At 43.4% G+C, this 246,374-nt stretch overlaps 1 protein-coding gene across 6 annotated transcripts; it reads right to left on the reverse strand.

Moving 5' to 3' along the window:
* Positions 1–6,449: 6,449 nt before the first annotated feature.
* Positions 6,450–179,038, reverse strand: LDLRAD3 (low density lipoprotein receptor class A domain containing 3). Of its 6 annotated transcripts, none has more exons than XM_034769676.1 (7): positions 140,664–140,764; positions 138,138–138,215; positions 121,230–121,376; positions 95,393–95,518; positions 86,292–86,426; positions 9,932–10,277; positions 6,450–6,976 (listed from the first exon to the last, which is right to left on the reverse strand). In XM_034769676.1, the coding sequence occupies exons 2-7, from the start codon at positions 138,208–138,210 to the stop codon at positions 6,715–6,717; spliced, it is 1,089 nt and encodes a 362-aa protein (XP_034625567.1). In that variant the 5' UTR covers positions 138,211–138,215; positions 140,664–140,764; the 3' UTR covers positions 6,450–6,714. The 6 variants fall into 6 exon arrangements, with proteins under 6 accessions (XP_034625567.1, XP_034625569.1, XP_034625568.1 ...); XM_034769678.1 differs by lacking the exon at positions 140,664–140,764 and adding an exon at positions 137,271–137,379 and having other exon boundaries at positions 138,138–138,688; XM_034769677.1 differs by lacking the exons at positions 138,138–138,215; positions 140,664–140,764 and adding an exon at positions 178,905–179,038.
* Positions 179,039–246,374: the final 67,336 nt, after the last annotated feature.

Below are 246,374 nucleotides of genomic sequence, written 5' to 3' on the forward strand. Positions count from 1 at the left end.
GTTTTTTTGGGCATGTAGAGAAACATTTCTTTCACACGGTGCTGCATAACTGTTTTCAACTTCAGCTTTACATGCTGAACTGATCAAGAAGCTTCAGATTTCAATTTCATCAATGCCACAGTTGCTACCACCCCTTCTAAAAAGATCACTGAATTATGCACTGTAGTAACACTTCTGGAAGGTGTCAGATTACAGATAACTCCTGTGAAATACTAAGGCATTTTCTAAATAAGGGGTGGTTAGCAAACTCATTCTTAGCACTATGAAAATGTGTAACGGCAAAACTTCTTACTTCATTTCCTAGGATGAATTGCTGAGGTTTCAGGATGCCTCAAAATTCATTAGTTCCCATACTGTAGAGTGTAACTCTACATTTCCACAAATAAAGAACCACCAAGATGGAGAAGAGATGTATTCCAGCCCTGTATTCTTCAAGAATTTGATAAATAACCAAAAGTGCAACAATGCACAAACTGCTACCACACAGGTTAGTCTAATGTGTCTTGTTACCAAAAAAATTCCAACATTGAACTGGAAAGGCACAATCTCCTTTTACAACCCAATTTCAATGCCCAATCCCCACTTTTAAAACACTTTTTTCCTATACAGAGATAAATACACCCTTACCTGGAAGGGAAGCAAACACACACCCCTAGAATGCATTCTTTTTTTAAAAAAAAGTCCACATGGATCAACTTCAAATCAAATTTACATGAATATACACACCCTGAAAGAATATCTTACTTATATATGACAGTGACTGATACAGTGGGATGAAGGAGCAGATGACATGATGTCTACTTGGTACGTGCGCCCTGGCAATGGGAGACAGTGCTTTCAAGGCATGGCTGTTTGCACATGTTTCTGATGTCTGGGAGTACCTATTCGGACATGGTGAAATTCAGCCCGTGCAGAAGGCCTGCACAAGGGATATGTACCATGTAAATCCCACTTAAGCCCTATGGCTGAATTTCACCCAGTACCTTAGGGGACTTTTAAAAAATATTAAAATTATGTGGTGGAAAAATTATGAACCTTTGAATAATAATTTTTTAGAAATGTGGAGTAACATTTCAAATGCCAGTGATATGAATGGGGATAGGAAACACACAGATTAATTCCGATGCTCTATTATGTAGCACTTTAGTAAAAGGTTGTTCAAAGGAAAGGCAGCAAAGTCTCATGGTTACAGAACAGGTCTGGGAGACAGGAACTGAATTTAATCTCCAGTTTTGCCAATTCAGTTTTGTGCCTCCATTTACTTATTTGTAAAATAAGGACTGGATACTAGCTACATGCCAAAGATAATATTTAGCTCTCTAGTGGGCTATAAGGACAGCACACTTAGCTGCCCACTCAGCCTAGTGCAGGAGGGCATAACTACATTGCATGAGCTTCTACTAAAGGTGAATCTGGCCCTATGTTTGTGTGCTGTACAAGTAGTTAATATTTAAGCAGCATTCCTCAGCTTTACAGTTTGGGATGGTGTGACTCGTAGAGCCCCTCAAAGCCAATTGACAAAGAGTTCACTGTTCTGTAATAGCAACTCCTATCAGGCCTGACAAACAAACACAATGCTGTCATCGTATTTATCTGTAAGGAAGGTCATGGGAGATATCAAATGAAAGCTTATATCCTATTGGTCATTGTGTGATGTATGTATGGATGATATTTAAAAAGTTGCATGCACTGAAAATATGTTTAAACTCTGTAACCAGGCATGATTGATAAACAAGTCTTTCCTAGACAAAGGAATGTTGTTTTACCTTGTCTGCCTAGGTCGTCTATACACATTAAGCAGGATAAGCCAAATACAATGGGCGTTACACCTTTGCATCTCAGGTAAACAGGAGGCAACAGTTAACAGGAGGGTGAGAAAACAGCATGACATCAGCACCCTGGGGTTCAAACCAGGGTCTGAACCCCAAGGGGGTCGTCCTGACTCTGGAAATGAAGACATTGAACTTTGGGGAACATAAGGAGAAGCAAAAGGACATTGTGTTACCCATTCCACTCAGGAACACCCTTTGCGGAGGAGAGGTGATTCATGAAAAATCTGGATCCCGATTTGACTGAAAAATCAGCAAGCTCTGCAGAAGGTCTTTGAAGGTGAGAAACCACTTTAGACAAAGGAGTCTAGACTGCTAACATTAGGTTTAGTTTCTTAGAAGCGTGTTATACTTTTCTTTTACTGGTAACCAATTCTGTTTCCACTATCTTTACTTAGTATCAATTAAATCACTGGTCTTTATTAATAAACGTATCCTTTGTCATATTATAAATCCGCCTCAATGCCATACATAACATAAAATGCGACTCCTCAGCTAAATCAAACAGGCTGGTTTGTACATTGTCTCTTTGGACATAATGAATCTGGCAATTTCTGAGAGTGCCCAATGATGGGGACTGGATACTAGAGGGGAACACTCTTCAATGGGGCTTGGGGTGCACCTAATGTTAACCCGCGAGGTGAAGTAAAGGCTAGCAGAGCTTCTGAGGAGATTGTTTGGGGTGGCTAACAGATTGGAGTGACACCCAGTTTAGCACCAGTAAGTCTCTCTTGCACATAGATAGGGGGTAACAAAGTAACCAACAGTCCTGAGTGCCCCAAGAAAGATGGGCTACGCAGGGACCATATGGAAATGCTGCTGATAATTAACTTGAGGGGCAAGCAGAGGTATCAGTGATGCTTTCTACTGCACCATCTCACTTTTAAATCCACCATTTGTAGAATTCACCAACATTTTTGGCTCCAAGATACTACAGTGATAGGCACAGAACTGATGCCTATGATACATAGGTAAATGTAACACTGACAAATGCTCATTCATATGCATGCTGGGACCATAAACTAAATGAGTTTGCCCAAGATCAGTTTGGAATTGTGCTCTGAAAACCTTAAGTTGTTTCACCCCTATTATTCCTATTTTGTGTCTATGTGCACTGGCATAAATCTGGAGTAAGGCAATGGTGTATCAGGCTCTGTATGAAGAAACGGATACAACTATATTTCAGGGCTAATTTCTATCTGGATATGAGAAAGGGCACTGTCATCTCTACAGTATATAAAAATAAACCATAGGAATATCGCGGCATTTAAAGTAGCAGCAACAGGGACAGCTTAGCTTTCTTCCTTCCACACCGACTCCCTGTACCTACAACACTGCTTTTCACAGCGGCATTTAAACACTATTTCACTTACGGTCCAAACATTTCAGATGGAAATATTCCAAGAATGGGAACATAAAATGGAAGAGAAATACTGGGCTGAATTAATGCCTTGTGTAATTCCACTGTGCTTTTGTTTTTATGCAGAAACTTAAATTTCAACCAGGGAAACTATGAATAATAGCAAACGTTGTAGAACATAAATGGTTTTCCACATGTCATCAATATTTTTTAGTATGAAATTTAAGTATTGTTTCCAAAGATACCAGAAAGATATCTGCGCCAGTGAAATACATTACATATATATGCACACACACCCATTTTATGTTATGTAAAAAGCCATATGTGTATGCATGGATATATATTTTACAGGCAGTGCTGGCAGTATACCTCTTATTATGGTTGCCTGATACTTTTCATTATAGGACCCTGTCTCCAGTTTGCTTATAGCTTTTCCAAACTTTAGACATTTGGGCTGAAGTTTTCCATGCCAGATATCTGCCAGTGACTGATTTTTGTATTTAATGTTTCAGCCAAAATGGTCCAGCACTTTCAGAATACCAAATTAGGGAAAATATATTGTTTTGCCACATTAAAACAATTCTTACGACCATTTGGTTGAGAAGTTTTAGTGCCCTCATACGTTGGAGCAGGCATTTGAAACTTGTCAGAAAGTGGCCTTCATGTAAGGATGTGCCGTTTGCTTTTCCTGTGGAAAAAACCATCCAAATGTGAAAACCTCAATTCACTCAGAGACTTATCATAGCTTCAAAGTTAAAATTTCCAAAGGTTTTGTTCACATTGAGCATGCTCCAGCCCAGGGATTGAAGGGTGTGGGAGAAGCAGGACCTGGCTACTGCAGGTGGGGAGCAGAGAGGGGAAGGGGGGGCTGGGCATTGGAACTGCGAGCAGGGAGCCAGTTTCTTCTACACTATCAGTGAACGCCCTCCTGGAGCTCAGACAGTGTGGAGGAGGGAGCCACCTGACTCAAATACAGAGAGGACAAAAGCCAAACTGGATCAGGGAGGGAGACAGATGGGCTGGGCAAGGAGACAGGGAGCCGAGGCGAAGGGGCGGGGGGGGGAACAGATCTGATGAGGACCTGAGGTGTGGGGGGAGAAATGGGATTGGCAGGGCAACAAGACGGACAAGGAGCCAGGGAGAGGGGAAAGTCTCGAACAAAGAGCCGTGTACTAGGTGAGGAAAGGCTAAGATGGAGGAGGATCCTTGGCAGGGTCAAGAGAAACTGGATGAGCAGCCAGGAACGGAGAGGGGTGAGGGGGGGCGGGGAAACTGGGACTGACAGCCAGGAGAGGGAGACTAGGACTGTTCGGGCATGAGAAACCTGAGGAGTGGAGATTGGCATTGGCTAGGTGACGAGAATGCAACTGAGATTAGGAGCTTGGGTGGAGAAAAGACAAAACGGTCAGGTTGGAGACAATGGAACAAAAGGCACTGCATGAGAGGAATTGGCAGAGGGGTTTGTAATCACTAGAGGACATTCCCCTCAAGAGTTTGGAATGAAACTCTCAGTTCCTGGGTCTCACCATCCCTCTGCTGTCAGCAAATATCTGTGAAACCCACTGGCAAAGTGTATCACATCCCCTGTTAGGATGACAACTTATTACTGCTATCAGTTACTCCATTAGCTCAAGTGGCAGAAGTCTGTGCAGTGGATCTAAAGGTTCCAGCCCTGCTGATGACCTATGCTGGATGTTAATATGATGCTACATATTGGAATTTGTTTCTTCAGTTTGCTTTTTAAAAAAACCTATGAAATTGCACACAAAAAATTACATTAAAAACATTAAGCTTGCTAATCAAGTACTCAAAAGTTAGGGCATGCCAGAATTAAGGTTGTGTGCACAACTTTAGTTTGGAGTCTTTGGGCATATGCATTAGGGTACAGTCTTAAAACTACATGATCACACACTATTTTTTCTACAGGACCCCTGCCTCATTCAGTGCACAGGATGCACTTGCTCTGGGGATAAATCAGGGTTGTGTAGTAAAAGCGGTTGTCTGTAGGACTCCTACCTCATTTACTGCAGAAGCTGGAAGGTGTGTAGTGGATGAAGCAGGTGACTGCAGAAGAGAAAGGATGGTCTTATGGTTACAGCAGCTGAAAGTTGCCCTGGAAAACTGAAATTCTATCTCCCTTTGCCTCCGAGTTCCTATGTGACACTGGGCACTTAAACCAAACTTTTCAGAGGTGACCACTTACTGTGTGTTCCTCAGTATCTGGGTGCCCGACTTGAGACTCTGGGGTCTGACCTGCAGGAGTGCTGAACACTCACAGCTGCAACTGAAGACAATGGGAGGTATGTTTGAACATATAAAGTGCTATAGAATGGTAAGTGCTCTAAAAATCAGGTCCAAGGTGTCTCAAATTGGGCATCCAAAATTAGTGGACACTTTTGACCTTAATCTCTCTGTGCCTCATTTCCATCTGTAAAATGGAGATACCAGCACTTCATCTCAGAGTTGTTGTGAAAATAACTTCATTAATGTTTGTGAAGCTTCTTAGATGCTATAATGAGGAAGTGCCACAGAAAAACCACGAGAAAATTAATAATTCTGCCTTCACAGCAGGGTTTGAATAGTGTGCAATAAATAAAGCATAGAACCACAAATTGAACAATGAGGCTAAAACAAAATATTGAATAGCTGCTCAATAATGGAGCACAATCCACCCTGAGCACACCAAGAGGCAGGAATCCTGTGGAAAAAATTAGTGTGTGATCATGTAATTAAAGATTGTATCTTAATGCCCACAAAAAGGGGGTCAAATTAAAGTTGCCCAGGCAACCTGAATTCTGTCATTTCCTATATTTTGAGTGCTTGACTTGGTAACCTTAATGTTTTTTTTAAACAGTATTTTTGTGTGGAATACCTATAGATATTACACATGCACATATATACATACATATACAGTAAAGTACACCCTGAAATACATTAAATCACAAAGTCTTAAGTATTCAACAGATCTGAACTTGAATCCCAGGCTACGTCTACACTACCTCCCTGAATCGGCGGGTAGAAATCGATCTCTCGGGGATCGAATTATCGCGTGTTGTCGGTACGCGACAATCGTTCCCCAAATCGACGCTTGTACTCCACCAGCGGAGGTAGGCGTAAGCGCCGTTGACGGGGGAGCCATGGAGGTTGATTTGCCGCCGTCCTCACAGCGGGGTAAGTCGGCTCCGATACGTCGAATTCAGCTATGCTATTTGTGTAGCTGAATTTGCGTATCTTAAATCGACCCTCTCCCCCCCCCCCCCCCCCCCCCGTAGTGAGGACGTAGCTCCAGACTTAACCCTTCCTCTATCAACTCCAGGCAGTTCAGACGTGAACCTGGATCTTCAGCTCATGGCTCTGGTCTTTGCCTATGATGAGCCCAAACACCAAAACAGAGCACCTGTAAAACTTGGGGAAGATGCGATTTGGATTCAGATCAAATCCCATTCTGAACATCACAGCTCAGGCCCATCTCTGACGGTAACAAGCCACAGCAGACTAACCCATATACCCTTTTCAATTCCCCGGTCACATTTCTCTTTCAGCAACAGGACTGATCAGAGAGTCATTTTGCTCAGGTGTTCTCTCACGAAGCATTCTGTGATGGTCCATACTGTTACTGACACCTCTTGTCCGACTGCTGCCTGTGCTCAAGGGGCTTCCTGCCACTGGAGTGTCTGTGCTCACCAAGCTTCCTGTCCGAGATCGGTAAGGAGGGAGATCTGTCTGACTGGGGGATTCAGAATCTGAGCAGTAAGGGGGTGGAGGAAGATCAAACCAAGGGGGTCTGCTGCAAATACAAGAGAGTAACAAGGTTACTGAAGACAATGGTACTGGGGAAGTATAACGAGCTCCAGAATTGTGTTCTAACAGGTTACGAGTTGGGCAGTCAGGGGCAGAGGTTCCGGGGGCAGTCAGGGGACAGGGAGAAGGGGTGGTTGGATGGGGCAGGGGTCCTGGTGGGGCTGTCAGGAATGAGAGGAGGGGTTGGATGGGGCCGTGGGGGCAAGCCAGGGGTGGGGGGTTCCGGGGGCAGTCAGGGGACAGGGAGTGGAGGAGGGGGAGTGGATGGGGCAGGGGTCCCGGGAGGGCAGTCAGAGAGCAGGGAACCTGGGCCACGACCCCCTCCCCTAACCAGTCCTCCATACAATTTCTGAAATCCGATGCGGCCCTCAGGCTAAAAAGTTTACCCGCCCCTGCTCTAGAGCTTTCAGCTGGACATCATTTACAGGCACCGAATTCATTTATAAATTTACAAACAGAGGTGAAAAATCTGGGGCTGTGTATATGAGTCTCTACAAATAAAGTCAATGGTGTTACTATGGAAAAAATAGGCAAAAAGTACTATTCAGAAAGGGCTACGGGCTTGTTGGAAAGAAACAGCACACTCAAATTCACATGTTTTTGGGGGGTTCACAGATATATATTGTGACATTGCACGCCATATGCTTTATAAAAATATGCTTATGAATGTGAATATGATGTAACTGGAATATGCTTTATTCAAAAGATCTCTTGTAGGGAGTCATTACAAAGCTTATAATTTACTGAGTGTGTTCATCCTATTTGTTTGCATGTATTATTTCTACATCTGAAGTTAGGAGAATAAGATATCAACTTGTATAACTGATGTAAACATATTAAGTGGAAGCCATTAAGGGTGCTTCAGAATCAATGAACTGTAAATGGCTCTGTTTACTTCCAACCCTTCCTATGTAGGTGTGGGCCAGCCCACGAAGAATGGAGGCTGAGGTCTTACAGTGACATGTGACCATGTCACATGATGCTGGAATCCATCTTAAATCTGGGACTTTTCCATTTAGGAGGAGGGGTGGGGACCCAGAGACACAAAAGATTCCCACCTTGTGCCAAGGCTATAAAAAGGGGTGGAACAGGACAGACAGTCATGAGAAAGCTCCTGTTTACCACCTAAGATGTTTGCTGGAACTAACAAGGTCTGTACCAGGGGAAAGGATTGGGCCCAGACTAAGAAGGAGTCTAGTCTGTGAAAGAAGCTTACTGGAATATCTCTGAGGGAGAGCTATTATCTGTAATCAGTTTCTTAATGTATTAGGCTTTGACTTGCATGTTTTTGCTTTATTTTGCTTGGTGACTTACTTTGTTCTGTCTGTTATTACTTGAAACCACTTAAATCCTACTTTTTATACTTAATACAATCACTTTTGTTTATTAATGAACCCAGAGTAAGTGATTAATACCTGGGAGAGCAAACAGCTGTGCATATCTCTCTATTAGTGTTATAGAGGGCGGACAATTTATGAGTTTACCCTTTATAGGCTTTATACAGAGTAAAACAGATTTATTTGGGGTTTGGATTCCACTGGGGGCTGGGTGTCTGGGGTCACGTAACCTGCAGAGCTGTTTTCCCTTAAAGCTTGCAGCTTTGGGGGTGTGGCCCGGACCCTGGGTCTGTGTTGCAGCAGGCTAGTGTGTCTGGCTCAACAAGACAGGTTTCTTGAAAGTCCCAAGCTGGCAGGGAAAACGGGCTGAGAGGTAAGTTCAGCACATCAAGTGACAGTCCCAATGGGATCTCTGTGACCGAACCCGTGTCACACACACACTATATATATATATATATATATTGTTTTTTGAATTTATAAATAAGTGCAGAAGTCTTATTTGTCTAATACCTTTGGAAGCAGAGTAGTGCCAGGTATCTGGGTTATTACACTTAATACCTCTAGCACTGAAGACCTTGTGAGATACAATTTTTTAGATTTCATTTTGGCTAAGATGACAATTGATCTTTGGACAAATCCTGCAGCCCTTAATCAAGGGAGACTCATTGGGAGTGCTACAGGAGCTGGCCCTGTGTATTTAAACTCTGAGCATCTGATATTTACTATGGAGCAATCTCAGGGTTTTCATATTTCGCTCCCAGATTGGCATGAAGTAACACTGCTGAAGTGATAGTTTTCTTCCATATTTCAGTCATCTCTGATGAACTCCAAAGAGCTAGGGGGTATTGATTACTTGTGTCAAGAGCAGGAGTGACCTCAAAAGAGAAGTGTACTCAGGTGATGCCCCTTGAATCCTTAAATCTCTTTCATGCCACTGGGTGCAGAGAGACTTCTGGACTATTAATTCTGCAGGTTAAGGTGAAGCTGGGAGGGGGAACCTTTTTCCTGTGTACACAAAAGAGGCTGGCTGAATTTGTTCCCATGTAAGTGAACTATCAATAGTTACAGGTAGGCTTGGCAGAATTTGATTTTAAAATAATTTTGATGGATAATATCAATGTTTATTTAAGTATTTTTTAAAATTTCTATTTAAATGTTCACAGTTGCAGGAAATTATGGGGGGGGGGAGGTCAGACAATTATTTGATGAGATTCAAAGAGTTGAAGTTTTTAACCATTAAAACACAAATGGTCAGCATCACAGGTGAAAATATACAAAGTAAATATACTTAAATCAAACTCTAATAAGTTCTCTAGAATCATATTTTCACTTTGCCTATCTGTATATTTCGATAATTTTTGTCAGTGGGTGGGTGTGGGGAGAAAACAATATTTACCAATATGATTTAATCCTTTCAAACCTAATTATAGGTCATTATAGTATAGTACAATTATAGTATTAGAATACAGGGAATATTTGTACCGACAAATAAAACAATGAGCATAAATGCTACGATGAGAACACATAGGAAGCATGGTGAACCACAGAGTCTAGGAATTGCAACTGTTAGCATAACTTTGGGGAGACTTAATTCCCATACATACCTTTGGTCTAACACAGCCTCTGAATAGGATGGTGGAGAATCCAGATCCAGTGGCCTGTGGCAGGTCTGGTTGGACATGTACTGAACTCCATTGTTGACATTGTAGGTGACGCTGCAATGGTGTGGATGATCAAGGACCACCAGCCGGGACAGGAGGACAGGGTGCTGCAGCCGATGCACAGGCAGGCTCATGAGGTTGTTGCGTTTTCGTTGGTGGTGCAAAACCAAGGCGAGGAAAGCCACCACCAGCACAAAGATAACTGAGCTGCCAATTATAGCATAGGTGATGCTGGGATAATATAGCAGTTGGTTCTCTGAGGTCACATAATCTTGGCCACTGCCAGTTTCTGCAAGACACACAAAAGAAGGGGGAAAGCTTGAGATTTTTCTCAGCGAAGAATTTGGTGCTTGTCATCAGCTGCATTTTCTGCTAATGTACCATTTGATATGCTGCCTGACTGGCTTCCAAATGAATTTTCTTCCTTAGAACTGTGGAAAACTAGCTTACTGAAAACATACATGCACAAAACAGATATTGGCTGACAGAATCACTCAGACCTCCTCGGATGCACAGATGTGTTCATGCACTAGAAGGAGATAGCAAACCAATTGGAAAGAGGAAATACACTATACATCGGAGACTGCCTTGGAATCATTCACTTTGTTACAGTGCACATGCCTTTGTTATCAACTCCATACCTGCACCTAACCAATACAGCAGATTTTTCAGGGTTAAGGTGAGGACTGTGTGCGGACATGTAGGTACAGTACTTTGAAAGTGTATTCAGCAAAGAGTGTGAACTGAATCAGACAGATTAGAGATGGAAAAGGTCTATTATTAATGTTAAAAAAACAACATCCTTTCATAGCACTGTATGAAGCACATGCATCCAAAGAAGTGGGCTGTAGCCCACGAAAGCTTATGCTCAAATAAATTTGTTAGTCTCTAAGGTGCCACAAGTACTCCTGTTCTTCTTCCATAGCACTGTAAGTTTACGTGGTGCTTTACAAATAGTAACCAGATTCTCTGTCTCTGATCAAGTTGGCAAGAGCAAACGGGACAAATGGCCACTTCTGCCAAAGAAGTCGGCACAGCCATGACAGGGTTTAAAAAAGGGACTGTCCCAGCCAAAACAGGACGTATGGTCCCCTAAACACTATTGTTATTTGTATTATAGTAGTGTCTAGAGGCACCAGTCTTGCTTGGGGCCCCACTGTTCTGGGCACTATAGAAATGCATCCTAAGAGACCATCCCTGTTCTGAAGAGCTTACAATCCAAATAAACACAGTTGGGAAAGAAACAGAGGCTCAAAGAAGTGAAGTGACTTGTCCAAGGTCAGCAGCAGAGGCAGGAATGGAAACAACTGTCCTAGCCACAGGAACATGCTGCCTTTCAGTAATATTTTTTGAAGAGTTAAGACTGTCGTCTTTTAGAGGACACCTCTCTTTATACAGCAATAATTAAATGCCACTGAAGTACAAGACAAAAACATCCCTCTACCTCAGAAAAGCCATCCATCCAACCCCCGCATTCCTGGCTATAGAGCATCAGGATAGCAAATGCTGACAGACAATTCTTGTTCCATTTATCTGCCTACACTAGCAAAACTGCTGGCCACCTAGCATTCCATAGTTGCCAGTTATGATTTCGCTAGCAGTGAAACAAACAAACCAAAGACATATATACAATTTCACAAAGATTTGAAGTGCTTTATGACATCTCAGGAAAGCTCTCCTTGGATCTCAGCCTCAGGATATTTGGCCTATTTCTCTTGGTGTTTCAAATTTCATATTGGTAATTCACTTTGATGATAAATGCACAACACACACTTGACAGCAACATTTAAAATAATTTCCCATTACTCAGGGAATGGAATTTAAAATGTCCCATTCTTTACTTTCAAATATCTCAGGGTTAAATAATGGATTCTTTTTTTTTCTTCCAAACAAAGAGAATGCCTGAGATGAGGGAACATAATTTCCTGCCATTATCTGAATCTGAAGAACTATTCTTCTTAAAGCAAATAAATCTGGTTCATTGACAAGATCATTATTACCACAAACCAAAAAATTCCGCTGTGGGCCAATAACAATCCAAGTCCTACCATGGTATCATTCCAAGTTTCCATGATATCCATTGTCAGACTTCAATGAACATCTTTACTAAGGCTGCTAATGTTGTGGCCCTTCTACACTCTATGCTCTACACTCTATGCCCCTCCACACAAATGTGCTGGACTGGAAGCTTTAAAAACCTCAAAATTACCAACCAATGTTTGTTCTTGGTTCACTTCAGTAAAATGAACTTGAGATCGTATGTGTGAAGAATCTCAAAGCAAGTCAAGCAAAGCAGAAAGAAGGAGCAAAGGAATTTACCTGCATTAGTACATGTGTTTACAGCTCATCACATACTGATGCTTTTTCTGTAATCCGCTCCACAATTCACTGAATGGCTGAGCTCATGTCACATTACATAAGGATGGGCCAGAGTGGGGAGAACAGTGAATCAGTTAACACGCTTCAACTCTAACTTGGTCTTCCTTCCTCTGTCAGTCAACATTGTCATTCTTTTTTAGTTTTCAGGTGAATAAAGATAATTACATCTATCTGGTTTTTGTGCTTATTTCTAGATCATGGATAATCCAGATGATTTTTATGTCCCAAATATTTATATTTTATTTGCAACAGATTTAAGGAAACTATAATCCCAGATTGAAGGCCAAATACTATTATCTTGTGGTGTCTATGTGTGAGGCAGCTACATACTTTATGAGGTCCCAGTGTTTTTGTTACTGTTTAGCACTCAAATTTCATTCAGCTCAATTGGCCATTTGTGGAAGTTGGGTGAGAAGAGAACATCAGTGCAGAACTGAGACTAATTAGTTACCAGGGGATTGCTTTGAAGCAGGGTAGTCCAATATATTTAATAAAAGGAGAAAAATGGGTGCAGTGCATTATATGTCAACTTCTCTGCAAGCAGAGGCATCCTAAATGGATACATAAACTTTAAAGTAACATGAACAATCAGCTGCACATATACAAAATGGGAAATGACTGCCTAGGAAGGAGTACCGCTGAAAGGGATCTGGGGGGTCATAGTGGATCACAAGCTAAATATGAGTGAACAGTGTAACTCTGTTGCAAAAAAGCAAACGTCATTCTGGGATGTATTAACAGGAATGTTGTAAGCAAGACACAGTAAGTAATTCTTCTGCTCTACTCTGTGCTGATTAGGCCTCAACTGGAGTATTGTGTCCAGTTCTGGACACCATATTTCAGGAAAGATGTGGACAAATTGGAGGAAGTCCAGAGAACAGTAACAAAAATAAAGATCTAGAAAACATGGCCTATGAGGAAAGATTGAAAAAACTGGGTTTGTTTAGTCTGGAGAAGAGAAGACCGGGGGAGGGGGGGAGGGGAGAGAAGGGGGGCAAGGACAACAGAGAGGAGACATGCTAATAGTTTTTAATAGGGCTGCCAAGCGATTAAAAATATTAATTGCGATTAATCACGCTGTTAAACAACAATAGAATACCATTTATTATAAATATTTATGGATGTTTTCTACATTTTCAAATATATTAATTTCAATTACAACACAGAATACCAAGTGTACGGTGCTCACTTAGTATTTGTAATCAAAAATAAATATACACACTATAGAAAACAAAACAAAAATGTGTTTTTCAATTCACCTCATACAAGTACTGTATTGCACTCTTTATCATGAAAGTTGAACTTACAAATGTGGAATTATGATGTACAAAATAAACTGCATTCAAAAATAAAACAATGCAAAACTTTAGAGTCTACAAGTCCACTCAGTCCTACTTCTTGGTCAGCCAATCACTCAGACAAACAAGGTTGGTTACAATTTGAAGGAAATGATGCTGTCTGCTTCTTGTTTACAGTATCATTTGAAAGTGAGAACAGGCGTTCGCATGGCACTCTTGTAGCTGGCATTGCAAGATATTTATGTGCCAGATGCGCTGAAGATTCATATGTCCCTTCATGCTTCAACCACCATTCCAGAGGACAGGCTTCCATGCTAATGAGGGGTTCTGCTTGATAACGATCCAAAGCAGTGCGACTGACGCATGTTCATTTCATCATCTGAGTCAGATGCCACCAGCAGAAGGCTGATTTTCTTTTTTGGTGGTTTGGGTTCTGTAGTTTCCGCATCAGAGTGTTGCTCTTTTAAGACTTCTGAAAGCATGCTCCACACCTCGTCCCTCTGATTTTGGACAGCACTTCAGATTCTTAAACCTTGGGTCGAGTGCTGTACCTATTTTTAGAACTCTCACATCGGTACCTTCTTTGCGTTTTGTCAAATCTGCTGTGAAAGTGTTCTTAATTTAGCATACCTGGCATGTAAATACCTTGAAACACCGGCTACAAAAGTGCCATGCGAACGCCTGTTCTCACTTTCAGGTGACATTATAAATAAGAAGCAGGCAGCAGTATCGCCTGTCAATGTAAACAAACTTGTTTGTCTTAGCGATTGGCAGAAGAAGGACTGAGTGGATTTGTAGGCTCTAAAGTTTTACGCTATTTTGTTTTTGAGTGCAGTTATGTAACCAAGAAAAATCTGCATTTGTAAGTTACACTTTCGCGATAAAGAGATTGCATTTCAGTACTTGTATGAGGTGAATTGAAAGATACTATTTCTTTTATCTTTTTACAGTGCAAATATTTGTAATAAAAATAATATTTAGTGCACACCGCGCACTTTGTATTCTGTGTTGTAATTGAAATCAATATTGAAAAACATCAAACAATATTTAATACATTTCCATTGGTATTCTATTGTTATAAGTGAGATTAATCATGATTAATTTTCCTGTGTTCCCATCCAGTTCACTGTACTTCCGTGAAAGCTGCTACAACCACAGTAATCTAAGAGCTATACATACCAGATCTGGTTTATTTAGCCTGTCTTGAGCACTGGCCAATGCCTGATGCTTCAGAGAAAGGCATCCCTCCCAGTTTCCCCTCCAAAAAATCTTGCAGAAAACTTCAGAAACTTTCTCCTTTTGCAGGAACAGGTACGCACTACTTACTGCCTACTCCACTTGTGGGGATAAGGGTTCAGTCTGAAAAGCAACAGCTACTTGTCAAGAGGCCCTTCTCTCCTATCCTGTGGTGGACAATAGGGGGTCCCAAGATTGTACAGAGTCAATAGTTTAACTTTTTTCTGTTAGCTTGAGAAGACCTAACACAATGGAAACTTACTGGTTTTCTTTCTCCATTTCAGTGCTATTTAAACAGAATAATCTTAAATCTAATCTTCCTGATGTATGGCTGTAGCATGCCAAGTTGATAAATCCAGTATGCAAAAGATGAGGGAGTCCTATCACGTGATCCTGCCATGTCAGTACTGTTTGGTTTGCACTCTTTGAAAAGGCAAAGCTTCCAGTTCAAACAAAGATTAGAAACAATAAGCATTCCTTAAAGGTCAATTTTCAGAACAATTCGCCAGAGAGGAAGACTATACCTCTTTAAAAAAAAAAAAAAAAAAAAAAAGACCTTTCCATAGCTGTGCTATGGAAAATATTATAGCATGTTTTCTTCCTACTAAGATGGATCGTATAATATGTCCAAGACATTTCTGATGAGGTTTACTACTACTTTTGTCAAAAAACATTTGCAGAAGAAAAAATGCTATCGCTATATATATATTTCAAAAGTATTTCTGGAGAGACTTATGACAGATCTCTCTGTGACGGGTTGGATCACAGAAACCCCGTTGGGGCTGCCAACTGATGTGCCAAGACTACTTCTGCTCCTGCCTTCCCTGCCAGTTTGGGACTCCAGAACCCTGCCTGGTTGTGCCAGACACGCTTGCCGGCCACAAACACAGACCCCGGTCTGAACCACATCCCACAAACTGCAAGCTTAACTGAAAGCAGCTTAAGAAGTGTTCCTGTCTTTAACACTCAGATGCCCAACTCCCAATGGGGTCCAAACCCCAAATAAATCCGTTTTACCCTATAAACTCATAAATTGTTTGCCCTCTATAACACTGAGAGAGAGATATGCATAGCTGTTTGCCCCCCCCCCCAGGTATTAATACATACTCTGTTAATTAATGAGTAAAAAGTGATTTCATTAAAAACAAAAAGTAGAATTTAAGTGGTTCCAAGTAGTAATAGACAGAACAAAGTGAGTTACCAAGCAAAATAAAATAAAACATGCAAGCCTATGCCTAATACAGTAAGAAAACTGAATACAGATAATACCTCACCCTCAGAGGTGTTCCAGTAAGCTTCCTTTTACAGACTAGTCTCCTTCTAGTCTGGGTCCAGCAATCACTCACACCCCCTGTGGTTACTGTCCTTTGTTCCAGTTTCTTTCAGGTATCCTTTGGGGTGGAGAGGCTCTCTCCTGAGCCAGCAGAAGACAAAATGGAGGCGTCTCCCAGGGGTTTAAATAGACTTTCTCTTGTGGATGGACACCCCTCCCTCCCCCTGCGTAGAATCCCAGCTACAAGATGGAATGTTGGAGTCACATGGGCAAATCGCATGTCCATGCATGACTCAGAACTTATATTGTTCACATGCTACCTTGAACGTCCTCAAATAGACTTATGTGGATTGGAGCCTTCCAAGATCCATTGTCCGTTAAATGTTTCTTGATTGGGCACTTAACTTGCCCATTCTTTTCTCAAGAAGCTGACCAAATGCTTTACAAGGCTACTTAAAATCAAGCAAGTGCACAGCCAATATTCGTAACTTTGAATACAAAAATGATACATGCATACAAACAGGAGGAACAGATTCAGTAGATCATAACCTTTACAGAGATGTGTTACATGGCATATGTAGCATTACACATATTCCAGTTATGTCATATATACATTCATAAGTATATTTCCATAAAGCCTTATGGGGTGCAACGTCACACTCTCCATCTAGAATTCTTTACCCAGGAAATCTTTCAATAAGAGGAAGCCCTGCATGCTCTCCTCTCAGAAAGGATGCACCTAACTCACTTGTTTGTTTTTTAATTTAATCACCGTGTTGTCTTATCAAAGCCTTTAATTTGAGGAGAAAGCTTTCCCGTGAGAGACTGTAGGTGCAATGCTGCTTCCCATACATGTCCCTTTCTGTTATCACACAACTTCCATATCCAGAACAGTGGCATGGGCCAGCAGCTTCTCCTTTGTGAATTTTTAGGAGCACACATACAGAGCACAATGTGATAGGCAGAGGGGCGGAAATAAGGACCCTGGCAGCATCGTGGCTGGATGCACGATAGTGGTTTAGAAAAATATATGACTCTTTAGTTCTGCTCTAATAACTTTCAGTAAATGTTTACACACTGCAGAAGTCGCTGAACTAAGTTTCTTGGTAATGCAGTCATCTTTTCCAGTGGAAAAGGACAGACGTACTACCCAGATAGGTTTACAAAGCAATGTCTGCTCTACTGTTTCTTGTATTTGACAGAAAAAGAGAGCGGGCAGACTGATTTAAATCAGATTTATATTTTTTTGTTAACAAGATCTATGTATTCTGATAGCATGATGTACAAACAGTTAATCAATGCCACTAATGCCTATTAAACCTTATTACCCGGGAATTGCTAAATGTGCAAACTAGAAGCTTCTGAGTGTAAGAAACTTCGTAAACAATTTAGGAAAAGGCTGATCAGGAAAACGTTACGAGTTGCGCTCAGAGGACTATTTTATTGACTGGGAACAAATTCGATCTCTCAAAGTTTTAAAAAAGATCTGAGAGTAACGGCATTAAGCCTGTAAGACGCTGGGACGAAGGGCTATTATTCTATCTTTCACAAGCCTCTGCTCGAGCTTGGCTTTTTTCACACTTCATCAGGGAGAAAGCTTTTGAAACGTGAAATCTGAGCCGACATCTGTAGCCTTAATGAACACAAGTCACGGTCCATCTCCAACAAAGACACTACTGTAGCAACACATTTAAATTCCAAACCATTCAAAAGTGGGGCTGCAGCCTCGGAAGGTTACAGGAGACAAAATTCAAAGAGACGGAATTCAAAACACAGACATGCAGACTGTTAGCACATTATTTATTATTTGTACGGCAGTAGCGCTTCCACGCTTCATTTAAGGATTAAGGGCCCAACTTCCCAAATTTCTCATCTTTGTATGGTTTCATGTTCCATTAAAACAAATCACACATGGATTGGACTGTCAAATGGCTTGTTACTCTGGTGTGGCCTATTTCAATTTCTGTATTCACGTTTTTGTTTTTAAAGTACAAACAGGTGTGGTCAGTGTGGTATCATAATGTCACTATATTGTTTTTCTTTAAGAAGGTCTAATTCAGGTCAGAAGGTGCCCTAAGAGTTTAACTGCAGGTCTGTGCAGTATGCTTTCCCCTCACTTATATTTCCAGCAAAGCGGATGTCAGAACAGGGATTCGTGCCCTCATGTGCTTAAAAAGAGGAGGGGATCAGGAAAGCTCTTTACCCAGTCCAGTATTCTGTGCTAGCATTTTACCTATGTAAAATTTAAAACCCTCTTGCCTTGACTGTGCAATACAAGAAGAGAGCTTGTGACAGTTTCTGCAGCTGCTGGGTAGTACTGAATGAGCAGATGTTGACTCATCAGATTGAAGTTCAAGAGTCTCACCTCTCACATGCCCTCCCTTTTATCTTAGACAAGGTTGGATAATTGTTCAACGCACTCCTTGCATCCCAATTTAAATGTTTAAAGAAAAAAGGGCAGAGCAGCAAACTCAGCAAACAAGTAGAGAATTAAAAAATACTTAGCTGCAACCATGGCAACCAAAGTTCTAAAATTAACTTGAGGGTGATGTAAAAGCTTGCAAAGCCAGAATCTGCTATCAAGCATGGAAACAAGGGCCCAGGTTTTGCAACTGGATGAAGGCCAAAGAGGAAATTAAAGTGTTACTGAAAAACGAGGACCGTCCTGCCGTGAATATGAGCAGCACTTCACGGACATCTGATATTTCAGTGGCTGGTGATCTGATTAATACTGGCAGAATGGAAACGCTGCACAAAACGAAGAGGAAGAACGTTCTCCTAATAATGCTCTCCTCTGGTAACCTGGAGGAGTTTAGTTTCTTCTATTCCTGTCTTTCTTTTCTCTTCGAAAAATGCTGTGCATGTTTGAATCATCAAGGAAGCTGCCGTGGACATGGATTCCTTTAAATTCCTTATACTAAAAAGTCTTATCTGCACTAGAGAAATTTACAAAATGACTCCTACCAGTGAAAGTCTAGCATAGCCAAAGCTCTAGGGGAGTTTCCAACATTTTTACCAACAAGTTACTTACATCAGCTTTGTAACAGGTGGTCTCAAAATGCTCTGCTTTCTAACCTGATGGTGACACAGACTTGGTAAATGGGGCAAAGTCTCTGGCACAAAAGCTGTACTCTTTTTGTAGGACTTGAAAATGCTCTTGGTCATAGCAAGTTGCATCCTAGGGTCTAACATCACACCTAAACTGTGCATCTGTGTTATAAATATAAGTTCTACGACACTGCTGGCAGCTGACCCCAACCTACAGACATTACCTATGTGTTGTCTGGATCAAGCCACAGCCAGCGTTCTCCAACTGCAGTGGAGATGACAAAAACAGCATTGTAACACGGAGTTGTTTATCTGGAGGGCTGATCTGTACCCCGTTTTGAAGAATATGTATTAGAGTATTTTGTACTCATGAAAACTAAGATGCAAAGGAGATAAGCAATTAACCAAAAGGGTCTGAACCAGCCACAGGATATAGTTGGATCTCAACTGTATAAGAAATGCCCCAATATGGGTCAGAATGCAGCAAAATGGTGCCAGAGAAGAGAGATTTCCATGAAGGAGGAGCGATTAGATAATTCTAAAGAACAAGGGGAAAAAACCATGGGGATTTGAGGGAAGGAATATGTTAATGGAAAGAAAAAAAAGTTGTGCACCCAGCCCACAAAACCCAGGAGGTCTTTAGTGGAGTCTCCCACATCAGTGGAAGCTCTGTTCCATTGAGCAAATAAAGACAGAACATTCACATGGATTTTTCACTAAATTCCTTTGGGGAGCAGAAGCAAACTGATGTGACACCCCCAGACAATTGGCATCAGCACTGCCTAGCCTGTTCGATGGCCCATTAAGGGTCAGCTATACAATTGACCCATTGAGAGAAGGTAGAGGCTACACCGAATGAGTCCGCAAGGCATGTAGGGGCATGCCTATGGACAGAGAACTCTTAGGCTTTTCCATGCCATGTGCTGTGAAGCTTGTGTTTGGGACACAAGAAGTACAAGCCACATGGCAAAAGGGATATAAAGGGCAGGTACATTTTGTATTCATTCCTGCTTACCTCTGGAATAACTTTTCTACAAATGAAGCTCTGAACAAAGGACTGAATGACCCATCCAAGCTGTGGATGTGTTCCAAGGGACTTTCAAGCCAGGAAACTCACCAATACTGCTAAGAACTTGATATATGGACTTTGAAGTCTCTGTATAGATCAGAGTGCTTTATCATTTAACTGTTCTCTTCTTGTTTTTTCTTTTTTTCTTTGTAATAAACCTTTAGTGTTAGACACTAAAGGATTGGCTGGCGGTGTGGTATTTTGGATAAGATCCAACCTGATATTGACCTGGCAATGTGACTGGCCCTTAGGGGTCAGAAGAACATTTTGTATAGAGAGCATAGTTTTAAATAACTTCTTACTATACTGGACCTATGTGCTGATTGGGAGTCAGACAACTGGAATGCAGTAAAAGGGGGCTCTGTGATTTCTTCTTTAGCTTTTTGATAACCATTGTGGGAGATCAGGAGCATAGTTTGTGACTGTTTGGGGAGTCTAACTTCAGTGTTAACCACCAGTTTCGGGAGTATCTGCTCTCCCTTTTGCAGCCTGCCCTGACCTTGGCATTTTCAGTAAGGGCTGCCCCAGACACACTGGGTCACACTCCCCACAATATAATTTTGAGTGCTTTGCCTGGTATAATTTAAAGGGTCTTAAGTAGCATAAGACAAATTGTGAGAGAAAATAAAGAAACAACTTGCCCAAATCAGCAAAAGAGTGGATTTAATGCAAAAAGAAAGAAAGTCACCAGATCTGTGATGCTGCTGGCTTACAATCTAAACCTCTGTGGAAGGTTGGCATTTTAGCTAATTTTCCATGTAATCACTGTAAATCTTGGGGGTGGCAGGCAAGTTTCTAAACAAAACAGAATTTAAAAAAAATCATTCCAATAAAAAAGGTAAAGTACTCAAGCTTGAGGGAAGATGAGAAATTGTGCACTCTTCATCCATCCACCTGTTTTCATCAAATAAGCGCAAGTCTCAAAAGCACAGGCGCTTGATTTATTCTGGATGGTCTAAATCTATAAAATCTATGAGCCTATATAAACGTACACAGTTTAGATGGAACCAGCTATTGTGCAGGAATAACAGAGTTTACTTTAAATCACACGTTTACTTGTTTTACTTTGGGCTGGGCGTGGGGGAGGAGTAGACATCCATGGCATTAGCTAGAAATTGCAAATTAAGTACTTCCCAGATGTTGTGTTAGCAGTATGGACAGTTGGTACATAAGAGGGATAATAAGGCTTGAAGAGTTACAATGGAAGGGTTTACTGAGCCTGCAGAGTCAGCTGTACTTGGTTAGAAATACTGCTAGCTTATGTGTGATTTAGATATACTGTGGAGTGTATTTTTAATCAGCTTCTAAATGTAGTCTAATCATTCAAGGACTGTATGTTAAGAAACAGTCCCTGTGAAAAATTGCTAGCACAAAGTCTATCTTCTGTGACTGGTATATTACTTTTATGAACCCTATTTCTGTCTAGAAATGTGAAGAGAAATAGATCCTGTCAGATAAGCAGCCTGCATGGTTTCCCTCACTAAAGATACTGGTCTGATGATTTAGAAACCCTTAGTACACCAGAATCATGGGTAAAAATCAAAATAGGAACTGGAGAGAGACAAGGCCTAATATGTCATCTAGTCCACCCCCCCAAATGGTCCAGTCAGTCATATTTAATCTCACTGGTTAAGATACAGAGGGACATAGTTACGGTCTCTGCATTGCTGATTTCTGCAGGCAGAAAGCTTTCCTGGGTCAGGGATTTAGTGGTGCAAATCAATGACAAATACCATTCCAACAAGGGCCCTGGGTCCTCTGGTGTACAGCCCACGAAGAGTGCAGGGCTGGGCAGGGAGGGCGGCAAACCAGGGCAACCAGATGGAGTTGGGCTGATTCCTGAGTCAAGCCCAGACGGAGTTTAAATGCAGTTCTGTGTGGAAAAGTAACTGTATAAATGGAATCATGAGGTTCCATATTCATTAAGTTGCTCTGATTTCATTTCAGATGTGCTCAGTTTACAAGTAAATTTACGGGGGGGGGGGGGTTCCCTGGCTGATAGCCCTGCAAGCTCAGCATGGGACAATCATCACCAGTAACAAAGGTTCTGGCAATCCAACTGGTGCCCTCAGCGATGCTTATGTAGTGATGCCTGCGCAAAGTGCACCCCCTGCACTCACCACAGGGGCAAAACAAGCTCAGTATGTTTTAAACCAGACTTTACATTACTGTCATCACTGAGAAATAAACATCCTTCCCCTTTGACTATGTGTGGTCATTCCATATTCATGCCTACTGCGATGAAGACTAATTTATGTATTTTAATATACCACTAGGCAAGGTATGTTATCCCCACATGAGTTAATCTTAATAACCAGCTGGCATCGTATGAGAGAGTTTATTCTATTTGGGTGTTAAATTATGCATGAGTAAATATCACAATCAGGTGTGGTTTTTTTTAAATTTATATTGTAAAAGAAAAAGGAATACATAAAAAGCAGTAACAATGCTAAATCTGTCCTTAGGGCAGCTTTAAGATAGCCCTGTGTTTGATCATGAGAAAAGGGTGCTCTGCACAGCCTTTAAAACATTAACATGCCCTTGTGTTAATATAACAGAGCAATATAAAAGAAGAAAGCAGTTTCCACAACGAAGTCTCTCAGATATTGGTGCATACAAATGGCTATCTCACAGCCCTGAAACCAGGAAGACGACATTTTTTAACGCTGAATGGCAGAAGCATCCCACTTGATAACTAGAAAACATGACTGATGTGGAAAATGTTTTAAAGTTTGTGATTCTCTGGAAAAGACACTGTGGTTTTCACTTGCAATTTTTCCTCCTTGCTGTGTTTCCTATGATTCATCTGGATTATTTTTACGCCTGAAGGAGTCCAAAAGTTTTAGCTATATGACTATTATCTCCACAATGACCAGCAATGGTCCCCTATTCAGGGTGAAGCTTCAGAAGGCTGAGCTTTTGCATACCTGGAAGGTTTACCTTTGCATACACCCCGCTGCCCTATAGATTTCCTGGAAAACACACAACTTTAAAAGTTCACATTGTTATTGTGGGATTGGATGTAAAGTCTTTAGGGAGGAGACCGAACTTGAGAGTGTTATGAGCTTCAAAGAAATAGCTGAAACACAAACATTTGCATTTTAATACAATGAACTCCTAAGATACTTAAACTTAATTCAAGAAGGTTTAACTTCTTTCAATAAAGCATGTCTGGGATATGCCAGAAATTGCCATATCTGTCACACAGAGGTCCCTAGCACTTGTGATTTTTTAAAAAGAATCCTTGGAAATTTTTACAAGTGTTAGGTGTGTTTAACTTCACACCCTGTTCAAATTCCTCATCAGGTTGCTATGCATTCTGCCTCCTTAAAACTTCTCCTGGAGTTCATCCAAACACATTATTTTTTACTAGGTGCTGCAACACAAATTAATACCTGATCAGGTATTTTCTGACGAAACAGCATTATTGAAAAATGCCAATTTGGCGAACCCAAAGCATCTCATGAAAACATCTTGGGTTTGATGAACTTTAGTTTAATCACAGATGGCGTCCTGATGGAACCAGGCCTTGCTTCCAAGTAGGCTGCTGGGCATTCCATGATTGCCAGGGTCTGTGGCTCTGGGGCAGACCCGCTATACAAACTTCCTTCAGCCTGGGGACCTCAGGGCTTCTAGGGTCCACTGCAGTTTCACCATGCTCCTGAGGAGGCAGTTGGATGCCAGTTGGCCTAGGAGTCTGGAAGCCCAGCCCATATGGCAGGGCTGACAGGGACCCTATGCTGTCCTGACACCACAGATCCTGGGAGCCCAAGCAGCTGCTGCCTGAAATATTCTTGTTAGTTTCACCGCCGCTACAGTAACCAGTAGTTCAAGGTTATCATCCTCTGCCCCAGAGACAGAAAGTGGAAGAGTATAATACTTTGAACTGACAGAGCACCTTCCTTCAAAGGATATCCAAGAGCTTTGCAAAGATGAATAGCCACAAACCTCCTGTGAAGCTGGTGAACATTATTTTCATTTTACAAATGGAAAAAGCAAGGGAGACAGACAATTAAGTGTGTTGCCTAAGGTCACATACAAAATTTGTGGCAGAGTCAGAAAAAAGAATCCAGGTGTCCTGAGAGCCGGCGCTGGTACTTTAGCCAGGAAGCCCTTCTTTCCCCATATGTGATGTCTTCACTAGTACAAATAGGTGCATCTTTTGCAATGAGATTGTTAACACAAAATAGCTGTCTTGTAAAATCCTAGTGAAGACAATAGTATTGCCAACCCCAGATAGCTGAAAATAATAAATTGGGCTCTGAAAAGCCATGAGATTTTAAACCAGTCATGAGTTTTTAAAAAAAAATTTGGATTCATTTTATTTGCCTTACGGTTTGAGTTTTTAGGATTCGCTGGGGCCTCATTTTTATGCTTTCCTCTGCGATCATGAAGGCTATAAATCTTGACTAGTTACATCAAGGTTAAAGCTACGTCTTGAGTAGGATTTTTACAATGAAATATTTATTTCTTTGCAAAGACATTTATTTTTTATTAGTGAAGAGACCATAGACTAATCAACTGGTTGCAATTTCATTGCCAAGATCTGAAATATGCTGGGTAAATAAAATCATTTTGTGCACCTGAAGGAATGGCATCGATAATACATGATACCCACCAATCTTGGTCTGGAGACTCTGGTATGGCGACACATGGATGGGTCACAGTAATCTGTATGACACACTGCTTTTACCTGCCCTCCCATGATGTACATGCCCAACACTGCATGGAGCAGCAGACCTGTCACCTATTAACTGAATCTCAGAGGATAAGCTCTGATATTACTATATAAATGCAAATACTTCATGGATTACCTGTTAGTTGTGAAATGGAGTGCCATTAACTTATCAATAGTACATGTGTATAATTAATAGTGATAGAATATTAGAGAAAGTTGTCACTGCTATCATTTTCCTAAACACCAGAAAAAATGTCAATCTACAGGTCTTTGCACTACTAGAAAAATGGGGCCGAATGCAGGCCAGGTTCAGACAACTTTTGGGTTCCTTTTTTCATGGATTAAAACTAGATAAAGTTTACTATTATTTGCATTATTGTAGCACCTTGGAGCCCCAGTCTTGGACCAAGACCTCACTGACGGTATAACTTTACTTTTGGTGAAAGGTGTGAGGCAAAGTCCCAGCTGAAGTGCACTGGAGATTGAACTCCTACATATCCACATGCCAATACTGGCTGCCTTAGTCTCGTTCTGGATGGGAATGGTTCTTGGGGGAAAAGGACAGTTCTGTCTTCATGACCCATTCAGTCCTTAGTCTTCCTGCTGAAACTACCAACAAGGTTGACAACATAGACTACTGTCCATTGGTGGCCTCAATCCAGTTCCCAAATTCATTTATTACGGCCCACCAAAAAAGCTCTAACTTTCAGTTATCACCAACCTGGGCTGGATTTGAACCCCTTCAAGATGTGAAAACGTCTATTAATGAATAGCAGTCCAGAGCTATTATTCCAGGGGTATCATACATGTGACCGATGGGCTACGTACAGCCACCACAATGCATTTGCGTGGCCCATTGCACACTGGGGGGGGAGGGGTATGAAGTTCAAAATGTATATTCTAGCCCACAGACTGTACTTAGGCACAGAAAAACCCTCTCCTCCAAATAATTTTGACCCACCCGCACTAGTCTCACACTAGTCCCCACCACCAGTGACAAAAGACCTCTACATCTAACAATGACCTCCGTATTCAGGTCTTGTTTGGATTTGACGACACTTGTTGCATGATCTTGCTCTAATGCCAATTTCAGTCAAAAGTTCATATCCCATTGGCAAATCCATAAATTCTAAACCTTTACAAGCAAATCATGGGTGCATAAAGAAATAGAGAGATCATCTCCTTCAGTACTGTGCAAAGAAAATTTAGATTTCTTTTGTAGATGGCATTTGCTAGCATTTCAGACAGTAAATCAAGATATTACAATATCTGGGAGTCTATCCAGAATCTTCATTCCCCTTTGACATACATATTATAAAAAGATTTGGTCTCACTTCAGCAAGTTTTCACATAAATAAATTAAGCAAAAAATTGCTTTAATTACAGAATGGAGGAAACTGTTGCACTTGGCACAAGATTTGTTATCAGGCATGAATAATGGCAGGTGGAAGTGGACATGCCCGATTTGCTCTTACTAAAGATGGAGAGCTTGTTATTTATTGTAGAGAAATCATGGAAACGTTTATTTCCCTTTTGACCACTGCTGATTACCTGAACTAGTCATATCAAATTGTATATTATTCTAGATCGGAAAAGTACTTGTGCACAATGCAGAAAAAGAACAGAGTACTTCAAAAACAATATTCAGAGGCAGGAATCATGATTGTTAATCACTATGTCAAAATAATTACGGTATATGAGGACAAATGAAGAGATTTTGGTAGCCTACTTATGCTTTTTATTCTGCAGTGAGAGACTGCAGACAAATAATAATAATTAGTACAGCTAATCGTAGTTTAAAAAGCACTGCATTAGCTGATATGTCAGAGGAAAATGATCTTATATTGATAAATTCTTGAACCATGTGTAGCAGCAATAAAGAAGGTTAATAGGATGGTGGCTTATAAAATGTGCACAGTGTTACACAAGTCTAAACATATTGTGCTATTGTTTTATAAAGCCCTGGTGAGACCACAGTTGAAGTAGTGTCCAGTTTTTGTCAGCTTATTTGAAGTAAGACAGAATTAGGTTGGAGAGCATACAGCACAGAGAAACAAAGTCAATGAATGGGAAAAAGGGTCTTAAATATCAAGAGAGCGACAAAAGTGGGATTTATTTAGCCTTGAGAAAAGATGATGAATAGGTGACATGACTGGAGTATTTTAAATAGCTACGGGTTATTATAAAATTAAGCTTGATGATTTATTTTAAGGTTGTTGGACAGAGCAGAACTAAAGGGCATAGGTTTAAGTTTAGGAGGGAATAGATGTAAAAAGAATTTATGGATGTATTTGACAAAGAAAAGGGGGAATAGGTGAAATCAAGTTGTATTACTGTATTTAAACAAAAATTGGATGACTACAGAATTTAAGACGTTAAAGGGATATTGATTTCTATGCTTGACAGTAGCTGGCTGCCCTTTATGGGGTTCACAAGGGAATGTTTTTGGCTATCCATGCATGTATGTAAGACAGATCGGTAACAAATGGCATCTTAGGAAAAGATTAAAATACATTTTAAAAAAAGTTTTATGCTATTTCAAACATGTTTAAATAGAAACACACATGACATATTTACTTCCAGTCCTACATAATATGTGCATAACTGTGTTAGAAGATAAGGACTATAAAATAGCTAAGAGTTTAGAGGAACTAACAAATGACTTAATAACCCTGCAAGGTAGGTAAATATTATCCTTATCTGAAACAGATAGGTAAAGTGACTTGCCCAAGACCAAAGCAGTGTCAGAGGAGATTAGAACTCAAGAGCTCCTGGCTCCCAGTCCTGTGCTCAGACTAGCAGACCATGCCCTTTTCTCTACACACACTGATAGGGGATACTGTAACATCCATCATGTACAAAACAAAAAACATTTTCTGATGCAATTTGTTAATTATCCTCTAGTGTCTAAGCACTAAAAACCCCAGAACATTTCATGGTATTTTTCATATGCTATGTAAAATCCCTGTATCCAAGTGGCAGCAGGAGCCTGGAAACGTGGCTTACAGCATAAAAGCATTTGCCTTTCACCCAAATTTCTACCCATCAGTTTAAAAATTGATTGGACATGCACATCAGGAAAGGAGAATCAGAATCACATGGGTTTCTGGACTAAGTAGAACATAGGAAACATTTGGAATTGGAGTGCTTTTGTGACTCTGTTCTCTCTCCCTTTCCAATTTAGCTCATTTTAATCGTTTAGACAAACTCCTGCATGTTTTGTACTGATAAGGTTTCCATCAAAGAGTTATGGAGACTCAGGGCCTGATTCTGACCTCACACCACTGACTACAATGGAGTTATTCTTGACTTACATCGGTAAAATCAGGACTGTTCCCAAATCTTGTTCTCAACTACACAACACCACTTTGAACCTATTCTTCTCTTCAAAACATTTTAAATACCCCAGCAGTAAAAGGTGCAGTTTGCTTTGCTCAAGTCTTGCATGAAGGTTTCAAGAGCTGGCAAACTAAATCGTAATAGTGACCCAGGGCTCAGAAAATGATAGATAACCCTGGAGATCTCTGCTAAGAAAAATGGATCATCAAATGCCACTTTCATACTTTGGTGTACAACTTCTTTTCTGGGAATTCTATAATAGTTTTGATGGGATTAAAACAAAGAGCCGCCTCCCTAGCTAAGATAGCTAAAAGTTTAATTAGATACACTTGCTTGCTGTGCCGTACTTCCCAAAGAGTCTCATGCATATTCATCACAGTAATTATAGCAGCAAAAAAAATCCCCCCACAACTAATTATGCCACACTCCTCGTCTTCCACAAGCCTGGAATTTTTACATAATTACTACTGAAATTAATTGCAGGTTAGTTCATTTTGCATTTTGTCTTTCAAGCTTAATTGAAAATTATTTTTTTTCAAACCAAGTCGTTGCAAGCATAGTGCTTTACCTCAGACTGTGCTGTACACCAAAATACTCTCTTAATAGCTTATGGGACATACAGCATTGTAAATGTCACCATTTAAAATAGATTTTTACAGTAAATATAGTATTTATGAGAACAAGTACAGTATTTCTTAGTACCATGTTTGTTTCAAGATATCTGCCTGCCGCTGTCCACCATCTACCCAATACATTCAGAAACATGATGTCACCCTCCTAAGCTCAAACACCTCTAGTGGTGCCACACTTAATTCTGGATCTAGTTGAAAGCTGCTCTTTAAAGAAAAAGATGTCCCAGCTTTTTCCACAGACCTGTGCCTATGCCTTCTGAAGTGACTAATGCTTTTGGTCCCTCAGCTTTTTTTTAAAAAAAAGGTCCTGATTTTTCAGAACGGGCTGAGCACTCGTATTTTGAAAACCAGGTTCCTTGTACAGAGTTTCAAGTTGGGCACCCCAAATTTGGGTCACCCTAAATCACTCTTCTTTTGAAAATGTTAGCCCTGGTTTCCCTATGGCCCTTGCTTGCTCCTTTCATCCTTTCTCTTCCTGCAGTCCTCTGACTGACTACATGCCTTCCAACTTCTACAACAAAATGAGGAAGCGGTCCTACAGACAACAGCCTGCTTCACCATACAACCCTGACTCATCCCTAAAGCACCACCCGTCTTGTATACCAAATGAGACGGGGGTCCTGGAGTGAAAAAGTGTGTGATCATGTAATTAAAGACCGTAACATAATCGCCAAAATAATTCCTAGAGCATAATTTCTAGATCCAGCATGAGGAGCAGAGACAGCACAGGAGAGTGCGAATAAAATCATGAATGGTGTGGAGAAAATGAATAAGGAAGTGTAATTTACCCCTTTACAAAAACACTAGAACCAGGAGTCACCTGATGAAATTAATAGGCAGAAGGTTAAAAACAAACAAACAAAAGGAATTACTTCTTCACACAACATACACTCAATCTGTGGAATTCGTGGCCAGGGGATGTTGTGAAGGCCAAAACTATAACTGAGTTCAAAAAAGAACTAGATAAATTCATGGAGGATTAGCCCATCAATGACTATTAGCCAACATAGTCAGGGATGCAACCCCTAAGCCTCTGTCAGAAGCTGGGTCTGGATGACAGGAGATGGATCACACAATTGCCCTATTCTGTTTCTCCCTCTGAAGCATCTGGCACCGATCACTGTCAGAAGACAGGATACTGGGCTAGATGGGCCATTGGGCTGACCCAGTATGGCCGTTCTTGAGAGACACAGTCTGCCTGCTCTCAGTTCCTGGTCTTGCACCACAGCAACCAGGAGGAGCAACTACATAGAAATTCCTGTTCAGTCTTTGTGATTCCCAGTTAGAGCATGTCCAGTCCAACAGAATCTTCTAAACATTTAGCTACCAAACACTAGCAAGTCTCTACTGTATGTACCAACTGAAATGTTTCAAAGGTTTATAACTTGGCCAAAGGAGGGTGTTTTTTCAAGGCAACAGCAAAAGGCATAACCCTAATACCAGAGCAACCCTCCTGACCAATTTCAAGTCCCTGCCCCAAAGCACAGAAAGCATAGAGCAATGCATCTAAATGGTTGAAAGAATTTTCTTTTTAAACCTGGGCAAAACAACATATTTTCCCCTAACCTCATTCTGAGAAATGATAGACCTGCTTTTGATGAAACTTTCAAATAAAGAGTCAGTCTCAGGCAAACACCTGGCACAGCCAATTTCAGTCCCAAAGGTCAAAGTCTGGCAAAGTTTTAAGCAACTTTGGCTTTCGTAAAGTTGTAAGCAAATGGGATGTGTTGGGGAAAGTTAACTGTAGGTGGTACTACCAGCTCTGCCTACGTTACGGTGTGTGATTTTGTACTGAGTTTTGAGATGTGGTTTGTATGATTGATGCCATACAACACAAGTTTATACTATATTGTAAAACATCTAGATCTCCTGCTGTGTGGAAGCTGACACAAGAATGCAGAAACCCTGGGGAGACAATAGGGAAATCAGAAGCAACTATAATTTTATTATTTTTAGCTTGATTTGAACTTTTCATTTGCAATTCTGAATTCTTTGGATGAGCAAAGCTGTCAGGCAACAGGCCAAGAAAATAAAAAAAATAAAAATCATGAATATCAGATTAGAATCAGAATATCAGATCTAAACATCATTTCTAAGGGAATTTTGTTTTTGCTGGTGGTAGAATCATGTGTTAAACAGGAAGACAAAATCTAAAGTACTGTAGCACACATTGGTAGGTGTATTTATGGCAACCCGCCCCCTTTACATTTCTCAAGATCCATGAATATATAATTGTATGAAAGTCTCATTAAATCGTTCTCCCTGTGTAAAAACTCATGAGATGGTTTTGAGTAAATTCCATCACAATATTTCCTTATTAATCTTTCACACTATGGATGGGTCAGTGCTGGCTGTATCTCTGCGGTTGGCATGGGGGAGAGGGAGGAAAGGAACTTTGAAGACAATTTTCAAGTGATTTCATTTTTTGTAGCAGTCTGGAGAGAGGTCCTTTTTTAGGAAAAAAGTCAAAGGCTCACATGAAAGCTACAATGCCAGGCCTGCATCCAAGACAAATGCCTGGGTGCCTTTCACATGTTTTGTCTAGAAATGAAATCTATCTCCAAGAAGATACAAGCCCAGGGACATGGTCTCCATAAGACTACCTGGTTCCCAGAATCTGAACAGTAGGGCCAGGTGAGAGGGTGGGTGCATTTCAACATGACTTCCGTTTCAATACTGCTGTCACCAGCAGCACCTCCTCTCACCGTGTAACAGTTATCAATGCTGTCTCAACAAGATTAGGGGCAAGAACTGCAGTGCAAAGCCTAAGATCTGTACAGAGGTCATAAATGAGAGAGAGGGCGGACAACCAGAAAAATAAGAAAGGCTAAGTAACACAGTCAGAATAGGTTTGTGAGATCAGAGAGAGGGGAGGAGGTTAAAGTGGTGAAGTAAAGCTTTCCCCCACCAATCCCTGAAAGAGAGAGAAATTCATTCTCTACATCAGTGTCTTCTGAAACACATAATAGTTATTCATAGCTGATCTCTGTGACCTTGGCTAGCAGTTTCCAGCATACAATTTATGCTCCCACAAAGAGGCCCAGTGCATACCCAGCATATACAACCCAAGCAGTCAGAGGCTCTCTCACGAGTCCATGCCACATGGACACGTGAACTGGCTCAATATAAAGGGTATTTTATCTATACCTAGCTATGCCCTTAACAGCAACATAAGCTTTTAGTCCCAAGTAAATAATTTCTCACAAAAAGCAAGTCAATCCATCTGTCAGAAAGCCTCATCTTAGAGCTTCTGAGCACCATTTTCTGGATTTTATCAGTCTAAAACGTTTCCTTCCGCCAAAGATGCATCATAGCAGCCTTGCAAGAGTTTAGTCAGTCAGGACATTTTTGACAGGAAAGGTAGTGGTGGTTGTAGGGCTGACAAGTAAAATATTCATTTTTCCATCATCCCCATGGAGAGATAATGTAGCTGAATTGGTAGATTTTTCATGACAATTTTGCAAGGCTGCACTATATGGAACTGGTGGGACACAGAGAACAAAAGCGGCAATAAACAGGACCATTACCTTCTCTGAAGTCTTACTTTAAAAATGAAGCTCTTCTGAACAGCCTAGCCTCTGTTTATTGATATCATGAGAAAACCACCACCATTCAGTGGGGATGAGCTCAGGTTATTAAAATCAGTTTTCCTTGCCTTACCAGTATGCTCCAGAGAACCAAGGAAGGTGCAGCAAGGACAAATATCCAAGGTAACACAGTCTTCTGTCACAAAATTACCACTAAGATTCAAGCTACCAGTCATTTGATGAGAAGGGGAAGCTATCACTGCTACCTTTTCTTTTGATTAAACAGGTGAAGGATGGAGGACCCAAAAGACAAAGGGTTTAAGGATAATGTAAGCTATGCCTTCAGATAAGAGAGAGCTCTGAAAAGCTTTGTGGCAATATAGCCATCATGTTAGGGAATCGTAACACGGTTGTCCCCAGACATTTAACACAAAATTTTACCTACCTTGTATATTGGACCTAACCTATGAAATTTTGTGACTGAATGATGCTAGAGCCTTGGACACAGCAATGTTACATTAGGGTTAGGGCATATGATAAAAATTTAGTGCAGATGGGATTCGCCTGTAAAACAGAATTGTGTTTTCACCATGTTAGGAAACACATCATAGCCAGATTGCCTAAAATGATTATTATAATGAAGATGGACCCTTAATGGCCAAAGGGAATTGCTCATTTTAATGCTCCTGAGAACAAAGCAAATAGTACATTTCCAGGGATGGATCAGGGAGTAATTAAAAAGATAATAAAAAGAACACTCATTGAGGCCAAGATCCGAGGGTGTCAAAAAGGCACTGAGTACAACTGTAAGTAAGAAGGTATGATTAGCGATCTCTTACCAGTAACACAAATGAATGGGTGGTATTTGTTCTACATCGGTAGTTTAGGGGCTATTGAGCCTATGAGCTGTGTGTATTATTAACTAGGAGGTACTGAATAGATTAGGCTAGGTGTAGTGTCTGAAAGCAACAATTTCAGTCTCCTGGATAATTTGTAATCCATCAAGTAAAATCCCTACTTGTTTTTTGAACTGTCTAATTTAAAAAGGGAAAGAAATGTTGAAAATTCAAAAGCATGCTTTTTATTATAACAACATGCATTGAAATAGTGCCTCTATAAACCCAAAGTGCTTTACAGACTAATCTAAGACCATGTAAATTAAATGCCATCTATCAGTGTTCTTTTAATGGCCGACAATACTAGCACATGTGCATATTACATATATGGAATACATGGTTTGGTGTGAAGTGCTCTGAACTCCTTTGATTACATACAAAGTAGTCTGTTTTCTATGGCAAGAATCAAAACACTTGGAACACCCTTTAGGAAGCCATATGTATCAGTTTCAGAGTATAATTCTACTGCATATTTTCTAATAATTTGTGTGTATACGCCCAGAAACATTTTGGGGGAAAAAAAATCAGAAAAAATGAATTTAAAGGAACTAGAAACCTTCTTGCATCTGAAGAAGTGAGGTTCTTACCCACGAAAGCTTATGCTCCCAATATTTCTGTTAGTCTTAAAGGTGTCACAGGACCCTCTGTTACTTTTTACAGATTCAGACTAACATGGCTACCCCTCTGATACTAGAACCCTTCAGACTCCAGCAAGGTTGATTGTGCCACTCACTTTCACTATTCCAACACCATTCTTCTGCCTTAATTAAATATCAAATTTGTTAAGTAGATCTGCAGATTTAATTAGTGCTGCAATTTAAATGAACTTGCTTCCCCTTGGAACTAAGGAAGGTTACTGAGTTGACCTCAATCTCACCTAAAATCCCATTTGGAAAGATGCTGAATGCAGGAGCTTATCCTCTATTGATGCAGTTGAACAACACATTCTCTGTGGCATGATGCTATATCCTCCTGCATGTTTGAATATTATTTGAAAATAAATAAGGAACAGGACAATTACAGGATAACTTTTATCTGAGAAAAGGAAATGCTACATTAAAGAATATCCATTTACCTATTAACATAGGGAACAGGGAGAATATGTAACCCTGTTTGGCTCTGAAATAGTTATTTCAATCTATCTTAGTAAAAATATGGCATGATTTTCAGAAATGTTGAGCACCCTCAAATCCATTTGGCACCTTCCATTTTTGACCTGCTCTTCTGACAAGAACCATCTCTTTCAGCTGTTGATTCCAGATCCTCAGCACAGGAGCCAAGAGACAGAAGCACATTTGATGAGATAGTCAGGGCTGTGGCACGGAGGAGCAAGTATGAAACCAATTAGAAGAGAGAGGGGACCTGGGAGAGAGTTTATTTTGGTGTTCTGAATGAGTGCAAGGGAGCAGCAGGAGTCTAATTTTGGAACGTTTCCTCTCAGACACACAGCATGGGCATTTTCTTAGGAATTAGCAACTCCCATGGTAGTCTCTCCGCAAAAGTGCATCTTCACATAAGGGACGTGGGGGACACCAAAAAGTCTGGGAGGCAATGTCAAGGTGTTCTCTCCCCCAAACTAAGAATAAAAAGAGTTCTGGGCTTGGCTGTCAGCAACGTCAGACCCACATCACTGATACCTGGGGCCATCACAAATTCATAGTCCATTTTGGTCAATTTCACGGGCAGAGAGTTTTAAAATTGGTCAATTTCACAATTTCAGATGTTTACAACTGAAATTTCACAGAGTTGACACCGTGGGGGGTCCTGACCCAAAAGGGGATGGGGGGGCAGTGTCGCAAAGCTGTTGTAGGGGGGTTGCGGGATTGACATCCTCACATGTGTGATGCCTTCAGAGCCCAGCTTCCTGCAGCAGGAGGAGGCTGTGAAGCCAGCAGCTCTGGAGTTTCCTGCAGCAGGAGGAGGTTCCCAGAGGTACAGGTGTATCTGATCGCCCTGTGCTGCTGGGAGCACCCCAGCCAGGAGATCCTAGCTGCTAGCCCCAGGACGTGGCAGATTAATGCACAAGCCCTGGTCAGTTTTGGGAAAAATGGGCACCATGTGCTGTGGCAGGAGCCGTGGTGGGCAGAAGCCCTGAGCCCTGGCATGAGCCATGGGTGGCAGAAGCCCTGAGGTGTGGAAGCCTTGAGCACGGGCAGAAGTCGTAGCACTTTCTCTTCTGCCCTGCCTCTGGAGGTAGTTCTGGTCTCCCCACCAAGAGCGGCTGTGCAGGGGAATGACAAATCCTGTCCCTCCCCAGCCTGGCCTGGTCTAGCAGCTAGGAGCCCCGGATGGGGCACTCCCAGCTGCATAGGGAGATTAGATTTCATGGGGAAGGGCTTATTTCACTGTCTGAGACAAGTTTTTCATGCTGTGAAATTGGTAGGGCCCTACTGATATCCAGTCCCTGTACCAGGCAGGCTGTTTCCTTTATGCTTATACGTTAATTCTGTTATCTCACTAAGATTTCAGGCCACAAATCCCTAAGGGTTACGGCACTTCTCAAATGGTTATTGTGATGCTGGCTCTGGACAGAACCCCAGGAAGACAAGGGTCATTCAGAAATGCACTTGCCAAGTGCATAACTATTCAACTACAGCTGTCAACTCTAATTAGGCAGAAACAATAGTGGCCATATGGACAGATTGATTTTTGAAATGTAAATAAATATTGTATCAAGAGCAAACCACAACTAAAAGTCTCCAGTACAGAAAACTTCTCCCCACATTCAACACAAGATATTCCTGTGAATCTTTAGAACTACACCGGAGTCTTATGCTCTGTTTAGATACAAACCTACAGAGCATAATACATAATAGCTTTTTACAGTCTACAGTATCTAGTTTCTCCTGAAGGGAGTTTGCCAATAAATTGGGTTTCACAGACTGAGAAGATCACCATGTCTTTGAAAGTGACTTTCAAAACTGGAGCAAAGGAAGGGCTTGCTAAGTCGCAATAGACTGCACCTAGGAGGATAACTGAAATCAGTTTGAGAATACAACGACAGGTAGAGAAATTGATGATGATTTAACATACTACCCACCCTGTCTTCAATCACCACATCTTTCTCAGACTCCAAACAGAAAGTTCGGCACACAGCACTTCCATAACGCTTATGATTCGACCTTGTTCTTCACTAAGTGTTTTACAGCATCTTTTTTTTGGCTTCACTTGCAGTGGATCCCTAGACCAGTGGTTTTCAACCTGGGGTCCATGGACCATGTCCAAAGGGTCCGTGAAAGGTTGTCATTACCAAAGAACAGTGGTTCGTGGACCTCTGGGGGTCCATAGATTATGTCTAAGATTTCCAAAGGGATCAACACCTCCATTCAAAATATTTAAGAGGTCCACAAATGAAAAAAGATTGAAAACCACTGCCCTAGACACAGCATGGGTCTTCATTGGATCCATGGCCCTGAACTAGTCAAATCCCCACCCCAATTCCTACCACAGAGTCCTTACCTTTACTCTCAGGTCACCATTTTAGAATTCAAATCCCCAGTTCTTTCCTTCCCTCCCCCTCAAAATAGCTGTCCTCACATCTTTCCCCTCCGTGGGTGACCATCTCAGGTTCATATCTATACCTATCTGGCCAGCAGGCAGGGATAGCTGAGCAGTAAGACAGTTACTCTCACCACAGTCTGGGTTCACCCCACTGTGTCTCAATATTACCAGCTGGGAGAGTGGGAATAGCTGGAAGTCCCTTGCTCAAGGATGCACATTGGTTGAACGTGGGTCTGCTGAACAGCAGCACAAGCCAAGGTTCCTTTTTTAGAATATTTACTGGACACCTCCATGCCATTAACCTTTCAAAACTAACAAGGTCTGCATTTCTGTCATACAATCACTTTCAGTGTTAGCTGCTATCCACATGTTTTAATGGCACGCATTAAGTGTGTGAACACTCCTTTAACTTCTCATTAAGGTAGCTTCTTGGCTGAAATCCTGAGTCTAACTCTGTCTTCACTCACTGTTTGTTCTGTTTGTTTCTCTGCTAACTGGAATTAATATAAAGTATTTAATTTCATGAATTATGCATCCTGATAAAACGAGCATTTACATTGCACTGCATTTTAAAGTGTGGGCTGAGTCAAGATAAACACAATTACATAGCCCAGGGCCAATACTTCCAGAATTACTTTTAAACAAAGGGGAAAGGATTTTCAGTGCAACATCCAACAGACAAAAACTTCATGAAATTTAGTTAAGTATACTACTCTGCCAATACATGCAGAGAAATGCTGCAGTCAAAAATCTGTAAGCATTCACTATACGCTTAGTACTTGGGCTAGTAGGAGTAAGGTAGATGTTTGAAACCCTGTACACAAACTCTCCTTTTCAGCTGGGACATGTTTCTGTTTCATTTCTCCATCGTAGAGTGTTCAAGTTTAGTTAACAGTGAAAATGGTTAGTTATATCAATATTAACAAAGACCCGTTGGAAGCTGGTAAGGATAGTTGGTGCCGTGCCTAGGTCCTAGCCTACAACTGAATGCGGGTTCCTGAAGAGCTCTCTCCAAGTCCCTAAAAATTCCTCTCTCAATGACTTACTGCAAACCAACTAGCACTGGAAACCTCCCCTTCCTCCCTGCTTCTTATGGCATCAATCTGTTTTCTCCTATTGAATTCCAAGCTTCTCCTGCTATACAAATAAAGCCCTTGAGCTTTCAAATGTCTGCTTTAAAAGACCTGCTTCTACCTGTCCATCAAGGGAATTCCTGTCCTAAAGGACATTCCCTTCCAGCTTCATAGGTGGGATTCTGAAGCTCAAGGACTTCTTTTTTCCCCTGAAAGCCAAGGTTTGTCCTAAAGGAAGCCTCTTGATTGTAGGTAATATGGAACTGAATGCACCACAGCAGGAAAAATCATTGCAGCCCTATTGCACTCAGATAATATCAGTTCAGATGCCTGCAGGGTAAAAGAACCCACTTCAAATCCATGCTTTTATAACTTGGTTCCTTTTTAATTATAGCTTTAATTCTTTGGTCTGTTCTTGACAGTCAACTTTGCTGGTAAAACCTAAGCCCATTATTTACCTCCCCCTCCCTCCGCCCCATTTAAAAAAAACACCACACACATTTGTGGTGATTCACTCAGTCATGTGCCCATATTTACTGCTCTGCCTCTGAGCTATATTATGCATATTACATTTGGAAAGCATTTAGGCTAAAGCAGTCTTAAGTTTATGATCCTATTGGTTTTAAAAAGCAAATGTTAATGAAATATGTGCTACTTACAGAGAAGTGCAAGCCCAGTGGGAGCCATTTTAATTAATACAGTGTGTTCAAAGAAAAACAAATGTAATTCTCCCTCATCTGTCAACCAGCTGTACTGCAACCTGAATGCAGGGAGTGAAGAGAACACCGATAAAGCAAGTCTGTGAGAAAAGCCAGACAGAATTGGGACTTGTGAAAGGAAAGCTGAGAACCTAAGCCAATTCCATCAATATTGGGTTGATTTTTTTAAAGTAACATTCACTTTTTATATTCTATAAATTTTTTACCATTCTCTCTGGCTTCAGGCTTAACTTTCATAACTGAGGTTAGCAGTTGATTCTTTAAACACTCTTCCCCGAGGAGTACTCTGATTTTGTCCTACAGCATTCTGGTTACACGGGCTTGTGAGTTCAGACTTGAAAGTAGAATGGCAGCAGGCATGGGGAACCAGAGTTCACGTTGGCAGGGCTGGCACTAGGAAGTTTTTTCCCCACAGACAAGCTCGCTAATATCCACCTTGCCAGTCAGCACTCTCCCATACAAAAGTCACTAAAAGCTTGATTCTAATCTCACTTACACTACTTTAACTCCACTGACATCAAACTCCTAATTTAAACCAGTATAAATGACATCAAAATCAGGCCCTGAACATTTTGCTGACCCGAATATTGCTTCGCCTAGGTCAGCCACTCACCTTGAAGTATTTGCCCCTTTAAAGGCTACAATGCTCTTGCATGCAATAGGGATTTAAACCCTTCACACATGTGTTCTCATTTTCAGAATGAGCCACATTAAGATTGGTCAAACAAGATCCCCTCCCCGCCTCATCTGAATTGATCGTTATTTGGAATCAGTTTAACAGACTAATACTGGAGTCTAGCTCCAGGCGTTTGGTGGAGCTTATACTGACGAGCAGACATGTTTCATTTTCTGACCAATGCCAATGAATTTTTAATACACTGTGCTGCTGAAATAAAATATTTTCCATCAGAATCTGATCCTGACCTTGCAAGCCTACACTCCATAAAATTATTTTCAATTCACCAGAGATACAGAACAACTCGGGCCCAATGGACATGGCTGCCAAGGGCTGATGAGCTTTGTCAAAGCCTATCTTGCCAATTGAAGAGAAGCTGACTCCTCTCTTCCAGATCCGATCAGGATATCCAAGAGCTGTTAGTTGAAAAGTATTTAAGCTGAGGCATAAACTCATCTTGCTGCAGATTTGCTCTAGATACCAGGGCAGTCTACAAGACATTATTCAAAAGTGTTTTCTTTTATTAAAAAACTTCCCATATATACGAATATTCTACACAGCCCTGCTTTGCCTACATCAAGACTCCATTCAGCTATGTCCCATTTTAGACCCGTTCTGTACACTTCACCCAACCTTCTTTCTTCACTGCTCTCTTTGTGACAAAACGTGCCTGGCATTTGTGCAAGCATGTGGGGGAAAGGAACGGAGAAAGTGGAGTTCCAAGGAGCCTTCCTCGCCTCTTAGGCATTCCTTCCATATAAAGGCCATGAACAATTGTATGCCTTAAGCTTTTCTCCTAGGGATGGGTAAGCAGTGGGACCAAAAGGAATGAGGACAAGTAAATGGTAGGGCTACAGATACAGCTACTCCTCACTGAGCTATTACAGCAGCTCGGCCAGGAAGAACAGAGCATGTTGCATTTGTCTAAGGGTGATGCAGAAGGCACACTCCCTTGCTTGCCAGAGAGCATGAGGATGACTCTATGGGGTGTCCAATGCAGGGAATTTCTTTAATCGCATTGTGATGGGTTGGACCGCCCTTCTGGGGTGCCACCTGATGTACTGGGATTTCACTGAGCCTCTCTTGCTCAATCAGCCAGGGTTCCCTCTTCCCGGTTTGCTGAATTAGGCTCTCCCGACTCTTGCAGCACACACACACACACACACACAGCCACAAACTGAAGTCAGGTCTGTGTGAGAGGACCCCCCCAGCACCCCTTTTGGGAGCTAGACCCATAATACTGTCTTGCACTGTATAGAAAAATCCGCCCTCTTCCTCAATGTGAAGAGAGAGGTGTACGGCTTCTTCCCCCCCCCCATTAGAAATTACGTAATCTCGATTTTATTATAAACAAGAAATAAGCTTAACAACTACAAAAGGTGAATTTTAAGTGGCTAAAGGGATAGCAAACAGAACAAAGCAGATTACCTTAGTAAATAAACAAAAACAGCAGACTGAGTTTAACACACTAGATAGGTAGGATACAAATTAACAAATTCTCACCCTGAGTGATAAACAGTCTGGCAGATTCTTAAGGCACAAGTTGCCTTGACTTTCCCAGGTTTTCTTACACAGACTAAAGATCTTAGCCTAGGACCATCACTTCTCACAGTTCAGTCTTTGTTCCTGAAGTGTTTTCAGGTGTGTTGTAGGCAGAGTGAGGACCCTCATATTGTCATTGTCCCTCTTTTATATCTTTCCCTCACTTGCTGGAAAGCTTTTTTGCTGTGACCTGGGTCAAACAGTTCCCATTGTATAGAGCTATCCTGAGAGGTTTCTATTCCACACAGTTCCTGGGGTGATCCTTGTGCTTGTGTGCATTTCTTCAATAAGCCACTAACATTGTTTGGCCTCATCCAATGTAGTGTATTTGAAATACAGAGACATGGTGAATATTCCCACCTTCAGATACAAAAACGATACATGCATACAAATTGGATAAACGCCTTCAGTAAATCATAACATTTCCAATGATACCTTACACGAGTCATCTTGCATAAAGTACATCTCAGTTCTGTCATATCCATATCATAAGCATATTTCCATAAAGAATATGGAGTGAAACGTCACAGGCACAACTTGGCCTTTTGTGTTCATTTCCCAGCCAGACTTGGTACCATAGTTTTTCCCTCTGACAATGGGTCCCCCTTGTACATTAGAATCTATTTCTCTCTTACAATGTTCGTAACCCTCTGAAGAAAGTCAGAAAGACTCCTGGAAAGCAAGTCATCACAAATTAGCTTTCTAGACCAGTGGTTTTCAACCTTTTTTTCATTTGCAGACCCCTAAAAAAATTCAAATGGAGATGCGGATCCCTTTGGAAATCTTATACAGAGTCTGCGGACGCGGACCACAGGTTGAAAACCACTATTCTAGACACTAGACTAAAATGCTTTAATTTACTCACACTTGCATGATCAGTTGCCTTGAGTTCATTATAAACATGCTCCAACAAGGTTGGAAGTCTGTATTCCCAAGACTGTAGTGGTGGAGCTAGGTGAGACAGTTCACTAGCCTTTATCTTGCAACAACCGACTGCAAATGAACATGGTTTTTATTATTGAAATTATTTAAACAGAAGTGCAATCCTAAGAGCTTAGAATGTGTATCTAGACAGAACACTGAAAAATGTGGCAAATGACATGGCAATAAAGCAGTTAAGCAAAAAATGCTGTCATGGTCCCACTTTAAATCTTTGGGTGATTACTACACTGTTTCAATTTTTGCTGAACTCATTATTGTAGGGCTCAGTATCGAAGCTCATCTGGTAAATCATCAGTCATTTGGAAGTGTACCTGCCATGCGGAAGTGCAATAAAGGGACAGCTGGTTTATTGTTCCTTGACGAATATAAATTTTAATATTTGTTCTAACCTCTCTTTTTTTTCCATTTGGCCTTTTCTACTTAGAAAATTATGCATTTTAAGGTATTATGCTTCCCCCGCTGCCCCCTGAAACTTCCTGACCCCTTATTATTGGATTTTCAGCTTGACCAATGCTTGCTTTGCTGATTAAAAGCAGTAGAGATGGTGTTGCCATCACATTTATTTGAGCAGGATTTATCAATAACTTTTAGAATGATCAGTAATGAAGTTTGTGAACTAAGGAAAATGGTTCTCATGTTACCCAAGTAACTGAACAGAAGTAGTTCAATGGCCAGCACTGAATGCAGAACTTTGTCACTTTATGTTACTAAATGGTATTGCTTAGATGATTCATGTTTTATATAAAATTGTTTCGTTTTATGCCAAAGCTTGGAAACTGCAGTCAGATTTTCAGAGGAAATTGGTGATTCCCAGTTGCTGCTTAGAACTCTGCTTTTAAAATTAAATAGTTATTTGAGGTGTCAGACACAGTATCATTTTTGAATACCCAGGTATATCAAACTGTAAGGAGGACCTGTCAAACCAACTAATCATTGTGAACAGTTTTAGTTCAGGTTTAAACCAAACAAAAGAAATATTTCTTCACACAACGCACAGTCAACCTGTGGAACTCTTTGCCAGAGGATGTTGTGAAGGCCAAAACTATAACAGGGTTCAAAAAAGAACTAGATAAATTCATGGAGGATAGGTCCTGTGATGGGTTGGATCACAGAAACCCCCTTGGGAGCTGCCACCTGACGTGCAAAGACTACCTCTGCTCCTGTTTTCCCTGCCAGCTCAGGACTCCAGCACCCTGTCTTGCTGAGCCAGACACTCCCGTCTGCTCCAACACAGACCCAGGGTCTGAATCACTTGTCCCAAAGCTGCAAGTTTACCTGAAAACAGCTCACAGAAGTGTGCTTATCTTTAGCACTCAGATGCCCAACTCCCAATGGGGTCTAAACCCAAATAAATCCGTTTTACCCTGCATAAAGCTTATGCAGGGCAAACTCATAAATTGTTCGCCCTCTATAACACTGATAGAGAGATATGCACAGTTGTTTGCTCCCCCAGGTATTAATACATACTCTGAGTAAATTACTAAGTAGAAAGTGTCAAGTATCAGGGGATAGCCATGTTAGTCTGTATCTACAAAAACAACAAGGAGTCTGGTGGCACCTTAAAGAATAACAGATTTATTTGGGCATAAGCTTTCATGGGTATTGAATTGATTGAACTGGCCCTGTCAACACTGGTTCTCCACTTGCGAAGTAACTCCCTGCTCTCCATGTATCAGTATATAATGCCTGCATCTGTAACTTTCACTCTATGCATCTGAAGAAGTGAGGTTTTTACCCACGAAAGCTTATGCCCAAATAAATCTGTTAGTCTTTAAGGTGCCACCAGACTCCTGGTTGTTTAAGTAGAAAGTGATTTTATTAAATACAGACAGTAGGATTTAAGTGGTTCCAAGTAGTAACAGACAGAACAAAGTAAGTCACCAAGAAAAATAAAATAAAATGCACAAATCTATGTCTAATCAAACTGAATACAGATAATCTCACCCTCAGAGATGCTTCAGTAAGTTTTTCTCAGACTGGACACCTTCCAGGCCTGGGCACAATTCTTTCCCCTGGTACAGCTCTTGTTCCAGCTTAGGTGATAGCTAGGGAATTCTTCATGATGGCTCCTCTCCCCCTTGCTCTCTTCCACCCCTTTATATATCTTTTGCATAAGGCGGGAACCCTTTGTCCCTCTGGGTTTCCACCCCCCTCACTGGAAAAGCACCAGGTTAAAGATGGATTCCAGTTCAGGTGACATGATCACATGTCACTGCAAGACTTCATTGCCCACTTGCCAGCACACACATATACAGGAAGACTCACAGGTAAACACAGCCATCTGCAGATAATGGTCCTTGTTAATGGGAGTCATCAGGATTCCAAACCATCATTAATGGCCCACACTTTGCATAATTACAATAGGCCCTCAGAGTTATATTTTATATTTCTAGTTTTAGATACAAGAGTGGTACATTTATACAAATCGGATGATCATACTCAGTAGATTATAAGCTTTGTAATGATACTTTACAAGAGACCTTTTGCATGAAGCATATCCCAGTTACGTTATATTCACTTACTCCCATATTTTTCTAAAACTATTCCAGTTACATTATATTCACTTATTATCATGTTTTTATAAAACCATATAGACTGCACAACGTCACAGGTCCATCAATGGCTATTAGTCAGGATGGGCAGGAATGAAATCCCTAGCCTCTTGTATGCCAGAGCTGGGAATGGGTGACAGGGAATGGATCACTTCATGATTACCTGTTCTGTTCATTCCCTCTGGGGCACCTGGCATTGGCCACTGTCGGAAGACAGGATACTGGGCTAGATGGACCTTCCTAGCATGTAGAAGCCTCTATCTAAGATCACCACAAAGTGTACAACAGATTAAATCTATAAGAAGAGCCCATGTCCCCTCCACCTATCTCTACAAGTCTTTCAGATGAGATGGAATATCAACACCCTGAATACTGATTCAAGATTCTACATTTTGTAAAATTAAGCCAATTGACTCAAATGTATGAACAAATTCAACAAAAGGTAATTATTATCGGAGGAGTGAAGAATGACAGAAGTTACTTCTTAGGCCAACTGAAGTATTCTGCAAGCCACCAACCAATGATTGTTGGTTACATAATCCACTTTGTTCTTTTTTTTTAAAATGACAATTCCAATGCTGTTTTACCCATTGAAAATCTTTGTGCCTCTGCTCTGCACTCTCCACTGCTACTTAAAATCTGTTAGGTGCCCTATAAATGCAAGTCCTTTTTTAAAAGGCAGTGATATGCAAACCAGGAATAGCTTGGATAAAAATGGCATTAGATTCAGAAAAACTGATTGTTTGCTTCCTCATAGCCTTTAACTAACCCAATTATCTTAAGCAGGAGACTTTCTACTCTTGTTGGGCCACTGTATTTGATTAATTAAGATGCTCCATTAAAGAAAAATACCTGAATTTCCAATATGAATCAGGGTAATAAGAAAACTACGTCAGAGAGGGTGGTTTGGGGATTAAGTATGAAACATCTAGATTCACTGGAACCATAAGCTTAAATCAGGACACCGTCAACTCAGCACTTCAACCTCAAAGGCTGAGAAATTCAGCATTATGCGGTTTACTTCGGAGGAGATAATTAAAACCCAAGGTGCAGTCTCCTCTTCCTGGACATTACAGATTCAATTGCATAATTTATATTAATAGGGTTTGTCCCAATGTCCTTAGTCCAAGTTCTTCCTCCCACATGGGTGGTAGTGTCCCATTCCTCTCTGGTTGCTGGTCTCCTATGCCAACTGTGGCTAGAAAGCTGGTGTTGTGTATACATAGCTTGTAAAGCATTTGGGCATTCCTGGGAATGAAAGGTGTCAAACAAATGTAAGATGTTATTCATGATATTGTACCTAACTGTGCTTACAAAGTGGGGTGCTTCCTCTTTAGGCAGTCAGGAGACAGATAGTCCTATTCTAGTCTCTGATTATTAAATTTATTTTCCATGTGTGTATAAAACCAAAAGTAACGCAGAAGATGGGAGATGCAGTTGACTAAACTTCCCTTCATCCATATTCACGCACAGCACAGAAGCAAACCAGCAAGTGGATTATTTTCTGGCACTAATATGCAGCAACACACTCACCCCTACTCATGTCAATTGACAAGGTGTAAATATGAAAAAGGACCGGGAAGTGTATCTTTTCATATTTTGCTGGAAATGAATGAAAACAATGTACAGACATATTATATTTAAAGATCAAAACATGGAAGTTTATTTTGCAAGAATCCTGTAATCTCAACAGATTTTACGTTCATTCCAAATTTGTTAGCTTTTAGGATTTTCAGTTAATATAGTTGTGTTTCTATATACACTGTGTTTCAGTGTGTTCTATAAAAACAGTATTCTGAAGGGTCTAAAATTACATTATAAGCAAATTCTCATGGCTGAGATTTAGCAATTACATTTATATTTAAATTAATGCCCTTCCCTCCAATGTGTGTCAATCCAAAACAACATTTCTCATGCATATTACATTAACACTCTTGCACTCTTCTCTGAGTCTACTAGTCTCACGTTAGTCTACTTTGTCTCACATTTTATGCTGCATGGGTAGGTACTCTTTTTTTATTTGTGCCCTGTTCAGCACCAAGTACATTGCTGGTGCTTAAATAAATAATAAAGCAGCTTTCATTCTTAAGGATCCCAAAGTGCTTCCCAAGTAATATGCAGGCAGCACTCACTGTCATGCATCCAGCTCTGGGGTGAAGAGTCATGACCACAAAGACAACTGGCACATGGCACAAAATGTGAGTTTTAGCTAAGGACACTGGAGCAATTATCTGTTCTTATGAACAGCACCATCAATAGTGTCTGTGTGGAGTGGACCACATTGTTCTTATCTGAAAGACCTCTGTTTCAGAGGATCTTGCATACATGCGTACTTGATAAGCTTTCAACTGAAAGACACCCTTCTACCCCCAAAAGACTCCGTGGTACTGAAATAATCCACCGTAGAAGAATGAAGAGCTGTATTAACCCCAAATCATTCCATCTAGACATTTTTATGGTCCTCATGAGTGTAAATAGCTGAGCACCTCACAATTATTACAGGATTTTATGCTCAACACCCTTGTGAGGTAGGGGAGTATTATCCTGGTTTTATACATAGGGAACAGAGGCACACAATAAATTAAGTTCGAGTCTACACTATTGAGTTAGGTTGATGTAAGGCAGTTTATGTCGATCTAATTATGTCAGTGTCTACACTACAGCCTTGCTCCTGCCGATGCAAGTGCCCCACTACATTGACATAACTCCACTTCCACAAGAACTCCCCACAGCTTAACTTAAGTTAGTAGTGTAGACATGCCCAAAGTGACTTGTCCAAAGTCATACAGGAAAGCTGAGCTGACCACTGAACCCAGGATGCCTCAGTCCACATCCAGAGCCCTATCTTTTGGACCATACTTTCTACATGGGGTTCCAGTGAGTCTGATACTGTACCCTGAAGCCGCTTCTTAAGGCAAACTAAGCCCCCTGCTCTGGAGATAAACACTCATTCTGGGCTCTGCAGGAGTATATCTTTTTAAACATAAACTGCATTTTCTGAGCACTTTAATTCATAAGTCTGAAAGGGGGACGGACAACTAATGGTGCTGGATAAATTCAAATTGACTGGCTTTTCAGGCATTAAAAAAAGATAACAGCCCACACTGTGAGCTAAGTGACATTTAAAAGTACCAAATTTTGAGGGTCAAACCTGACAACAAAAATAGGGCATATACACATCCTCTTCTCTCTGAAAAACCCAATTACTATTCACAGTTAGCAGCTGAAAGAAAGAAAGATATGGCAGGGAAGTGAAGGCAAGCTTCCTGATTATAACAGAAGAGAACCAAAACCACTATCTCATGTTTTAATATTAAAGACAAAAAGGCATTTACCAATATATTTTAAATGCCTTGAAGGGTTAGATAAATATAATCCCAGCATAAAACTCCCTCTGACGTCTTACCAGAAGAAGGCAGGACACTTATGAGTATACTGTTCTAGCACCAGAGTATATGTTTTCAGATTGAACATTTTGTTTTAACAGAGTGTATGTGACAGAAATCTTTGGCAAGGTTCTCAGACCTGGTTCCATCTCCTCAGTGCCACCTGAGAGGCACATGGAGGATGTAATCTGTCTGTAGCTGGCCAGTTGAGACTTCCCCCAGTGAAGGAGTAAAGCCAGCTGAGTCAGTTCGGATGTCAACTTCCCCTTGCCTGGGGCGATGGTATGTCAGGGACAAAACAGAACCCCACTCCCCTTCAGCAATTCTCAGATGGTATATGGTCTCTCAGGGATTGCAGGCCTTGTCTACACTAGAAAGGGTTTGCTGGTATAACTATACAGACAAAACCTCCTAGTGGAGATGCAGCTTATACCAGCAAAAGAGTCCTTTGACCAGTATAGATTATACCAGTACCCAAATAAGCTATACCGACAAAAGGACTTTCCCCCCTTCAGTATAAGTGCATCTACACTAGATGCTTTTGCCAGTAAAAAATATTGTTAAAAAAAATCACCATGTTCCTAAGTGACAATACCATACCAGCATAAGTTTTGGATGTAGACCTGGCCATAGTCCTCTGTCAAATTACAACAGCTTCTAGGCTGCTCTAACTTATATCACAGATGAGCCAGGGCAGCCTGAGAATTTGGGAACTAAAAACAGCTCCAACCACCTTTCCGCTCCACCACCGCACACCCCCCAGTTCAGGAGGGACTTTGGCCCTTAGCTGGAAAAGATTTTTCATATGGATTTAGTATATTATATCAGAATAATTCAAATATAAATAGTTAAAAACTAAGTGTCTTATTCATCATTATGTTGTTCCAGGTGTACATTGTGTAATTTCTATTAAAATCACTGATGTGGCACCAGCATAAAACTGGAATAAATGTGCAGATGATAAAAAACTACTCAGGATAGTTAAGTCCAAAGCTGACTGTGAAGAGTTACAAAGGGATCTCACAAAACTGGGTGACTGGGCAACAAAATGTCAGATGAAATTCAATGTTGATAACTGCAAAGTAATACACATTGGAAAAAATAATCCCAACTATACATATAAAATGATGGGGGTCTAAATTAGTTGTTACCACTCAAGAAAGATCTTGGAGTCATTGTGGATAGTTCACATCCACTAAACGTGCAGCGGCAGTCAAAAAAGCTAAAAGAATGTTGGGAATCATTAAGAAAGGGATAGATAAGACAGAAAATATCATAATGCCACTATATAAATTTATGGTACGCTCACATCTTGAATACTCCGTGCAAATCTGGTCGCCCATCTCAAAAAAAGATAGATTGGAATTAGAAAAGGGTGACAAAAATTATTAGGGGTATGGACCAGTTTCAATACGAGGAGAGATTAATAAAACTGGGACTTTTCATCTTGGAAAAGAGACAATTAAGGGGGGACATGACTAGTGTGGAGAAAGTAAATAAGGAAGTGTTATTTACTCCTCATAACACAAGAAAAAGGGGTCACCAAATGAAATTAATAGGTGGCAAGTTTAAAACTAACAAAAGGAAGTATTTCTTCACACAATGCAGTCAACCTGTGGAACTGCTTGCCAGAGGATGTTGTGAAGGCCAAGACACTAACAGGGTTCAAAAAAGAACTAGATAAGTTAATGGAGGATAGGTCCATCAATGGCTTTTAGACTGGATGGGCTGGGATGGTGTCCCTAGTCTCTGTTTGCCAGAAGCTGGGAATGGGAAACAGGGGATTGATCACTTGATTACCTGTTCTGTTCATTCCCTCTGAAGCACCTGATATTGGCCACTGTCAGAAGACAGGATACTGGGCTAGATGGACCATTGGTCTGACCCAATTTGGCTGTTCTTTGCTCTGAATCAGGTCAACAATATTAACTCCCCTCCTCCTAGCCAAGAGACTCATTTCAACTGACTAGATAAATCGGGGTGGCAAATAGGATAAAAACTAAAATCAGATCTTACTGGACAAAAATGTAGTGCTATCTCAGTCTCCCTCACTTTATAAGAACAACATACCAGCATGGAAGAGACAAAAGTAAAGGAACATGTAAAGAGTGCAGGAAAATCCATTTCTCTTCTGCACTGAACAACCACTGATTCACTGTTTTGCATTCTGGACACTGTAGTTTTGATTTCTTTTGGGAGGGTCTCAACAACTCGACTACACCTTCCATACTTCCTCTTATACAAGATCTTTTCCCTAGCAAATTAACTATATGAGAGAGCGCACCACATTTTGAGTTACAGTAACTCCTCAATTAATATCCTTGTTATGTTCTTGAAAAAAGCAACTTTAAGTGAATCCAATTTCCCCATAAGAATGAAGTAAATGGGGGGGGGGGGGGGGTAGGTTCCAGGGAAACTTTTTCGCCAACCAAAAGACATTATATACATATACAGTATAATTTTTAAATAACTTTAAAAAATTTAACACTGTACTCACCAATGATGATTGTGAAGCTTGGTTGAGAAAGGGGCATAGTGGGGTCAGGGCGCGAGGGCTTGCCCCACTTCACCCTCCAGGCGTTCCAGCCGGGGACCGGTGTCAGGGCGCAGGGGCTTGTCCTGCTCCGCCCAGCGCTCTTGCCAGGGAGTGGGGTCGGGGCACAGGGGCTTGCCCACTCCCCAGCTGGAATGCCAGGCGGGTGGAGCAGGGCAAGACCCCACCCCTCGACCCCGCTCCCTGGCAGGAGCACCAGGCAGGTGGAGCGGGAGGAGCTAAACAACGTTATAAGGGGACTTTAAACGAGTATGTTCTCTAATAGGTCAGCAACCTAATAACAAAACAACATTAACCAGGATGAAGTTAAGTGAGGAATCATAGAATCATAGAATATCAGAGTTGGAAGGGACCTCAAGAGGTCATCTAGTCCAACCCCCTGCTCAAAGCAGGACCAATTCCCAGCTAAATCATCCCAGCCAGGGCTTTGTCAAGCCGGGCCTTAAAAACCTCCAAGGAAGGAGACTCCACCACCTCCCTAGGTAACGCATTCCAGTGTTTCACCACCCTCCTAGTGAAATAGTTTTTCCTGATATCCAACCTGGACCTCCCCCACTGCAACTTGAGACCATTGCTCCTTGTTCTGTCATCTGCCACCACTGAGAACAGCCGAGCTCCATCCTCTTTGGAACCCCCCTTCAGGTAGTTGAAGGCTGCTATCAAATCCCCCCTCATTCTTCTCTTCTGGAGACTAAACAATCCCAGTTCCCTCAGCCTCTCCTCATAAGTCATGTGCTCCAGACCCCTAATCATTTTTGTTGCCCTCCGCTGGACTCTTTCCAATTTTTCCACATCCTTCTTGTAGTGTGGGGCCCAAAACTGGACACAGTATTCCAGATGAGGCCTCACCAATGTCGAATAAAGGGGAACGATCACGTTCCTCGATCTGCTGGCAATGCCCCTACTTATACAGCCCAAAATGCCGTTAGCCTTCTTGGCAACAAGAGCACACTGTTGACTCATATCCAGCTTCTCGTCCACTGTGACCCCTAGGTCCTTTTCAGCAGAACTGCTACCTAGCCATTCGGTCCCTAGTCTGTAGCAGTGCATGGGATTCTTCCGTCCTAAGTGCAGGACTCTGCACTTGTCCTTGTTGAACCTCATCAGGTTTTTTTCGGCCCAATCCTCTAATTTGTCTAGGTCCCTCTGTATCCGATCCCTACCCTCTAGTGTATCTACCACGCCTCCTAGTTTAGTGTCATCTGCAAACTTGCTGAGAGTGCAGTCCATACCATCCTCCAGATCATTAATAAAGATATTAAACAAAACCGGCCCCAGGACCGACCCTTGGGGCACTCCGCTTGAAACCGGCTGCCAACTAGACATGGAGCCATTGATCACTACCCGTTGAGCCCGACGATCTAGCCAGCTTTCTATCCACCTTACAGTCCATTCATCCAGCCCATACTTCTTTAACTTGGCGGCAAGAATACTGTGGGAGACCGTATCAAAAGCTTTGCTAAAGTCAAGGAATAACACATCCACTGCTTTCCCCTCATCCACAGAGCCAGTTATCTCATCATAGAAGGCAATTAGGTTAGTCAGGCACGACTTCCCCTTCGTGAATCCATGCTGACTGTTCCTGATCACTTTCCTCTCCTCTAAATGTTTCATAATTGATTCCTTGAGGACCTGCTCCATGATTTTTCCAGGGACTGAGGTGAGGCTGACTGGCCTGTAGTTCCCTGGATCCTCCTTCTTCCCTTTTTTAAAGATGGGCACTACATTAGCCTTTTTCCAGTCATCTGGGACCTCCCCCGATCGCCATGAGTTTTCAAAAATAATGGCTAATGGCTCTGCAATCTCACCCGCCAACTCCTTTAGCACCCTCGGATGCAGCGCATCCGGCCCCATGGACTTGTGCACGTCCAGTTTTTCTAAATAGTCCTGAACCACTTCTTTCTCCACAGAGGGTTGGTCACCTTCTCCCCATGCTGTACTGCCCAGTGCAGCAATCTGGGAGCTGACCTTGTGCGTGAAGACAGAGGCAAAAAAATCATTGAGTACATTAGCTTTTTCCACATCCTCGGTCACTAGGTTGCCTCCCTCATTCAGTAAGGGGCCCACACTTTCCTTGATTTTCTTCTTGTTGCTAACATACCTGAAGAAACCCTTCTTGTTACTCTTAACATCTCTTGCTAACTGCAACTCCAAGTGTGATTTGGCCTTCCTGATTTCACTCCTGCACGCCTGAGCAATATTTTTATACTCCTCCCTGGTCATTTGTCCAATCTTCCACTTCTTGTAAGCTTCTTTTTTGTGTTTAAGATCAGCAAGGATTTCACTGTTTAGCCAAGCTGGTCGCCTGCCATATTTACTATTCTTTCTATAAGTTACTTTCTATAGGAGTTACTATACGTCACAAAATATGCAGTAGGTTCCCATCAACAGAAACATCACATCACACTGAAAGGTCTTGTCTCATCTGTATGCACAGAGGAATTGTGCATATTAACCCCTCCCCCCACCCAACACATCGAAAGGAGAAACAAACCCCTACTATGTAACCCAGGAATAGGCAACCTTTGGCATGTGGCCCGCCAGGGAAAGCCCCTGGTGGGCCGGACCGGTTTGTTTACCTGCCGCGGCCGCAGGTTCGGCCGATGGCAGCTCCCCAACCAAGGCCAGTGGGAGCTGCGATCAAATACTAAGTCTCTTAAAAGCTCTTGATCAGATGATTAAAGTGTACTTTCATCTCTTATCATTCTTTGCCGCAGTTTGGGAGCTTAGTGTATAAACAGATATGTACAAAATTATGTTTAGCTTTGCATCCAGCTGCATTTCTCTAAAATTGGGTCCACATTGAGGTGTTGTATGAATTTTATGAGACACCAAGACAACAATCTTGTAAAAATAAGTGATAGCCACTTTCAGACAACTCTATGACATAAAATTAACCTACTTTAAGAAAGAAGCCTTACTCCCACAATAGTGAAATGAATCAAGTAGGGCTGTCAAGCAATTAAAAAATTAATCGCGATTAATTGCAGTTTTAATTGGGCAGTTAAACAATAAAAATACCATTTATTTAAATATTTGTGGATTCTTTCTACATTTTCAAATGTATTGATTTCAATTACAACACAGAATACAAAATGTAGTGTTCACTTGATATTTATTTTTGCTTATAAATATTTGCACTGTAAAAAACAAAAGAAATAATATATTTCAATTCACCTAATAAAAGTACTATAGTGCAATCTCTTTATCATGAAACTTTAACTTACAAATGTAGAATTATGTACAAAAAACCCTTGCATTCAAACATTTAACAATGTAAAACTTTAGAGCATACAAGTCCACTCAGTCCTACTTCTTATTCAGCCAATCGCTCACACAAACAAGTTTATTTACATTTGCAGGAGATAATGCGGTCTGCTTTTTGTTTACAATGTCACCTAAAAGTATGAACAGGCGTTCACATGGCATGGTTGTAGCCGGCATCGCAAGATAGTTATGTGCCAGATGCACTAAAGATTCATATGTCCCTTCATGCTTCAACCACCATTCCAGGGGACAATGCGTCCATGCTGATGATCCAAAGCAGTGTGGACTGCTGCATGTTCATTTTCATCATCTGAGTCAGATGCCACCAACAGAAGGTTGATTTTCTTTTTTGGTGATTGGGGTTCTGTGGTTTCCGCATCGGAGCGTTGCCCTTTTAAGACTTCTGAAAACATGCTCCACACCCTGTCCCTCTCAAATTTTGGAAGGTACTTCAGGTTCTTAATCCTTGGGTCAAATGCAGTAGCTATTTTTAGAAATCTCTCATTGGTACCTTCTTTATGTTTTTTCAAATGTGCAGTGAAAGTGTTCTTAAAACGAACATGTGCTGGGTCATCATCTCAGACTGCTATTACATGAAATTTATGGAAGAATGCGGGTAAAACAGAGCAGAAGACATACAATTCTCCCCCCAAGGAGTTCAGTCACAAATTTAAATTAACACATTTTTTTAACGAACGTCATCAGCATGGAAGCATGTCCTCTGGAACGGTGGACGAAGCATACGAATGTTTGGCATATCTGGCATGTAAATACCTTGCAATGCTGGCTACAAAAATGCCATGCAAATGCCTGTTCTCACTTTCAAGTGATATAAGAAGCGGGCAACATTATCTCCTGTAAATGTAAAAAAACTGGTTTGTGTGAGCGACTGGCTGAATAAGAAGCAGGACTGAGTGGACTTGTAGGCTCTAAAGCTTTACATTGTTTTATTTTTGATTGCAGTTATGTAACAACAACAAAAATCTACATTTGTAAACTGCACTTTCATGATGAAGACATCACACTAAGTACTTGTATGAGGTGAGTTGAAAAATACTATTTCTTTTGTTTATCATTTTTACAGTGAAACTATTTGTAATAAATAATATAAAGTGCACACTGCATGCTTTGTATTTGTGTTGTAATTGAAATCAATATATTTGAAAATGTAGAAAAACATCCAGTACATCCAAAAATATTTAATACATTACACCAGTGTCAAATGTAGAGGTAAAATAACCTCTCTACTCCTATTCGAGATTCCCCTGTTTATGCATCCAAAGATGGTATTAGCATCACACTGGGAGCTCATTTTCAGCTGACTATTCATCATGATTCCCAAATCTTTTTCGAGTCACTGCTTCCCAGGATACAACCCTCATCCTCTAAGTATAACCTACCTACTTTACATTTGGCCCTACCGAAATACATTTCATTTGCTTGTGCCCATCGTATCAAGCAAGGTAGGTTGCTACATATTAATGACCTAGATCACTTCATTATTTACCACTCCCCCACTCTGTGCCTCATAAATAAACTTGATCAGGAATGATTTTAAGGTTCCCTCTGCCCCCTCCCCACCCCCCGGCCTTTGATAATGTTAAATAGCATAGGGCCATGAACTGATCCCTGTGGGACCCCACTAGAAACACATCTGCTCAGAGATGGTTCCCCATAGGATAGCAACACCACCTTTTTTCCCACCACCATAAATTGTGATCTCTATCTATCAAGATACTTACATGCCCCTCCACCCACCACTTTAAATACTTGGGAGATGGGCAGATACCAAATGAAGAAATAAACTCTTCCCTCCTCTCGCCCTAACTTCCAGGGTCCTCCCCCAATAGGAGAAAAGCTTGATTAGTTTATAGGTGTGTACTGGCTTCTACTTGTGTGTTTCACTGCCCCCTCTCTGTCCTTAGTTACTTTATGGACTATTGCTAGGGTCCTACCAAATTCATAACTGCAAAAAACACATCACAGACCGTGAAATCTGATCTCCCCCGTGAAATCTGCTATCACCTGTGAAATCCAGGTAGTGCAGGGGAGGGGCAGGGCTGGGGGCTCTTATGCGATTGTCTCCAGATGCTAGTCCCAGACAGGCTGGGGAGGGACGGGACTTTCTCTCCCGCTGCAGCGTCCGCTTCCAGGGCCAGGTCAGACCCATTTTCAGGAACCTCCCCCAGCTGCAGGTAGTTCCATGGCTGCTGGGTGGGAGCCCAGCTCTGAAGGCACTTCCACCACAGAAGTAAGGGTGGCAATACCACAACCCCCCTACAATAGACTTGCAACCCCCCTCCCTTTACCCCCCTTTTGGGTTGGGACCCCCCACAGTTACAACACCGTGAAAATTCAGATGTAAATATCTGAAACCGTGCAATTTATGATTTTTAAAATCCTATGACCATGAAATTGACCAAAATGAACCATGAATTTGGCAGGACCATAACTATTGCACCTTACACACAGCTCCGGCTCCAGGAGGACTGGGTGAGACCACAGAGACAACAAGCCTGGTGTATCCTCTCTAAGACAGCAGCCACTGCCAAGCCCTTCAGAAGAAGATGTAAAATTAACCCCACAATGAATCATTTTCGCCATAGCCTACCATGGTGGGGGAATCTATTGATTTAAGGTATTTATATGGCCCCCTTTATTTAAGTACCTCGCAAATATTTAATGTATTAATCCCCACAGCACCCCTGTGAGGTAGGAAATTATAATTTGCATTCTACAGAAAGACTAAGGAACAGAGAGATTAAGTGACTTGCCCACGGTTACACAGGTTATCCATGGCAGAGCAGGGAACTGATTCAGGTCTCCTGAGTCCTACGGTAGTGCTCTTACCACTGACCCATCCTTCCTATGATCTTTGACTTTCAATTTCTTCCTGACCTCAGGTGGTAGTGATCTTATGCCATAAAGCATGAGGACAGAGAGCCCCTGTACATATAACTTATTTGTACGTTTCAAAAGATAAGCATCTGCTGCTACACTAAGTTATTTGCTTCCAGCAGGAATCTTCTTTTATGATGATTCATAAAACACTTCAACAATGTGGCACATCGGAATATTCAGCAGGCAAGCCATTTGAAGCACTCTGTCAAAGCACACTAGATGTCAGACACCTCCTTTCGTTGCCTTCTCTGGAAGTCATATTCAAAACGCCTGGCTCTGTGCAACCCTGCGAATAGCACTCATTCACCTCACAAAGGCTCTGCGACAGAGGGATCATTAGAACCATTACAATATCAGTAAAACAAAGTAGCTTAAGAATTTATTGTTGATACTCTGCTCTGGAGTCTATGTCAACAGCAATAGAGAATGATGGCAGAAGCAGTTGGGATTCTCACTTTCTTTAAAGTAGGATGATTACAAAGTACATGTGTCAAATTCTGAGGTATTCCTGGCCTAGAAAATTAGGACAAATAAGCGAAGTGATATGTTACATCTTGTGCCTCATGGGATTTGAGGCCTTTCAAGTCTAAGTGACTAGTTCTCTACCAAGCAAGTAGTGACTAAAAAATTACCATCCAACCGATGTTTGCTGGCCTAAGTGAAAAGGGTTGGTGGTTTCAATGCACTTACTAGAGGAGAAATCACAAATGCCATTCTTGCTGGTGTTTCAAGCGGAGTAGATCAAAGCACGCTAGGGAGCTTTTTTTCCCCAGTATGCGACAATCTAGTAGATTTACACCCCAGCTTCCCACCCATTAACCGTTCTTCTACACAAGTCCTCAGAGACTGATCACCTCTCTTACATTTGATACACATTCAGGACAGCATAGAGGAAACCTGCAGTGCTCCCACCCATAAATTAGCTATAGGCAGAGGACTTCGTTCTTTAGGGCTAGAAAAAACAACACCTTTCACAAGCACAAAATGCCTTAAAAAACCATCAGTGCTTTAAGATGACAGCATCCTTTCCTTTTTAAAAAAGGATGGCAAGCAAAAACAACAAAACCCATATAGTTTGTATGGGTACCTAATCCCAAAAGGCGCACACAAAAAATTGATGGTCCCAAAAGGATTCAGATACGACAAGCTGAATGTCATCTGATATGATGTTGAAATCAGTCTATGAAAATAAAACATATGACAGTATATTCAATGTTAATAACAATGCCTACAAATTATCCATGGACAGCAGGTTTCCTTGACATGCGCGATCCATTCAGGACAGCACGTCAGCCTCCCTCTAAATCCTGATAAATAAAAACCCAATAAGATATAGAAACATCTTCCCTTGGAAACAGCGGGCATTTAAAACACAAACAGCTGACCCAACAGCTACAGATCAATATCCAACAACAACATACCAGGGGAACCAATATTAATGAGCCAGATCACTACTGAGGGACTTGATGGCTCAGGGGGATATGAAATGGAAGCGCGCATGATGGATGCTTAAGTTGGTAGCCCCCAAGCTGCCCATAAACGGATTACATAATTTTCAAAGATTATCAGTGGTACCTTTCAAAAGCACTAAATTTATGTAAGAGGTTTAGCAAACAGCTAAGTGAAGTACACATTTAATTATACAACATTTTGTTTAAGACACCTCAGCATGCAATAGTCTGCCGCATCATTCTGTAGATAGAGCCTACAGATCTCCCCATCTTTAAAGTGTAATAATGGTGGAGGAAGAGACAGTGTCACACAGTGAAGTGATGGTGATCTGGCACATAATGCTGACAGTCAATCAACAGTATTATTCCAGAGTTCTTCATGACTGCAGAGCTGGACTACCCTCTCTTTGCTCTGACACTCTAAAAATGAAGTCTATAGACCACTTACATAAGACCACTGGTATCAATACACCTTACACTCATGGGTGCATTATACTAATGTGTTAAAAAGGCATGGTACAATATTAGTATTTTACCTATGTCAGGAGTCCCCACAATGTATTAGATGGCTAGATCCAATGACAGAGCCCAAGACTGCTCCTTTAATAGCACTATTGCTGCGCAACACTGGGGAAATATTTTGTATAAAATTATTCAGTTTTGGTTCAAGTTATTTCACACACCTCAAATTTCAGTCCTCTGCAAGACAGACTAAATGTCTATTTTCACAGCAAAACATGCAAAATTTTGATATTCAAATATGAAATTTCCAATTTTGAGCTTCATCCTGTAAAAGGTCTCATTCAAATTTCAAAGGCACCTTGTGTTTGTAATAGCTCTGGGTTTTGCTTGAAAATGGGCTGATTTTCAGTGGAAAACAGGCATGTTACAATTTATGGTGGGTAGTGAGAAAGGCCTATTTGCAACTTTGTGGTGAAATGTGAGAAATATTTTGAGTAGTTACAACAGTCAGTGCAATCACTTCATTGGAGAGGACAGGGCATGAAGCACTGACTGCCAAGATCCATAAAACAGACTGCATTGCAGAAGTCAATGGATAACATCTGACCAAAATGAGGGAAAAGAATCCACTTATAGATGAAGTCAGGGTGAAGATCCTCTCACAACATCCATTTCTCCAGAGATCAGCATAATGGCGACCCAATGGTCAACTAGTCACAGGAAAGGGAACAATCATCACTGAGCATTTAATATTAATGTACATCATTTCACATAAAGTTCATCTCATAATGATGCTTCGGGAAGATTGCTGAGGTTCATGTGACAGGTCAGTGCTCAAGCAGCAGCTCATTGCATAGGCAAATCTAGCATGACTCATTTGGGTGAATTTGGGGGGCTGGAAGGGAGAGGATTTGCAATATCCCTGAGGATAGCAGTGTAATGTTTAAATCAAACCTTGCCATTAAAAGAAGAGGTTGCAGAGATTATACTGAGCTGAAAACAATCATTAAGTTACTGCATTTTGTTCAAAGCTTAAAGCTATCCTCTTCACACTCTGTATAAAGACTTAATGGATAGAGAGACTGGAAAAGCACTGACAGATTTCAATATTAAAACAATTATATAGTCATTTCTAGCTATATATAGTAAGTTTGTTGAATAAGTTGAAGCAGTCTGAGAACACAATGCTAAGAGGCACGATTCTCCATGTGCACGTGTTACTTGCCTCCACTTTAATTTAATTTGAGCTGCATGTGTGCGCGAGAGAGTAAAGACTCGTTAATCTGAACCAGCAGTTTTCAACCTTTTCCATACAGAGCACCCATCCCCTCTAGCCAGAACCCGCCTCCCAGAAGGACCTCCTGATACCTATTTGTGTGCTCCCTTGTTGAGAACCCAGGCCCTAAACAAGGCTAAAGATTAGGGCTGTGATTAATAGCAGTTACCTCACGCGATTAACTCAAAAAAATTAAATCGCAATTAATTGCATTTTTAATCGCACTGTTAAACAATAGAATACCAACTGAAATGTACTAAATATTTTTGGATTTTTTCGACATTTTCGAATATATTGATTTCAATTACAACACTGAATACAAAGCGTACAGTGCCTCACTTTATATTATTTTTTATTACAAATATTTGCACTTGAAAAATGATAAACAAAAGAAATAGTATTTTTCAATTCACCTCATACAATACCATAATGCAATCTCTTTATCATGAAAGTGCAACTTACAAGTGTAGATTTTGTTTTTGTTACATAACTCCATATATTCTGCCATATATTTCACGTTATAGCAACCAGTCTTGGATGATGACCCAGCACATGTTGTTCGATTTAAGAATGCTTTCACTGCAGATTTGACAAAACGCAAAGAAGGTACCAATGTGAGATTTCTAAAAACAGCTACAGCACTCAACCCAAGGTTTAAGAATCTGAAGTGCCTTCCAAAATCCAAGAGGGATGAGGTGTGGAACATGCTTTCAGAAGTCTTAAAAGAGCAACACTCCAATGGGGAAACTACAGAACCCAAACCACCAAAAAAAGAAAATCAACCTTCTGCTGGTGGCATCTGACTCAGATGATGAAAGTGAACAGGCGTCAGTCTGCACTGCTTTGGATTGTTATCGAGCAGAACCCCTCATTAGCATGTACGCATGTCCTTTGGAATGGTAGTTGAAGCCTGACGGGACACATGAATCTTTAATGCATCTGGCACGTAAATATCTTGCGACGCTGGCTACAACAGTGCCATGAGAAAACCCGTTCTCACTTTCAGGTGACATTGTAAACAAGAAACGGGCAGCATTATTTCCTGCAAATGTAAACAAACTTTTTGTCTGAGTGACTGACTGAACTAGAAGTAGGACTGAGTGGACTTGTAGGCTCAAAAGTTTTACATTGTTTTATTTTTGAATACAGTTATTTTTTGTACATAATTCTACATTTTTAAGTTCAACTTTCATGATACAGAGATTGTATTACAGTACTTGTATGAGGTGAATTGAAAAATACAATTTCTTGTTTTTTATAGCACAAATATTTGTAATAAAAATAAATATAAAGTGAGCACTGTACACTTTGTGTTCTGTGTTGTAACTGAAATCAATATATTTGAAAATGTAGAAAACATTTAAAAATATTTAAATAAATGGTATTCTATTATTGTTTAACAGTGCAATTAATCGCTTGACAGCTCTACTAAAGATCCTTTTAAAAGAGAAATGTGTCTTTAAGTCAGATCTTGGATCAGATGTCCATTCAAAGTACCATTGAAATTTAAGTTCCTGTTGCTGTCAAAAGTCAGAAGGGATTTGTTTTCAGAAGAGGACTGGACAAGCCTGCACACACAGCCTACAAGACCATTTTATGGGCCTCCCTCCATAAAGCCATCAGACCTATCAGATTAAAAGAAAAATTCTGATCCTGCATTTTGACATCATGCAACAGATATTGTAATCCTCCAATAGATTGTACTGCTCTCCAGGTGCAAATCTTAATGCATTTCTATACCTTGTCCTCACCGCCCTATTTACAACCAGGACCCACAAACAATACTGTCCTTCTACGGTGTCAGTTACGCCTTCATATCTCTGGCAGTAACTGAGAATTCACTCTATTCACCCAGCGCTCTGAAGACCACAGATTTGGCTCGATCTATGTGTTGTCATAGAAACCACAGTGTGAATTCCTATCCACTAGATGTGTGTCAGTTATCTATCCGTTCTCTGTTCCTCCCCACCCTCAGTAGCCCTCTCCACTTCCTCCCACACTTTTCATATTTATTTTTAAAGTCTGATTAGATCCATTCTAATAAAATACACTTTCCGAAAAGATTACTTTACAAGACTTGTCATATTGCTTATCCAATAGGGCATCTGCCTGAAGTAAGCGTCATAGTGATTTTCCTTCACCCATCGAAGGATGTTCCAGATATGTGTATACACAAACACACACACACACACACATACACAAATTCTTCTCTTTTGTTACTACAGTGTACCACAGGCATTTACAATTGACAAGCATGAACTTCATTCTTTGGAGGTGAAGAATCACACAGTGTTCCCAAATATCACTTTTGAGGCTCACACAAATCCCACACTTATCTAAACACAAAGTGCAAACAAGCTATGTATATTTTGGGAGATGACAAAACAATTTTAAAAGTATTGCCAGAACCTGAGCTCCTGAACACATTTACTGCTACTTTCAACAATTAAATAATTTATTTAAGGTAGGATAGCTTATCACCACAGCATCTTTTCTTCATGAGAGCCCCAGAAAGCCAGCAATTATGCAAGAGTAAGCTATTATGTTTCAGTGGAATACAAACAATACAATGCAGGACTCTTCATCTCAAGTAGCAGATGCCACTGTCAGATAGTCAGGTTCTGTTTGTTTTATACTGACAAGACTAAGACTTTGCAGATTAATTATAAATCAAAGCAACATGGCTGTTTGTTTCGACAGCATACCTTTATTTTATTCCAGGTTTTGAATGTGCACTGCTTTAGCTAGACTCTATTATTCTCATGCCAACTGCTCAGGTGTTTAAGTTTTAAAAAAAAGCCATTTACAGAACCATGTGAGATAAACCATTGCAAGCCAGGAATGAAATTTTAAACCAAGGTCTTGACCACTTGTTAAAGTTGTTATGGCACTTTTTGCTAGAGTGGGACTGATAGCCACAGTGCCCTGGCCCGATTCCAGTCTGGGTAACGACATTGTGCTAACATATTCCTTCTGTAGTTTAAATTCAGTAATGCATGCTTCATTTCATGTCCTAAGCAGCTGCATCTAAACAGATGTTTCACCCCAAAAATGGCTGCCTTTCAATTATTCCTGTATAAAAGCTGTACAATCAGTAAAGCGTGTGTAATGAAAGGTTGTACGAAAATGTATGGGTATAAATGGAGTATTGTCTAACCAGTAATGATACTCATCTACCCTCTAAGTGTTTTATTGATCCACAGATCTATCATGACACCCATGCAAATGACAGATTAACTATATTACTTAGAATTCAAATGTCACTTTACATCTTCAGAATGCTTTGCAAACATTAGCTCATTAACTCTCCTAATCACAGCCACCATGAAGTAAGCAGGCACCCTGTTTCTTTAAAACAATCACAAAAGGGTTAAATGACTTGCCCAAAACCACAGTGGAAGTTATTGTCAAAGCCTGGACTCCTTGGACCTTAATCCTATGCCCTACAGAGTATGCTGCTATAATTCCCTCAGACACAACTCTTCCAGAAAGCTATCCAGAGGGAACACAAGAATTACTATGGAAAGGGTTGTTTGCTGAAATCAACGTCATTTTTACATCTGAGCTCTTGGGCTTCTTAGCTAACCTTCCGGACTTCTATGAATAGGCTGTTCTGACCCAGATACTCTTATTGTTTGAGCTATGGAACTTGGGAAAAGCAACTGGAGATAAAACACATCTCAGGTGACTACGTATTTAAGAGTCGTGGGAGCAAAATTGAGTGAAGTACTGGATTTTAAAATGTGTTTAATTACAATACACTAAAATAGCTGTAGTGGCATGTTGCACTACCGTGAGCTAGACTCTGATGGATGGAGAAAGAACCAGATATGCCCACTGGCTATGCCTGTTCTTCTCAAACATCTGCTGGTTAATTGATAGTGTGCGCTCTAGCCACAGAGAACAGCAAAAGGGGGTGGGAGGAGGGACCGCACTGTCCCTTAATTCAAACAAACCTGGGAACTGGGGAAAAGCTCTCCACTGTAAATTGATTCATTTAGTACAATATCTATAAGTGGTTCAAAGATAAGAGGCCCATCTTTGAAAGGTATGAATGCATAGATGCTTGACCAAGGAAGTGTGATGGGGGATGCCTCCTTTAGGTCTAAGGGAAAGGATGTCCAAGAAGCAACTAAAAATGAAATGAGACATGGTGTTTACAACATGGCTTACTGACACACTTCTCTTTAACACAGAGTAATAGGCCCTGCATGTCTCAATGGTTGATCTTGAACCTAGCTGAGCTGCGTGCTGGGACGTTTAGTCCCCATAAACTACACTTTATTATTAAAAGTATGGGAATTTGCTGTCTACTCTAGTTACAATATTTAGATGTACATTTCAAGGTGCCATTATCTTTTGAGTTGGGCAGTCTTGTCACCCATAGTTTAGGAAGTCAGTGTCATACAGTTTATGAGATATAGGCCCTTTGGAATTACTTGGGAAAAGGGGGCATCAAATAAGTAGTAAGAAGGGATTGGGACATGTAGCTAGCCCTCTGCTAAAAACAGGGGAGCATGCCCTGCTATCCCTGGGTAGGGAAAGCTGTGCTCTTTCATCTGCCACTCATCCCCAGTGCAGCTCCCTCGTTTGTATACATATACTTTAAGGGTTGCATCAAAGGATATACGGCAAAGGCACCTGAACTGAAACAGCAGCCCTTCCCCCCACTCCCAACACCATTACCACTGCAAAACTGCTGCAGTGAAGGGTGACCCAAAAATGCCACCTTCTAGAGCTTTCAAAGCTTGTGTCCACTAATGCAAAAGTGTATCTGTGCAAAACACAGAAAGATGTCCTTCACACACACTCATCAGAACAATTCAAGACTTGAATCAATGTGAGGAACCAAGAATATTTTCTCTAATTAAAGAGAGAAAGGGGAGAACTGAGTGGCTTCAAATTTACCAATCCAGGCAATAACCTCAGCTCGCTGCACTCTTAGGTAGTTAATATATTCTCTCAGTTCACTGGAGGTCCTCCATCATTCAGCAAATGAAGGCCACCTAACAAGAGCCTGCTACTTCAAGGCACTCTTGTTGAGGGGCAAATGAAAGGTTTTCACTGAATAGGTTAGTGAGAGGGAGGAACTTCTGGTCTGCTTAAAAACTACCAGTGAATGAATGGGAGACTGAGCGGATGAATGAGCGAGTGAATAAACGAATACACTTTGACACTGGAAATCAGTGGATGTGAGTTTTTATGAGAGTAATATATGCAGAAAAGAGGGAAACTCCAATGGATTTAGAACATTTTGGCCAAACAAAATATTTTCTTTAAAAATACACTCAGCACCTCCTGCTGTCTCTTTACCCTTAATGTTAATAAGCTTGGGCTCACCATTTCAATGTGCTTATTCTAGTAATAATGATAATTTTTTTAAAATTATTGGTAGACTCTTCTTAAAGTGTTAGTGTATCCACATGAAGCAAAGAATGCAGGGAACTGAAGCGAGGACAGAAGAAAAAGGCTTATGGGAATACTGCACAAAAACTGGGGCAGGTGGGAAACCGAGTGCAAGCCCAAAAGACAATGTGTAGGTGATATGGAAGCCATGTAACATCTGGCATTTTCATGGCTTTGAATACGCATTTTCCTGCCAAGCATGGCCACTCTTTTTGCGAACACTTGGAAAAAAAAAAGGCATCTTTTATAAGCAAATCAAGATACTCAATAGAATGTACTTTTTTTTTTTTTTTTGGACTCTCAGCTTGAAATTGTTCTCCTGCATGTGATGGCTCTGCAAATGGAAACTGGGAGGGAGCAGCGTAAACATCAGCGTCAAAGGACACACTTGAAGCTGCACTTTACTTTCCTATACAGACAGGCTCACAAAATTGATGTTAGCTAAATCTGTGCTTGAAACAGGACTGAGTCTAGTCAGTAAGTAAATAGATTTTAAGCACATTATAAGCAGTGATAAAACATGATTTAAAGCCATGACAAATGCACCAAAGGTGTCTTTGGAAAAAAAAGGTCCCCCTTCCCCCCTCCACGATCTGTTCCCTGAACATCTGCAAACTAAGACACAGGCTTAACTTCCTGAAATCTTTCAGGCAGGTTTGAAAGTGCTTAGGGAAATAAATGCCTTGAGCTGCTTTCCCAGCCTGCACAGATAGCACAAGCCTCTCATACACAGTGTCCAGCCACAAGATGGAGTTCTTCCAATTCCAACAAGGAAAGGCCACGTACAGTCTAAAGCAGAGGTGGGCAAACTACGGCCCATGCCTGCCCGGCCCCTGAGCTCCTGCCACAGGAGGCTAGCCCCCAGCCCCTTCCCCACTGTTCCCCCTCCCCCACCGCCTCAGCTCACTCTGCCGCAATGCTCTGGGCTGCGAGCTCCTGGGGCAGCGCAGCTGCAGAACCCGGCCTGACTCCAGTCGGGCGGTGTGGCTGCCTGTCTGGGCGGTGCAGCTGTAGTGCTGCCAGCAACTAGTGCTCCACGCAGCGCGGTAAGGGGGCAGGGAGCGGGTGGTGGTGGTGTTGGATAGAGGGCAGGGGAGTTCGGGGTGGTGGTCAGGGGACAGGGTAGTTTAAAATGAATATTGTTATTAAATAAATTAAATGAAAACATATTCAATTTAAACATCTCCCTGGAATCTTATGAAATGAAACAAAACAGCATTGTGCTAGTACAGAGACTCAAAATGAAAGTGATGAGAAGCAGAGAAGGGAAACTGACTAGTCCAGGCTTCCCTATCTTGACTGAGTCACATACAAAATAGTAGAAGCAAATACAGTGTTTCAAAAATCTCTGTTGCAATAATCTAATGTTACTAGTGACACAAGGAGGGACCATTTTCAAAAATATACTAACTTTACCTTGATAGCATACCCGGAAAATTAACCATTGTCAAAATACATTTGGCACTACCACCATCATCTTTTTAAATCAATTAGGACCTTCCTGCAAGGGCAAGTAATTCAATAAGGCTTAATAAAACCTCTGGACAGTGACTGGCCCAGGCAACCCCCATAAAAATACAATTTAGGGGTGGTTTAATGGTGCAGAATGAGGATGGAATTTTTATTTAATGTAGGGTACAAATTAAATGGACATGGCAGATACACAGCATGGTTACAGAAACAGAGAAAGCACACTGGAGAGTGGTGCAGTGTAATGTGCTCTTTAATCTCTGCATCAATCTTTGCCCACAAGTGATCAGATAAACCCACTCTCATTCAGGCTGGGGGAGGTGGGTGGGCTCAGACTTAGGGGATTCTGTTGCGCATACATAACAGAAGGGAGATGTACGTAAAGACTTGTTCTAACATTCTTGAAGTAAATGGCCAGTACCATAGAGCTCTAAGAAGCACAGACTCCAGGAAGGAAAGGAAATATTTAAATCAGTCCAAAGCTGTATAAACTTTGGAGGAAAATGAGATGCCAGAACACGGAAACTTGATAATAACAACATCTCTTAGAAGGTAGAATAATCTCCCAAGGGATTTAGTGGAATCCCCATTACCTGAGGCACTGAAATTTAGCCTGGACAAAGCACTGGAGAACAGTATCCTGTGGGGAATGATGCTGAATTGGCAGGAAATGGAGTAGAGATTTTACAAGTCCTTCCCAGCCCTAATTTTTATGATTCTGTATATCCTCAGGAATTAAAACATGAAAAACCGAGTGACTGCTACTTAAATAAGCCTCCCTCAAAACAGGACATCAAAACTTTAATTATGTAATTAAAATCTTTACACATCTTTACATGTCTTTTGTTTGCATTTTAGAACATTTAGAAACCTTGCATCCAGTTTGTATTAATTCTTCAATCTGCAGCCCTGAATTTTCTGTCTTGTTTTTACTTTTTTAAAAACACAGGCACTTCTGAAAATCCTATCCTAAATGATTTAGGGACACAAGTCATAGAATCATAGACGTCCCACTGATGTTTAATAGGTCCTTTAAAAGTCCCACTGGTAGTAACTTTTCTGGTTTTCATTCGTACCCCAAGATCCATGCACAGAAGTGACACACTATGCAGCTCTCTCACACTCCTGTACAGAAGGGAGGTTCAGCTGTTTGTGGCACCATTTCCCACCCCCCTGGATGCTTCTTTGTAGAGTCTGGGTGCAGGGGATGAAAGCTTGGAATGACAGAGGACAAATGACAAAGCTGAAGGGAGACAATGCACACGGTCTTCCCTCCAGTCCCTTGGCAATTCCCTGGGACAAGACATCTTGGCGGTGTAGTTCCAGAGGCATCTGGAGACCGTGGCAGCTCTCTGTCCAGTGCAGCTGTGTAGCTAGGGAACTGGAAAGGGGGAAATCACCAGGGGCTAGGGCTGGTACCAAGACACAGCCCCACCAGTTTAGGAGAAAGACCCTGCAACTTTTACTCAGATTTTCTCCCCCTGAGAGCCATCCCAGGGATCCTACTGCAGAAGGGGATGGTCTAGGCCAAAGACTGAAAGTTCAGTCTGCTGTATTAAACTGAACTGCTTCGACATGTGCTACCTGCTGTTTGCAAAGGAAGAGGTGGTGGTAAATCCCAGATTACATTCCAGAACTAGATCGCTATGCCAGTACCTGTTCAAACTTCCCCTGCCAGCAGATGTTTTAATGCAGTGACTCCTTTCAAGGCTCTCTTCTCCCCTATCTTTGTTTTGTTTTGGTGTCAGACAGGAAGACACTGCTGCCAAAACACAACCCTAATGTCAAAAGCATCAGGAAGCTATTCCCACCAAGTTAACCGAATATACAGAATCACCAGCAATGCTAGAATCACCCATGACACATATAGTAAATCAAGACAGTAAAACATACGGCGCACAGATCATGCAGTAAACTATGCAGAGAGGAAACTCCTGCTGAGACAGGCTTAGCCCAGCTGGGTCAGAAACAGATTCTTAGGCTTACCTGATCGGGATTTGAAAGCAGCAGCTTTAAGTTCTTGAGATCTGAGTCTCTGCTGAGAGGAGATAAAGGATGCACACACAGCCCAATTCCAGCCAGTGACTATGAGTTCAGATAATTGGATATGACTTCTAGTATCCAGCCACCAGCTAGCATTCAGACAAAACTAGAGAGACCATGGCCGCTAACAGGAAGTTGTATGGGGTGATTTGAGCCATTTGGGAGAAAATTAATAGATTCTGCCACATGCATTTTTTTTTAACCTAGACCACATACCCCCTTAGTGATACTACTTAAGTATAAGAATAATGATGTATGAGTAGAAGAGCCCTAGTTCAGCTGCATACAGGTGAACAAACTCTGGAAGTGGCTGCTTTGTGCACTGCATATAGCGGGCCTGTTTTAGTATTTCCAGGAAAGAGAAAAAAATAGGTGACGAGAGCATAATATAGGAACTAGGAAAGAAAATGAAATAAGATAAGAAACAGTCAATGAAGGTATGAGGAAGAGACACACCATGGCTTATTATAAGAAAGAAGTGGAGTGAAACTAGGAATGACAAAGTAACAAAAGTAAGCGAGGCAAGCCTTCGACTCAGCTTTCCTTCTATTAATTTTTCAAATACACAGAAGCCAAAAACTTTATAAATTAATCACGCTGTTTCTCCTACACGCTGGGAAGGAAGAAAGGCAGAGATTATTGTTTCTATTTTTCATTACTTGGGAGGTGCATGCTCAGATACTTCAGTGATAATGGGAGAACCTAAACAGATAGATAGGCTTGTCAGTTGATTTATTTAGATATGCAGTTTTTGTGATATTTTGCTGACTCAACAGTTGTTCAAGTACTAATCCGTGAATATGTAATCAACACGCTCAAGGGGAATTTATCAAACAATGTATTCAAAGTCTCCTGGGACTGTTTTCCTTCATTATTTACCCCTTACAATATCCCCTTCTCCCCAAAATATACAGTAAACTTTCTGTGAAGGAGGAACACATTGTCAGGGTGCTGGTAGAAAGGTAACAAATAGGGCAAAAGTCTTTCTTGGGTTTCTCTGGGAAATTAATTATTATAAATGCACAAGATTTTCCATGTTGCTTGGTTTCCTTTGTTAGGCTACATTACCCCTCATAACAGCTTGCAAAGGCATCATGCTGCATTCTTGCTCCACCGCAGATGCTGGCGATAACACTTCAGTGTGTTTTCTCAAGCACCTCTACCCAAAGAATTCCCTTATTTAAAGAATCTTGAATTATATCCAGTTTGGCTGGGAAACTTCTCTCAGGATATTTTCATGTAATTACCAAACACAGCTAAAGATCAATCTCACAGTGTTGGTGTCTAATCATCTCCTGTCTAGAATCCATAAACTGACACCAGGAGGAAGGAAGAATTGAAGAGGGGAAGTTTCCAACACTGTCTCGTGCAGGTGTTACACCAATTCAATAGTTTCTCTTGACAAGTTCTATGCAATGGGCAAGAAACTGGACTTGAAAACATAGGCCTAGAAGACACTGCAGTTATCCACCACAAAGCAGACCGTCTCCTAATTGGTACAGGTCAAAGAACACGATATCATGACCCTTCTGCTGTGTGGTAGCAGTAAAATGGGCTATCAGGGTTACAAGTATGGGACCCTTTCAAAATAAAGAGAATGTTTGACTTGAACCCCCACCTACAACCTTAATTCATATACACGGTCTAACCACTTTAATGTAAAGCTCATGTGTTTTACAGTGTTCCTTTCTCCACTCATCAGGCACATACAAGAGATATTGAAAATAGAGTTGTATTTGGAAAAAGACAAATATCAAGTACTAAAATGAAATTAAGAAAAAACAAAAAACCCATATGCATGGTATAGCTGAATCCAGAGTCTGTCACTCACTGGCTGGCTTGCAGGAACCTCAAAATTCTTGTTTCAAGCAAAACTCTACCTACTACTTCCAAATCCAGTCTAATTCTGCAGTGGTCAGATTGGTGCAGGGTCTCCCTATCAGCTTGCACAGTCTGCTATAAACTGCTCTGGTCCACTGAGGTTAGCTCTGGTCCTTCAGTCCAATCCACCAAGTCTGCTCCAGACTGAATCAGCTCCAATAGGATGTCGGAATCAACTTCCAATGGAATTGGAGACTCTGGATTGGAATCTTTCACTGGCTTCAGTGTCTGTTCTCCATCTTGCTGTTCTCCATCTTGGGCTCAACTACCCAATCAGAGTTCATTATTAGGCTAGAGTGTCTAACTTTCTCCAAAATATTCCCCTTCATTAAGTCATACACTCTTCTACCCTTTCACATATTTAGCTGCATGACCAGTTTAATAAACCTTTTTATGGATGACAGAAATTCCCAATAATGCCACTTCACGAGAATATCCTGGAGTGAGTGGAAAAATAAGCAAATTAAACTTGCCTGCAGGTGAGTCTCTGCAGTTCTCTTTCTTCCCCTACAGGGGGTCCTGTATCTTTTTCCTGCAGCACCCCTAGTTCTGGGGCTTCTAGCATCACTGGTGCCCCTACATTACACTGGCTCCCCATTCCATTCCAGGTACAGTCCTATCTCTGAAAGCTTTAAGCTTCAGCCAAGGCCTTTATTTCAGAAATAGTCCTGCCCTCTATGACAACTACAGTTAACGGGGACATGAACACTGGCAGCCTTAAGTGGTCAAATTCTCATGCGCTCGGAGAGGGGTTCTCTAGAGAAAATGGTCAGCTCTAGACCTCTCCATCATAACAGGTCAGGATGAGCCTAAGCGTGACAAACTGCAAGACCAGTCCAACAGGTTTTCCCACAACATGTGTTTCAGTAAGACCTGGCACTGGTCTCCTGGACAACCTCTAAAAAGAGGCTGATGTTAACTAGTTACTCAGCATCTACAAGGTTCAAGGAAACAATGATCTATGAATAAAGTTAAACAATCTGGTATAAACAAGTTTGATTCTCCATAGGTTCAGCAGAGCTCAATGCATTCCTAACATCTGCCAAAGGCACCATCTCAAATCCCTTAGTGCAGTGTTTCCCAAACTTGGGACGCCATTTGTATAGGGAAAGTCCCTGGCGGGCTGGGCCAGTTTGTTTACCTGCCACACCGCAGGTCCAGCCGATTGTGGCTCCCATTGGCCGCGGTTCGCTGCTCCAGGCCAATGGGGGCTGCTGGAAGCGATGCGGGCCGAGGGACGTACTGGCCGCCGCTTCCATCAGCTCCCATTGGCTTGGAGCAGCGAACCGCGGCCAGTGGAAGCCACGATCGGCCGGACCTGCGGATGGGGCAGGTAACAAACCAGCCCGGCCCACCAGGGGCTTTCCCTATACAAATGGCGTCCCAAGTTTGGGAAACAGTGCCTTAGTGTATTTCTGCCTTTTTTAGAAGCTTGTTTTGTGTTCATTGAGATATAGTGCTGACGGCACTGCCATAAGCTAGGGATAACACGGGCAGCGACTGTTCAAACTTCTCCTCCAGAACTGAACTACACCCTCCTCTTCTAATCCAGACCTAGGCCCCACACAGATCTGTAGGTGCATGTCAATGCAACATGCAAAATTTATCTTTAAATATGATTGTAAAGCAATTTGAAATCCTCCCAACACCCTAGAAGTATGTAATTTAGTATGAGTGGCAGAAACAGTATAGTACCCAGGAGGTCCTATATACCCTAGACTTTTTTATGCTCAGTGCACTAGACTATGTTGCTATCATTTGCTGCTATTCCAATTCTTGGCCCATTTTGAGCAAATACACTCCAAACAGACAGCAGGGCCACTGCATAATGAGGACTTCCACACACACTGCCTCGCAGCCACCCAGCCCTTCCCCAAGCAGGAAAATACAACATATACATTGTGACCTCAGTCTTGTTTGAACACAGATCTCTTGAGACAAAAAGCACTACTTCTTTAAACCACCTACACTCTCCCCTCTCTTTGCTCTCCAGGTTTTACTGTTTAGAGACTCCAAATAAATGGAAAATTAATTATTTAGTTTCTAATTCCCATTTCATGTTGATGTTTATTTAATTGCAAGCCATATAATTGCTTTATGTTTTTAACATCCCTCATAAATATGTATTTTGTTTTTTTAATACAATTCTTTACACCAAATTAGCATAGACTATCTGGTAACGTGACACGGGAGTATGAGTTGCCTTTGCAAGCCAGGGAACACCTCACAGATCCAAGGACTCAGTGCTCTGTATCCATTATGTTCAGTAGCCATTGGGAAAGTCTGGTGTGTGTGAGTGTGTGAATGTGTGAGTGAGAGAGAGAGAGGTCCCAAATGCATAGCAGGAGCAGCCCAAATTAAATGGAAGAGGCAAAGAAGAGAGCTAAGATTTGATGAGCCCCATCTTTGACAGATTTATAGCTTTGCTGTAAATACTTCAATGAGGATGAATCTTGGCAGAACCTAAGTCTGGGATCAAATTTTTGTTGTTGTTCTTAATAAGAATTTGTTTGGTTATTGAGTTACATCTGCTAGTTTTAGATGAGGCTGTATGAAATACCTTTCCCTGGCACTTCAATTAGTAACTGGCTCTGGTTTTAGAATCACCCCGGCAGTTATTTATGCTCCTCAGAACAGAAAACATTGGTATAGTAACTTAAGAACTTAACTTTACCTGCATGTAAAAAGACAAAATCCTAAAATCCTATTTGCTTCAGCTGAAGAAAGCTAAACATTACTGCTAACCTGGCTCAGAGGAGAATTCAGAAAGTGCAGGGGGGAGTGAAGAGGTAATTCACCATTTAAAGACTAGTCAACATACATTTTGCATACTGGAATAACTATCTTGGGTTAGGAGAGTGAGGTTTTGTTTGTTTTTAACCAAAATAGTTACACCAGTACATCTTGCCACTTCCCACTTCCTGTGTGTAGTTATATCAGTATAACTCATTCCCCCCATTACCTTATGGGAATAAGCTCTACTGATACAAGGAAACTTTATAACAGTAGAACTGCAACCTTACCAGGGAGTCATAGCACTTTAACTCTACCAATACAGTTAAAGCAGCACAACTCCACTACTCTCTGAGGCTAGGTCTACACTGGGGGGAGGGGGGGAAATCGATTTAAGATACGCAAATTCAGCTACGCGAATAGCGTAGCTGAATTCAACGTATCCAAGCCGACTTACCCCGCTGTGAGGACGGCGGCAAATCGACCACCGCAGCTCCCCCATCGACGGCGCTTACTCCTACCTGGGCTGGCGGAGTATGCACGTCGATTCGGGGATCGATTGTCGCGTCCCGACAAGATGCGATAATTCGATCCCTAAGAGATCGATTTCTACCCGCCGATCCAGTGGGTAGCGAAGACAAGTCCACAGTCTACACAGAAGCTGCATCAGCTTTAATTTAAATCAGTTTAGTTAAACTGGTGCAAGCTGTGGACCATATATCTATTTTAAATTGGTTCTATCAACTCAGCTTGTGTCTGTAAATGTACAGGCACAAGCTAAATTAACAAGCCAGCTTAAATGTACACATGGGGAAACATCTACATTAAAATCTGTATCAAATCACAACTTTAATTGAACTAGGACAAAGCTGAGTTTAAACCAGGCCTAAACTCCTTCCCCAGCTTCCACTTTTTGGATCCCCATCAGCTAACTAAATTTGACAGAATTCTTGAGAGCTGTACCGCTGCCCACTGGGTTCTGATAGTCAGTAGTGAAATCAAGTGCATAAAATTTCACTCTGCTGCTGTGTGATGAAAATATGAGTTGCAGCAAAAGCAATGGAGCTCTCTGTCTGGACTCAGCAAGACACCAAACTGATTCAAAACATGGCTCACATTTGAAGCATTATCTTAGTAATCATAAGAGAAGTACATTTTTTTTTTAAATGGAGCCTTGAAAATGATGGCTGAGCTGCCCCCATGGACACACCCCTCTTGCCAACAGCAAGTGGCGTTTTGAAGCACTGATGATGAGGACTTGCGGAAAAGCAACCACAATTTATATATACACAAACACTGTGCTCTCATAATTCTACAGGGATCATCTGGATCAAGATGGTCTGTTCTGCCTTCCTGGAATCAGCTCTGTTCTATAGCAAATCGAAATTAACCTTATTTGTGCCTTCAATAGCTGGACTCATTCCAATGATAATATAAAGACTAAGGCATGTGCTTACTGCTCTCCAACAGGAGTCATTTTCGCAATCAAATTATAACGATCCCCAAGAAAAGTTACTGCAGTTTAATGAACCAGGATTCTGATACATTTCAAACACCTTCACACTGTTGCAGATCCAGAAAGGTCACCTCATAGGAATCATTTTATCTATGACAATGCAACAGAGAACTTAATGAATCATGAAGATGATGGGAAAGAAATTCTTTTATTTTAAACCATAGGGAGACAAGCCTTTAACATCTGACCACCTGGTTCTGGAAACTGGAATTACATGTAATCATAGCTTCATCAAACTGTAAATTATGTATAAGTGTCATTAACGAGATGAAGTTAAAATACCTAGAAAGAATTGTCTGAATTTATATTTTACTTCTGCCTGATAAGAAATATACCATTTACAGTCTGAATCCCCGGCTCCCAAGATTACCCATTAATCTAAAGGAGAAGTATCAATACCTAATTGGGTACAGGGTTACTATTCCCTGTCCTTAAGTCAGTTACAGAAATAGTACCATTATTTCAGCCCTGGCTGCAAAATCGATCACTGCACCTGAAAAAAAGTTCCATAATGTACTAATGCAAATCATTTTCAACATTGCATAGATTAAAAGCCATTGACAATATTTCATTTTTGGTATATTTAGTGCTGGGAAAAGGTCTAAACTAACAGCCCGAGGAATTAAATCTGTCTACAGAACAAGTCCAGCAGGGATGGCAAAACCCAACTCCTGTGGAGGTATGGGGGGAGAAGTTTTCTCTCTCTCTCAAATTTATATATATATACACACACAAATCTTTTTTTATTTTTGTATAAAATATTAAATATATATATAAACTAACCATTACTAAGTACTATAATACACTAACTACAAAAGCTAAGAAGGCACAGTTGAGGCAAAAAACGTAACTCAGGCAACTAGCTAAGTCTCCGTCTCAAGCCGGGATGGGGGAGGGGGTGACGCTTCTGCCCAGTGGTGGGGTGGTGGGGCTAGGGGCTTCTGCCCCACAGGAGGTGCCTGCCAGGGCTCGGCGCTTCTGCCCCACAGGAGGCACAGGAGGCACCTGCCGGCATTTCAGCCCCAAGCCCCAGCAGGCACCTCCTCCAGGGCAGAAGGCCCTCGTCCCACCAGCCCTCCGCAGGGTTGAAGCCCCGAATCCCAGCAGGCATTCCCGGCTCTCGAGCTTCTGAAGATTATCGTATGTGGCTTGGAGGGTCAGTAAGTTTGGACACCCCTGCAATATGGCAACGGCATACAGCATGAGGCAGAGTAACACGCATGCACAGACTGAACGGACACTGCTATGAAAAATCTACAAATGACACAGGGGGCACAAGCACACCTAGAATGGAGCACCCACAGGGAAACTACTCTAAGAATTGATTTTATACCAAATCAGCCACCATCCAATGAAAATTGCTTTCAGTTTCCACTCACCAGAACTGGATCTGAACAGGTGAGCTAGGTGAAAAAGCTGTATATCCCATAAGTAAGATCCTTCGTTTTCAGTTTAAACCGATTTTTACCAAAAAAATTCCCTGGTTTTACCAAAAAAAAAAAAGGATTATTCCTTTTTTTCCCCGATTTTCACCCTACTTTTGTATCATTCAAATATATATAAAAAAACTTGTTTCATTAGGAAAATGCAATACATTGCAACAGATATATGTATTATAATTAAGGCTATGATTTTGTCAGAGATGTTTTTAGTAAAAGTCAGGCAATAAACAAAAAGTTACGGAAGCAGTGACCTGTCCCTGACTTTTACTAAAAACATCCCTGACAAAATGGGGAGGCAGGAGGATCCGTCCACCCACCCCCCAGTGGCTGGGAGCTGCAGGGATCCTATTGCCCAGTGGCTGGGAGAGGTCCCTACCACCCTGAAGGGCTGGAGCTGCGGAACTGGGAGCTGTGGGGGGAGGAGGGGAACCTGTCAGCGGTGGAATCTGGGGAGCTGTGGGGGGTCCCGCAGCTGCTGAGCAGCTCTGGGGTCCCTCTGCTGCCGTTGGTGGCAGCTGGGAGCTGTGGTGGGAGTCGACTGCTCACAGCAGCAGGGGAGTCGTAGGGAGGCCCTTGCCAGCGGTAGCGGCTGGGGAGCTGCGGGAGGTTCCCCAATGGTCCCCCTACCTGCGGACACTGAGCAGCTCCAGGGTCCCTCTGCCACCGGCAGCCAGTCAGTTGCAGGGGTCCCGCCACCCACAGGAGGGTCCCCCACCGCCTGGGGAGGCTGGGCTGCGTCATGGAGGTCACTGGAAGTCACAGCCATGACATAATCGTTGTCTTAATTATGATAATACATTAGCCTGTGTGTATATGCAAAGCTGCCTGTTGAAGTATGGCTATGTATTAGTCAAGAAGATACACACAACAAACAAACAGGCACGCACGCAAGGTCTGAAGGGCGTGTGTATCTGAATGTATTGATGAATCTCACACCCACCTGTGACAGGCTGGGTCACAGAAACTCCCTCAAGACTATCACTAGATGTGCTGGGATACCACTGAGAACCTCCCGGCCAGAAAAGGCTTCCCTCCACTCCCGTCTTGCTGAGCTAGACACACCAGTTGGCTTCAGCACAGACCAAGAGGTTGGGCCACGCCCCCTGAAGTTCTCAGAAACTAAGATTCACTTAGCCCACGGGCTTCTCAGTTAACAGGGACTTTCCCAGCTTCCAGTAGTCAATCTTTCTGGGAGCCTAAATTCCAAATAAATCCGCTTTATTCTTTAAAAAGTTTATACAGGGTAAACTCATAAATTGTCCGCCCTCTATAACACTAATAGAGAGAGATGCACAGCTGTTTGCTCCCCCAGGTATTAATTACTTACTCTGGGTTCAATAATAAGCAAAAGTGATTTTATTAAGTATAAAAAGTAGGATTTAAGTGGTTCCAACTAATAACAGAGAGAACAAAGCAAGTTACCAAGCAAAATGAAACAAAACACGCAAACCTAAGCCTAACAGATTAAGAAACTGCATACAGGTAAATCTCACCCTTAGAGATGTTCTAATAAGCTTCTTTCACAGACTGGACTCCTTCCTAGTCTGGGTCCAGCAATCACTCATACCCCCGTAGTTACTGTCCTTTGTTCCAGTTTCTTTCAGGCATCTCTTTGGGGTGGAGAGGCCATCTCTTAAGCAAGTTGAAGACAAAATGGAGGGGTTTCCAGGGCCTTTTATATTCTCTCTCTTGTGGGTGGAAACCCCTCTGTGCAACATCACAGCAACAAGATGGAGTTTGTAGCCAGCTAAGTCACATGTCCATGAATGATTCAGCTTTTTGCAGGCTGACGCCATTGTTTACATGTTAGTTTGAACGTTCCCAGAAAAGCTCAGATGTGTCGCCCAAAGTCCATTGTCAGTTAAGTGTTTCTTGACTGGACACTTAGTAAGAATAGTCCTTTCCTCAAGAAGCTGACTAAATGCTTCACTGAGGCTACTTAGAATCAAACACATTGAGATACAAGTACATAGCCAATATTCATAACTTCAAATACAAAAATGATACACACATACAGACGGCATAATCATAACCAGCAAATTACAACCTTTCCATAGACACCCCACTTGACCTCCTCTGTACAAAACCTGGTGCAACCATAGGACTCTGGTTGCAACAATGATCTATATGGTCACCATTCATGTCACTAACGTCACCTACCATGTACACATTTCAAGCTGTTAGCAGAGAAAGATTTAAAGATCTGACACACTAAAATGGGAAGAAAACAAAAACCTGATCAGAAAACATTTCAGAACACAAGGAAGTATTTGAAAGTTAAAAAAAAAAAAACAGGAGTAAAAGATGAAGTGAGTGTATGTGCTGCAAATGGTGTGGCCCAATTATTAAATGTTAATATTTATAGGCTAATAGTTCTAAGTCTACAACAGTAAATTGTTTATTCAAATGAAAAGTTTTATTTGGGGAATAGAGATATATTGTTTTCTTAAACTCAGAGGTGGCATTGTGTTTTGAGTTCTGTTTTAGTTCTGCAGCAAACCACACTGATGAACAGAATTCAAAGCATTATTCTACTGAATACTTTCCTTCCCATCTTTCCACCCACCAAAATAAACCCCGATATTTACTCAGAAAAATTATTAATTTTTTGCACTGATTTTGTTGCTGTGGTAATAAACATCAATAAATTCCCAGGAAAAATTAATTAAAATAAAAAATGAAAACGAAGGGCCCTACCCATAAGCCACCTTAATAAGACCTTTATGACTATTTTGAACCTCTGATGCCCTCAGATAGCCACTTGACTCCTGGTATGTTCCAGACAAAAGGCATCGTACCAGGCACAGAATGTTAAAGGTCACAGCAGACACTGGGTCGGTTAACTGACAAAGGCAAAAGGATTATTCAGTGTTTGCATGCTTGTTCTTATGGTAACAAAAGAATCTCACACTTTTGTAAGGTGAAGGAACTGCAAGACATAGCAGCACATAAAGACACACTGGTGTGATTCCAAACACACACCCCTCCATGTAAGGAGGCTCTCTGATTAAAATCAGAGCCTTTCTCAGGCCAACACTCACAAGTTACCCCTCTTCTGATGGAGCAAGACTGAATAATTGATAATAAAGAACCTGCAGTTATCTGATGTCCAAACCAAGTGGCTAAATAATCAGTTTTAGAAACCATGAATTAGCCCTGGGGTGCAGCCACGGGGACCTGCACTGTGCCAAAATAATAAATTCACAGATGAACTCATACAGGAATCATCTGAAATGCCTTCTAGTGCTGCCTTGTACAGCATATCTTATCTTGTTAGCTCCTGCGCAAATGAATTTGCTTTTTACTCCCATAAGAATCCCCTGAAATAAGTCATTTTGTGTGGAGTAAGGGGGAAGAAAGTAGAGGAAGAGAATGAAATTACCTGGAAAATTATTCACAGCTGACATAACTTTGAGAAAGCTATTTTCCTGCACCAGCTGTTACAAGCAAGGGTTTTGAAACTACTAAACATGCACCAGTGCAGCCTTTATTTAATTAAGCATTCAGTAACATTTTATTTGTATCTGTTCTTAAGTTTCTGATTTTTATTTAGTCTGCCTTTGACTATTATGTTCCAGATGTAGGTTGCATTTAGACTAAGCCAACGAACATTAATTGCAAGTTAAGTTTCAGTTTACAGCCTATGTAAATAATGAGTCAAAGACAGACTCAATAAAAGGAAACGTACACAGCCAGAAGCAGCCAGATTCAGGCTGCATGGCTTTGGGAAGACTAAGCGATACTACAGAATTGGGAATTTAAGAAGGTTTTCCATTTGCCACGTGTGGAGGATCAGTTACAGGCTTGACATGGGGCGGGATGTGCTGGGAGCAATTTGCCTTTAATAAATTAAATATTAGGGTATTTCAGTGCAAATCAGGGTATGTCTGCTCCATTTGGCAGACAGCTTTGGCATCCACTCTGAGTTTGAGCCTGATCCTGCAAAGTCTCACAGCTGGACCTAGAGCTTACTACTGTAAGCCACTCAAGTCAGCGGGAATATTTATGGTATCAAGTGTCTCAGAAAACTCAGGGGAAATCCCCACAGGTTCCCCAAATATTTCCCCTTCAATTTTTACACTGTCACAATCACAGAGATCAATCCTCTCTTGGAATCCTGCAAAATCCCCCCACTGCCTGGGATGACTTATTCCCTGGCTCCAAGACATTTCTGAAGAGCAAGTTAACCTTTGGGATGCACCCACATTTCCCTAAGGGATGGCAAGCAAGGCCCCACAAACCCTGTGGCACCTAGTTCTTCAGTAGTCATTATAGATTTCATTGTATTACTGAGCCTGAACTCAGTCTATTTCACACAGCTCCAACATTTTCAGTTTTCAGTGTGCTGCAGATTTTTGTATCGACCGTGCACAACCACAGGGTGGGAAGATTTCACTAGGGGTTTTGGCAGCTGGGTCAGATTTCAATTTTTGGCACGCGTTAGGTTTTTGGCAGTGGGAAGCAGATACATCTCACCCTCTTTAGTAAAGAGTCAGTTGATAAGCTTCCAAATATTTATTTCACAAAATGAAGTCTTTAAGATCCCAAATGAAATACTCTGGAAATATACACGCTTAAGAATGTACCTAGCTGTATGTGGCCATGATGGGATTATGTGGCCAACTAAATGTCAAGCATAAATGTATGATTCTGTTATGTCCCATCTCTGACAGGATGTGTCATCAATTGGATAGAACAAGGATCCCTGATTATTATTGCAGCTTTGCTGCTAACCTACTACAAATTCGGGTAAGTCACTGGAGCCCTTTGACCTTAGTCTAGAAAACTTGTTTACGAACAGAAGTGCTTTCACTGCAAACTAGATGTTGAATCTGAACAGAACTTTGCTGGATAAGTAGCAACTCTATCTCCAACAAATGTATGACGTAAGTAGAATGACCTGAATATATGGTAGTAGGCTCTCTGAACCAACAATTAATGAGGTTTTCAGACCACCCAGCCTGCAATTGAGCAAAATGCTATCATTAAACTAATAACAGCATGGCTAGAGTTGTGGGGATATTACCAGCACTCTATGCTGTTAAAGCATCATTCAGAGTTCGTTCAGGCTTGCAGGAAGAGAGAAGAGCAGCATAAAAGCAAAAATGAGTTTGTGCTAGCCAAAGGGGTTAAATGGAATAAGAAAGGCTTTTAAACATATCAAGGGAAAAGGGAGGTCCATGGAGGAGGACGAAATTGATTCAGAAAGGGTCAAGATACCAGAAAGAAAAACATACAAACATTTGAGCAGTTACAAAGAAAGGAAGAACATGTGAAAATAATTGTTGATGAAAGGAATAATTGCATAATTTGAACATGCAGACCCAGAGCCTGACTAACCCGCCTACTCTGTGGGAAGAGTCTTTGTTTAAACAGAAAATCCCCTGCAAGGCAGGTAGAACGTTAAGGCTCCAGGAGTGTCCACAGAACAGATGTTATAAATGGTGGTGACCATTTATTAGTTTGATATATGGGGTAGATTTTAGAGTAATAGGAGAAAATTAAGAAAAGGAAACTTTAGGCATAATATCCAAGAAAATTTCCTGACAGTGACATATTTTTGGCAGTGGGATAGAAGGAGTCCCAGTGCTTAGAATTGTTAAAACTAGACTGAAAAAAAATACCAGAATAATATCCTATAAAGAGCAATTCTGCATTAGCTATAGAGAGATTGATTGGATGTTCATTCTAATTCCATCTATGATTCAGACACATCAGGACTAATACTTCACTCCAGAACCTCTAGTAACCTGGTCACAGATTCACCCAGCCTATTACAGTATCAAAATGTACAGAGAAGCCACAGAGAGAAGCATTAATAGGTGGAGATTAAAGGAACAGCTCTAAAGATTACCATGGCAGCTACAAGATCTGCAAATAATTACTGTCATGAATGAGTACAAAATAATTTGACTTGCTTTTAAACCAAAATGTTTTAGATATTTTAAACTGCTGCTTCATCCGTGATTTGAAAGCCTTATAAATGTGCAGCATTCATTTACAGAGGGGGAAAAACACTTGCCTACAGAAAGGCAAATTAACCATTGTCCTATTTCTACAATGGAATCTAGGGGTTTCTCTCTCCCTCCCCTCCTCTCTCCCTCACACACATCCACCCACCATCAAGGTGAAAATTAAAACTTGGTAACCCCATACCTTTAGGTTCACTTCAAACTGCATACAAAGACCTAACAAAGTTGTTACTTCCCAATGATGGTTCATTTTGAAGTCCTACCAGTACTAGAGCAATAAGGTCTTCACTAAGGGGTTGGTTACATTTCACGGACAGTGAACATCCCCCAATGAAAGGGCCTTTACTCCATCATGGAGAAGAGTATTTGATAGTCCAATGGACACACTGTTGGATCCTTTCAGCAATGACTGGACTTTGAAGTTCAGGGGAGGAGTTAAGTGTCAGGATACCCAAAGAGCAGGCAGAAAGGAAGGTAACATGATCATTCATACTTCAATAGCACATTGTATCAGAACACCTCAAAGCAGTTTACAAACAGCTATTAAGTCTCACAACACAATACATTCAATATTATGACAAGGTTACTGGGAGAAAATTTCTACAGGATACTTTTGTAGCACAATTCCACAATACACATCATGCTAATCAGATCTCCTGTACAATGAAAGAGGACTGCCTTAGAAATGAAAAATGGTTATTCCCCTTATACGGACTACCAGAGGAAATATGACTCTGATACATGAGTCAAAATGACTCATGAGAATTGCTCACCAGGAGACATGTGTGTAGAGAAAACCTGAGCATGTTGGACACTCCTGGTTAAGTCTAAATCTTCCATGCATGAATACTACAGCCTAGGCAAACTTAAATAGTTTACAATCCCAGCACTTCAAAAAATAGTCTGATTTCTTGTCTAACATCTATTCATTTAAAGGAAGTATATATGGCTGCACAAAAGTATACTGAGGTATATAAAAAGGGCATACCATGATGAGCAACAAAACTCATGTATAGGTTGAAATGTACAAAGGGCCAGCAGGAGTCTCCATGTACTACTTAAGTCTCCCTTAAATCCTTTAAATAAATAAATAAATAAATGGGACTTACTTAAGTGATGCATAAGCTTTATGCTGGCCCCTTGCAGAATGATGAATTTCACCCCTAAGGCTTGTCTTCACTACATTTTTTTTTATATACACAAGGTAACTGTTTGTCATTTAAATCAAGGTACTTCCCGCTTCGTAAAGGCTAGTGTGGACACTCCATGCACCATTGATCCTGGCTACAGATATCTGTTCTTTACTTTCAGAGCAAATGTGCAGAGAGTTCCCAAACTAGCTTTTATAAATGTTCTAAGTACTTTAACTTATATTTTATATTTAACTTTTATATTAATTTAATCTAATCTAGTCTAGTGTAATTTAAAGTCTAGTGTAAACATAATAGTGAATTTGGAGACAGTGACTCTTCATTTATGTTCCCGTAGACTATTTGACTCATTACACACTTTATACCTCCACATCTGTGACAGGCAGGTAAGCAAGCATTGTATCATTTACAGATGTGGAAATAGAGCTATGCTGATTTGTCCAATGCCACAGAAGTCTGTCAGAGTCAAGATTTGAATTCAGGAATTCCTTACTTCCAGTTCTGTGTTCTGATTCCATCGCTCTTTGGAATTGTGAAAGCACCTAATTGTTCTGTAGTGCATTAAGCTATTCCAATTGCTATTCTGGTCACACTGAAATCACAGTGTAGAGTGAGAGTATGATTTCTCTCTATGGGGGCTCAGTTGTGTACAGAATAAGACAGAATGACTTCGTTAAACCCTCCCCTTAATCTGACTTTTCCAGAGAAGCAAAGATAAAGACAAAGTAACATCCTCATGAAATACGGCTCTTTTCTTCTCCTGGGTCCAACCTGTCACTTCCAAAAGCAGATTGTCATGACAACGCACACAACCTGGAGACAATCCAGCCAATAAATCTGCAGAGGAAACAGCCATCCCAAGTGTGGAAAGAATGCTGCTGCTTTAAACCTCCAACGGCACAATAATCCCCAGACAAATTAACCTTATTAGTCCGCTGTAGCCGTCTGGAGCAGAGCGCTGGTAAATATTTTCAAACCCGCAGGAGCCCCAATGCCCTCCTTGCCCTACAGGGCAGAAGCCCCGAGACACCCACCCCTCAACTGAAGCCCGAAGCCCCAAATGGGGGGGGGGGGGAGCATGGGGGACTCAGGGAAATAATCTCCGAGAATTTAAGCCATGCCTACAGTGAAAAATAACGCACCCCTTGGCAAACTAACAGCAGCATTATCACAGAAGCAGCACCCAAGTGACTATGCCTCAAGTCTTTTCTCCTCCCATCTCCAAGAGGAGCATTAGATCACAATGTTTCACTAGTCCAACAGGAAGATTCTAAACTGGCCTCTCTCAAGCTTCTCTCTGATCAAAGGTGTGTTTGCAGGTTGCCCACTCACTGAACCGTCTCTGTGCCAGGCGTATCAACGTGACCCTTTTTATGCTCAAGTCTTGAACAAAAGGAAAGAGTTTTTCGTAGGTAAAGAAGGAAAGGGAGATGGGAAGAAACATGCTTTAAAAAAAATTGGTGATATTGTTACAATAGTGCTTTTTCCTTACATTGGCTTCTGATAAGAAAGTAACAGTGGCACTTTTTTTCTCGCATTTCTCAAGGGTATTTTTATGTTTGGGATTTTTTTTTCCCTTTAGAGTATCAGCTCATCAGTACTGCCAGCCACTATTAAAAAAAATTGTTCTCATTTCAGTTTTATTGACTCCCTGCCTTCTTGCATGCCACTCACCTTTGTGGTAGGAATAGCCTCCTAAGTCTCTGTGGGCCAAGCACACTTCCTTCTCCTGCAAATCATCCCATCTTTTACAAAACCTTCCCTCCCCTGATCTCCCCAGCAGCAATAATCTATGGAGATATCCTATCTCCTAGAACTGGAAGGGACCTTGAAAGGTCAATACCCCCATACCTTCTCACACCAGATAGCACTTCAGATGTTTTGTATTTGTCTAAGTTATTCCCATCTTGGTTCCCTCCTCCCCCCCCATGTTTTATAGACGCCATATACACATTTATAGGAGGAAAATGCAAAACTGGAGTTTTAATAAGGCTTTTTTTATTATAAACATAGAAGGCACTGCAGAAGTGCAAAATATTAGTGGAAGTCACAAGATTGGACAGATTAATTAGGTCTCAACAACCCTGCAAGGTAGGAAAAATGATCATTCCTATGTTACAGATGGGAAAGAGGCACAAAGCTGCATCCTAGGTCATACTGAGTTAGTCTGTGTGCTGGGAACAGTTCCATGTCCCCGCTTTGGACACTAACATGCCCATATGATCACAGTTTATTGAGCCTATAATGCGAAAACAAGTGGCAAACTACTGAACAAATAATAAAAGAACCACACTCCCAGAACACACTGTCTCATTACCTTCCTATAATATTTTATCTGAGTCAGGAACAGCAGGAGCAGCAGACCAGAGTTACATTTGCATAACTTGTTTTCCCTTCTAACGTCCCCTCTCTCTATTTTCGGCTAGCTATAATTTTTTGAAACTTTCATTTTTTTAGCCTGAAATTTTTCAGGCTTGGTCTCCACCTGAAAGTGAATTATTTTTCCCTTGAAAGTCTGAGCAAAAAAGGTTCAGCCTTCTTAAGAGTGAGAAAAAAAAACATGTCCTACTATGAAAAGTGTCTTGCAAAATGGAATGTGATTGTGCAATGAGAGTCTATAGTGTTATGTGTAGATAGATTTACCCATCTGTGAAATGGAAAGAATGCTGGGAGTTGGAGGTTCTCTTATTTCTCTCTTTGGGCCCAATCCAGCTCCCACTGTAGAAAGACTCCTCCTGACTTCAATGTGAACTGAATCAGGCCTTATAAGCTATTTGAGCTCCTCAGATGAAATGTGCTATTGCAAGCTTTTGAAAGCTCAGATAATGAACTACACACACAAACTGGAGAGTTGCAACAAACATCACCATAAGATTATTTGCATGGGAAAGACAGAACTGTTATTTGCAACACTGGCTAAGTCAGGAGTGTCATATTTTCTTCTAAATTTGGTCCTCAGTAGTCAGGCTTTGCTTAACCCTTCAGAGTGCAATCAAAAAACCCTGTGCCTACCTTGAGGGCTTTCACAGCTTTCTTCATCACTGTTGTCCTGGCAGTTATTTTGACTGTCGCATACAAAGCTTTTATCGATGCAAAGGCCATTCTTACAGTGGAATCGAGCAGTAGAGCACAGCAAGGGATTTGCTGCTGTGAAAACAAAAGTGTGATCTTTCATTAGAAACTAGCTCTCACCCAGACAGAGAACTACTCCCTGAGGGCTCCTACAGAGATGGGTCACAACTCAACATTTGGTCTGTTTGCTGAGCCTGTGAGAGTAACATGACAGTCAAGTAAATTGAGTACTTCTAAATGATGGGAGTTGGAAGTTTCAATTCATGTAATATTCATTAGAATTATCAGAGAGCTAGTCCACCCACAGCTATGGATAGACCTTCTCTTCAAACTGTATCACTCACTCTTAGATGTTTAAACACTGCTCCTATTTTAGGCAGGGATGTTAGCCTATTCATAGATTCATAGATTCTAGGACTGGAAGGGACCTCAAGAGGTCATCGAGTCCAGTCCCCTGCCCACATGGCAGGACCAAATACTGTCTAGACCATCCCTGATAGACATTTATCTAACCTACTCTTAAATATCTCCAGAGATGGAGATTCCACAACCTCCCTAGGCAATTTATTCCAGTGTTTAACCACCCTGGCAGTTAGGAACTTTTTCCTAATGTCCAACCTAGACCTCCCTTGCTGCAGTTTAAACCCATTGCTTCTTGTTCTATCCTTAGAGGCTAAGGTGAACAAGTTTTCTCCCTCCTCCTTATGACACCCTTTTAAATACCTGAAAACTGCTATCATCTCCCCCCTCAGTCTTCTCTTTTCCAAACTAAACAAACCCAATTCTTTCAGCCTTCCTTCATAGGTAATGTTCTCAAGACCTTTAGTCATTCTTGTTGCTCTTCTCTGGACCCTTTCCAATTTCTCCACATCTTTTTTGAAATGCGGTGCCCAGAACTGGACACAATACTCCAGCTGAGGCCTAACCAGAGCAGAGTAGAGCGGAAGAATGACTTCTCGTGTCTTGCTCACAACACACCTGTTAGTACATCCCAGAATCATCTTTGCTTTTTTTGCAACAGCATCACACTGTTGACTCATATTTAGCTTGTGGTCCACTATAACCCCTAGATCCCTTTCTGCCGTACTCCTTCCTAGACAGTCTCTTCCCATTCTGTATGTGTGAAACTGATTTTTTCTTCCTAAGTGGAGCACTTTGCATCTGTCTTTGTTAAACTTCATCCTGTTTAACTCTGACCATTTCTCCAATTTGTCCAGATCATTTTGAATTATGACCCTGTCCTCCAAAGCAGTTGCAATCCCTCCCAGTTTGGTATCATCTGCAAAATTAATAAACGTACTTTCTATGCCAATATCTAAGTCGTTGATGAAGATATTGAACAGAGCCGGTCCCAAAACAGACCCCTGCGATACCCCACTCGTTATGCCTTTCCAGCAGGATTGAGAACCATTAATAACAACTCTCTGAGTACGGTTATCCAGCCAGTTATGCACCCACCTTATAGTAGCCCCATCTAAATTGTATTTGCCTAGTTTATCGATAAGAATATCATGCGAGACCGTATCAAATGCCTTACTAAAGTCTAGGTATACCACATCCACAGCTTCACCCTTATCCACAAGGCTCGTTATCCTATCAAAGAAAGCTATCAGATTGGTTTGACATGATTTGTTCTTCACAAATCCATGCTGGCTGTTCCCTATCACCTTACCACTTTCCAAGTGTTTGCAGATGATTTCCTTAATTACTTGCTCCATTATCTTCCCTGGCACAGAAGTTAAACTAACTGGTCTGTAGTTTCCTGGGTTGTTTTTATTTCCCTTTTTATAGATGGGCACTATATTTGCCCTTTTCCAGTCTTCTGGAATCTCTCCCGTCTCCCATGATTTTCCAAAGATAATAGCTAGAGGCTCAGATACCTCCTCTATTAGCTCCTTGAGTATTCTAGGATGCATTTCATCAGGCCCTGGTGACTTGCAGCATCTAACTTTTCTAAGTGATTTTTAACTTGTTCTTTTTTTATTTTACCTGCTAAACCTACCCCCTTCCCATTAGCATTCACTATGTTAGGCATTCCTTCAGACTTCTCGGTGAAGACCAAAACAAAGAAGTCATTAAGCATCTCTGCCATTTCCAAGTTTCCTGTTACTGTTTCTCCCTCTTCACTAAGCAGCGGGCCTACCCTATCTTTGGTCCTCCTCTTGCTTCTAATGTATTGATAAAAAGTCTTCTTGTTTCCCTTTATTCCAGTAGCTAGTTTGAGCTCATTTTGTGCCTTTGCCTTTCTAATCTTGCCCCTGCATTCCTGTGTTGTTTGCCTATATTCATCCTTTGTAATCTGTCCTAGTTTCCATTTTTTATATGACTCCTTTTTATTTTTTAGATCATGCAAGATCTTGTGGTTAAGCCAAGGTGGTCTTTTGCCACATTTTCTATCTTTCCTAACCAGCAGAATAGCTTGCTTTTGGGCCCTTAATAGTGTCCCTTTGAAAAACTGCCAACTTTCCTCAGTTGTTTTTCCCCTCAGTCTTGATTCCCATGGGACCTTACCTATCAGCTCTCTGAACTTACCAAAATCTGCCTTCCTGAAATCCATTGTCTCTATTTTGCTGTTCTCCCTTCTACCCTTCCTTAGAATTGCAAACTCTATGATTTCATGATCACCTTCACCCAGGCTGCCTTCTACTTTCAAATTCTCAACGAGTTCCTACCTATTTGTTAAAATCAAGTCTAGAACAGCTTCCCTCCTAGTAGCTTTTTTAACCTTCTGAAATAAAAAGTTGTCTGCAATGCAGTCCAAGAATTTGTTGGATAGTCTGTGCCCCGCTGTGTTATTTTCCCAACATATATCCGGATAGTTGAAGTCCCCCATCACCTCCAAATCTTGGGCTTTGGATGATTTTGTTAGTTGCTTAAAAAAAGCCTCATCCACCTCTTCCACCTGGTTAGGTGGCCTGTAGTAGTATTATTAAGGTTGCCCAACACTTCCCATTATAAGCAAAACAGGCAGGGCCGGCTCTAGGTTTTTTGCCGCCCCAAGCAATAAAAATTTTGGCTGCCCCCACCCCAGCCCTGGGCTTCCCCCCGCACCCTCCTGCTGCCCCAGCCCTGGGCTCTCCCCCCCACACACATGCACCCCCTACCGCCCCAGCTCTGGGCCTCCCCCCCACCAGCACCCCCTGCCACCCCAGCTCTGGGCTCTCTGCCCCACACACCCCGTGCTGCCTCAGCTCTGGGCTCCCCTCTTTCCCCCCCACCAGTGCCCCCCCCACCCACACACCCCCTGCCGCCCCAGCCCTGGGCTCTCCCCCCTCCCCCCACCTGCACCCTCCTTCCGCCCCAGCCCTGGGTCACTAGTAACTTGCTCCCAGGGTGGGTCATTCAGCAGGAATTTTGGATGTACACAGAACATAGACAGGATTGGTTCCCATATGGTTACAGAACTGCAGTAAAGTGGAACAATTTTCAGCTTGTGTGATTGGAGGATATCTGGATGCATATTATAAGACCAATGCAATATCACTGTCTTCCTTTTAAGCAAATAAATAAATAAATAAATAAAAAAGGCAATGGCTGTTGAAAATAGCAATTCCAGTCCTAAAAACCACTGGGAAGCATTTCTTGCTCAATTTTATCCTACTTTTTCTACAGCAAGTTACAGTGGATCAGTATATTTGATTTGGGAGAAATGAAATAACAGCTGCCCAAGTTGAGCTTGAGCACTCCTGAAATTTGAGGGTGTTCAAATCTGGAAGGCAGGTGCTAGATTCCCTTTCTGAATATTGGATACATCTGGAAAGGAAAAGTCAATTTCTGCTTCCATGGCTCAGAAGTGGAAATCCTCCTACGTGCCTGGTACTGTATCTAAAGCTGCACAGTCTAGTAGAGCCTCCCCTCCCTTACTTTTCATTTTAAATTCTAGTGGGATCCACATACTTCCCTTGCTAACCAAGGAACTACAGCTCCCAGGGCCCCCTGTTGGTTCTCAGCTCCCATGCTGGATCCCTGCCAGGTGCCGCCCCTGCAAATGGGCTGCCCCAAGTACCTGTTTGCTTTGCTGGTGCCTAGAGCCGCCCCTGAAAACAGGCACATCTAAAACTTTGCCCAACTTTAACCATTTGAGCAGATGTTTCTTATGCCTCAGGCTGTATTTTGGGGGGGAGGGGAGGCGGGGGAGGGGAGATTTTTAGCCAAAGTGGTGCAGCCATTTCCGAGAATGAGACTAGGGGAAAATATTTTGCCCATGTTAAAAAAATTATAAAAGCTCTAGAACCTCAGGCTTTACAGCAGAGACTTGAAACTTAGCAGGTGGTGACCTTTGTATCAAAGATGTGCCTTTTGACAACTCTGTGAAAATATAGCCAAGTTATAAGCCTTTGAAAAACTGCAGTTCATCAGTGTTCAGTAGAGACTTAGTAGAGCTTTCCAGCTTAATTCCCCAAAGATTCTATCAAGAATGGGCATTCTCTAGACTCAGGACTTTCCATGCAATTACAGTTCCCAGCTGCTCTGGGCCATGCCGGGTGTTGGTCTGACCCTGGAACTGAGAGCAGAGAGCATGTCTCATAATGCATATGTATGAGGGGATCAAATGAGGGTTGCACAGACAATCTTAATCTAGCATTTCCGAACTTTTCAGGGCTTGACTTTGCAACCTTAATAATGTTCTTTTAAGTTTTTGTATATGTAATATTTATATTGTGATAGTGCTTAGGAGAACCACTCATAGGCAAGACCCCAGTGTGCTAGGCTCTATACAAACACCCAACAAAAAGGTTGTATATGGTCAAAGATTTTATAATTTAAGTAGATTCACAGAAGCAGAAAAATTTCATCCCACTAGAATCCCACTTTCCCCTTCTAACCTAGAATTGTTAGTTACAGCACATTTACTGTTCTGTCCAGTCTCATCTGAAAAGTCTCAAGCTGTAAGATTTCCACCACTTCCCTTGGGAGACTATTCCACAGTTTAATACATTTCACTATCAGGATAAATACCAAGGAAATCTGCCAAAGTTTCCACTTTCTTAATTTCATCGTTCTATTCCTAGCTATACCCGGAGTATCGCACTAAATAATCTCTCTCCCTGAAGGGTGTTTGCATCCTTCATATTGTGAAAGTGAAATGAATTATATTAAAGAAATAGAATGAATTAAAGAATGCTGTATGTACCTTTAAGTAGAAATGAGAAATGCTGCAAGCCAGGGGGGCAGGAAAGCAGACATTAACTGCTTAACTTGCCACTTAAGGGCAATTGGTGAAGCACTAGTCTTAGATCCGATAAGAGTTAACAAGGAAGCAGGATATGCATATTGTGCTCCATGCATATTTTACAATTTTGCTCTCTCTGTCCCTTTGTTTAGTTCGCACCCTTTTATCTGTATAAATAAGACTGTTTGAATCTTGCATAGAGGCTCACATTATCTGAATGTATTAGCAGAGCGCTGTGCTAATAAAACAGAGTGGTCTGACAAACTATGAGTCCTGAGTATAACTTTGACAATTTACAGCATATGTAACCATACCTTCCTTCTTACTCATTGCTTAACCAAGCTAGACATTATTTAGCTCTTTTAATATCTCCTCATATGTCAATCCCTACAGCCCCTTAATCATTTTTGTCGCTCTTTTCTGAGCTCCCTCTAGTTTCTGGAAAAAAGATGATTCAAACTGAATGCAATATTCAAAGTTAAACTTTAAAAAGAAGTTGACAGTGCCCTTTTATAAGGCTTGTTTGCTTCCAAGTGTGGAACTGGCACAATTACAAAGGAGATTACAGTTCTCAAAGACTAACAGGCTGCCTGCCTTCCCTTTTTTTTTGTTTCTTTAAAACTAACCAAAAGAGCCTCCCAAATAGTACATCTTCTGAATCTCTGAAATGAAACACAGTTTAAAGACCTCTGTTCATACAATTCCCCATACATAAGACAGACACCACACACATCTGAGCAAATTACATATATACAACCCTGTAACCCTGCAACATTCATTAATAATGAAAATGCCAACTCTGCATTGCCTTTAAGCTAAATGCATGGCATGTGGATTTCATAGTGGTCACCAGGGTCTACAGCACCATTGCTCCTAGAGAAATTGAGCAGAAGGTAGAGGCGTAGCTTAAGCATATTGAAGGTATTATCTTTAACCACATCTGGGGAAGGGTAGAAGATCAAAGGAGCACTATGATCACTGTAAGGCACACTCAGAGATGTATATTGCATGCACACAGGAAATTATGTAATTCATAACCAATTACATATGTGTTGAACTGATGTATTTTAAAAATGTGCAATCTGTAACTTTTCATTCCACCACCTCACAGGATTTATTATTCAAGGCACCTTGGTCCAAAGCTCCTTCTAGTCCCATTTGATGAAGAATAACCCAAAGACCACAAATCATTTCCCTCGACTTTAATCCTCTTTCTCTAACTTCATTCTTTCTCCGGGGGTGCCATCTCCCCACCACATTCTCGCAGGGCCCAAAACAGTCACTATAGGCCATCAACAGATGGCATCTTAAAGAAAGGTCAGAAATGTTGGTGCTACCATAGAGACACCTCAGTGTGGGGGGAGCACAGAGATGAAAAGGGAATGTCCCCCCATGCAGTGGACAGTGATGTATCACTGTAAAAATTGCTCCTTTTGTTATCTGAGAAAGCTGCTGTCTGTTGTCCTCCTCCTGACCTTTAAATGTCATTAAGAGAAAAAAAAATCCAGCCTGCTCTGGTAAGAGTGAGCAAGCGCTTGCTGAAAGCTGTCACCTGCAAACCCAGAGCTCATCAACGTATTTATCAATTCCAGTCAATGGCAGCAGAGCTGCCTGATCGAACGTAACCTTTCCTTACCGCTATGCCATATCCTTGCTGTAGTTACTGATACAAAAGGGTCTAATTCAGAACATGCAAAGGTTTTAGCACAAGTCAAAATGTATTAAAACTAACTTTCTGCTGTGACTTCCCTGAAAATCACTGATGGGGAGAAAGGCTCAGGTCAAACAACATAGGAAGATCAATTATTTTTCTGTCACTTTCATAGGAAGCTTGCCCAATTTGGGGAAAATTCACCCATGTGTATAGAACCCACCCAAGTCCCATTTCAAGCTTTTAAGTCACACTTAAGTGACATATAGGCTTTGTGCTGGTTCTCCATACAGGAGTGAATTTCACTCTTTCAAATTAAATAACTACCGTATATACTCGTTCATAAGCCAAATATTTTTGGTAAAACAACGACGCATTAAAGAGCAGGGGTCTACACCAAAATGTGATGATTTTAAACTCTATGGAATCATTGAATTGAATATCTAATACATTGTCATTTTGTTTACCTGGAGCGTCTGCAGACATGGAGCCCCTCGGCTCCCTGTGGCCGCGGTTTGCCATTCCCAGCCAATGGGAGCTGCGGGAAGTGGCGCACTACTTCCCGCAGCTCCCATTGGCTGGGAATTGCAAACTGCAGCCACTGGGAGCTGAGGATCTGTGAACGCTCCAGGTAAACAAAATGCCCCGACCTGCCAGCGGCTTACCCGGATGGGCTGGGAGCCAAAGTTTTCTAACCCCTGAAATATAGGGTCGTTTTATGAAAGGGTCATACACTTTTTGCTATTTTTACTTATCCATTTTTGGGGGGTCGGCTTATAAATGAAGGGGCTAATGAATGAGTATAAATGGTATATTGTTTTTCTAACAGCTAGCTCCCAGGATCTGAATGTCCAGCCAGGCTCTTTGTCCTTCCGTCCCCACCAGTAATAAAGAGTCAGCAGTCAGAACTTAGCTGACAATTTTGTTGATGATGCACGACGTAGATGAGCTCTCCCTCAGCCATATTGGCTCTGCAGGGCTGTGTCAGTAAAGTCAGCAGGTGTGTAATCCAGGGACAAGCAGAGCAGGCGAGGAGACAAAAGATGACAAAGAGAGGAATGAGAGAAGATAAGCAATGCCCAGATCACGGAAGTCACCCTGTGAGCGAGATACAGGGAGCAATTTCTTACTATGATCCACTCTTTTTTATTTTGTGAAACTCTCTTGTCTGTAAAGAAAGTTAAAGCTAGATAAACATTAATGCGGAGCCCTACCCCACTATCCGCTGCCCGATTATAACAGAACTGTCAGCAAGGGCACCAGTAATAAAACTGGCGAGCACACACTTGGAAAGTAGCAGCAGGCAGACATGGGTTGGTTTATAAAAAAAGACAAAGCTCGGCAGTGAGTGTTTGGAGGGTGCAAAGAGTGGCTGGTTATGGTTCAGTGTTTAATGTGGATCAACCACAAACAATAATGCTTTAATAACTAAGAATATAAAGACATTCTAGGCAGGACCTGTGACCCAGACCCCACTCCCTGCCGCTGAGCCCCACCAATTTCACTTGGACCCCCCTGCAGAACCCCTCTGCAGAGACCCATTACCATTGCATCCAGAACCCCCAACCAGCCCCTGTGCATCCAGATCCCCCCCACAGCTGGATCCCCCACTGAGCCGCCCATACCCAGCTTGTCCCACACACAACCCTGTCAACCTACACCTGGATCCCCCCATATGAAGGCATTCCACACTTGGATCCTGCCTTGCTAAGCTTGCCTACCCACACAGAGGGACAGGACCCTGGGGTGTTTCTGGGGCAGGCCCAGACCTTGTGCTGTGTCAGGGTTGGGTGCAGCCTCACCACTAAGTCCGTGCCCCTGGGAGGGAGCTGCACAGTGATCTCCCACCTTTGTGCAGCCAGTAGCCTGTGCTCCCCAATGCCATGCTGGAGCCTCCACATTTATTTAACAAATAAAATTTGCAGAATTTTAAAATATTGTGCGCAGAATTTTAAAATGTTTGGTGCAGAATGCTCTGAGGAGTAGAGTTTACACTGTCTGGGTAGGTTTCTGACATTTATTAACACTATAAATCTCCTGTTGCTACCAAGAGGCCTGCAGTTACAAAGCAAACAATCCACAAGATGATTTGGGTAGTAAAACAGGGAGTGTGCATCTAAACCAGGGTTAAAGAACTGAACGTTTCCTTCTTCTACAGTATTGATTTGTTGAAACAAACAAGACGTTTCTCCATGTGCAGGTAGACTTGGCACTTACTACAGTTTTCTTCATCGCTGCCATCTGGACAGTCCTCAAAGCCATTGCACCGGAAGCGGCCAATGATACAATGGATCCCGCTAGCACAGGGGAAGAACGTGGAGCCACATCTGGATTTGGCTTTTGCTGCAAGACAAGAAACACAAAGACAGCCAGAATTAGGGAAACAATTTGCAGGAGACTAAAACATCTTCATATCAGAAGGATCTAAACCAGGGGTAGGCAACCTATGGCACATGTGCCGAAGGCGGCATGCAAGCTGATTTTCAGTGGCATTCACACTGCCTGGGTCCTGGCCACCAGTTCATGGGGCTCTGCATTTTAATTTTAAATGAAGCTTCTTAAACATTTTAAAAACCTTATTTACTGAAAGAGACCTTCTAAAAACGTTAAAATGTATTACTGGCACGCGAAACCTTAAATTAGAGTGAATAAATGAAGACTCGGCACACCACTTCTGAAAGGTTGCCGACCCCTGATCTAAACGCAGGGCTAACCAGACACTCCCCATTACAAGACCATGCTTTCAGTTCTTGGAAAATGTTGTCCTTTAAATGATTTAATCTTGACAAAATTTTCCATGCAGGGTATCTGCCTCAGGCTGATTTTTTTGGTATTTTATTTTTTTTTTGTGGGGGGGGGGGGGGGGAGTTAGTTTTTTTTCCAGCCAAAACAGTTCATCTGTTTCTGAGAACAAGGCTAGGGGGAACATACGTTGTTTTGCACACGTCGTCTAGCAACTTCTCTTAGAAAAGCTCTAGAACAGGGACATGAAATTTGGTAGGGGATGGAGGACCTGTGTGTCAGGGATATGGTTTTTTTTTTTGCTGTCCTTGTGAAAATCTGATCAAATGTGGCCAAGTTATAAGGCTTTGAAAAAAAAAATTACTGAGCATGTTCAAACTGTGGAGACCGATTAGAGTTCTGCAGCTAAAACCCCCAAAGATTCTGTCTGCATGGAGCAAACTCTGGCCTGGACTCTGGACCGCTGAGGACCATGCTGGGTCCACAGACCTGAAAGGAGAGCAGTGAGCCTGTCTCTCAGGTGCCCAGGACGAATTGCCCACTGGGCTTAGGCAACGTGGAGGAGGGAGATGCCTGATTCAAATGCAAAAGAGAGAAGAGCCAGATGGTGGGAAGACTGGGACCGGAGGCTGGCAGGAGGAGGGAGGGGAGGGAAATTGGTAGTCAGGATGTGGGAGGAGACAGAGACTGGCTGGGCAAAGAGTGGGACAAGGAAGTGGGGTGTGAGAAGGACAGCAATACTGGACAAGGAGCCTGTGGAGAGAGATTAGGACTGGGATTATGTGGGGATGGGGACAGAGAACCCAGGGAAGGGGGTGCTAGAGGCCAGAGTTCTCGGGGAGAGAACTATCAGATGAGGAGCAGGAAGTGGGGAACAAGGGCTAGCTGGGCAAAGATACTGGGGACAGAAGCGGGAGATTGGGATAGGCAGTCCAGCGGGATGAGACTAGGGACAGGTTAGAAGGGATGGAGCAAAAGGGGCCACACTTAGGGTACATCTACACTACAGCGGGGAGTCGATTTAAGATACGCAAATTCAGCTACGTGAATAGCGTAGCTGAATTCGACGTATTGCAGCCGACTTACTCCGTTGTGAGGACGGCGGCAAAATCGACTTCTGCCGCTTTTTGTCGGCGGCGCTTACTACCACCTCCGCTGGTGGAGTTAGAGCGCCGATTCGGGGATCGATTGTCGCGTCCCGACGGGATGCGATAAATCGATCCCCGAGAGGTCGATTTCTACCCGCCGATTCAGGCGGGTAGTATAGACCAGACCTTAGAAGGGGTGAACTGTTAGAGCATGATCCCCTCCACAGCCTGGAATATAACCCAAAATTTCTGAGTCTCACCATCCCTCTGCTGTCAGAGAAAATATCTGTGAAACCCACTGGCAAAGTATGTGTTCACACAGAGAATCTGTGATAGTCCCACTACAGTTCTGGTCCATGCAGCAGTAGTAGGTTGTCATTCTCTATCAGTTACTCCATTAGCGTAAGTGGCAGAGGTCCGTGTGCTGCATAACATGGCCACTCACATCATGATGGCAAGAGCAAAAACATAACTCTGAGCCATGGACTCAAAAAGCTTCAGCTTCTACCACATGAGCTCAAGACATGTCCCATTTAACTGTTAGCATCACAGTGTTTATGGCACAGTTGAGCAGCTTTGATTCCACCAAGTAGGAGCCAATGGTACAGATGTATTCTAGTCAGGTCCAAACTTTCATATTTCTATCCTGCCCTGCCTTTCCAAAGATTTCAGAGAGCTGTACAGATTAAGATATCCTCTAAAATGGAAATACTTCCAAGGAAGAAGACAGCAATCAACGGGTACAGAATACAATCAATGCACAATCAAAAAGCTAGGAGAAGAAATCTCTTTCCATGGTCAATGGGGCGGACACTTGTTAGGGCACAGACCACTTCTAAGCTATGTTTCACACCTGTGGATAAAACTACCAAAGAACAAACCATTCTCCCAAAACATCCTCCGAGAGGTCCTGCAAGAAGATTTGACATGTTTGCTCAAATTCCTTTATCCCTTCCCTTCTAATTTTTCACATTGGCATGCAGCTAGCATTTCCCTTGAAGCAGTATTAGTGGATTCTGGCCTCTTTGAAAGGTTTCTTATAAGTCACAGCCAATCACTGATCCAGTTCACTCACTCGCTAGCATATACCTGCATGCAATCAGACCTCCTCAAGTGTGTGTGATTATAATAGAATACATATTGTCCTCTAGTCACTAGCCTCTGAGAGAGAAGACTTAAATTGTACAGCTAATGTGATTCTCCTTTGGCCCAGATGGTAATGGCCTGTTTTCTTGGGAGTTGAATGTCCCCAGTTCTAACCCTACAATCATGTGTTGATATTTATGCATTTGCAGCACATAGATTTTATGAGGACTCCCTGAACTGGAAATCAGAGTGCGATGATGATAGGCAATGCCTTTATGCCCAAAATGAATCTGTACCTCACAGACTGGCAAAGTTTAACTGGGGGATGGTAAGGAAGTATTACGAGAAGATAGCAAAGGAGGCACAAGGAGTGCAACAGTGGGGGAGGGAAAAGGAAAGGAAATAACTAAGAAAGGTGAGGGAGCAAAGAAGCAAGGACTTTGGCATCAATTCAGGGGAGATTCTCTCTTGCAGAGATAAAGTCAACACAGCTGCAATGAAATCTTCCCTGATGTCTCTCAGCAGATATTATTATATAAAACTACTTTAAGAGCAGTCACAGCAACTATTACTTGATTTAGTATCCTTCAAAACCAAGACATGCTGTCCCTGTCCTACACATTCTCTTTACAGCATTAGTAGTTCTCAATTAGGATTATGAAGTATAAGTTAAGATGTATCACTTCAGATATTCACCAACTACCATTTTTTCCTGAACAGAATCCAAGGTCCACTCAGAAATAATAGGCCATTGCTTTGAAGAAAATAGGCGATAAATTATCCTGGAGTTACTGCCATGTTTAAACACACTAACTTTGGTGGCGGAAAAATCTCAATTGAAAAATATTTTACGTCCTCAGAACTCTTTCCATATTGCATTAGAGCTACATATCTTATTAGCCTTATGCTCTGAGACAAGTCCATACTTCACTGAGCATTTTACACTTCAGCTGCAGAATCCAAGGACCACGAAAGTACCCCCATGGCAAGCACAGTCTGTTCACATCCACCAGGTAGCTGGTGCGTATTATGGATTTGACTCTGCGTTCACACTAGATAGCTAGCTGGCTTGAGTGGCAGTGAGAATGTATTGTCATCACACCCTCACTATAGGCAGGGTTCACAGCGCTGCCTATTAGGGCTGCCCAGCACTCCCCATTGCAAAAATCTTGTTTTCGGTTGCTTATAACTTTGTCAAATTTTAACTATTCGGGCTGCTATTCTATATGCAGAGTTGTCTGCCTGAATAATTTTTTTGGAAAATTTCAGCCAAAACGGTTCACCCATTTCCAAGAACCAGGCTAGAGAAAAATAAGTTTTGCCCATGTTAAAAACTATGGTGACCTTTAATTTGAATAGCTCTAGCGCAGTGGTTCTCACCTTGCTGTCCAGTCAGCACACAGCTGCAGCCCATGTGACATCCTCAAGGCCACATGTGTAGCACATATATCGTGTGGATGCGGCCCACATAACGTATGGAGAGCGCCATATGCGGCCCACAATAGTCAATAGGTTCAGAACCACTGCTCTAGCACTTCCATACTTTAGACCAGGGATGTGCCTATTACCATCGCTGGGGAAAATGTACCCACATTTGGTCAAGTTATAAACCTTTGAAAAACTGCAGTTTGTACATGGTCAGAGACAACTTCTATCTTAGCAGTCAAAATCTCCCAAGAGTCCATCCTCACTGAGCATGCTCCAGACTCTCTCAGCTCTCAGTGCTCGCGTGCACCAACACCACAGAGCGACTGAGCACAGGCAACTTTAATTCTGGCATTTCCTAACTTTTAAGTGCCTGACTTAGCAACCTTAATAACAATGTTCTGTGACCACAGTATATTGCACACAAAATAGCTAAGTCAGATCCCACTGGAGTCAGAAGATAAGGAAAGCAACATGCTCTAGATACCTATAAGAGCAAAACGTTTAGGTCCAAGGAGTTTCATGCTGCTATTGAGGCAGTCTAAGTTTTAAAAAGGCCTTTCCCATATTTCTAGAATCTCAAATAGCCAAGGTCTAATGAGTGGGTGGGATTCAGAGAGATTTTCACTTTCGGTTGCAGGTTTAAACATAGCCCATGCTGGTAGTGAGAGGAAACTGCTATAATCTAATGATTAAATATGGTATTATGGAGTTTGTTGGCTTTGGTCCACTTGTTAGTGAACAAAAGTCCACACCACATAAATCGCTACTTCAGCCATCATTTTCAGTGGTGAGGGGTAAGAGTAGATGGCCCCTGGAGACTGAAATATCCTCATATCTTAGAATTAGTTCTTTAAAGTCAGGACACAAATACACAGGTAGGTCAACATGGGGAAGCTTCAATTGCTGTTGCCTATGCTGCACCTGCTGTCTGGATAAATGGGGGACTACAGTCTACAGCCCTGTCAATTCAGCCCCAATTACTAGCACCAAATCCAGAAGACAATAAAAATCTGGCTGATGAGTTACAAGAGGCAGCATACTGATATTCTAAGTTACACAGGACATACAAAGATCCTAACTTATTTTTAGTTTCCCCCTCTTGACACAGATCACCCAAAGCAAGGGGATTTAAATTTGCACTCCAGGAGAAATAGCATGACTGCTTTTACCTAATTACATCAAGTACAAAGAAAAGCAATTAGCTGGAATTCAACCAACCAGTATTTTTCTGGCACATTTATGTGCCTTTGCTTGAAATTGGAGGGATTTCCCCTTGTCCGGACCCCATTTGATATTGTGTCATGACAGATGTGACCCAAGAGCAGTAAATTACATTAATTTATATACACATCAGCTGAAACAGAATATGCACATAGAGTAAAATGAGAACTGACACTGAGCTGCAGCACCATGAACACTAGGAAGAACAGAACAAGTGCATCCTTCCACCATTGAAGCACGCATTTCAGATCCTCTTTTGGCCACCATTAACCACTGAGAGTAAATCCCGTTACCAAAAAGCATCACCTGTCTCTCAAAATCTAACTTAAATCAATTACCTTTCTGTTGGTTTGGGAAGAAAGCTTCACCACAGCGAAAGTTGGTCTCTAAAATGAAACCCCACCCTGATTCACTAATGAAGGGTGAAATTCAGCCCGTGCAGACAGCTAGCACAAAGCCTACGCTCAAGTTAAGTCCCAGTTGAGTCCTATTTTGGCAGCTTTATGCTGCCCCTCTGCACAGAGGTCAATTGCCACCAAAAAGCAAAGCCACTTTATAGCTTTTATAGCTATTTCCATAGAATTGGGTTGTATATTCCAACACAGAAATGACAGCTTGCAGGCATCACTCTGCAGCATTGATTAAAAGGACATAATATTACTAGCTTTAGGGCACCAATAGAGAACCTCAGAAGATAATACATTCCCTTTTTAAAAAGTTTAATCTGTTTTATGGATTTTTCAGCATAGAGAAGAACAATTCCCTACAGCGTGGAACCAAACAGAGACATGGCACATATAACGTACAAGCATAATTATACATGGTTGGATTAACAAACTTATCAAGCCCCCAGCTCAGAGGGTCCCAAAACATGATTGGAAATGGACAGCCTTGCAATGGATTCTCATTATTGGAGGCACCGATGCTTTTGTACTGCATAATTAAGTGTGTGTAATGTCGCAACTGATCAACCAAGAGATCAGATGTGCTACCTAATTACCAGCAAGCAAGGTGTAGCGAGAGAGGAGAACAAACAAGGGCTGGGTACAAAAGGTCCAAGCAGCCTCGCAGAGGGAATCCAAATGTTGGTCAACAGCACACTGCTGGGAAGTCATAAAAAAAGGCTTTTGAGAACCCAGAGCCACCTGTTTGGTGGTCACTAGGCTGGAACAGTCCCAGCCTGCCGGGTTTATTTTAAAACATATTTATTACAACTGGTGTTTTTTCCTGTTGTGCTGAGCTTCGCAAATAAAACCTCAAAGAAGAAAACTTGCTGACTGAGCTTTAATTGCTGAACCATGTCACCAGCATTTTGCATCTATGATGGTATGTGACACAGAACAGGCAGATTTCCTATTTTTAATTAAGGAAATTATTTAAAAGAACGCTCTCTAACTCCATAATCATTTTCAGACGGGGGCCAGGGAAACATGGCTAACAACGTAGCCAGATAAGCAGCAGACATTTTGAGGCTATCCGCAGCTGAAAGTGAACGACACGTATTTCAATATCAGTATCTTTCCACTCAAACTGTTGCCTCAGAACCTCCCCAGGTAGCAATCATGCAAAGTAGCGGTATGCTGCTTCACAATCACAGGTCTCAATCCTACAATAACGATGATGTATTTGACTAATCAAATCTTGGTACCTTCCATGCAACAGCAGCAACTCTCTAAACTGATTCTGTATCTTATGCAGACGCTGCATCACTTCACCGCCACTGATATTTTCTTAACCACCTCTCTGCCAGTTCACCCTAATGCCAGCTGTTCTTGCAGTGGCACTCTTGGGTGAGCTGACATTCCATTGAAGTCACCATGGAGCATCATGGTGAACCGGGCCACAGAGCAGTACTGGAAGTTCAAATGGCTTGATGCAACCAGGATGTGAAGCAGCAGCACAGCAACTACTCTGTGAAAGAATTATAATGCTCCGTCTTTCACTCACACTCCACGCTTGAAGCACAGTGATTAGCATAAATGGAAGACAAGGAAGAAGAATCATCTTCAGGCAACTACACTGCATACGCAGCCCTGGCAATGGGATACGCCGCCTTTCACCTCTAAATTGCTGCTTCAAAATCCAAATCAGTTCAGCTGTGACAAAGTTGCATTCAGCTAGTTAATTAGTGGGCCCTATTCAAGTGAGTTTGGTAGTTTCAGTCCATTTCCCAGTGGACAACCAACCATCACCACCAAAAACGGCCACCACCACCGCAAGCAGTCACAGCACATTGTAGGGGTGTGGGAATACATCATCCTCTGCTTTAAAGGTGGTCCCATGAGGGCAGAGTAGGGGCACATTGGCAGGGCCACTCTGGAAAATAAGGCTGTCACCCTGGCACCATTCCTCAGCACTAAGTTCATACACAAAGTCAGTTACACTGTATATTTGCGCACACAGTACAAATGTGATTATCCAAACTTCAACTGGCTTTTGTCCAAAACAGGGCCATTTACCAGCATGTGAGCAAAACCTTTTGGTGACCAGCCTAGTGTCCTTCAGAAAGCTCCCTAGGTTATCTGTTTTTATTCCCTCCCCCTTGATCCTTGTCTAACCATTCAAACTGTGTAGATACACACACAGATCTTTAAGCAATTATAACTAGAGGAACACAATAGAAAATATGTCTGAAATAGAAACCTATTTTAGGCTGTGTATTTTTTCTAGGGACTCGGGAGTAATTAAGGGAATCAATAGTAAAGTTACACTGCTGTGAATAAATCAGCATCTGCCCCTAACCAGACACCCCACTCACCTACAGCACACAGATGTAAAAGGAAAAGAATTTAAAAGAGAAAAAAAGAGAGACTCACAGCCCCTTAATACTGCCACAATAGTTTCCTTTGAAAGAGGAAAGGGGAAGATAGGTTTGTACTTGTGGTGCTAAAGGGACGGTAGCTTTTGCTTGCTCTAATTTAAGTATTAAGGGAGAAATCCAAAATCAGCTCTATTGCACCAGTGTAATTCCAGAGTAACTTCACTGAAAACTCTCTGGATTTACACTGATGTAATGGGATCCGGCCTTAAGGCACTGAACGAGTAGATCCACATTCTGTTCAGAGCATAGTGTGTTCGTTAATACAGTTCACCACCCTGTTTTTGCCTAGTGATTAACGCAGGGGACAGCAGAACTCTTGGTTTCTATTCTCTACTTCACTCCTGACTCAATCTGATCTTGAACAACTCTGCCTCAGTTTCAGTCTCTAAAATGGCAATGTTAACTTACCTCATAAGGGCGTTGGGAAGGTTAAATAATTTGTGTTTATAAAGTGCCTTCAATTACTTTCCCGAAAAACTATATAAATTCAAGTTACTATACTACTATTCCTTACTGAAACACTCCTAGTTATAGCTGGAATTCAAATTAAATGAAACCCTCAGCACAGTCATCTCATTTTAAAACAATCATAAATGCTCTGAGTGTTTGGTTGCTAGTGTGGATGAGGCTAAGAGTTCATTCTAGTTCAATATTCAGAGAGCTCAAGGACTGGGAATAAGGGACAAAAATCAACACCTGGCTAGAGCACCCTACAAACTGACATGAACACTATTCCAATCACTCAATAATGCTCACCTTTGTTTACGAATTCTGATGCTCAGCACTTGAAAACAGAACACTGCCTAAGAACTCAGTTAAAAGAGCCATACTAAAATTTTAGTCTCTAGAGGCCGTGCTAGCCAGATGACATCTACTGGAAGGCAGAATTTAACCTTTTGCTAAGAGTCACCATGATTCTCCCTTTCCAGCTCAATTTCTCATATAGTTCCACTGAAAACTTAGACTCCTAGCTAGGCAGCTGATAGACCGGAGGCTAGTTAACAGCTGCAATAAAAGATGCAAACTCAGGCTGGACTAAAAGGGCCATTTTGAGGCTCTCTGATTTTAAGTGGAGCAACTCGAACAACAAGCATCTCGTAGGAATGAGATATAAGGCTAATGAAATGGTAACAACATGTCTGGTCCTGTACTGAAGGCACTGGGCTAGTAGGTAGGAGAGCTGAGTGCTACTTTTGGCTCTGGCACAGACTTACTCTGACATTTGGCCAGTCTCTTCACCTGCCGGAGGTCTCAGTTTGCTCATATGTAAAATGAGGATATTAACCTACCTCACAAGAACATTGCAAGGGTAAATTCCTTAATGTCTGTAAAGTGCTTTGAGAGCGTCAGACAGAAGGTACCCTTCTAATGAAATACTACCGTAAATGTCATTAAACACAGACTGATCTGCTGGAAGCATGGAACAGGAAGGAATAGAGACAGAATGTAATTGTCTGTCTCTATCAAATCTAGCTGACAGCTAGACAGAACCACATGACTCTCCCAGACAAAGGTGTTTAAACCTCAAAATCGCTTCCAAATGGAGGGAAAGTCTGCTTTAAAAGTCATCTCTCCAACTGGGATCTAGCCGATGCCACTTCTCATGGGACAAGAGGAGAGGGTAATAAATCTGCCTGAGCTCCCTGCACTTTCCATATTTAAAGCATTCATGTTACATGACCCCACCCCAAATCACTGGATCCTTTAATGGCTTATTCTTTCAAATGGCAAGCCACAGATTTTTCCTAGGAAAAATATAACATAGATCCAAGCCCGTGTTGTAGGAACAGGCCTACAGGCCCCTGAATGGACTAATCACAGAGCATTACGGCTTGAAGAAATGGATCCACTGAGCCGGGTCCCCAAAATACTACTTGCTCCAACAACCCCTCTTCCCCAAGCATTTTGGTTTTCGTTTTCTAGCAGCACTCCCTCACTCCTTTTTCAGAGCGCAGTACAAACAAGATCAATGGGCTCCACTAGCCTGCTCCTGCTCCTTTTGAAATCCATGGGGGTTTTGCCACAGACTTGAACAAGAGCCCTTAGTTTCTCCTGTAGTCAGGGGATAGAGTATGCTTCTTTGTCCCCTCGCGGGTCTCCTCTGATACAAGCCCTTTTGTTTCATCACAGGCACTTGATGGAACTTCAAGCTAAGATCCCTGATCAACTGCTTGAACTTTTTAAAGTTAATATATTGATTCACTTTTAAAAGGTTACGTTGATGGCTGTTGTGCACAGAACAAGGAGGCAGAGCTGCACACAGACCCTGGACTGTAAAGTTCAGGGAGAAACATGGCCCTCTTGACAGCCCAAACAGACTAGATCCAAAAGATTTATTGTGCTGTTAACAAGGACTCCATTTCTAAACATTCTTACAGGTCTGAAGTCTGTGCTCTGAATGAAGTGCTATAAGCTAAACAGTGGCAGTATGACAGATTGATGACTTGCAGACAAGGGTTCAGCGGCACTTGTGTCCCCCTTTCCAATATACAGAAACAGCCCCAGGTTTCCTTCAATTTAAGAAATGCATGAAGCACTCTCAAAAGGTTCTGGGAATATGGAGGCACATCTGGAATGGTACTTGCCATTTCCAGCTTTTTGCCCTAACGCTTCCTAGGTCCACAGTATCCTGGAACAACAGATGGGCAAGAGGAAGTAGTGAGGGTGGAACTAGATGTCATCAATGTAATGAGCAGAAGTTGCTAACGCCTTATATGTCCATCATCTTACATGTGCTATCATCACTTCAATGGTATAAAACCTCTAGAGCAACTCATCACTTTTGGCTACACATTCCAGCTCTATGAAAAAAAAGTCAACGCGGCTGAAAATCAAAAGCTGTCTGTTTGGTCTTATAAACCTTTAAAAAATACCTAATATTTGGCTACGCATACTCAGCCTGGGCCACTAAGACATCATCCATTATGACTGTACCTAGCATGGACCTCAAGGTTTGAGTGCTTAAACACACTAATCTATTCCCTAATTCTGGCATCACTGCTTGACTGTCTCCTTCTACATTCATGTGCAAAAAATAATAATTAAAAATTAAAAAAAAAAAAAAAAACAAGAAAAGTTCACCTAGTTACAGGTTTTATTAGAAACTTGTGCCAGATCTGCAGATCTTAGGAAAGACCCAGGGTGGGTTGTAGTTTGGGGTGGAAACTATGTTAAACTGTAGTTCTGTTTTCTAAAATAAATTCATTCCCAAATCAGGAAACACTAGTTTCAGTGGGATTGGTATGTTCCATACACTAAAAGCTAGTCATCTCCTCCTCCTTTCAATCCATCTATACTCGTGCCTAGTCCATGATACCCTTCTTCTGTGTTCATCTGCATGCCTTGTACCCTTGTCCTTTGTACCTGCCACACCCTCCCTCAGTACATCTAGTGTTCTCCCACCACTCAGATCATATCTATTCCAAGTAACTGTCAGCATTTATCTGTAGTAGTAGGAATGCACTTGGTTTAAATCCTGCAGTCTGTTAAGATTTCATTTCTAGGTTATTCAGAAATGTGTAGCTAAGCTGCTGTCTTGTCTTTTCAGACTGTAAGCTCCTTGGGGCAGTGGATATGTGCTCTTCAGTGTCAGCACTCAGCAATGAAACAAGTTCATGGCCACCTAAGACTCCACTGTTGTTGTTATGCTGCATGCAATGACCACCCAGAACTTCTGTGATAGTGCGGATAGACCAGAAAGCTGCCTCCTCCTTTCCCAAAAGCAAAGGCCCTATTACTTTTGAGTTAAGGGAGAATTTTCTTAAGCTGTTAGCAGTATAAGGTGAAATTTTCAAACATGTCTAAATAGTTTAGAAGCTTAAGCCTCATTTTTAAAAGTGATTTAGGCCAAGTCACTTTGGCACTCTTTCACCTGTATGTTTATAACGGGTGAGCAGTGCTGATTCCACCCAGTGGAGGGTAATCAGACACACTACTCAATTCATGACAACCACCAAACAGTTCTATGACGCGCTGTGAAGGAAAAATACACGTCTGTTCCTGAGATTAATGTTTATACAACATCCACAGGAGGGCAGCTCCAGTCAGTACATTCCTTGCACCAAGTGGGCTGAAGTGAATCAGATCACCATATGCATTTGGAAGTAGGACTCCCAAGTGCTGGTACCCAGAGGGAAATCTAGGTATAGCTATAGAGTTAGATTGCACTAGTTTAACAACTAGAAAGTGAGAGTCCAAATCTAACCTAAGCAAAAGCTGCACTGGCACCCTGCCAAGAGTGCCAGGGCTGCAGCTAGTTTGCAGCACAACGGAGCAGGCTGTAGATGCCCTCATCTTTAAATAAGGCAGTGCAGCCCAGAGAATGGTTCCATGTATGCAAGACTCCATCTTAATCACAGCAGCATGTATGTACATAATAACGTACATATGTACATTACATATAAAGAAGAGACTGATATTAAGTAGCAAAAGCTAACTGATGTTCCAAGAAGCATAATTTTTGCCATCGATATATTAAACAGTGCGGAGTCAGTAATCTTTACAGATGGGTCGGATTAGTCTGATTGGAGTTCTTGGACTGCTGCTGTATTTTAGGAAGATCTCAGCTGGTGTAGACAATCCTTGGGGCTTACTGATGTTACCACTGAATTGGGCAGACATTTCTTATTACTGAAATGCTGCATCTCATTCTTCCAGTCCACTGAGCTCTGCATGTCTATCCTAAAGCCTAGTATTTAAAAGATAGCAGCCTGAGCTATTCCGTGCCCTTTGTTCCTGTACATGAAAGCCATTCATTAGCCTCTGACTCTGCAAAGTGGCTAAATCCAAGCAAAAGAACTTCAGTCATAATAATTGTATCGTGGTAACACGCAGTCATTAAACAGCTTAGAGAGATTCCAGTATTTGCTTTCTCTACAAGGCCCATTTTATTTTTATTATTGACATGGCCAGTTGACAAACTGGATATTTATCCTCCGCAGACAAGAAAGTCGTGGGTCTGACTGCTCTTACAACCAGTCTAGAGGAAGGAAAGGACAAAGGCTCGTATGACCTCTAAAGAACCCCAAACTGTCTCTGGCACAGGTGGAAAAAGGAAGAAAAGATTGTGTAGAGAGGGTGAGAGTAGCTGTTTAGTCAGATTCTTGCTTTGGCATAATTTTATTCTGTGATTCATGTAATGGAGAGTGCAGAAAACAGACAGCATTCAACTCTGGCTATGACTCCAGCTTGCAGTCCTACAGCATAGCGGACTTGTGGCCTGGTTCTCATCTCACAGAAGTGCACCTACTTCAGCGCAGTAACTCCAGATTTACACCTGCATAGGGAAGGATCAAACCCATGCCCAAGGCCCCCCCCCCCCCCCGATCCATCCAGATATCAGTGCAGAGATAGAGGTGAGGGCAGCTTGCCCATCCCGTTCTGGTGCTGTTGGGGACCGCTTTACGCCTGGTGTGGTTAGGAAAGCAAGGAAATTCCCAGGGCCCCAGCCAACTCTTCTTCTCACCTATGGGGGGCTTTTTGCAGGGGGAATCTGCACTTCCTAGGGGGCCTTCCCCAATAGAGTATTCTCCAGGGGCCTGTGCAGCTGCTTTTCTCTCCACAAATGAGACCAAAGTATTATATAAATGCTCAGTGTGTGTATACAGATTATATGGAATTACTAAATTAACCTATAGAGAAATTATAGAAAAATGTATAAAACTAACATGGAATGTGAAAACCAGGGTGCTTTATTCCCCACATCAGTTTAATTTAGTTCATACTTGTAAAGTGTGCTAATGATAAGAAAAGTGACTCTCAAAAGGCATCTTCATACTCACCTCTTACTCCGTTTCCTGAGTGTGTTTATGACAACATTTTTTACTAGCAGAGGCCCACTTAGCTAAGCATGTGCTGTCTGGGCTCTATTCTGCACCATCTATCATCCATCTACCCAGGGCCGTCCTTAGGCATACGCAGCTGCATAGGGCACCCAAAAGTTTGGGGCACCACCAGGATAGCAGGTAAGAGCAGGTCAACTCCCACATATCCAGCACCCCCTGCAGTCTCCTTAGGAAGGGGCCATACTCACACAGCCGAATGCGCTGGCGCTGCGCATTCTGCGTGAGGGAGGAGATACGGGGGTCTCTGTGGGGAACTGTGGCTCTGCACCCCCTGTGAGGTGGGTCGGGCGGCTCAGTATCCTTTGCTGCCTCCTCCCTCCCCCACCCCCGGGCTGCTGCAGCATCTGCTGCGTACAAAGCTCTGTGTGTATCAGCAAAGGGGGAGGGGGGTTCTTCTGGGGGTCTGCGGGAAGGGGTGGTGACTGTGCCTCAAATCGGGCATAGGGGCACCAGTTTAATAATACTGCATAGGGCCCCATAAATCCTAAGGACAGCCATGCATCTAACTTGGTTAACTAAGTTCCAGCTGCAGAATCTTTATTACTGGTAACAATGCATAAACCAACTTGACTTTAAGATCCCAGGTTTAATTACCACCACTGCAAATTCAACAAACATTTTTTACTTGCAAACAGAATCAGGTGTGACCTGAAACCACTAACACACACACAGAACCCAAGGACATTTTTGCACAGTCACTTTTCCTGACTAAAACCTCTAAGTCCTTCTACCCCTCACACACCACTTGGATTAGAGTGACTTGTCACTGGGTGTCACTGTTGGTTCACAGAAAAAGAGCTCCATACACAGACCTGGCAGAAAAGAAATGGCTCTTTTGTAAGAGGAATGAAGGAGAAGCTGCAATTTGTGTATTTGGTACATCCCTGATTTTGGCTCCTGTCATGTCAGGCTGTTAACTAAGATGATGTGCCATGCTCCAAATCTATACCATCTGCTGCTCGTTAGCTGACAGAAAGACAGCAACATGCCATCCCTCTAGTAGCTGTTGCTCATTAGCTGACAAAAGCCATTTTCAATGTTCACATTTTATTAGATTTTAGAAAGAACAAAATCTTAAACAAAAAGAACAAAGGGAAAAATGGACAGGAAATACAGATTCCAGAAGAAATTATGGTCTTGGGGAAAATGACACTGCTACTGATAATTCTGGCTCCGGAGTGCAGGGCACATGCAGGCTTGTGGGCAATGTGTGTGCGCAGCCACTTGAAGGACTGTACCATGGTTCCACGGAAGTTAACTGCAAGGCTCCCACTGACATCAGCGGGACATGGATTTGGCCCTAAAATAATAATCTCAATTGAAATAGCATCAACATTAGAGGTTTCTATTGTATCCATCTCAAAACAGTCTAGAATAAATGAACATCTTTCTAACCTGTTTTTTTTCCTTCTTAGGTTCCATTTGTTTTCCTGCAACTCCCCAGCTTTTCCACACTCCCAAGCCCTTCCATATACACTTATGGATCTTATTTGTGCGTGAGGTGAACAGCGTCCCTGAGACTGAAGCCCTCTGTTTATAATCAGAACATATGCAGGGAGCGCACAAGCAACGCACTCTGCTAACGTGGCCAGAGAGGACTTTGGGAGCCACAGAGGTAACAGCCCCAAACTCCCCGAGCTCATCCTAGGTTTTGAGATTCTGTACTTAACAGAAGTAATCTCAGCTAACCATTATGAAGCGTATGTGGGTCGGAAAACAACCTGGAGGATGCTACCCTAGTTATTGGTTTTACATGTTTGTTATCGCTATTTCCCTTTGAAATCACTATCTTCCTGCAGCAGCCACGGATGCTACGTGCCGTTGCAAACCCCTTTGCTGGCTAACAGCCTGCAGCTCAGCCAATGACTAATGAAAAGCTAGTGAGATGTCTGGTCACAGGGAGCAGCAGCTTAGCAATAAGAGACAACATGATCTAGTGCAGTGTTGTCTCTTATTGTCTCTGTTGTCTCCGGCACCGGTCCCTGAGACCTCCCTGACATAGTTCAGGAAGGCAGCAAAGCTGGTCTCTTGTATCAAAAAGGTTGAGAAACACAAATTTAGTGAACTAAGTAGGAGACCCAAGTTCTGACAAAGTCTCCCCCTATAGGTGAATTGCTTCATATTTCTGTCTCCACCTCAGTTTATTCACCTGATAAATGGGATAATACCCTCCTCCCTCATAGAAGTGCTGTGACAATTGCTTACTACATATGTGCTAAATATAATTACCAACATAACAGAGAGGACCATAGAATGATCACAGCTGAAGCCAGTGAGGACTGAAGGAAGAGAGCAAGAAACAATTAGACATGGCAAAGGGGTGGTCTGCACAGGATGGGTTGAAGTAAAAAGAATAAAAAGAAAGATGCTGGTTTTTAGAGGAGAGGGAACAAAAAAGGAACCTTAGGCAGAAATGTGGAAAGTGATCTGATTAACCGAGTAGGTAATACATGGCAGGAGAGAGAAAAGGGACTAAAGAAATGGAAGGAGGGAGCAAGACATGTAAATTTCAGCTGGCTGATTTAATTCAGCTTTTTTTCCCTTTTAATTTTTACTTCTCTGGCAGATGGCTAATCATTCAGTACATTAATGGGAACATGGATGGGGTGGAATATTCTGAGCAACTGCATTATTATAAAGTTGTTGGTTACTCTGGATTCTACAGTTAACTAGTCAAAGAAAAAGAATGAAGAGACCCTGGCATTTACCAGCATATAACCAAAACCATTTGGTGACCAGAGCCTAGTGGCCTCCAGAACTCTGACTTACTTGCCTTGATGAACTTGTCTTCACTGCAGAGTTAAGCTCAGAGAACAAGTATTGCCCCAACCAACTCCCAACTTCTCTAGCCCGCGTTAAGCATGATTTAAGCTTGAGCTAGCTGGTCCATCTATTTAATGCTGCTAGTGTTGTTCTCCAGTGTGACCACTCTCCTTGAAGCTACATTAGCTTTAAGAAGGCATTAATTCAAGCCCTGAGAGCATAGGTGCTGGAAGTAGGGGTCCTGAGGGTGCTGCTGCACCCCCTGGCTTGAAGTGGTTTCCATTATATACAGGGTTTACAGTTTGGTTCAATGGCTCTCAGCACCCCCACTATAAAAATTGTTCCAGCTCCCCTGCCTGACAGCATGAGTATATACATTTAATGTTGGTGACTGTTCTTGAACCTCAGCACAAGCAGCTGGGCTCTGCTTCTCCAGCAACAGAGGAGACTGGTAATGCCCCAAAAACATTTTCCTCATATCACATGCATTTTTCTTTGGGGAACGATGCCAAAGTTATCTTGCTGACCCTCTGCCCCAAAATCCTTACGGTAGATCTGACCACAGCAGACAGGAGTCAGTTACGTTTTTATGCCCTTCCCCAACCAAAATAAGTGTATTTTCAGGCCCACCCCAAAATGCTAAGGCTGGCTCTTAAGAGGTTTCAACTCTGACCCGGAGGGACTGTCACCATCTCTAGAGGCACGAAGATCATAGAATATCAGAGTTGGAAGGGACCTCAAGAGGTCATCTAGTCCAACCCCCTGCTCAAAGCAGGACCAATTCCCAGCTAAATCATCCCAGCCAGGACTTTGTCAAGCCGGGCCTTAAAAACCTCCAAGGAAGGAGACTCCACCACCTCCCTAGGTAACGCATTCCAGTGTTTCACCACCCTCCTAGTGAAATAGTTTTTCCTGATATCCAACCTGGACCTCCCCCACTGCAACTTGAGACCATTGCTCCTTGTTCTGTCATCTGCCACCACTGAGAACAGCCGAGCTCCATCCTCTTTGGAACCCCCCTTCAGGTAGTTGAAGGCTGCTATCAAATCCCCCCTCATTCTTCTCTTCTGGAGACTAAACAATCCCAGTTCTCTCAGCCTCTCCTCATAAGTCATGTGCTCCAGACCCCTAATCATTTTTGTTGCCCTCCGCTGGACTCTTTCCAATTTTTCCACATCCTTCTTGTAGTGTGGGGCCCAAAACTGGACACAGTATTCCAGATGAGGCCTCACCAATGTCGAATAAAGGGGAACGATCACGTTCCTCGATCTGCTGGCAATGCCCCTACTTATACAGCCCAAAATGCCATTAGCCTTCTTGGCAACAAGAGCACACTGTTGACTCATATCCAGCTTCTCGTCCACTGTGACCCCTAGGTCCTTTTCAGCAGAACTGCTACCTAGCCATTCGGTCCCTAGTCTGTAGCAGTGCATGGGATTCTTCCGTCCTAAGTGCAGGACTCTGCACTTGTCCTTGTTGAACCTCATCAGGTTTTTTTCTGCCCAATCCTCTAATTTGTCTAGGTCCCTCTGTATCCGATCCCTACCCTCTAGTGTATCTACCACGCCTCCTAGTTTAGTGTCATCTGCAAACTTGCTGAGAGTGCAGTCCACACCATCCTCCAGATCATTAATAAAGATATTAAACAAAACCGGCCCCAGGACCGACCCTTGGGGCACTCCACTTGAAACCGGCTGCCAACTAGACATGGAGCCATTGATCACTACCCGTTGAGCCCGACGATCTAGCCAGCTTTCTATCCACCTTACAGTCCATTCATCCAGCCCATACTTCTTTAACTTGGTGGCAAGAATACTGTGGGAGACCGTATCAAAAGCTTTGCTAAAGTCAAGAAATAACACATCCACTGCTTTCCCCTCATCCACAGAGCCAGTTATCTCATCATAGAAGGCAATTAGGTTAGTCAGGCACGACTTCCCCTTCGTGAATCCATGCTGACTGTTCCTGATCACTTTCCTCTCCTCTAAATGTTTCATAATTGATTCCTTGAGGACCTGCTCCATAATTTTTCCAGGGACTGAGGTGAGGCTGACTGGCCTGTAGTTCCCCGGATCCTCCTTCTTCCCTTTTTTAAAGATGGGCACTACATTAGCCTTTTTCCAGTCATCTGGGACCTCCCCCGATCGCCATGAGTTTTCAAAAATAATGGCTAATGGCTCTGCAATCTCACCCGCCAACTCCTTTAGCACCCTCGGATGCAGCGCATCCGGCCCCATGGACTTGTGCACGTCCAGTTTTTCTAAATAGTCCTGAACCACTTCTTTCTCCACAGAGGGTTGGTCACCTTCTCCCCATGCTGTACTGCCCAGTGCAGCAATCTGGGAGCTGACCTTGTGCGTGAAGACAGAGGCAAAAAAATCATTGAGTACATTAGCTTTTTCCACATCCTCTGTCACTAGGTTGCCTCCCTCATTCAGTAAGGGGCCTACACTTTCCTTGATTTTCTTCTTGTTGCTAACATACCTGAAGAAACCCTTCTTGTTACTCTTAACATCTCTTGCTAACTGCAACTCCAAGTGTGATTTGGCCTTCCTGATTTCACTCCTGCACGCCTGAGCAATATTTTTATACTCCTCCCTGGTCATTTGTCCAATCTTCCACTTCTTATAAGCCTCTTTTTTGCATTTAAGATCAGCAAGGATTTCACTGTTTAGCCAAGCTGGTCGCCTGCCATATTTACTATTCTTTCTACACATCGGGATGGTTTGTTCCTGCAACCTCAATAAGGATTCTTTAAAATACAGCCAGCTCTCCTGGACCCCTTTGCCCTTCATGTTATTCTCCCAGGGGATCCTGCCCATCTGTTCCCTGAGGGAGTCAAAGTCTGCTTTTCTGAAGTCCAGGGTCCATATAAGATAATTGAGGCTCCCAAGCCCATTCAATTCTAATCCTCTCTGTCAAGAAAAGGGACCAAATCAGTGACAAATATGTTGATATCCCCTGGGAACTGGCCTTTCTTCCAACCTACTGAAATATTTTGAAAATATGACACCCACACCAATTATCCTGTGGAATTTTCTGCCACACATCATTAAGGCCAGGAACTCAACAGGATCAGACCAGGAATACATGTTTTTTTGGATAACAAGGACCATCTACAGTTGTATTAAGATAGGATAAAAAAGGGAAGAAACCCTCATGCTCCAGAGAATGAGCCACTAACCGACAGAAGTTGGGAAGAAACTTCCCCTATGGCCAGTTATTCTGTAATTGTCCTCTCTGGGGGTTTTTGCACCTTTCTTTGAAGCATCTGGTATTGGCCATTGCTGGAGATAGAATAATTTACATGATGGAACTGTTCTGATATTGTCATTTTTATACTTGAAAATTCATCATCTTATGAATTCTCACACACTTTTTGACAGGATCATGGAGGGCCCCAAAGAACTCCCATCAGTCTGCCACTGATCACAGGCTATGCTCACCATCTCCCCACCCTCCTCCTCCTTTCATACAACCCTTTTAGGGTCCCATATCAGTACTGGCTGATAATCATGCACAACCGATCAAAGGCATTTCTTAATCAACTCCAAGCAACAGATGATGTACCGCCTGCCCTTGGGGGGCGGAGGGGGTACCTCCCTGTCTTTGTCAGATGTGAAAAGGTGTGATGCCTCTACCCCAACAGAAGTGATGTCAGATGTCTGCCCTCATTGCAGGGACAGCCATGGAAACAGGAGGGGATTGTGGCTGGGCTGAGGTAAATGACGTGTCTTGAGAGTAAATGATGGAGTGAGTTCCTTTGCAAAAACAACAAGGAGTCCGGTGGCACCTTAAAGACCAACAGACTTATTTGGGCATAAGCTTTCGTGGGTAAAAAAACCTCACTTCTTCAGATGCACTAATACAGCTACCTCCTGATACTTGACACTATGCAAGTTCCTTAGCAAGAACCTCTGCAGTTTGCACTGCACTAGGAGCCACCAGACTAAGGGCTTGGCTACACTTTCAAGTTAGAGCACATTAAAGCAGTCCCGGGCGCCCTAACTCTTGAGGTGTCCATACTGACAAGGCACATAGAGCGCTGGAACTCTGCAGCTGGAGCGCTCCTGGTAATCCACCTCCACGAGAAGAATAAAGCTTACTGTGCCCCAGCTGAAATGCCTGAGCATCACTGTGGACAAGGTGTTGCATTAGTGCGCTGTGACTGGCCTCAGGAAACATCCCATAATCCCCTGAAGTCAAGTGGCCACTTTTCTCATTGTTTTGAAATCGGCTGCAGGCATGCAGATATCCCCTTTCAAAGCTCCATTTCTGACATCCAGCATGCTTATCTGCTCTGGGACAAAAGAAACCATTAGTGTGGAATGCTGCTGTTGTGAGCGTGAGAGAGAGAGAAAGGTGGGGGAAGAGGGGTCTGCTGCTGTCTGAACTTACAAGACAGCATGCTGACACACTCTCTTCCCCCCAAACACACTGTCTCTCCCCCCACATACACACAACACACTCCCGGTCACATTCCAACCCTCGCCCCATTTGAAAAACATGTTGCAGCCACTTGCAGACTGGGATAGCTACCACAATGCACTGCTCTTTGTGGTGTTGCAAGAGCTGCTAATGTGGCCATGACACTGCGCTTGCAGCTAACAGCGTAAACACATGGGAGCGTTTTCCCTGCTGCAGTCTCCAAAGGCTGGTCTAACTCCTAGCGTTCTACATCTGCAAGTGTAGCCATGCCCTAGGATAAGGGAAAACCCTGGTCCCTTAAAGCTCTTTGGATATATTACCTGATTGTTTGTGTGAAGATCTATTTATCTGAATCCCTAAACCTATGAGTGTCTCCCTTCCCCTTTGGCTTATGTGACCTGTCAACAGCAGGCCAGGGCAGCATATGAATCACTTGCTCTCCCAGTCTCTTGTCTTCATGCTAATGTTACACTTATGCAATAAATCAGGTGGAAGATAAAGGTGTGGGAAGAGGGAAGAATGGCCTAATTACCTCTTTGTTTGGGCCGGGTTAAAGGGACACAGCCAAAAATACTGGCTAATCCTATCAAACTGGATGACCTTATTTAAATGAAAAAAGATCCAAAGAAGGACAATTCTGCTGACAACCAAATGCATAGTGGCAGCATAACTTAGATCAGTGTGTCTCATTCTAATCAGTCTGGAAAAAATGATTTTATGAACTTTGGTTTTGAGGCTATTTAAATTTTATTGTCTGTTACTGTGTTCATCATCATCTGCCTCACAGTGGATCCAGCCAATTCTTCATAATAAGAGAGCATTTGAATGGAGGTGGGACAAGGCACATTTGGCTATTACCAATTCATGAACAAATGAATGCTAACTCCAGCCCTGCGCTCTTTCATTAGGAGTCTCTATATTTGCATCTGGGGGGAAATGACAGTTTTCAGGCAATAGATAGCAAAACCTCCTAGACCGCGTCCTATAAATACTTAGGTTTTAAAAATGCCTTCTTTCAACCAGCTTTAAGATGCCAATTTTGGTCTGGCAACCTGTGGGCTGGGAGCGCATTTAGCACTTGGAAGGTTGGTGTAATAGGGAGTGTCATGTCCCCCTAGTGACAACTCCTGCATTGCTAATTAATGAGCATGCTAAACTCAGAAGGAAATCCAAGCCACTCTGGTCCTACAGTAGAGCCCAGAGGCTCCAACTGAAATCAGGGCCCCATTGTGCTAGGTGTTGGAGAGTCATGTGGGGTAGGAATCATCTTACTAAGGCCACGTCTACACTACCCGCTGGATCGGCGGGTAGTAATCCATCTATCAGGGATCAATTTATTGCGTCTCGTCTAGACGCGATAAATCGATCCCCGAATCGACGCCCGTACTCCACCTCAGCAAGAGGAGTAAGCGGAGTCGACGGGGAAGCCACGGCGGTCGACTTGCCGCCGTGAGGACGGCCAGATAAGTCAAACTAAGATACTTCAACTTCAGCTACGCAAAGAGCATAGTTGAAATTGCGTATCCTAGATCAATCCCCTGCCGCCCCGAGTGTAGACCAGCCCTAAGAGCTTAACACCTAAATTGCCAAGAGAAAGTATTATCCTCATTTTACAGGATGAGGAACTGAGGCCCAGTCCTGCATCTGAACCACAAAACGTGCTTAGGTAGACAGATGCTGCAATTCAGGTCTGATGTTTTAGAATCATAGAATAAATGGGTTGGAAGGGACCTCAGGAGGTCATCTAGTCCAACCCCCTGCCTAAAGCAGGGCCAATCCCCAACTAAATCATCCCAGCCAGGGCTTTGTCAAGCCTGACCTTAAAAACTTCTAAGGAAGGAGATTCCACCACCTCCCTAGGTAACCCATTCCAGTACTTCACTACCCTCCTAGTGAAAAAGTTTTTCCTAATATCCAACCTAAACCTCCCCCACTGCAACTTGAGACCATTACTCCTTGTTCGGTCATCTGGTACCACTGAGAACAGTCTAGATCCATCCTCTTTAGAACCCCCTTTCAGGTAGCTGAAAGCAGCTATCCAATCCCCCCTCACTCTTCTGCAGATTAAATAAGCCCAGTTCCCTTAGCCTCTCCTCATAAGTCATGTGCTCCAACCCCCTAATCATTTTCGCTGCCCTCCGCTGGACTCTCACCAATTTATCCACATCCCTTCTGTAGTGGGGGGCCCAAATCTGGACGCAATACTCCTGATGTGGCCTCACCAGTGCCAAATAGAGGGGAATAAACACTTCCCTCGATCTGCTGGCAATGCTCCTACTAATGCAGCCAAATATGCAGTTAGCATTCTTGGCAACAAGGGCACACTGTGGACTCATACAGCTTCTCGTCCACTGTAACCCCTAGAACCTTTTCTGCAGAACTGCTGCCTAGCCATTCGGTCCCTAGTCTGTAGCAGTGCATGGGATTCTTCCGTCCTAAGTGCAGGGCTCAGCACTTCTCCTTATTGAGCCTCCGATTTCTTTTGGCCCAATCCTCTAATTTGTCTAAGTCCCTCTGTATCCTATCCCTACCCTCCAGCGTATCTACCACTCCTCTCAGTTTAGTGTCTTCTGCAAACTTGCTGAGGGTGCAATCCCACACCATCCTCTAGATCATTAATGAAGATATTGAACAAAACCGGCCCCAGGATCGACCCTTGGGGCACTCCGCTTGATACCGGCTGCCAACTAGGCATGGAGCCATTGATCACTACCTGTTTAGCCTGACTATCTAGCCAGCTTTCTATCCACCTTATAGTTCATTCATCCAGGCCATACTTTAACTTGCCAGCAAGAATACTGTGGGAGACCATATCAAAAGCTTTGCTAAAGTCAAGGATTAACATGTCCACTGCTTTCCCCTCATCCACAGAGTCAGTTATCTCATCATAGAAGGCAATTAGTTAGTCAGGCATGACTTGCCCTCGGTGAATCTATGCTGACTGTTCCTGATCATTTTCCTCTCCTCTAAGTGCTTCAGAATTGATTCCTTGAGGACCTGCTCCACGATTTTTCCAGGGACTGAGGTGAGGCTGACTGGCCTGTAGCTCCCCGGATCCTCCTCCTTTCCTTTTTTAAAAGATGGGCACTACATTAGCCTTTTTCCAGTCATCCGGACCTCCCCCAATCGCCATGCGTTTTCAAAGATAATGGCCAATGGCTCCACAATCACATCTGCCAACTCCTTTAGCACCCTCGGATGCAGCGCATCCGGCCCCATGGACTTGTTCTCGTCCAGCTTTTCTAAATAGTCCGAACTACTTCTTTCTCCACAGAGGGCTGGTCACCTCCTCCCCATGCAGTGCAGCAGTCTGGGAGCTGACCTTGTTCGTGAAGATAGAGGCAAAAAAAAAAAGCATTGAGTACATTAGCTTTTTCTACATCCTCGGTCACTAGGTTGCCTCCCTCATTCAGCAAGGGGCCCACACTTGACTTTCTTCTTGTTGCTAACATACCTGAAGAAACTCTTCTTGTTACTCTTAACAACTCTTGCTAGCTGCAACTCCAAGTGTTATTTGGCCTTCCTGATTTCACTCCTGCATGCCTGAGCAATATTTTTATACTCCTCCCTGGTCATTTGTCCAAGCTTCCACTTCTTGTAAGCCTCTTTTTTGTGTTTAAGATCAGCAAGGATTTCATCGTTAAGCCAAGCTGGTCGCCTGCCATATTTACTATTCTTTCTACACATCGGGATGGTTTGTTCCTGCAACCTCAATAAAGATTCTTTAAAATACAGCCAGCTCTCCTGGACTCCTTTCACCCTCATGTTATTCTCCCAGGAGATCCTGCCCATAAGTTCCCTGAGGGAGCCAAAATCTACTTTTCTGAAGTCCAGGGTTCGTATTCTGCTGCTCTCCTTTCTTCCTTGTGTCAGGATCCTTAACTCGACCATCTAATGGTCACTGCCTCCCAGGTTCCCATCCACTTTTGCTTCCCCTACTAATTCTTCCCTGTTTGTGATCAGCAGGTCAAAAAGAACTCTGCCTCTAGTTGATTCCTCCAGCACTTGCACCAGGAAATTGTCCCCTACACTTTCCAAAACTTCCTGGATTGTCTGGGCACCACTGTATTGCTCTCCCAGCAGGTATCAGGGTGACTGAAGTCTCCCATGAGAACCAAGGCCTGTGATCTAGTAACTTCTGCTAGTTGCCGGAAGAAAGCCTCGCCCACCTCATCCCCCTGGTCTGGCGGTCTATAGCAGACTCCCACCATGACATCACCCTTGTTGTTCACACTTCTAAACTGTAAAGACTGTAAGCCAGCAAGATGATTATGTATCATTTGAAGCTGCTTCAACAGTTCAGTCTATCAGAGGGAGAAAAAATTAAGAATCACAAAAGAAGCATGAGAGATGTGTTCACTGAATATGTGAAATAAGGTGGGGAGTTGATGAGGTGGTGAGATACAGGAACTATTCCTAATAGCAAGAGACGAAGAGGAGAAGGCTCTGATCAGGCTAGTGGCAGGATGAAAAGGTACTGTAAAGGTACATTATTTGTCACTAACAAAAGGCAAACAACAAGTCAGGGAAATGCTTCGTCACTCGAAGAATATAGACCACAACATATGCAAATAATTCTATCTAACTGAGCCTCATGGTACAAAACATGTAAGATAATCACAGGGGTCACTCACGGCATTCCTTCTCGTCACTTTCATCGAAGCAGTCGGGCAGCCCATCACACTGCCAGGCCCCTGGGATACAGCGTCCGTTACTACACATGAAGTTTCCAGGAATGTTGCATTCATTTGTGAAGTTATTCCCAGGCAACAGTTGGCTCTCTGCAACAGAAGGGGGGGGGAAAAAACCAAACACCCAATATACAGGACCAGCTTTAACTTCACAAGGCATATCCCTGTGGTAAATGAACACATGGAGAGCCAATGAGAATACTGTCCATCAATGAGATTAAACACAATGTACAGGCTACCCCTTCACAATGCTTCGAAAGGGGCTCACTATTCCCCACCTTCCAGCAGTGCCATCTTCTCCTCCTTTCCCCTTACTCCTACCCACTAGAGCAGGGCTAGCTTTAATCTTTCTCTTCCTTCCTAATATTTCCAGTCTAACAAGTTCATGAGAGACTACACACTGGACTCCAAATCCCCATACCTTTGTCTGATCAGTATTGTGTCTGCAGAACATATTCCTACCACCTCGAAGCTAGGTGGCATGTTAGTTAATGAATATTAACCTTTCAATTCAGTTTTAAATACAGTGCTGCTAGTCAAAATTAAAAGTGAGCTTTCTAATCTAATCCCCTGGCATACATCTGTTCACATGCTAGTATGGCAGTTGGCACATTAAAGCAGCCTGCCAAGGAGAGGGAGTTCAGTACTAGAATGGCAGGAATGCTGCAGATCAGGATAGAAGCATGTTGGAGAAGTTTAGCGCTACATTTAACATGAGACACTCTAACCAGTAATAAGAAGAACAGGAGTACTTGTGGCACCTTAGAGACTAACAAATTTATCTCTAACCAGTAATATTAGTCAAGCTCTTGCATGTTTATGCACTGAAGCTCACAAATGCAATCATCACCGAGAGAGCTAAACTCCAATGAAGGAAGATGATACGGGGAGTATGCAAATACATAATTAGGAAAGTGGTTAGTTTGCAGGTCAAAAATGAAGATTCAGGGATAGGGTTCCCCCTCCCACACCCCAGGGGAAAGGCAAGTTCTCCAAAGCTGCATTTCAGGTCTGAAACAGAACAACAAGTGACAGTACAGGATGGGATATGGAGGATTTCCTTTTCCTCATCCCTGTCTTTCTCCCTACCCTGCCCCTCCTTAAACTCCTTGCCCAGCCAGGCACCAACTCTGGATGAGAAGGTGAAGTAGGGATGGTGGACAATCAGACTCTTCCCGAAATCCCTAGCATTTTCCCCTAATTTTATTCTTGCAAATGGCTGAGCTGTTTTTGTTGAAACTTCCCCCCTCAAAATTCAGCCTGCAGCAGACACCCATTCAGCCTGAACCATTAATGATTGGCAAAGTTATAAGCAACTGATAATCAGGTCTTATAATTAGGGCCCTACCAAATTCCCAGCCGTGAAAAACGTGTCAAGGACCATGAAATCTGGTCTCACCCCGTGAAATCTGGTCTTTTGCATGCTTTTACCCTATACTATGCAGATTTCACAGGGGAAACCAGCATTTCTCAAATTGGGGGCTCTGACCCAAAAGGGAGTTGCAGGGGGTGGGGAGGTGTCGCAAGATTATTTTAAGAGGTGTTGCGGTATTGCCAACCTTACTTCTGTGCGCCTTCAGACCTGGGCAGCTGGAGCGGCAGCGGCTGTTGGCCAGGTACTCAACATTGAAGGCAGTACCCCACCACCAGCAGCATAGGAATAAGGGTGGCAATACCATACCATGCCACCCTTACGTCTGCATTGCTGCTGACAGCGGCGCTGCTTTCAGAGCTGGACAGCCACAGTGCTGCTGCTGACAGCAGCTCAGAAGTAAGGATGGCATGGTATGGTAATGCCACCCTTACTTCTGCGCTGGGCCCTTGGTCAGCAGCCGCCACTCTCCAGCTGCCCAGCTCTAAAGGCAGCAGCGCAGAAGTAAGGGTGGCAATACCATACCATGCCATCCTTACTTCTGAGCTGCTGTCAGCAGCAGCACTGTGGCTGTCCAGCTCTGAAGGCAGCGCCGCTGTCAGCAGCAACGCAGAAGTAAGGGTGGCAATACCANTAAAGGCAGCAGCGCAGAAGTAAGGGTGGCAATACCATACCATGCCATCCTTACTTCTGAGCTGCTGTCAGCAGCAGCACTGTGGCTGTCCAGCTCTGAAGGCAGCGCCGCTGTCAGCAGCAACGCAGAAGTAAGGGTGGCAATACCACAACCCCCCCACTACATAACATTGTGACTCCCTCCCCACAACTCCTTTTTGGGTCAGGACCCCTACAATTACAGCACCGTGAAATTTCAGATTTAAATACCTGAAATCATGAAATTATTATTTTTAAAATCCTATGACCATGAAACTGACCAAAATGGACCGTGAATTTGGTAGAGCCCTACTTATAATGGGACAGATTGGGCAGCTTTAACTACAGGCTCCGCTACTAACTCTGTCTCCAGTGCTGTATAAAAAAAGCAGCCGCCACTGAGAACACAACAGACCCAATCAGACCATTCCTTTTCTGTTTTCACCAATTTCATCCAAACCTTCTCTTTCACTCCCTACTTCACTGCTTTCCTGTTCAAGTGAAACAGATTTAACTCTCCTCACCTCCCAGTGCAGAAAAGCTGCTATTTAGCACACGCTGGAAAGAGTCCCCAAGCTCAGTGCTTGCTCACTCTAGCCTTGTCTTAACCAAGGAAAGCATCCATTGCTGACAGTGGCATTGTACAAGTCAATTCAACTCTGGGAATAATTTGTTTTAAAGAAGAATCATAGAATATCAGGGTTGGAAGGGACCTCAGGAGGTCATCTAGTCCAACCCCCTGCTCAGAGCAGGACCAATCCCCAGACAGATTTTTGTCCCAGATCCCTAAGTCGCCCCCTCAAGGATTGAACTCACACTGAGCTATCCCTCCCCCCCTAATTAAAAATGGTTTGTCCTGGGCTATCCTGCAGGGAAAATTGTGTGTACCAGCAGTTCAACTGCAGCAGGGCACATGACTAGGGCAGAGCCTTAGAGCACTGTCATAGGCCTTGTCTACACTGCCACTTACAGTGCTGAAATTTTCGTTGCTCGGGGGTGTGAAAAAACACCCCCTTGAGCGATGCATGTTTCAGCGCTGCAGAGTGCCAGTGTAGACAGTGCTACAGAACTGGGAGCTATTCCCCTCGTGGAGGTGGTTTTATTACAATGCTAGGAGAGCTCTCTCCCAGCACTGGAGCCGCGACTACACAGCCATGTTAAGGCGCTGCCAGACACCCATAGACACAACAAGTTTGGCATTCTAATGCTCAACCACCAAGTCTTTTATTGTTGCCTTAATCCAGTTCAAGTCATTTCTCTCATCACTGATCTGTATCTGCTTAGCAATAATGCAGAAGGTGAAAACGATCTGTCAATATTACAGCAACCCTCTATTAGCAAACAGCCACCACTGTGCTAATAATACAACACATATGCCTGCAACCGAAGAGAACCTATAACAATCATACCAACTAAGGTTTTCTTTAGCTAGGTAAAGAAATATGAAACAAGATAGCTGGAACTATTTTTCCCCCTGCGAAGGTACAGCTGATCTGTGTTCACCTTACATTTATTATACTGCATCCAGCAGTTTAAGATTCAGCAGGATTTTTAAAATATACATTTTATAGAGAGGTCAGCACCGCATCAAAGGAACACTTTTTTTGGTAGCCAGTTGCTATTTAATTATAACAATGACGGGTATTTCTAAAGAGATCCAGGATGGAAAGAGCAAAATGTTTTACAGCTGTTAATCACTGTGAGGGGGTGTTATCCTCATTTCATAGAAAAGGAAATTAAGGCACAGAAACCTAGTCGACATTAGGATTTTCTGATCTGGCATTCCCAAAAAGTGCAGATCCATGGATGACTGCATCGGAGGAAGCTGTAGAAAAGTTTCATCTTTTTTTGCCACCATGTCATCTAATAATTCTCAAATCACACATGGAGCTGCACCCATTTGAAACTAAGGCCTGGTCTACATTACGACTTTAATTCAGATTTAGCAGCGTTAAATCAAAATTAACCCTGCAACCGTCCACACAACAAAGCCATTTAATTCAAAATAAAGGGCTCTTTACATCGATTTCTGTACTCCACCCCGACGAGCGGAGTAGCGCCAAAATCGATTTTATTTCAAATTAGGGTTAGTGTGGCCGCAATTCAATGGTATTGGCCTCCGGGAGGAGCTAGCTCACAGTGCACCATTGTGACCGCTCTGGACAGCAATCTGAACTCGGATGCACTGGCCAGGTAGACAGGAAAAGCCCCGCGAACTTTTGAATTTCATTTCCTGTTTGCCCAGCGTGGAGAGCACAGGTGACCACAGATAGCTCATCAGCACAGGTAACCATGCAGGCCGATAATCGAAAAAGAGCACCAGCATGGACCGTACGGGAGGTACTGGATCTGATCGCTATATGGGGAGAGGATTCAGTGCTAGCAGAACTTCATTCAAAATGACGAAATGCAAAAACTTTTGAAAAAATCTCCAAGGGCATGATGGAGAGAGGCCACAATAGGGACTCAGATCAGTGCCGTGTGAAAGTCAAGGAGCTCAGACAAGCCTATCAAAAAACAAAAGGAGGCAAACGGTCACTCCGGGTCAGAGCCACGGACATGCCACTTCTATGACGAGCTGCATGCAGTTCTAGGGGGGGCCGCCACCACAACCCCACCTCTGACCGTGGATTCCGAGGCGGGGATAATCTCATCAGCTACACTTGAGGATTCTGCAGACGGGGAAGAGGAGGAGGAGGACGACGAGCTTGCAGAGAGCACCCAGAACTCCGTTCTCCCCAACGGGCAGGATCTTTTTCTCAGCCTGACTGAAGTACCCTCCCAACCACCGCGGTATCCAAGACCACGACCCCATGGAAGGGACCTCAGGTGAGTTTACCTTTTAAAATATAAAACTTGTTTTAAAAGCAAGGGTTTTTAATGATTACTTTGCCCTGAGGACTTGGGATGCATTCGCAGCCAGTACAGCTACTGGAAAAGTCTGTTAACGTGTCTGGGGATGGAGTGGAAATCCTCCAGGGACATCTCCATGAAGCTCTCCTGGAGGTACTCCAAAAGCCTTGCCACAAGGTTTCTGGGCAGTGCAGCCTTATTCCGTCCTCCATGATAAGACACCTGACCACGCCATGCTTGCAGCAAGTAATCTGGTATCATTGTATGACAAAGCCTGGCAGCGTATGGGCCCGGTGTTTGCTGGCATTCAAGCAACATCTGTTCTTTATCTCGCTGTGTAATCCTCAGGAGAGTGATATCGCTCATGGTAACCTGGTTGAAATACGGGAATTTAATTAAGGGGACAGAGGTGGCAGTTCCTACTGGGCTCTTTGCCTGTGGCTGAAAAGAAATCCTTCCCTGCAATTAGCCAAGCGCGGGGGGGGGGGGGGGTGTAAGGGGAATGGCCCACAGCGTTTCACCTTTGGCTAGCGGGGAGCCTCCCTGAGACGAGCCCAGCAGTGCGGGCGGGGGTACAGCNTGGGGGGGGGGGGGGGGGGGTTAGTTTGTTTTCTGTTGACTGTTAACAGGAAAACCGCAGCACTCAACGGGCTTTGCTTGGTATGTGGGAAAGGAGGGCGCAGAAGTCGAAAGACAATGGCTTACCATGGCCGCATGCAAGCTGAATTCTGTTGCCCGGACCTGCGTCTGTGATCTCTAGCAGCAAAGCCACAGGCACTCAATATTAAGAGGCAAAATGCAACCTTGCACAGAAAATCAACACTATTCACATTACATAGCACATGTGGTCACCGTGAAAGAGTATAAGCATTGTTCTGCAAAATGTATCTTTTTAAAAAATTCTCTCCTTTTTTCCCTCCCTCCAGCAGCTGCAAATTCTTCAAGCCTCCCCCCTCCGTCCCGAAAGCTATCACAGATAAGGTGTTGGAAAAAGAAGATACGAGACGAGATGTTCGCAGAAATCATGGAATCCACCCCCGGTGACAGAGCTCATCTGAATGAGTGGAAGGACATGGTTTCAAAGTATAGGAAAGAAGCCAGTGAACGTGAGGACATGAGGGACCAACGTGAGGACAGGAGGGACGCTCGAGATGAGAGGTGGTGGCAGGAAGATCAGAGGAGGCAGGATGCAATGCTGAGGCTGCTGCGTGAGCAAACAGACATGCTCTGGTGTCTGGTGGAGCTTCAAGAATGGCAGCAGGATAACAGAGTGCCGCTACAGCCCCTGTATAACCCCTCTCCCCATGTTCCATAGCCTCCTCACCCAGACGTGTAAGAACACGGGGGGGGGGGAGGCTCCGTACACCTTCCCATTCCATCCCAGTGGACAGCCCAAGCAAAAGGCTGTCATTTTTTTTAACCTTTTTTTAGTGGCCTTTTCCTTCCCGCCGATCCTCCTCCCAAACCCCACCCAGGTTCCCTCCCTCTTTTTATAATCTATGAATAAATTATTTTTAAACGATAGTGACTTTATTTGGTTTGAAAGCAAGCTGGGGGGAAGGGGGAGGGTGGGTTCCTTGCAGAGAATGAGTCAATAAAGGGGGTGGGTTTTCATGAAGGAGAAACAAACAGATATTTCACACTGTAGCCTGGCCAGTCATGAAACAGGTTTTCAAAGCTTCTCTGATGCACAGTGTTTCCTGGTGTGCTCTTCTAATCGCCCTGGTGTCTGGCTGCGCGTAATCAGCAGCCAGGCGATTTGCCTCAGCCTCCCACCCCGCCATAAAGGTCTCGCCCTTACTCTCACAGAGATTGTGGAGCACACAGCAAGCAGCAATAACAATGGGGATATTGGTTTGGCTGAGGTCTGAAGGAGTCAATAACGATCGCCAGCGACCTTTTAAACAGCCAAATGCACATTCTACCACCATTCTGCACTTGCTCAGCCTGTAGTTGAACAGCTCCTGATTCCTGTCCAGGCTGCCTATGTATGGCTTCATGAGCCATGGCATTAAGGGGTAGGCTGGGTCCCCAAGAATAACTATTGGCATTTCAACATCCCCAACGGTTATTTTCTGGTCCTGAAAGTAAGTCCCTTGCTGCAGCCCTTTAAACAGAGTAGTGTTCCTGAAGACGCGAGCATCATCCACCCTTCCCGGCCAGCCCACATTGATGTTGGTGAAACGTCCCTTGTGATCCACAAGTGCTTGCAGCACCATTGAAAAGTACCCTTTGCTGTTTATGTACTGGGTGCCCTGGTGCTCCGGTGTCAAGATAGGGAAATGGGTTCCATCATTTAGGCTTGAAATTAGACGAAGGTTTCTGACCATCAGAGGGGTGAAATATTGGAACGGCCTTCCGAGGGAAACGGTGGGGGCGAGGGACCTGTCTGGTTTTAAGATTAAGTTAGACAAGTTTATGGAGGGAATGGTTTAATGGTAAAACATAATAGCTGAGGAATACCGAGCAATGGTAGGTAAATAGTATAATGGCTAACAAGGGTCAGGCTGGAGACTGTTGCCTACATGCTCAGGGTCTTACTGATCGCCATATTTGGGGTCGGGAAGGAATTTTCCTCCAAGGTAGATTGGCTGAGGCCCTGGAGGTTTTTCGCCTTCCTCCGCAGCATGGGGCAGGGATCTCTAGCAGGAGGGTTCTCTGCCAATTGAAGTCACTAAAACACAGGATTTGGGGACTTCATCAGCAGAGTCAAGGAAAGGGTAGGGACGGTTATGTGGCCTGCAGCATGCAGGGGGTCAGACCAGATGATCATAATGGTCCCTTCTGACCTTAAAGTCTATGAGTCTATCGCCCCACCACAGTTAGGGAATCCCATTGCAGCAAAGCTATCCACTCTGACCTGCACATTTCCCAGAGTCACTACCTTTCGTAGCAGCACCTCAGTGATTGCTTTGGCTACTTGCATCACAGCAGCCCCCACCGTAGATTTGCCCATTCCAAATTGATTCCCGACTGACCGGTAGCTGTCTGGCGTTGCAAGCTTCCACAGGGCTATCGCCACTCGCTACTCAACTGTGAGGGCTGCTCTCATTTTGGTATTCTGGCGTTTCAGGGCAGGGGACAGCAAGTCACAAAGTTCCATGAAAGTGCCCTTACGCATGCGAAAGTTCCACAGCCACTGGGAATCATCCCACACCTGCAACACCATGCGGTCCCACCACTCTGTGCTTGTTTCCCTTGCCCAGAATCGGCATTCCATGGATAGAACCTGCCCCATTAACAACATGATCTCCTAAGCACCGGGGCCCGTGGTTTGACAGAATTCAAACCATGTCCATGTCCTCATCACGCTTGTCGCTGTGCTGCCACCGCCGCTGCCTCCTCGCCTCATTTTTCTGGTCCTGGCTCAGCATAAACTCCACAAGAACGCGCAAGGTGTTTACAATGTTCATGACTGCTGTCTTGAGCTGAGCGGGCTCCATGCTTGCCGTAGTATGGAGTCTGCAGTGTTCACCCAGGAAAAAAGGCGCGAAATGGTTGTCTGCTGTCCGTTGCTTTCATGCAGGGAGGAAGGGAGGGGTGAGGCTGTACCCAGAACCACCTGCAAAAATGTTTTTTGTCCCATCAGGCACTGGGATCTCAATCCAGAATTCTAATGGGCAGGGGAGACTGCGGGAACTATGGGATAGCTACCCACAGTGCAACGCTCCAGAAATCAACGCTAGCCCCGGAACATGGACGCACACCACTGAATTAATGTGCTTAGTGTGGCCGCATACATTCGACTTTATACAATCTGTTTCCCAAATTCGAATTATATAAATTCGGATTAATCCCGTAGTGTAGACATACCCAAAAATCCTGGTGTAGACACAACCAGAGCAAGTGACTCATTACAGGAAGTCTGTGGAAGAGCTAGGAACAGAACCCAAGTCTCCCAACTCCCAGACTTTTGCCTTAACCACAGACCCATCTTTCCTCTCTAAAGATCATGGAATTTCAGAAGAAGAAAGCTTGTCAGATGCATTTCCAACGTACATGATACAAAGACAGTGGTCTTACAGACTCTTGACCCTCTCTCTCCTCAAGGGGCTCCAAAGCCCAACATCTGCTTCTAGTTTTATTTGTATTTTTCCTGAAAATAAACTGGCCATGTTCCTCAGACTCATTTCAAAGCCACCACATTACTAAAGGAAATCTCATTGAGAGAGAAACCTTTGAACATTCTTACAATCCCACTTTAATAAATCGACTATAATTGCCCTTTCCTGAATAGACTAGGACATTCTGAGAACAGCCATCAAATCCCATCCATTGCCCAGTAAAATATTTATAGACTGTTCTATGGCACCCAGTGAACTTATCCTCACAACCACCCTTTCAGGCAGGGCTGTATTACCAAAGGGCAAACGGAGATACCGAGGGATTAAGTTATTTGCCTGAAGTCACACAAGCGGTTTGTTGCAGGGGTAGGATTAGAACAGAGATCTCCTGAATTCCAGTCCAATATCTAGACTACCAACCAACTGCTTTCTAAGATGGCCCTGATCAACTGCTAGAAAAGTCAGAGGTTACGAGCTGAAGCATTTAAATCATATACTAAATGTATCTAGATATTCATTATTCAGATTACTCCACCTCTAAAGAATCAATTGTGGACATAGAACTGTCAAAACTATTCCACATGTGGAATAGTTTAAGTTACAGTTCTCTTTTTGCTTACTGTCTTTAAAAATCCCCTCACTCTTCTCTACTGAATCAACTTCAAAAAACCCCAAAGCCCATAAGGAAAGCCTCAATCCAGCTGTTGCTTCTCAACCCTTGGGAATGTGATGCTCTTCCCGATCGCCTTCCACCTCACCCAAGGCACAGCCTGCTGGATAATTCAGAGGGAGGTGCCACAGAAAGGACCAAATTAGATCACCCAGTTTAATTCCCTGTAGGGATGAACCAGGGTTTAAAATACAGTCCTTACAGATGTCAGCTTTTGTGCAGCCTATTGGCAATGATAGAAATTCCTTCGGTCTGGCAGAGTCATCTTTCCAATAGCTGACATACTTACCCTGCAGCCTCTCTTGTTCCGAATCCAAACTAAACAGTAGATGCATGGATATGTTCAGTTAAAAAAAAAGAAGAATAAGAAGAAAAGCAAAAGTGGCCCATTTTCACTGCAACACATTGCTCACTTTAAAAAAAGCACACCATCTGGGCTGAATAAAAAGGGCCTCATGTTTCATTTTAAAAGGGGATTGGATGAGGGAAGCCAGTCTGGTTTAAACAGCTACTTCCAAAAAATGCTGGCATCTAAATATTGAATACTTGCTAAAAAAGCTTGAAGAATACAGCAGCAATTCCCACTCCCCCAAAAAATAAGCCACCTTTGAGCACTCCACTTTCTATCATCACAGCCAGAAACGGATATTTCTGACATGGTACCTTTAGCCTGAAAGGTTCCAACGCCCGTTAAAAACTACAGAACATATAGCATCACTGAAATGCAGCTACCTCTGGGGTGAAAGGTACAGTGCAATAACTAGAGTTAGCAACATTTTGGGCCAAGGATACCAGGACAAACTACTACAAGAAGTTCAATAAGATCTTTAAACATCTACCTAGAGTAGGTCAGAGTTTCTAAGGTCTCTTCCAAAATATCTACACACAGTAAATATGGTGAAACTCAGGGTATGTCTATGTTGTACTCCTGCGGGATTTTGCGCCACTGTGCATGCACAGAATTCATGTCCCCTGTAGATTTCTTGGCTTCCCTGCAGAAAAATGACTTTCTGACAGGGAAGCTGCAAGAGCAGTCACACACCACTCCCTAGTAGTGCAGGTACATCGTTTCAGGCACCCAGAGCAGCCGGCAGACAAATAAATAACTGCAAGGCTGGGGACACCCCAGCCAGTGGCTCCTGCCCTGAGCCAGGATCAGCTGCTAGTCCCAGCTGGGCTGGAAGCAGGAGAAGACAGGACTTCCTCTTCCCCTGCAAAGGGTGGCTGGGGCTATGTCAGACCCACCCCCAGAAACCTCCCCCAGCTGCAGGAAGCTCAGCATCCTCTCCCGCTTGCTGCCCCCATCACTCCTCGGCTGCGGGGGAAGGGGTCATTGTACAGGGAGCTGATTCCCATCTTCCCAACCTTCCATACTCAGACACCCCTGCCAAGCCTCATCCCATATACCCAGAACGCCCCCTAGCACTCCATATCCAAACCCCACCCCACTGAACCTCAACCCCTGAATCCGGAGCCCCCTGCCTCCAGATCCTCACCTCTGCACTCCAGACCACCCCCCCACTCAGCTCCCTGCTCTCAAACCCTGACCAGCCCCTCCCCACCACATCACCTTGAGGTCCCACATCCAGACATCCACATTACTGATTCCCCAACTGCACCCAGACCCCGCCACACACCAAGCCCCATTCCCCCAGCACACAGACTCCTATGCTGAGCTCCAATCACCTTCAACTGGAAGCCCTGGCAGAGTCCCATGGCCCCGTACCTGGAACCCCCACAACGAGCCTCTGTGCATCCAGATCCCCCCCACAATCTGCCTGCACCCAGATTGTCCCACACAGAATCCTCTCACCCCACACCTGGATCCCCCCACACTGAGCCTCTTCACACTTGAATCTGCCTGGTTAAGTCTGCCTGCCCCACACCTGGTGCAGAGGGGCAGGGCCCCCGGATGTTTCTGGGGCAGGCTCAGGCCTTGTGCTGTGTCAGGTGCAAACTCACCGCTGAGTCCGTGTCCCAGGGGTGGGGGCGGGGAGGCTGCAGGGTGATCTCCCACCTTCATGCAGCCAGTGGCCTGTGCTCCCCACTGCCATGCTGGAGCCTCTGCATTTATTTATTGACAAATAAAACTTGCAGAATTTTAAAATATTGTGCACAGAATTTTTAACTTTTTGGCACAGAATGCCCTCATTAGTAACACTGCAAGAAAAGATCCATGGTAGCAAATCTCAACGCCCATGTCAACTGACTCCAACTCGCAGGGCTCACGCTATGGGGCTAAAAATAGCAGTTTAGATATTCAGGTTCGGGCTCTAAAAGTCACCGGGTTTCAGAGCCTGGGCCCAGCCCAAGCCCAAATGTCTACACTGCTGTTTTTAGCCCTGTAGTGGTTCTCAAACTTTTGGATTGGTGACCCCTTTCACATAGCAAGCCTCTGAGTGCGACCCCCCCTTATAAATTAAAGACACTTTTTAATATATTAACACCATTCTAAATGCTGGAGGCAAATTGGTTTGGGGTGGCGGCTGACAGCTCATGACCCCCCATGTAATAACCTTGTGACCCCCGAGGGGTCCCAACCCCCAGTTTGAGAACCCCTGCTGTAGCAGGACCCTAAGTCAGTTTAACCAGGATCTGAAACTCACCATGTGGGGCACCTTTTTTTTTTTTTTTTTTTTTGCACAGTATAGACAAACACTCAGACTTCAGTGTTAACTTCGTCCATGGTGGATGTTAACCTCCTGTTTCAGGAGTCTAAATATTCCAAACCCAATGCTTTAACCTCTAATCTATCTCCTAGAGCTATGTCAATTGGGTCAACATCTTTGACTCATAGAATCATACAAGATTAGGGTTGGAGGAGACCTCAGGAGGTCATCCAATCTAACCCCCTGCTCAAAACAGGACCAACCTTAACTAAATCATCCCAGCCAGGACTTTATCAAGTCAGGCCTTAAAAACCTCTGAGGATAGAGATTCCACCACCTCCTTAGGTAACCCATTCCAGTGCTTCACTACCCTCCTAGTGAAATAGTTTTTCCTAATATCCAACCTAGACCTCCCCCACTGCAACTTGAGACCATTGCTTCTTGTTCTGTCATCTGTCACCACTGAGAACAGCCTAGCTCAGAGGTGGGCAAACTACGGCCAGCGGGACTGTCCGGCCCTTGAGATCCTGGCCAGGGAGGCTAGCCCTCAGCCCCTCCCCTGCTGTCCCCCTGCCCCTGCAGCCTCAGCTCGCCGTGCTGCCAGCGCTCTGGATGTCGGAGCTGCGAGCTCCTGCCGGACAGTGTGGCGGGCTCCGGGCGACGCAGCTGCCGGACATGCTGCTGAGCAGCATGGTAAGGGGGTGAGGAACGGGGGGGTTGGACAAGGAGTCCCGGGGGGCAGTCAGGGGACAGGGGTTAGGATAGGCATGGGAGTCCTGGGGATGGGGGGCCTGTCGGGGTGTGGGGGTGTGGATAGGGGGCAGGGAGCAGAGGGGGTTGGGTGGGATCCCGAGAGGGAGCAGTCAGGGGTGGGGGGTCCCGGGAGGCAGCAGTCAGGGGACAAGAAGCGGGGAGTAGGGGGTTGGATGGGTGGAGGGTTGTGAGGGGGCAGATGGGGCCAGGGGCCAGGCTGTTTGGGGAGGCACAGTCTTCCCTACCCAGCCCTCCATACAGTTTTGGCACCCACCCCTGGCCTAGCTCCATCCTCTTTGAAACCCCCCTTCAGGTAGTTGAAGGTTGCTATCAAATCCCACCTCACTCTTCTTTTCTGCAGACTAAATAACTCCAGTCCCCTCAGCCTCTCCTCATAAGTCATGTGCTCCAGCCCCCTAATCATTTTCATTGCCCTCCGCTGGACTCTCACCAATTTCCTTTCTGTACTGGGGGGGCCCAAATCTGTACGCAATACTCCTGATATGGCCTCACCAGTGCCAAATAGAGGGGAATAAACACTTCCCTCGATCTGCCGGCAATGCTCCTACTAATGCAGCCCAATATGCCGTTAGTCTTCTTGGCCCTGAGGTCCCTTCCAACCCTGATATTCTATGATTCTATAACAAGGCACACTGTGGACTCATATACAGCTTCTCATCCACTGTAATTCCCAGGTCCTTTTCTGCAGAACTGCTGCTTAGCCAGTCAGTCCCCAGCCTGTAACAGTGCATAGGATTCTTCCATCTTAAGTGCAGGCGCCTGCTCTTGTCCTTGTTGAACTTCATCAGATGTCTTTTGGCCCAATCCTCCAATTTGTCTAGGTCACTCTGGACCCTATCCCTCCAGTTTATCTACCACTCCCCCCAGTTTAGTGTCATCTGCAAACTTGCTGAGGCTGCAATCCATCCCATCATCTAGATCATTAATGAAGATGTTGAACAAAACCGGCCTCAGGACAGACCCCTGGGGCACTCCGCTTGATACTGGCTGCCAACTAGGCATCGATCCATTGATCACTACCCATTGAGTCCGACAATCTAGCCAGCTTTCTCTCCACCTTATAGTCCATTCATTCAATCAATCCATACTTCTTTAACTTGCTGGCAAGAATACTGTGGGAGACTGTATCAAAAGCTTTGCTAAAGTCAAGATGTATCACACATCCACTGCTTTCCCCATATCCACAGAGCCAGTTGTCTTGTCATAGAAGGCAATCAGGTTGGTCAGACATGACTTGCCCTTGATGAATCCAGGTTGACTGTTTCTGATCACCTTCCTCTCCTCCAAGTGCTTCAAAATGAATTCTTTGAGGACCTGTTCCATGATTTTTCCAGGGACTGAGATGAGGCTGACTGGTCTGTAGTTCCCCGGATTCTCCTTCTTCCCTTTTTTAAAAGATGGGCACTATGTTTGTCTTTTTCCAATCGTCCGGGACCTCCCCCAATCGCCAGAAGTTTGCAGAGCCATTGGCCATTATCGTTGAAATCACATCAGACAACTCCCTCAGCACCCTCGGATGCATTAGATCCAGACCCATAGACTTGTGCATGTCCAGCTTTTCTAACCTTAACCTGTTCTTTCACCACTGAGGGCTGCTCACCTCCTCCCATACTGCGCTGCCCAGTGCAGCAGTCCGGGAGCTGACCTTACCTGTGAAGACCGAGGCAAAAAAAAAAAAAAAAAAAAAAAATTTCGTAAACTTCAGCTTTTTCCACATCATCTGTCACTAGGTTGTCTCCCCCATTCAGTAAAGGTCCCACACTTTCCCTGATCACCTTCTTGTTGCTAAAATACAAGGGTCAGCAAGGATCAGTTTAATCACAGTGAATCAGATCTCTTCCTGGACTGCATTAGATTCCTGTAGCACCAGGCTCGGATACAATGCATTAAAGTGACAGGGGGAAAAACAGAAGGTGAAACCAGTCCCCACCATGGCCAGCTCTGAGCAGACACCCAGCAGCTGCTACCTCCTCACCCAGCCAAGTCTTTAATGGGCTGGGGATGTGCTAAGCTGAAAGAAGTGCCGGGACGGGCCCCTCAGTGCCAGGGCAATGCACAGCCCAGAGAGCACAAGGGAGGCAGGGATACTGTGCAGCACTGAGGGACCCCAGCTGCCTGTGGAAAACGTCTGCATCCATGTTGCAGCCTCCTTCCTCCCTGCTGCCCTGTCTGGGCCAGGGGGCTCGAGGAATGAGGGGGCCTCCACTACCAGCACTGGAACGCCAGCAGGGTTCCCCCATTGGGTGGGATGCAGGTGCCCCAGCCCGATACGTTGACTGCTGGCAGCCCTGCACTGCTGTCTCGAATATGATTGGAGGGGAGGAATTGCAGGCAGCCAGGTCTGTGCTCACAGCTGGCCTAGAGGGAGGGTCCTGGGCCTTCTGTGCCCCCACTCCGTTTCATTGCTCACACCCTCATCAGAGGTATTGAAAACTATTCTGGCTCTCAATGGTGTGTTCTGGTTCCATTCAAGTGCTGATATAAATCATAGAATAGGAAGAGACCTCAGGAGGTCATCTAGTCCAACCCCTTGCTCAAAGCAGGGCCAATCCCCAGACAGATTTTTGCCCCAGATCCCTAAATGGTCCCCTCAAGGATTGAACTCACAACCCTGTGTTTTGCATTGTAACTTATCAGACTTGACTCAGGACAACATCATGCAGGCACCTAACAGTCAATAGCCTCTACACCAGTGGTTCTCAGCCTATTTACTATTGTGGGCTATGTATGCAGCTCTCCATGTGTTACATGGGCCGCATCCACACAACATATATACTACCTGTATGGTCCTGAGGATGTCACATGGGCCGCAGCTGTGTGCTGACTGGGCTGCAAGCAGTCCCCAGGTTGAGAACCACTGCTCTACGCTGTCCACACGAGAGCAAGAGAACTAACCAATTAGACCCTGTTACCGCTCTTGCTTTCCTCCTCCCAACACTGAAACATCTACTACTAACACTCAGTACATCGAAATGGGGAGGCAGTGCTCACCTGTGCTCATAGCAGAATACTGAACATAAGGACTGGGAGTTCTGCTCCTGGCTCTACCATTGATTCTCTGTGTACAAGTCTCTTAACATCTCTGCATCAATTTACCCACCTGTAAAATGGAGATAGTACACCTATTGCTCAGGGTCCTGAATTACTCTTAAGTTTGTAAAGCACACTGAAATCCCTCGTTAATAGAAGTAAATAAAGTAATAATACAAACAAAAAGTCATTTTCCTTTCCATTTCTTCTTAAATAATTACATTTGATGCCACCCAATGAGTTTGTCTACAGCTGTTTGTTTGTCAACCTGTCTCCTAAATCTCTGTAGAGCCCAGACTCCAGCTGGATTTGCTTTTGTCTGCATTACTGCCAAAGAGGCATTGGCAGAACAAAAAGACAAGCATCCCAATGTACTTCCAAACTGGCTCCAAGAAGTGACGGATGAGACAGACTAGCTCTCTCTGGATCCATCAGCAGCACATAAACCATCTGTCACAAGCAAAGAAAAGGACACTTACTAGTGATTATTTGAAGACTCCTAATCTCTAAACAATTTTAATCCCTCTCTCCCACCCACCACCACTTAAATTGCCTGATGATTACATTTCTGATGCATCCAACATTAGAAGTTGTGGGGGCTACTCGTGAAGACAGATGGACAGGTATAATACGTCAACCCATAAGAATAATTCTGGCTCTTTCTCAGGCTCAGGTTGGCCACCCCTGCACTAAGCCATCACCTTCATCACTATTTAAATCTATTTTAAAGACTTATCTCTGTTGGGCTGCCTGAATCTTACTGACTTTTTTTTTAAATCTGTTTGTTGTTCCCTGTGTGTTGTTGCCTTTCCCCTATCCTCCACCTACTTGGATGTCTGTCCTGGGAGTTCCTCGATGCAGGGGGCTGTTCCTTCTTGCATGTCAGCAACCACCATGTCATCAGCACTACCATAAAAAATAATAAGGTGAGGACTCTATATTCTTTACTTCCTATTCTAAGCATCATCATATAGTATTGTTTCATTAAACAGCTGACATGCTCCACCCCAGAGATGGCTGCATTTCAAAGCTGGGTACAAAGATGTGTGTGTACACTGTATACATCACTTGAGGATCTTTCTAAAATAAACATGCTACTAAAATGCTAGTTAATGAATAGATTTGCTTCTCCTTTCTGAGGAGTGACTAGGACAGGGAATTTTTTTTTGTACAAGGATTGAACTGAGGACCACTGGGCCTATTTTAAATCCCACAATACTGCATGGCTGGGCTTCACAGCTGGGGATTTCTGCTGAAATCCCCAGGCTTGAGTTTAGCTGTCTCCACTACAGCTGTTACTTCTGCCTGGATACAGACAAAACACACACATGGCCAAAGCTAATGAGGCCTGCTTAGTGGTGGGGGAAAAAGAGGGACATTGACTGTTTGTAAACAGCCCACGTAGTAGCAATAGGTGACACCAAACCAATACAAACTTTTTAAACAGAATGGGCAAAGTGTGAAGAGAGGAAATGACTTCTTATTTAATTACAAAACTGGCTCCTGACATGATTGCCAGGACTGTAGGAAGGAATGTTATCAGCAGTGACAAACAGGAGAGAAATCAACGGAAAGGAAAGGTCAGACATTGCCCCTATTTAATTTTTAAGTTACCCAACCAGGTCTCTTCCTTATAAGATAGCAAGGATAAATATGCCAAAATTCTAGCACACCTGTCATCTGAGGGTCTCAAAGCACTCTGATGCCTGTAAGGAATTCATCACCACAAAACCACTAGGACAGAGGTGCCAGCCTCATTTTCAATATTTTTAAACTGTGGCACAGAGACTTTAAGGGACTTAACAAGGTCATACACATATCCGTAGCACAGCAAGGAACAGAATTTAGAAGTCCTGAATCCCAGTCTTGTGCTTTAGCCACAAGACTATCCTTCCTGTTTTAAGATGATGTAATGTGTTTGTACTGTTGATACAACTGAGAGAAACTCCCATTTCAGCTGCAGAAAGCCAAAATAGAGTGTGTGCAAACTTTACTTAGGAGTTTCGACTTAACAAGCCATGAAGATGAAGAAATTAAATCTATTCAAAGACATGCCACCAGTCAATACTGCTTAAATCTGGCACTAGACAGATGAACAAACAGAGCTATAATCCTGATAGTTGAGGACACACAGCAGCTCCAATCACACCGCAATGGTAGTCAACTGTGCTCAGCACCTCATAGGATACAGGCATGTTATCTGCTCTCAAGAAGTCTGCTTATCCTGTGCGATGGAGATAGACCCCTGTTGACTTTGCACATTACAGTAGCCAGGCACCATTGTTTAAATACTGTGAAAAAGTGGCAAAAGGGTCTTCTGCATTGCTCAAGTGAACGTTAGAAAGATGGACTCCCTCAATTTTTTTCCCTTTGAGCATCAGAGGTGTATGCTGTCACTAGCCACGTTATTTATTTGTGTTACTGTAGTAATTAAGGTTCCCTGACTGAGATCCACATCACTGGGCTGGGCACTGTACATACACATAGGAGACAGCCCTGGCCCAAAAGATCTTACAGCTAAAGACGCAAGACAGGGAAGGGTTGGGTGGAAACTGAGGCACAGGAATAAAAATTTGCCTGAGGTCACAGAGCAGGTCAAGGACAGGTCTCCCAAGTCCCAGTCTAGTGCCCTATTCAGTGGGCTCAGCTGCCTCAGAGTATGTCTACACTAAAATGACTAAGGCACACGGGGCTTGGATTAAGAGGCTGTTTAATCACGGTGCAGATGTTTGGGCTCAGGGTACAGCCCGAGCCCCAGGACCCTTCTGCCTCGTAGTGTCATAGAGCCTGGGTTCCAGCCCGAGCACAAACATCTACACCGCAATTAAACAGCCCCTTATAGCCCAAGCCCCCCAGCCCAAATCAGCCAGCAGGGGCCAGCCACAGGATTTTAATTGCAGTCTCAGAGGGGATACACTCATCACAAAAAACTGTGATTAGAATGGCAAGCAGCCAGAAGATTACTGGTCTTTCAGAGTTACGCATAATTAAGAGCTTAACCCCTAAAAACTATATATAGTGCATTTTGGCTGTCATAAAAAGAACTCAGGGCTAAAGGAGTTAAGCCCTTATTCTCCCTGAAGAATAAAGCTCATGATCCCTTGCAGTCATTGGAGACTTAAGAAATATGCAGCTCTGTTACACTAAGAGTCTCCACTAATGGGAGACAGTGGGGCTTACAGCAAGATTATCCCCGTGAAGCAGGAATGACAGTATGGCATGGCTTCTACCCACTGAGCGTAACGGGAATTTGAATAACTAGGTGATATTTGCAGTGGATTTTCTCCATAAAAGTCACTCATAATGGAAAGCCACCTGCTGATTACATACTAAGATTCCACAACGCCCACCCACCTTTGCTGCAAGCTCAGCGTTCCAGGTTATTATTTTCAAACCTCTCCAGGTTCTTCAATGATTTTAAGCAAGCTGACTTTTCTATTCTTAAGTTATTTCTTTTTCATATTTTCAGAAGTTCTTAACCATTAACTGTAGGCACTGTAGAAAAAGTAGCACAATCAAGAATAAAAATCCAAAATATAAGCACATGCCCAACCATACCAGGCTACAAACCTTTAAATTATACCCAGATTCAGGTTCATAAGTCTGTGTCCATCTTTAAGCATGTAAGTATTCCCATAAACTCCAGGTTGTATTCCCATGCTTAACGTTAGGCACACACAAGTTCTTTGCTAAAACAGGACCTCAAACTGTTAGCAATTTGAGGCAGGAATAATTTTTCCTATGCAGTAATACAGACCTTAGCACAATGGGATCCTGATTGCCAATAATAAAACAAGGGGATTTTTCTCAAACTCCTCTACTAGCTTCAGCTGCAGGGGAATTATCAGGGACGAAAGGCCATTTCTTCAGACAGCCAGAGCCCAAACCACACTGGCATAAAAGACCCACAGCACAGTTGCAGTTGGCCCAGGTCAGCTGACTGTGGCTCGCGGGGCTTTAAAATTGCTGTGTAGATGCTTGGAGTTGGGCTGGGGCCTGAACTCAGACCCCACGTAGGGCGAGGATCCCAGATCCCAAACATCTACACAGCCCTAGCCCTGCGAGCAAGAATCAGCTGACCTAGACCAGCCAGATGTGTTTATTTGCTGTGTAGATGTCCCCTAAAGGTCTAAAGGCTTTAATGACCACAAATGGTGTGGACAGTTTTATATCTCCAAAAGATGGCATCTCCAGCAGCACACTGTCCTTCAAAAATCACATGTGGGTACCAGTTCAGAAGGAAGGGCGGTACCTATTGACTCCCCAATACCACCCCAAATACTAGAACACTACCCAAGCACTGTTCCTTTTTCATTCTTCACTCTTTACAAGTCAACACCTCAAGGTGGCGGGACTCTGTCTTACAGATTGATCTTTTGGAAGTTCAGCTGCAACATGTGTGAACGTAGGTCCTCCTAAGTTGTAGAGCAGATTTACCCTTTTCTGAAACTGCTCCAACTTTCTCAGCACTGTTCGTTAGTGCCAAGAGCTTGGTTTACACCCTTATAGAATATCAAAGTGCTAAGTCCTAAGTGAATAACTGTCCTACATAATTTTGTTTTGATGGTATTCATGTTACCAGTGTCTGAAATATATCCCTTTCAAAAAACTTTGGCTAGAAATGTATGTTTTAGTTTAGCTTCTTAAATCTGAATTTGATGACAGGGTGTGAAAGTGATGTTGGCAATATGCTACAGTACACAGCAATACAAAACAGCACAGCATGAGCAACTTAACAGCAGGGCAGCCTGAACTGACAAAATTCAACAACTCCCTCTGTATAGTCAAACATGATAAACTCAGTAGAATTTGGTTTTGTATTTATACCCTCTACAAACAAGGAATCTCAAAACACTTTAGGAAAGAGGCAAGATACCAACAGAGCACTAAACCATATACTTTTTACACACAGTGCCTTTCATCTCAAAGAATCAAAGTGCTTCACAAAACCATATACACTATACAATCTTCATTCACCAAAATCCAGCCAACTTTGAGATGAAGGGTGACCGAAAACAAAATAGAACACATTACATAACCCGGGGGGGGGGGGGGAATACAATAGATTAGAAGGTTGGCTCAAGGACACTTGCATAGAGTAAACAGGACCATAGTTTAAGTCTCTGCAGACTCACCCTCACATAGCAAACCACATGGTACCTGCTTATCTACCTCTGAAGAGTCATAGAAATGTAGGACTGGAAGGGATCTCGGTAGGTTATCTAGTCAAGTCCCCTGCACTAAGGCAGGATTAAGTATTATCTAGACCATCCCTGACAGGTGTTTGTCTAACCTGTTCTTAAAAACCTTCAATGATGGAGATTCCACCATCTTCCTAGGTAATTTGGTCCAGTGCTTCACCGCCCTGACAGTAAGGAAGTTTTTTTTCTAATGTCCAACCTAAACCTCCCTTGCTGCAATTCAAGCCCATTGCTTCTTGGGCTATTTAAGGAGAACAATTTGTCACCCTCCTCTTTATAACAATGTACTTGAAGACTGCTACCATGTCCCCTTCAGTCTTCTCTTCTCCAGACTAAACAAACAAATGTTTTCAATCTTCATTGTAGTTTATGTTTTCTAGACCTTTAATCACTTTTGTTGCTCTCCTCTGGGACTTTCTCCAGTTTGTCCACATCTTTCCTGAAGTATGGTGCCCAGAACTGAACAGAGTACTCCAATTGAGGCCTCACCAGTGCTGAGTAGAATGGAAGAATTACTTCTTGTGTCTTGCTTACAACATTCCTGCTGATACATCCCAGAATGATGTTTGGGTTTTTTTGTTTGTTTTTTGCAGCTATACTACATTGTTGACTCTCATTTAGTTTGTGACCACTATAATCCCCAAATATTTTTCTGTAGGACTCCCTCCTAGGCAGTCATTTCCTATTTAGTATTTGTGCAGTTGATTATTCCTTCCTAATTGTAGTACTTTGCCATTTGTCCTACTGAATTTCATCCATTTCAGATAGTTTCTCCAGTTTGTCAAGATCATTTTGAGTTCTAATCCAGTCCTTCAGAGTGCTTGCAACCCCTCCCAGCTTGGTATCATCTGCAAACTTTGTAATTGTACTCTCTATGCCACTATTCAAAACATTTATGAAGATATTGAATAGAACTGGACCCAGGAAAGACTCCTGAGGAACCCCATTCGATATGTCCCTCCAGCTTGACTATGAACCATTGATCATTACTCTCCTAGTATGGATTTCCAACTAGTATTATATTCCAACTAGACTACATTTTTCTAGTTTTATTTTGAGAAGGTCATGTGAGATAGCAACAAAAGCTTTTCTAAAGTTGAAGTATATTACATCTGCTGCTTGCCCCCATCCACGTGTTGCACTATCAAAGAAAGAGATTAGGTTGGTTTGACATGATTTGGTCTTGACAAATCCATGGTGACTGTTACTTACCACTTTATCATCATCTAGGTTAATGGGAGGCACGTATAATAAGCCAGGGAAGGCTTAGCCTTACCTGGTGCTGCCACCGACCTGCCGCCGGACAACTGGGTCCCTTCCCCAAGATCCCCACCACCTCCTCCACTCCACCCACCCCGAAGGTCCCCGCTGCTCACCGTGTCCCTCCTCCTCAGGACAAGGGAGTGAGGAGCGACGCAGAGAGCCAGCGGCCGACGGACTGAGGAGACTTGGCCCAGCACTGGGGCTAACTGCTCGACCTGGCCCAACTCTGGCGGGGTTGGGGCTGGGCAGTGTATTGGGGGAGGGGGGGCCAACAGCAGCAGCTCAGCCAGATGTGGCTGGGGCAGGCAGGCTGGGGCTCTTCAGGTCTGGGGGGCTCTTCAGGTCTGGGGGGCCCTTCAGGTCTTTTCCTTTTATGGGGCACCAGGGGTTCGGGGCTCCAGTGTGCACGGGGAGGGGCCTTGGGTGGAATGGGGGGCCGGGCGGGCTAGCCTCCCCAAAGTGGAGGTTCATCTGCCGCCCATGTCTAGGTGCTTATAAATTGATTATTTGCTCCATTATCTTTCCAGGTACCAAAGTTAAGCTGAGTAGTCTATAATTCCCTTGGTTGTCCTTATTCCCCTTTTTATAGGCTCGTACTATATTTGCCCTTTTTCAGTCCTCTGTGATCTCTCCCATCCTCCATGATTTCTCACAGATAACCACTAATGGCTCAGAAATTTCTTCAGCCAGTTCATTGAGTATTCTAAGATGTCTTTTAAGTTAGCAGGGCCTGATGAAATACATCTAACTTGTGTAAGTAATTTTTAACTTTTTCTTTCCCTATTTTAGCCTTAGATCCTACCAAAGGATGTTAGCTATAACACACATTTAACACTTTGGCCATTGCTGCATTCTCTGTTATTGTCTTTCCATCCTCATTAATAGACCTATCCTGTCCTTGGTCTTCCTCTTGCTTCACAGAACTCACAGATCTTGTTTGAAAAACAGTCAAATATATCTATTTCACGAACTGCTGACTCAACAGTATGCAGCATAGAATCTGAAAACATAGTATTAGGTCTTGCATACAGGAACATTTTAAACTTGCAGTCTAAATAGGTACCTATAGTCTTGTTTGTTGAGTATCTTTTGTAAAACATGAATATTTAAGAATCTTTAGATGTGTATGTATACACAAACACCATGTCTGAAATGCAAACTTTTTCTTCCAGCAAAACATAGCCCTCTAAGATTTCCCTTGTCAACAGAATACTTCTGACCAGCATCACTCAATATAAATTTCAAGCTTGAACAAACATGTAAACAGGCTGCAGAATTGGAAGGGAGAAACCCTGCATGAACACTGGCCTTAAAGCTTTTTTTTTTTTTTTTTTTTTAAAATACTTCATCCAGTAAAGGATAAGGGAAAGAAAAATACATCAAGAATTGCACAAGGAATTGCGTACCTGGAGTTTATCTACTGTGGATGCTAAATGTACTTTAGGGATACTATGAGCTTAATGAGTGTATGCACGAAATCATAAATGTCAGTTTGTTATTAAAACAGCTTCCTGCCAAACACTTGCAGTCCTGGGACTCCAAAGCCACAACAGCAGTGAGCAAATTCCTGACAACCAGGAAGCAAAGATGACATGGTAGGTTTCAATGTTGAAGATGAGTGAAAAGCAAGCTAACTGCAAGACTGGTAAATGGCAATTCTGTTTGAATCATCTACGTGCTTTTGGTAACATAGAAAGAGATTGAGTGTTAAATTGTTTTCATTGTAGTGTCCCTTTTAAAAATGTATAAAACAAATTACATTTTTACAGTAAGCTTTATGTTTCCTTAACTGCAAAAGATTGAGCCATTACTTCAAACAATTATAAAAAAAGACTGTAAAAGACTTCAGATGCAAGACAGTAAGTGAGGTTCTTACCCACGAAAGCTTATGCTCCCAATACTTCTGTTAGTCTCAAAGGTGCCACAGGACCCTCTGTTGCTTTTTACAGATTCAGACTAACATGGCTACCCCTCTGATATAAAAAAGACTCTGTGTGTTGCTCTTTTGGAGCTTGATCCTGCAAGGTCCTGGACACCTTGCAGGAGCAGGCCCTTTGAACTGCTGCTGCTGACCAGATTTTCTTGCTTTAAAGTCTGTATTCATTTCTATAGTCTAATCTATACTACAGACCTATATAACTACAGCGTTCAGGGGTGTGAAAAACCCACAAGCAATGTAGTTATACAGAGCTAACCCTCTGTCTAGACGGTACTCTGTTGGCAGAAGAGTTTCTCCCACCAACATAGCTACCGCCTTTCAGGGAGATGGATAAACTATGCTGACAGCAGAGCTCTCTCCCGTTGGCATAGAATGTCTTCATTAAAGCGCTACAGTGATGCAGCTGCGCCGATCCAGCATTTTAAGTGTAGACATGCCCTAAGTAGTACCAAGGTTTCATTGATGGCAATTAGTCACACAAACCGTAAGACAAGTATACTCACCAGCTAGTAAGATTTGTCCATTTTCATTACGTCACATGAGAAAAACCCCACAGTTATTGCTGTGACCAGTCAAGGCAAAGTGCTTTGCTTACACCTTTATTCCCACAACTGCCACCAAAACATCAATAGATTTCGCTCGCTGTGTGATGTAACAAGTACTTGAAAAGGGACTGTGCTGAAAAGGAATTCCAGAAGCATGGCAGGTATCAACTACAAGACCGTACAAGCTAAACACATTTAAATTATAATTTAAGTGATCAAATTTCTTGGCTGATTTTTTTTTTTTTTTTTTTTAATTTAAAAATCTCCTGCAATCTCCATCAATTCCGTGAAGCATTTTACTATTATGACTAGTCAACATTCTGTGTTTATTATAAGGCACATTATACCACAAGGCCTATGCAGTAGTAACCTGATTGTCTGGCACAGGTTTCCTGCTGTACAGAACTCCTGTATGTAAACAGCACTAATAACTGGATGTGCAGTCATGTGAAAAAGTTGGGGGAGGCAGAGGAGGAGCAGTGAGAATGCAAGCGACATGGCGGTAGTGTTGACATGAGACAACAATACAGCCAGAGGAATGTTCCCCTGCTCCCTTTTTACTTAGTGTGCACACTCATGCTACAGTTTTAGTAGTTAGCATTTCTATAGTGCTTTTCTTCCCACAGTATTAGACAGATCATTTGAAGTGCAGTCACCTAGAGGGTGGAATGCAACAACTGTCTGACTGACTGTAGCAACACTGCAAGATAGTTACCAACAGAAACAGATGAACGCTTGGTACAAGAACGTCTCCTCTGATTTATTATTTGTATTGCAATACTGCTTTGGAGCCCTAGTCATGGACCAGTACTGCATTGTGCTAGGTGCTGTACAAACAGAACAAAAAGACAGTCCCTGCACAAAGATCTCCTGGGCTAAGTACAAGACAAGAGACAACAGATGGATACAGTAAGCATAATAGGCAGTGGTCTCAGCACACCAGAAGCCTAATCGTTGTCCCATTGTTTGCTTGCTTGGTTTGGGTTTTTTTTTTTTGGGTAGGTATCACAGCAAAGGAAAGCTTGAAGGAGGGTTTTGAAGGAGGCTAATGAAGTAGTTTTTCAGATGGTTACGGAAGCTCCTCCCAAGCGTGAGGGCAGCACAGGAGAAAAGTGCTTGCTTGAAAATGTAGCAAGTGGGCAATGGATTGGATTCGCTTAACATCGTTTCGTATAAAGTCTCATTTTTCAGGAACATAACTACAACATGAAGTGAGGAGTTACTGTACTCGATAAGTTCATGGAGGATACGTGGCTAATGCCAAGATGGGGAGGGATGGTGTCCCTAGCCTCTGTTTGCCAGAGGCTTGGAATGGGTGGCAGGAAATGGATCACTTAGTGATTACCTGTTCTGTTCATGCCCTCTGGGGCACGAGGCATTGGTCGCTGTCAGAAGGATACTGGGCTAGATGGACATTTGGTCTGACTCGGTATGGCCGTTCTTATGAAATTGGAGGAGAGGAACTCCTGACAGCATGTTCAAGGAGCTTAGAAATGAAAGGGAGAAGGGCAGTAGTTGAGGCAAGTGGGGCAAAGGGTGGAATGTTTTTAGTATGGGAGAAACTTACTAAAGCATGTTTCTATTGTGAAGAGAAAAAGCCTGAGGAGAGTGAAAGATTAAGGACAAGAGTAAGGTAGGGGATGAGAGCTACAGTGAGGGAGATCAGGAGTTAGGATGGATATGGTCACCAGGGCAAGTGAAAAGGTTAAGAAGAGGAGAGTAGCCAGAAACTTCAGTGTCTGTGATGGGGAGAACTGGCATTGGCTGATGGCCTCCATTTTTATTATTCCAAAAGTGCCATACTTCAGAATAAAAATAATAATAAAAAAAAAATCAGGATGAGAGAGCAAAAGGAGGTTTCAAAACAAGATGAGTGGAATTTAGGACCGAGATTCTGAGTAGGGCCACTGGATCCGATCATAATATAAATTAATAATACTGAGAAAAAAGGAAAGTATATATTTGCACACACCACACCCATGAGTGTTCTTGATCACTATGACCTGGCCCTTTAAATCAGAAGTGCAAACGTTGCCGTGCTGAGGACTGCACTAACATCTCACCAAGTGCCCCATCAAGTTTACCTGGGAACTGAGTAGGTGAGCAAAAATCAAGGCATAAATCTCCCACATTTGTTTGTTCTGGATAAGCAACTTGTGCTTATGAACTCTGTGGCAGATGGGCCACAATTTGCTTATCGGCCAAATTCATCAGCAATGAAAATGTGCAGTTTTGTTCATCTTCCTTTGTAATTACAAGGAAATAATTATGATAGGTTTCACAGAATTTTTTTTAAATGAACAAAAATCAAGGTGTTCAAAAGCCATATTCAAGATCAATAGCAGGCTTGAGCTCCGGCACATTCTACCCAAAACCTGCCTATATCCAAATTGTGGTGAACCATGTAGAGAGGCCAAAAGTTACATTTTAGAATGCCACGGACTACACTTGATGCTCACAAAGGCACTTTGGAGACCTTTGCTCACAAATACGTCCAGTCCAACTGTGACATCACAGGACAGAAGCCTTTCAGAGCTGCAGGACTACTGAAAGCAACAGTAAAGTCTCTTCAGACCAGAGATTTCTGGATGTCCATTAAGAGAAAGCACTCCACTCACATTCCAAGTTCTTGAAGTTCTGGTTAGGTAGCTCCACCCCACCCCAAGGCATAGACACCAACTTTTCTCAGCACCGGTGGGTGCTCACCCCCATTCCAACCCCTTCTCCAAAGTCCCTGCCCCAAGTCCACCCCCTCCCTGCCCCTATTGGACTCCTCCTCCAAATCCCTGCTCCGGACCTGCCTCTTCCCGGAGCACGCCATGATCCCCCTCTTCTCCCCTCCCTCCCAGCGCTTGCCACCGCGAAACAGCTGTTTCGCAGCGGCAAGTGCTGGGAGCTAGGGGGAGAAGCAGAGACATGGCGTGCTAAGGAGAGGAGGCAGAGCGGAGGTGAGCTAGGGCGGGGGAGGCATGGCGGGAAGCTCCCGGTGGGTGCAAAGCACCCACCAATTTTTCCCCATGGGTGCTCCAGCCCCAGAGCACCCACGGAGTCGGCACCTATGCCCCATGGCAATCCCTAGAGCAAGTTAAATAAGAAAAAAAAGTAGATAAGTAGTTATTTATTCAAAAGTTGGGAAATCCCTGTAATCACTGCCAGACAGCTAGAAAATAATCACTTCAAGTGAAAAAATAAGTTTATAACCATCTTTCCTAAAACACGATTTTTTCCCCTCAACTGGAGTTCTTTGATGTGCTTTATACAGTAATGTTAAAAAATACATAAAGATAAAGTGACTCAGCATTTGTTGCCTGGATTAGATTTCACCTGATTTCTGTATGCAAATCGGTAACAGAAAAATGAGTGGCATTTGCATTTTGTCAATGGGAAACACACTGTTATGAACATACACAGCTGGGATTATATTGAAATCAAAGGCTCATTCTTTTCTCGGGAGTTTAATTTCACCTTATCTACTCCACTTATTCATTCTAACAGAAGCCCTATTTGAAATAAAATTATATAGCTCCATTACAATGGAATGTAGTTTCAGTCTGTACATATGGAAATTAATATGGGGTTGTCATCAAAAGGTTTTTCTTTGGTGGGGGGAGGGACGAGGAGCCTACTCTTTTTGCATAGCATAGGTGACCAATTCTTCCCAAAAAATATGACTACAGCAAGTCAGGTATGTTGTATATTAAAATAGCTTCAAAGCTGGCAGGAAAGTAATACATTACATTGCAATATAAAAATATGCATCTCGGACTGTGGCATTTTCAACAAAAGCTGTGTTTTGCAATATAACAGAAGGAGGAATAATGGAGTAAAGTGGTACAGCGGATGGTTTAGAATGCAAAGAAGTGCAAATGTTCTCAAATAGATGCTGGAATCATCTCCCCATGGGAGCAATGGAAAGATTGGGTATAGCTACACAGCAATGTAGACCTCAGCTGGAGCCATGAAAGGATTCTAGAAATATAGGAATGAAGGACCACCATGTGATCAAGAGTTCCAGACTCCCCTCAGAGTCAACATTCTGTTAAAATATATCTAATAAAATAGAAATTCAACTAGATATGGATTTTATTTCCACTGGGATATATGTCAGAGTGATATCATTATTTGTATTTAACATTTGTATTTACAGTAGCACCCAAAGGCCCCAATCAAGATCTAAGCCCCCACGTTGCACAAATTTGTAATTTCCACTAATTTCAGGGTGCCGATGAACTAAATACTTATTATTTGTATTGCAGCAGCACCTAGAATCAGAATGACTGGGGAGTCTAAGTAAGTTTACAATCTAGGAAACTTGATGAACATACCGATGAAACAACAGTTTTAGGATCCAGCCACAAAGAGTTAATTCTAATTTGTGATATCATTGCCCCAATTATTCTCTCCCATAAATACCAACCCAGCAGATATAACTGCAAAGCAGGTAGCATTGTTTCCAACCACTCTGCCAGTTCAGGGACACTGAAGGTCTAAAAATTACAGGGTATAAATTTAGCAGGGTGGATCTCACCCACCACGTGTTCTTTTACTGACAGGGAATGCATTAATTTAATCAGGAAAGAAAAAAAAAATCATACTTCTATAGAAGTTTATTTATTCTGTGCTCTGTAAAAAGTAGGACTAGATGAAGACAAAAAGCTGATTTTTAATAATTGCTTTCCCGATCTCAACCTGATAAAGAATTGTTAGCACCAGTGCCAGTTCAGCTAAAACTGGGAATCCCCCAAAAGGTGACAGAGAGTAAAACACTTTCAAAATAAATAGCAAGTTTGTCTAAACAACTTTTACATGCAGCAGAATCTGTGAAAGGACTGGCTCCAACTATGGTTCTCCACTGCTCCAAACACATACACATTTCCTCATGCTAGAGGGTATACAGACAACAGTGAAAATTTACAGTGCACAGTAGGTGTTATCCCATATGCCAGATTTCTTAAAAATAAATGTAGTGTTGGACTGAAAGCCATTGCCACCAAAATGCACCACCAACACACCAGGTACAGTATGGGCAGCAGCAGTGAAAGCCTCCCCAACACCACCAACTGTACAAGTGGGCAGCATCCCTGTCATGGGGGTGGGGGTTCAGTTTCTGAAGGCCATTCCATCCTTGGCCTCTCTACCGAGACTGCCTACTAGCGGTGAACCTGATGATTGCTTGTGGGACATAAAAAGCAAATGGTGTGAATCCAGAGCTGTCAGAAAATAACCATTTGGGCTGGGATTTTCAAAGGGGCCTAAACAAGTTGTAAATTTGGCTGGCTAACTCTTTTAAGCCCCTTTGAAAATCCAAGCCTTAGCCGCCGCCAAGCTGAGCACTTTGGCCCAGCAAGAAAGAACTTTGTGTTTCCCAGGGCTAACCCTGTGCACTATCTGCAGCCCCACAATAGTTGTTGCTACTGCCAAGAATATTTTCCCTTTAACATACTGCATATATTAGAGATAAACTGAGTCTTGCAAGCCTGCCCCAAATGTCATGCAGAAAGAAAACTGAGTAACAGTCTCCTTTCACAAACGCCATCTCATGAATGAAAAGGACAGAGAGCAAGCTAACAACACCCCTCTCACAGGCACAAGAAATATAATCATTCTTCCTGGGCGAGATCCTTCTCTTGGAAGTCTCTGAAACCAAAATTAATCTTGCTTTCTAAAAGAGGGAGAAAGACAAGTAACATACTGGCCCTCCTGTTGAACTGCCACATGCAAGGAATAACCTCCGGGGCAGTTTCACCGCTTCTGATCTGTGCACTGGCAAAAATGAGAAATATATAGGCTTTTTTCTTAGACAGCTGCAGATTTCACAGGCGGGTGAAGTGATCCCCTGTATGTAATTTGTAAAAGTGCTTTAGGATGAAAAGGCCCCCCCCCCCTATAAATTTAAAAGGTTATTTTAGTTGACATTTTAATAAGTCACTTTAGAAATTTACAAAGATTGTGCAATTCAAAAGGGAGACAAACCAATTAAAAAGTGAATGGCAAAGCTAAAGGTAAGGCATATATAGCCAAGTGCTGAATGTGAGGAGGAAAGATTCTAAGGCCAGACAGGACTATTGTGATCATCTAGCCCAGTGGTCTCCAACCTTTTTATGCCCAACATCACTTTTCGAATTTAAGGACAACCCAGGATCTTCCCCGCCCCTTCCTCAAAGCCCTGCCCCGCTCACTCCATCCTCCCCCCCCACCCACCAATTCCTCTCTCCCCCCCCACCCTCACTTACTTTCACTGGACTGGGGTGCAGGTTCTGGGCTGGGGCCGAGGGGTTCGCAGTGTGGGAGAGGGCTCTGGGCTTAGCCTGGGGAAGGAGAGGGTGAGGGGTGCAAGCTCTGGGAAGGCATTTGGGTGCAGGAGGGGGCTCCAGGCTGGGGCAGAGTGTTGGGGTGCAAGAGGGGGGAGGCCACACCCCAGCCCTGTACCGCCAGGAAGCCCTTACCTCCAGCAGCTCCCATTTGGTGGTGTAGCATGGCTGCTGCTAAGGCAAGCTCCTTACCTACCTTGGCAGTACGCCACTCCCAGAAGGAACCAACGCACCCCACCGGCCCCTAACAGGGGAGGGAGGGGGGCACATGGCTCCGTGTGCTGCCCCTCTCTGTAAGCAACGCCCCCGGAGCTCCCATTGGCCAGAGCTCTCTGTTCCCGGCCAATGGGAGCAGCGGGGACGGTGCTTGCAGAGAGGGGCAGCGCGCAGCGGGAGACCCCCGCCCCCAGGACCGCGCTGGCCACTTCCGAGAGCAGCGTGGGGTTGGGGCAGGCAGGGAGCCTGCCTTAGCAACAACACCGCTGCATTGCCAGAGATCGCGATCAACTGGGAGATCCTCTAGGATCGACCAGTCAGTGATCACTGATCTAGCCTGACCTCCTGTATAACACAGGCCACAGAACGTTTCGCCAAATTATTCCTAGAGCATAGCTTTTAGAAAAACATCCAATCTTAATGTAAAAAAATTGCCCATGATAAAGAATCCACCGCAGCCCTTGGTAAATTGTTCCAGTGGTTGAAAGTCAGTTAGAAACAACTTCCTCTAATTCGCCCCTCCCTTCCCACCATGAACAATAGCTAGAAAAGCATTTCAGGATTGAAGGCAGTCTCATAAATGCAAAGTATCTGTTCACAAAGGAGTAAGACAAAGTCTCCCTGCACCTAGATAACACAAGTCAATGAATTTGGGGAAGCAAGCAACATTTCACTGTGAATCCGGATACAAGTTCTTAATTAAAATATATTTTTCTGCCCTATTGGGCAAGTTTCAAAGCGAGCAATTTCCTTTTTGTAAAGGCTAATGCTTTGGCACACCCTAGCAACTCCACAGGATGGCTCTACTATTGTGACACCAACAGGAAACAATATGTAACACTGTCTAAGACCAGATTCATGAACATGAGAAAGAAAGGTGATTCTGTTCGATAACCCATTATTTTACATTATCTGATGTGGCAGGTTGTTCTATTTTTTATCATCATCATCATCATCAAAGGAAGATCTCATAAGCTCATCCTAGACTAATTAATTCAACATTGGATTCACCGGATACCTAAGAGAATACTGTCTGTCCCTCACTCTTGTTTATCCCACTCCACTCCCAAATGTAAGTTTCTTGCATTCAAGAATTAGGAAACTGAGCTTTGCTAAAACACCACTAGAAACTCAGTCCATGTTCTCTCCTTTGAATCTGAAAAGAGAGTCTGTTTGTGTTACGAAAGGTCCCATACGGAATGACACTCATATAATTCCAGCTATTAATATGCCAATGTAAAAAGATAGCCAATTGTCCAAAGCTTCTTCCTCGATCAATGCTGCATTAATAATTTAGCTATTAGTGGCCATGTAACTGGAGAATTTTCATGAGATCTGAACTCTGCTGGTGTCCATTATGTTGAAGGCATCTCCTTTGCCTGCCTTTGCTTCCTTTTCAAACAACAGGGTTTCTATTCATCAGCCCTATTTAAAAAAAAAAAGAATGATAAATGTGTGAAGCCTACAGAATAAATACAATTCGTATAACTTAAATTTATAACACTCATAAAATCCACAGAATGTGATAAACTATTATAGGTTTTTCCTGTCATCTTAGCTTCTTATGCAATTAATTTCCCTGCATTTAAATGCAATAGAGTCTAAAACATACAGTGGAGGGAGATTTATGCAGTCATTGCTTTGCTGTGAATAGCCTACCAGGACATTCCTGATTCAAGAAGTTAATACTTACAAATTGTTAACCATTGTTAACCATTTGTGTTGACTTTCCTGCTATAGACCATCCAACTGAAATTACAGGGGAAAATTTAGGTACAGTAGATAGAATACAATGGCTAAAATTTGTCCAGGACAATGGGACTAACAAATAACCCAGTTCCTGTGAGAAATGCTATGAGTATTTAATGGCCAGGATTACAGTTCTAACTGTACTTCACATGAAAGGGAGATGCCCCATGCTGGAGTATAGAGTAAGTAACAACCTGGATGGGAAAGTAGCACTTACTGAATTATTGACAGCTTTTCCACAAGCACCCGGCATTCTCCCATAGAGGATTCCTAAAGGGCAGCATTTCTTAATTTATAAGCTCACTAGATCACAACTGACTACATCACAGCTGGAGGGAGAATGGCTTCACGCACAAATTGTTCTCTGCCTTTTTTTTTATAATATTATTACACACTGAAGTAGGCAAATACAACATGAATCTGCAGAGGTGGGGGTGGGCAGGGTTGAAGTGTGTCTGTGGTATGACACTATCCCATGCCTAGATCTACTGACCAATTAAGTTAAGTGTTTCAAGATAGTTGCTTCCTTTCCATTTGCAAAGTCACAACCCTGATCACAAATCCAAGATATTAACTGATGAAGATTGAGGGCAGCTTTCACCCCACTGGTTACACATCCTGTGATTAGACAAGCAGAAATCCATTCCTGCCAATACTCCACAGCCATATCTCCAGCCTCCCTCACGTGCACTGAACCTCCCACCAAACTGTTTCCTTTGTATCTGCCCAGCACTCACACTCATGCTACCATTACACATGGAACCATCTCCCCTCTTTATGTGCCTCATTCAGCCACTCTCTCATTCGAATTGCCACTGAAAACTTTGCTTGACTGATCTGATACAAAATCCTTGTGCATCTAGCGAAACTTATTGACCCTCTGAGCCACGTATGACAATCTTCAGAAGTTCGAAAGCTGGGGAGCAGCTGCCGGGGCTGAAGCCCCAAGCCCCAGCAGATGCACTGAGCCCTCCCTCAGCCCCTAGCCTCACCTCCCCACCACAGGGGAGAAACCCTGAGCTCCTCCCCCAGTCTGGCAGGCAACGAATCAGGGGGTTGGGGGGCTTCGCGAGCTGCACTTTAACTGTAAAAAATAGCCACATGCAGCTCACGTGCCACAGTTTGTTCACCCCTGATCTAGTAACTTAATATATGGAGATATACCTATCTCCTAGAACTGGAAGGGACCCTGAAAGGTCATCGAGTCCAGCCCCCTGTCTTCACTAGCAGGACCAAGTACTGATTTTGCCCCAGATCCCTCTGTGGCCCCCTCAAGGACTGAACTCACAACCCTGGGTTTAGCAGGCCAATGCTCAAACCACTGAGCTATCCCTCCTCCCCTAAGAGCTTAGAGAAAAAGGAACAAGAAATTTTAAAATCCTCCAGCTTCTCTCTCATGCTCTCAGCTATACACTATATCCCCTCATGCTGCAACTCCCTCCTTTTGATTACCTTTGCTCTCCTCACACCCCTCAGGTGAATCAGTCGTTTGCTGTCTACTGTAAGCTTAGGACAAGTATCTGTCTTACCTGCCTCAAAGTACCATGAATGCCTATGGTAGTGCATAAATAATAAAACGAAACAGCAGAACTGGCCAAATAATTGTTTTTTTCTGCTCTGCCAGCAAACTGGAAAATCAGAACAAGTATTTGGTTCTGAACATGTTCAGAATTTGTCAGAAGAGTCCAATCTGTTTCACAAAAGGAAGAGAGAGAGAGTGTGCGCGCACATGCTGCCTTATCTCTTGGCGCCCAGTGGTTAGGGCACTTGTGCCCTGTGGGAGACCCAAGTTTGAATCTCAACTCTGGAGCAAGGACTTGAATTCAGATCTCCACCATGCCAGGTGAGCACCCTAACCAGGCTACTGGCTATTCTGGGGTGGGTAGCTCTCACTCTCTCGTTGAGACTGTTTCATTTTGTATAAATATTTGAATATTCCTTGTGCCAGAGAGAGAAATACAACAGTATAGTCTGTGAATAAGAGACTCACCTGCGAGCTAGGAGATATGGATACAAATCTTCTCTGTCTGAATTAGAGAGAATTTTTTGATGCTGTCCCTGGAAAATGTTTTCTCAGCTGACAGGGGTCAAATAATGTTAGGAAATATTTTAGCAAGGCTAGTGTCCCACTACTGGAATAAATAAAGAAATTGTTGATTAAACCTTAAAAGAGAAGGCGGTAAAATGGAATAAACAGGACGGGCATTCTGAACACACTACACAACCAAAGAGTGCAAGTTTAGGTTCCTGCAGTGACATTTGCTTTCAGGGCCAGACAAAGCAAGCTGTAATACATTCACAGTGACAGCAGAGCCAGGTGACACTGCCAACTTCTCCTGAAGCACAAGACACATTGTGGTTTTCAGAGACACCTTGCCAACAAGAAATCTATGCTAATAGCTATGTTCTGTGATCAAACACTTTTACTTAGTGCAAACAATTTTGCATTGCAAGATAAAAATCAAGATCATATCATATCTAAATAAACATAACATATCAGAACAAGGCTCTGAAAAGAGAGCAACATAAAAGCAAGGTATTGTGGATGAGTGGAAATGGAAATCAAGTGATTCTTTTAAAACTTTGGGCCTGACTCTCTATTCTGCTACACCAACTTTACATCAGTTTGATTCCTTTGAAGTTAATGGAATTGGTCTGGTGGAATGGAGCACAGGATCTGTTTATACAAATGAGCCTTTTGACGCTCTATGCCTTTACACTTGGCAGGTCTTAAAAGTAGCAGTTAATCGCTACTTTTTCTTTTCAATTTGCCTTTCTTTCAAAAAACAACAAAGTTTTCAGTGAGCAACTGGAAAAGTAGATAATTTAGGAATGTCACCAGCATGGATATGTCATTCTAAGAGACTGACTTCAATGGTGGTCAGGATTAGTTTTGCAATTGACTTCAATGGGTCCAGAATTTCACTCACCATTTTGCAGAATACAGAAATAGCCTCCCTTGGGTCCGGCTGTTTTTTTCATGACTCAGAAGCTGTTTAGATAGAGCAAAAGAAGTTTCTGCTAGACAGCGATAGGCTCCTTGGAACCAATTTAGCGCCACTTGTCCCCATTTTATAGCAATGGAGCTTCAAAGACTTCAGAAACGATCCACGGGATTTTTTCCATACAAGTGAGACAAAAGGATCAGGCCCCAGTTTGTCAAGCGACCATTCTAAATGGATTTCTTTTCCTTTTAACATTTGTTTGTCCCCTTGTGGACTTTACAAATCCAGTTTTAAAGTTCAAGAAGCTTCAGTGACAGAACTTTTTAAGACCCGATTTTCAGAAATCGGTGGTCTGTTTCTCTTCTCATCGCAGTGTAAAGCAGGAGTAAATCCACTGAGGTCACCAGTGTGAAATCAGTGTAAATGAAAGGAGCAAAAAGACCAAGGACCTCACTAAAATTATTCAATTATACATTAGAGTGTTGATTAAAAATTACTTAACAATTGAATCCAGCTTGAAACTACACTGGTGAGGGGTAAAAAATTCTCCTCTCATGCTTTCTTGGCAGTGCATCAGATTCAGTTAATTGCACACAGTCTTCAAGTACGTGCGTATACTTAAATCTAGTGCAATATTTGAGAACTACTCACATCGCTGGAGAATGTGCATACGTATTAAATAGTCTTTATTTTACAAAACCAAAGCTATGCCTCAGTCTAAAAAAAAAAAAGGAATGATTAAAAGACAATATGGCAAATATTAAAGTCCTCTGTGGTACTCATTTACAGTTGGACTGGACTATATACTGTAGGGAATAATGCATTAGCCCTGGGAAGGAAGGGAAGAGATAAACCAATAGATATTTTCCAACTCTAATTTATAAGACTATTGGAGACTGCTGTGTGTCATTTTGCAATGGTTCCTTGTTTTATTTTTAACCAGGATGAAGATTCCTTATGCTAACAAAGAGCAGCTGCCACGTATGTTCTTAGGTATCTATTTTGAAAGCCTCTTTGCAGCGTCTAGACTGTAGCCAAGATAGAACTATTCACTCTCCCATCTGGAAGTGTGCACCATCGGGAAACTGGAGCCGCTTTGATAAAGAAGCACTGAAAGGAGAAGCCACATAATCCCAACTCCTAATGCTTGTTGCCTTGATTTAACACCCAAATAATTTTATATATATTCATGTTTTTTGTTGTTTTTTAAATGACTGTGGTTAACAAATGCACTCCACACTATACAGCATGCCTGCCTGTGACTTTGGAAAACCACTCCAAAGTGGGAGCAGACAAAAAAAATCAAAAACAGCCCATTCAACCAAGCCTATAAAAACAAAGAATGAGCAAGACAGACGGTACAGAGACAGAACTTTACACAACGGGGAATAGGAGGAGGAGACAATCCAGAAGAAACTTCTCTGTCTGAACAGATGAGCCAAACAGATAGAGAAGTGACAAACTCATTTATGTTTTAAGTTTGCTATATATGGACATGAGTCTTTCAACTGATGCTTGTTTGAAATTTAGCCTTCTAATCTTTCTCCCAATCTGATGATGTGCTATTGATATGAAAATTGCTCCACATCTCCAAAGGGAACCCTCTTTCTGAGGCTGTGTCTACCTTATTCTTTTTATAAATATCTTCACTGTTACTGTAGCACTTGTGCAAAGTGGTAGAGGAAAAAAGAGGCTAGAAGGCACTAGAACAAGTACCATATGTCAAGGCTGTTTTCCAGAGCAGTAGATTGAAACTGTCTAAGGAAACAAGCCATAATTTTAAGTTTCCACTGTCTGTCTTACAAATCTAATAATCAAACTGCTACAGTAACTAAGTAATAATGCATAATTAATATCAGTGTTTTTCAGCTTCATAACTAACACTAATAAATGCTTAGCACTGCTGATAGGAACATAAGTAGTAATTTTACCGAAGGAGTAAACTGAGACAGACATTAAGTGACTTGCTCACTCTCCCCCAGAGGTAGGATTAGAACCCAGTCATACTTGTGCACAACCACAACTCACCTTAATTTGTCTCTCAGTTTCACCATTTGTAAAATACGTGGTGCTCTTAAGTACAAATTTGAATAAACATGATCAACACATTATATTCGTGTTAGACCTGAAAAAGAAAACTACAACATCACCAACAGTAAGGACAGCAGAAACTGAGCCAAAGATAAAGCCAGGAGCTGCATTTCCTCTAAAGCCTTGGAAAACTTACACCCCAACATATTGCAATGGCCTAATTACCCCATATATAGCAAGAAGTTCCAAATCCCGCTCTTCCAAGATGCTTTAAATCTGCTGTAATGTGAACAACATGCCTGTGAGTTACAAATCTTTCTTGTGCTAGTAAAAAATAAAGTCAACTACAAGCTCAGTGGAAAGCCAAGTAATTCAACACTGGTTGTCAAATACTGCAGCCAGCAATACAAATACTGTATTGTCAGTAATTCATACCAAGCAGGCACATTTCCTATCACTAATGCATAATTCATGAGGACAATTATGGGGATGGGGAGAAACAACACACACCATCTGCTGATATCTACCCAAACCCACATTTGAGCCTTTCACCACCACATAATTATTTATTTTACTAGACAATGAAAGAGATATAAGAGCAGCGCAAACATTTACTTTACATCCTGTCAGCCAACTTTTTTTCCCCCCTTCCCCATCAATTTAAGAATGAGTTTAGGAAATAACAAACTAGACTGACAGCCCTGGACATTTCCTATACTTTACGTATTTTCCTAAAATGTCCTAATTAGAGCTCCCATCAGCGACAGCAATAGTAAAAGAACTTGACAGACAAGTTCCAGTATTTTAACGATGTGTCCACATGTCAGAACAAGGTTAGACAATATGGTAGCTAAAATGCAGGTGGGCTGACCTATACTAGTCTTCCCACCAATGGGGGTGTACCGATGGGAATTTTAGGAGAAATAAGACTAACATAGGCACCCCCATCATGTTCTAACCCTGATGGTAGGATTTCTTTCAAATAAGGACGGTGGTCTTCCGGACGTAGACTCAAGAGATCTGGACTCTGGTCTCAGCTCTGCCACAGACTATGTACACTTGAGCACATCACTTCACTGGGCCTCAGTATTCCCTCCCCCCTTTGTAAAATATGGGTAACACTTCTCTATCTCACAGCAATACTGCAAGCATAAACTCATTCATGTCTATGAGATGCTTAGATGCTACAAAACTAACTAGATATACATGCATGGTAACCATCTGTACTCCAAGTACATAAAATACTATTTAAAGAGGCACCGTATCACACGGTTCAAAATATAGTACAAAATAAAGCATACCAGACCATATGATCATTTGCTTGCTTACTGCTTGAAAGTGTACTTCCAGTGATCAGAGAGTTCTGAAATAGCTCCATCTTGGACACAGGCAGCTGGATATTATGTATGCAAATAAAGGATGTGCCTTACTATATAGGCAGGTAACCCTACATCTAAGCAAACAGAGCAACTTGGGTTTCCAAACCCATTCAGTCTTTAGCCTCTGCTGAGACTGCCAACTAGTGCTAATTGTGACTGTGGCTTTTGAGGCAGACATCTGAGTCACCAAAACTGCCACCTCCAAGTCATTTTATGTAGGCAGCTTAATAGCCAGCAGATTTTAAAGGCTTTTGGTCACGATAACCTGGGCTGGATCTGAACCACTGATCTAGGTGTGTTGATGTATGTTCTTATCCTGCAGCTGTAAACACTGTACATTAGCACTGCTTCACGCCCCCCACCACCAAATCAGATAAAGTGAAAAAGTCAATTTTTCCCCCCATTTTCTTAGCAGCTCTACTGTATACAAATATTAATTTTTGCATGCATTTTTCATGGATAAAATATGTAGTAGTGTTACCAGTTCTATTCTTGGAAAAGCTACCTGTAATCTATATTAAATTTTAATGGCTTAGTTCTCTCTCAGTAGATTCCCTAACCAAATAGATTTACTATAGCAGTTCAATGAAACAGGATCTCTGAAATACGATAGGCAAACAGCTCATTTCAACCAAAGTAAATACAGGAGGATATTTACAAAATCCATAGTAACCCAGGTCTTTTCTTCATTATATACCTTGGCCAAGAGTTAGTTATTTGTTTCTGTTTTGATGTTCCGGGGGGGAGAGGGGGGGCTGGTTTTTAAATGACCAGTGATTTTGGATGCTTCAGTTTCTGGTGCCCAACTCATAACATCATAAAGGGATGAGCAGGGAACGGAGCTTACAACTTTCTGAAAATCTGGCCCCTGGAAGTTAGGCACCCAAAAAAGTTACTGCTCATGTTACAAAAATAAAAGAACAACTTGGCCAATATTGAACACTTTCAATTTTGGATGATACAGAAGGTTCCACCTGTGTGGAATTTTTGCTTCCAACCTCAAGATGTTTTACAAACATCATCCTATGAGGTAAGTACATTTCTATTATCCCCATTTTACAGATGGCAAAAAACTGAGGCAGAAGTTCAATGAGTTGCCCAAAGTCACACAGTGAGTCAGCACCAGAGCAAGGATTAGAAATCAGGAGGTCTGACTCAGTCTTGTGCTGTCTTTAGACTTCATATTTCTTTAGTCAATTAAAATAAACGTCAGTATTTTAAAATATGTGAAACAACATAAAGAACCTCATTTCAAAACTAAAATTGCAACCAAGTATTCAAATGAAAGAAAAAACTTCTTACAACTAAATCAAAAACTTGCGTTCATGATCAGTACATTTTTCTTGTTAAAACTTTTAAATGAGCCAAAAATCAATTAACCACATCATCAATAAACATTTCAGCAGCAAATCCCTTTAAAATAAGTCAACCACTAGGATTTGAACATTGTAGCACTGAGGAAGTTACACGGATTGCTTTTTAAAAAGGAAAGGGAAAGTGTGTTTACACAAGGTGTGCTGCTTAACACTGATTTTTGGTGAGCAAGCAAGCAGTGCATGCACTAGAGATAAAAATGAAGCTAGACTATGCTCTATATAACTCACAATGGTGACTGACTGCATAGTTTCCCATGAGAACACATTGAGGAGTTGCAGCCAAGAAAACAATTAATAAATCATATGGGCAAGCAACTCTCCATTCAACCTCAGCTAGGACTTGAGTGCCCTGTCAGAGTGATCAAAACTGCTTCTTAGGTTTTTAGATTTAGTTTGACTCAGCTAATTAAGTAACAAGATCCAACGAGGTGGACATTTCTCTATATATAATGCTTGGAAATTGGAAAGTAAGTGGCCAGAGGCTAACCTGACAGCTGTTAACCAAATAACTGGCCAGAGCTTCCATTAAAGAATTTGTCAGAAAATCTAAAAACTCCCTTGGCAGATTTTCAAAGGTCCCATTAGAAATTTTAAGGAGATCCATTCTGGTTAGACATTGTATTCTAGTTTGTGTAGAAGTCATTAATAAGTAGCTTTTAACTCAGATCACATGAACAGGAGTAGAGACGGAGAAAGAAAGATACACGGTCTTATTTGATGCATGTTAAAATGCCTCCTCGTCAAATAAATACCAAAGTGACTGATTTTTTCATACAACAGTGCATGGCCAGTGTTTTCAATGTTTCCACTTATTTTGGGTGTCCCATATAAGGTACCAAGAAACTAAGCACTTCCAGATACTGTTACTTCAATAGGAGTGTCAAGTGTTCAGGAACTCTCGTAGATCAGTCCTTCAAGTTGGACACCAAAATTAGTGGACACTTGAAGATTTTGGCCAAGTCTATTATACTCAGTGTGGAGATACAATCTCTCAAAAGGGAAACTATACCTATATGTAAAAGTTCCCTTTTCCACTCCACCAACAAGATTTCATGGAACAGCAGGACCAAAGCAAGAAACGGTCAACATGTGCCAATCAGGGAGGAGGAACAATCTTGATATGAAAAAGGTATATCTTCAAATTTATTTTAATTTATTTTTAATTACTCTGGACTATGTTAGAAAGTGAAGGCTATCAATGAGAAGGTAGAAAATGAAAGCGTGGGGCTGCCTCTTTAGGGGGAAAAGCCCAGCTGCATCAGTGCCTCAAACTTGCTGAAGCAATCCAGAAACCCTAACATGCTCCAAGGGAGATTTCTGATGCAAAGTTTGATCAGTGTCTACAAAGAGCATTCAGGATTGCGCTAGCAACGGGACAGTGCATGGATCTTTTGGTCATCCTGCCAGCCCTTTAACACAGTTTTCTTTGGCACTTTGTTGGGGCTGCCTTGAAAATGAAGTTCAGTCCAATCTTGAAGACCTGCCAAGTTGTTAACTGCGTGGATTTCAATTCCTTTCCCTCCCCCCCTTTTTTTTGGGGGAGGGGGGGTGGATGGGAGGAGTTGGTTTGGTTCCTGAACTTTATATTCTCTGTTCATGGTTCTAGACTCAGACAGAAAACAGAAGGTTTCACCCTTCTATGGTAAACAGCTCATAGTTTGCTTTTTAGAGGTCAGTGACAGAAATACCCAAGGATTTATTTTCATGCTGGTCCTGCATCAACCATCCACTAAACTGATTCAATTACACTCAGCTTAAACAGAGGAAAATCTCTCCATTTAAAAACAAAGACAATAGCTAGACAAAATTGTTTTTAAACAAAGACTACTTTAACCTTTTGCTGCAACTTCAATACCAATTTTAATTATGAAAGAACGCGACTAGAATGGGCAAAATATCAGTTATATGGTGAATTGACTGATCCGCTACCATTTAAATCCTACAATACTTTGCAACATCACGCAAAACTCATATTCTGTTCTCTGTAGGTTCTTATAGTTCCCTCATCACACTAATATCCATACACCTTCCAGGAGTGTTGTGACGGGTTTAACATTTTTTACTTATGGTTTGTTCTCTCCCTCATCCTCTTCCTGGAGTAGAACTGTGTGTGTAGTATAGTGTTTTGTTTTGGTGATTTTTTTTTTTTTTTTTTTTTTTTTTTTAAAAACACCCAGTTTGAGTGGAGGGCAATCAAAACACTTTCTGTAGCTGCTTTTGTGAGTGATTTTTAACTGTGTCCAATGAATTTAATGGCATTCTTTTTAAATTAACTGATTAAATAATGAGTGCTGCTGGACTCCAGGATTTCCATCAAGAATAGTATGCATTTTGTAAGCCCTGTGTGGGTCTTGATCTCAATATCTAAGTGGTCTCTCCATGCACTGTGTTTTTGAACAATTGAAAAGATTCTCATTTTCCTAATGCCAAGACCTTGATAAACCGAATTTGTGTCTTGCCACTGCACAGATCATAGCAATTTATTTTACTTATTATCCCTCTAGATAAGCATAGCAATAAATTCTAGATGGCCCAGAATTCTGCAGCTAGATAGCCATTCCAAAACAGGAGGACATATAACACACCTCTTAAAGGCACTGACTTTGGGTTCCAATTAGACAGCACGTTAGTTGTAATACCGCGTGGTTCCACACAATCCCCAATATTGCATAATTCTGAGTTGGGCTACCTGACCAATTTGTGCTCTTGATATGAGACTTGTTAGCTTTTCTACTTGTCATAATACTACAGGAATACATTGCCCCTGATGTTTATTCTTCTTTCTGCAATAAGTTTCCTGTGGAGGTTAAAAATGCTGAGTCCAGTAACAAATCTTGTTTTGAGGAGATAATATAGTTTGTAATGTCTAACAAAGTGATCTATTCTGCATAATTAACAATATTTTGCCTGCTCTAGCACCTTTCATTTCTCTCTCTCTCTCTCACACACACACACACACACACACACACACACACACACACACAGTGATAGGTAACTATTTACCCCATTTCATAGATGGTCACAGAGATGAAATAACTTGTTCAGGGATGCACAGAGTCAGTAGAAAAGATGGGAAGAGAACAGGGTAGATAAAAATTGATTAAAATAAATCAGATTTTTTATTTAAATTAACTACAAGGTTTACTTTAAAAAAACCACACCCATTCAAATTAAATTTGAAATTATAATAAATTTAGGCCTTAACATAGGTTGTTATCTATTAAAACCATGTAAATTAATTACAAAAATAATATGAAGCAGGACACCTTTGCTGCCAAGTTTTAAAGAAAGTCAAACCACGGAACTAGTGGAAGTCACTGGCTAAGCACCAGGAATTAGTTTAAGTGCTAAATCAGCTTTTGACGGCAGTAACCTCTTCTGCAGGTGCAGAGAGAATATTTTCTTTTCCGTTTATTCAACAAGTTCATTTCAGTGACATTCATTCAAAGTCAAGTAACCAACTGGGAGTTGAGAAAGCAGGAAAGCTTTTTCCCCCCTCCATCAATATATGAATAAAAATAATGTGAGAATGCAATCTACTAGTTTCAAAATCTTAAAGGTCATGGTGACCAGAAACAAACAGATAATACCTCCTTAGTTTAATAAATCAATTAGTTTTAAATTAAAAACACATTGTTAAAAAAAATCTTACAGTAAATTTAATAAAAACATTAAAATGCTGTTTTTGTACATTTTTAATTGAAATTCTGTCCAAGCAGAGCTTGACACAAAATAAGTAAAAAAATTCTTCAGTAAATAATGCATCATCATCCATTTTCCAACATAATAAAAATGTACAAATTAAGAATGTGAATAAATGTAAGTTAATATATCTCCAACGGCCAGTGATGGGACACTAGTTGAGGAGGGCTCTGAATTACTACAGAGAACTCTTTCCCAGGTGTCTGGCTGCTGGGTCTTGCCCATATACTCAGAGTCTAAATCAGGGGTCCCCAACGCGGTGCCCACAGGCACCATGGCACCCGCCGGGGCGTCTAAGTGAGCCCGTGCATCTGCTGAAATGCCACCGAATTTCAGCGGCGACGCCTCTGGATGATGCTGCTTGTTGGCGGCATTTCGGCGGATGCTCGTCCGCCGCCACGGTCGTCCGTGGCTCGTAGTCTGGCACCTGCCAGACGAAAAAGTTTAGGGACCACTGGTTTAAATCATGGGTGGGCAAACCTTTTGGCCCACGGGTCACATCTGGGAATAGAAATTGTATGGTGGTCCATAAATGCTCACAATTTGGGGTGTAGGAGGGTGCTCCGGGCTGGGACTAAGGGGTTCAGAGGGTAGGAGGCTATGGTGTGGGGGGTGGGGTAAGGGTTCTGGCTGGGGATGTGGGCAGTGGGGCTAGGGGATGAGGAATTTGGGGTGCAGGAGGGTGCTCTGGGCTGGGATCAAGGGGTTCGGATGCCGGGAGAGGGATCAGGGCTGGGGCAGGGGGAGTTGGGGTGCGGGGAGAGGCTCAGGGGTGCAGGCTCCAAGTGGCGCTTACCTCAAGCAGCTCCCAGAAGCAGCAGCATGTCCCTACTACGGCTCCTATACTGAGGAGCAGCCAGGCAGCTCTGTGCACTGCCTTGTCTGCAGGCACCGCCCCCACAGTCCCCATTGGCCGTGGTTCCCAGCCAATAGGAGCTGTGGGGGCGGGGCTTTGGGCAGGGGCAGAGTGGAGTCCCCTGGCTGCCTCTACATGTAGGAGCCAGAGGGGGGACATGCCACTGCTTCTGGGAGCCACATGGAGCAACCCCAGACCTCCCCAGTGGGAGCTCGAGGGCCAGATTAAAACAGATGGCGGGCCAGATCCAGCCCCCGGGCCGTAGTTTGCCCACCCCGGTCTAAATGATCATCATATTTGGGGTCGAGAAGAAATTTTCCCCATGTCAGATTGGCAGAGATCCTGGAGGGGTTTCACCCTCTCCTGCAACATGGGGCAGGGTCACTTGCAGGTTTAAAGCAGTGTAAGTGGTGGACTCTCTATAACTTGAAGTCTTTAAATCATAATTTGAGGACTTCAATGACTCAGCCAGAAGTTATAGGTCTATTATAGCAATGGTGGGCAAGGTTCTGTGGCCTGCAACGTGCAGAAGGTCAGGCTACATGATCATTATGGTCTCTTCTGGCCTTAAAGTCTATGACAGCGAGGGGCAAACTACAGCCTGCGGGCCACATCCAGCCCGCAGGACCCTTCCCTCTGGCCCCCAAGCTCCTGCCAGGGAGTAGGGTCAGGACAGGCTTGCGGAGGAGCCAGCCCAATTCCCCGACCACACAGTGAGCAGGGTGGAGGCTACCCCCTGGCCCCTCCCTTTCTGCTTCCCTTCCCTCCCCTCCCTGCCTCCCTTGCAGTCACAGTTCCCCTAGGTCTGGCGGTGCTGCCAGGGGGCAGGGAGCAGGGGGAGTGGGCTGCAGGGAGGCGGTCAAGGGTCCTGGGCCCTGCTGCCAGGGATGGGACAGAGCAAGCCGGGGCCCCCCCTCCACCTCCAGCATGCTTGGCCCCTCTACCCAGCAGCCAAGCCCAGACTGGGAGTGAGCCCTGCCCGACTGCCAGGGAGAGCAGCCCAACGAGCAGGGGAAACGCACAGGGAAAGGACTGAGCCCCTCTTTCCCCCACCCCACGTTACGGAGAGCAGGGAGGGTTGGATAGGGGGCCCCAGGGGAGTGGTCAGGGGGTGGGGAACAGGGGGAGGATGGTCAGGGGCGTTTGAATAGGAGTCCCAGGGGGCAGTCAGGGTGGGGAGCGGGGGGGGGGGGGGGGGGGGGGGGGGGTCCAGGGAGCTGGATAGGGGGCCAGGCCACACCTCACTGTTTGGGGAGGCATAGCCTCCCCCAGCCTTCCCTACCTGGCCCTCCATACAATTTCTGTATCCGATGAGGCCCTAGGGCCAAAAAGTCTGCCCATCCCTGGTCTATGGAGTAAGCTATATAATTGCTTAGATCAGTGGTTCCCAAACTGGGGTTCATGAACCCTGGGGGTTCACAAAATGTTACAGGGGGTTCTCGGGGAAACATTCCTTAATGGCAGACAGAGCTGTCCCTAGGGATCCCAGACAGCATGGGGTCAGCAGCCCGGAGCCCCTGGACTTCCAAGAGCTAAGCAGATCAAAGCAAGCATATCTATCACACTGAGGAGATTTAAACTTCAAGACTCCTTATAAGCAATGGAAAGGGACGTGGACATTTTTTTTGCTGTTTTTAAAATTAAATAGGCAGCTAGTATTGTTTTTAAAATTATTATGAAGAACAAGTTTAAGCTTTGTTGTAATGTGCACTGTTTGCCTGGACTACTCAAGCCCTGAATGCTTATGTAGGAGGAACTCTGAGTTGGCTTCTTAAATACCTTCATGCTGTTTCAAATCTGATACTCCTTGATGAAACATAGGAGCCTTGTCTTGTAACAGGCTTATTCAAAGTGATACAAGCTACGGAAGTGAGATCTTGGAAGAGTGTTGCCGTTTTCATAATGTAATAAAAATAGTGTAATTATAAATAATAATAGTGTGTAATAAGCATGTCATAAAAACAAATTTTATATTTCCAAGATCACTGCTATTATAATTTATACTCCGGTAAAGGAGAAAATCCCTGGAAATATTCATTTTTAGGAGGGGGTTTGTGAGACTTGACATTTTAGTGAAAGGGGTTCACAGGGTGTTAAAGTTTGGGAACCACTGGCTTAGATAAATGTACATATCATCCTGGTTAGCAAAAAGAAGCACCAAATTTAGAGTAAAGGCTAGTAGTTGCAAATCAATGTTTTAATAGAGAATCAACCTCTCTTTGGAAAAAAAAAAACCCCTAAGTAGTACAAATGCAAAATACAATTAAAATTCATTATTTAAGTCAAGGTTTTCTACTTGCTGATTTAAATCACGAATGAATAGCAGATTTAACTAAAGCAATTTAAATCAATTCAGAGAATCCAGGAGCCCTGACTTCCATCCCCCTTTGCTCTAATTAGACAATGCCCTACCTGTTGATGACTACTAAAAAGAGATATTACCAAGGTCCATGGAGCCCAAAACATGGACCTACAGAGTGAGCTTATAAATCAGAACAAGCAAGTACTGAGATACAAAAGGGAACAAGAAAAAAGAAATTCAACAAAATAAAATAATCTGATAGATTTCCATTCATATGCATCTGCTCTTGAATTTTATTGGCCAAAGAAATACAGATCCTACACAAATTGAGAAATGGGGTGCATGCAGATCCCCTACAATTGAGGGGAGGGGGAAGAGGGGAAAAACAGAGCCCCTGGCATAGGGGGAAGGGATATGGGGAAATCCTGCAATGAGGAGGAAGGCCAGAGATGAATTTACAGTGGCCAAGGCACAAAATAATTGTTATGAACCAGTTCTACCAGTAGGGACAGTGTTTCTAGAGGAATGACTAACTTGAAGAGTGGTTTTGCATCCATAGGATTATTATTATTTGTACCACAACAGCACCTAGGGGCCACAGCTGAGATCAAGGCTCCATTGTGTTAGGAGCTGTATAAACACATTGTAAATAAAGAGCCCCTGGCCCAGAAATTTTCTAATCTAACAGGTAAGACAAACATCAGTTAGCAGGAGAAAGAGGGGAAGGAACCCACCCAAGGGCAAAAGCAGATCAGTTATGCAGCCAGAAAGAGAACCAAGCTCACTCAGTCCCAGTCCAGTGCCCTATCCATGGGACCATGCTCCTGCTCTTGAATTTCCATCTATGAGGATTCTGCATGCAGTATGCACAACTCCACAACAAATACTGATAAAGCTCACAATCCTTCCATCTCCCCCTCTAAATTAGGAAAATTCTCCAAAGCAGGAGGCAGCATGAAGGAAGGACCAAACTCTATATAAGGACTAGAACTAGAAAATTAAATGAACCTTAGCGGCCCGAGTTCACATGCTTTAATCTTAAAATGGACCTACAGTGTACACACCCCTGATTATTGCAGTGACATGCCACCTGCAACAGAGACTGAAACAAAATACTCTGGCAAACATTAAGTGAGAATTGACTTTTCCCTCTCTGGACTGAGCTATTCCACAACATGCTGACAAAGGCATCAAGTTTGACCGGTTCCCAACTGGTGCAGTTTTGTTTCCATTTAGAATCATAGTTTCGTAAAACAAACAGATTTCCAGAAACATTGTTTATGAAAACTGAAAACCCGTATTTCAAGACAGACCCTCTCAGAGGACAATTTGCCTATGAAATAGCTTCACTAGAGTAGACCTTCAAAGGGAGGCCTAACAAAGCAAGCTCCCAGGTGGAAAAATACTAGTAAAAACTGAAAAAACACATTCCTTTTGCCTCTGCTGAAAGACAATATATTATACCATAATAGCATGTTTAATCCAAGATTACAAACAATTCACAAGTTTTAATAAATTAAGCTTTACAGCCTGCCGTGTGGTGAGAGGAAGTATTGTATACATTTTATATCTTGGTAAACTGAGGCTGATGGCAATTATGTGACTTGCAAAAGGACACTCAGGACTTCTCCAACTCTGTCACTTACTTCATGTCAGATATATCATTTAAAAGGAAACCCATCATTTAAAACTGACTTCACTTGACATATTTGATTGTTATCTTGGCAAAACTGTGACAGAACATGCCAAAAAAGGGATTAATTTTCCTTGGGTAACTCAAGAATGGTTTTTAAACTTAGACTTTTGGCTTCTTTCTTCTCCTCCACCTTCAAATGACTGATGCTGAAGTTTCAAGTCAAACTTCGGAAAATGTCACTTTAAACACATGCAGCAAGCTGCTTGTTTACGATAGCCAGGACAACATCAGCTTCAATCTGTGCCAGGCACAACTGAATAATGGCAACCTAGAGGGTCACTCACCAGCTCACAAAATTGATCATTTGGCCTGCCATGGAGAAGGCACTAAAATTCAGAGTACTGTTCTAATTACTACAGATTGCAGTCCAGCAACAGAATTCTCAAGCATGCCAGGGTACTCCATTCCTGCATAAACAGACAACATAACCACAGCAGGAACTTGTTAGAGTGAGACACTATTCTAGTGGAATTTGTTGGGTAAAAAATACATATAAATCTGTTTATAGGTGACAAATTAGGTTAATTTTGCATCAGGTCCTCCTAGACAGCAGCCCTAAATTGCCACAGAGTTGCAGCTGCACCTCAATTGTACCGTTTTGAAAATGTAAGATATGCCACACCAGATCAGTCCATCAACTCCCATATCCCACTGCCTCACAGTGGCCAATATCTGATGCTTCAGAAGACAGACTGCCCCTTCCCCATCAATATAGCTAGTCAATTATGCAGTGCTAGCTATGAAGACAAGCATTTCCTTCCTGGTTTTACTGGTGCTCAGTTTATGTCCAGAAGCATGACACTGAATTACATTTGCCCCATTAGACATAGGTACATATGTTACAGCATTCTCATAAAGTTATCCAGCTTCTCTTTTTAATTTAGCCACCATATTGGACTTGATAATCTCCCACTGCACCAGACAACAGATTGTGAAGTTATTTTTTCACACGGCGTATAATCAATGTTACCTGCCAGCAATTTCATCTTGTGCTCCCTTCTTCTCATAGTACAGTAAAGATAAACCTTATTCCTTGTCTTTCATAAGTAAAAGTCACCCTATCGCATTACGCCTCCTCTTCATACCAAGGTTCCTTGCTGCAAACTCCAGCCCCACAATCCTTTGCAGCTGGATGCAAGCTACTGTAGCACAATCATCCTGATTCCAATGACAAATTTCCAATGCCTCTGTGGCTGCTCATAGCTTTTCCAGTCAGCGGAAATTGACGTGACTGGTTAAGTATCATTGCTGCCATTCAAAACCCCTGAAGCGGCTGTGAAATTGACAAAAAGAGCATCAATTACAATCTACTGCTGTTTAGAAAGTCTATTTGCAAGGATGGAGTCAGGGACTGAAGCTATTCAGAGGCACCCACCCTCAGTTGGGAAACACATCCTTTCTGGCTGCTAGGAGGCTCTTGTTGGGGACAAGAGGGTGGAGAAGATAAGTTCATTTTCCCTTCCAGCAGCCCAAAAAGTAGGGGAATAACAATTTAGATAGACAGAACCTAGGTGGTCTTCAAACTTCAGATTCCCAATAGCCAGCCTTTAATATGAAAGGCATTGCCCTCAAGCAATGTTTAGGAACGCCACCTTGATAGAAATTCCAATACCCACGGAAAAAGATTCTCTCTCTCACCAACAGAAGTTGGTCCAATAAAAGATATTACCTTACCCATCTTGTCTCTCTAATACCCTTCCAAGCAGTTGAAATAGGGCTTCTCAGTAGCATGTTGCCTTTCAACTACTTCCTATCCTTCATATCAGCCTTTGGCTTGCAGATTTATTTCTTTGGCAAATATTTCGAGCTCTGTTGCAGCACTTATTCCTTCTTTCCCACCAGCATGTTTGAGCAGGTGGCTTCTTGACTTGTACACAGTTACTGTCAGAATCTTTGTGAATTTCAAGACTCAGAAATTTTAATAGGATGGCACCAAGGAGTGCAAATATAATTTAAAGTCCATTCCAATGTTTTACAGAATAGAGAGAACACATTTCAGAGACTACCATGTATGATTTTGTCCTCGTCAGCCAGGACAGTGAATAGGGATAACATTCACAAAAGTACTCCCACTCCTCTTCAAGTTATTATTTGAAAGCGACTTTCTATAATACTTATGACTTCCGTATATCTTTTAATGTAACTACTCAAGACAAACAGAGGATTCTAGATATTTGGTGGAGAAGGAAAATATGTGGCAATACGATAAAGATGTAAGGGCTAGTCTACCATATGCACTACATGGGATTCTCAGCCACAAAATTCCCCACTTAAAATAAATAAATAAATAAATCTCTGTGCAGTGCCTTGAAAGTCAGTACACATCAAAACCAACCTAAGCAAATGTTTTACATTTGTGTAATTGTGCACAAGTGTTCTAAGTTAATCTGCACTGTTGAGTTTAATACGCATTAATGTCACATTTTACTTGCTAAGCAAGTCTCTGGTTGTGTTTTACCGAGTTCCCAAGTGCACAAATGTCTGCAATGCTAAATTTGTGTGCACATGTTTTGAGTTTGTTCACTGGCAGTACTCTGCTGATTCCAGCAGCATTAGCTATGGTGAAAGGGGAAAAAAAGAGTTAAAGACAGGGCCTGCTCAGTACTCAGTCAGTTGACTACATTTTAAGTAAACATGCATATCATATGTAAAGGTTGTTCAACAGGGAAGTCGTAAAATTGGAACTTGGCATCTAAGACTGGACACACAAGAATCTCAGTTGTGAATGGCATTCTGACTTTCCAGCTGTCTAAGGTTTTTCACATTTCCAAGACCTGCATCATATCAACAGTACAGGTAGGCTTTACAGGGCTTTCTAGTATGAAAAACAAGAATTCTCCTCACTTGTTTTTTTCCCCCCCAAGTTTACACTTAACCCTGAAAAATATGATCAAAGGGAACTCTACATTTACCTATACTAAGCACCAGTGGTTCATGCAATCTCTGATCATTTGCTCTTCTCAGCAGGAGAAGAAACACTGGATTAAAAACCAATGATTTTACATCTAGACTTGCTTGAAGAGGCCTAAAACATCCAGATAGAACACACCACAGCAATAGACAGGATCAAAATTCAGGTACAGCTAATTCTTCATTTAGGCCTCATCTACACAGCTATACTAGCTATACAGGTATAACCCCCTGTGTGGACACTCATTTCAGTTTAGCCTATGCAACTTGGGAAGGAGTTTAAGGCCGTGGCTACACTCGAAACTCCAAAGCGCTGCAGCGGGAGCGGTCCCACGGCAGCACTTTGAAGTGTGAATGTGGTCGCGCGCCAGCGCTGGGAGAGAGCTCTCCCTGCGCTGCAGGTATTCCACCTCTATGAGCGGATTAGCTTACAGCGCTGGGAGCCGTGCTCCCAGCGCTGGGGTACTGTTTACACTGGCGCTTTACAGCGCTGTAACTTGCTGCGCTCAGGGGTGTGTTTTTTCACACCCCTGAGCGAGAAAGTTGCAGCGCTGTAAAGCGCCAGTGTAGCCGTAGCCTATGCTAAATGGAAAAAGCCACTTTTCTACCAGGATAAGAGCGTCCACGTAGGAGGTTATAGCTGTATAATCAGTAAAACTTTCCCATGTAGAGAAGACCTAAGAGTGTCTACACAGGGCGTTACACCAGTTTGACTACACTGGTTTAAATTCACATTCTAGATTATACTGAAAAAACAAAACCCCATAACCTTTCCTCTGTAGATAAGGCCTTATCTGATCAGAAGCAACATTTGGGCCAAGTACATGACTTTATAGATTAAGATTTGTTTTGCTAATCTTCACTGACACAATCAAAGTTTACAGCCATTCTTGCAAGCTCTCTGGAACAAGAACTTAAGTCAACCATTCATAAATTTACTGGGATTTCTATGCCCCCAGAATTTCCAAGTTTCCCTTACCTGAATACCAAAAGATAGCATGTTATGGAACAGCCACTTTAAACCAATTATCAAAAACTAAAATTCAAGAGAAGACTAGGGGCTAGGAAAAAAGGCATCCTCCCTGTGGGAAGCCTGCAGGGGAGTCAATATAGAGAGAGGAAGAACCATTTACCAAAAACACAAAAAACAAAGATCCAATATTTTGCTCTTCAAAAGAAAATCTGAACACATTACAGGTATTCTAAAAAAATATTTTTAGAAAGCTCTTTGAATGTTAACTACCATCTTACACCAACATAAACCAGAGGCTCCGGTTAAATAACTGAAGGGAAACTGTTGCACAGCCACCGTAGTGGATTTATGCAGACTACAGACAGAAATTTGAAGTACTAGTTCCAATAAGAAAGATCACTCTTATTTACCTCTGTGCTCATGAAGAAAAGGTAGGCATGAGAGCAGATGAGAAGGGGGGGGGGACGGGGGACCAGAAAAACAAAAACAAACAAAACACACAAAGAAAATGAGACTCATACTAATATGTTAGAACAAAACAGGCCCTTATTCTGCATGGCCCTCCATGGCCTCACACTGTTGACACACTGGCTATATTAGGAATATGACTGCTTTTAGTACATGGAGATATGCATATTACTAGGAGTAATTAAATTAGACAAATTTTTGCAACACTACCAGAGTAATGGCACATAACAACTGGATGAAGGCAATGTAGTTTAAATGTACACACCCAAGTGTTGTCTGAAGGTTTCTAAAAGATCAACTGCTGGGGCAACAATAATTAAGAAAAGGTAAGTCTGTGCAAAAACTACTCATGAGCCACAAAGTGTTACAAGTCTCAGGAGTTCAAAGAGCATATTGTTCCTTTCCTCATTTTTAAGGCTTCTTCTTAAAGAGGAAGAGTCCTTTACATGAGCAAGGATTAGCTGCAGGGTAGGTATTGGTAGCTAAGTGCAAACCACATCAATCCGTTTTATCAAGGAAGTTATGAAATTTGATAAATAACAGGTTTCACACTGATGACAGATGCTCTGAGAAAAATTAAGCATGATCTTCTGGATTTCACCCATTATGTGTCATCACTTCAGACACCCCATCACCAAGAAGCAATTCAGTAACAGACATGGCAACATGAAGCCCCGCCACTTACACCTCTACCAAAATACTCTGGAAAAGTGCCTGCTAAGATTATGTTGCAGAAATAATTTATACCTGCAGCATAGCTGCAAAAAGCATAATCAGAATAGAGACCTTGACAGACATATGCCCACCATGTGCAAAGCATTTTTACAGGTATGAATTTAGCAGCTACAGATCCATCTTTTATTTTTAATCCAACATCAAGTCATTCAGATACAATCAGACACTTGACCCATCCTCTGTACATGTTTTCACCTATTTTCCTAGCACAGCATTCTGGGCTATTCCCCAATAAGGTTTGCTGTTGGAACCTGTGATCTTCTAGTAAACATTAATCTAAACTTTAACCTATAACAGGCATGCTGAGTTATTACACTATTCACTGAACAGGTGGGCGACAGATTCCTACTCAAGTCAAAATGTCCCCTTCCCACACTTGTTAAGTAATTTGCTTTACCATGAGGGGCAGTGTAACTCAGAAGACCCAACTTCAATGCCCTGTTCCGACACAGGACTTCCTATGTGACCTGCGGCCACTCATTTAGGGGGAAGATATTTAAAAGCACCTAAGAATTTAGACACACAAGTCAACAGGATGTTGACCCACTGACTTGTGTGTTTAAATCCCTGACAATTTTGAATGTCTCCTCCTAAATCTGTCTCAGATCCCTATTCCTAAAATGGGAACAAGGCTATTGTGAGGATAAATATATTAAAAGTCTGTGACTCACTCTGATACTTTAATGGTTGCTGCCACATGAGGAAGACGCACACCTCCACTAGGTACTACCTTCAGTGATTAATTTGTAGTGAAAGAGGTGCCATGGCTCAAGCAATTTTTTTACATTCATAACTGACGCAGCAAGCCCAAAGATGCTGAGGCTATGAACTGCCAAGCCTAGATGTGCCAGGGCTGAGCCCTGGCACAAATTAAGCAATGACTACCTTCCATCTTTATGATGCTATAGCTCAAGTACTGCCAATACTTCTAAACCTGGAAAAACAGTAACACCCTAAGAAATCGCTTCAGTATCATATTATAATCAGCAATACAGGCACTGAACCAAATTCCTTTTCAGCAGGTCCATCTTGCTTGGTCTCATCATTCTGTAGGACATATCACGTGCAGGGTGGATTTGATTTAAATCAAATTGATTTAAAATCACTAGTCAGGAAGACTCGATTTAATCATGGTTTTCTACATAAAAGTGCATTCTTGTTGGTTATAACCTTAATACATATTCTTCACAACTCAGAAATAGATGTAGGTTTCATTTTTAGAAGGTACACACTATACATTTTCAAACAGTGATTTATTCTGAAAACTTTTCAGATTCGTTTTACAGCTATATCAGAAAATGAATGATTGTTTGGTTATTTCAGTTACCCTTTGGTAACTGAAGCAGATATTTATGAAGTCATTGGGAGGTGAACTATCTCCAATTCAACAGGTTAATCATTAATATTTAGAGGATTTTCTTGCCATGCTGTATTAGGAGGAGAATATCACTAGAGAGACATTTAAATTGTTTTATTTAACTAAAACAGCAATATTAAGTATCCTGGATTTTTTTCTTCAACAGCAAACATATCATATTTTTAACAAAACAAGCATATGTCCCTGACTTCTCACATTTATCTCCAGACTTCTTCTCCTTGTCCAGATCTATTCCGCCCCCAACAATCTTCTGTTCATTTAACTTTTTGAAACTTTGTACTTTTAGAGAGAGGTAAGGGATTGACTCTGGCCTGGTCTACACTGGGGGGGGGGGAGAAATGTTATCTCTGGAGACACAAAGCCACAGTTTGAGAACTGCAAAACTAAGCATCTCCGGTGGTATCTTCTAGACTGAGCACTGAGTCCCATTGGGTAGATGGAAAGATTAACCTAAATAATCTATACAGAAGTCCCTGGAACTCCATAAAATGGGGTCCCTAATCCATGAACTATTGGAACTCATTTACAAAACTTTTCTTCAACATGACATGAATATATTGTCTCATACCATAGAATTAGAATTTATAATCCCTATTCCATGATGAGATATCTCTGAGCTATAATGCATCTTAATTAAAACTCTCTAGAGAAGTTTTTTCCTCAAAAAGCTTTTTATCAAAATAATCTGATTTAAATAAAAAAAAAAGCTGATTTTTTGTTTGCTTTTTAAATCACTGATTTTTATCCACCCTGATCATGTGTTTGCCAGCCATACCATACAGCTTTAGGCTTTCAGACAGTAAGGTCTGTGGAACAGGGCCTTCAGTTGGCACTGCAAGGTACAGCATACAGTCATGGCCCTCTATAAAATGTGCCCAGGCTGGTTGGTATCTTGTTGCATGACGGCATGGCCCAGGCTGCTCTGCAATAGTGCCCACTAACAACATGCCATATGGACACAGGAGCAGCTTTATTCCTAACCTTACTGCATCCAAGGGCCAAACTCCAGAAGACAAATTCCTGACCTCTCTTCTCCCCTCCTTGCTCTCAACCCAAGGACTAGAGCTGCAGCTGCAAGCCACAAGTGACAGCTCGGGGAAACCACACCGGGTCAGCACAGGGGCCAAAGTAGCTCAGCCACCGACCCCAACTCCTCAAGGGCAGAAGCAACCTAGTCTGCTGGTTCCATGCATCCAGAAGTGAGGAGAAAGTCCTAGCTAAAGGGGTGGTCCAATGCCCACAACGCAGCCTGCAACACACGCCGCTCATGGGAGGAAACCCCCTGCCCATTGTGTACATACACCTTCCTCTCCTCTTGCTGGACCACACACAGCGCAGCAGGGAGGAGAACGCACTGCAAACAACAGCCCTTCTTCCCCCGCCCCAGCCTGGTGCATGGGGGGGGGAGAGCGGGGCAGCCTCCACTGCACCTCGCCCGCCCCAGCCTGGTGCACGGGGGGGGGGGCAGCCTCCACTGCTGCACACACACCCCGCTCCCCAGCCCGGTACGCACAGGGAGGGGGCGGTACCCACGGCCCCCTCCCCCCAGAGCCCAGTCCGCCCCTCCCTCGCGAGCCCGGGGAAGGAGCCGCTGCTGCCGCCCCGCTCGCCCTCACTCACCCGCCGAGCCCAGCAGCAGCCACAGCAGCCACATGGCCCCGCGCCGGCCGCTCCGCAAACTTTCCTTTCCGCCTGCTCCGTGCGCGAGCAAGTCTCCGCCCGAACCGGGCCCGGGCGGGGGGAGGGGGAGACGAGGGCGGGGCCGGGGGAGGGGCCCTCCGCGCAGCCACAGAGCGCAGCAGCCCCGGCCGGGACCCTGGCTGCGGGCCCGCCCACTCGGCTCCTGTGCCCGGTGCCCATCTCTCCCTCTTCCCCTGCTGGAGACCCTGGGGCGGAGATTCCAGCCCACGCATGCACCGGACTAGGGAGCAGAGGGTGTTGTTAATCCTGCACCCCAGCCGGCCACACAGCGAGGGGAGTTAGCATTGCATCCCGTTTCCTAGCCCGATGCATGTGTGGGTAGTTACCAGTGACTCCTGCTCCCCAGCCTGCTGCACACATGAGAGGATCATTACACCCTCTCCTCCCTTGCCTGGTGCATACACTGGCAGAGAGAGGTAACAGTGCATCTTCTCCCTGCCACTGCAACTTCCCGTCTTCCTGGATTATTCAGAGCCCAGGGCCTACCTCAAACTCCCATCAAGGAACTGTTGTCCAGTTCTTTTCCTGTCACTCACCCACCAAACACACTATCTCTGTGACCAGACATTACAGTGATGGGCGTTACAGAAGTGCATGTAATAATAATAGCAGCAGACACAAAAACCATAGCAAGCAACTCTACTGCTGTACATAGTGCTCATTCTAAGCATGTGGTTCCTAGTTGCACTCACATTGTATTCACAAGTATCAGGGGGTAGCCGTGTTAGTCTGTATCTATAAAAACAACAAGGAGTCTGGTGGCACCTTAAAGACTAACAGATTTATAACTTAGATTGATAACTAAATCTGTTAGTCTTTAAGGTGCCACCAGACTCCTTATTGATTGTATTCACACACTTCTCCTATCACATGCAAACAAATAATATGCTGCCACCCATGTTCACACTCAAAGGGAAAAGTGGCTCATACACAATTACAAGCTAAGCTGAAATGATAGTAACAGTGTGTGTGTTGCCAGTGATTTAGGGTGTTTTGTGTAAATCCCCAACTCCTAGAAACATTTTTGAGCTTGGGGTTGACAATACTGATTTTTCCAGTAACACATTGTAGTAGTATCTAGGCACTGATAGCAATTAAGTTCTTGTTAACTTATTTTGGGCCAGATCCTATTGCCCAAGGAACAGCTGGAATGGATGCATGGCAAGGGGCAGTGAGTCCGAACCCCTTGTGCATCTGGTAGCACACCTGTACGAATGGGTCCTTGTACTGCAGCCTGGAAAGGGGGGCAGAACTAAAGGCAAATAGAACATGAACCTTGACAGACTTTCTCCTTTCCACAGTTAGTTAGGCATTGAACTGGCTGTCAGCTCCCTGACACCTCAAAGCTGTTAGCCACCCTAGAACTCTCCTCTGGGCTAAGCCAGCCCTTCCTTTACCTTGCAAGTTAATGGTAGCTGTACCCTAAATCCCTTTGAAGTGTTCCCCTGTAGTGTCCAGCCCCTTCTCCACTTAACACTCACAGTAATACCAGGTCTGCTGTACCCAAGGGAACCAGCCTGTATGATTCAGCTTATGATCCTCTCCCAGTATTATATCACAGCACTGAGATATATTCATAGTGAAAACAACAATAAGTTTATCATTAAAGATTCTAGAGACAGTGAGTAAGAATAATGGAAACAAAAGTGTTACACATAAAACAAAATTATAACATGGTATCTAGAGACTAACTGTCTTGCATCTGAAGAAGTGAGGTTCTTACCCACGAAAGCTTATGCTCCCAATACTTCTATTAGTCTTAAAGGTGCCACAGGACCCTCTGTTGCATTTAACTTAACAGGCTAACATAAGGAAGTTTGTCTCACCCCAATCATCCTTTGCAGTGTTTCATCCAGGGCAGGTTGAAATTTTGTTTTCATGAATTTCTAGGTGCAGGATAATCTCCTTATATCCCCAAAAGTTCATTGTCTGAACCCAGAGTCAGGATGACCCCCTGTGGCTTATTCTCTGGTGTGCTGCCTCCCTGTTAATTTCACATCCCCTCCCTTGACTTCCTATGTAAACAGGGTTACCATTGTGTTGGCTTACAATGCTTAATTACATGCTGACAGAGAGACAAATGAACAAACATCTTTTGTCTCACAGAAAACTTGTTTGTCAACTCTGCCTTGATATAGACTTTGGAACATATTTTCAGTATACATACATACCTCCTTATTTATTATCTGTACATACATTTCTCAACAATATTATTGACCAGTGTGACCCTGGCTTTCTTATAAGACTTCATACAACATGCTTTGGTGAACCAGAATGTACTTACCAGGATCAGGATATTCTTGTAACCTCCTTGCCAGTTGGCACTGAGGGGTTCCTGGGTCACACTAACTTCTTAAAGAGCCTTTCCTCTTCACCTGTCTTCCTGGCATCACTTGAAAATAACAGATTTTATCATTATCATTTATATAAAAAACAAAGATAGTCTGTGGCACTTACAGTCCTTGTGAAGTACAGTCAGGGTCACCTAACCCGAGCTTTAGGACTCTGTAATGCCTTTCCATAATATATTTATAGTTGCAGTTTAAGGGCCCAATCGGATCCTACTGAAATCCTTGGCTTCAGTGGGAGCAGGAGCAGGCCCATTTTAGGAAGGTAGACTGTCACTCTGGAACAAGTAGGGATTAAAAGACCAGCATTAGTTCACAACAACATTTCAATCTCTTTTGCTTTCTTGGGAAACTGTTGCTCTTATTCATTAAGAAAATTGATACCTTTCATGTCAGGAAGTATTCCTGCATGTGTAGTAGGTAGGTGAATAAATTTGCATGTGTGTTATAAACTTTAACTTTCAGAAAAACTAACAGGATACATTTAATAGTTGCAGAGACTGCTGAGTGCACAAGTTCTTCTGGCTAAGAAGTCAGTTTACAAGAGCCAAAAACTGCCAAATTGTTTCTAAAATTGTCTTCAAATAATCAGCACAAGAATACTGCTGGGTACTGGCCGAGTTCTTGTAATTCATGTTTAATAGAGTCAGACTAGCTTGTGGGCTAGAGATTTATTGATGAGGATTTCACATTATTTGGAAAGATTACTGTATTTTGTTGTTTAAAATAAGAGTTCTATTTTAATATCTAATCTTTATCATTTGTTACCTCTTGAATGCAGCTTTAACAGTTAATAGGAAATTCCCAAGGGGATGTCAACTTGACAACAAGTTAATTCCGACAGCTGATGACTGTTTCTCTGTGCCAGAGATGAGGAGGGGTTTCCACCACTGGGAGGTGTGGCTGGGTCAATGCTGCAGGAAGTACAAGGTCCGTCCATCTGCCAGACCACTCCTATGCCACAACTTACATGCCCCTGCCCTGTGCTCCCCATGAGACCATTTTTCACCCTTCTGCTGGCTTCAAACAACTCTCCCAGGCCAGCAAGAGAAAGTAACAGTGTATATCAGCTGCTCGGGCCAGAGATAGGGAAGAACAAGCATGAAAGCCAGAGAAGTTTCATGCAGGGATATGGGGACAGCAGTACAGTGAGGTGGGCAGGAGCCTCTTTCAGCATTTACCAAGAAGAAGGGTTTCCATGGTCATTGAAGAGAGTGGGCTGGGAGCAGGAGAAAGGGAGGCAAGAGAGGTTCAAGGGCTGTGAATGAGTTTCTTTCTATTCCACCCTTCAGTACAGTGCTCCTGTTCCTGCTCCTAATTAACTCAAGGGCAAAACTCCCATTAGCTTCTATAGGAGCAAGAACAAGTCCAAAACAGTTAAAGGAGTGGATTTCCAGTGATGTAGGAATCAACACATTTTCTAGAGGTTCTTCACCCCACCCTCTAATTTATGAGCTGCAATCTATTCTGATCCACCTTGACATGGTATGAACTGCTTACAAGTCATGGAAAATGAACGGTGTCTTCTGGTAAAGACACAGGGCTGGTACTCAGTTCATGCAATCTGTGTTCAACGTCCAACTCTGCCACATCCTTCCTGTGTGACTAGTTTCCTGATTAAACTGGTAGATAACACCACTCCCCTACTTCACAAGGATGTTGTAAGGATAAGCCCGTAAATACTTCAGGGTGCTCAGTACCTAAATGGATCCTCAATGTACAATAGCAGCACAGGGTATCATGAATAGGGGAACATAGTCAAAAATATAGTAAGGAACTATGTACAGTATAAAGATAAATCCATATTCTCCACTCAGTTTCACGGGTGTTGCTCCCCTTGTCTTCACTGGCAATTACACTCATATAACAGAGCGGACTGGCCTATATTCTCAACTTTAGTAAACAGATTAGCTAGATGTATATGAGAAAGTTACATACACAGGTATAACAACTTTATGAAAATTTCTCTCTATAGCCCTTGACTAAAATTGCACAGAGTCAGGTGTGTAGCAAAAGCACATTGAGGTGTGTATCCATGCTACTGGCCATAGTTTCTAGTGTTCCCTTTACTATTCTAAACAGATACGTGTGGTTTTTCCTGAGGGATTTTCCCCAAGTGCAGCTTCTGTGTCTGCCTGCAATGAAGTCATCATAATCCTCTAGTTCTAAACATCCCAGTGTGTCGACGTAAAATACCATTTAATACTATTAAATGGGATTAAGTGATGATGGTGTCTGTGTGGCTCATTTTGTAGCGCTTTTGCCTCTGAAAGGTTATGAGTTCACATCCCACACCAGGGCTAGATTTCGTACGCAGTACTAAAATGGGGTGGGGTACGATTAGATATTAAACCAAGGCCCCTTCGGTCTTTTCAAGTGGCTATCTTCATGGAAGTTAAAGAACTCATCATGGCATTTTTTAGGATAATCCAGGTGTCTTTCTCAGTAATCCCCTCTCTCGTAAAATAGGATATATTTCCTAAGGCTGTGTACATAGTTAGAGCAGGGGAATGGGTCTTATGTGAAACTCGCCACTGACTTTCTGTGCAGCTGTGGGCCAGTCACTTAATCTCTGTGGACTATTTGTAAAGTGGGGTTTATAATGCCTACCTCCCAGGGGTGCTGTGAGGCTTAATTCTCTAATGTTTGTAAAGTCCTTGGAGATCCCCAGAAGAAAGGTACCATATAAGTGAAAGTTATTGTTATTAGCTTCCACATTTTCCTACAAAATTATATTAAACCCTTCAGGACATTTTGAATATGAAAAGGCACTAATCTGTTACTCTAAGCATAAAGGGTTTGGTCTTGAAAGGTGCCAAATGCCCTCACCGGCCATTGGCAATGCTGTAGATCTTCATTAATGCTTGACTAAGGACTACTCACATGGCATGTTCTTCAAGAGAACTTGAAATCTATGGGTGTTGAGGGCACTCAACACTTGGGAAGACCAAGCCTCAAATATTGTATTGATAACTTGTTTCTAACCAGCAAACTTTGTACGACTCATTTAGTTTAATTCATCACAATCCAGAAATTTAGACTGGTTTGATATGCAGGAGAAAAAAAACAAAATCTACTAATGTCTCCAAATATAATCTAAACCTTCTGGCTTCCCTTGGGAGGCAGTATTCTGGGGAAAAAAATAATTCTGGTCATTTATATGAGCTCAGGCATCAGGCCTGCTGGCAAGATTGATGGAAATGAAAATTCAGGGTTATGTTAATTAAGGACAAAAACTTGTAATAATATACTGCAGTGTTTTATAAATGACTGGCTGCCACTTAGACAAGTCAGCAAGTTTAGCATTGTGCTTAGCAACAGCTTCGTGATGCATTCAAAATAATAATAATCTTGTTTTTAATATATCATGACAAAATGATAAATGTAGGTCCCCAAAACATCTATAAAATCATCTTCATCATTAGCATTCAAGTTAAACATGCACATTAGCATATTGGCATGTATCCATCTGCCCATTAGCATCCCTCATCATTATGGCTGTCTAAAGTTTTGATCTTAGTAGTTCTACAGCAAGCTAGAAGCTCTTTCAACTACTCCAACTTTATTCAGCTTAGAAAACAGAGTCAAATCTTCCCATCCACAGTTCCACATGATGATTGCTCAAATGGACACACCTGGCATGTAAAGGGGGCATATTGTAAGCATTTATAAGCCACCCATCCCTGCACTATCTTTATATGGCAGGGGTGGCCAACCTGAGCCTGAGAAGGAGCCAGAATTTACCAATGAATATTGCCAAAGAGACACAGTAATATGTCAGCAGCCCCCTCATCAGCTCTGCCCCTCCCATTCCCAGCACCTCCCCCTCCCTCCCCATGCCTCTAGCCCGCCACAATCAGCTGTTTTGCAGTGCACAGGAGGCTCTGGTGGGGAGGGGGAAGGAGCGAGGGCATGGCAGGCTCGGGGGAAGGGGCAGGGGCTTTGGGGGAAGGGGTGGAGTGGTGGCAGGACCTGAGGCAGAGCAGGAGGTTGAGCAGTGAGCACCCCACAGCATATTGGAAAGTTAGCATCTGAAGCTCCTGCCTCGGAGTCAGCGCCTATGCAAGGAGCCACATATTAACCTCTGAAGAGAAAAGCCTTGCCAGTCCCTTAACTGCCAGGGGTTCCAGAGCCCACAGTAACTGGGGTCACCTAAACAAAGTGATGTCTTTCATTATGCTATAGAAGTAGCCAGACTTAGTCTCAGGCCTCTATCCAGTGGCTATAATCTGCTACCTAGATCTCCTTGTTTTTGACTTCTTGGAGTCTATCCCTCAGACAGTTACATTGTGTACTTGATGAATGCAAGCAGTTAATATTATGAATAGTATCTGGAGATGTTCCTTCTTTGTGTGCAAAAGTGCCCATAGGAGCATCCAGATGCAGAACTGAGACATCCCATTAAGGACCTAACTTTCAAAAACTGGGATCCTTCTTTAGGTATAACTAAGCTAGTCATGTTAAATCCTCCTCCTCTGCCAGATTTTGGAGTCAATATTTTAGAAGCTGCACAGGAATTTTTGCTCTTTTGCTCAAAAATAACCAGCTAGAATCTTAGTATATTCTAGTGATGTCAGGGCCGCCCAGAGGATTCAGGGGGTCTGGGGCAAAGTGGGAGAGCTGCGGCTCTTGTACTCACCCGGTGGCGGTCCGGGTCTTCGGAGGCATTTCGGCAGCGGGGGGCCCTTCAGTTGCTCCGCATCTTTGGCAGCACTGAAGGACCTGCCGCCGAAATGCCGCCGAAGACCCGGACTGCCGCTGGGCCAGGGCTCGTGGGGCCTGGGGCAAATTACCCCACTTGCCCCCCCCTCTGGGCGGCCCTGAGTGCTGTGTACAGAGCAGGCCCTTTCCTTCTAATTCTATTCCTCACAGAGCAGCTGTCTGCAAGTGGGCCCCTGCTCTTTAGCTCTCATTCAATGTGAAATATGGTTTTACTGTAAGTTAGTGCTTGTGACTCAGAAATTAGAGATGGAAAAGGCCTGTTAGGTCAATTTGTCCCTCCCCGGACAATGCAGGATTGTCCCCTACAACACAGTAAATCACCAGGTGCTTTGTCTACTTCACTTTTAATGACTCAAGCAAGGGGGCTTCCCCCTTTCCCTTGGGAGACTATTCCACACTCTAGTAGAACTCCCTGTCAGGAAACTGATCCTGATGTTCAGCCTCCATTTCCCTTTCCCTGTTTGCATTCCATCCTTGCTAATTAGAACAACCTCCCTCATACACCTCTCTGTCTTTGGCATGTTAGTGTGCCTGGCCCTGCACAGATGCACAAAGGGGAGGGCACAATGAGCCATCCCTCTCCCCTCCTTGTGCCTTGCAATCTCAGCCAGGCCACCCCCCCGCAATGCAGCAGATCCAGGCCCATGCCGGGAAGCCGATGCTCTACTGTTAACAGGCATGCAGAGGCCACTCAGTTTAGGGCTCCAGTACAATGCCACCAGGAGCAGACGTTGATACATAGACCAACAATGGGGGCCGTGTCTTAAGCCATCAGACTTACCCTCAGCATGTGCACCCCTCACATATTAATAGGTAATTATTATGGTTATTCATGGTCTGCCCATATTAAACACATAGGGCCCAGTTCAGAGCTGCACCTCTCAGTAGCTTTAGCCTAGGAGGAAGGGCAAAGGCATCTTTACCTTTTCCCCCTTTACGTACAACTATATTAACTTACAGCAACTTACGGCAGCCTTCTATTAGCCAGCTGACCCAGAATAGCTGGAGTGCCACGTGCTCCATCCATCTCCAATACAGACCCCTCCCAACATGCCCCCCACCAGACATGTGCCAACCCTACACCTCCCAGGGAACAGCTTCTCAGGACCCAGTGCTAGGGGAATTCCCAGCTGCAGGGTTTTAGCTGCTTTTGCAGTAAATGAGCCAGAACACAACTCAAAATCAGAGCTATAGGGCCAGATTCTCATCTCAGTCCCTCCAGTATAAACCCACCCTGAAGTCAATGGAGCTCTGCAGAGTGACAGACTGCAGTGGCAGATACAACCTTGCCATTTTATATGTTTTTAAAATGGATATTTAGACTAGCCTGTTCCATATATTTGTTCTTCATTTTAAATCTTGGTTGTTTTTTTTAATATAATCCTTGCCTTTTGCTTGGAAAAAAATAGCTATCGTAGTTTTTTTCCCCTCCGTTTAGCTCATTTTATTTTTTAAATTGTATTATAACAATCCTTCAGGCAGTTTCCCCAGTTCCCTCATTTTCCCCTTTCCATCATTGGTATCTTCTTGGTAGTCCATCGAATCCGATGACAAATCTGTGCAGATCATCAGTTGTTGATCTTATGGTGTGCCCTCTGGTGACTGCACAAGCCAATTCTAGAGGTGCACATTTTGCTGCAGATGATGCATGGGAAGTTCACGGTCAGTGGATTGTGCGCTGCTGATGCTCTGATGTCGTTCGCGTGCCTCTTGTAGATGCCGGCAGCGGTCTTCCTCAAAGGCGATGCAGGTATTTCTGACTGTTGCACGCCACTGTGTTCGGTCACTGGCGGCGTCCTCAAGGTCCCTAGGTTTGATACTGCTGTACTGCAGATTGGCTTTGATGGTGTCCTTGTAACGTTTCCGTGGACGAACTAGATGCCAGATACCTTGGGAGAGCTCACTATACAGAAGCTGGCGGGGGATTCTGTTGGCATCCATGCAGCTAACATGACCGGTCCAACGTAGCTGTGACTTCATGATCATCATTTCGATGCTTGTCATCTGGGCTCTCTTGAGGACTTCGAGATTGGGCACTTTGTCTTGCCAGCAGATCTTCGTGATGTTGCAGAGACCGCGCATGTGAAATGCTTCAAGCTGCTTGATGTGACGCCTATATAGTATCCATGTTTCGCACCCGTACAAAAGAGATGAAAGAACAAAAGCTCTGTACACAAGCAGTTTTGTTGACATCCGGATGTTGTGGTGATTTAAAACTTTGACACGCAGACAGCCAAGTGCCTGGCTTGCTTTGGATATTCGTGCATTGATCTCATTATCCAGTGATCCATCACTGGATATGACACTACCCAGATATTTAAAAAGTTCTCCACTACTTTCAGCTGAGTGCCGTTGAGGGAGATACTCGGGACAGAAGCATTTGATCCAGGTGCAGGTTGATGGAGAACTTCTGTCTTTCCGAGGCTGATAGTTAGTCCGAAAAGTTGCGAGGCCTCAGCAAACTTGTTGACAATGTGCTGAAGATCATTTTCAGTGTGAGCCATGAGGGCACAGTCATCGGCAAAGAGTGCCTCAAGAAGGAGTTTCTGCACTGTCTTAGTCTTTGCATTCAGGCGACGGAGGTCAAAAAGTGAACCATTGTGCCGGTGTTTCAAGTATATACTTCGGTCCAGATCTTTCAGTGCATGGTTAAGGACACATGCAAAGAACAGGTTAAATAGGACAGGAGCAAGAACACATCCTTGTTTCACGCCGTTGGTGATGTTAAAGGGGTCTGATGGAGCCACATCAGCCAATACTTCGCCTGTCATGCTGTCATGAAAAAGGTGTATAATCTGGACAAATTTTCTTGGGCAGCCAAGTAGTGTTAGAATGGTCCAAAGGGCTTCCCTGTTGACGGTATCAAACACCTTTGTCAGATATATGAAGACAGCATACAGGTGCATGTTCTGTTCAATGCACTTCTCTTGTATTTGTCTGACAGCAAACACCATATCGACTGTGCTTCGGCCAGGTCGAAAACCACATGGACTTTCAGGTAGATTTGCCTCAGAAATACTGGCTATTAGGCGGTTCAAGATGATGCAGGCAATGATCTTCCCTCCAACAGAGAGGAGGGATATGCTTCTATAGTTTCCACATTCTGCTTTGCTGCCTTTGTTCTTGAAAAGAGACAATAGTAGCATCGCAAAGGTCCTGTGGTAGATCTTCATCCTCCCAGATGTTGATGATCACGCTGTGGAACGCTGCTAGTGCTGCTGGACCTGCTGCTTTATATCTCTCTGCTGGTATCCCATCTTTTCCAGGAGCTTTCCCTGAACTCATCTGGCTAACAGCTTTCTTAATCTCATCTATGGTGGGCGGAAAGTCAAGATCTGACAGAGCAGGTTGTTGTGGAATTTCATTAAGGACATTATTCACAATTGATGGTCTATTGAGAAGGTTGCTAAAGTGTTCTCGCCATCTTTCGTTGATGCCTTCTTTATCTTTAATCAGCATTGTGTTGTCTAATGAGAGCAATGGGGTGGTCCTTGGTTTAAAGGGTCCATAGACAATCTTAATAAGCACTAAAGAACATCTTTAAGTTGTGGCTCTTAGCATAGTGCTCAATTTCTTTGGCTTTGCTCTCCCACCAGTTGTCTTGTATCTGATTGAGGTCTTTCTGTGTTTTGCTCTGAAGGTACTTGAAATGGTCTCATTTAGAGACTGAGGAGGGGGTCATTCTGCCATTCGATAAAGGCTTTTCTCTTTACTTCCAATGCTGAACATATTTCTTCTTGGTTCTCAAACCAATCCTGATGTGTTCTTTTCTTTGGTCCAAGAGATGTTATTGCTGTGTCAGTCACTATCTGCTTGAACTGGTCCCACTTTTCGGTTACAGTACTGATCAGTTGTCCATGGGATGTCAGTTTGTCATCAAGACTCTTCTGGAATTTGTTGAAACATTGAGCATCCTTCAGTTTGGCTATATTGAAAGCAGAGATCGCACATGCTTAGGGCGTTTGTGCCGAGAAGGAACAATGTAGAGTTGAAGAGACATTCTGACTATCTGTGATCTGTCCAGCACTCTGCGCCTTGCATTACTCTGGTAATCAGTACTTCTCGGATGTCTCGCCTTCTAACAACGGCATAATCTATCAGATGCCACTGTTTGGACCTAGGGTGCATCCACGTCGTTTTGTATTTGTCCGCTTGTCGGAACAGTGTGTTGATAATGGTCGGGTCATTTTCAGAACAAAGACTCAAAAGGAGTAGTCCATTGCTGTTCAATTTGCCCACACCATGTGGCCCGATTACTCCTTTCCAGCTCTTGCTGTCAGCCCCAACTCGGGCATTGAAATCTCCAAGTAGGAGTAGTTTATCTGTTAGGTGTAGCCTTGATCAGTCTATTGAGATCTTCATAGAATTGTTCCTTTGAGTTGTCAGAGCATGTTAAGGTGGGTGCATATGCACTGATGATGGTGACATGACTTTGGCATTTAGTGGGAAGCTTAGCTTCAGCAATCTTTCATTGATACCCACTGGAAGGTCCGGGAGTTGATGCATCAATAAGATTTTTATTGCCAGACCAACTCCGTGTATTCTGTCCTCTGTCTCAGTCTTACCCTTCCAGAAGAAGGTGTAACCACCTCCTGGTTCACTCAAGAAGCCTTCCCCAGACAATCCTGTTTCACTTAATGCCGCTATATCGATGTTATAACGGACTAGTTCTCGAGCAATGAGGGCTGTCCTTCTCTCAGGTCTTGCAACAGCTTCTTGATCCGTGAGGGTACGAACATTCCATACACTAATGGTAAGTTTTCTCAAATTTTTCTTTTGGTTTCGGCCGCAGATTGGGTTGAACTGCCAGCCGCGGCTTGCTGGCCAGTTGTTGTAGGGCAGGCAATTTTTAGGCCACCTTTTCTAGGCCCCCTCCCTTACTAGGGTGAGCAGTGGTGTCCTGAAGAGGGCTGCTCAGACACTTGGGATGCTGCCAGGCAACTTTGCTGCCCCAAGTACAGAGCTGGACGACCACCTAGCCACAGGCCGCCTGCATGCAGGATTGGGACTATGACTCCCAGTGGTAACCTCGACCTGTCACTTTGCCCCTCCCCCATCGCTGCAGGACTTGGGTAGTATGATGATGATGACGACGATGTCTGATGATTTGCACAGGACCGGTGTGTGAAAGCTTTTGAGTGGTACAGCCATTGCACGGGAGCAAGCCCACTCTCTCAACCTTAGAAGCCAGACACCAATGGTATGAAAAATCGTCATGACTGGTAACTTTTTTGGTTGCAGTGGATGGCCTTGACATCTTTCATGCCTCGTCAAGTCCTTCGCTTTCCACAGAGCGTTGCAGAACCGCCTTCTTGGTCATTGGATCTTAGAGATCTCTTTTGCCCAATCCACCGGAGCTGACGTCGCATGCAGGGTAGGCATATCCCAAATTCACTGAGGGTTTGAGTCCCATCAGTTACACTCACCTGGTTTGGCCGGCCTGTTGAAGCTGTTGCCCGGGGTGTGGCTGCTGCGCATGCTGCAGCTACTTGGAGCCACAGGTGAGAGCTGAGTGACAGGTGGGGACCAAAGTGGATGGACTACCCCCAAAGGGTATGATAAGTCCCCCCCCATCAGTGGTACTACCCCTCCCTGGCCACCTCATACAGCCCCATCATTGGTAGTGCCTGCCCAAATGCCCCTCCCATCATTGGTAGTACCTGCCCAAATGCCCCTCCCACCCCTAAGCATTCCCTACAAAGGACAGCTGGTGACCTCCTCTGCAAACACAACTTTACTACTAGGAACAGTCCCACTGACTTCAAAATGATAGCTCATGGTAGCAAAGCGAGGCACATGTGCATGTGAAGGATGAGGACCCTAGATTGCTCATCAGGAGGAGGGATGCCCATCCCATGTGGTCAGTGTAGGGGAAAGCATTAGGGCTCTGCTCCCCCATAATTGTTCTATGGGAGAATATATGAAAGAGATGGTGGCTAAAATTTTCTAGCTATAATCTCTTTGGTTTTATATTTGTATAGTCCTCCCCTGAGTCGAGGTTTTTACACTGATCTTCTGAGTCTTTTTATTTTCTGGAGGGACTAGTCAGAAATCCAGAGTATTGGAGTGTTTTATTTTATTCCAAAAGTGTCTCTGGTTCTTTTGATGTGAGTTAAATTAATTATCTAACGCTACCAACATGTCAATATTTACTGCTAATTATTCCAGAATACTCATAATAGACAACTTGAAGACATGCAAGTTGATTATGTCATCTACAATTCCTGAGCTCACCACCTAGGCAATTAACATATCAATAATTCTCATTAGCATAATGGGCAGTGTGTAAAGTACACAAGCTGCTCCCGGAATTCAAAGTATAATGAAGACAAGTGATCAGAGATGATCATTTGACAGAACAGTGGATAATCAATAAATGAATGACCAGATCAATAGATATAAGATTACCTCCCAGCGTCCATTAGCAGAGGTTTTGACAAATAAATTACATGAGGCAAATCAACGTCTGGATAGTGAAATAAACCATGCAATTTAGAAGCAGATAACATAAGGTTGCTTGTTACATATGCATATATAGGAGTTAAATCCTCAGCTGGTGTAAATTGGAGCTACAGCAATTTAGGCCAGTTCAGGATCTGGCCCATGAGGATTTTATATTGTAGTCTCATTTCAAGTCTCGGTTTTAACACTTCTAAAATTAGTGCGCTCTCCCTTAGCACCAGGTCATGAGAAATACATAATGAAAGCCCCTCTCTCTGTGTGTGCGCGTGGGAGTATATGTATTATATATATATATATATATATATATGATGAACCTTGTTGAAACACTCAGTGCTATACCACACTGATGACTTTAGAGGAAGGATGGTACAGATGTAACAGGAGATAGAAAAGCAGTTCACATTGAATACAAGGTTGGGGGGGGGAATAGATTATCAAGGAACATTCATTGGGAAAAAAACCAAAAACTCTCAGGAATTTCTAAAGCTCAGTTCAGACAGAGTCCCCTAACGTTCAGCCCCTGCATTAATTCTATAGGAATCCAACCTTTGGGCAAACCTCTTAACCAGCCAAACCTCCCACTGACTTCAGTGAGGGCTTTGCCCGAGTAAAAACTTCAGGATCTGACCTCTGGTGAAGAAATGATCCATCCTGAAATGCTGGAAAGGAGGATGGTTGAGGACCCCATATGGACAGCTATGATCCCAATTGCAATAACAATTGTCCTTTTAAAAAAGAAGAAAGTCGATAATTTCTTCTTTTACAACCCTAACAAATTGAGGGTCTGATTATTTCTGTTGTTGAGTGTACACTTACACTTTTAAGAAGTCAATCAGGGATCTAGGATTCTGACCAGGACATTACGTTTATATAAAACCTTTCATCCAGATGATACCCAAAATGTTTCTTTTTACCTTACTGAGTATCTCAATCAGGGCTCAGTCCTGCTAGGTCCTGAGCATTCGGGCCCTGATCTACTGAAACACCTGGTTAATTTAAAGCATGTACTGTACCTAGTTCTACTGAAGTCTGTGGGACTACTTGTGTTCAAAGTAAGGCATATGCTTAATCACTTTACTGGATAAGGGCCAGAGCTCTCAGCCCCTTGCACAATTGAATCCTAACTGACTACGTATGTACAAATCTATATTCGGATCCCTTTGCTTACCTCTGAAGCGCATCCAGCTCTTTGGGTGAAATGCAGCAACATAAAATAGGAGTTTAGGACAGCAAAGAAGAATCAATGCTACTGAAAGTGCAGGAGGATTAAGATAAACAGAAAACAATGATCCACACTGGAATTTGGCCAGGACTCCCCACTCTTGCAAAGAATGCCAAGGACTATTTAATGACCACAAATATTAAGGACCACAGTCTTGCATCTTATCTGGGACCGCGGTGGTGTGTGTGTGTGGGGGGGGGGGGGGGAAGAGAATAAAATTCCGCATCCAGCAGCATAGTGACACAGCTAGTGCAGTGGGGTCAATAATGATTTACCAGAAAGTGCACCTCTTACTGAATCACCAGCAACACTTCTTGCAAACACTAGCTTTCCCTAGAGGTCACCCATCTAAGCAGCAAGCTGGCCAGACCATGTTTAGCCTACAAGATCCCAGCATAAGCTTGTAAAATTATAGGCCAAGTTCATCCATAGTGTAGCCCCATCACAGAAAGTGGAGTTACACCAGGGATGAATTGGACCCATTAGGCTAGTCATTGGTAGAGATTACATGCACAGCACATAGAATGGATTAAGGGGATATTTTTAAAATTCCTTTTATAGCCACTGTCTTTTGTTTTGGGTAAGGTGGTTTAGGAGGGAAAAAAAGAAATATTAACAAGAAAGGGGAATATTTTACATGAGGAACAATAGCATTTTTAACTATTTCATAGAACTGGAAAGGACCTTGAAAGGTCATCAAGTCCAGTCCCCTGCCTTCACTAGCAGGATCAAGTACTGTCCCTGACACTCTCCCCCCATCCCCTCCCCTAAATGACCCCCTCAACAAGGATTGAACTTGCAACCCTAGGTTTAGCAAACCAATGCTCAAACCACTGAGCTAGATAATGAGCCTGATCCATAGCAAGAACCAATTAAAATCTTCCCCTCATGTATGCATTGACATAACTGGGAAATCCAGCACCAGCTTGGACTGCAAATGGGAAATGTCAGTGGTAAGATGGTCCAGATCTGAAAGACAGTGTCCCTGACAGGCAGGATCCAATATCAGGGTTAATGATGTGACTGATGCTCAGCAGTAGGAAATGCTTATGACTTTAATTAGATTACCCATTAGGGTGACCAGACAGCAAGTGTGAAAAGTCAGGACATGGGATGGGGGGGGGGATAATAGGAGCCTCTATAAGAAAAAGACCCAAAAAAATCAGGACTGTCCCTATAAAATCAGGACATCTGGTCACCCTATTACCAATGCACTGTCACTGCAGTCTCTCTCTCCCCCCACACTCCCCCGCCTTCATCCTTCTGCTCTTCCGGACAACACACAAGAGAGCAGCAGGCCCCTTGTCTATCTTCTATCAGTCTCCCATTAATGTAGTTAGTTTTGAAAGCTGTATACACAACCAACAGACTCCATAACAATGTACCATCAGCCACCCCTCCTCTCCTGAAATCTCACTAGGGAAGAAAGGAAGGGGAACTCACCCAGATGGGCAGACTGACATTTGATTTGCATGCCATGAGCACAAAGGGCCTTTCAGTATACTACTGCTGGGAAACTTGGCCTGTGCTGAATTGCATGGCCACACCCTCAAACTAGAACACTAGCTTTAGAATCCAATAGCTCTGCTAGCATCTGAAATTCTAGCATCTCCCAGTGTGAGCTGCCACTTTTCCATCAGCAAAAGCCCTCCTTATGTTTCCCCATGTCTGGCTATAAAGTCGGATTTAAATAAAAGATCTGGTTTGGGCTACGATTCAGGACATCTACTGTTTGTTAATGTGTTTTGCTGTCTTGCTGATTTAATAATAGAGAAGCCATGTTCACTCCTACAGTAGTTAATAGAGCACTTTCTAAAGCTGCACATATACATCAGGGAATGTTTGGAACACAGGATTAAGATCATGTTACACAAGTCAATGGCAGGGCATCATGTAATTGAGCGTCTAGCTGATTTAAAGAGATAGTGTACAGCATTTACAGACAGAGGGGAGGACGTACAAGATCACTAAAAATAAAGCCATTGTTAGCATTTAGCTTTAAAATTTGTTGTTGAAAGGAGTCTAGTGCTGCCGAAAGCTGCCAGACTAACAGCCAAGGGTGGGAGGCAATGCCCTCTCTTTTCCCCCATATTAACTACAGGCACAGCAATGGGAGAGCTAGAATCTCACAATCATTGAGCCACAGCTGAATTGGAGCCTCACCTTTTTTCGGGTTCCATCTGGTTCAGAATCTGTTACAGAACCAGCCCAGCAGGGGCAGATTTGGTCTGAATACAAGTCACGGGACAGGTTGCTCTACTCACTGCTGGATGGCACCAGCTTCTGGTAGTTCTGGGGATTAGCTCAGTCAGACCAACTCCCCTCCCAGCAGTCCCTCTCTTGCTGTCAGGAACCACAGCTTGTCCTCTTCATGACTCAGCCCTCTGGCCAGGTCACTATTGAGGTTCCCCTTCTGGAGGGAGTATACCAAAGTTCCTGCTCTCCAGCAATCGCAGGCAGTCTTCAGCTTCACTGTCTCACACTGCCCCTCCTACAGTGGCTGGCAGGAGAACCTGGGCCCACCCTCTACTCTGGGTTTTGGCTCAGGGACCCTCTACACAGCACTTAAGGTCCATTCCCGCTACCTTGTTGCCTTTTCCTGGGCTGAATCAGAGAAGATTAGGGTTGGAAGGGACCTCAGGAGATCATCTAGTCCAACCTCCTGCCCAAAGCAGGACTAACACCAACTAAATCATCCCAACCAGAGCTTTGTCAACCTCTCACCTTCCCTATTCCTCTGGATTTCCAGTCTCTTCACTCCCTCCTCCCAGGGAGTAACTTTGGACAACTTGTCTCTGCTGCCCCTCCAACACTCCTCTCTCTTCCCATGGAGTAATTGCAACCTGCTACCCATTCTGTTTCCATTTTCCTTCCCTTTATAGAAGCCCCACCTGTCTCTTGCAGGTAAGCTTCTAATTAACTGCCTCCATCCTAAAGCTCCCTCTGTTTGCAGACTAATTAGCTGATTGGGACCACCTGCTCCAACTCAGCTCTTGCAGGGCTAGTGTGGGAAGCACACCTCATCACAACCCCAAAAAACAAAATATTTTATTCTCAAGGATCTGATTTTGACTCATCTCTAACTAACTTCATTGTATTACAGTAACATCACTACGCTAGGTGCTGTGCCAATACATGTTGTGGGAAGTTGATTTGTTTTTGCAGTTTTGTTACTGTATTATTTGATTTGGTCTAGCGGGAATTGATATGTCTGTTTAATTATTTGGTATATTGTTAAGGGTGGCCAGAGCTTTGGATGGGCTCTCTTTTAGTACAGTTTGTAAAAATCCAAACATATAAAGAGTAAGACACAGTTACTGCTCCACTGAGCTTAACTTTAGTGCAAATTAGGTCCCTAGCTGGATCATCTGAAGCCCTAGCAGTTAGAAGTAATGCAATGGTATGAAAATGAGAAACATGCTTATTACAATTTGAGTGAGAATGCAGGCATGAGCCACCCCCATTTTTTCCCTCCAAATTTGACATTACAGGCCAAACTGTGGGTAGCACTGCCCCCAAAGCATGCCAGAATGCCTGCAACCAGCGTGTGGCTGCCCTTATTCTGGCCTCTCTGAAAGACAGGAGCTGCAGGGGGGCATTCCATCCTAGTAACCTCTTTGTGTCTATATTCTATGCCCTGGCAATAACCACTACACCCCCTGCATGGATTATTCCTTACTGTAGAAGATTATACAAGAGGGCCTATAGTACAAGGAGTGGTCTATAGGCTGTCTGATAGCATATCTATTTGAGGGTCTAGTCAGATGGGTTGATTCCAAAACTTGACTGGATTCTTGGAAACTGTTTAGTCTAAAATCCCATAGGGATTCCTTATTGTGTTCAGCTTTGAGCACAGAAGCAAAGCCATTCTGTATTTTACCTCCTTTTCAAACTTTATTAATGCTAGTGAAACTGAACGAAACTCTTTGTGGTTTTTCCTATTCTGGGGGAAGATCCGAGTCAAGTCAAGTCAGCAGGGTCAGAGTTCAGAATACAGGTCCTCTGGGAGCTCTGTGTGTGTGTGGGTTACGTGGGAGGGGAGAATCAGCATGGTCTAAAAGCAAAAAATGCCAGGGGCCTGTTATATCCAGGAAATCCTTCTGGGACAGGGGATGCTCTAATAAGATTGTCACACTTCATTACCAAATATTATTGCTGCAGCTTGTATGATAGGAAGTAAAAAGAGTCCCAATGGAGAAGTTGTTCCATTCTTTTTTTGGTAACTGTTTTAGCAAACATTCCAAAACATCAGAGATTTACATTTAGCAACCCCTTCCATCGGGGGGTCTCATTGCAGAGATATATCTGAGGAATGTCCTTAAAGGAAATATCAGAGGGATGCAAGTGAAGGCACCTGGAAAATAACAAAAAGGATATTAACAATGGAGAACACGCCCTTGCCTTTAACCTACACCTGGGATCATGAGAACAGGGATTTAAGCAGGTATTGGCAAAGCCATTTGAAATCATGGGATTGGTTCAGAAATGTAAGTCATTACTCCCATTAGAACATTTGATTGTTGGCATCAAGATTAGAAATTCATGATGGCAGTGTTATTTCAGGCCAGTCAGAAAAGAAATCCCATTCCACTAATTTTGCTACTTAATCTCACTTACGACATAAAGCTAGCCTCCATAAAGGGTTTTATTTTTTTGCCAGTCTTGCTAAGCAGTCTTATTTAAAATTGGCCAAACATTTTACAACAATAATGCCTAGTGGAGTATGTTAATATTAACATACCCCACTAGGCGTTATTGTTGTAAAATGTTTGGCCAACATACACACGGTGTTATTTTTTTAAAAAACGCTATCCTGACAGCTGCATAGATTAACACATACATTTTGTTAATACCCACCATAACTCAGCTGTACATAGGCCACTTCTCAAATACTATTAGTAAGGAACTGATAGGATAGGATATGTATATATTATCTATGGTCTATTGAGAGGCAGCATGGTCCTGCAGATAATGACTTGGAGTCAGGAGACCTGGGTTCTGTTTCTGGCATTGTCACTGACCTTCTGTGTGACCTTAGGCAAGTCCCTGCCCCTCTCTGTGCCTCAGTTTCCCCCTCTATGAATTTAGATTGTAAGCTCTTTGTGTGTTTGTAAAGTACTTAGCACAAGAAGGATTTGATCTTGATGGAGGCTTCTAGGTGCTATTGTTACATAAACGTGTTTGAGTGTATTATACAGCATTTGCCCTTAAAAACAGGACAATTTTACCTTGAATAAAGGTTGCCGCATTCACTCATCTCTTTAAAAAAAACATCTTTCCCCCCCCCCACTGAACTTAATGCTGGCCAATGGAGCAAGCCTATTTGATGATTGGGACTGGTGGGCAGCGTTTTCTGATATAAACTAGCTTGAGAGCATCAGCATGTTACAAATAGACCAGTGAATAGCCATCAGCTGAACTGGGCTAGATTTGACTTGATCTGGGCTGGATTTAAAGTGCTGATCTGTAGGGAAAAGGCTCCAGTCCCCTGGGACATCCAGTCACCAGTGATTTGCAGTACTGAACAGTCTAGCACACATTAACCAGATTTAGTACAGTGTTTATACATTAAAAATGCCATAACTTACAGTAACAGCTTCCAAGCAAAACAGTATTGTGGCCTACTGCCTGCCTCCAGAACTACTGGAGTCATGTAATAACGTGTCCCAACAGAAATGAACTGCCCCTGTTCAGCATATCTGCTGGAATTCCACAGCTGTTGCATTTCAAGCTATAGCATGATGGGTGAATTCCTCCAAACAGGACATATCCAGCTACAGCTTGGCCTCAGACTATTTATACCAGGTTGAAATGAATTCCCTGAACTGGGTTGCCCACTTCAAGAAAGGATTAAACAGAGAAGAAGATACCTTTCCCATTGTAGTGATGTTGCCAGAGTAGGAGCTCTGTTTTTGGGTCCTGGACTCATTTATTCCCTTGGAACTAGCAGGTGCTCTGGGGCTAGTTCATTCAGATCTTGGGAAGACCACAAGTTAGAAGACCCCTTCAGCTCATCCCAGAGCAGCCTATACAGGCCCCGGCAGGAATAACATGCTGCTTGTGCCTGCAGATTGGCTGAAAGAGAGCCAACTTGACCCAGGCCTTTCAAGAGTGGCAGAGCTAATGCAGTGAAATGGGACTAGAATCCCCACATCCAAAAAAAAAGGGAAGGAGAGGAATATTGTTGCTTGGAAAGTGTAAACAACAAATTAATAACACTCTCATTGTACCAAAAGACTGCACCTTCAGTGAGTGGCACAGCAGCCTTTAAAAGCAGTATCATAATACAGGGACCGTGTATTTCATATTATATGACCCCAGATAATATTTTAGCTGTGATGTGCATAACTTCCAGACACAATTTGTCCTCTCGTAAGAGGCATGCAGCAGCTGTAGTATTATAACGAAACATTTATTTAAGGCATCCAGCTGCAGAGTATCTGGATACTATGATTAAAGTGCACTTAGGGCTAAGTACTGTGATACCTCCATACAACATAATTGTTCCTTGCACATCTTTGGTTACATACTGCTTCGTTTACTAGCAGTTGTGTCATTTTCCCTTGGGCAGCCCTGAACATATCAGTGTTTGGACATGAATTCTCCTTCTAAATCATTAGTAGTTAATGGTTGTGTCATGTGGCATCTGAGAGGTCATTTACCCTAACTTGGCACCTCTTCTCTCAATATAATGAGATATTAGTGATCTCCCAACAGGCATGATATACAAGCAAACACATGCAAAGCTTGGTTTAATTCCTTGGTTCTATTATTTAACAAAATTAAATTCATTTAATAGAACTTGTTAATTTCTTAATTATAGCTTATATACCAATTCCTTAACAGTCATCTCTTGTTAGTTGAAGATATTTTAATTCTGCATATGTTTTGGTTTGATTCACAGCTGTTGTATTTGTATCTGAAAGGCCTCACCCTTGCACAGGAATTCTGGATTCTTGTATGTAGACTGAAATGAACAAAGTTATACATGAGAAGACACAGTGACATTGATCATGATTGCCTTAGCCCAGCTTTCTGCAAAGGGATCAGTCAGTCATTTTCAATGCCAGACTGAGAATCTTACATTTGTTTTGACAATTCTGGGAGTACAATGGTTCCTTATCCCAGCACTTCACTAGTAAATTAAGTGCCTCCAGCAGAGAGAAAATATTAGCCTTGAGTTGATTGGATATCACATCCACTATAATCATTTTCCTTTCAACTTAATGCCCATTTCTTTGTACCTCCTTCCTTTCTCCCTAGTAGCTGTTCCCAGTAAACATCATAGGACTCATGAGGTTAGAAGAAATGTTTTTGACTTCACTAGGGGCATATCAGCTTATTAACTTACCAACATACTGTACATGTATGCATTTGAAGCTACTCAAAATCTCACATCAACAGCAGTGATAGAATAATGATCCATCCTGTCTTACAAAAATAAAAATAAAAATTCTGGGAATCTAAGGTAAAGGGGACTCTACTATTGCAGTACAGAGTCTAGGACACATCACTGATCAGTTATGATACCATCCACTTCGAGCAGTAGTGATCCACACAGGCTATTCATTACTCCACTATTCTTGAATATTTTTTAAAATGTTATATTGTTGTTCAGTTGAAAACTTCAAAAATTCCACATGAAAACAGGTATTTAGAACAAGATTATTTATAGATAGGTTTGGCAGAATTAATTTTTTATGTTTATTTTGAAGCATTTTTTAAAGATCATCAATTTAAAATTTCAGTTATAGGAAATCATGGAATGAGGGGCAGACAATAATTATTTAATGACAATAGACACAGATTCAATAAATTAATGCTTTATAATCATTTAAAGCACAAATTGTCAACATCATATGTCAAAATATACAAAGTAAACATCCTTAAATCAAACTCCAATAATTTCTTATGCACATTTTTTTCTTACTTTGTCTTTAATTTAGATTATTATTGCTGGGAACATGTTTTCAGTGGTTTGTGTACATACGATAACATTGACATTTATTTATAAAAAAATCTAATCCTTCTAAGTCTATTTATAGAGTAGTTTTGCTTCCTCTACCCATCACCACAGCCTAATACTTTTGTTCCATCTAATAAAGTTTTTCACCTTCCTCTGGAAGGCTTCCCCCAATCTCCACTGCACACTGGATCCCTCTTTGCGGGAGAGGAGGGGACAGAAAGCTCTTCCACACAGAACACCGTGAAAGAGGCTCCCTTAGATCGCTGCAAAATTTGATGTGAAATAGGATAGGAAAAAACATGGCAAGGTACAGGTAAGGAGCTAGTTAGTGAGGAACAATCCAATGTAAAAGAGTCCCATTTAAATCTAACATATGAAGACAAGGAACTGAATATTTACAGAAATGTCCAAGTGCTTATATACAAATGTTAGAAGTCTAAATACTAAGATGGGTGAACTAGATTGCCTGATATTAAATTAGACTATTGATATAATAGACATCATAGAAACTTGGTGGAATAAGGATAATCAATGGGACATGATAATACTAGAGTAAAAATATATATATAGGAATGACAGAGTCGGGTGCACTGGGGGAGTGGTACTATATGTGAAAGAAAGCATAGAGTCAAATAAAGTAAAAATCTTAAATCAAACTGTGCCATAGAATCTTTATGGATGGGAATTCCATGCTTAAACAATAAGAGTATAGTGGCAGGAATGTACCAACTACCTGCCCTGGATGATGATGGTGACTGTGAAAAGCTCAGGGAGAATAGAGAGGCTACAAAGGCAGAAAATGCAATAATAATGGGAGACTTTAACTATCCTCATATTGACTGGGTATTTGTCACGTCAGGAGAGGATGCAGAGATAAAATTTCTAGACACCATTAATGACTGCCAAAGAAATCCACCACCGTAGCATTTAACTTCAAAAAGGGAAACTACACAAAAACAAAGAAGCTAGTTAAACAGAAATTAAACGGAACAGTCACAAGGGTGAAATGCCTGCAAACTACATGGACACTATTTAAAATCACCATAAATGAGGCTCAAACTAAATGTACACCCCAAATAAAAAAAAAAAAAAAAAAAAAAACAGAACAGGAAGATCACAAAAAAATGCCACCATGGCTAAACAGCAGAGTAAAAGAGGCAGTCAGAGGCAAAAATACATTCTTTAATAACTGGAAGTCAAATCCTACTCAGGAAAATAAAAGGAACACAAACTCTGGCAAATCAAGTGTCAAAGTATAATTAGGCCGGCCAATAAAGAATCTGAAGAGCAACTAGGAAAAGATACGAAAACTAATAGCAAAATTTTGTTTAAGTACATCAGAAACAGAAAGCCTGCCAGACAGACAGTGGGGCCACTGGACAATCAACATGCTAAAGGAGCACTCCAGGAAGACAAGGCCATTGTGGAAAAGCTAAATGAATTCTTTGCACTGATCTTCACTGCAGAGGATGTGAGGGAAATTCCTACACCTGCCCATTCTTTTTAGGTGACAAATCTGAGCAATGGTCCCAGATTGAGGTGTCAATAGAGGAGGTTTTAGAACAAATTGATAAATTAAACAATAAGATGTCTCCAGGAGCAATTGTATTCACCCAAGAGTTCTGAAGGGACTCAAATATGAAATTGCAGAATTACTAACTGTGGTATGTAATCTATCAGCCTCTGTGCCAGATGATTGGAGGATAGCTAATGTAATGCCAATGTTTTAAAAAGACTCCAGAGGAGATCCTGGCAATATCAGGTTGCTGAGCCTAACTTCCATACCAGGCAAATTTGTTGAAACTATAGAAAAGAAAAAAATCATCAAACACATAGATAAACACGATATGTTAGGTCAACATGGCTCTTGTAAAGGTAAAGGGAAATCATGCCTCACTAATCTGTTAGAATTATTTGAGGGTATCACCACACCAAGCATGTGGACATGGGTGAGCCAGTGGATATAGTGTACTTGGACTTTCAGAAAGCCTTTGACAAGGTCCTTCACCAAAGGCTCTTAAGCAAAATGCACAGTCATAGAATAAGAATGAAGGTCCCTTGTTAAAAAGACAGGAAATAAAGGGTAGGAATAAATGGTCAGTGGAAAAGAGGTAAATTGTGGGCTCCCCCAAGGATCTGTACTGGACCAGTGCTGTTCAACATATTCAAAAATGATCTGGAGAAAGGGGTAAACAATGAGGTGGCAAAGTTTGCCAACAAAACAAAAATTACTCAAGATAGTTAAGTCCAAAGCAGACTGCAAAGAGTTACAAAGAGATCTCATAAATCTGGGTGACTGGGCAAAAAAATGGCAGATGAAATTCAATGTTGATAAATGTGTAACCCTTCTGCCCCTCTAAGTTGGCAGCAACAAGGGCCGGGTTCAGTATCTAGGGGTTCTGTTTCAATAACACACTGCAAAACCGGCTCGAGCACCCGCCCAATGACCTGGGACAATTACATACCACCCCCCCGGGCACCTCTAGGAAGCAATACTTCCCCTTTCACAAGCATGGAGTCTGAGTGTAGCAAAAGCCTTTTAATAAAGGAGGGAAATGATGTGGCATTATGTTGGGGAAACACCACAAAACAGGATTCATAACACAAACCATGAGCAAAAGACCCACTTCCAAGTAAGTTTGGCAGTGTCCTTTTCCCCTCAGGGTCTTAAGTCCAATCACCCCACAGTCCAACAACCCCCAAGTCTGTGTCCCTGGTCAGTGCCGCCCCAGAGTTCAAAAGTTTATCTGCAGAGTTCTCCCCGCCCCCAGCCTGGGTGGAAATGGGGGGGAGGGCACACGGGGTGTTAAGGGGCACCTTATATGGTCCGAGGCCGACTGCCCCAACTCTCCGTGGAGTTCTGCTGCAGCCTTTACCACGAATGGCTCCACTCTACCAGCACTATCCCTGCAAACTGCTCTGCTCTGCTGCCCGTTCCTTAGTTGCTCCAACTGTCTCACAAACTGCTCAGCTCTGCCAGCCGCTCCACTCCACCAGCCGTCCCATGAACCACTCCAGCTGCCCTCACAAACGGCTCAGCTCCGCTCACTGTTCCATGGGCCACTCCAACTGTCCCACAAACTGCTCAGCTCTGCCAGCTGCTTAGCAATATTTCTTCAGGCTCCCCCACTAGTTAACTCAGTACTTGGTGATCTCAGCTCAGCAATTTTAGCTCTTTTAGTGATTTCAGCTTGTAGTAAGGGAGCCCCAGTGCCCGTGCACCATTGGCCCAAAGTGAATTCAGCTCAGCAACTTCTAGCTAGACTCCTAATGGAAGCAAACTTAGCTCTGCTATTCAACAGTGGAGAGAGGGGATAGTGCGATTGGTGTTCCAGGCCCTCAAAAGGGGCCCATACCATCAGGTATACATACCTATCCCCAACCTCTCTCAATTCACTGGGTTTTGTAACCCATGCCCCTTGTCTAGCAAGTGCTACTTAGTTACTGGTGAGTCCCTCTGTCGTACAACAGTTCCACTGGCCTTGATTCACAGAATCAGGGTAACAACACTTTATTCTTCCTGCCCCAATAACAGAAACTGGGGATCCCACACCAGCCAAAGTAACCACTTTCAGTTGTTGTTGTCCCAGGCTACGCAGGTGGGTGTGCCTATGCAAACAAGATCAGCCCCTGAAGTTCTTTTCCATCCTCGCCATAATTCACCACCAGATGTCAGGGTAGAGCTCCTCCTGACTCTGCTTACAAATGCAAAGTAGAGCACATTGGAAAACATAATCCCAACTACACATACAAAATTATGGGGTCTAAATTAGCTGTTACTACGCAAGAAAGAACTTGAGTCATTGTGGATTGTTCTCTGAAAAGATCCTCTAATGTGTAGTGGCAGTCCTAAAAAGCCAACAGAATGTTAGGAACCATTAGTAAAGGGATAGCTAATAAGACAGCAAATAGCATAATGCCACTATATAAACCCACGGTACATCCACACCTTGACTACTGCGTGCAGTTCTGCTTGCCCCATCTCAAAAAAGATATATTAGAAATGGAAAAATTACAGAGAAGGGCAACAAAAATGATTGTGGCTATGGAACTGCTTCCATATGAGAAGAGATTTAAAAAACTGGGACTATTCGGCTTGGAAGAGAGATGACTGTGGGGGTATATGATAGAGGGCTATAAAAATCATGAAAGGTGTGGAGAAAGTGGACAGGGAAATGTTATTTACCCCTTCACATAACACAAGCACCAGAGGTCACCCAATGAAATTAATAGGCAGCAAGTTTAAAAACAAACAAAAGGAAGTATTTCTTCACACAACACAGTCAACCTGTGGAACTCATTTGTTGTGAAGGCCAAAAGTAAAACTGGGTTAAAAAATTAATTAGATAAGTTAGTGGAGGATAGGTCCATCAATGGCTTTTAGCCAAGATGGTTAGAGATGCCACCCTCTGCTCTGGGCGTCCCTAACCCTCTGACTGCCAGATGCTGGGAATGGACGATAGGGGATGGATCACTCGATAATTGCCCTGTTCTGTTCATTCCCTCTGAAAAATCTGTCATTTGTAGAGTGACCAGATAGTGAGTGTGAAAATTTGGGATGCTTTTTTTCAGGGGTGGGGGGTATAGTTGCACATACAAGACAAAGCTGCTAATATCAGGATGGTCCCAATAATAACGTGATGTCTGGTCACCCTAGTCATTGGCCACTGTTAGAAGACAGGATATTGGGCTAGATCAGGGGTGGGCAAACTTTTTGGGCTGAGGGCCACATCTGGGTGGGGAAATTGTATGCAGGGCCAGGGCAGGGGGTTGGGGTGCGTGAGGGAGTGCGGGGTGTGGGAGTGGGTGTGGTGTGCAGGAAGGGGCTCAGGGCAAGGGATTGGGGTAGAGGAGGGGTGCATGAGGGGGCTCAGGTAAGGGGATTGGGGTGCAGGAAGGGTGCAGCATGCAGGAGGGGGCTCAGGACAGGGGTGCAGGAGGGGTGCAGCAGGGGGGCTCAAGGCAGGGGGTTGGGGTGCAGGAGGAGTACGGGGGGCTCAGGGAAGGGAGTTGGGGTGCAGGAGGGGTGTGAGGTGCAAGCAGGGAGTTGGGGCGGGGTTTGGGCTCCAGCCCGGCGCCGCTTACCTAAAGCGGCTCCGGTGTGGCAGCAGCGCACACCAGGACCAGGGCAGGCTCCCTGCCTACCTGCCCTGTACCCAGACCCACGCTGCTCCAGGAAGCGCTGCGGGCCCTGGGGGGGAGGAGGGGAGAGGGAGCGGAGGGCTCCGCGCCTGCTGCCCTTGCCGCACCTCCAGGTACCTCCCCAGAAGCTCCCATTGGCTGCGGTTCCCCATTCCCGGACAATGGGAGCTACGGGGGGCAGTGCCTGGAGGCATGGGCAACGCACAGAGCCCTCTGCCCCCCTCTCCCGGGGGCCGCAGGGAAGTGGTGCCGGCTGCTTCTGCAGAGCAGTGCCATGCGGGGCAATCCTGCGGGCTTGATCCAAAGCCCTGAGGGGCCAGATCCAGCCTGCGGGCCGTAGTTTGCACACCCCTAGACTAGATGGACCATTGGTCTGACCTAGTATGGCCATTCTTATGCTAGTCTGAGCAACAGTAACTAGTGAGTGGGTTAGCAAAGAGTACCATGCAGAAGTGTAATTAAGGACAAACTCATCCTGCATTTGGAACAACATTAACAATTCTGTTGATGCATGAGCCAGAAGGCTAGCAGAACTACTGTTTTAAAGAGACTGTATAATTTGCAGATCTCTTTTATCTGGACATAGGGTATGTTTTATTGGGAGGTAAGCCTGTTCTTTTAGATTGAGAAGACAGACAAAACCCTGTACATTTCCCCTTCTAAATATAGAGAAAAGCTTTGATTTAGGTGTATAGCTAGGCAGGAGGGCAGTGTGTATGAGAGAGAATTGGATGCCTGGCAAAAGCTAACAAAATCCCAGAATGAAACACAGCCCTGTATGTGAAAATTGTTTTAATGAAGAGGTTGTGAAAAAGGAAAAAAATGGTTGAATAAGAGACAAATTCATTGAACTCCAGTGTTGGCAGAGAGGGGTTGTGAAGCCCTGTGAGGATTGTCTAGGGGGGAAAACTGATAATGGGAAAGTTTGCAAAATCCAAACTTAATCTCCTGTGCTGTAGAGAACTAATCCTCCCACTTTGACATTAATCTTTTCAGCAGAGATAAAAAAATACCCTTCTTATCTTTTATTTTGCTCATTGAGCCAGAAAACAGGGGAGTAGGATTTGGTCTTTACTCGTTGGATAAATACAGAGCTGCAAAAATTCTTGCAGTAAAGTGTTTTTCCAACCACCCCTTCCAAGAGTGCAGTATGGACTTGCACCAACTGACACTGACCTTCTGCTGCTGTTCTCAGAGAATCAGCAACTTCATGGGTGTTCCTGGAACAGAGAACCAAGGCTGTAGAAATAAGAAAGTGAGGCCACCAAGGAGGATTCCCATGGCAAATACGGCTGCAAGAGCCCAAGAGGTCATTAGAAAGGTCTGCCAGATTTGAATCCATCCTACGTTTTGCATGAGTTCCTGGTACTTGGCTATCCATCCGATGTTAAGTGGTCTCCTATGGGAAATTAGTTAATGGTTCCTAGTTGGTCAGGTATCAAATCACAAAATACCACTACCAAAGCAAGCACGCCCGCACCAAAAGAAGCACCTATGCTGCTGGATGTTGCCAGCTTGACTGTCCTGGAGACTGAAATCTTGTGTTCATCACTAGAACAGATTCAAAGAGAAACAGTGCATGCCTCCCCCTTCACAGGCCTGATCAAAAACCTATTGCAGTCAGTTAAAAAACACAACTACACTTGTCCTGTTCGGTGGGCTTTGGATCAGGCCCATAAGGGCGCTGCCAGTGGGTGTAAGCCTTGCTGTTGCCATTATCTGTGTTGTACCCATTGTGTGCAGTCTCCAAAGGCCATCTGGCGCCTCTCACCAGCACCACAGCCACTTAATAAATACATCCAGAGAAATAAGAGTCTGCCAGGTTGATTTGGGATACACCAGTCACCTAGCCTGCTACCTCAGAGAGCACTTTATGTCTATCACTGTGCCGAAACAAAGAACAGCTATCCACTGGAACTGCTCAACAAAGAGTTGAAAAGGTCTGTTTCTCCTCCTTGACCCACCTCCTTTTTTCTCTTTTTAAAAAAATGGCACAAAAAAATTGCACATGACTTTTTACATAAGACTTGATGGGGGGTGGGGTTAGATTATAGCATGGCATTTATTTAGGTTGCAAAATAATGTTATTTTATTACTTGCCTCTGTGGCGCTTATTGGCATGTTCAAATTATAACATACCAGAGAGCATAATGCAGAGAGGGTCACTAGTAATCCTGAAATAACAAACTGACATTGCCAGTCCAAAGCTCAGCATCCCTGCAACAGTCAGACCTGTGTGTGTACACAGCTGAGTATTCATTCAAGCTGAGCTAAAAAGATTCCCCCCCTCAAACAAACGGATCCCTGAAAATTTGAAGATTTCCAGCCAACTCCAGCAATCAAGAGCAATCCTGTCAAAACAAACCAATGAGAAATATTAGGCTACGCAATTGTCTTCCTAGGTAATTTGTGAAAGCTCCTATTGCTTGGGATGGGTAAAAACTAGACTGGGCGACACATTAGTGTCCTGTATGAAACAATCTTGCATCTGCAGGGAGATGGACTGGATGATTTGATAAATCTGTTCCATTTCTGCTGCTATCTATGAATCAACCTATGTGGCCAAAGTGTCAAACAACAGCAAATCAATATATGCAACCCACCACTCACGAGCATCTCTGTAATAACCAACAATATGTAGGTGCCATTCAGGAGAAAGCACTTGTGGGAAGGGTACAAACCCTAATTAACCCCTCCGGAATTGAGAACAAGGACAAGTTCCAGACTGAGTGTTAAAAACCATGACAACAGCTCCTTTGAAGTCAGATGATGTGTGTTATCTTCCTGGGACAAAATCCACGCCTGTCCAGAGCGCCAGTACAAGGCCCACGCAACATCCAAGTCTCACTTGAGCCCTGTTTTGAGGATGGTGCCCAACCTATGGCCCACAAGCCATACACGGTCCACCAGAGCATTTCATAAGGGCTGCAGCCTGCTTCAATCCAACATGCTAACGACCGATTCATTAGCATTTTGTCATCATGTTTACATCATTTTAGTTTACACAAATGTGTAAATAGACAATACTGTACCTAGAAACAATCTATCTAAATACATACAAAACTAGCTGAACTTAAAATATAAATCAATACAGGTGACTTAAAATCTTATTAAAATATGTAGAATCTGTTTGGCTCACACAAGGTTGAGCCAACGTGGCACTCCTGTGAAATAAGGTTGGGCCCCACTGACTTAGGTGATGCACAAGCCTTCTCCACAGGGCTGATTTTCACTCACTCATTGCTTTTTTATAGGCATGAATTCCAGAGTCTCCTGTGTTGCAACTTCCTGACACAGGATGCAGAAGTGGGAGTGAGGCATGACATGTTGATGTTCTTATTTCCTTTGAGCAACAGATTCCTACAACTGATGCTGTTTGAATCTTGAGCAAATGGGCCTATTCAGAGACTGTGCAACCAGGTGCATGCTGCCCTTCAGCGACGTGCAAGCTCCTAGAAACCATAATTAAGGCTGGAAGAAAAGTAATGGCTCTTCCTCCACAACCCAAGTACAGGACTCCTGTGTTGGGGAATTGAGAACTGAGTGGAAGGAACAACTTCTGCTGTGAATACAGAAACAGGACAAATTCCTCTTCTTGTTGAGCCATCTCCCAACAGGAAGTAAACTGTGACTGTGAGCAGAGACAAGGAATTGCATAATGGCAGAAGGTTGGCCCCAAAGTGTTTGAGCATGAAATGGGTTTTCTTCCAAGGTATTTTGGAGAGAGTCAGATTTCTGCAAAAATGCAGATTTTTGGAGAGACTGAATTTTGAGCTGTATATTGTTTAAAATGTAACAGCACTGCTCTGCATTTCCATGCATCTTCCATCTCGAGATCTCAGTTAGGGCCTAAGTGAGGGTTCACTGGTGCATAGGCTTTGTGCTCACACTCTGCAACAGGAGAATTCCACTGAGAGGGTACAACTTACCTCTCCACCATTAGGCGGCTCAGTTTCCTGGCTGCTCTTTGGTAGTTTGGTGATTTGGCCCTCTGGCCACACTGGTCGTCCTCCCTTTCCAGGGTAAGGAAAGTCCAAACATAAATCAAAACGAGCCCTTGCAACCCCTGTGGGCCAGGCCCTCTGCCTAGGGCCTGTGAAACTGGCAAGTCCTTCCCTCTTGCTTTCAGGGAGCTCATTCACCCATTATATCGGGGTCAATCCATCCTTGGCCTTTAGCTTCCCTCTAAGTCCTTCCTCTCAGTCACAGGACTTTCCCACTGCTTCTAGGTAGCACTGTAGGAAGTCTGGATCCTCCTACTACTCTAGTCTTTAACCTGGGACTGGATACTATGGAAAAGCTGTCTTTTCTCCACTACAAACTGCCCTGCATCATCATTCCTAGGGCCACCTCCTACAGCTGCCTCTCTCTTTCCATGCCTTCATCAGCCACACCCACACAGGTTCCATTCCCAGCTCCCTCTCCGCAGGAAACCCCCATGGTTTCAGCCCCAACTGGCTGGCCCACGGACAGAGCTGCCAACAAGCTACTGTTTTTCCCCAGGTCTTCTCCCAGGCCTCAGCCAGCTACTGTCCTTCCTAGCATTCTCTTGCTCTCTCTCTCCACTAAGGGACAGGACTTCCCTTTTATCCTGTTTTTCCCTTCCCAGCAAGCCTTGCTCCTGGCTTGTAGTCACATGATCCCTGATCTATAAGTCCCATGATCTAATAGGAGAACCAGAAACCAGTGGGGTTTACATTGGAACATCTTTAAAGGCTCAGATTACCCTGCAACATTCAACCTATGTGTGCCGAATACGGTGCATTTAAGGAGAGCAGACTATCAGGCCTGAGATCCATTGTGGGTAGCTGAATGGAGCCATTTGCCCTTTATCTATAGAGTAATCACTTCACCTTCAACTGAAATGCAGTCACCTTGGGTGTGGGAAGTGGCAGCTGTTTAACTGTGCACCGATATTATTGCAGTAGTTTAGGGAAGCAAATAAGGAAAAACAGATCCAGCTTTAACTGCGTCAGGAATGTGAGGCCTGGAATGTTGCAAAACCACACCCCGCCCCCCATGCCCCGCCGCCATCATACGTGCTTCAATCATGACATGTGAGTCCTCCACTCATCCTGCAAAAAGTGGAGGCATATTGAACTACTTTTCAAATAGATCAGGACATCCTCCAAGCAGCCAGTCTGAGAGCCCCGCCTATATTTGCTCCTCATGTAGATTTTCTCTGGTACATCTATGTTTGGTTCAGATGTTTATAAGTGAAATTCCATTTCATGTTTCTGAGAAAAATCAAGGCCTGGAGGAAGCAGGCCCTGCACTTACTGTTTTGAGGGCTTACTAAAAGCAAAACATCAAAGCCTCTTCAGGAGCTGAAAAAACAAGGAGTACTTGTGGAACCTTACAGACTAACAAATTTATTTGAGCATAAGCTTTCGTGGGCTAAAACCTACTTCATCAAATGCATGCAGTGGAAAATACAGTAGGAAGATATATATACACATAGAGGACATGAAAAAATGGGTATTGCCATACTAACTATAATGAGAGTAATCAGTTAAGGTGGGCTATTATCAAAAGGAGAAAAAAAACGTTTGTAGTGATAATCAGGATGGCCCATTTCCAACAGTTGACAAGAAGGTGTGAGTAACAGTAGGGGGGGAAATAGGTTTTTAATTTGTGTAATGACCCATCCACCCCCAGTCTTTCTTCAAGCCTAATTTAATGGTGTCCAGTTTGCAAATTAATTCCAATTCAGCAGTCTCTCGTTGGAATCTGTTTTTGAAGTTTTTTTGTTGAGGAATTGCAACTTTTAGGTCTGTAATTGAGTAACCAGGGAGATTGAAATGTTCTCCTACTGGTTTTTGAATGTTATAATTCTTGACGTCTGATTTGTATCCATTTATTCTTTTGTGTAGAGTCTGTCCGGTTTGGCCATTGTACATGGCAGAGGGGCATTGCTGGCACATGATGGCACATATCACATTGGTAGATGTGCAGGTGAACGAGCCTCTGATAGTGTGGCTGATGGGATTAGGTCCTATGATGTCTGTAAGCGAGGAATGGCCTGTCTTCGATACCTCACTCTAACAGATCTTGGAAAACAGGCCAGTCCTCGCTTACAGACAGCCCCCAAACCTGAAGCAAATACTCACCAGCAACCACACACCACACAACAAAAACACTAACCCAGGAACCTATCCTTGCGACAAAGCCCGTTGCCAACTCTGTCCGCATATATATTCAGGGGACACCATCATATAAAATATATATATCTTCCTGCTGTATTTTCCACTGCATGCATCCGATGAAGTGGGTTTTAGCCCACAAAATTTATGCTCAAATAAATTTGTTAGTCTCTAAGGTGCCACAAGTACTCCTCGTTCTTTTTGCTGATACAGACTAACACAGCTACCATTCTGAAACCTGTCTTCAGGAGCTGTTAATGCAGCGTCACCATCCCTATATTGACCCCAGTCTCCTCTTCAAAGCTGAATCAGCCCCTTCGACTCTTCCTCCCCTAACGTAGCTTGGGATCCTCAATCACTCTTCCAGATAGCACAGTCTGCTGCTCTCTTGCTCTTCGGCAGGATGGTCCAGATACCGGAAGAGAATTTTACACCCAGTAACTAAGACCCAGTAATTACCAGCAGCCATACAATAACAAACCAATGTGTAGAGCCCTGCACTCACACAGCAACTCTACAATCACAAACCAATGCATAACTGCACTCACAAAGCAGCCCTAGAATAACAAATCAGCTTGTGTAGCCTAATATTCACCAGCAACCCTACAATAACAGACCAGTCCATGGTGGTCTGACTTCACAAAGCAACCTTGCAATAACTAGGGTGACCATATTTCCCTATGTTGAATATAGGACACCTGGTAAAATTACTCGTATTCAAGCGAGTTCAATGGTAATCAATCAGAACTAAGCAGTACAAACATTCAAATTAATTAGCATTAAGTTGACTGAGCCCCTGTTAAAAAAAAAAATAGGGAGTAGTTGGATTCTTTTTATTTACCTTCTTATCTACAAGGCTTTACGGTTCACACGGGGCGGGGTGTAGGATGACCAGATGTCCCAATTTTATAGGGACAGTCCTGATTTTTGGGTCTTTTTCTTATATAGGCTCCTATTACTCCCCACCCCCTGTCCCGATTTTTCACACTTGCTGTCTGGTCACCCTAGAGGGGTGACACACACACTCCTTCCTGCCCCCCCCCCCAACATTCCCATAGGCCTCTCTCACTCAGGGGGTTGATTGACTGACCCTCCCCTTCCTGCCCTATGCTCTCTGCCTTCCATGCCTGGCTGGGTCCCTGGGATGGACCCATCTCTTCTGGTACCATGTCTTCCCGAGGCAACAGGTCTGTGTAATAAGACGTATTCCCGAGGCAACAGGTGGGGGGGCACGCAGGGTCACATGCCCCTCCAGATTTCTGCCAGACTTCACACCAGAATGTGACCAGCATCAGCCTTCACTGTGTGGGAAGGAAGGGAGTGGAGCTGCTTTCAGCCACAGTAGAGGAGGATGGGGGAAGGGATGACTTGCCAGTGTCTTTGCAGAGCTCATCTCTTCTCCCCTCCTCCCCCTTATGGCTGGAAGCAGTTTGTCCCTTCCTGCCCACACTGTGTCAAAAGGCAGCTAACACCTCCAGGCTGCTTCTGGCAACTGACATAACCCAGGCTACAGGGTGTGCAGGAAGGGGTTAAGCCCTAAGGATGCATTGTGCACCAGAGTGCAGGGAACCTGACTCCAGAGGCTTCAGCAAACCCGGCCAGAGAGGTGGCTCAGCAGAGGAGGGAGCCTAGGAGACATCCTGTGCTCCCTGGAGCCAGGACCCAGGGTGGCAGGGTGTGTGTGTGTGTGTGTGTGTGTGTGTGTGTGTGGCAGTGAAGTGGGTACTAAGCGCCTGCCCTGGGGGCTGCTGTGGAGCCTGCAGGTTCAGGGTGTGAACAGGCTGGAAATCGCTTTCCTCCACCACCATTCCAGAACTTAGCTGAGGGGTGGAGAGGCTTCCCATGACAGCTCTGTGTGGGCTTGGCTCAGAGGTGAAAGTAAGCCGGTTCGGTCCGGCACGGCGTACCAGCAAGAGCCAGTACGCCATGCGGGACTGCACCGGCTTCTACAGCGGGGATTCAAAGGCTCTGGCCTCCCTGCCGATGCAGGGAGCCCAGAGCCCTTTGAATCCCGCCCGCAGCTCCAGTGGCCGGGCTGGGGCCGGGATTTAAAGGGCTCCGGGCTCGCCCTTTAAATCCCAGCAGCAGGAGCTCCGGGCCCTTTAAATCCCGGCCCCAGCCCAGCAGCTGGGCTCGGGCGGGGATTCAAAAGGCCCGGAGCTCCTGCCGTTGCGGGGAACCCCGAGCCCTTTAAATCCCCCCCTGGCTTGGCTCCTCCCGGCCAGCGCCCCAAGCCAGAGGGTCTTGGGCTTTCCCGGTTGCTGCCCCAGCCAGAGGCAATTGGGGAAAGGAAGGTGCCTGCCAGCCAGGCTGCTGGTGAGCTGAGCATTCCAACCAGGGGCTGGTTCTCCACACAGCGCTGGGAGTGGGATGCGCCCCGCTGGGTGAGATACGAAAGAGCAGTGGAGCTGGGGAGAGGTGAAGGAGCAAAGCAGGGAGAGGACAGTGAGAGGGGGAGCACATAAAGGGCTGATGGGTGGGCAGCAGAGGCAACACATAACCAGCCGCCGCCTGGCGCCTGCCTGCACTCACCAGCCACCGCAGCTCACAGCACACAGCCAGTGCTGGCCGGAAATGGGACAGGGGGGACGGGGCTCTACTGGCCAAGAACCGACAAGCAGTGGGGGCTGCACTGATAGACCATTGGGGGAGTGGCCGGCCCTGCACGCTGCATCTTTGCCCCACCACCAGCCTTGCACACACACACACACACACACACACACACACCATCGTCGGCCACTGGACCCTCCCCCTTCACCGCTGGTGGACAGGCAGGTGGCGAGCAGGGATCCAGCCAGCAGTTGGACCTGCCAGTCCTGATGGGGTGGGAGGGGAGATAGAAAGAACGGGACAATTTGCCCATTTTTAAGAAAAAGACGGGACACCCGCAGGAGGGCTTAAATATGGGACTGTCCCTTTAAAAACGGGACACCTGGTCACCCTAGCAATAACAAACCAAGCTTGAGAAATATTTTTCCCACCTACACATTCCCTACCCCCACTATGTGTTAGCATTTTACGCTTTACTCTCCTAAACCAGTGGTTCTCCAACTTATTTGATCACACACCCCATTCTTTGTGTCTGTAGTCATCTACATGACCCTCTCCCCATTCCCACCACACAAGTACATATACCACCACCCTCACTTCTGTGCTGCTGCTGGCGGTGGCACTGCCTTCTGAGCAGGGTACCCAGCCAGCAGCCGCCACTCTCCTAAAGCTTCTTATCCCCCTCCCAGAATACATTCCACACACCAACAAGGCGGCATACCCCCCAGTTTGAGAACCTTGGTCCTAAGGAAGCAGGAACATACTCTTGTGACAGTATCTCCTCTATAAACCAGATGCTGTATCCAGGAAGAAATAGATAAGAAGTGCTGCTTCTGCTGGCTGTTTCTGCCTTGCTCATCAGGAACAGTTAATTAACTTTATATAAATAGCCTCTTTCCTTTCCAATCTCTTGTACAGAGCAGAAGGCAGGCCTGCCACCTGTAATAAGGCATATCACACAAACACACACCTCACTGATTGTGACAGTCTGATCAAGGGCTAACAGCTCAGTTCAGCGATTGCTCAAAGCAGTGATGGACCTTTCCTGCAGTACCAGGTGGTTCTGTGGTAATCTTCTCCTTTGTATCAGAGGCAGTGACAAATTCAAGATGTTTTTTTGTATTATCAATATTTATGTGTAGGGTAAAGTAAGCTGGTCTGTCAGTTGATTTCAGCAGTCATAAAATTACAACATCCTCCCTTCAAGGGAATGCCTTTCCTTTGTGGGAGGATATGTTGGTTAAATAAGAATTTATCTATCTATGGCACTTATATGGTCCACATCACCATAGCATCTGGGCACATCACAATCTTTAATGTGGTTAGCCTCACAACTCCCCTGTAACATAAGGTACAAATGGAGAACCGAGGCACAAGAGATAAGTGATTTGCTCAGGGTCATACAGGAAGTATGTGATAGATTTAGGAATTGAACCTTGATCACCTGAGGGCCAGGCTAGTACCTAACCACTGGACAAGCCTTCCTCTCCCTATGGGAAAGTCATAAATAGGAGATAACCTGCTACATCTTCCCTGATGGTTTTCCTTGATAGAAGACTCTCCCCTAATATGAACCCATTCCTAAGACAGACTGATCACCCATTGTTTGAGGAGCTGAGAGCAGTCTGCATTTTGTAACATTTCCCCATAGCATCATAACTGACAGACGTTGCAAATTAACTCCACGAAGATAGGATTGTTACCCTTAGTGTGCTGGTTACAGTCCAAATGGAGAATTACATTCCATCTACTCAGTATTCTTTCTGCAATCGCAATTACAGAAGCATTTTTTTTTTCAGATTCTCTGCTAAGTTATTGTGTGGTGTTGCTGCGTGCTGTTGAAAAGCTGCTGTGTTCCACTCTAGAGGTTGGATGCCTTTTGGTTTTGGATGAAGTTATCTTTGAATATTCCTTACCTACCGCACAGAGAGAGGCTTGGTCAAGGCTCAGTCTAGCAGACAAAGCTATAACACGATCCAATGGCTAGGTATTGAAGTTTGACAAATTCAGATTGGAAATAAGTTGTAAATTTTTTCACAGTGACAATAATTAACCATTGGAACAACTCACCAAGGGTTGTGGTGGAGTCTCCATCACTGACAATTTTAAAATCAAGACTGGATGTTTTTCTAAAAGCTATGCTCTAGGAATTATTTCAGGGAAATTCTATGGCCTGTGTCATATAGGAGGTCAGACTAGTTGATCACAGTGGTTCCGTCTGGCCTTGGAATCTATGAATATTTATTAAGTGCTTTGAGATCATCATCTCTTCAGGGAAGGAATTTAAGTGCAAATGTCAGATAGATATAGAGAAAGCATTAACCTGGATGGCTGACTGGAAAACTCCAGTACTCCAAGGTGCTATTACTTTCACATCTCTATTATATTTCTTTCCTATTTTTGTTCCTTTTCTGATCTAAGGCCTCCCCCACGCTAAGCAACTGTCTTGGTCACATTCTGCCATTTACTTCCCATAGATGAAGCCCAATTTTGGGGAGGAAAAAGCCATTTTGGAATAGGATATGAAATCCAGAGCCTAAGGCAGCTCAGCATTGTGCTAGACTGTAAGATCTATCTAAATTGTACCTTTGTTCTTAGTCTCATCTCCTTGAAAAGTCCACATTGAGGGGCCTTTTCCTTTAGTGGGACTCCCATCAGTGCTGCTTCCTGTTGAACAGCAGGGGTAATTGCTGAACGAAGTGAGATTCACACACAGCAGTCATGCCTGGCATTAAAATTCTGGCCTCCCAGCCATCCTCTTCTCATATCTGTTGTCTACGTACTCTGTGCCTCTCTCAAACCACCAGTAATGGGATTAATTGAGGCTACACTATAAACTTACATCAGTATAACTATGTAGCTCAGGGGTGTGAAAAACCCCTGAGCGATGTAGTTATACCAACCTAACCCCCTGTGTAGACAGCACTATGTTGACGAGAGAGCTTCTCCCACCGACATAGCTACCACATCTCGTTAAGGTGGAATAACTACACTGATGGGAGAAGCTCTCCCATTGGTGTAGTAGCATCTTCACTGAAGCGCTACAGTGGCTCAGCTGCAGCATTTTAAATATAAATGTCTCATAAGCGAGACAGGGAATGTTAGATCAGTTTGGGAGGTGACGACCCTTTCTAATGGCAGTAAAATCTCAGCAGCTGAATACTTGGCAGGCAAAGCCAGGTAGCTGCTCCATTCAGTGCATACACAATAAAAATCCTCTACCTGCAACCTCAGCTTCTTTATTCTTTTCTGTATCTAAGCCAAAATGGGAACTTTGCAAATTCTTAAGACCACAGATTTAGCTAACTCACTTTGGCCTAAGTGATATGTTATGGGAGATTAATCTAACAGCTGATCATCTTTCAAGAGCTGACAATGGTAAATGTTTCCCGAGGGATCTTTCTGATCAGCCGACACCTCGCTCTTCTTAGTAAGATGAGTCATCTCAAAGGCCCGGAGATCTGGTTATGTTCCCTGCCCCAGGAGGAATGACCAGAACTTTATGACCTCACCATTCAGGAGAAGCAGAGGTTCTAAACTAAAATAAAGACCTAGGGCCAGATTGTAGTCTTGGTGACTCTGACAACGTCAGTAGAATTACTGAAGCATCTCTGAGATCAGCATCCTGCCCAAAGATGTCAGAGTGAAGAAGATGATTGATGGGCTTCCTGGTTGGTTAACTAGCTTGCACTGGAGCTCCCTCTGCGTGGTGTGAGCTGCTTTATAAAGGACCTGCAGAATTCAGCTTTGCCTTTCTTTAAAACTGAATTTGGGTCTTAATTTTCAGAAGGTGCTGAGCATCCACACCTTCATTTGCAATCAACGGGAGCTGTGAACGTTGAACACCTCTGGAAATCAGGCCCTGAAATCCTCTATTCATTCACTGAACACAGACAATAGCAATGCAAGCTTCCTCCATATGGCCTCATCCTTATTCCTGAGCAATCACAACTAGGGATGAGAGAGGAGTTCAGCCTCCATGCCTTTTCAGCCAAGATACTGTTATCCTTGAATGCTACTGTCACTGCCAATTATGATGGGAACAAAAGCATTTTGATACTTGAACAGTAGGCATCAGGACTGAGAACTACCCACTCATTCCACATAACAAGCTGTCATCCAATAGTAATGATAGGTCACCACTGAGCTGGGTCATCTCTGAGCGAATGATCTAAAGGGGAAAGTTTTCAGCCTCTTCCTGAGCCCCTGAGGCTGCCAGTTCCTGGCTCTGTCTTTTACTTGTTATGGTGGGTAAGGGAAAGGCTTTTTGTCATATGCACATCTTTCCCATTCTCTGTGCTTGAAGGTACCAATTATCACAGTAAAACATTTCTGAGCCCGAAACAGTGGCATTTCTCACATCAGCTATTTATATACTTTGACTGTAAATGGCTCAAACCAGGCATGAGATATTTCATGGCAAGATTTTGTGAAATGGTGTGAAAACCAGCTACTCTGAGTCTGCCTTGTTTACTTATTGCTCCTTTTTCTTTAAGTGCTTGCCAGGTTGCCTTCACTGCAGCTATTTTCTTTTCGTGTTCATTATTTTTAAACTGTGGGTTTGAGCCTTTGCACGGAGCTTCCTCCCCGAATGAGGGTCAAGAAGCAATTGGCTCTGTCTCAGTCTCAACACATGTGTGGGCAATAAATGAAGGATCATCCCACTCCCTCTCACACCATAAAGCCTGAACCTCAGCATTCCAGCAGAGTATGCCATGGAGCAGCAATCAACAGGTGCTGACTTCATCCCCTTGAAGGACTTGTGGGAACAATAGTCGCAAAGTGCTTGGGAATCCGTTGGACAAATTGTAGGGTTTTATCATCTGCTTGGCAGATTGCCTCTGACTCCCTGTCTGAGCAAAAACAGTATTGCTGTGAAAACAAGAGGAAAGGCTAATAACGTCCATGGGAAGATAAAGATGTATACCTTCATGTCACTGTGGGAGGTACTCAGATACCATGGTCATGGCTGCCATATACAAACCTAGCTATCTACAGCTGGTTCAGTAACAGCAGAAGAAAGCTCTATTTTAATCACTGAAGAAATGCCTGGGGTGCTGCTCTCCAGAAAAGCAATCTTGTTTGTATAGAACCCTAGGAATTCAATCACTCGCTAATCAAATCTTTTGCATCTGCCCAAGACACAGCTGTCACTGTATGGCCAAATTTTTTTTGCTCCCTTTTGCCTGCCCAAACTTCGGAGGTTTTTAAAGGCACATTGCCAAGTTGAAAATTGAATGTATTGCTAATAACATATTATTTACAGTGAAAGAGCAAAGGGCCAGAAATCCCCTCCATGGGGGGGGGATCCCCCACCTGCATGGAAACACCACCTCCATCACACTGTACCCCCCCTCCTCTAGCACCCTGCTGATCCCCCTCTGCTGGGGCTTTGTGTAGAAGTTCTGGTTGCAGGTCTGAGAGGAGGCTGGGCAGGGGACCAGACTCACTGTGGCACCATCCCTTCCCCAGCCTCAGCATTTACACATGGAGATCCATTTGAGAGTTAATGCAACCTAAAACTGGAGTGACTGCCTTTGGATCTCCTGAGTGGCTACTGCTCAGTAACTGCAGGGAGCTCAGCCAATGGAGACATGTTCCTATGGGAGCCATTCTGCCAGGGAGGGAGGGAGAGGATGCCAGCAGGGGAGAGAGGGATTGGAATTACAAGTCAGCCCCTATTAATTATTAGTAGTATTGCAGTAGTGTCTAGGAGCACCAGTCCTGGACCAGGACCCCACTGGTATTAGGCACTAAAAACACAGAACAAAAAGGCAATCCTTGCACTAGTGCTTAATTTATAATGAAAGAGGTACTGGGGCTCAAGCAATTTTTTTTTACATTCATAACTGATGCGGCAAGCCCAGAGGTGCTGGGGCTATAAACTGCCAAGCCTAGAGGTGCCAGAGCTCAGCCCTGGCAAGCCCTGGCACAAATTAAGCACTGCCTTGCACCAAAGATCTCCCTCAGAGAGTCTGGGAGGAGATCCCTTCCCCATGCCTTAATCTGTGAGTTAGGAAACCTTGCTTCTCCAAACCCTGCTGAGCCCCACCCCCCTCAAAAGGAGATGATTTACAAGAAACTCCTCAATGGCAGCCTGCTTGCCTCACTAGTCCCCTCCAGTGGTTTTCTCCTTTGAGGGAGTGATCTGGCCCCAAACTGCCCCACTAAAACTACACTTAAAGCTGCATTGCTGAGAGTTAGCGGTGCAGGGGGAGGAATGATTGTAGGACTTAAATGACCTACCTGAATGGTTCCATATAAATGAATCTTAACAAATAATAGTTACTAGTAGTGGCATTCTATGTGCAAGAACAGTTATCTCATGGTACAACTTAAAGGTCAGATGATCCTTGACTTCACTGACTGTTGAAGGCATCTGACACCTTCCAAAATTGACCCTAAGACTTCAACTTCCTGCCGTTCTTTGTACAAGCTCTCCACAGATAAAATCCCCCTCAACGGAGGACCAAGCTCTAGGGAATTCATTATGTGACTAGGAACACGGCGGTCCTAGAAACTGACAGACAGCATTACTGTTGAAAGCTCTCAGTGTCTCAAGAGTAGGTTGGTCTGGTGCCCAGCTTGCCTGAAATGCTGCTCCTCTCAATAACACTTGATAAGGAACACAGATGCATACCATTTATCAGTAGCACTTGACTAAGAGGATTGCTTGCCCCAGCTTGTCAAGGTAGCTCAGAGTTTTACTCTGGGCTCTAATGAAGACTTACAAGGCTGGTGGTCCTCAGAAACTTCCCTGTCAAATACTCTCCCTACTATAGTCTGACTCTGGGGAGGAAGCAGAGCCAGTTGGGAATGTGTTGACACCAGGGAATTTCCTTATCTCGTGACTCTCATGGATCTGGCTGGTACTAGGCATTAGGGTCAAGGCTTAATGTACAAGCGTTGTACATCTCTTTCAGCAGAGAAAGCAGTTGCTACCAGAACAGCTTGTGAGCATTGGGTAGGAACATGCACATCTTCTATAATTTACTTGACAGCCCTGCTGTGCTGCTTTCCCTTTCTCTGCCACAGTTTTCATTAAATAGATAATATAGATAGAAATAAGGTCAAGTCCTAGTTACTAACAGAAGAAATGTTGAGAAGTGTATTTCCCTAGAACATGTTTGGATGGATAGAGTCTAAATGGTATGAAGGAGCCAAGATTCAGTCCAAATCAGATGTTGAAATGGATGGATGAACAGAGAGAGAGACACACACACCCACGCGCACACAAAGTGAGTCCACAGCCCCGCTCAGATAGTGTTGATTTTTCCAATGTTTCAGCATGGTGCTGCCTCTTTGCTGCTGGAGGTCCTGTTTTTTGGGTGAGATGTAAAACGAAGGACCAGACTGCTTAAAAATTCCCCACAGAACTTTTCACAAGAAACCCTTTGCATGCTGGTTTCCAGGACAGAATCTTTGCCCTTACATTCTCCCTATAGTTTCTGTTGGAAAGGGTAATCTTCACTTCTTGTCCTGTAACATTCCTGAACTCTGTTAAAAGGATGATGAGCAGCATGCACAGTAATTGCAACTGTACATACAAATGTGGTAATTGCATAGGCAAATAACTAAATCAAGTCAGTTGCTTTTATAGTTGAGGTATTAAGAGCACATACTTTGTTTAAAAATCAGCTCCACAGTTTCTAAAGGAACCTGAGCTGTACAGAGATGAAAAGCACTACATAAATACAAGGTCGTTATTATTGGCATAACAGCTTTGTCTGACCCAGTTGTTATTAACCACCTGAAGAGTTGTGAGGTGCCTCTCTGAATGCTGTCAAGTCATGAAGCATAAGCTGTGATCAGACCTGTACACGAACGTGCATTTAGTAATGAGAACTTATTTTCAGGTTCATTAGTGGTGCTCATGTCCACTAAACAAGCAGGACAGCTTGGCTTGCATTTTTAACTCCCCAATAGACACTTAATGTCTCAGAAATAGACTCATAGACTTTAAGGTCAGAAGGGACCATCATGGTCATCTGGTCTGACTTCCTACACATTGCAGGCCACAGAACCTCATCCATCCACTCGTGTAATAGACCCCTGTGACAGTGCGGGACTCACCCCTGCGGCGCCTCCTGCTGGTCATCCAGGGAATTAGTGTCTCCAGCCTCCAGAGCGCCCTCTGCAGGCTGGTGTCCCGCTGCCGCTGGCCCCCATGTCCCTCCCAGGACCCGGTGCCCCTTGTATTTGGGGTGCTGCCCACTGGCAATACCCCCACAGTCTCAAGGTTTCCCCACCCAGGGGAACCCCCAACCCTCTATCCCCACCTTGCCTCAGTTGTGGGCTATTACCAGTCACCATCTAGCCCCCGCTCACTGGGGCAGACTGCAGTGTAAAAGCCACTCATCATAAGCAAGGGGGGTTTGGACCTGCTGCCTCTGCCTACCCGTGGGTTGCCCCCTGCAACCACAGTATTTAATTGGCCTTCCAAGCCATTGGCGTTTCCAAGCCAGAGCTCCCCAGCTCCCTTGGCCTTCCCCCAGCCCTGCTCCGCTCCGCTCCACTCGACTCCACTCCAGGTACCTTCTCTCAGCTCTCTGCAGCCAGGTCCCTCCCTCTCAAAGCTAGAGAGAGTCTCTGCTTGCTCCTGGCCCACTGCCCTTTTATAAGGGCCAGCTGGGCCCTTATTAAGCCAGCTACAGCTGTGGCTGCTTTCCCAATCAGCCCAGCTTTCCGAGCTGCAGCCCTCTCCAGGGCTGCTTTCGAGCCCTTCAGGGCAGGAGCGGGTGACCACTCCGCTACAACCCCTAAGCACTAGCTGAGTTACTGAAGTCCTCAAATCATGGTTTAAAGACTTCAAGTTACAGAGATTTCACCATTTGCACTAGTTTAAACCTGCAAGTGACCCATGTCCCATGCTGCAGAGGAAGGCGAACCAGCTACCCCCTCCCCCAGGGTTTCTGCCAGTCTGAGCTGGGGGAAAAGTCCTTCCAGACCTCAAATACAGCAATCAGTTAGACTTTGAGCATGTGGGCAAGACCCACTAGCCAGGTACCTAGTTCTCTCTTCCATGGACTATAGATTTTATGTTACCAACATGTCAGTCTTCCCTTCCTTTCTCTCCTCTACATCAGATCACTGGTATGCCCATTGGTCTTTCATTAGTCTCCCTTTAGGTATACAGAATTTGCCATAACAGACTCCACCAATGGTCCATAGAGCATAAGAGACCTGCTACTGTTACCAACTAGTAGAGAAATCCTTCTTTAGATCAAGTGATTGAGGCCTGGAGTTAGGACCTCAAGGGACAATGTTCTAGTTTCAGCTTCCCATAAGTGACAAATACAGTAACTGTATCTGATTGATTTGTTACAATATCTGGCAACTTCCCAGAAGAGTCCTGGCCCATTCTGTACAGAAGGGAGAATGTTCTTGCAGAGATCAGCTGATTGCCTGTTGCCCCACCCACACAGTACGTGAAACATGTTTGTGACTCCCATAACATTTTTTTTCTTAGCTCTGACAATAGAAAAGTATTGTGTTAGGAAACAGAGTTATAAATCTGGTAGATACCAAAACCAAACTAGCAGACTGACAGCACTGGACTGCTTAGTTTATCTGCTGATGAGGTACAGGTCAAACTGTCTTGCAGATTGCCAGTATGACCCCTCAGTCCTTGGTCTTTCTGCTACAACTGGTAGCATGGGAGCCAGTTAACAACAGCTGTAGTAGTGGGATTTTTGTTATGTGGATCCCAGGCCATCAGAAGCTAGACTGAGACATCAGCTCACTTCACACTGGTGGCTGTGTGGTGGACCTTAGAGTAACAGCTTTCACTCACTCAGGACCTGGGCTGGATCAGAACCATGATCTAGCAGCCTACAATGCTGTTTCTATTCTATGGTCCCATGAACGATCTACTCCCTTGTCTCTCATTCTTTTACCCTGGTTTACTGTCAGCTGTGGGACGAAACATCAGTTCGAGTTTATGAACATGACTTCTAGTGTCCTGGGAACCATCTCCTAGAGTAAATAATGAAAATATCTCAGCCTCCCTTGCCAAAGTAATAACAGCTGTGCTCCTCAGCTAGAAATACTGGCAGGTACGGTGTTAGCATATCTGCAGAGCAGCAAAGTCATGCCTATAAAGTCCATCTCTCCCCGCAGAAGCACTGAGGAATATCCTGTGCAGTCTGACTTGCCTTTATTAAGTTCTCCCTGTTGCTTTGCACTGCACAGCTCATAAGACAGTTGACCATGCAAGACTGAGACTAGTAATAAATATGTCGCGTTGAGCAAATAGGACACAGAAATTGGAAAGAGAAGGGGAATTGTGTGGCACTAAGACTGCTGATGGGCCTTCGCTATGTTGTTTTTCATAGTGACAGCAAGAGCCTGTACACCATACAGGTAGCACAATGGAGGATATATAGCATCTAAGATGGCTTGGCTTTGAATTTCCCCTGGAATTTTGAAGTGACTGATATAAACACACAGACACACATTGTGTGTGTATATAAAATATTATATATATATATATATAAAATAAACACAGACACACAGAGTACAGCCTTAATTATCTGAATGTTACAGAAAACATTAAGTACAGATAATTAAAGGAATTTTCAATATAATTAATAGACATCCTGGTAACATAGTCCTGTTTAGGATAACAAGAATTTGGGGAATAATTGAGGCTGTACTACGTATGTATTATATATATGCCCTCACAAAACTTCTAAATTTGAAGTTAAGGTTACTAGGCTGCATATTCTGCGAGTGCATACCATAAAAAAGCAAGAGAATAAGCAGTTGAGTCATTCAACACCCCATCTCCACTACACACTTTATTGGGCCTTCTCAACTTCAGCTATTTCCCTTTCACTGTGCTCAGCCCACCCAAGTCCACCTTCAACCTGAACAACCAACATGCAGCCTTAACTCTGGCCAACTTTACCGTTTTACCATATTTAGGTATTTTGAAGATTAACATGTGGTTTTTATCAGAGGGGTAGCCATGTTAGTCTGTATCCACAAAAACAACGAGGAGTCCTGTGGCACCTTAAAGACTAACAGAATTATTTGGGCATAAGCTTTTGTGGGTAAAAAACCCACTTATCTGAAGAAGTAGGTTTTTTACCCACGAAAGCTTATGCCCAAATAAATCTGTTAGTCTTTAAGGTGCCATCAGACTCCTCATTGTTCATGTGGCTTTTGGAAGTTACATTGTATGTAGCTCTGTTCCTAATTTTGCATGTAAGAAAGTGATAGTGTCAGATTCCAAATGCTGATTGTGGGATCTGTTTTTCCTGTAGCATTTAGGAAATGTTATATGAATGGATTATCTTTGTTGCTAGCTATTGCTCAAATTTAGGCATTAGTCATGATCTACAGAATCAGGTTTGATGTAAACAGTAGGAATTTAAAAAACAAAATGGCTACAAACGACACAGAAAAAAAAATACATCCACGCAGCTTGGGTTACAGCTTTGTCTCCCCTGTTTACCAGGGCCCACACACTGACTGGAATGATATACAGAACACAGAACCATCTAGTGGCTGAAAAGTGTACTGCAAGTAAGTATCATCACAGTATTTGTTTTTATGTAAAACTGCACCTAGCTCTTATCTAGTGCTTGTCATCAGTAGATCGCAAAACACTTCACAAAAGAGGTCAGCATCTTTATCACATAGAAATCACAGAACTGAAATAAGCATGAGTGTGCACATTGGGTTATTATTTTGATGCCAGTGGGAGTAGTGCACATACACTCCCTGTCTGGTCCATGCATTCATTTTGTAAAACCAGCAGTGTTACATATTCCTTTCACTTTTCACACCATCTCTCCATTTCTGGGGCAGTGAACTCACCTGGAGAGGCTATTTGGAGACAGTCTCCATGCTGCGGTGTTGTGTGTGTTTTCTCTGCCATGCTGCACCTGTTAGTGATGTCAGAAAAGATTAAATTTTGATGAGCTGCAGTAGCTCCATCCCCACTTTGGTGCCCTAGCACAAGGGCACAGAGCAGCACAGAAGCAGGAGTGGCAAGGGATGGCAGAGCAGAGCATGGAAAAAAAAGCCGTGGAAGAGGATTGTTCTGTCTTAGAATGGGCTGGAGTTAATATATACAAAATGCAGCGTTTAGTATATAGACCTGTTACTAGAGTTTGTAAAACACACAATAACAAACAAACAAAGCAAGTGACTAAAATGCAGTCACATTGTCCAGTATTTGTTCTTGTGACCTGTGCTCACTGGACCGACTGCTTATAGGCAGATATGGGAGAATGCAAAGGCCACATGCTGTAATAGCAGAGGCACATATATGGCTCAAGGACACAATACAATGGGAAGCAGAAATGGCTGTGGCTACCAGGCCATGGAATGAAAGGGAGCACAGGGGAGAAGCTGGCATACGTGGGAGAGAGGGTGAGGTGTGTGCAGTGGGGGAAGTTAAGCTACACAGAGGGGGAGAGAAAGAAGTCTTGTTGAGATACACAGAAAGACTTGGACTTGGGACATAAAATATTGGGAAAAAAATATCTGTTTGAGTTCACAGAGTGACAACCAATCTAATTTTATATGCCCTGTCCCTGTTCTCATCTGTTCACAGGGCTGCACTTTATCAGTAGCAGTGGAGTGGATCTAATACAATTACATAGTGATCCTGATAGAAATAACGCTAACCACCAAAGGGGAGCTGCAGCAGTTCTGAGCTTAACGAGGTTAGCAACTGTAGTGCAAGGTGAACTCCAAAACTTTTTTTTTTTTTTAAACCCCAGGCAGCAAGATAAGGTCTGCTCCAGATTTCCAATGCTGTCACAAAGCATGAGGGCAAAAAAGGCTTGGGCAACAGTGCCTTCAATTGCATTTAACCACAATTAATTCCCAAACCCTGGAAACAACAAGGAATGGAATTGTATTTACAACTAGCTTGAAAAAGAGAAAGGTAGACAGAGTGTGGTAGGAGAGAGGGTTATGGCCTGATTTTCAGAAGAATTGAGTACCTGCAGCTCCCACTAAAGCCAGGAGAATTTACAGGCACACACCCACATTAGCTGGGCTGCTGTGCACATGGGGAGGAAGCAGTAGAAATACACTTTTGCTTGACAACATTTCTTCCCTCTCCTATTTACTGTGCAGCAGTTTCATGTCCACCCTCCTCCCTCCGCACACTATACTATCTCCTTCTCCCTCAAGACCTTGCAGTTCCCGAACAGGGAGGGATGGGCAATGCTCACTCTGGATCCTGCAGGGGTCGCTGGTGGCTCCTGTCCCTTGGAGGCTGAGTGTAGTGACTGTGTAGCAATAGCAAGTACAAAAATATTCCTTCCCAGTTCCCATTACTTTAGGTGGAGGAGGCAGAGTAAAATTCACCAGGGACACGCCAAGCCTCCAACCATGGGATCACTCTCTACTTCACCTTCATCCAGCAACCCCAACAGGGACATACTTATGAGCCACCCCCACTTTGAGTCAACAGGTGCCACAATGGCTTCTTGAATTGGGCCTATCCTTAGCAATACCATGCCCCTCCTATTCGGAGCTCTGAAGCTGTGAGACCCAGTGGGTGATATTGTTGATAACACTGAGACAAACATTCCCCTCAGATGCACTGGTGCAGGTCCATTGGCCTTAACAGGGCTGTGCTGGGATAACCCGGGGGACAATTTGGCCCAATATTGTCAACCAATTAAAAATGTTATTAGAAAAATACAGGAACACAAACCTTGGACTCTTAAAAGAGATGATGCCATTTGTAGCATTGCCAATGCTTGCAATTTTATTGCGAGTCTCCTGATATGTACTGTTTTTCCATAAAGCTTCAGCTGTTGGAGGCATGTGATGAAGTGAGAATATCAGCTTTCATTTACAAAACTAGTTTCTAAACCTAACAGTTGTGAGGAAGCTTGAAATCGTGACTCAAGCATGCCTTAAAGACTCAGGAAGATTCATACTCTGGGGCTCATGGCCTAGCACATGGCCACTGTGTGGTCTGGGTTCCCAAAACTGCAGGGGAAGTGTTAAAAACACAAAAGATAGAAATAAGCAGAAAAAGACCCTTTCCAATGAAACTTAATAGAAAATAGTCTTGGCAACTCCTGCTCACGTACTCCTATGCCTGAACCCCATTTCTTTTGCAAACCCTTAGTGGCAAGTTCTTCATTTGAACTCCTGTCTCAAGTATCGCATTGTCAGAGTTAAACTGTAATAGCTATTTTGAAAAGGGTCTAGTAATATTGGATGCCTCCATTTTTGAGGGTTCATCTTCGAACACCTGAAAAAAGACTTGCTTTTCAAAAAGTGCTCAATGCTCGCAACTCTCATTGACTTAAACTGGAGCTCTGGATGTTTAGTAGTTCTGGAAATCAGGCCCAAGGGGTCTCCAGCTGGGCACCCAGAGACCCAGATGAATAGCCACTTTTGAAAATTTTGGCCTAAGCTCCTTGGAGCAGGAACTTAAGGCCTGGTTCCTCTCACATTCACACCAGTGCAAATCATGTGTAGCTACATTGCTGTTAGTGATGTTACTTACACTGGTGTTAAAATTGTTGAGGGAGGAGTCTTCTTAGGTGTTTCCAAAGACATTATGTCTACCTATAGCTAGGATGCTCCCAAGCTGAAAAATCTGATCTGAATCTTAACCATCCCACAATTCAGAGGTGTTTGGATTCAGCCCATTATAAAGATGGGGAGGGAACCCAACTGTGCAAATCTGGATCCGGGTTCTGATTCTGAATCCACCCACCTTCTTGGGTTGTTCGGATCCCAGGTTTTGATTCTGGCACATATCAGGGAACTGCACGGTGCTCTGTATGCCTCAGTCTCAGTCACATCCAGTGATCTGAAATCTTTATTTAGTAACAAAACTTCTCTCTGAGACCTAAACGATTTGCTGGTGTTGGTGACTTGCCGCAAATATTTAGTCCTGATCTGTGTGTTTCAGAAGAAGCAGTCCACAGGAAATACACAGATGCTGGAAAGCTGCTGGCCTGAAGTGGCTCTCTGAATGAAGATATCTTCTGGGTAACGCGAAGGCTTGACTTGTAGTGTACTTGATATACTTCAATGCTGACAAGTGTATAAAAAAAAAATTCTTGATTTACTTTTTCTCCAGAAGAATGAGATATACTGTTGGCATCCCCGTTATGAAAAGGGATGCAATTTTACAATGAGAACGGCTCTGATTAAAGGCAACTACTGTCCACAAAAGAGTTGAACATTTTTCTTGTAAGCTGTTTTGTCTGATAAATGCAGTAGTCAGACACCTGCTGGATTAGTTTAGAATCACAGCCAGAGCTGAAATAAACTAGCATATTTAATTATCTGGAAATTCTTTTCTCTGCACACAGCAATCAGCCTCTACAGTTTAGGAGCTTTGGTTTGGTCTCTACAGCCATCCAACACCATCTTCCTAGAATGGCCACAGTAACACTGTAGTTCTGGTCAGGCATAAGCCTCAATATTTGTCATCTCTTATCCCTGCTCACTTCCCATCCCCTTTTTAAAGGAGGAGAGAAATTAATGAGGGCATGAAAAAAAACTCATGCATTTCATTACCTCACTTTAATGGGCTGGGCCCCTCATTAGATGCTGTGGATCACAGCCAGATGGACTGTGACCCTCATTATGTTTCCAAGTTACTCTGCAGCTTAATGAATGCTGGTTGGTGGCTTGCTGGTCACTTAACCCCTCCCTGCCATTTGGATTCACACTTCATTAGCTGCAGAATGTTTATTCCTCAGGGTTTCCTTCTTCTTCCTTGTATGACCCCAGCCTTCTACTCTTTTTTTTTTTTTTTTTTTTTTTTTTAATTCTGCTGCTCTGGTGGCCCTGGGAAAATTGAAATGATAGTGACCTGGAATGGTGGCAAGGGCAGTAAATCACTATTGGGGATGGGATGCCCCGGGCTTTGATGACTAAAGACTGCAAATCTGGAAGGAAAAGGAGCCAGACTGTATCAGAGACAGCATTAACCAGCAGACAGGCACCCTCCTCCTGCCTCCACGGCTGCAGTGTCCTTCCCTCATGCCGCAGCACTTCCAAAGCTTTGAAATGGGCTGAAGAATCCCTGTGATTGTTGCCAGAAGAGCAGAGCCTTGCCTAGAGACCCAAACAATGTTGGCTTGCTTGCTGTCCTGTACAACCCAGCCTCAAAATTCATTGATTTGTTCCCTTGCTTTCAGTTCACTAGAAAGCCTGCTTTAAGTGCAGGGATTGGGAATGGCTTCACAGCTGAGTTCTTCAATATTCAAGTCCAAAGCACTCTCGCACACCAGCAGGCAATCACTCCCTGTACCCCAAGCATAATCTGCTGGAGTCCAGCTCTTCTTGGCCCTTGTGGCAAGAGTTTTGTGGGTTCAGGGTGTCAGTTACATGTCGTGCCTTCTCCATGGAGCACCTTTTTCTCAGTCATACAAATGAGACGGATGTACATGGGCTTGAGGAGAGGATGCATATGAAGGGAAGGATGGTCTTGTGAGGATGGCACTGGCTTGGGCCTCAGGAGGTCACTCCTCCATTCTGCCAGCATTTTCCCATATAACCTTGGGCCAGTCACTTAATTGCTCCATGCCTCAGTTTCTGCACTTGTTACTGGAGACAATAGTTCTTCCTTTGTCTCTCTTGCCTATTTAGAATGTAAGTACTTTGGAACAGGGGCTATCTGTTATGCGTATATACAGCACCTAACACAACAGGGCCTTGATCTCAGTTGGGACCTCTTAGCACTGTGTAATATAAATAATAAATGCATTGTGTCCCATTCACACTATAATCAAACATTACCATCAGACCAACAACATACCCAGTCACCTCGACAAGTACAACCAGAACAGAGCCTGTCACTTTGAGGGATACCTTTAGAACACTGACGTGCCTGTGTGACTGTGACGGGTTGGATCACAGAAACCCCCTTGGGAGCTGCCACCGGATGTGCAAAGACTATCCCTGCATCTGTTTTCCCTGCCAGCTCAGGACTCCAGCACCCTGTCTTGCTGAGCCAGACACTCCTGTCTGGCTCCAGACGCAGACCCAGGGTCTGAATCACTTGTCCCAAAGCTGCAAGTTTACCTGAAAACAGCTCGCAGTAGTGCGCTTGTCTTTAGCACTCAGATGCCCAACTCCCAATGGGGTCTAAACCCAAATAAATCCGTTTTGCCCTGCATAAAGCTTATGCAGGGCAAACTCATAAATTGTTCGCCCTCTATAACACTGATAGAGAGATATGCACAGTTGTTTGCTCCCCCAGGTATTAATACATACTCTGAGTAAATTACTAAATAAAAAGTGATTTTATTAAATACAGACAGTAGGATTTAAGTGGTTCAAAGTAGTAACAGACAGAACAAAGTAAGTCACCAAGCAAAATAAAATAAAATGCGCAAATCTATGCCTAATCAAACTAAATACAGATAATCTCACCCTCAGAGATGTTTCAGTAAGTTTTTCTCAGACTGGACACCTTCCAGGCCTGGGCACAATTCTTTCCCCTGGTACAGCTCTTGTTGCAGCTCAGGTGGTAGCTAGGGGATTCTTCATGATGGCTTCTTCCCTTCTCTGTTCTCTTCCCCCCTTTATATATCTTTTGCATAAGGCGGGAACTCTTTGTCTCTCTGGGTTTCCACCCCCCCTCACTGGAAAAGCACCAGGTTAAAGATGGATTCCAGTTCAGGTGACATGATCACATGTCACTGCAAGACTTCATTACTCACTTGCCAGCACACACATATACAGGAAGACTCACAGGTAAATACAGCCATCTGCAGACAATGGGAGTCATCAAGATTCCAAACCATCATTAATGGTCCACACTTTACACAATTACAATAGGCCCTCAGAGTTACATTTTATATTTCTAGTTTTAGATACAAGAGTGGTACATTTATACAAATCAGATGATCACATTCAGTAGATTATAAGCTTTGGAATGATACCTTACAAGAGACCTTTTGCATGAGGCATATCCCAGTTACTTACATTCACTTATTACCGTATTTTCTCTAAAACTATCTCAGTTACATTATATTGACTTATCAAGTTTTTTATAAAACCATATAGACTGCACAACGTCACAGCATTGTGTCCCATTCACACTATAATCAAACATTACCATCAGACCAACAACATACCCAGTCACCTCGACAAGTACAACCAGAACAGAGCCTGTCACTTTGAGGGATACCTTTAGAACACTGACGTGCCTGTGTGTTTTATGGTTAAAATGGAGGCATGCCTTCCATCTGGTGGCTGGCAGGGGCACTCCCCTCCACGGCAGCAGCTATGCAGAAGGAGGCCCTGTCACCAACTCATCTGATCCTGGCAGCACCACCCACATCTCACTTCAATGGCAAGTCACTTTAGAACTGTTTTAAATTAAGGTTGCCTCAACGAGATGGCAACAAAAGCGGGGAGGCGGGCCCTGCTTTGCCACTCTAACAAATAGAGCCACATCTCATTGTTCAGCATGCGTTCGACCCACTGAGCATGGAACTTCCACCCTCCTCCCTCGCTGCGTCAGGAGTTCAATGTGGGGCCACAACAGAGCACAGATGGTGCCAGCTGCCGAGACAAACAGCAGCTATTGTGAAGTGCACTTACATATGTTGAATGCTAATGTTGGTTCTTATAGTGAGGAAAAAAGGAAACAGGTAGCTTTGTGTCCCAAGATACTGTTGCTGTCAGGAGCAGCAGACTGGCTTTGTGAACTGTTCTGGGCATGTGCAAGTTCTAGTTTAAAGGTCAGTCACTCAAAACGGTAACTGGCTTGTCAAACACATAGGACTGATATTGCGATAAATGAATAGACGAAGTTCCTTTAACTGTGTGATTAACCTAAGCATGAAGAATTTTTAGTGAATCCAGCACCCTATGCTGAAACTGTAACGGCTGTAAGAATTCTGAATTCTAATGTATTTTCCACCATTGTTAGTCTGATTTTTGCATTTCACTGAAGTTGGAGAGTGAAACTAGACTGGCCAGTGTCATATTCTAGTTATCCTGGGGATAAATACCATGGGCTAGTAGCACCAGGGGGACTTAGGCGTTGCAGCACTTCACTTTTAGGTGTCCTGCTGCCTAGTGGAATTCACAACCCTGAGTTAGGCTCCCAGGCTCCCTGTACAATGATGGGGAGAGTTAGGCACCTAAGAAGGAAGTCACAGAAGCTTGCATGCTGAGTAGGACACCGCCTAAACCAGCCCGTAGGAAATGCCAAGAAGAACTTAGGCGCCTCCATCTCGGGTGGAGGGAGGCATCTATCTTCATCTGGGATTCACAGCCATGAACCCTCTCCTGGAGTTAGATGCCCAACCCAGATCAGTGCTCTCTCAAGAAAAGCCAAGGAGGCCATGGTAGTGGCCTGATGTGGAGCTGGGACTTGAACTCTGGTGTCCCACATCTCAGGGGAGTGCCTTAACCCACCTCTCTCCTGTCAGAGAGGATTGTTCCCCAGTGCAGCCTAGGTTTACATAACTTCAGCCGGGGGACATTGGCCATTTTTCTTGAAAGAGTGTACTGCAGCTTAATAGGTTTCATTGCTACCAAGTTTCCTTTGATATTCACTCTCTGTTTTCCTTTGTTCACTTTCATCCTGTTTTTCTTACTCATAACTCCTGTGACACAAGGATGGAGAACCAGTTCAAGGGGGAAAAAAGCTGCATGCCAAACCCTGGTTGGGGATATCCCTCAATAGGGAGGAATTCATTATTTATTTTCTTTTTCATTGGATTTACTCCCGAGGGACTTGCTTTCTCTTTTTCTCAAATACACTGTGGGTGGTTTTTCTGTAATAAGCCTGGAAAAAAAAAAAAAAAAAAGAGCCCTTATTTATTTCCTTCCTTCTGGAAATATCTCAGCTGCTATTACCTAACAATGCGGTTTTGTAGCAGGGAAAGAATATTCTACGTGGAAGAGCCTGGGCATCTATGCATGGTATTCACCCTCCCCGCCCCCATTCCCCAGAAGTCTTATAAATCAAGAGGAAGCAAAGATAAAAAGTGGCTCCTCTGCGGTGTCTTCATGAACTTTTATACACATGCCTATTTTTGCCTGCAGTTCCAATGTCTTACAGTGTATAAGATCTAAAATCCATGCCCTGATTACAAGAGCCATATGACACTGTTGTTCATTTTAAAGCTTCTTTTTGCTCAGCTGAGTGATTAGATTGAGCAACTATGGTCAGAGCTGGGCCTAAACCACCACGTTTGGACTTGAACTTCTCTAGAGTTTGAGGGTGTTAAGATCTAAGGTTTTCCAGTCTGGAAAAAATGGACCAGCACTGAAGTTTACATCAAGAGCCAAAGAGTGTGCAGAATGGGAGGGCTAGGTTCAGGCCCTCCTTTAGTTCAATCTTAAAAGGTAAAGAGTCTTACTCCTCATATTTGCTTCTTTCACACTCCTTGAGGCCTGGACATTACAGCAGGGAGAGACAACTTTAAGTGATAAACTTTCACCACGCAGTTCAATGTGGTGATTATTAAATAGCAGGGTGCAATAGCGTAGTTAGTGGGGTGCAGGGGAAGCAGCCGCTTCCCCTCAGCACATTTTTCAAAAGCGGCTGCCGGAGCTCTGGGTCTCTGCGCAGCGTGGCGGCGGGAGGGGAGAAGCTGCTGTGGCGGCAGTCCCGCGCAGGCTGAGGCGGGCAGAGTCGCGTGGCAGAGAGCTGGAGGCAGGACATCTGCCCCTTCTGTCAGCTAGCCCGCCCCCCGTGTGTGTGGGGGGACACCTGCTACAAGCCAGGGCGCGCAGCCACCCCCGTCCCCGCCGCCCCGCTCCCGGAACGCGGCCGAATCCGTGGGGCTCTCCTCCCACCTCCGCCATGAGAAGCCCTCCGGCCCCCCCAAAGGTAGCGCCTGCTGCTCCGCCGGTGGGAGCCGGCAGCCCCAGTGAGCCCTTGCCGCCAGCCCGCTCTGCCTGAGCCCCTGCTGGGGAGGAGGGATGGCGAGCCCGGCACTTGCTCCCAACTCAGGAGGAGACGAGCTAGAAGCTCCCCACCCGAGCCATGGGGACAGACTCTGTTCCCCGTGGGGAGCCGGCTCCTAGGTTGCGTCAGACCCGGCGCTGTGGGGGAGGAGGAGGCGCCCGACCCCGTCCCCCCGGACTGAGCCCCTCTGAGGGGGGGCGCACAGTATGGCTGCAGCATGACCGGAGGAGCCAATGGGGGGGACACGGCGCCGCCGGAGGAGCCAGTAGGGGCGGGGACGGAGTGGCTGGCGGAGCCGGGGGGTGTGGCCGGAGGAGGAGTCAAGCGGGGGACGCCTTTTTTATGTTTGCTCCCCCTGCACTTAGAACCTGGCTACGCCCCTGGCAGGGTGGGATCCAGCCTCATAAAATCACTGTAACCTAATCTTGAGTCTAGCAGGCCAAATTCCTGCTTCTCTTTCAAATTGTTTTTGTTACCATTTTATCCTGTCACTGATGCTTGCCATTCAGATGAGGTCAAATGAAGTATTTTCTGGTCTGAGTGCCCCCAGTGCCCATGGAATTGATGGAAATTGAAGTGCTGAGCACGTTGCAAGAGGCATCAAGCACCTACCAGGATCAGACCCTTGCTCAATTCAGGTCGTGCAGGCATTATGCCTGGGTGGGATACCAAATCTCCTTGGGCACTAAGGAATCCTGACCTCCAGGACCTGGAGCTGTAATAAACTGTGCTGTAAACCTCCAGGGCTGCCTCCCTATAAACAAGCTCACTGTCTTTACAGCTCCATTGCCGTTTATGAAGATAGCAAGTCACGGCTGTGCAACCTGCTGGGGGAAAAAAAATCACTTGGTCTCAACTTTCCAAAAGCAGAACCAACTATTAAATATTGACTTAACCTGTCTTTTTGGATCAGTGGAAATAAATATTAAACACTCTCTTAGGCTTGCAGGGAAAGTGAGATACAGTGAATGAATTCCACTAGGAGAAGCACAGACTGCAAATCCTGGATTTCACTTTGAATTACAGATGTGACATAGGCTGCCACTTCATTTTAAAAAGCACCAGGAATTTATAGACTTTCTTTGGACACAATTTGAATGTGCCTTGGAAGCCAGATATTAGAGAGGAAGCCAGGGCAGTGAGTCACTTTCCATCCCTCCTTTCTTCTACTGTTTATGCCATTACTGGGCCCTATTACGATTTAATCCTGCCTGCTGTGAGAGAGGTTATGTTGAATAAAAAGATTGTGAACAGAAATAAATTGTATTCACTGACAGAAACTCCTACCTTAAAACTCATAAGGTGCCACAGTGAAAAGGAGCAGTTAAAACAAAAAAAAAGTGAGCATGGAATGGAGAGCAAATCAAATAGCTTATCTGCTAGATAAGTGGGGATCCAGTTAATCATCATAGGGAGTGTGATGAAGGGATACAGCTCCCTTAACTAGTTACTCATCAAGGTGGAAGAAGATGAGAGAGAGAGAGAGAGAAGGGTTTACTTTCAGGGGCATTTAAACACTGACTTGTGGGCTGAGTCCTTATACACTCATCACAGGCGTGGGCATCGCATGTTATGTGAGTTCGTGAAAGTGGAGCTCTTGGGGCAGGAGTGGGCCAGGTCTCACTATTCCCCTTGCCTTCCTTTCCTATGGGACAGCTAGAGCTGCTGAGGGAAAGAGTTGTTTGTGGGAAGGGTTGTTTGTCAGGGGTTGGGTTGTAGCTCTCTGTAACCGTGTGTCTGGGAACAGAAGTGCTAATACACTTACCTGCTATAATTGGGGGGTCTCAAAGGCAAGGGCTTCTCTCTCTTGCTTCAGTAGCTTTGAAGCTCTTCTATTTCCTTTTTGAGTGTAAGGGAAACACTTCCTGGGACTATGCTGAGGTTGTCCTCTTATGTAAGGGAGCATCCAGCGGGAGCTTGGAGTTTATTTTTTGGAAATGACTCCTAAACTGAAAGAGCCTTTAGAAGCAGAGAAGCTGATGTTTCAAGGGGTAGAGGGATCTGTAATATGTTGTCACTGTTTCTTTAAAGAAGCTTTGCTTGATGGAACAGCTGGCTTAGCTGTTTAAAGACTGAATTAGCAGCTCAAACCTCAATTGAGGGGGGTGGGTGTGAGGTCACACAGCAATGTCAGAATTACACTAAAGTGCTTGTGAGATGTTCTGTTTTTCCTTTTCTGAGAATAAAACTCTTGCTTTCAGTTATCAGGGTTATTGGGCCCTATGCTGCACTTAATCTGGCCCTGCCACAGGGAGTGGAAAGGAACCATAAAATGATTGCAGCAGAAGCTCTTGACAGCTTTGGCTGTGTTGTCTTCAAGAGCTGATGCACCAATTTGTTGAAGGCCTTGCAAGGCAGATGTTGCACAGTGATGAATTTGTGGCTTTCTAGGATGCCTTCCTCTCTGGCTGCCTAAGGGGCAGAAGCTCATTCTCTTCTATCTTAGCTGCAAACAGAAATGGAGGAATGAACAACCCTCTTATTTTCTCTGTTGTCTCCTGCAGCCTCTTGTTGGCCCTCTTATCGGTGCTTTGTTTAAATTGCTTACAGCTGGCAAAGCAAGAAGAGCTCTGATCAGGTATGAGGAAAGCCACGTGCAGGGTACCAAAGAGGTGCAGGAGACTTTAGAGCCTCAGTAGCTGGTTTCTCTAACCTGTGGCACCTGTTGACGTGGGTGGTGCTTGAGATGAGGAACTCAGGAAGTTTTAGAGAAGGGTTCTATGTTTCAGAATAGTATTTGTAGTTACCCTAGCTAGGATAAAATTATAAGGTTAGTTAATTCTCATGCTTCAAGGCACAAGCTGGAGGCAGGAAGAATGTCCCTTTGTGGCATAGCATTGTGCCATTGGATCCTTTAGAAAGATTTTATGCATTCTCTGAAGAAGCCTTAAGGACTGGCCTCTATTGGAGACAGAATGTCAGATTAGGTGACGTATTGGCATATTCAGGCTAGAAGTTTCTATAGTGAAATAAGCTTTGGAAGGGGGAATAAATGTTGCTAAGACTTCCTTTCCTTCCACAAAGCCCCAGTTTTAGGCACCAGTGAGATCCATAAAACCCCTGCTCTACTGCCTCCCAACTCTGTAGATGCCTTGACTCGGGGCCTAATTTTTTTTGTAACAGTTCCCTACATGGCTAAGTTTCTGCCTCTGAGCATTAGCATTGCTGTCCAAAGCAGGGGTCCAGTTGCCTATCTTGTACCTACACCCCAGCATCATTGTCAAACCAGGTGAAGACAGGCATTGCCCCACCTATCTGACCTGGGGGGCCCAATATGGTAGGTGTGAGCACGCTTGCCTCCACACAAAATGGCTGGGGGAGGAGAAAAATGTGGTCTCCTTTATAATCATTACCCCAGAGCTTAGGTACTGACCCAGGATATGGAAGATGCTGGGTCAGTTCCCTGCTTGGCCTGAGGAGGTTGAGGGCTTTGAACATGGGTAGCCTATCTCTCAGAGGAGTGCCTGAACCACTGGATGATAGCATCAGTCTCACTCTTTCTGTGGCTATATGCATATTTATTTATACAAAGTGGCATGGCTTCAACAGGAGAAACTGAGAGAGCCCCACCCTCCAAATATTTCCTAGCCTAGTGGGCAGGGCACTTACCTGAAAGGTGGGAGTGCTTAGTTCAAATCCCTTCTCATCAGGCAGAGGCAGGGAAGTGAGCTGGGGTCTCCCACATCCCGGGTGAGTACCTTAACCACTGGGCTAAAGATTCTGAGGCTTGCCTATGCAGCTGTTGTGTGTGGAATTAGGTGCACTGATGATGTTATAACATGAAATGGCTTATGCACCTGACTCCAGAATAGAGATTGCAGAGATAAGTGCCTCCCTCCCTGAGAGAGGTGGGGGCTTAGGGCTCATCCTTCTGGAGTTTGCGCTTAGGTGGCTTCCTGCCTACCACACTGGCTTTTGTGGATCTCATTCTCAGGCACCTGTTTCTCCCCATCCATTGTGTAGGGAGTCTAGGCACCTAACCCAGGGTTTGTGGAGTCTCCTAGTTACTGCAACAGCTAAGCCCTGATTTGGACTGGGTTCTCAAACTTCATTGCACAATGACAACAAAAATTACTACACAACCCCACAGGGGGGACCAAAGCCTGAGCCTGCCCAAGCCCCGCTGCCCTGGAAGGGGTGGGGGGGCAAAGCCAAAGGGCTTCAGCCCCAAGTGTGCAGCCTGTAACCTGAGTCCCACCATCCAGGGCTGAAGGCATCAGGCTATGGCTTTGGCCCCAGGCGGTGAAACTCAGGCTTTGGCTTCAGCCCCAGGCCCCAGCAAGTCTAATGCCAGCTCTGGTGACCCCATTAAAATAGGGTTTCAACCCACTTTGGGGTCTCAACCCACAGTTTGAGAACTGCTGTGTTAAAGTAATGGCAGAATGGTGGCTGCATGGTAACAGGGATACATGGCTTGGTTCTCTGCTGTGCAGATTCTGTTATTATTTACACCTATGTGAAGTGCATATGAAATGCTACTACATCCTGGTACACCTGCTCAGGTGTCAGAGACTGCACAAGGTGCAAGGCAGTTGAGAATCAGGTCCATAGAGCCCCCTCCTTTTTAGGGCAATGCTTTAACTCCAGCTTAGATCAGTGGTGATGAAGGGAATGCTGTCAGATGGCAAATACATCTCCTATATAATCCACTGCCTAGTTTTTTATACCACTCATCACCATGGCACGTGCAGCATGGACCTATATCCACTTCCTAGGAGACCGGTGTCCACTGGTAATAGTTGTCGCCCTTGTTACAGCAGAAGACTGCACAGGTCAGGGGGACTAAATTACCCTCAATCCCCCTAGATATAGTCCTGGCAGGTCAGTTGAGGGAGGACTGCATGGGGGATTTGCATTGCTGTTCCTCCTGCTGTCCTATGGCTATACAGGTGTCTTTGATCAATTTGGCATCTTTCTCACCCAGTCAACTCACCTGCATCTCCCGCATTGCAAAAATATTTCACAACATTTCAGTTCCCCCCCAAATATCACTATAGGGCCTGCTGCAAGAGTGCAGACAGGGAGCAGCCAGAAATCACAGCACAGGGGGAAGGAACCAAACAGCTGTCTTCGGGGGATGTGGAGGAACTCTCTCTCTGATTTTGGCACAAAGGACATGGAGAGGGAGTATTTTATAATATCAATTCGATTGTAATGCCTTCCTGACTATTGCTAGTAAATTGGATACTGAATGAGCACCACTGCGTTCAAGCGATTTCTCCAGTCTAGTTCTAAGACTATCTGAGGGCTGGAGAGATGTCAAGTGATCAGTGCCCCCTTAGATTGGTATAATTAAATCTGTCTCTCAGAAGCTGGCTGCTGTAATGGTTTCTAAGCCCACAGGAAACTCTGAATTTCTTTGCATCATTTTGTTTTGCCTAAAGATTTCATTATCTAGGCCTTTGTGAGAGAAGAGGGTGAATATAGTCAGCTGCATTTCCCACCACTCATCCAATCTTCAGATTCAGATGTCTTAAAGAGTTTTGATGTGGCCCTAGGGAAAGTGTCTGTTGCTAGTGTTGTCTTAAACCAAATCAGCAGATGGGAACATGAATAAAGAGGCTTGAGTGTTGCAGGACTGAAAATGTCCTGAGCTTTACGGGGAAAACCTTAGACTACTGGGCCAAATTCTGACTTAATTTACACTAGTGCAAATTCTATCGACTTCAGTGGGGTTACTCTGGCTTTACATCGGCATGAATGAGATCAGAAACGAGCTCTTACTATGCTGTATAAATGAGTTTATAAATCTGATCTATAACTTGCTCATTACTTTCCATCCCAGTAAAATAGATTTTTAAGAAGTTCGGCCTGCAAAGCATCAGGCTGAGACCGTTACACTCTCTGCAGATGGAAATGGAACTACTATAGACGCATACGACGATACTTAGACTGCAATAAACAAGGCAAGCGAGGCTAGCTGCCACAGGGGCAGTAGCATTTTTGTCATATTGAAAGCTTGCTAATGACACAATCGACTTCAAGTAGCATTTCATCCCTTTTTCTTTTTCCAGTAACTAAGACTGACCACTTGATTGCTTCACTGTCACCATTTAGCTCTGCTGCCTTCCAAAAGTCTCAGCCTAGTCTCTTCAGGCTGCAGACTCACTTTTTCTCTTTAGTTGGGCTGGTCTAGGCAACAAACATCCATCTGCAACGTTAAACCATTAAGAAATAATGCTCCTGGAGAACAGAACTTGGATTTACGACACAGAGCCCAGAAAGTGCAAAAAAAGCAATATTTCCAGTTTATTAAGAATTATGTATATTACAAAGCTCATCCTAAGCTAAAACAGAGTCTGCATGGTTTCCCTTGTGATAGTGCTGATGTCGATAATACCTCATGGGATTTGATTTGTCCTTTACATTAAAGTAATGTTTGCATTCTCCTGAAAACAAAAATCAAACCAATGTGACACTGTCTGGTTTTCCAGTTTGGAAATACAGATCCTTCCCCCTTTTAACAAGCTTTGTAATTGAAATATAATACTACAAATGTTGTTGTTTTTAAAGAGGGTTGTTTTAAATATTTCAAGTAAACAAAGTCTAACAGCCCAACCTAAGACACAGAAGGGACGTAGAGCCAGATTTCCAAAAGTATTTAAGACTCAAATCCTGAAAGGTATTTAGGTACTTAATGCCTACTGAAACCAACAGGTGTTAGGTGCCTAAAAATGCAAATAGGTGCCTTCTGACCCTCTGTGTGGATGTAATTATCTCCCCCCCCCCCCCCCAATGAGCACTGTATATGTGAGTTGTGTAGGGGCCAGATTTTTAAAGGCATTTAGGAACATAAAGGTGCAGTGGGGGGAGAGATAGCTCAGAAGTTTGAGCACTGGCCTGCTAAATCCAGGGTTGTGAGTTCAATCCTTGAGAGGGCCACTTAGGGATCTGGGGCAAAATCAGTACTTGGTCCTGCTAGTGAAGGCAGGGGATTGGACTTGATGCCCTTTAAGGTCCCTTCCAGCTCTAGGAGATAGGATATCTCCATTAACTATTACGTGCCTAGTGGGATTTTCAAAAGCACGTAGGTGCTTAACTCCCATTGAGGCACCTATCTGCCCTCACCAAGGGTCAAAGTCCTGAAATCCTCACCCAGACATGTAGCCTTGCTTCAGGCAAATTCCCTTTAATAATGTTTGCCTGAAAAAGGACAGAAAAGCAAGGAAGGACTTCACAATTTGGGCCCAGTCCTGCAAATGGATCAAATAGTGTGAATCCCTGCTTGTGCATGTGCATCAACAGGGGTCAGCATGGGAACCGAGGTCCACCTGTACAGAACAGATTGTAGGACAAGGACCATAGTTATGACTGTTTGCAGATTATTTTCTCAATAACTAACGAGAGAACATTTTAGATATACTTTGTTGGCAAATATACATATGTTCCAGTCCAATTAACCTGGGACTATATTAAAATAAGAGCCATTGGGCATAGATTAGGATTTTAAAACAATCATGTTATGAAAAAATTAGCTTCACTCTGTGGAGCCTGAGGCATGTATGATTTTTGTCTAAAGAGACTGAAGAAAGGAAAAGACTTAGATAGCAAAAAGCAAACCAAACATTTACATAGTTATCCATCTTGAAAGCACTTGAACAGAATTTACCACCACACCCTTTTATCATTAACCCCATTTTTCAAATGGGGAAATTGAGGCACTGAGTGGTTACATGCCATGCCTAAGGCCGGAGTTGGAATTAGAACTCAAATTCCTGACTTCCAGGTGCATACTCAAAGCATGCCTCCTCCTCAAAAGTAAATGAGTGGAAACTGATTTGACTGATCAAAGATCTGGAAAGAGAAAAAAAAAATAGCCATGCCATTTTTCATTGAGAAACTGCAAATTGTATTAATTTTCAAGAAGCCCTGAGGCAGTCATGTGTAATAGCTTTCCCCTGTGGCTTGTGTGATGAACATTTGGCAACTGAACAAGAGTAGTTATTAATCAGTGGTAGTTTCTACATAAAGCACTTAAACACATGATTAGCTTCAATGGGACTTAAGCATGTACTTGAGGTTAAGCATAGGCTTAAGAGCATTGCAGAATCAGGGCCTAAATAAAGATAGATGGTGGGATATGGATTGTAGTAGAGAAGGCTCTACCCAGGGAATCCTCTCCTCTTTTAGCTAATCATCAGAGTGGCACAGCAAGACCTGAAGAGAGATCCTACTGTTTGTGATTTTGGGTGCTTCAGAAGCATGTTTTCTTCTCACTCCATTCCTGCAGTGCCACATAGCATCAGAATTTCTGGGGCTCCCAGTGCAAAAGGCCCTCAACTAATGAGCTAATCTCTCAACTACAAGTAATTTGTGACACTTGCAATTAGGCCTGGATTGAGTGCCCCGCTTCTCATGTTCACCCAGAGGTAAGTAATGATGACACCACATTGAGCACTCTTTAGTTATGACGGGGCTTGATTTGTGGCTTTTATGGAGATTAATTGGCATTCCAATCATCCTCCTTCGTAGGAGCCAAAGCTAAATGAGGAAGACAGATTTGTCCAAAAGCTGTGCAATATTTGCAGCATGGGAGTTGAAACCTCTATTATAATGCAATGGTTCTGTTGCCAGAACTGCAGCAAAGGGAATTTTATATAAGCAGCCTTATTGACAGGAGTGTCTTTTAGCGTTATGCATTTTAGCATAAATGGCAAAAATAGGAGCCAGGCTTTCCTTGGTTGGAGAAAAATACCTGCAACTATATTTAAGGCTGCAATGGTACAAGCCTAATGTCTATGTAAAAATATACAGCACTATCTGGACGGCCAAAGATGCTTCATACTAACATCAGCTGAGTTTCCAGTATGTCCATGAGTTTAATATTTTTAATCCTTTGGCCTAGATGCTGTGTGTTTGTTCTAAACATTGCATCAGACATTAACTACTACACATTCAGGGCAGGATACAGCAAGGTTCCTATTAATGCAAACTGCAGGGAAGAGAATCACACAAGAATGATCTTGTTGGGTAGTGGTTAGAAAACTAGACAGTCAGGAGCTTTGGGTTTTATTCCCCCCTCTGTCACTGAGGGACCTTGGCCAAGTCACTTAGCTGTTTAATGCTTCAGTTTTCTGACCTGTCGAATAAGGATAACAATAATTTATCTCACAGGGAGGTTGTGAGATAAATGTGGTTTTGAGATTAATTTATGTCCATAAAGTACTTTGATTTGTCCATCTTTGCAACCCAGTGGCAGAGGCACTTGTTTAAAACACAGGGAGTGTGGGGAGCAAAGCAAGGGGAATTAAATGTCTTTTCAGCTATTCCTTTCCAATGTAGTTGTATTAATGCCCTGATACCTACAGGATTTCTCTTCTGCTGCTATTACCCACTTGGGTGCACCATCATTTTAATGAGCCATGCTAAAAAGGAACTTTTTCTTCTGTTTGGATAGCAACCAGTCACCTTTATTCAGCTCCTGATTCATTACAGAAGCTGTTACCTGCTCCCCTGATAAAGGCTTACTTGGTATTTCTGTGAGCACTGCAGCACATGTCAAATCAAAACATAATTCAATCCAATCTGAATAATACATCTGCACTTCCACAGTATGGCTTAAGAACAAAATGGGAACAATGTAATTCTTATGCTGAAGGACTAATATGGCACTGTGTAGCTTATGGAAAGCTGCTGGAGCAATCATGGGAAATATCACAGGATTTAAATTGATCAAATGCATAAAACAGAAATCATGGGCCATTCTGTACAAGCCATTGCTCTGTATTTAATGCTCTCCCCTCTTCAAGCTTTTACCAGGTGTCCTAGACAGCATGCGACTGCAAAAGAGATCAGAAACCTTTCCAAAAATATATTGCAGTGCCTCTTTCTGTCTAGATTATTGAGTTTTGTATAACAGGTTTCTGGATGATGGTCTTCATTTTTATGCAAATTAAAAAAAAATTTTAGGAAGTAAAAATTTGTTTCACTCAGAGATTCAAATATCTTTTCCGCTTGAA

Source organism: Trachemys scripta, chromosome 4 (assembly GCF_013100865.1).
Source record: "Trachemys scripta elegans isolate TJP31775 chromosome 4, CAS_Tse_1.0, whole genome shotgun sequence".
Lineage (NCBI taxonomy): Eukaryota > Metazoa > Chordata > Testudines > Emydidae > Trachemys > Trachemys scripta.

Excerpts from the sequence above, each read along its gene's own strand:
- LDLRAD3 (XM_034769674.1), bottom strand. The coding sequence starts at position 138,294 with ATGAAACAATACTATATGATGATGCTTAGAATAGGAAGTAAAGAATAT. Across the intron at positions 95,519-121,229 it reads AAGTGACGAGAAGGAATGCC|CAAAAGCCAAATCCAGATGT; the intron begins GTGAGTGACCCC and ends CTTGTCTTGCAG. Across the intron at positions 86,427-95,392 it reads CAGCGATGAAGAAAACTGTA|CAGCAAATCCCTTGCTGTGC; the intron begins GTAAGTGCCAAG and ends TTGTTTTCACAG.